This window comes from Eretmochelys imbricata, chromosome 6, assembly GCF_965152235.1.
Source record: "Eretmochelys imbricata isolate rEreImb1 chromosome 6, rEreImb1.hap1, whole genome shotgun sequence".
NCBI lineage: Eukaryota > Metazoa > Chordata > Testudines > Cheloniidae > Eretmochelys > Eretmochelys imbricata.
In genome coordinates this window covers 29,983,022-30,271,379 of record NC_135577.1, presented here as the reverse complement: position 1 = coordinate 30,271,379, position 288,358 = coordinate 29,983,022, and the positions used below count along the sequence as shown (strand labels likewise).

Sequence of the window (288,358 nt, the reverse complement as noted above, 5' to 3'; positions counted from 1 at the left end):
GAAAACACACAATAATGATGAAAGTTATTTCCTTACTTGCTGGTACGTGTATAGGTATTAAACATTTTTACTACAGTTTCTGGGTCAGATCCAGAAACCAGCTGGTGTAAAGCAGTGTAGCCCCGCTTAAGTCGGGGCAGCTACTGTGATTTACACCATCTGAGGATCTGGATCCCTGTAGGCAATGGGAAATCAGGCTTAATAAGAACTATATAACTTCCCATTACCAGTGTATTTGGCATACACCTGCAAATATGTCTCATTGGGGCAAATTAGAAAACCAGGCTCTGTTTTTGAAAATATCTGTCCGAAATAAAACAACTGGTTTCAATATAATGTGCCCATTTGGTTTTAACTCACCTGGTCCTTTGCTTAATTGAATATACTGATTAGTTTTGCATTATCTCATTGCTTTAGATATTTGTAATATTCACTAAGGTACTTGGGAGCCTAAGGATATGTCTACACTTGGAACTGTATCAAATGCTTTACTGAAGTCCAGATAGATTAGATCTCTTGTATTTCCTTTGTCTAAAAAAATCAGTTCTCTTCTCAAAGAAAGAGCTCAGGGTGATCTGGCATGATCTACCTTTTGTAAAACCATGTTGTACTTCATCCCAGTTACCATTTACCTCTACATCTTTAATTACTCTCTCTTTCAAAATTTGTTCTAAGACCTTCCATACAACGGAGGTCAAATTCCAGCTCTAGGAGAAAGACCCACGCTAGCTCTGATTGAGTTAGTATATTAAAAATAGAGCACAGCCAAAGCGGTGAGAGGGGCTAACCACCCTAAGTATGTACCCATCCAAGGTCCTTGGCATGTATTTGGGGCAGCTAGTCCTTCCTGCCACTTATGCCGCTCTGGCTACACTCGGTTTTGAGTGCACTAGCTCAATTAGCATTATGTCTCCGCAAGGTGGAATGTATACCTTCCAGCTCAAACCGTAGAGATACCCTTCGTCCCAGTGAATGCCCCAGTTGCTTTTGAAAATGGGACTGAGGTGCCTAAGTCACTAAGGCATTTCTGAAAATTCCCCCAAGTGGCTAATTTATTTAATTAGCCAAATATAGTAGTTGCGGATTAAGAAATATAATTAAATCTTCAGGCTTGAAAAAGGAAGTTGATAGTGTATAATAACATCTATGAGGAAGGCAATTAATGACCATGCATACAGAAGGGATTAGAGTAAGAGTTAAAATAAACAAACATTCCTTAGTAACATTATCTGTATGTTAAAAGGCAAGCTAGCCAGACTGTTGTTACTAGCTGTTTAACTGCTGGTGAAACAGAATGTACACACTTACATTTCATCATCATATTCCTTTGGAGGAGACACTGCAATGACTAAGTCAATCCAATCCTGTAAAAAGAATGTATTATCATTACAAGAGACTTAAGCAGCCAGGTAATTCTATCTCTCGTTACATGACCCTTTGAAAGTGGAACTTTGACAGAAAGCTTCAACCATATCAGGATTAAACACAAAAGGGACAAACTCTGCCCACCCTCAGACACATCCAAGTAACCTCATAGGTGGAAAGTCGATGCGTCAGAGATATATTGAGAGGCTACTCCACATAGCAGGAGGTGCAGAGGGAAGGCTACAGTACCAACATGGCAATATCATGGGAAGAGTCACAGAGGAATCCATTGCTACGAGGGAAAAGGGCAACAGGAAAAAGATCTATTTGATACTGGCTGAAGTTAGTCTCAAAAGTCTAAGGAGTGTTTTAACAATAAGCTGGTTAATTCTGAGTTACATCCCAAAATGAACAAATATTTTCTCGACTGCTGTGTATCAAACTCTTACGATGATCATTTATACCCTGCACTGGGCAATTTTAACACTTGATATCATTCTTCTTTAGAAGATTCTCACTGTAGCCAAAACAGTAGTTATTTGTGCATCCTTTGTGAAGGATTAGATAAAACTATGATGCTGTGATAAAGTCCTTGACAATTCCCAATTCATCTTCAATGTTAACATCTTGGAGAGTCTTACTATGAAATGCCCAGAGTGGAATACATTTAAACCAAACAACTCACGTTGCCACTGTGTCCTTCTCAGGGGGAAAAACACCCATTCACTTACCCCACCCACATTCCAGGCTTTGGCTAGAGTTGTCTGGGCTTCTGTCAGTGTCATATTGACTAACATCTTGCCATTCACAGCCATTATTTCATCCCCTTTCACGATGCCTCCTGGTGAAGCAAAGACAGGGCAAAAATACCATATCAGCAAAATCATTTCTGTCACAGACTTCTCTCCCAGATGCCTCTTCTTCATGCACATTCAACAAACATCCTTATGTAAATTAGCTTGAAACCTTTCCTAGATGCCCAGGTGTACACTGAAGTAGTGCAGAGAAGGTGGCTTGTTGTAAATGAAAATCACTGGAAGCTGGGGCAGTGAGTATAACATTCTTCTGTTGGTTGTGGTCAATAAGGGCTAATCAGTCCCTGGCTATGAACAGACTATGGTAATATTAAGGGGGAAAGTTTCAAAGGCACGGATGGCAGGTAGGTCCTTAACTATGGAGATGGGTTCCTAACCACCACAGTGGCTTTGAAACTTGCTGACAGTGAACTCTCTTAAACAGGGCAGTCAAAGGTATTATAGGTACTTTGCTAAATTTTGCCCTCATTTACACCCAGATTCTCATGCCTGCTACTGAAGTCACTGCAGGATTGTTTTGCAGGATCAGGGCCATTCTTAGGAACTAGAGAGTGAATTACATATGGAATAGAAGACTAAGGGCTTGTCTACACTACTGCTTAAGTCGATGTAACTTACGTCGCTCAGGAGTCTGAACCCCTGACCCAAGCAACGTAAGTTACATTGACACATAGTTTCCGCCTCTCATTGAAACAATCATCTGGGGCCAGACTGTGCCACCCTTGATTTTAATGGGATGACTTACACTGCAAGGGTGACAGAACTGGGCTGATAATAATGAAGTAGCTCTCCATCTTCCTCCTCTTCCCCAATTACTGGCCTTCGGCTGCTGCTGCTAAAATGACAGCAGCTGTGGCTTTTTCTTTATACTTAGTGGAAACCTGCCAGAAAATCTGACCAGTTCCAATTATTTTTAACTATAAGCACCATCCCCCAAATGAAGGGCCTAGTTCTGAAGTGGCTTTGAACATAAAACTCTTGGGGACTTAATCTGCCTCAAGTATTTCTCTGGCACCTATAGACATCAGCCACAGTCATGAAGAAAGCGTAAACTTGGGAGGCTAACAGATGAAGTGCTTTAGAACCAGGTTCAAAATCCCCCTGACTTTCCCCAGGTTACTCACCATGTTTGTCTGCGGCACCACCCTCATAGATAGCAGACACTACGATTTTTCCAACTGGGGAATCAATGCCTCCCTCTACTGCAAGATCTAATGGTCCTTCCTATTAAAGAAAAAGTTTTAGTTCAGAATACGCTACAGATAGACACCGAAATCAGTAGGGCCTGATCCTTCCACCCTTACAGTGAATAGGACTATACACATAATCATTGCAGGATCGGGTCCTTGGTGTATTCTGTAGTAGTACCAGTGGTCAAGGTTTTAATAAGTGCTCAGTGATTTTGAGTGCCTCATTCTTTGAGTGGACAGTTTGAGATAGGAAAGGCTGGATTTTCAGCATCTTTAGAAATTCAGGCCTCTTTAAGGTGTCTGAAGTTGGGCACTAATTCCTTTTGATAATCTTGGTCAGCATCAAACTAGTTCATAAAAGGTAATGGACATAATTCTTCCATGTTATTTCATTCAAAGAGGTCCAAGAATGACCACTGTTATGCTGAAATGGTCAAATAACGGCAACAAAACAAAACAATGTCACATTATTGAAATAAAAATGTATGATTCGTTACAATTTGAACACGCTTTTAGCAAAAGAAGAAAATCAGAAAAAAATAGTTGGTCTCTTTAGAGAGTTTGAACTGTGCATGTTACCCATATTGACTTAAAATTTAAAGTTATGACTAAATCAACAAATTCAGATTTATTTTTGTTAGCATTAAATACTGTGGTGACTTTTTACATGAAGACCCATTTTTGAAGTGGGAAGAAGAGGTAACTGTAAGAAGGAGATTCAATCTTGCAGGGATTCATAGATTTTATAGTACGCCAACGCCACTGCTATCTAAGGGCAGGTCTACACTACAAAATTTATTCGACTTAGGTTGAGCTACATCCACGCAATAATTAAATTGGCTGTTCATGTCCATACTCTACTCCTTCTAACGGCGGTGCGCGTCACCAGGAGCACGTGCACTGACTGACGTGGGGCATTGTGGGGCACTGACAGCTGGAGTCCTGTCATCAAAGGCAGCGTCGACCTAACTACATCGTCCTAAGCGCTACGCCTCTCATGAAGTTTTTAGGTTGGCGTAGCAGGTGGATTAAATCGGTGGGAGGAACATTGTAGTGCAGACATTTAAAGAGTTAGGTAAGCTTCCTTATGTCGCCCTAACTCTACTGTAGACTAGGCCTAAGATCCTATAATTACATTGTCTAGATGTTACCATTAATGTCTACTGAATAAGAGTTAAGGAAACTAATGTTTTCCCTGATTAGCAATTTGTCTGGTGTGAACCGTAAAGTGGGGCACAGGAATGGGAGTGTGGCTTGAGGAATCTGAGTTTTCAACCTCTTTATGGCCCTGATTCAGGAAGGAACGTTCTTCAGCATGTACCTAACTATAAGCACAAGAGTAGTTCCAAGTCAATGGAACTACTCGTGCTTAAAATTAGGCACTGTCATAAATATAAAGGGAAGGGTAAACCCCTTTGAAATCCCTCCTGGCCAGGGGAAAGCTCCTCTCACCTGTAAAGGGTTAAGAAGCTAAAGGTAACCTCGCTGGCACCTGACCAAAATGACCAATGAGGAGACAAGATACTTTCAAAAGCTGGGAGGAGGGAGAGAAACAAAGGGTCTGTGTCTGTCTGTATGCTGCTTTTGCTGGGGATAGACCAGGAATGGAGTCTTAGAACTTTTAGTAAGTAATCTAGCTAGGTATGTGTTAGATTATGATTTCTTTAAATGGCTGAGAAAAGAATTGTGCTGAATAGAATAACTATTTCTGTCTATCTCTTTTGTAACTTAAGGTTTTGCCTAGAGGGGTTCTCTATATTTTTGAATCTAATTACCCTGTAAGATATCTACCATCCTGATTTTACAGGGGGGATTTCTTTATTTCTATTTACTTCTATTTTTTATTAAAAGTCTTCTTGTAAAAAACTGAATGCTTTTTCATTGTTCTCAGATCCAAGGGTTTGGGTCTGTGGTCACTTATGCAAATTGGTGAGGCTTTTTATCCAACATTTCCCAGGAAAGGGGGGGGTGCAAGGGTTGGGAGGATTGTTCATTGTTCTTAAGATCCAAGGGTCTGGGTCTGTAGTCACCTAGGCAAATTGGTGAGGCTTTTTACCAAACCTTGTCCAGGATGTGGGGTGCAAAGTTTTGGGAAGTATTTTGGGGGGAAGGACGCGTCCAAACAGCTCTTCCCCAGTAACCAGTATTAGTTTGGTGGTGGTAGTGGCCAGTCCAAGGACAACGGGTGGAATATTTTGTACCTTGGGGAAGTTTTGACCTAAGCTGGTAAAGATAAGCTTAGGAGGTTTTTCATGCAGGTCCCCACATCTGTACCCTAGAGTTCAGAGTGGGGGAGGAACCTTGACAGGCACATACCTAAACAACTTACCAAACTGGAGTCCATGCTTTTGGTTAGCATGGAGATAAAAGTTTCAGAAGCGCCTAAGTGACTTAGAAGCCTCAGTCCCATTTTCAAAACTCACTCACTTTTGAAAATTTTCTCCCTAATGTTAGCATGAGGGAGCTGGAATCAGTACTGATTGCTCTCGAACGTGTCATTTATACACACTGTCCCATTTGTGTATCACATAACTTTGTTTTGGGCATTTTTTCATAGGTACATGTCTCTAATAGTAAGTGTCGTGCTTTGTGACCATGTTAATTTTTGCTCTTTTCACTCAAGTCCTCTCCTTTCATGATCTGGGTGCACGAAGATGGGCTAGGGAAACATATGAACTCTGCGTCTAAAATGACGCGCAGTTAGCATCTGGATTGTCACAGGGCTTGACTCTGAAAGGTGGTGAGTAGCAACTATATTTTGAGTACACTCGGAACTGGGCAGATTTGGGCCCTCAATAACGACTGAGGAGTTAGGCTTGTAGGGGTCCCCCGACCTGTGCATGGACTTTGTTCTGTGTACCCCCATGAGTCCTAGGGGTTTGGGAGAAACATAAGAACATAATGCTATTGAAGAAATCATGGGGAGTGCTAGCAGGGAGCTGGTGCAGGAGAAGGTTGCAGTGGGGAAGCACCAGTGTTTCCCTCCCTTCACCACCCAAATCTCCTATCTTTTGTCAGAGAGGAGACCCAATACTGTTATGTACAAGAGATTCATCAAGGGTAGACCATGACAATGTAATCATGTGCCCCATATACTCTGAAAAATCAAGAGCCCACCAGACCCACAAAATGTCTCAAACCAATTACAGGGGTTACCTTTTTAATACGTAACAGCCGCACATCTTTTCCCATGATCTGATCTGCTGAAAACTATCAAAAGACACATCAGTTACTCATTTCCACCGTTACAAAGCAGCTGCATGAAGTCATTCAGACGATGCACCTCTTCTAAATCACAGCTATGGGAAGAACAGAACACTAGTCCATTAAGGACCATCTGCTTCCTTAGCAGAACTACCTCCGGTCTCAAAGGGAGCTCTACAGGCACATCACAAATCAAAGATAGTATGTAACCCTGTGTTTCCCCACATCATTTAATCTTAACCTCTGTGCCATAATTAAATCTTCTTACCATTGTGTAGGGGTCAAAATCTTCCACGTACTTCTGGAAGCCCTGAAAATAAATAAAAGTTTAATTATATGCAGATCACACACACAACATCCCACCAAACTCACTAGTGAAAAAACTACTTTAAACTACAAAAGACGGTTAGAATGTAACATGGAGAAAGACATACAGGTAGCTGATATGCCTCCTGACAAAGATATTTAAAAGCCTTATTTTAAGACGTTAGAGAGACCAGGTGGGTGAGTTACTATCTTTTATTGGACCAATTTCTGTTGGTGAGAGAAACAAGCTTTTGAGCTACAAAGAGCTCTTCTTCAGCTCTGGGAAAGGTACTGAGAGGGTCACAGCTACATACCAGATCGAACAGATAGTTTAGCATAAGCAGTTAGCATATATTTTAAGGGACAATTTAAGGTGAAGTGGCCCATTAACACCCCTGTAGTACAGGACAATAATGGGGATTAGTGGGTAACAGATTGTTGTAATAAGTCATAAATCCAGTGTCTTGATTACGACCATGATTTTTCTTGTCTAACAAAGTTATGAATTTAAGCTTCCAAGCTCATCTTTTGAAAGTGTTGTACAGATTTGTTTTGAGGATAAGGACTGACAGGTGAGATACAGAGTGATCGCTTTGCAAGAAGAGTTCACCCACAGGTGATAGGGTGTTTTTGTAAATTGGTTAGTCTCTAAGGTGCCACAAGTACTCCTTTTCTTTTTCCTGTGAGAGTTCATTCAAGAGCGTAGTGATTGCCTGGTTTCGCACGCACAATAGTTATTGGGGAATTTCATGGACTGGATGAGGTACACCACATGTTGTGATAAGCATGTGTAGGACCACGGATCTTGAAAGGTGTGTTGTGGCGGGTGTTGATCATTGTAGCAGTGGAGATTTGTCTGTAGGTTTCGCATCTGTTGTTCTTGCAGGTCTTGTGCTGCTCTGAGTTGGTGTGTCCTGGTCTGAGGGGAGCTTGCTTCTGATGATGGCCTCAGAGAAGTTAGGGGCTTGTTTGAAGGCCAGAAGAGGGGGTTCAGGATGGCAATTTGAGTTGGTAAGATCATAGGCCACATTTGGAGAGGTGAGGAAGATCATAGGAATGCGGGGGAGGGAGGTAGACTCACCAACCCTTCCGCACCTCTCAGGATTTGGCCCTATATGGTCAGCATTTTCTGCCTCCCTCGCTCTCACAGAGAAAGGCACTGCTTGGCATGACTCAGGGTGGCAGAATCTGGTGCTCTATAATCAGTCACAGTGGCTCAGTGTGCACAGGACTGAGTCCTTTACAAAGCTGCTCCATTCTCCCCTACCATCACTGAAGTCTCTGGGATGATTAATGGAAATAGATGTTTGATAATTTTTGGTTTTACTTTCATGATACATTGGTGGGGATGGTGTTAAAATAAAGAGGAAGATGCTGTGGGACTGGAGATGGGTCTGGTTCTGTTTTTGTTGGATGTGGTGGTGGAGTGAGAGTTATGTTGAGATGGGTTTGTTTTAAAATTTTTAGGGGATTCTCTGCCTTTTTAGCTTTCAGGCCCAAGCCCATTACCTTAAGCAGAGCATCTGGGGTAGGAAACACGATCAACTATCATTACTGCACAGGTGGCTCCTGGGTGGGCAGGTGGTTGTTTGTGATGATCTCATTTCAAGAAGGTGAGACATCCTTTGTGATATCCTGGGAGCTGCTGGGTGAGCAGCGTGGGTAGGGGTTTGAGGTGTATGGAAGTTCGGCATTAATTCTGTTTGAAGGGGGGGGGTCGTTGTATTGATAACTTTTGCAGCTTGGAGAGCCTTGCTTGTGCACCCAGCTCTGGCAATGGCAACACTTCCGTGACCACTTTAAGCTGCCATCATTTGGGGCTATAGAGACTTGGAGACAGGAAGATTGATTGTGGGAGTCCGGGTCCTTCAATCATTGACACGGTAGGTGAAGGGATACTAGGTATATGCCAGGGGTGCCGTGCTTAACATCAGTCTCACTGGTCTAATTTGGCCTCTCCATCTACCCTCAGACTCAGTCTCTATTTCACTGAATACAGGTGACAGAGTCTCTTGGCTACCCCAATGTCTAGCTGAAACAGAGGTTTCTCCACCTTTTGTTAACAAGAGGAGCGCTATGTTGTGTCCATTGTCTTCTTGGCTGCTCTTAAATGCCCAAGTTGCAGCAGTAACCAAAAGTGCTTTTGTCCATCTGAATCTGTCTAAGCACTTGTGATCTTTCCTCTGGGGCATGGACCGTATCAGAGTCATACAGGCCTTGTTCACCCCCAGCGTGAATTACTCCAGTGCACTATGCTCAGGGCTGCTTCTGAAGAATATTCCAGACTCAGCTAGTGCGACTGCCCTCTTGTGTAGCAGTGTTTCTCACCACAGAGCCCATGGCAACAGTGCTTCTCACTCTGCAATTCCAGCACTTGACTCTGCTCCCACTGCTCTAACAGAGTTAACCCTTCAGCACACATAGCCAGACCCTGTCCATTATTAGAGGCTTTTCCCTGACAGGATGATGCGTAGGGGTTCAAGACCCCTTTTGGTGAAAGGGCTATGGGGAGGTCTTGCTAAATCTTTTAGTTATCAGTTAGCCAGCTCACCCAGTATTTAGCATGTTCAATTAAAATCTTAGGAGATAAAATCTTGACCTCACTGAAGTCAATGGGAGATTTGCCATAGATTTCAATGCAGCTAGGATTTCATCCTTAAAATTGTATTCATGCACCTAGACAGCATGTTAGATACTAGATAAATTAATATTATGATTATATTTTAATTATTATTGTAAATTTTACAATGAAAATGGAAACCAAACTGATCCAGGTGAACCACTGATTTTAAATAATTGATTTATGTATCTGATCTGAGAAGGAAAGGTTGGTCTAGACAACCACAGTGTTGGAGCAAACAACCTTCAGCAAAAAACCTGAGGAGTCCTTGTGGCACCTCAGAGACTAACAAATTTATCTGGGCATAAGCTTTCGTGGGCTAAAACCCATGTCATCGGATGCATGCAGTGGAAAATACAGTAGGAAGATATTTATACACAGAGAACATGAAAAAATGGGTGTTGCCATACCAACTGTAATGAGACCAATAATAGCCCACCTTAATTGATTAGTCTCGTTACAGTTTGTATGGCAATACCCATTTTTTCATGTTCTCTGTGTATATATATATATATCTTCCTACTGTATTTTCCACTGCATGCATCCGATGACATGGGTTTTAGCCCATGAAAGCTTATGCCCAAATAAATTTGTTAGTCTGTAAGGTGCCACAAGTACTCCTCGGGTTTTTTGCTGATACAGACTAACATAGCTACTACTCTGAAACCTGTCACCCTTGAGCAAGGAGTTCTAATTTGGTCAGAACCACTGCTTCATTATGTAACTGAGGTCAAGCCACTTGACCTTCCAAAACAGATGTTGCTCCTGAAGAAAATTTTCTTGGGAAAATATATTTTAAACAACAACATAAATAAATAGGTAGACAGATACTTTTGAACAAAAAGAGAACACAATCGGGATCCAATAAGCACACAAATGCCACACATTCTTTGAAATATATTAAACTTTCCAGGAAAAATGGCACCACAGTCATTCGCAGTGTATTCAGTGCTCTGAACATTCCACATTCAGGAGAGGGCTAATATTTCAGTCAAGTGGCAAAACCAGATGAAAAAAACCCTCAACGGCCCAATCTTGCCCTCAGGTTACAGAAGTGCCTCTTTGGGGAAGAGACTTGCCACCTCTTATGGGACTAGAAGGTAGAGTGAATAAAGCATGGATTTTTTTGGTTCATGAGAAATTCCAAAAAATATTTAAAAAGTTTTGTTTTCGGTCAACTGAAATGGGCATTTTTCAAAAATTCTAGGTCAGCTGAAAAGTCAAAAATGCCTCAAGTCAAAACAAAATGTTTCATTGAAAACCAATTGTTTAAATTTCAGGCATTTTGACCAAAACGAGAGAGAAAAGGAGGAGTAGATTCACAAGGTTGCTGGATGAGGAGAAGGACGTAGTGGTGCCTTCCTTATAAGCCCGGCGATTAGGGCACTCAATTGGGATGTGGGACACCTGGGTTCAATTTTCCCCCTCCCCCTACAGCTGATGTGTAGAATGGATTTCAGCATGGGTCTTCCACACCACAGGAGCGTGCCCTGACCACTGGGCGATGGGATATTCTGGGATGGCCTTTCTCAATCTCTCCTCTTGCAACTGTTCCACTTTTCAGAAAGAATTAAAGAGTCATTGCGGTATGGAATTGAACCTGTACCACCCACATCCTAGGTGAATCCCCTAACTACCAGCCTGTAGAATTATTCTCACTCTCTTTGTCTGGCCCATTTGACTATCCACTGCTATTCACAGTGGCAATTTATAATCATTCATTCCCACTTGCTGAATCTAATCCTCCTTTCCTTTCATCAAAATGCCTGAAAATCAAAATGAAAAGTGTCACTTCAACATTACTAAAACATTTAGACGTTTTTTGGTTTGCTCAAAACTATTCTGCAAACTTGACACAAATTTGCAAATAGTTGTGATCGACTCAAAACTGTGTTTTCCAGTGAATGAACTATTAGTCCGAAAAATGTTGCCCAGCTCTACTGGAGGGTAGGTAGTCAAAGTCTGTTCATTTACTAAACATGCAGCTCCCTTTGGGTTCATGGGATTGAATGCATGTAACTATGAACAGAATGACTCTAGAAATGCTGTATATTTGGTAGCCCAAGCAGCCATTTGCATAGACATATAGATGAAGCATAATGTTGAAAGTTGCAAAGGGCCTAAGCCAATGGGAGTTGGCCACTGAAATCCCATCCTACATATTTAGCAGCAACCAAGCAATTTTAAAAAACAACAACAAGTAAATAAAAATCCCAAAACAACCAGGGAGAACTAAAATTAAGTAAAAATAAATGAATAGGTTTTCTGAATATGCTAATGTTATACAAGCAGATTATAATACCATTCAGTAGCAATCAGCCCCAGAATCTGACTTCTTGTTGTCTAAGACCAATCCAGTACTCCTTGCTCATCCAAAACTAGATTTTTACAAGTAGATCTTTGCAACCTTGTGGAGCCACACTGAAGGCAATGGTGCTCTGCATGGCTGCAGAGGTCCTTCCATGTGGATCCAATTGCAGGATCTGGGCCAATGTTTCACATGTTACTAATCTGATGATCTGAGAATTTTAAAAACCACAAGGGAAAATATTAATGATTAAAATATGTTCACCTGCAAAGAATATGCTGTTTAATTCTAATTCATTCTCCATTTTTCTAGTCAATATCATATCTGGAGAAGAGTAATAAAACAGAAAAGTGCATGCTAAAATCATGGAAAACAATAGCCAATAGAACATTTTAACCAGAGATTTAATCTTTTTTATCAGTGCATGATTATCCTGCTTGCTGTGGATTGAAGGGATTTGTCACATTTCACAGTTATTCAAATGGTTTATTAATTTGACAGCACTTACAAAAACACAACAGCTCTGAATCAAATGCATACAACCCTAAGTCTCCATTTTCCTGAGAATATATTATATATAGTGTAAACTTTTCCAACACCGAGAATTTTTAGTTTCCTGATATCTAGTATATTGCATTGAAACTGGGTTGTTCTCCAAGAAAAATGATCCATAAAACCCTTTCACTTTTTAAAAAAGCCCATGTAAAAATAAATGTCATGAAAGGCACACAACTACTAAAATAAAAGAAAACAGTTATTATTTGCTCTTCACTGCTGGTTCTGAATTCAAGCAATTGCTCGGTCATGTTCTACTGATGTTCCATAGAACATTGTAACAAATCCAACATAACTGGCAATAGTAAAGATGCTTTGTACATGACCTGGTACATTTAACAGCAAAGAAAAAAAGCAAATTTCCCTCATGTTAAGCAATGACCAGGGATTATTTCATCATGGTGAAATGTGACCAAACTGTAGTACACCATGCAATAGCTTTCCAAGGGAACCTCATCACTTGGTTTATTTGAAACTGGACAGAAGCACTAGGAGTAGTATCATGGGGACCAATCCTGTATTGGAAAAGTGTTGGACTAGATGATTTAACAGATCTTTTCCATCTCCATTTCCTATGATTTCATTTAAAAATCTAGTCAATCAATAATAATTCTATACCAGTTAGCTATTTGCTCTGGAAAACAATACACCTATTACAACAGATGGCACAAGCAGCAGAGTATGTAACAAAGAGAAACAACCAGCACTGGAATGTCAGACAATTGATTATTTTTTTATATTTCGACCTTGGTTATAGATGCCCAACTATCCTAAAACTATCAGCGAGTACATGAGTAGCTGAAGAGAGAATTTGTCCTATGGTATCTACTCTCTTCTCATTCTCTATATTTAGCGTCTGTTTAGGAGAACACATGCACGCATTGAAAGATTATAAAGAGTAATAGTTTCCATGCATTAGGGCAATAGTGCATCTTTGGTCTGAAAAGTTTGTCAACAAAAAAGGAAAGAGAAAAAGAAAGGGTTATCATCTATGAACAGTCAAAACAAAAAAGTACCACACAAACAAAGAGGGAAAGTGTTATTTTACTTGTTTTTTGTTAGATCTAAATGATGAATTGTAAACCACCATCCTTTTAAACATCTCTTGTGGCTGCAAAAGAAAGAAAATTGCCAAAGCAGACATTAATTTTTTTCCTGTAAATAAAAATCAACCAACCTATCTAATTTCTCTTCATCCTTCTTCCTTATAAAGGGTGTGGTTCACTCTGACATTTAGTAGTACTAATTCCATTGAGTACTTTCAATGGAGAGTACTCATGGAGTCAAGTATTACTGAATGGGGGGCTGGAGGGAAGAATCAGGCCCTAAATAATTAATGCACATTTCCATTTCAAGAGATTTCTTAAAATCATTTTGTTTATCAGGCTTCATTTCACCCCTAAATTTTCAGAGAGAGATCTGCTCAATCTATGTTATGCAATTCCCACTCAAATCTATGGAAACTTTAATGCAAAAAACTTGGCCAATGTTTTGAAAATGTATGGATGAATGACAACAGAGTTATTTTAAGATTTCTCTTTCCCATCAGGCTACTCCCCATCTTGCAGGGTTAATTCCACGGAATAACACACAATTCTCCTAAGGAATGGGTAAGCTGTAGGGACATGAGGATTTGGTCCTGGATGGGGGCATTCTTCAAATGTCTCTGCTTGATAAATTAGTTCAATTTGATTGTGGAGTTCTGAGGTCTATTTCGGAGGAATAGTTCTATTGTCTAAGGATCAAATGCTACTCATTTTACTTAAATGAAGAGTCCCATTGACTTGCTTGGAATTATTTACAGGAGCAAGTCAAGCAGATGCTGTTTTTACTCTATTTTGCCTCCATTTGATTGCCTAGCAGCACTTTCAAAGTATTGGTTAGTAACACTTAAATGAGATTTAACCTCCTAATGTTTTAGGGGCTATCTTACTCCAATGTGCACAAAAATGTAAACACAATTTTTTGTGCCAAATCTGTGTCTCTTCGTACATTAAGTATTCTCAGACTAGGATGAGGTCCATCTTTCCACATTAGTTTTATCATCATGCCTGTTGTGGTTTTTCAGAGAATCACAGAAATGTAGGGCTGGAAGGGACCTCGAGAAGTTATTAAGTTCAGCCCCTTGGATGGTGCCAGGACCAAGTAAACCTAGACCATTCCTGACAGGTGTTTGTCCAACTTTTTATTAAAAGCTTCCAATGATAGGGATTCCATGACCTCGCTTGGAAGCCAATTCCAGAGCTTACCTACTTTATAACATTTTTCCTAACATCGAACCTAAATCTCCTTGCTGCAGATTAATCCCATTACTTTTTTATCTTACCTTCAGTGGCCATGGAGAACAATTGATCACTGTCTTCTTTATAATAGGCCTTAACATTTTGGAAGACTCTTATCAGGTACCCCCCCCACACCCAGTCTTCTTTTTTCAAGACTAAACATGCCCAGTTTTTTAACATTTCCTCATAGGTCAGGTTTTCTAAACCTTTTATTATTTTTGTCACTCTCCTCTGGACTCCTTCCAATTTGTCCACATCTTCCCTAAATTGTGGTGCCCAGACTTGGACACAGTACTCCAGCTGGGGCTTCACCTGCATCGAGTAGAGTGGGACAATTACCTCAGGTGTCTTATACACAACACTCCTTTTAATACACCCCAGAATCACATTAGCCTTTTTTGCAGCCGCTGCACATTGATGACTCATATTCAGTTTGTGAGCCACTGTAACCCCCAGATCCTTTTCAGCAGTACTACCACCTAGACAGTTATTCCCCGTTTTGTAGCTGTACATTCGAGTTTTCCTTCCTAAGTGAAGTACTGTACTTTTCACTTGTCTTTACTGAAATTCATCTTGTTGAATTCAAACCAATTCTCCAATTTGTCAATGTCATTTTGAATTTTAAACCTGCTCACCAAAGTGCTTGCAACCCCACCTAGCTTGGTGTCATCTGCACATTTTATAAGCGTACTCTCTCCTCCACTATCCAAGTCAATAATGAAAATAGTGAATAGTACCAGACCCAGGCCTGACACCTGCGAGACCCCATTAGATACACCCTCCCAGCTTGACATCAAGCAATTGCAACTACTCTTGGAGTGCGGTCTTCCAACCAGTTGTGCACCCACTTTATAGTAATTTCATCTAGACCACACTTCCTTAGTTTGCTTATGAGAATGTCATACAGAACTCTGTCAACAGCCTTATTAAAATCAAGGTATATCACATCTACTGCTTCCCCCGATTCACTAGGTCAGTAAGCCTATCAATGAAGGAAATTAAATTGGTTCAGCATGATTTATTCTTGACAAATCCATGCTGACTATTCCTTATAACCCTATTATCCTCCAGGTGCTTACAAATTGATGGTTTAATAATTTGCTCCAGTATCTTTCCAGGTATTGAGGTTAGGCTGACTGGTCTATAATTCCCTGGGTCCTCCTCCTTCCCCTTTTTGAAGACAGGTACTATGTTTTCCCTTCTCCAGTCTTCCGGGACTTCTTCCATCCTCCAGGAGTCCTATAACAGGGTTCAAAAAAGAACTAGATAAATTAATGGAGGATAGGTCCATCAACGGCTATTAGCCAGGATGGGCAGGGATGGTGTCCCTAGCCTCTGTTTGCCAGAAGCTGGGAATAAATGACAGGGAACGGATCACGTGATGATTGCCTGTTCATTCCCTCTGGGACACCTGGCATTGGTCACTGTCAGAAGGTAAAAAGAAAAGGAGTACTTGTGGCACCTTAGAGACTAACCAATTTATTTGAGCATAAGCTTTCGTGAGCTACAGCTCACTTCATCGGATGCATACTGTGGAAACTGCAGAAGACATTATATACACAGAGACGATGAAACAATACCTCTTCCCCCACTCTCCTGCTGGTAATAGCTTATCTAAAGTGATCACTGTCCTTACAATGTGTATGATAATCAAGTTGGGCCATTTCCAGCACAAATCCAGGTTTTCTCACCCTCCACACACCCCTGTCTTGGGAGACAGGCCAGTCCTTGCCTACAGACAGCCCCCCAACCTGAAGCAAATACTCACCAACAACCACATACCACACAACAGAACCACTAACCCAGGAACCTATCCTTGCAACAAAGCCCGTTGGCAACTGTGCCCACATATCTATTCAGGGGACACCATCACAGGGCCTAATAACATCAGCCACACTATCAGAGGCTTGTTCACCTGCACATCCACCAACGTGATATATGCCATCATGTGCCAGCAATGCCCCTCTGCCATGTACATTGGTCAAACTGGACAGTCTCTACGCAAAAGAATAAATGGACACAAATCAGATGTCAAGAATTATAACATTCATAAACCAGTCGGAGAACACTTCAATCTCTCTGGTCACGCAATTACAGACATGAAAGTCGCTATCTTATAACAAAAAAACTTCAAATCCAGACTCCAGCGAGAAACTGCTGAATTGGAATTCATTTGCAAATTGGATACTATTAATTTAGGCTTAAATAGAGACTGGGAGTGGCTAAGTCATTATGCAAGGTAGCCTATTTCCCCTTGTTTTTCCCTAACCCCCCCCCCCCCCCCCCGACGTTCTGGTTAAACTTGGATTTATGCTGGAAATGGCCCACCTTGATTTTCATACACATTGTAAGGAGAGTGGTCACTTTGGATAAGCTATTACCAGCAGGAGAGTGAGTTTGTGTGTGTGGTTTTTGGAAAGGGGGGGAGAAAACCTGGATTTGTGCTGGAAATGGCCCACCTTGATTATTATGCACATTGTAGGGAGAGTGGTCACTTTGGATGAGCTATTACCAGCAGGAGAGTGAGTTTGTGTGTGTATGGGGGTGGGGGGGTGAGAAAACCTGGATTTGTGCTGGAAATGGCCCACCTTGATTTTCATACACATTGTAAGGAGAGTGGTCACTTTGGATAAGCTATTACCAGCAGGAAAGTGAGTTTGTGTGTGTGGTTTTTGGAAAGGGGGGGAGAAAACCTGGATTTGTGCTGGAAATGGCCCACCTTGATTATCATACACATTGTAAAGAGAGTGGTCACTTTGGATGGGCTATTACCAGCAGGAGAGTGAGTTTGTGTGTGTGTGTGGGGGGGGGGGGGGGGGGGGGGCGGAGGGTGAGAAAACCTGGATTTGTGCTGGAAATGGCCCAACTTGATTATCATACACATTGTAAGGACAGTGATCACTTTAGATAAGCTATTACCAGCAAGAGAGTGGGAGGAGGTATTGTTTCATGGTCTCTGTGTATATAATGTCTTCTGCAGTTTCCACAGTATGCATCCGATGAAGCGAGCTGTAGCTCACGAAAGCTTATGCTCAAATAAATTGGTTAGTCTCTAAGGTGCCACAAGTACTCCTTTTCTTTTTGTGAATACAGACTAACACGGCTGTTACTCTGAAACCTGTCAGAAGGTAGGCTACTGGGCTAGATGGACCTTTGGTCTGACCCAGTATGGGTGTTCTTATGTTCTCAAAGATAATTGCTAATGGTGCCGAGATTGCTTTATCTATTTCCTTAAATATTCTGGGATGAATTTCATCAGGCCCTCATGACTTGCATATATCTAACTTATTTAAATATTCTTTAACTTTCCCTATTTTGGCTTGCATTGCTTCCCCCTGGTTGTCTAAATTAATTGTGTTGAGTATCTGGTCGTCATTAACCTTTTTAGTGAAGACTGAGGCAAACTACGCATTAAGCATGTCAGTTTTTTTGATGTCATGCGTTATTAGCGCTCCTTCCCCCACTAAACAGAAGACCTACACTTTCCTTCATCTTTCTCTTGTTCCTAATGTATTTAAAGAACATCTTCTTATTACCTTTTATGTTCCTTGCCAGGTGTAACTAATTTGGTGTCTTAGCCTTTCTGATTTTGTCCCTACATACTTGTGCTGTTCTTTTGTACTCATCAATTTGACCATGTTTCCACTTTTTGTAGGATTTTGTGTAGCAAAAAAGTCACTTAAAAGGTAATGAGATCAGTTGGACCCCTCAATGGTAGTCAATGGGGAAAATAAAAGTTCTACACTTCCAAAGTCTTTGGGGGTCTTTTGAACTCCAAGCACATACAAAAATTTAAATAAAACATTGCCTCTTCTTTAAGTATTCTCAAACTATGATGCGGACAACCAATTAGCATTGGTTTTATCTGCATACTTGTTGTGATTTTTGTGTAGTGAAAAAATGACTCAAAAGGTATTGGGGTCTGTTAGATCCCAATTTAATTATGCATTCCAACATCAGATTGCTTTTATGTTGAGGCAGCAGTAATGATATGATTATATGAATCTTTCAGCATTGTTTTAATCAACAGTTTCAGTGGTTTTTATTTAAAAAAAAATGCACCAAAAGCATCCTGGGGGTCTGTGAGATCCCAGTTAATGTTCCCCACAGGTATCATCACAATTGTACAGCAAATTGAGTTTCTTTCAAGATAATCCCATCACACTGATCTTCTGGGAAGCTTACACTTGCTAGAAAGTTTCTGAGGAAGCCACAATTGTGAGATACTAGTTTCTGGCAAGCTCACACTTGACAGATGCTGTTGCTGTGGCAAAGACTTACTGTTGCATTGCAAATGCACATTGCATGTCTGAATGCATATATTGTTTGGATTTTGTTGAATCACACCTGACATAAGCATTTGAGAAAGAGACGGATGTTTCACAGGGACCTGAGCACAGAAATGGTGAAGCCACTGGTGCAGGAAAGGAACATAGCAGCCTTGCTTCAGGCTTCTAGGAAAGTAGTATCTGTGTGCTGGGTACTGATCCAGAGCCTAAGAAACAGGGAAGATGCTACATTTGTTCTGGAGAACGAGGCAGGAAAACACATAACAAATGTTCAAAATGTAAAAATGTTGTATGCTCAGAATATATGTCAGCTTATTTGCTCTATTTGTTCAAAGTGGTAAGCCATTTACTACCACTTTGCTGCGTTTGTGCCTTTTATAATGCTGCTGTTGCTATCTGTTTTCATTGTCTAAAAACGGGGTCTGTTAGACGCGACACCCGTGTAGCGTGTAGCTATTTTTAAAATGTGTGTGTTCACCAGGTCAGTTAGACCCCAACATAAATACTGTGTAGTGTACTTCTGAATCTAGGAATGTTTTAACTTGTTCATAGATTTACAGTTCACTGGTTACAATGAAGTCAGTTTTAAATGCATCCCATGTATTTTTCCAATTTTGACATACTAGGGGGTCTCCAAGACCCCAATATGGAAATAGTTGGGAGATTTTTGGTCCAAAATGAGGATTAAAATGGTAGTTCCTATATTTTCCTGAACCCAATACAATGCTGAATCGATTTTGTTACCCTCAGACTACTACATGCATGCTAATAAAATAGAAATGCTATAGTTTGGAATAATTTCATACTAAGTGTCACATGAAATTACAAAGACTTTGTGATAAAACATAATGAAAAAAGTCTACCCAATTAGGGGAAGAGATTGGGGTCTTCTTTTAAGAACTTTCCACTCACAGGCTAAGTGAGGGTATTATACATTTCTAAATTCAGAAGGTGTATATGTTTATTGCCCCTGTCTGGGCAGCTTTTCAACAAGATTGCAAATAAATGTGGCTACTTAGGAAAATGTTCATACATTTTCAGTATTAGTGTTGTGGGCAAAACCAGGGCACCAACATCAGTGCAGCTGAGCAACTGAGGTGGTGAAAGACACCTACATGCTTTAGTGTAGGCCGGGTACAGGCTAACAGCCAAGGATCTGCTTCACTCCCATCGTGCAGAATCAAGCCCCAAATCCTGAAAACTGGAACAAAACTCAAGTAATAAATCTTTCCCTCAGGAAAACTGTGCTCAACCACAGGGGATTTGAAGGTAGGACTCATTAGCACAAATGCCTCAGAGCTTTCTAATAATTGCAACAGGATTGTTTAAGGTATGTGGGAGACATTGCCTGCAGCTCCCTTCAAACATGAGGTTTTGCCTTTGGAAATCCCCACATCCCCAGCACTGCTTCATTGCAGCGATCCATCGAGTTCTCTGTGCCAAACTGTGTGCAGCTCCTCCATGAGCTGCTGCTGTATTCTCGATAGCACAGCACAAGCAGAGCATTCCCACTGCATTTGCCCACATATCGGCATATAGGCACACTCAGGGTTTACCTTCACATGTATTTCTCCATCCATACATTCAAGTCATTTATCTGTACTTGAGTAGATGGAAGACTTGGGTTTACTGGGCTGAATCCAATTAATATGAAAGATATGGTAACGCTGCAATAAAAGACCTGCAGCACAGCTGTGGCTGGCTCAGATCAGCTGCCTTCGACTCATGGGGCTCAGGCTGCAAGACTTAAAACTTGCTGTGTACATGTTAGGGCTGTAGCCCAGGCTCGGAAACCAGCCTGAGCCCAAATGTCTACAATGCGATGTTTAGCCTCGCAGCCCAAGTCCAAGTCAATTGACCTGGGTTCTGAGACGTGGTGCTGCAGGTTTGTTACAGTAATGTAGACACAGCTGTAGACTTAAATAAGAATAGATAGAGAAACCACTTCTTCTACTTGGAAGACTTCTTCCCTTGTCGACTGGAAGGCATTTTGCCCTCAGTTGGGTTTTTTATTATTATTTTCTTGCCCCCGTTGGGCTGCCTAGCTAACAGTTTGCTTGACTAAAATCCAAACCTCTTTTTGACTGTCAGAACACAATTCAACGAATTCCTCAAAAATCAGTCTCCAATGATTGATACACACAACTTTTTACCATATACAGAAACAAGGTGGGAGGAACTATGTAGGTTGTACTATATACAGAATCAGGATGGGAGGATCTTTATAGGTCATGTGCAAGAAAATAAGAAAAGGCATTAGCAAAGGAAAACTATCTTGCCTTTGGTGATTTCACACAGTGAATTGAAGAAACCGATGAACTAGTCCTATTTCTAAACATTTACATCAATCAGAAATGATGACAAACATTATTCCCTCTCTGTGAAACAAATTTATTTTTAGACTTTTCAGGAGAGATCCTGTATAAACTCTGCCTGTTAAGCACGTGGTAGCCTGCATTTTTCCTGGATAATAAAAAAAACTGTTCCATCTTTTTACATTATTTAAATATTAAACCCCAGTTTACAATGTACTGAGACCCTACCTGTGGACAGTACAAACAACCATAAAGGACTAAGTCATAGTTGGAAGTTAAAAAGTGGAATTACAAATGCAATTTACAAAGTAATTTGCTTTGAAAATCATATCAGAAGAATATTTTCTCCCCATATCCATGAATTCCCAACTAATAATATAAAGCAATTTGGGAATAAAGAAGATTGACACCTTATCATTTTGGTCTTTTCTCCTGACCAATTTCAAATTGCTTGGTAAATGATTGAATTATTAGTTATTTCACACATTCCAAACTAAAATGAAATTTCCATGTATACAATTGAATGGAATATCTACATTCACAGTCTTTTTACCCATTACAAAATCACGGTCCTGCCTCTTGATGCATGGGCAGGAATTAATATTTATCTTGTAAAAATTAGCTCTCTTATGCACATAGTGGCTTGAGAACATGTATAACATAGCAGTTCTGGGCTGAATGTGTTTTTGATAAAAAGAATGATCATTAAACAGCTACTGTATCTGTTTTCATTGTAATGTTGAAAACAGAGGAACAAGAATCACGACTTTATTAAAAAAAGAAAAGGAGTACTTGTGGCACCTTAGAGACTAACGAATTTATTTGAGCATAAGCTTTCATGAGCTACAGCTCACTTCATCGCTCACAAAAGCTTATGCTCAAATAAATTGGTTAGTCTCTAAGGTGCCACAAGTACTCCTTTTCTTTTTGCGAATACAGACTAACATGGCTGCTACTCTGAAACCTACATTATTAAAGCAGAACATTCTGAGTATTTTAATACATGACAATTTAATATGCAAGTTAATTTTTAGAGTTTAGAATTCATAACACAACCCTGTAATTCAAGAATTTTAAGTGCCGATGGGATTTATTTTTCATCATTAAGGAGACTTTCTACTGATCTCAATGGGCATTGGATCAGGGCCTACCCTACTAGCATCACTCATGATGTAATAGGCAAAACTGCAATAAAACTATACATATAAAATGATGGCGTCTAAATTAGCTGTCACCACTCAAGAAAGAGATCTTGGAGTTACTGTGGATAGTTCTCTGAAAACATCCACTCAATGTGCAGCGGCAGTCAAAAAAGCTAACAGAATGTTAGGAATTATTAAAAAAGGGATAGATAATAAGACAGAAAATTGCATATTGCCTCTGTATAATTCATGGTATGCCCATATCTTGAATGTTATGTGCAGATGTGGTCATCCCATCTCAAAAAAAGAGATATATTGGAATTGAAAAAAGTTCAGAAAAGGGCAACACAAATGATTAGGGGTACGGAATGGCTTCCGTTTGAGGAGAGATTAATAAGACTGGAACTTTTCAGTTTGGAAAAGAGACAACTAAGGGGGGATATGATAGAGGTCTACAAAATCATGACTGGCATGGAGAAAGTAAATGACGGAAGTGTTATTTACTCCTTCTCATAAAACAAGAACCAAATGAAATTAATAGGCAGCAGGTTTAAAACAAACAAAAGGAAATATTTTTTCACACAATGCACAGTCAACCTGTGGAACTCCTTGCCAGAGGATGTTGTGAAGGCCAAGACCATAACAAGGTTCAAAAAAGAACTAGATAAGTTCATGGAGGATAGGTCCATCAATGGCTGTTAGCCAGGATGGGCAGGGATGGTGTCCCTGGCCTTTGTTTGCCAGAAGCTGGGAATGGGCAACTGGGGATGGATCACTTGATGATTACCTGTTCTGTTCATTCCCTCTGGGGCACCTGGCGTTGGCTGCTGTCAGAAGACAGGATACTGGGCTAGATGGACCTTTGGGCTGACCCAGTATAGCTATTCTTATGTTCTTATGCATCCATTTAAGAAATTTAGTCAATCGGATTGTTCTCATGAATAATTGTCACTAATGGTCGCAGCTCTGGGACATCAATTCTTACTCAGGCGAACTTCCATTGACTTAAATGGTAGTTTTTCCAGAATAAAGACTTCAAGATTGAGTCCTTATCTTCTAAATTACTCATGATCTCTTCTGCTCTCAAAAGGCCAAACCTCGTAGTCCTTAATACAACAAAATTCAGCCCAAACATTTTTAGTCTAAGATTTTGGTCAGAGCACAATACATCTTTATATACACTGGAAACAGATGTGAAAAAAAATCTACTTGTGTAACACTTAACAGGACAACCACAATACTAGTCTATTGTATGGTCCAATTTAATATTAACAATGTACATGTTTTCCTTGGGAAGGGAAGAATTTGAAATGTGTATAAATCATATAACTTTTGTTTCTTTGTAAAGGCAAAAATTAACATTGACAATCTTGCCACTTATGAAAAATTTGACTTTTTGAATGAATGAACACAAAAATGATCAAATCAAAACAATGTATGAAATAAAAATAAAAATATATAAAAAACCCTCCAAACTTCTTGCTGTGAGATAGAGTGACTCTATTCACAAAGCCACACAGAGACCTTTAACACTTACCATGTCTGATTATTCAGAACAATTCAACGTGGTTTATGGTTAGGAGAACACAAGGACAAACTTTAAAGACAATTCAACAAGAGAAATTCCTACAACTTTACCACACTCAGAAAAGAATATTAGAAAAGTCTTACCAGGGCCTCCGGTTTGATTATTGGCCTGACCATAAAGTTAGGATCAGGTTGCAGCATGACTGGCTTAGAGACTATAGGTACCACTGGCTGACGCTGGGTAGGTGGGCTTGGAGCAAATTGCTATCGGGGTTCAATTTAAGAGAATTATAGACAATGCAATTTGTGCAAACCACTCATATTGCATACATCACTTCATTGCTATGAACTTATTGCCACTAGTATAACAAAAAGCTGTCAGAAGTATTTTATTAACTGATCTATAATGATAATAAGATAAAACATAATGTAATTCCTGGTAGAGCTAAATAATGGCTTCTCTTCCTTAAACCATGACTTCAGAGGGATGATGGAAAATTTTATCCCTGCATTTGGCACTTATCCCATAGAGGCAGTGAACTGATTTAAGAGCTAAAGAAGTAATGCTAAAACGATTAATGTAATGAGACAGCGAACCTGAATTGGAATTGTGATACTGTTAAAGATATACTGCAGTCAGGTGGCTAAACTGATCTTCAAAAGTGAAATTCACCAGGCCTGTAATTTATTATTATTATTCCATTAGAAACATATTAAAAATCACTCATCTTGGGCTGAGATCAAGAGTTAGTCGCAGTACTTAGTCCCTTTACTCTATGAAATACAGTGGATACTCTGAGGCATTTCAGAGTTAATCATCTGACATGTACAAATTAGGTGCCTGATCCTACACTCCTTATTCAGGCAAAACCTCCACTGACGTCAATGAGAGTTTTGTCTGAATAAAGAGTTCAGGACTGAGCCCTATGGGTTTAGGTTCTGACTCAGCTCCAGCTACTCCGGTTGACATTTCTCATAGGAAACATGATGTATTCCAGATATCATCCATGTAGTACAAGCTGTTATTATGGAAATGATCTGAAGAATTTCCAGTAAATTGGTTACACAATCCCATTTTTACAGCAAAAAGGAGTATTTTTTAGAATTTAGAGAAAAGTTTTGGAGCCAGGTCTTTGAAAGTCACGAGAGAATTCCCTTGAGCAGTGTAGTGTTTACCCACACAAAATCTATTGCTTAAATGATCTCAGAAGAATCTGAGCGTTCATAGTGATCAACTCTCTGAAGTTGCACTGGATCAGGATAATATCCCCAGGAGTCACACTTATTTCCAGAAACCTGGCTCTACAGAGTGACCTAGTGGAAGAAACTCAGATCTGGCCAGTCTTGAATCAAAACCAATACGAACCATTTTCAGGCAAACGGGTGTTCTGAAAAATGGCTCTTTATCACACTCGCTTAAGAATATGAGTAGTTGTATGAACCATCACTTTTTTTGGAGAGACCAAAGTGAATTTCTTTTTCCTTTATTCATCCTTTCTGTGACAAACTAGTGATGTTTTCACATTTGAAGACATCAAGGGGATATGAAGAGATACTTGTCTGATACTTGGAACCACAAGTTGCTTATCACTGATAGACCTTTCCCGAATGCAGGAACCTTGGAATATCTCTAGTGCTAGCTTACAGACTCTTTAAAATATTTGCTATGCAAGTCTCCTTCACATCTTCAAAAATGTCCATTTTTTATAGCTTACCAGGAAATGAGTCTGAAGTTTTAGATTAGTTATCATGGGATAATGAATACCTGAGGACTTTTAAACCAATAATGAACTTCTTCATTATCCATTTCAGGCTTAAGTGTTGCCTGAGCCTTGTGTTGGCCCTATGCACAGGAGTGAATGTCATCCCTTGTGAGAAAATGAAACTTAACCATGGCACAGTATTTATCAGTGTCTTTGCCATATAAAAATGGCAGCTGTACTGAACTTTGTGAAACAGTCTACTCTAATCCAGTGGTGGGCAACCTGCCCATCAGGGTAATCTGCTGGCAGGCCACCAGACAGTTCGGAAATGGCGAACCACGGCCACTGGGAGCTGTGGGTGGCTGTGCAAATGTAAACAAACTGATCTCCTTCTTTTAGAAGGTAACAGATTTTTTTAGACAAAGGAAACGCAGTGGATCTAATTTACCTAGATTTCAGTAAGGCGTTTGATACGGTGCCACATGGGGAATTATTAGTTAAATTGGAAAAGATGGGAATCAATATGAAAATTGAAAGGTGGATAAGGAACTGGTTAAAGGAGAGACTACGGTGGGTCATACTGAAAGATGAGCTGTCAAGCTGGAGGAAGGTTACCTGTGGAGTTCCTCAGGGATCAGTTTTGGGACCAATCTTATTTATTCTTTTTATTATTGACCTCGGCACAAAAAGTGGGAGTGTGCTAATAAGGTTTGCGGATGATACAAAGCTGGGAGGTATTGCCAATTTAGAGAAGGACCGGGATATCGTACAGGAGGATCTGGATGACCTTGTAAACTGGAGTAATAGGATGAAATTTAATAGTGAGAAGTGTAAGGTCATGCATTTAGGGATTAATAACAGAATTTTAGTTATAAGCTGGGGATGCATCCATTAGAAGTAACAGAGGAGAAGGACCTTGGAGTATTGATTGACCACAGGATGACTATGAGCCGCCAATGTGATATGGCCGTGAAAAAAGCTAATGCGGACTTGGGAAGCATCAGGTGAGGTATTTCCAGTAGAGATAAGGAGGTGTTAGTACTATTATGCAAAGCACTGATGAGACCTCATCTGGAATATTGTGTGCAGTTCTGGTCTCCCATGTTTAAGAAGGATGAATTCAAACTGGAACAGGTACAGAGAAGGCCTACTAGGATGATCCAAGGAATGGAAAACCTGTCTTATGAAAGGAGACTCAAGGAGCTTGGCTTGTTTAGCCTAACCAAAAGAAGGCTTAGGGGAGATATGATTGCTCTCTATATCAGAAGGATAAATTCCAGAGAGGGGGAGGAATTATTTAAGCTCAGTACAAATGTGGACACAAGAACAAAAGGATGTAAACTGGCCGTCGGGAAGTTTAGACTTGAAATTAGACAAAGGTTTCTAACCATCAGAGGAGTGAAGTTTTGGAATAGCTTTCCAAGGGAAGCAGTGGGGGCAAAAGACCTATCTGGCTTCAAGATTAAACTCGATAAGTTTATGGAGGAGATGGTATGATGGGATAACATGATTTTGGCAATTAATTGATCTTTAACTATTCATGGTAACTAGACCCAATGCCTGTGATGGGGATGTTAGATGGGGTGGGATTTGAGTTACTACAAAGAATTCTCTCCTGGGTATCTGGCTAGTGGAACTTGCCCACATGCTCAGGATTCAGCTGATCGCCATATTTGGGGTCAGGAAGGAATTTTCCTCCAGGGCAGATTGGAAGAGGCCCTGGGGTTTTTCACCTTCCTCTGCAGCATGGGACACGGGTCACTTGCTGGAAGATTCTCTGCACCTTGAAGTCTTTAAACCATGATTTGAGGACTTCAATAGCTCAGACATAGGTGAGAGGTTTATTGCAGGAGTGGGTGGGTGACATTCTGTGGCCTGCATTGTGCAGGAAGTCAGACTAGACAATCATAATGGTCCCTTCTGACCTTAATGTCTATGAGTCTATGGTGGCCAGCCAACGGATTACCCTGACGGGCTGTGTACGGCCTGCAGGCCTCAGATTGCCCACCACTGGTCTAATCTAATAGCCACAGTATAGAGAAACTATTTTCCAATCAAATAAGTTCCTGATATCCATTAAACTATGATCTCCGTTAAACTCAATTTCCAATGTTTAGGAAATACTATGGTTTCATATGTGGTTTCTTTCTTTAAAAGCACACATTCCTGAAGCTTCTTTTTTTAGTTTGTTTTTATTCTACACACACGCGACAAATCTAGCCCTGGCCAGTGCAACATTGGGAAGTGGGGATGTAGACTGGTACATTCCCTATCAGACAGGTGGGGATTGACAAAAGGTGGAACGGCCATCTCAAGAAGGAGGTAAAAATTACTGCTCCTCTAAGCAAGGAACCATGTGTATCTGAACATCTGCCAGCTACTACATGCTGCTGTGGGTGGCATATGTATTAACCCACCTAGTGGACAAGATACACCCATAACCCTCAGACCATGCTTCCTGCAGGTATATTATAAGGGCCAATGCATCAGCTGGGTCTTCTCCCATCTCACTCCTGTGCATAAAAGAGGGATCCTGTTCTGCTGTCCCACAGGAAGGTGAAAAGGTTCTCCATCGTCTTTTTCTTTTCTACACATTCTCCACACCAGTGCTATACAGTGCATGGGTAAGCCCATAACAACCTCTAAGAAATGTATTCCAGAGACTTTTCCCTATATGCCAGTCTATCAAACTGGACACGTACTTTTTCAAGTGTTTATTCACTGTATCTAGCAAATATGTATGTATTGTATCATGGAACATAAAGGGGGACTGAACAGACCTATGTTATGGTAGCAGTTTGTGAGGTTTGTGAATTTATTATAGGAAGAAATTTAAAAAATACCTTCCACTAACATAATACTTGCATGCTACTGGAAACTGGGGACTACATCCTTTCTTAGCACACATATCTTTTCTAATATGACCCAATGTCTACATACACTTTCAGTAAAACAATCAAAGACTGGTTATATTGGGCTATATTTTTCAGCTGTGACGCTATCCCAAGCTGCATTTAAAATACATAGGATTGTAACTATGTTGTGTGTCACCCTGACAGAAACACAAATACACAGTACATAGAAAAAATATCGTACATGCAACATGCATGCTTCAAGCTTATATTTCTGAGACTGTTGAAAAGTGAAGACTCATTGTAGAGAAAGTCTTTTATACTGTTAGAGCTTAGCACTGCTAATAGGTACATGGAGGGTAATATTACCGGTATCTTGTAAATGCAATGACTGCCTTACACATCTGAATGCAAAGATATGATGGCCATTTTTCAAGGGGGGGAATCATATCCTGCACCCATCTGAAATCATCCCCTTTTTAAATTCCTTGACACTAGCATTACATTGAAAGCTCATTAAAAAAAGTATATTAATTATTAAACATTTATGACATACCAGTGGATTGCTTGATGCAGATGATATTTTGCCAACATGAGAGGAGTTTCTTAAACCCTAAACAACAATACCTTCATTACTGTATATCTACTAATGATACTTATGATGCTCAAATCAATTCATGCCACATCTATGAACAATTCATAGCCAATAATTTTTGACAGGGAATTTGACTCCTTCAGCACCAGCAAGCACCTGGCAGAACTTGCAATTAAATGGCCAAGGTGAAGAAAATTATTGATGCTGAAAAGATTTAGAAACCTATGTGTATAACATTAGGAAAGGAAGTTTATGAGACCAGAGTAATACATCTCTGTTTACTTCAACTTTGGCTGGTCTAACAACAGGGTCTCGTATTTAAAATCAGATAGATTTATTCAGTTGATTGGGAGTAACCTAGCCAGAGGATGAGATATGAGGAAGGAAACCAGTTACTTCTTTGGGAACATCAAATGTTTGTGTTTAGCCCAAATAATATAAACTAAGCTATTTAAGAAGGAAACAGGCACAACAGGCCAGATTCTGAACTCAGCTGGACCAAACCCAAGGTCCAGGTGTTCCACTATCATGTCTAGTGTTTAGTATCAGATATGTAGGAGGAAGGTATAAAAAACCCCACAATAGGCAGAATGGGATAATCTACCTGACTTTAGTAATGGAACTATATAACTAGGCCAGATTCTGATGTGAAACCCCACTGAAGACAAAACAATGGATATAATGCATATAATAGAGTAAGATTAGCTCAATATTAATATTTTATTAAGAGCTAAAATCTCCTCTCAGACCTACCTGTTATTGAGTTTGGTTGGCAGCTGGTGGGGGCTTAGAACTTTTGAAGATTAGGTCACTTATTTAGCTGCCTAATGTGGATTAGAAACCACCCAGGGCCTTCACCCCCAGAATATTTATTGGGTTACGACAAGCCATAAAAATGTATAAATGGCTCCTGAGCCCAAAAAGGTTGAGAACCACTGATTTAGAGAACATTTAGAAAACCCATCTTCCATAAAAAGATGTAGTTGTCATTCTAATTCCAGAGAAGCTTAAGTATTCTTGAAATGTGATTATAAACTATGTTTATGGAGTCCCCTTGTTAATCAGACTGTTTATAACAAAACAAAGATTCATAATTCACTCTTTTAAAACTATCCATCAAATAGAAATAATCTACACATTTTCACAAAGAACTAAGAAGTCATTTTAATCCTGTGCCCTTCCCCTGTTCAGCTGCAATACCCACAATACAAAGTAATTATTATTCCAAATGATCTTGCAGAAAACCACAGCACACAATGCAGTGAATTCGTGCAGAAAAACATGCAGAAAAACTACCCCAAAGGGTCCCAGCTGAACTGTTTGAAACTAGTATAAAATATCTGCAGAAAGATCTTTTATTACAAAGATTTGAGTATGTGCCTGATGTTATAGTCCTTAATAAAGCAAAATACTTGTATGATGAAGTCACAGAAATATTTTTCCCTGAATAATGGGATTTAATATATGAATTTTTTTGTAATATTCAGTATAGAATCCTCTTTTGGAATAAACCTAGTGAGTTTGTAATAAGGGACAATCAGAGTATTTCCCCAGAAAACTAACTACTGAAAGGTCAAACCATTCAGATTTGTAGTAAGAATGTTTAGTCTTGTTCCCATCAAAGGACTACTGTTGGTGCTCACTTCAAAAGTTTCTGAGCATGTGACTTCAACCTAGTGTTCTCTATCCACTACTTTCCCTGAGTAAAACAATTCAGGGTCATATTTAAACCATATTAGCTGAATACTAATATTCTGCTTTATAAATACTTTATATCTCATTCAACTACAAAATAACCTACTTTTTGTGTTTCTGTAGTGAAATAGGTCACATGATTTCTTTGTATTTAAAATATGAAGGGCTGTAGGTAATAATGGTCAAGCACAAAAGATGCTATTAACTAATGCATTCTGCAAATGATATTTGGATGCAGAAGATCTGGAACATTATGTAGAGCAAACACACAAGGCATATTCTCCACCTGCTATTTAGATACATCACTAATGAGAATGATGTATATTCAATGAGAGGAGAATATAATTAAATTATACCTTTGGGCTTGATAAGTAGGTCTTTTCATTATTCTGAGAGCTAATGGGTCCAAACGTAGATCTTCCTCTGTAATTTTTTGCTTCCCAGCCATTCAAGGACTCTGTAGGGCCAGAAGAATGGTAACTGTGGTTTCCCATTCTTTCTTCTAAGAGGGTGGGTGGACGACAGAGAGATCCAATGGGTTGACTGGGTAAGGAAGCAGTGGGAGGAGGTGCGGGAGTATGCATCCCAGTGGATGATGATAAAGTCACCCGTGAAGCTGCAGAAGGTGAAGGGGCTGGACCTCTTGAAGATGGGACATTTGGTGAAGAAAGTGGATGAGCTGCTGATATTGCAGAAGTTGTGTGAGGTTGTGGAGGGAGAGGTGCTATGCGTTTTGTAGGCTTGTCAACTTCATCCAGGTTAATATCATCAAGGTCTGTGGTGTGAAGCTGCAGACCACCTGCAAACCTCCGCACTGATGTAGCAGAAGGAGAAGCAGAAGTATGTCCACTTGTCAGCTAGTGTAATGACAACAAAGACCTGCCTTAACTGTGCACTTGCCTATAATGGACCTGAACAAACTAAAAGCAAGTAGCAGGACACCACAAGCTATATTTAACTCAGTACTGTAAGGTCTTGGGTTCCTATTAAAAAAACACGTACACAACTTTTTCCTGGAGCCTTTTTGTGTACAAAGAGCACTTACCCCAGTTTTAAAAAAATACAGTGAATAGAAATACAGTGCATAATTGCTGTGCAAATAAAAAGAGCAGACACAAAAAGCAAAACAAACAGGAAAAAATTGCTCATTGCAAAAGTGGCTGATGTAAAAGGAGAGCACTTTACAGGCAGCTCCTGAAATTCTAGAGTCATTTAAAAGGATTTCCAGACCAGATTAAAAAAAAAAAAGCCATGAATCTGGAGTAAAGGTTGTCAATACATATCAATAAGAGGAACATCCTTAATCAGCACTAAAGTTTAAAGGACAAAATAGAGTGCTAGGGAATTCAGAGTTACAATACCCCAGCCAACCTAATACCACCCTAGAGTCCGGAGTGTCTGATAAGCAGCTCTGGGAATACATCCACCTGAACTGTGTATGTGACGAAGGTGGTGGTGCATGTCCTGATGCGTGGAAGCTGTATGCATGCTGGTGGCGCACATATGTGGGAGGAGGGGAAGTGCTTGATTTAGTCTCCATGAGTTTGGTGTTGTTCAAGCAAATCTACGCAGAGCTTAGATAATGCTGAGTAGCCCATGCAGAGCTTGAGTCCTTGCTGGGCTTAAGAACTCCAAAGGAGTCAATACAGGAACTAGCTATTGTGCAGAAGTGAATACATTAATCCAGATTTGGAGCAGTGGAGAAGGGATTCTATATGTATGTGGTCTAAATGTTTCCAGTAGTCATTTGTCATGGATCATGTTAAAATGTTTGTGAAAGTTCACTTAATCAGTGTTCTCTTACCCACTATTTTGTCCACTCCCTGGAGGAACAATTAAAGAGGCATAAATTATCCCTAGAAAAACCAAGATATTTATCCTAGTCTTATTTGACTTTACTTCTTCAGGTGGATTACTGCTCTGTCCATAATGATAGTCTCAGCTAAATCTGTCAGTACCATAGAGTGGCTCCACCATCTAAGAATGGCTACCGCATTGGCTGCTCTCCAACCCTTGGGAACTGCTGCTTGTTTTAAGGATATATTACAATTAATAACAAATAATAATACATAATGGCTGTTAGCTTAGACAGGTTAATTCCTCACAACCAACCTGTTCTCTCGATTTATACCAGTTTAATCTCCTCAAATAGTTTTACGGTAATAAAGTAATTAGTGGCAGCGTAAATACAGTAGTGTGCTAGTAAACAGTTCCGAGCAACAGAGCTCTGAAAATATGTCCAGGAATCTGGCCCTAGTATCATGCCCCCTTCATTTCCACCACCGAAGGGGACTGCAATCCACCAGTTTGCAGCTAGTGAGTGCAGAAGGTGTGGGGAATTTCTGCACAAACATATCCCTCTCCTCAAGAGACTCTTCCATTGGAGAGCCATAAGGCTTTGGGCACTGGGCCAGGAGGAACAGAAGACCAGATGCTCTCTGCTGACTCTAGAATGATTCAAGTGGGAGATCGCCATGGGTCCCCTCTGCAGCTGTTATTGTTCATTCCCAAGGGAAGTCATCAGAAAGCTGTGTTCCTCCTGAAGCAACTGTGCTGGGAGGGGAGCCAGATCTGCGGGATGGTGGGAAAACCTCTCTGTGGGTGTGGAATTATAAGGCCATAAACCTTTCTCTGTGTGCCCCCTCTCCTCAAACTCCTCCCCTTTAAAGGGAAGATTTGAATAAAAGTTTATTAAGTGACTCTTTTAGAGTTCTCTCAGCTTTTGTCCCCTTCCCTTACATATTTTCAAGTGAGGCTATGATTTGGCCCTTTGTTATCCCTAGCTCTCCACGGTACTAGGTTGCATTCAAGATCCTGAATATCAATGATTCCATCCTCAGAGTGTTCTTGCCTTACCGTTCTTGGTGGTAAAGTCCTCATAGCCTCGAGTTTTAATATGGCTAGCAAAAGCCATCCTAGCCAATCTAGCAGGGTCAACTAAGAGGATACAGAACTGTCAAGTGGTCACGCTGCTTTTCAGTGGATGTCATGTGGTCACATTTATCAATGGTAATGCATTTTCCAAAAAAGATAGCACCCTGAAAAATGTGCAGATGTCAAATGCTAAATGCTGTCTATGTCAATCTTAAAGGCTGAAATGGGAAAGAACGGGACAGGTTTTTCTCACTGACACCCTGCAAAATCTCCCTGCCAGTCTATGAAACATACAAAAGTAATTTAGATATCACAGTGGAGGGATAAGCAAGAGCTTTCTTTTACCTCAGGAGAATCATTCTCCACAGAGGAGATTTGTTCTAACCGTGTCTGACAAAGTCTTTCCACCCAGTGCTGAACCTTTTCTGATTCCTCCAGATCTTCTCGCTCTGTCTCAGATACCTTAGTCATATCACCGTGGTATAAAAAAAAATTAATGGGTTTACACCACACACAAGATTAGAAGATACAAAATGTATTTGACTTTAAAACACTTTCTGCAAAAAACAATTATGCTCCTGTGAGTCACTTTCTGTTTCACTGCCTTCCATTAGGCCTGTCCTTGAAAACCCCTAAATATCCCATGTGAGAGTACTGTAGTCTTTAAACTGGTAGAACTACCCATCTGAGGAAGAACTGCTCTTGTGAATAAGAAAGCTCAGGATAGGGTTCTCTGTCATCCTTTAGCAACAGAATAGAGTATTTTGCTATCCTGTGTTTTTAAAGTATTTAACACATTGGAACAAACTCTCTGCTAACCTATCTCCACTGAAACCAACAGCATTATACTAGCAGATAAAACATAGTAAGTACTATGCTTTGTTACCTCAATTTAAACATTTTCTTCATTTGCTCAGGTCGTATTGTTTCTGATTTTTAGTAGTTCTTTATTTTCTATGTTTGTCTTGCACTGAATTCCTGCTTTTCATTTTTACAGATATTCATATTTTTATTACCAAAAAAGCAAGCTAAGGAAAAAGGTGGGCACTGATCTCAACATAAGCTTACTATTCTTTACCTGTTGCCAGGTATACTGAACAAGATTTGTAATTTGTTATTTTAAATAACCCATGAGATACCACTATCTGCAGATAAGGCAAGGGCCCACCTCAGCAAGGTACCTGAAGTACAGTAAGGTACCTTTTAAGTCAATGAGATTAAACATATTTTGAGTTAGATACATGCTCAAATACCCTGCTGAATTGGGTCGCAGACACCCATGAGCGTCAAAGAGTTTTGCGTGCAGAAAGAAAGCAGGATAAAATAGGAGGAAATAATAAAATCATAAAGAAATATAGTCCAACATTTATCGCAACATACCTCTTGTACAAGCCGGTTGATTTTCAGCTGTTTTTCTTTTTCCAACATCCCTTCTTTTTCTTTGGCAAGTTTTTGCTCAAACTCCAGTTCCTTTTTACACTTTTTCTGTTCATGCAAACTGTCACTCTTCAACTTCTTTCTCTCTTTCCCTTTCTGGGAGGTTTTTTTATTACACAAAACAGTAGTGTGTATACTTTACAATGGCTTAGAACACTGCAAAACTCGGAGCTTGATTGAGCCTTTAGATACATGAAAACCTGTCTTGGAAAATTAGCCACTTTCCGTATGTGTGCATAAGTGTGGTGGCTGTTTTTAAAACAATTCTAAAAACCAGTCCCCATCATATTGGGTGAAATTCATTCTTATTCAGAAGGCAAACAGAAGGCCTATACGTCACTTATGGATCATGCAATGTTGGTAATGTTAAATACCTTTTTCCTCTAGTAAGAGTTATGATATTCATAAACAGTTTACCATAACGTCATCATTTCTCACCCTTCTGTTTGTCATTAATTGCATGATGGCTTTCACATAAGTGCTCATGTATTAACATGTAGGAGTGAACCCTTCCTTTTAACCTATAAAAAGCCTTTGTTGCGTCACACACTTCCAAAACACCGCATACCATGCATTAAGAAAGACAGAGCCAGCCACTGCAAAGAAAAGGCTTAGATCAGTGCAGTGTACTAAGGAGGCGGTGTGTCTGGATCTTAGAGATGGCAGATGGGCATTCATGGCAGCTACAGGATTAAATGTTCTCACATGCACTGGCCACTTAAAGATGTGCTAACACTGCACAAAACAATCATACGAGTTACATGTCTGATCATTTTGGGGGTGGGGTGGGGGCCTTAAAACAGTGCAACTAAAGGCCCCTGAAACTTCTGGAGAGAGACTTTGAAGTCCGTGCTCTTGTTGTTACAGAAAGAAAACCTCCTCCCCTGATTACAGTGGCCATCAGCTGGGTTCCCTGAGGCCAAGTAGTAATGCAGGAGGATAGCCTGCATTCTCCAGTTTCCCCATGCCCAAAGCTGCACAGTGAAGAGGAGCTGGCTGGTGCAGTAAGAGGCTGTTCTCCAGGCTTGGTTGTTGGAGGAGACACAGCACAGTGAGGAAGCATGAGCTGTTCCTCTTTTCAGCTGTTCCTCTTTTACTGTGGCTTGGGGAACCCAAGGCACAGTGACAATCATGCTACAATCATTCTCTGCATAACAGGATTAATTTATCAGCTCTGCAATACTGGAGTGACATGTAGCAGCTCACACCCCTAATCTAGGCAATAACCATTGGGAGGATTTTAAAAAATAGACAGATTCTTCTTGCTGGTAAAAAAAAGACCTGCCCTGATGTGGGAGCAATTAGAACCTTCCACTGCTGCGATCAGTGAGGTTGTATGGTATTTGCTTCACAAGTAATTTGGCTATTGTTGCAAAGATTAACCGTAACAGGTACAATGACTATGTTGTGAAAAAGATTTAGTCGCATCAAACACCTAATTTCTAATGCCTGTGTTTTAGCCATGAGGTTTAGTTTGTATTACAAATGTTTTCATGTTTTGTTTAGAGCTAGTTACTGCTTACACCATTCACTGGGGACATCATTCTTTATAAAGAACGGTAAATATAGCATGGCTCATATGATAGATGTTAACGTTTTATACCTGGAGATGAAGACTCACACTGAGCTCTCTGTATGATACTAGTGCTAAAGAATAGCAATATGTTCCCATTAATCTTAGCTGAATGCACTACCATAGCTCAAGTCAAACTCTACAGAGCCTGAGTCATCCCTTCCATAGATCATTTTTAATGGATTCAGAATTCACCGTTCGCATTTTGCTCTGTACTAAAAATACCTTTAATAGGAAGTGAATTTCTTTTACAAACATTGGTCTGTTGTTTTTGTGTGGGCTGAAACATTTTAAAAACACACAAAATAAAAATATTGCAGTTTAGATTAAAAATACATTTTTTCAAGCTTTTAGTCTACAGTGTGCATAGATTTCAATAGTGGGTAGATTAGCCCTTTAATATTTTCCACGTGCTTTGAGAACTTCTAAACATATAAAGGTGCAAAGCATATAATTATACAGAATAACTTGGCCAGTAAAACCAATTTGCACTTTTACAGCACACCTTATGTTTTTCTGCCATATAACCTACTGTATTGATGTTGGCTAGAGTATGAGATACAGTTCTGAGTCCACATGGTGGTCAGCACTGACATGCCAACATTAACCAACAGCACAAAGTGGTATCTGAGATGTTACAGATGTTTCCTATCCTATGCATACGGAAATAATTGTGGCTTGTGGTAAAAGATGACCTTTTAAGTGGTGACTATGGTAGATATAGCTGACAAGTCCAGGCTGTGATCCTGATTTCCTTGCACACCCAAAACTCTAAATGAATTGATGTAGAAGCAATGCAGGATCTGCTCTGGCTCTAAGATGGCTCCACCATTAAGTCCCTAATTGGTTTTGATCATCAACCTGGTAGTAATATAATGTTCATCATAGTGTCAAAAGATACTGAGAAGGAAATGAAGACGAATGTATCAACAGGACTAGAATATTATCTGAAACACTACTGCATGCTTTAGAGATGATACTTATAATATACTACCCTGTTTAGCAAATTTTAAAAGTATGTTTTGATTGTTTTCTTCCATTATGAGTCAAATTCATTTCTGTTTAAAGGTCTATTCACCACGTAAGCTCCACTTACTGGTAAATTTCCAAAGGCACAAATGGATCGAGGCACTCAATTCCCATTTATTTTTTTCCTCTGAAAATCTTCCTTTTAAGCACTATTTCAAAGGCTTGTGGGGAACATAAGATTTGCAAAGGGGAGCACCCCATTTGTCCAGTTTTCCAAATGTGTTGAGCACCTCCTGAAAGGTATGTCTAGGTATCAATTCCCATTGCAATCAGTGGGAGTTGAGAGCACTCCGTACTTCAAAGATCAGCCCCTCTAGCTGCACTCCAAAGAAATTTGCTTGCACATGCACATGTTAAAGGAGGAAACATTTGAATATACTGAATCCATATGAAGTAAGACAGTTGGTCACGTATTGCCACACTTAGAAATAAATGTACATGGCTGTACAACTTATTTAAAAAAAAATACAGAGGAGAGAAAGGAGTCATTTCAAATGCAAAACCCACAGCAAATTTTCATTTATAGCTCCACACACTTTGTACCTTGCGAATTGTGGGAAATTTCCCTTCATATCGATAAAACCACCCAAAAGCTATAAAAAAAGCAAAGGAAAAATATTTGATGGAGAAAAATCCAGAACTGGTTTAGATCAACCCATGTCCATATGTAACAGGTTAAAAGCTATTTTAAGGCTAAAATAATAATGGTATTAAATGTCTGGAGTGTTGTATTGTATTAAATGATGGTGTTAAATGACAGTTCCTTTATCAGATTTGATCAAAAAGCAGCATCTGTACATTTACTAACATGCTTACCTTATTGATACACTTTTTATGTGAAACGAAACTGATGCAACAGCCAGCTTCTATACAAAACCTGACAGTGATTCTCTTTATTGTTAGATAAACATTATCATGCCTATTGCTTTATATTAATTGTAACAATTTGTTAGCAATAACATATAGAATGAAATCAAGTAAATGATTCAAAAACATCCAAGCTTGTGCACAACATTTAGGGAAACAACAAAACCTTTCATTCCCCATATGAAATATTTTTGTTCTGGGGGAAAAAAAAAAGATTTTCTTAAAGCCAAGTTCATAAAGTTTAAAACCATACTGTTGGGTAACACACAGGACATTCAGTAACTCTATTATTATATATAAATCTGCTGATGATCCAAAGCTTAATTAATAGCATCCACTTTCTTTATATTTACTGACAGTGTTTGTATTCATTTCAGGTGTCTCTAGGGCACAATAGCAGCAATACATATTCTGAGCTCTGTAATTTTGCTAGCGTTTACCATCCAATGGACTGTGGGTCCTGCCCTAGCAATTGAAAACAGCAAGAATAGAAAGTGTTCAGTCCAGTGTCAAGACTGACTGTCAGGAGGAAATGAAATGTAGGAAGAATCTGAATCAGGATAGGAAGCCAAGGCTGAAGAGCAAACCTGTTTGTTCTGCTTCGTGATCACTCCATCCATGTCATCTGCTGCAAGCTGGTCATGCGCAACTCCCTTTAAATCTACTAAAGAAACAAAGGAGGAAGGAAATGAGGAGATAGAAGTGATAGGGTAACTGAGGTTTCCACAAGGTAAAAAGGGAACCGCACTGAGATCTGTAATATCATGAAAAAAACAAGGTATAATCAATTCCTGGTTTACCCTGAAGAAAATAAGGTCTTCATACAGCCATCATGGCCTGCAATGCACTGAAGCTAGGCTGGGTGAGGAACCTGGTGGCTACTCTGAAGTTTGACCATCAACAGTTATCTGGGGTCTAACTTCAGAGAGAAATGCCACCTCTTTCCCTTATACTATAGTAGCCCCTAGATTGTGGCTCCTCTGAGGGAGGCACTGCACAAACAGTAAGAACAAATCCCTGCGCTAAAGAGCTTCCAATGTAAATAGACAAGAGAAATGAACAGTGGGAGAAAGAAAATATCATCACCTTCATTTTATGATTGGGGAACTGAGGCATAGAAAGATTTAAGCAACTTGCCCAAGATCATGTGGGAATACTGGGGCAGAATCAGGAATTGAACAAAGATCACCTGAGTTCCAGCCTAGGGTCTTACTTTCCTACTTCCTGTTGTGCATAATAGTGCTTCAAAGCATCTGGGTTTTTTCAGTTTAACCAACAGTTCCTGATTTAACCTTTTATCTAGAAGTTAAGCTTCAAGCCATCCTAATTAACTTTTAAAAGCTCAGTCCAGCAGCCAGGCTTACAGTTAATGGGCATTTCTATGAAAAGTTAGAGCGTACAAACAGCACCTTCTTACTGAACAGATCTGCTCCCTGTGATAAATCCTCTGACTTCAAGGGCACAATAACCTCTGACTTCAAGGGAGTTTTGTCTTAGCAATGACTACAAAATTTGCACAAATTATTTTCTGGGGACGGAAAAGGAGGAGTGAGGAATAAAAGAGGGGGAAAGGATGGAACGGGAGCAGAAAAGCGGGGGGTGGGGGGACATGGGAGAAGGACACCACAGTGTGAATGGATTAGACAACTGAAAAGTGAAGAACGCATGTGTCCAAGCCTTATGGAATCCACAGTAGGAGATGTGTTTGTCTCCTAGTGTCTGATCCACATAAGATATTAATGTATTTGCTATATGTGCCAGAAAAAGCTCTTAGGCCCCAAATCAGTGCACACTTACGAGCATGCATAAATGTAACCATGTGAATGATCCCACTGAGAACTGACTAAGTAGATCTGCTCACATGCTTAAAGGTAAGCCGATTCTTAAGTGCTTTCCTTTATCAGGGCCTTAGCATAGAAGAGCCTAAGCTCAATCCTCCTTTTTCAGTCTCATTTTTCATACCACTTGCAAAATCATCAGAATGCCCACTGCAAACAGTCAGCAGAGCAGTCAAAACCCTGAGTTCCAAAAGTCATTCTTCACGTAAAACTCAGAACAGGTTTCAGCAAAGTATAAAAACTGAAGGGAACAATTTGCTAAGAACAGATTTTTTTTTTTTACATCTGTTGGAGAAATTCAATGATCCCTGAGATTATATCTGTATTTCACAAAGTTGAAAATTTCAAACTAAACTGTATTTGATTTGTCAAGCAGAGTAGGAATATTGTAGATTTTTTAAAAAAGATCTGCTTGCTCAGAGGTTTACTGCTGCCCTTGAAAGGTGTTGGATCTTTACAGTGTAATTTACAAGCTTGTACAGGAGACTGGGACATTTTTCAGAGTTTTGTTATAATTTCTAAAGAAATAAATATTTGCTAGAGCCTGTGCTGCATATTTGCACAAGTGTGTCACAGTAGCCACCAGATCCCTTTATTTGTTTAGGGGACAAATGTTTAAACAGGGGACATGATGAGTGTGCCCCCAAGAATGATCATTCATTAAACACAAAAAGACCCATATTTGCACATGCAATACAGTAATAACAATAAATAATAGCACTAATACCTAGCTCATATATAGTGCTCTTCATCTCAAAACACTTTACAGAAGGAGATTGTTATATCCATTTTAAAGATGGGGAAACTGAGGCACAGAGATGCAATGACTAGTCCAAGGTCACCCCAGCTGGCCAGTGGCAGAGCTGGGAATAGATGCCTAGTCCAGTGTTCTACCCATTAGCCCACATTGTCTCGCCATAGTAATCATCGTTAGCCCATTTGCACGCACAAATACTTATCAGCATGCAAGTGTGAGCTTTTGCAGGTTCAGTGAAGGCACATGCATTTTTGAAGTGTCCTAGTGTGTCACTGAGTTTTCAGGGCTCTCAGGCTTTAGTTGACATGGCTGGTATTTCTCTTTTACTTCTGCAATTCACCCCATTTTGGTTTCCGTAGGACACTAAAGACCCACATTCTTAATTACATTGAAATGCATTAAGTAACACCAGAGGAGTGAGCTGTTAAATATAATGTAATTAGGGACCAAATCATCCATCCTTGTGATGAGATCTCAACCCCACACTGGCCCTGAGGGCGTTACTATGGGTCAGGAGGGGCCCATTAACCTTATATGCTCCACCTGACAGATGAAGCCCAGCTGGGAGGAGGAAATCCAAGGGGAGTATAAAGCCAGGAATTGAGCATGGGAAAGGGTCTATAGTCATTCCCTAGAGGAAAAGGGAATTGGCCAGGGACAAGGAGGAGATCAAGTCCTGGGCTCCTGCCCTGGACTTGAGAGTCTTACAAGTGGCCTAGAAGGATGAAGCAGCTATAGGGAGTGATGGAAGCTCTGGTGGTAAACCTAGAGAGAGGTGTGGCAGGAAGGCGTCCAGGGAAAAAGCAACAGGTCAGATTGGGCAGACCGAGGTTGCTAGTCACAGGGTCCCTGGGCTAGAATTTGGAGTAATGGGTAGCTCAGGTTCCCCTACTAGCCACTGGGAAAGTGGCACTGGAGGATAGACTTGGAATAGAAGACTGCCTAAGACAGCATGTGGACAGTTGGTCCAGTGAGACTTTGTTACCCTAAAAGGAGGGAGACCATATAGTAACCTGGCCAGAGGGCCAACTCAAAGAGGAAGCACCCAGTTCTCAGAGAGAGATGGGCCACGGCATGCGCAACTGATGGAAGAGGTACCAGATGGTATGAAAGCTAATTCCCAGACACAAGGATGTGCACTTGTGGAGAGCCGACCCCTTCACAATCCCATGTGGAAAGCAGCAGGAGGAGAATTTATGCTTGGAAATCTCATGGAGATTTCCCTTACAACATTCCCATAAGGCGAATTGCGCTTATCTGCTCCTGCAGAAAAGGGTCCAGGACCCATCCTCAAACAGAGCAGATCCCTAGGAATCTGCAAGGATTGGGGCCCATGCATCACCTTTGGTAATTGGTAGCATCCCCTGGCATTCCTTATGCAGAAAAGATAATGCAGCCCCAGTTAAGGTCGACAAGGGTGGGCTGGAGGTAGGGGTGGAAAGAATATGCATTCCTTTGGTCCTGCCCTGGCTCACTCAGTCTCCTCCCTCTCCAGTCCCCTAGCACAGAGCTCATATGCATGGAGGGGGCTCTGCCAGGTCTGGGCAGAGAGGGATGAGGGTGCTGTTGGTGAGTTGGCATTCCCTTTCTATGCAGGTCAAGATGGAAACTATCCGGGAACCACCTGGAAGCACTCTGCAGACTGCTGTTAAAGAAGTTTTGAGGGATAGCCTTAAAATATCACTGGCATGAACCTGTCATCTCACATTATTATAGCCACTCTTTGTAGGAGTCCTTATCTATCCTCTCCAGTTAGCAACATAGAAATCCTCACCTAGATATAAAATGTGCAATATAATCCATGTGGAAGAATTGGTAGTTACCAGGGATGTCATGCACATTAATGGCACCAAGTTATCGTCCCATACATGTACAACCAACTTGTGTGACCTTTCAGTTTGGAGGTAAATTCTTGGGAGGTTTGCATCTCTCAAGATGAACAAAGCTCTATAACTAATTCAGTGCTCTATGTACAATGGTAGGCAGTATGCCCTTTCCCAGGACTCTGCAAACGGTGCTCTGCTGGGCTGGGAACCATGTCAGAGTCAGCAGACGGGTCAGGAGGCAAGCAGCCTCACAGTGGGCCTGGATGGGGTCAAGGTGTTCATTTATTATCTTCCTACCAGGCAACACCTGAAGGTGCTGGAAGATGGATAATCATTCTCTCCTCAGAGATAAGTAGCAGGAAGGAGTTTACAGGACACCAGGCAGCCATCCTCACATCCTCCAAAGACTTACAAAGTGAGGAGTCTGGGGTCCTCGTTGAGGGAGAGGGGAAGGGTTGGCAGTGGTTTACACAAACCAGATACTTCATGTGCACTTGGACCACGGTGATCCACATGTCTCAGCTGGTAAAGCTCAGATGAGCTGAAACCTGCATGTTGCCCTCAGCCCTAGAGGTAGCTCAGTCCCTCTTTGCCAAAATCAGGAAGTTCTATATAGATTTCTCCTTTACAAATAAAGCGAACACCCTCCCCTTTTCTCCCAATAATAAAGCCAGAGCACCAAGCCACTGTGTCTCCAGCTGTAAGTACAGCATTACGTCTCTGCATCCTATCCCTCATCTTCCAAGATCTCTTCCAAGTCAAAGATGCCAAATAGGGAAATGAAACCAAGACACCCGTGGCATTTTTCTGATTATCTACTGAATACAGACAGCTCAACACTCATTTAAAGTAAGAGATCAGAAAAACTTTGAAATGGGACCCAAGTAGCAAAATACCAGTAAATCCTGTCATCCATTATGCACTGACATTTTATGCAAAGAGATTAAAATAAGACTATGAATGCAACATATTTCCATCTCAGTCATTCGCACATATATATACACACGCACATACACGGTATATAAGAATTTTGGGTAGATTTTCAAATGGGAGCTGAGCTTTTTTTAGGCACCTAAATGAAGTGGCTAGACTTTCAAAAGTGTTCAGAGTGAGCACACAGCAACTCTGATTGAGAACAGCTCAATGAAATCTTGCTTTTAGTGCACATGAAATGTGCCAGGTTGACATCTCTGGAGACTGAGACTCTCTGAATAGAAACAGGCTGGACAACAGCAAATTACACCTAGAGGGCTCATCGTCATGGTATGAAGTTCAGTCTCCATATCAACACATTTCTTGGCTGAGACTGTGAACATGGCTGACAGTTAGTGTGGTAGTGAGTTTTTGTGACAGATGTCTATTAAGTAGGAACTGGATGGAGACAACTAAACTCATCTCTCATAGACCTCCAAACAGCCATCAGGTGTTGCGTTTTAGTCATGGCTGACATGGGTTAGGTTTGAGCTGGTGAAAACACGCCATATCCATGACTATTGCTGAATCATAATATTGTTCCTCAAACACAATTCTTTCCCCCACGGACTAGGATGGAACCAGTCAGTCACTTACTTCTGTGTTTAGCAGTAGGGGCTGGATGTACGTCTTCAGTTACAGTTTTTACAGGCTTAGGTGGCTCTTTAGGCCTCCAATCTTCTTCCCATTCCTTTTTAAATTTCTCTTCCTCTGCTGTTATCCTAAATAAATATAGAAGAAAAGTATTTCTTGAAATTCTCATTTAAAAATATAACTTTGTAAACCACAAATTATTTATTTTTCTTAATTTAAAATACAAAACCATTTCCTTCCAACTCAGCTAAAAACCCAAATTTTAAACATATAGAAATGGCTGCTATTTCTCTTCTGGTCCAACTAATGCATTCAACTGAACAGAAAACACACTGAAATAATAAGCAAACACTTCTTGTTTGTTTTCTAATGATAATATATACTTTATTGTGTTTCAATACTAATGAGATACGGAGGTAACTCATGCAAAATGAAAGTCACTGCCTTTATACAAGCATGACAGACCCACATATAAACTGGTTGAATTGCATACTGGGGTAAGGTTTGGAGAAGCCAATTCTGAGCACCTTGTAGAATCAATGATTTTTAAGACCCGAAGGGATTATTATGATCATCTCGTCTGCCTGTCTGAATAAACCAGAACAAGGAACTTACCTCACCCAATAATTTCTACATCAAGGCCGTAACTTCTGTCTGAGCTATAGCATATCTTTTAGAAAGACAACCTGTCGTGACTTAAAAACTTCAAGTGACAGAGATTCCATTACATCCCTAGGTAGGTTATTCCAATGTTTACCTGTCCTCACTGTTAAAAATGAGTGCCTTATTTCTACATGATTTATTTCCATTTAAATTATTGCTTCTTGGAATAGCTAGTCCTAGAGCACACAAAAAAAGTAGCTGAACCCTGACAGGAGTTGGCTCAAGAAATAACTATAGCTGAGACAACTAAACAACAGTGACACCACTGTATAATTAAATTCAACACGTCTGGAGAAGGACTTCTACCAAAAACGAACACTGTGACACTCTAGAAAGGGAGAGTTCAGAAAAATGAGGAAACAAGTTAAAAAGAATCCATATGTGACACCTTGGCAGCACAATATTCACCACTGTAATGTAATTAGGATATGTTTTGTACAAAGAATGCCTTGTGAGGTATCATTCTAAAAGTCTTGATCTGCTAGACATTAATATCTCGTTGGATTGCATGTGCTATTGTTGTATGCGAAGTTATGAAGTTTGGCTGTGTGTGTGTTACTGAAACATGTTGTGAGGTTGAAAACACCCACAAGCAGCCTTTCAGGTACAACAGTAAAAAGGCCAAACAATGTTAGTGGCTTAATGAAGAAAAAAAAAAAACAAGCACAAGGATTACCCCAGGAACGGTGTACAACAGAAAGCTCTCAGAGATAACACTACACCATGGGAACTGTTTGACCCAGGTCACAGCAAAAGACCTTTCCAGCAAGTGGAAAGAAGATATGAAAGGGGGAAATGACATAATGATGGGACCTCTCTCTCCCTACAACAACACACCTGGAAACACCTGAGTGGCAAGGACTGAACAGGCGGAAATTGACGGTCCCAGGCTAAAGGGATTTCTAGCCTGTGTATGAAAACCTGGCCAACTCAAGCTACAGAGCCAGGGCAGCTTGTGCCTTAAGAATGTGCCAGCCTGTTTATCACTCAGGATGAGAATTTGCTAATTCACATCCTGCCTATCTAGTGTGTTACGCTCTAGTACGTTGCGGTTTTGTTTATTTACTAGGTTATCTGCTTTGATCAGTTTGCTATCGCTTATAATCTATCCTTTTGTAGTTAATACACTTATTTTATGTTTTAATCCAAACCAGTGTGCGTTTGACTATGGTGTCTGGGGGAAATCTTAGCTTGGTTACCACACGTGTGCATGGTCCTCTTCACATTGAAGGAGAGGCGGACTGGGTGTTAAACCCATATACTGGCCAGATTTGACCAGGGCAGGACGGTACTGCTCTGGGATCAGAGGCCAGTAGTTAGAGAGCCTGCATGTAACTTGAGCTGGATGTGTCCCTACCTGTGTGAATGCTGGTCAAAGTGCAGGCTGGAGAGCTTTGCAACTTGTCACAACAGCACAGTGTGAGACGGAGCCCAGGCTGGTAGGTCAGAGGGCTCAGTAGTACCCTAATTCCGGGTGGTACCCTGGGGGAACCCATCACACCATGATCAGAAATAAGGAGATCTGGGAGAGGTAGGGGGAACATTGGCACAAATGGGACTTAGGATACCATGTCCCATTAACCTTCAGTGGGAGTTGGGTGCCTAACTCTTTAATGCTCTTTGGAAAAACCCTGCTTAAAATCCTTAGACCCCCCCCCATGGAGATTACTTACAACATACAACAACGAAAGTCCAAGGTGATGTACACATAACCATCCCCCCACTTGCTCTACAAAAAACCTAAACAATAAAAGGAAGCAGGAAGGTTTGAGGGGTTATTTATGATAAGCAGATATTCTTCCAAAAATGGAAATCCAGCTCAACACAAAAGTGCATGAACAATGGCAGTAAAATGGCGGTTGGAGAGCTAAATGGGGATTTACATCAGGTGTGTGGGGTAGGCTGCCTACTGACCTGAACTAGGGTCAGGACCAACCTAGTCATGTATTCGGTGCCTAGAAGCAAAAACATCTAGATTGATGATGGAGAATTTAACACAGTATAGCCCCTACTATTGCTGATATTAGCATTACATAACAAATAAACAATGTTTGACTGAATCTGCAGAGTCTGTACAATATATTTGACATATCCTTCCTCAGGAGCCACATCCTCCATGGCAATTACAAGAAATGAATCATAAGGATTCCACTTTCCTTATATTTATTAAAACAATTTTTGCTCCACCATGTTGTCCATAGCTTTAGCTGAGTAACCCTCTAATCCTCTTGATTTAACTCTTTCCATCCTCCCGCTCTCTACTGTTTTATCAACTCTGCTCACATCTGCAATCAGATTGTAAAACCACGGAGATGGAGATTATGTTTTACCTGTATGGAAACATGCCAAGCACACTCTTGGCCATTGTGTTAATAAATAAAAATAGACAGTAAAATAAAAATGTGTGAACAATAACTGTATAGAATGTTTCTTCCCATTTCTCTTAACCTGTTAAAGATTGCTGCAATCACAAGCGACAAACAATCCAATAATATATTGCAGCATTTCTGCTGTTGCTGAATTTTGTACCATAGAGCACAGCTCTCAGTGACATAAAAGATATATTTTCAGCTGTGGCATGTCACAGTGTAATTCACTGGTTTATGGTAGCAAAGTCCTCCAGAGTCACAGATCCACATGATATCCCTAATTTATGGACTTTGCATTTGGATCTCATCTAGCCGCTGCTGTTGTTGCTATTTGCATTACATGACAAATAAACAATGTTTGGAGTTAGTTAAAAGACTGAAAAGAAGATTTTAAAAAGGCCCACGTGTAGGCAGAGGACTCTACTGAATATACATCAGAGGAGGCTAGTCTAGTAATTAAATTATTTGGTAGCAACAGGGTCAAGACCAATAACTTAGAGGTAGCCCTGCATGTTCTGGCTAATGTAATTGCTAGCAGAGTAGACTTTAATATTCAAACAATATGCCAATAGGGCCAGAAGGGTGATTCATAAAATAGTACTAACAACATATGACACAGAGCCAACAGTTTCCTTGGAGGGTCCATCTTCCTAGTTTCTGTAAAGAAATTGCAAACTACAGGGCATAACTCATTCTGTACAGTTACAGATTTTTGTTAAATAGATTTTGCTCTGCCAGGAAAGGCTGCAGGCTACAGAGAGATGCTAAGGCAAAGACTTGTGTTCATGTTCAGAACACAAGGATTGATAAGAGATTTTCAAAGTACCACCCCACTTAAGTGAGAGTATTGATGACACTGCTTGCTGAAGCCTTTGAAACTCTTCACTGAAACCAGTTGCGTGGCCTGAAATAGTTATTGTGGGTAATATGCTCTAAAGCACCCAGGTGACTTGGGAGCATAAGTCCAGAGCCTGAGCTCCAGGGTAAGTTGCAACTTCAGAGCGCTGTCCATACAGCAATTTTTAGCGCCCTTGTGCAAGCCTGGCTAGCCCCAATCTGTTGACCTGGGCTGGGAGGCTCTCTCCAAAATGCTCTGTAGACATACCATAAATCACGTAGGTGCTTCTGAAAATGTTACCTGTCATGTGCATGAACATTAATGATAGCAGAGCTTGTAAGCTGCAAACTCCACTTGCTGATGTTGCATTTGTGAAGTGCTGAAATAAAGCTACTGAGATTACTTAAAGGTACTTCAGGTATGACGATACATCAGCTTCACAATAATTTAGGCAGCAGAACCAGATAACTGCAGCAATTTTAAGGAAAGAGTTTCAGAGAAAAGGGTCTTAAGTCTTTAAAAGGGGTGAAAGGCTATTCAAGCTATTAACACAGGAAAAGAGCATGTTCTAATGGATTGAGCCTGAAGCTCGTAGTCAGGAACTCCTGTGTAGTAAAACCTACTCTACCTCTGACTTGATACATAATCTGAGACAAGTCATTTATCTTCTCTCTCTTCTCATATTTAAAATAGGGATTACAATAGTCTCCTACCTTGCAGGGGTGTTGAGGCTTAATTTGTTAACTTTTGTATTGTACAGCACTTTGAAACTATAAAAGCTCTATATTGAAATGCTTGACACTATTACCAGACTTCAAGACAGACTGTAATAGGAAGAGAGATGTGTGGGAACAAAGGTGCAATGGTTATGATGTTCAGATGAAGTCTGCAGATACCAGAGGCATTCATCATGACAGTGAGGCAGACAAGCTGGCTTTGGAAAAGGATTTCTTCGTTTGTTTATGTAGCATCCTTCACTGTTATTGCACCAATTTGTTCAATACAGTATGAGAACGGGAAAACATTGCAGACGGAAGTCGTCCCTGTGCTGACACAGACTCCAGTGCGGGGATGGCTGGCATATGTATGGGCATTTTTGGACCCCCAATCCTGGGGTTGCAAGAAGCTGCTCTGGTCCCCGATGGCCCTCGTGGCAGCTGGGGAAACATACTCTGTTCCGCATCCAACATGCCATCACTGATTCAGAGAGCCCTGTGCATGCTCTGTCTGTTGTGCAGGATTTCGGCTTCTAATATAGATAGATCAAAAGCAGTCAAATGAAATGATGCACGTGGAAAGCTGTTTAATGTGACAGGAGAGGCATGTCTGAACATTTCAGAGTAAATTACAGTTACAGAAAGCTGCATCAGAACAATTATGGAATATGAAATCTGCCACACTAATTTTCCAATTTCATACTATCATTTAATTTGCCAAAATTGTTCAGAAGAGAAAATAACGTACATTAAAACAGTGAACCACATAGTGATTGGTTGGTTTTCCCCCCTCCAGTTCTAAATGTACAACAATATTTAAACTACATTGATATTTGCATCCAACTTGTTTTCAGTACTGTTGATGGATGGGCTGTCAGAAAGCCTTCATAGATTTTAAGGTCAGAAGGGACCATTATGATAATCTAGTCTAACCTCTTGCATAAAGCAAACCACAGGACTTCCTTGAATTAATGCCTGCTTCAAGTCCAATAGCTGTGGTTGTAAGTAGAGCAACTCTTTTAGAAAAGCCTCCACTCTTGATTTACAAATTTCCAGTGATGAAGGATCCATCACAGTCCTTGGTATGTTGCTCCAACGATTAATTACCGTCACTGTTCTAAATTTGCATTTTATTTCTAGTCTGAATGTGTCTAGATTCAAATTCCAGTCACTTAATTTAGTTATATTTTTGTCTGCTAGAACAATGAGCCCTCTATCATCAAATTTTTGTTTGCCATGTAATTACTTATAGACTGATCAGAATCACCCCTTACCCTTTTGATAATCTAAATAGGTTGAGCTCCGTGAGTGTCTCACTATAAGGCATATTTTCTCTTCCTTTAATCATTCTGATGGCCCCTCTCTGAATCCACTCCAATTTTTCAGTATCATTCTTGAAGTGCAGACAGCAGAACTAGACACAATATACCACTAACAGTTGTACCAGTGCCAAATACATAGGTAATTTCCCTGCTCCTACTGAAAGCTCCCTGTTGTTTACATCGAAGGATTGCATTAGCCCTTTTAGCTACAGCATCGCACTACAAGCTCATGTTCATCTCAGTATCCCCCGGGTCCCCAAGTCTTTTTCAGTCACTGCTTTCCAGGATAGAGATTCCCATGCTGTAAGCCTGGCCTATGTTCTTTGTTCCTACACGTACTAGGAATATACAACATTAACATCATAGTTAGGGTTCCTTCTGTTCTTGTTATCATAAAGACTCTTCCTTATTGTCCTTAACTCTGCTGGCCTTAGATTTTTCTTTGAGTTCTTTTGATTCCCTTACCAATTTTCTACAATTTCTAGTTTCTGACATATATATTGTTATCATCTTTCCCTTTCTCCCCAACCCTTGTATTATATAATATCTTTTTATTGCTGCTTTCAACTCTCTCTCTAAGCCAGGCTGTTTTTCTAACCCGTGTAACCTTAACTCTCAGTTCTGGCTTTTGGGGCATCTAATAAAATGTTCTAAAATAGTTCTGAATGATCATTTACATCTTTGTGGGGTTTTTTTCTCCCATCTGCTGTGGCTCACAGTTATTTTCAGCTTTGTAAAACAGGCCCTTATAAAGAACCCAGTACATAATGTCACTGCTTTGGACTTTATTGTTTGCATACAACAAATATAATCAAGTCTTGATCACTGGATCTCACAAACCACTAACTTTAAGTGCTGCAATCAATTCCTCTTTATCTATCAAGGTAAGGTCTAATAGAAAATTCCCCTATGTTGGATGCAACACTTCTTGAGTTAGGAAATTGTCATCTACAAGTTTAAGAAATAACTAGGATGTTGTACAATTGGCAGAGATTTCCAGCATATGTCACTCAACCAGAAAGAACATTTTATATGACCTACATTTGGAATGATCATAAGCTGCTTTAAAACAGCACCCTCGTAGTCCTGAAGATAAATTTCATTCAGATATGAAATGTATATAGTAGAGTAGATAAGGAAAGGTTGATTTTTTTTCCTTGCCCATTTATTCCTTGATGAAAATGGAAAACTGTTTCCTTTTCATCAAAAATTTTCTATGAAGATTTTGGGGGTTTTGTTGAAAACTGAAACATTTGAGATGCTTGGGCAAAAATATGAAGTTTTACTGAACTTTTTCACTTGACTATACAATTTTTTTTCAGTTTTTGGTCACTCAAACTTGAAAAAATTCTATTTTCATTGAACCCCAATTTTTTCATTGAAGACAGACATTTCCTGTGAAAAATTCCATTTTGACAAAATTGCCATGTTCTGCTGGAAAAAAACGTGGACAATTTTTTTTTTTTTGCAAACTCTAGTATTTAATTTCTCTTTACATGCATATTACACAACATATATAGCACAGGATTACTTACTGTTCAATTTCTTTTCGGTATCTTTCTTCTTCTTCTGCAGCCTTTTGAGAAATTTCCAGTTTCCTTCTGCAATACAGAGCAATTTGCATTTAGAGAAAAATAAGTTGCCATGTGTATGCTAGTGTAAAACAAAAATATATATCAATGAGAACAAATATGCACTGGGAGAAATTAATCAAAAAGTTTTAGCATTAGCTGAAGAAAGCATCATTCTCCACCGTTGATACTGTGATTTTTAGAGTTATTGAAAATATACTTTCTACAGTAAACGTAACCACAAGCTTAGCAGAGTAGACCAAATGCAAAATATGAGCGTAAACCACTCTAGTGAGCTGGAGAGTCAAAAGATTTGACTTCTAATCCGGGTTTCCCGCCAGTTAAGAGATAATAATGCTTATCCACCTTTGTAAAGTACTTCGAGATTCTCAGATGATAGTCACTGTATCAACTCAAAGCAGAGTAATATTTTTATTTCACCTGCACTACGGCTTGGTTTCTCTCTTATCATCTAACTAAAAAACATAGTAAATCCCTTGATTTGCGCTATTCTCTACACACTATAATCCAAGTACTGTCATCAGTTCTGTGTGTAGATCAAAGTACAGGGAGACTCTGGTCACTTATCAGGTGCAGATTTATCATGTCTTGAAATCCCACTATTTTTGTTGACTTTGCTATGCCTAATTTATGACCTATACTGTTGAGAGTGAATTAGAGACAGCATCCAGATTAGAAGAATCGGAATATAGTAGGGGAAAAATGAGGAAGTGCAGGTTTCTGCAAGAAAAGACAGTAGGGAAAGGAATAAGGATAAGAAGTCAGAGAAAAAAGAAAGAACGGGAGACAGAGAGGAACATAACTTGTCTATGCTCTTGCTCCATTGGGAAGAGCAGATGAAGGAGAAAAAAGCAGTCAAGGAGAACATGTGTTCTCCCCACTCTCCTTGACCTAAGTATAAAAAGAGAGAAGACTCTAAGGGTATGTCTACAATGCAATAGAAGTCCTATGACACAGCTGCGGCTGGTCTATGTCAGCTGACTTGGGCTTGCAGGGCTCAGGCTGTGGGGCTGTAAAATTGCAGTGTAGATGTTTGGGCTCTGAGACCCTCCCCTTTCAAGGAGGAGGGTCCCAGAGCCTGGGCTCCAGGCCGAGCCTGAACGTCTACATTGCTATTTTTAGCCCCACGAACCAAGCCTTGCAAGCCCAAGTCAGCTGACCCAGGCTCTGAGACTCAGTGCCATGGGTTTATTGCAGTATAGACCTGCTCTAAGAAGTTAGTGGTAAGCAGGCAACGAGATTTCACTTTTAAGAACAAAGTAGCGGAGGACAGGGATATTGGGAAGAGGCGGTGTGCCGGGAGGAACAACAGAATGAAGCAATTGGAGAATGCTGTTTCATTTTTTTCCCTTTCAACAACTGTAAACTGCCACGTTAATAAATCCCTACAGCAGTGACCAGTATTGTGTTCATCTGGTTCTGCTGCCCAGTTTAACCCATCTGTTGTTTTATTTAAACTGAGAACAGATAAAGCCTGGAGTCTTAGGGCACATCTAAACAAGCCTTTACCCCATGACAAGCGGGGGTGTAAATCTACAGTGCTCCCGCGCAACACGCGTTAACTGTCCATATATGTAGACTGTAGAAACTGCCAGGGCTCACATGGATCACCCATATACAAGCCACGGATGCCCGGAGTTGGCTACTTTAGGATTCTGAGCACTGCCATGACTGCTGTGGCCAAGGATAAACCTTCAGATTTAGCTGGTCTTATGTAATAAAACAAAGCAATTTTAGTTCTGATCATTTACGTCTAGACTGCTGTGCTCAGACAAGTCAATGCAATGCTACTCATGTCCGTTTGGAGACGCAGTGTACAGTGGACATAAATAGCTACCTTTTATGTATTTCAACATTTCATAATGGCTCACCAGAAACAGGGCTGCTACAGCTGTTGCAGACCTTGTGAAGGCACTGGACTCTGACACAGCCATTTCTGTGCCCGGGGATTCTGGCAGAGTTTTACAATTTGAGTGATAAATAGAACACTGTGAAGGATATTGATGGGGAGGTTACCCGAGAGATGCAGTAAGAACCTGTTCTATTGCCTGGTGAAGGTGTGAAGAAAACAAGAGCGACAGCATCCAATTCCTTTCATAACTGGGCTACAGTAACCGTGGTTCCACAGCATTGATCACCCACCATAGGACACACCTTCTCCAGCCAGTTGGTATTTTCAGTTGTTTCAACTGATCATTCTTCCTAAACAGTTAGCAAGTCTGCCTTAGATACTGATTATTAATAGACACATAGTAGAGCACACGTAATAAGAACTAGATTGTGGTCTGTGTAGTGGGGCAGTGCAAAACTGCCCCCATCCCTGGAGAAGCACCTGAGACACTGTGCTCCACAATGGTGTGCACTTTTGTGGGGCTGCTTCTTGCGCACAGGGCTGAGCAATCAACACCATCCAGGAGGATGGATCTAACAGCTCCCCTTGGTATGCTGCTCCGACTCTGGGTCAGTGAGGGAGGGATCGTGGCCCAGTTTCCTCCCCAGGCCCTTTTCACTGGCTAGCTCCTTGGAGGAGGGGGGAGATGGAGCAAGGACTCTCTGCACTGTCCAGAGCACGCTAACGGCTATTGTGAGGTGTACTACAGCCGCAGGAAGTGGGAGGGGAAGAAGAACTCCTTGCTTGCCCCTTTTTCCCTATAAGTACGCCTCAGGATGTAGCCCTAAGAGTCTCTCCAAAACCCTCCAGGAACTAGATGCTTTACATGCTGATTTCAACCATATAGGTGTTTTACTGAGAAACATTTTATGGGCAGAGATTTACCTTGATGTCACTGTATTGAATTTTATATGGGTAGAATGTTTTGACCCGATACTTACAAGACCTCGGTAAAGGTAAATGGGGCTGTTTAAAAACAACCAGTTTGCCTACAATGCAATGTATGTGGGGACAGCTGTTGTTAGAGTTCTCTTTGTATGACATATCCCCTTGGAAAAAGGCAAGTCTTTAAGTACTCGGGCAGCCTGCTTTGTGTGGTAGTGGGCACTTGAGTATGGTCCAGATATCACCCTTCACCCTATCACTGCTCCCCAAAACAGTCTTGTCCCACCTGCTGTGGCTCTCTCCTACCATGTCTTCTGATCCTACCAGGCCCCTGCACCCTCATTCTCCTGCTGGTCAGATGACAATCCTTTCCCAGCCCCTCCCACTTTGGTTTCCTACTGCCAGGAAGGGATAAGAGCCAGAGAGTCTTCAGACCCACTATCTCCTGAGGCTGCTGGTTCCCTCCCTCCAGGTTTGGTATCTGCAAAATACTGACAGCCCTCATTTGTTACTCTATGGTTTTATAGATACAGTTTGTGCGTGTGTGTGTTTTATTTATATATATTCCCTTTTCTGTTGGTGTTGTGGGCACTTTGGAACTTCAGAGCTAAGATCCTTCTGTATTCATTCATTCTGTATACATATGAGAGAGAGAGTGTGCGTGTGTATCACTGGCACATTCCTTGAGATGATGAATACAGAAGGATCTTAGCTCTGAAGTTCCAAAGTGCCCACAACACCAACAGAAAAGGGAATTGGAGGAGAGTCTCTCAGCAGCAAAAGAATTAATGTTATTCGAGAGTGTCCTCGCCATTATTTCGCAGTCATTATTGCCAGTTCCAAGTGAAAGAAAAGTTGAACAGATCTCCCTCCATCTAAAGCACTTACTGTCTCTCTTTCTCTTGCTGCTCTTTGAGGAGTTTGTTAGTCTCTAATGCAAGCCGTTTCTGATGCATTAACTCCTGGCGCTCCTGTTCACGAAGACTCGCCTCTCGCTGCCTCTCGTCCTCAGTCATGAACAGCTCTCTCCCCTTCAATCACAGCATAAAAACAAATTCATCACTAAAAATCTGAGTTAACTTATTTCCCCTAAAAAAATCACAACCTCCAAAGCTGCTACCGTAAATGTACATTAAATTGCTTCCTCCCATCACTTCTACCAAGTAACACCTTCTATAACACAGTTTCCAAATAACAATGACCAAACATGTCAGGGCTGTGAGCAACTTGGGTTCCAATCTGTGATGTGCTGAGCACCTCCTACATGATGCTGTGCACCCTCAGTTCCTGCTAAAGTCAAAGGGAAGAGAGAATGCTCCTAACCGAGACAGAAGTGCTCAACGTCTCCCAGGAGAAAGCCCCCCCTTTTCTTCAATACCAGTTATTTTACTTTATAATCGGAGCATGCACACAGTGTGGTGAAACACATCCATTCTCACACCTGTTTTCTATTCCTGCCTATCCAAGTGGTGTGAAGGCAGTGTCAGAGGTGTTATGCCTGCGTGGATGTGCAAGCATCACTATCTCAGTATGAGTGAATAAGGATCCAAAGGGAACAGGAGTGGGAAACAAGGCTAGTCACATCATCTTGTCTGTTTCTTTGTTCTCTTCTGTTTGAATTTATAGTTCAAATAAAACATATGGAATATTTTCATCTCAAAACAACAGGGGTAACATAATGGAGCTGTTTGATGGGGGCCTTTTGTGACTGATAGGGCAATTTCCTGCAAAGTCCTTGCAAAAGCTTCTTGTATTAAGTTTATGTGTTATGAGGATTGTATGTAACCTCTCTGGGGGGAGATGTGACAGATATTGCAACCCCAAGCAGTGCCTTTCGGGTCCATTTTTTAAAAATGAACAGGTTACATCTGACTGCGTTCTACTCCATCGGGGAGGGCTACTACAGCTCCTCCAGGAATTAGAGACAGTAGGTGGTGATTAAGGCAAATCAGCCACGTTGCAACCCCGCCTTCTGGGAAGACTCACATTCACTAGTTCAAACTAGATTCTCCAGACACAAACAGACAAAGAAAGGACTTTTGGATAAGGAGCCTGAGTTTAAACTGACTCAGGACCTTCTTTCTGATCCAGAAAACAGACAGGGCCTTCTGTCCCTGTCCCAGCCCCGCACACCCCCCCCCCCCCCCGCATCCTTGCAGAAGGGTAGGAAGGACTTGACCTACTTTTGCCCCATAAGTCTGATGGGTGGCCTCTGATAAAATTTTAGCACACATATAGGAACTTTTATTGTTTTCAATATGCCCTCTTTGTAATGCTTTCACTTTAAGAATAAATATGCTTACTCTGTATGGTAACTTGTGACTGCTGGCAGGTATGCTAGTCATAGCCTTAAGAGAGAAATCAAAGCAGAGGTACTGCCCTGTGTGGGCAGTCTGGCTTGCTGTTGATAGTGCATTGTAAACCAGAGAGCTGTGCAGCCTTAAAAATCCTGGTCAGAAGAGAGTGAGACACTAGTCTCCGCCCAGGAGATTTGATGGCTAGGAGCGGGAAGCCTAAAGTGAGTACCCTTGGTGGATCACAGACAGAAATACAGGTGCAGTTGTCTTAAAACTGTGATGCTCTTGAATATTCAAAGGCTGGTCATATGTGCCTGTGTTTGCTTCAATGAAAAATGTGTGTTAATTAGGAGGGCTGGATTCTCCACTTCGCTCAGGCTCAAAGTGGATGGATCTGGAGAAGAAACAGAAGAGAACTCACCATAGCTCCTATGGCAGCCCCCCTCATCCCTAGAATAGGGGGTGTGTCAGGAGACAAAGGGGGCATGTCCGGGGCAGGGGTAAGGTGTAGCAGAGCAGAGTTCCACTACAGAAAGGACCTAATGCCAATGGCATAAAAGTTAGAATAGGTCCCCAGCACCTCCAGAGTCTACTGGCGCTGATTAGCACCGGATGTAACAAGCTCCTTAAGCCCCTGTGTCTGCTGCTGAGAATCCTGCCTGGAATGTTTATTTAAATGAAGTTTACAAGGCCTGTGGACTATTATATTTAGTAGGACAAAAGTGAGTTATTTCGATAAATCCCCATGTCTCTGGATGAGGCTACTTCCCATGAATGTTGGATGGCCAAAGTCATCCAGGGGATAGAATTCTGGTTTGTGCATGGTGCTTTTTTTTAACTCCACATATGTTTTCCTGGTGCTGCTAGAAATGTATGATTTGCACATATTTACATTGGGCTAAGTGTATTGACTTTTAAATGGATAGACTCTTGAGGAAAAGTGATCAGATATGTACAAAGTGCTCAGATACATTGGTGCTGGAGACCAATATAAAACCCTAAGGTACAGTAGATGGAGTATTTGGTTCTCCTACCAATGGCATGTACATTCTGGTCATTCATAAATATTTCTAGTGCTTAAAACATCAGGGAGTTTAGAAGTGTACATCTAAAATAGCTTTTTAGCTTTCATGAGAGTCACTTATGTAAAATCATTGTGCATGAAGCAGAGCATGAAGCCTATTACCCACTGTGCATGACCAAATACTAATGGCTGAATATTGGAAAGATGTTCACAGAGTAGTTAGACAACAGATGGATTTCACCCAACTATACTCCAGAAAACATCACACATTATCCCACTCTTAAGTGGCCTGCATTTTAATTGTTTAAATGAGTATGCTGGTAGGGGATTGAGGTGACTAATCTAATAGTATTGTCCTATCTCTAATTTCTAGGACTCTGTGATTTTATGACAAGTGACAGTGAAATTCTTATTAAGCTATGGGCCAAACGTTAACAGTATCTGCATCTGTCTGTGTTTGCAAAAATCTGCATTTCTTTATGCACATCTGTTTGTTCAGTTGGGTACTGTCCATGCACAGCTGCCCTTTGACGTTTTTGGCCACATCATTCCATTTCCATAGAAGCCATTTTTTGGCTCTGCCCTCAAAATATCCTCTTTTAGAGCCCTCCCTCAAACAATCATTCACCTAAGTGCTCTGTCCTTCAAAATTGCGTCAATGGAGAGACTGAGAAAACAGCAGAACAGACCTTTCAAATCCTCAAATGGCAAGAAAAACATTTTAGTTTGGCACTCTGATTTGTTGAATGTTCTTTTGTATAACTGCAAAGGTAATAATGCTCTTGGGAATGGAGAATGTCAGCAATAACTGGTTTCTGCTGTTATCAAAGGCATTTAATCAGCCAAAGAATACTATTTATTGTTTTGTGTGCTTATGCCATGAACATTAGCCCTTAGATACTGTACTAGATGTTGTTTCCCCTATTTATTTCAGCTATACAAGAAATGGTAACAAGTAAATATTAAGATTCATGTACTGCACGTGTTACTTCAGTATTTTATTGTATGGGGCCCTAAAGTTTACTCTAAGAGGGTTTAAACTGTTGAACAATTATTCAAATCCCATTGACGTCAATGAAAATATTCTGACGGACTTCAATGGCCTTTAGATCAGGCCCTAAAAGGGCACACTACTATCGTACAAAACATTAGAAGTGGCACATTATGTTTATTAGTTGAGAAAAAGGACCAAATTCATTTCTGATGCAATGCCACTGGAATTAACATTTACGATAGGAATTAATTGGTCTAGGACTTCACTGAGGCTCGATCCTGCTCTCACTTAAATCAATAGGCATTTTGGCCATTGGTAAATATATGGGAACAGGCTCACAGTTCCAACGATATTCTGCTAGAGTACACTTAGCATAATTCTCAAACAAATAATTAAAAAACGATTACAAACGATACTAGCTTGGCCAAATCTAGCAGTGCAAAGCAAATTTTGAGACCATATAGATCGTTAGATGTGCACTATCCCAGTTCCTGTCTGCATCCAAGCAGAGCTCAGCACAGCTCTGGAGCTCAGTGCAAACGTGGCTTTCAGCTACCCTGATCTTGGGGCTGTCAAGCCATTGGTCGGGACCTTAGTATACGATAGAAAAGCCTGTGGCTTGCTCTGTTTTACATTGGCTACACAGCCACTAAGGGCTGTCCCAACAGCCAGGGATTACCAGGCAGAGAGAGATATTGGTTGCATCCTCTTTCCCCTAGAAACAGAGAAGTAACATAGGAGTCACTATTGCAGTTCTGCACCAGCAGAGGATTTCCTAGACAGAGGCAATCCACCATGGACCAATGAAGCTGGCTCAAAAGCTGCTTCATACCACCAAAGCATTCCAAAGTATCCTTAGTAGACTAGAAAATGTGGACCATGAGGTCACATGAACTAGTTTTATACTACAGACTTCAATGGATTTACTTGTGATCTAGACCAGTGTGAGAGTAGTGTCTGGCTCCCTGACTTCAGTAGATTTACACTGGTGCAAGTGAGTGCAGAATTTGACCCTTATCTTGCATTAACTTGAGTTAGCGTTCTAGCTATTTTCTTTGCTGGCAAAATTGGATTTGATTTTTGTATCAGGCCCTTTTAGTGACTTCGAGCCAAAGCCTATTGAAGTGTATGGAAAGATTCCTATTGACTTTAATTGGCTTTGGATCAGGGCATTCAAAAAGGGAACATGAAGTTATGTTGAAACAAAGACTATTGTATTATTTATTATTGCCTACAGTTTTTTCACATGCTTTCCGCTTCTATAGGTTCGTTACTTACGGCTCCTGATACAACGGAGATAGTTAGGGTTCGACTGCTTTTTAACACTCTCACAGCCTACAAAAACAAAGTGAAAAAGTCTGTTTCAGTGTAAAAATGTTATGTATATAAAGAAGAAAGAGAAAGAAGAAGTAGGATAGTTTTCCTACTCAGAGTTTTATAGATTTTAAGGTCAGAAGGGACTATTAGATCATCTATTCCGACCTCATGCATAACGCAGGCCACAGAATTCCATCCAATTGCACTTGTATTAAGCCAAATAACTTGCTTGGCTAAAGCGTATCTTCCAGAAAGACATCCAAGTCTTGATTTGAAGACATCAGGAGATGAAGAATTCACCATTTCCCTTGGGAAATTTGTTCCAATGGTTAATCACGACCATTGTTAAAAATTTGTGTCTTATTCCTAACTCGAATTTGTCTGGTTTTATCTTCTAGCCATTGGCTCTTGTTATGCTTTTCTCTACTAAATTAAAAAGTCGTTTAGTACCCAGTATGCGGAATTTACACATAACTGCTGGGAACTTTCCATACACAAGACACTTAATTTAAATAGAATAATGGGGCGAAATAAAAACTCTTTTTCCCACCTCTTTGTGGTCCACATTAGAGAAATCCACTCCATTTACTTCAACAATCTGATCACCAATCTATAAGAAATAATTAAAACATAGCATATGACTCTTTCTTTGTTATGAGTATCCTTACACATTTTTCCTCTCCTGCTGAAAAAGGTCACAGAACATGACTTCACCAATGGATCCCAGATCACTGAATGAAATTACTACAAAATAAAATGACCCTGTAACATCTCACTTGGAGGACAACATACTCACCTCCAGCCCCACCTCAGCAGAAAGAGAACCTGGTTTAATATTGCTGATAAAAATGCCTGGTTTTTGTGTTGGACCACTGGAAATGCTGGGGTAAACAGAGAAAACAAATGATATAGGATAACACCATACAAAAAAGACATCATACATGCTGAACCATTGTCTACTTCTAGGTTAGGTATTTCTTGATATTTGCCTCCTGTATTTCTCACTGATTTTTGAAAAACACACTGGGCCATATCCGCAGCTGATGTAACTCACCATAGTGGGGGGAGGGATAGCTCAGTAGTTTGAGCATTGGCCTGCTAAACCCAAGATTGTGAGTTCAATCTTTGAAGGGGCCATTTAGGGATATGGGGCAAAAATCTGTTGGATGATTTAACTGGGGATTGGTCCTGCTTTGAGCAGGGGCTTGGACTAGACCTCCTGAGGTCCCTTCCAACCCTGATATTCTATGATTCTATGATAGCTCCACTGAAATCAATGTAACTATGTTAATTTACATCAGCTAAGGATATGACCCACTGGATTTAATATTCCCATGACAGCATATCCTGTCACAGCCAATATTGTTTTTCCAGTTGGTCACAATGCCTATGCACGACACTTATCACAATAAGCTGATAGGAGAGCAACACTATGATAAAAATATTTTTGACCAGATCCTTTGCTGATGTAAATTGGCATTGAAGTCAAGAGAGCTATATCAATCTACGCTAGCTGAGCAACTATTCCACATAAAGCACGTTAGTGAATGAGTAATTGCTTGCATGTTCATTTAGGGTGCTGAGGACATCTGCACTATCACTCGGTTATGTATAACAGAATACCATTCTTCAGAACTATGGACCACACCAAGAGGGAAGTCACAGGCAGGAAACCCTCTATACCCCATACTTCTGGGGTAAAAATCCTCAAGCTGCAGCTAAGAAAATGTGTTGACCAAATATGGCAAAGATTTCTGAAGCATGCTGACTGACTGCTGCTTCTCCTGCATCAGGCAGATGCACTGTCCATCTTTCTAAGTTTGCAACCAGCTTTATTCCCTTAATTAGCTGCTTCAAGTTGTTCAGTGGCTGGGTAACAAATGAAAACATGAAGAGTGCACAGAAATATAATGCTGGTCAGTACAATGTGAATGCACATTGCATAGAAATGGTATTTCATCTTATAGCGCTGGTGAACCAAAGATACAGAGACCATCTGAATAAAGGTAAGTATAAAAGATAAGGGGCCAGATTTACTAAAAGTATTTAGATGCAAATAGGCACCTAGTGGGAATTTCAAAAGTGCCTCAGTTAGGTGCCAAACTCCCATTGAAAGTCAATGGGAGTTAGGGGTCTACTGAGTTATGGTGCTTTTGTAAATTCTATTAGGTGCTCAGCTGGCAAAGTTTCTCAAATGTGGCCACTGTGGCCGCATGCGGACACCAGGGGGTTTCCCTGCAGCCACGACAGCTTCCTGAGCAGTGATGGTGGGGCAGGACGCAAAGCATTGCCCCCTCCCTCCCTGTTCCTCCTGGATGCACAGCCCTGCACGGCCCCTGGAGACAGGTGGGGCACAACACAACACTGCAGGAGCACAGTACCGGGGAGGGGGAAAGGGGGAGCAATGAGGCTCAGGCTTCAGCCCTGGGGTGGTTGGGAGGTGGGCTCCAGCGGTGGGACTTAGGAAGCCCGGCTGTGTGGACTAGGGGCTCCAGCCATGGGACTTCAGGAGCCAACACTTGGCTTTGGCTGCACTTCAGGCACCGATCCCCAGCTCCAGGCACCGATCCAGCCCCAAGCGTGCAGCAGCAGACGCTGGCCTCAGGTGCCAATCCCCTGCAGCAGGCGCTGGCTTCAGCCCCATGGCAGTGGGCACTGACCCCTGGATCTGGCCACGCAGCGCCGGAGTCCAGCACCTAGCTCCAAGGTCTGGCCGCATGGCAGGAGGCACTGGCCCGAGGCTCCAACTGCCTGCCCCAGCCGTGCAGCTTCTGCTCCAGGCACAGGTACTGACCCCTTCCCCAGCCATGCAGCTCCTGCCTCCAGATCCAGGCTCTGGCCATGGGTACTCGGCCACACAGCAGTGGGCACCAACCCCCGGCTCCAGTCGCGCAGCTGAGGGCTCACCACCCACCCTCCTCTCTCTTGGCCCCACATCCATGCCCCCTTCTCCATCGCCCCTGGACTCCACTGTCTACCTGGCTCTGCATCTACTCCTCCATCGCCTTGTGCCCCCATTACCGCCCCCGGCCCATATCCATCCCACCATGTCCCCACTGCCTCTGACCCCTCCCCCTCATCCAGGGCTTAATTTGTTCTGAAACTTGCTGAGAAAAGTGATATTAACAGACACACAAGTATCACTTTTCACAGCCTTACAGATCACTACTAAGTGTCCTGTAAAAAGTGATTTTTTAAAAACATACAAATATCACTTTTCACAGTAGTATTTTTATTACTGAGTCTGCAAAAAAACCCCAACCCTACATAAATTACAATGATGGGGATGTGTATATGTGCTATTTATCTGTTTTTCCTAAAGTTAATCAAGTATTTTAGGAAAAAGTGCCAGTGTGGCCACCAGCAAGACTTAGTGGCCGCACTCTGAAGCCACCAAAAAATTTCTTGCGAGAACCCCTGCGATGAAGTCAAGAACTTAACTGAACAGAAAACCAATCTAAATGTATTTAATCTTCAGGGACTGAGACTTCAACAAAAAACAAAAGGGGATATATTATTTCATTATGTGATTACGGACATACAAATATTAAAAAGTTTAGATTCTCCATAATTGGATTTGCTGTTAGTAATTCTGTAAACTAAAGCCATAAACAGCCTTAAAACACGCCGCCTAGCTTGAGCCAATAACATGTTAACATCAGTCATTTATATGCATATGCAGAAACCATCAGTGTTGGAATGCTGTTATAAACAATTAATACATTATAATAATTACTATATTACAGAGAATCTAGGAGACTGCTCTGGCTTCCTCACTACCAGGATCTAGTCAGCATTCCCTCTCCCCCCACCCCGAGACACCAGGGGCGCAATGCTGGAGGAGCAGGTAGCCAGTGAATTCCCCACCTTCCTGGGGCAGTGGGACTCAGCCTTTGGGCTTCAGCCCTGGGATGGCAGGGCGGGAGGCTCCAGCTGCGGGGCTTCGAGCACCAGCCCCAGGCTCTGGCTGCACGGCAGCAGGCCCCAGGCTCCAGCCATGCAGCTTTGGGCTCCGTCCACCAGCTGTGGCATTTCAGGTTGCAGCCTCCTGCTGCCTCCCCCGGCCACCTCTCCACCCCCATTGCCCCTGGTCCTCGCTGTCTCCCCTGACCGCCCATCAAGGGCTTAATTTGTCCCCAGCCTTGCCAGGGCTGAGTAAGTCTGCTCTGAAAAGTGATACAGTACTTGCATGTTTGTTAATGTCACTTTTCACAACAGACTTACTAGCTAGCAATAAAGGAACTACAATGATTTGGACGTGTATATGTGCATATTTATTTGTTTTTCCTAAAACTAATTAAGTATTTTAGAGAGAAGTGTGATAGCGGCCACCAGCAAGAGTTGTTGGCCGAACTCTAAGCCAACCAAATAATTTGTCCTGAGAACCCCTGTCTTAGGGCATCTAAATATCTTTGTAAATCCGGCCCAGAGTTCATGTGGCAGGAGTGTATTTTCATACAGTTATAAACAGAACAGTACAAAGAGCATAAAGTTGTTTTTTCTAAGCCATAAAAAGTCTGACCATAAAACATGAAGTAATATGATATTTTTTTCCTCCTAAGCTCCTCTAATGTCTATTACTAATTAGAATATGGCAAGCTGGAGAAATTGCTATATTCAATGTTCTAAACAGTTTCCCCCCCATAAAGTCTGCACTGTTTCCTAAAAACAAGTGAACCAAAACCAAACATCCCTTCCACATTTAGTTAATTCATATTAATACGGAATAGCTACTTTATGAATTCAAAGTTAAATATGATAGTATAAAAATTACTTCCGTGCATCATAAAAAGGCTTAATGGGTATTTTATTATAGGTATATGGTACATTTGAGGGAATATGATAAATCATAAATGCTAACATCACATCTACATGGTGGACCTGATCTCCACTCACAACCAATTTACACTTGGGTAACTCCACTGATTTTAGAATTGCTCCTGATTTACACAAGTACAAAAAAGAGAATCATGCCCAGTCAGAATAAACTTTTTTTTTTAAACTCATCCCATCTGTGCAATTGTAACTCCAACAGACCCCAGTCGTCAGTGGGCGGGATAGAACTGGGGACCTCTGGAGCTTAGTGCATGAGCCTCTACCGCAAGAACTAAAAGCCAACTGCCTATTAGCTCAGGCTGTAGAGCAGACTCATTAACCTCTCTCTAAGTGGTCTTGATGCCACTAGATGGGACAGAACACCACATCTAGAAGGTGTGTGGGTTACACAATGCTTTGCCACATAACCTTATATTATCATTCTTTCTAATTATCTGATTTAAATTTTGTAAATCATACTATCATAGAAAGGGATGGTTCTTTTTAAAATAAATGTTATGTTCTGATTGCAGAATCATTTTGTGTGGGGATAGAAAGATTAACCCCTTTACTGCTGCTACCAGCATTTAAAAAAAAAAAAAATCTATAGATCAAGACATACTATACCACATATGTTCAGCAGCGGCAGTAAATGATCCCCAATAATAAGGTAACTGATTATTCTTAATTTCACAGATGATCCTTGAACAGTTCTTTGTTCTGACTCCCAGCTCAAGGAGACATACCCACACTAGCTCTGATTGAGCTAGTATGCTACAAACAGGGTAGCTATGAGAGTGTGAGCAGCTCAAGGGATAACTGCCCCAAGTACATTCCCGTCTGAGACCCCAGGCACATACTCGTGGCAGCTAGCCTTTCCTGTGACTTGTGCCACCCTGGCTACACTCTATTTTTAGTGTGCTAGCTCGATCAGAGTGAACGTGAATATTTCTCCTCGAGCTGTGAATCGCACCCCCACCCCAGCTTGAAGTACAGATATACCCTTAAGCATGAAAAAGAGGTCAGCGTATTTATTAAGCTTTTTCTGACCAAAAAAAAAATCACATTCAGTGCAAGCGCACAAGAACATAGAGAGTATTAAAAGAGTGATAGCTCAGTGGTTTGAGCATTGGCCTGCTAAACCCAGGGTTGTGAGTTCAATCCTTGAGGGGGCCATTTAGGGATCTGGGGCAAAAATTGGGGATTGGTCCTGCTTTGAGCAGGAGGTTGGACTAGATGACCTCCTGAGGTCCCTTCCAACCCTGATAGTCTATGATTCTATGTTAAGTATGGCGCCTGTCTGGCTAAGAGCTGGTCTGTACACAAACTTGCACCAAAATAATTATATGAGTTTTAAATCATACTTTTTGTTTTTTCAGTGCAAGTCTGGGGGTAGGAACTCATTTTTGAATAAAAGTGCCCTATTTTGATTTTGCTTAAGTCGATTTAAAAAAAAAAGTGTGAATTAAGACCAACTGAGTAATTTTGGTGCCAAAAGTAGGATGGAGAGATTTGGAAAGAGTGAATAACATTATGAATAAGGCTGTAAGAAAGTTGTGATCTTTTTTTTTGGTTCAAAAGTTGCAGTCACAGTTTGTTAAAGTTGCAGTTTGGGTACATTCTTCCCAGGATTGCAGCCTGCTTTCCAAAGCAGGGCAGCAGCACAGAAGAGAAGCTTGGTTCTCAAAGACAGATGGAGGGACAACTGGGCCAAATTTGAATGGCAGTGTGACCCTGTGCACCGGGACAACAAAATCAATGGCACTCAGGCACTTTTCAAAATTCCACTAGGCACCTATCTCCATCATTAGGTATATAAATACCCTTTAAAAATATGTAGCCCGTAGACACCTAAATAATGTACCTGCTTTTGAAATTTGGACTTAGGCTCCTAAGTCACTTACATGCTTTTTAAAATTTTACCCCTTGACACATACACTGTCAATAAAAATAAATAATTCTTTTATTTTGATTTATAAGTAACTAAAAGAAAAAATAGTTCCTATACTATGTTCTAGGTGTCTTTTTGAAATAAGCTGGTCACATTTTCCATTTTGAACATGGTTAAACACAGATCAACAGTTGTTCTTTTGTAATGACTTAAAGAGGCACTAAATGGAGGTGCAAAATTTGGCAAGTAGACATTTATGCTGCAGTATTAAGTGTTTAAATAACACATTGTACAAAGGTATTCCCACATTTTTGTCAAAATATTAGCTTGTATGTATCTTGTGCTGATACTACACAGCTAGGGGTGTAAACAAAGACTGTTCTGCATTTCTCACCCCACAAATTACCAATGTTTCTTGCAAACTATATTAAATGGGACTCATCTACAGACCTGCATCCCATGCCCCTTGAACCAATCAAACTAATGAAGACTTTCTTCTCTTTATTGTCCCTTCCTCCAGATGAAGCGAGTCCAGCAACACTGCCTTTTCCCTCCTATAGCAAAAGAAAGAAGGGGAAAAAGACTGCAGGCGAAATCCTGGCTTCACTGAAGCCAGTAGTAAACTCCCATTGATTTCAATGTGTCTGGATTTCACCCTACATATTTACAGGTTACACTGCTATATAGTCCAAATTCAGCCCCAATGTAAGGAGGAACAAATACATTGACTTCAATGGAGCTGTGCCAGGACTGAATTTGGCTCTTTATTCGAAGAGGATTATCACAACAGTCAAGATCCATCTCAGGAGGAAAGTGGAGAAAAAGTTAAAGCAAGGGCATAAGAGAAAAATGATTCGCTTGTGCATATCATGACAAGAGTTGCCCAAAAGATATTTATTTGAGCTCACGAAAGCTTATGCTCAAATAAATTTGTTAGTCTCTAAGATGCCACAAGTACTCCTTTTCTTTTTGCCGATACAGACTAACAGGGCTGCTACTCTGAAACCTAAAATATATTGATAGCCCTCATTACCTATTATTTTAAATGGAACCTTCCGTGATGTAAATCTAGGGAAAGCCAGTTATGGGCTTTCTTAGCACTGCTGTAACCCATGGATGTCATTCATAGACTTATTTGTTCTTCCATTAGTCTCCCACACTCTAGGAATTTTAACTTCTAACAGAGTCAGGGTATATCAAATAATCTATTAAAAATTACCTCTTGCAAAATAAAGCACTGGCTTGCTGAGTCACCAAACTCAACAGAAGTTATTGAGTCTATTGGTAGAAACATTTCATTTCTATCACACATTTTCTGTATTACCGCTTCTAGAGCTTTTAATTTTCAAATCTGTCTGCTAAACTTTAGCAGTCTATTTACCATGTGCTCATCACCAGAGCATCACAGCAAAAATATACAAAAGTCTACATTTTCCAGGAGTAACTAGTGATATTGAGTGTTCAAGCTGAGACCACCTGAGGGGGCTGATTTTCAGAAAGATTGAACATCTGCCTTCTGAAAAAATCAGGCCCCATTAAAAGCCACCTCAATTCAGGTACCCAAAAATGAAGGCACTCAAAACCACAAGTTACTTTTGAAAATGCAGATGATGCTGTTTAGTTATGTTTTCTAACGATCAACCTCATCCACTCCCATTGAAGTTAATGGAAGCTTTTTCTATTGACTTCAGCAGGAGATGGATAAGACCACATAGGAGCACACTGATAGGACATTAATAGCTGTTTGTTTCAGATTTTACTTAACAGGTTTTTGTACCATAAAAATAAATGCAATCACTCAAAAGATAAGTACAGGGGGGAAAGGCAAGCTAAATATCGCTAAGTGTTCCCAGAGGGCATATTACTAAAATAAGGTATTAGGTGTCTTACCCCAGAATCTGACACAAACTGATCCACAAATTGCCACTTAAGAGGCTCATCTGGAGAGCTAGAAGTAAAACAAAACTAAAATGGTTAAATATGATGAGGAAAATAGTTTAAAAATGATGAGTATATTGAATGTGGCTTCAATCCAGCCTTGTATTTTGATTCCACACATAAATGTAGGTACTATTGATAAAGAATTATACTGATTTTGCAGTCAAGTACTTAGACGTCTAAAGGACATCAGGTAAACATGCAATAATTTACATCAGTAAAGATGGAGGTAGAGCTGGTAAAAAAAAACACAACCTGTATAATTTAGCAAACTTTTTGAAAAATTATTGGTTTTTGGAAACTTTTTTCGAAAGTCAAAAAATCTCAACCAGTTTATACAGCAAGTCAAAACATCCCTCAAAAACCTAAAAGATTTTTTATCAGAACACCTCAGTTTCCCCCTACCCCCACTGAAATTCAAATTTTCAACAAAAGTCATCATAGACCAATCATGATTTTCAAAACTTCAGACAGCTTTAGACAGAGACTGCTTCTAAAAAACAACCCCTGAAAGTTAGGAAGATGCAAGAACCTTGGAGCATTCTGCTAAGTGAATTTGGTGATGGAATTTGTCTGAGTTCCAGACTGATTCCACTGATAAATAAGCAAGCTTATCTTTCTGCATTAAGACCGCGAATCAGATGAGGCAGTACCCTGCCAAATCAGCCAATGTGTATCATTTTAATCATTGGTAAAGTTGGCCATTATCAACTTTCTAGAATATCAATGATAGATAAGAGATTGCAGAGGAAATGAAGAATCTAATTTGTATGTTGGATATGAAGTTAGGAAAGGGACTGATTGCGTTTACCTTTTGACAGGTATCATGCCGACATCTGCAAGAGAAAAATATGTCAGGTAAATCTTCCTGCAGATTATGAATTAGCTACATGACATTCGCTCTGTCACTGTGCGAATTGTAACAACCCATGTGAATTTTGCATTACTTACATCTTACTTTTATGGACACTATTTTCTTTGTGCGGATGAGATTTATTACTTCCTCGTGAGTGCATGAAGAGATGGAGTATCCATTTATCCGAACTATCTCATCTCCAATCTTAGAAATAAGAAATAGAAGGAAAATCTGTTATATGATTTGTTTAAAAAAGGAATCAGTGTAGAAAAGTCTCTAAGCAACTTGTGTAAACTGATAATCTCTTTGATGTAGAGGTCTTGTGACTGGGAAAAGAAATGTTTTGGATAGATAGCAGAATTCTTGAATACCTCTAGAATCTCAAGTAAAGTCCAGAGTGAGATTTAACATAAGAATATAAGAACGGTCATATAAGGTCAGACCAAAGGTCTACCTAGCCCAGTATCCTGTCTTCCAACAGGGGCCAATGCCAGGTCCCCCAGAGGGAATGAACAGAACAGTTAATCATCAAGTGATCCATCCCGTCACCCATTCCCAACTTCTGGCAAACAGAGGCTACCAAGACCATCCCTGTCCATCCTAGCTAATAGCCATTGATAGACCTTATCCTCCAGTGATGAGCTGCCAAAATCTTAACAACGAGTTCCCTCCTCACCCCACGAAGGGGTCGTTGCCCACCCTCACCCCCTGGGACTCCTGCCCCATCCAACCCCCCCGCATTCCTTGATGCCACCCCCCTCCCCTGTCCCCTGACTGTCCCCAGAACCAGGCAGGAGGATCTCGTGGGCCACCGTAGTGGGTGCCCACCCCACCCCTAAGAGCCAGCGGCACCTGCCGTGGGCGAGGTGGGGAGTCCCAGAGGTGCTTACTTGGGGCAGCTCCCAGGAAGCATCCGGCAGGTCCCTCTGGCTCCTAGGGGCGGGGGAGCGGCCACTCCCTCACTGATCACATCAAAAGTGGGGCCTTAGGTGCTGACTCCCTGGGTGCTCCGGGGCTGGAGCACCTACGGGGAAAATTTGGTGGGTGTAGAGCACCCACTGGCAGCTCCCCGCCCCGCTCCCAGCCCCAGCTCACCTCACCTCCACTCCACCTCCTCCCCTGAACGCACTGCCCTGCTCTGCTTCTCCAGCCCCTCCCCCCGGCTTCCCGCGAATCAGCTGTTCGGCAGGAAGCCGGGGGAGGCTGAGAACAGGCGGTGGCTTTGCGCTCAGGCCCAGGGAGGCGGAGGTGAGCTGGGGCGGGGAGCGGTTCCCCTGCGCCCCCCCCCAATTACCTGCTGCGGCATTGGCAGCCCTCCTCGTGCCCCTCCCCCACGCCCCAGCTCACCTCCGCCTCCCTGGGCCTGAGTGGGAAGCCGTGGCCTGCTTCTCAGCCTGCCCCAGCTTCCCACACGAACAGTTGATTCGCTGGAAGCCTGGGGGGGGGACGGAGAAGCAGAGCAGGGCGGCGCATTCAAGGTATGGGGTGGAGGCGGAGCGGAGGTGAGCTGGGGCCAGAGGTGGGGCAGGGAGCTGCCGGTGAGTGCTCTGCACCCACCAAATTTTCCCCTTGGGGCTCCAGGGCTGGAGCACCCATGGAGTTGGTGCCTAAGGCGCCACTTTTGGCTGATTAAATTTAGAAGCCCTTTTAGAACTGGTTGTCCCTCGTGAAACAGCCGGTTCTAAAAGGGCTTCTAAATTTAACAACCAGTTCTAGCGAACCGGTGTGAACCTGCTCCAGCTCACCACTATCCTCCATGAACTTATCTCGGTCTTTTTAAAACCCTGTTATAGTCTTGGCCTTCACAACATCCTCTGGCAAGGAGTTCCACAGGTTGATGGTGCATTGTATGAAAAAACACTTCCTTTTGTTTGTTTTAAATTTGCTGCCTATTAATTTCATTTGGTGACCCCTAGTCCCTTGTGTTATGAGGAAGAGTAAATAACACTTCCTTATTTACTTTCTCCACACCAGTTATGATTTTATAGACCTCTATCATACCCCCCTTAGTCATCGATTTCCAAGCTGAAAAGTTCCAGTCATATTAATCTCTCCTCATATGGCAGCCATTCTATACCCCTAGTCATTTGTGTTCCCCTTTTCTGAACCTTTTCCAATTCCAATACATCCTTTCTGAGATGGAGCGACCACATCTGCATGCAATATTCAAGATGTGGGCATACAATGGATTTATGTAGAGGCAATATGATATTTTTTGTCTTATTATTTATCCCTTTCTTAATGATTCTCAACATTCTGTTTGTTTTTTTGACGGCCGCTGCACATTGAGAGGATGTTTTCAGAGTGACTCAAGATCTCTTTCTTGAGTGGTAATAGCTAATTTAGCCCCCATCATTTTATATGTATAGTTTGGATTATGTTTTCCAATGTGCATTACTTTGCATTTATCAACATTGAATTTCATCTGCCATTTTGTTGCCCAGTCACCCAGTTTTGAGAGTTCCTTTTGTATCTCTTCACAGTCTGCCTGGGACTTAACTATCTTGAGAGTTTTGTGTCATCTGCAAATTGCCACCTCACTGTTCACCCCTTTTTCCAGATCATTTATGAATATGTTGAATAGGACTGGTCCCAGTACAGACCCCTGTGGGACACCACTATTTACCTCTCTCCATTCTGAAAACTGACCATTTATACCTACCCTTTGTTTCCTATCTTTTAACCAGTTACCAATCCATTAGAGGACCTTCCCTCTTATCCCATGACAGCTTAATTTGATTAAGAGCCTACTGTGAGGGACCTCATCAAAGGCTTTCTGTTTGTTCTGGATCAATTGAAACAGTTTGTTATCACAAAATTAAAAATATTTTGTTCTGATTTCAACTTTTTATATTATTATGTAAATATATAAGAATTTTATAATGTAATAAAATAAATTTCAAAACAAAGTTGTTTTGAATAAAAAAGTCAAAATATCTTATTCTAATAAGGTCAAAACAGAACATTTTAACCTTATTGGAAAACTTCTTTTGCAATATTTTTTAAAACAAAATTTGATCTGAGTCAACATGTCCCCACAAAAAGTTCTGATTTCAGTTAAACAGCATTTTCCAACAGAAAACTATTATGTTGAAAAATATTCAGCCAGCTCTATCACTAATGCAGAGCTATGTGAAAATGATCAATTGCTACTGTATTGCGTCCACCCCTTTCCTGAACTGAAGCAGTCATCAAGTTGTCTTGGCCGTATTGTGGCTATTATGCATTATACTAATTCGAACTGCATCCTTCATCTATTTTTCACTTTTTCACTTTCCTGGATCACCACCCACTTTTTTTGGTTCACAGGTCTCCAGACCCTGCAGAAAGAATCCTGCACAATTCTCTGCCTTTCTTGCTTATGCATCCAAACATGGGTTTCTCCATGCTTATTCACGTTGAAACTCTGGCCTGATATGGCTAACATCAACCATAATGGGTCGTAAAAATTTTCCTCTGCTTGATTCCAGGACCAATTCTACCCATGGTTCCATTAACACTCTCCCCTTAGGCAACTACAAACTAATCCTCAGTACAGAAGGGCATGCAAGTGATCATCAAGAAATGCTTTTACAACAAACTACCAACATTACTCCCTACTTCCAATGTATTTTGCCTGATCTCTACAAGCAACACAACTAAATTCCTTGGGTCTATTTCTTGTCTGGTCTTCCATGGCTGTCCCCATAAACTGATCTCATATGTATTATTGTTAATAATGACATTTATATAAAATGCACCATTGAAATCAATGGAGCAGGACGGTGCTCTTACCATCAATCCATATGTGCGTTTTACAGAGAAGACATACGCACATATGGATTATTGTTTGTAGTGCCACCTATAATTAAGTTTGCTTCACACTTTCCATTTTAAGACCCTGTTTTCAGTTGCATGTAACTTTGACAAACAGCAACTGTTTGAGCCGAAATTTTCCATGCCAGGTGTCTGCCTGAGGCTGACTTTTGTGGTTGAAAGCTTCAGTAAAAATGGTTCAGCTGGTTCAGAGAGCAAAATTAGGGGAAAATATGTTGTTTCGTCAATGTTTAAAACAGTCATACAGCTGTTTCATTTAGAAGCTCTTGCACCCCTATGATCTGGAGCAGGTGTTGAACTTTGGCAATGGAGCAGGGGGGTTACCCAGATGCTTAGTGGAGGTTTGTCACCCTGATTCCATCTGTTCCAGACATGCTCCATCACAGGGCTGCAGAGACTGAGCAGGACTTTGCCTTCAGTTGTTCTCCCCAGCTGCCTGAGCCTGCAGTGGTACCAGGCCCTGGAACTGAGAGCAGTTCTAAGTGCTCCTTTAGCTGATGCTCAGGCAGTGTGGAGAAGGCAGCAGCCTGTCTGCAATACAGATATATATAAGATATAAGGCGTTTACAGGTCAGGAAGACAGACAAGTGGGAAGGGTGGGAGGAGCATCATCCATCCTGCACAGTGAATGAGGGAAGGAGCTTGTGGAAAAAATACTATGCAATCCTGTAAATAGAGATTGTATCATAATGCACACACATGAGGAGGCCACATTAAGGTTCCACAGGCAACCTTAACTCTGGCATTTCCTAACTTTTGAAAGCTTGACTTTATACCCTTAGCTTTCTTTTTATTGTAGGGAGATTTTTTTTAAAAAAATATTAATAACACAAGTCATTTTATTCAATGGGCCTGATTCTACCACTTTTACTCATACTGAGAATTATTCCTGATTTCTCTGGGAGTAGAGTATGGTACTACTTCCATGCTTACTCATGTTGAAACTCTGGTCTGTTACGGCTATAAAGACTTAACTGCACAACCCTTCCTCTAATGGGTGAGGATATGCTCACCTGTTTTCATTAATGGGACTCCTTGTGTCACTTTATCATGTCTTCCTATGATAGCCTCCATGCAGCAAACAACATTTTATTTTGCCTCTAAAGTGCTGTGCTGTACAATAACAATAGCATACTCTGATAGACTGAGTGTAATTGCCTCAATCGTCTCATTATTGCTTTTTTTAAAACACTGATTGGATGATACAGTAGAGCAACAGAAGAACATAAAAATGAAAATGTCAATTTCACACATAAAAGTACAGGATTCCTGAGGGAAATAAACATGTTTTCACACACAGAATGGAAAAAATCCTGTCTGTTCACAACTATTAACTGATGTGCTTGCTCCACCTACTGGGCAAACAAAATCATCATCTAGGGGAAGATATGGGGTGGAATTTTCAAAAGGATCAGAACTGGCTTCATGCTGCTTTCACTGAAGTCAGTGGGAGTTTTCCTATGGGCTTTAATAGGAACAGAGCTAGGTCAGCACTCAGAGCTTTGGAAATCCCATCTGCAATAAAAAAAATATTAAAATAGATGGAGCCTCCAGTCTGGTCACCTAAATTTTTGCAGGACTACTCACTACATGGTTTCCACTACTGCCTACTTGACCTGTTCTTAAATAATCTGACCCAGATTGCCTGACCCACATTAGGCTTGTGGAGGTATACATGACAGTTTAGCATACATGGCAGATACTCCGCGGCACCATTGCTCGCCACAGATGCAAAGCTATAGAGGGATAGGCCAGGGAGGGATGCCTAAGAGATAAATCTGAAGTGACATTAACTCATGTGGTCTCCTTCACTCTGAAAAATAAAGGAGGCTCTTGGGGAAAGCAGTGGCTTGGATTAGCTCTGGCAGCATGACTGCAATGAGGCTGCACTGCTAAGAAGTGCAGCAGGAGGGCTCAGAAATGATGAGAAGGCACAAGGCTTCTGTGCAAAGGGAGCTGGACTTGTGCAGATCCTCTGGAGTCTATGCAGATCCTTTGGGAAGGGGTCTGAGAAATCTTCAGGGAATCACTGCTTGTTTTAGGCAGGTGGGATAGGTGAGTGATCCCTGCCCCCCAGCGGAATGATTCTAGGAAAACTCAGTAATAGAATCTTTGCAAGGTTTTCACTCATCTCAGTCCTGCCTCCCATGGCTATTTCTGTAGGTCAGGGTGATCCATTTAACCATAAACATGGTATTTGAATGTCTTTGGACTTTTGGGTTTATCCCACGTATAATCTTTACAAAATAAACAATTTCCATTGGGTTAAATGGAGCCTTGGTGAGAATCAAGATAAATCAGTCCAAAATAAAAAGAATTCAGGCCTAGTGCTACACAAAATATCCTCACAGCCTTGTGAGCCTTGCAAGTTGCAGAAAACTGTAGTTCATAGAAATCCATTATATTCAGAGAAAGGATGAACCTACTGTGATGGAGTGCAATGCCACAGTGAAAAATCTCAGTTCTGTGGTAGCACACTGCAGAGCCACTTAGAGTTTGGTCTGGCCTAAACAGAATTTTTGCACTAGTATCACTCATGTCAATTAGAGGTGCAATTTTTGCTTCAATTGCTCTTGACAGTCCTCTGCCACTTCTGGTTTTGCAGCTCCAGTTCTACTGGTGCATCAAATCCCTGAGGGCCATGCTAGTTTATTTTCCTCCTATTTAGCTGCCATCCCAGGTAAAGGTAGCTAGGAGAGGGGTCCTCCTTGTCTCCAGTTGCATTTTCAGATCTCCAGCCTCTTCACACAATGCACAATATGGGAGTGTTCCTAAGAGAGGGGATGTAGGGCAATAGCTGGGGACTCCCTATATTCTGGCTATTCCTGGCTGCTGGACTGGCCCAAATTAGGGCAACCTTCAGGCTACTTTAATCTGCATTAGGGGTCAAAATGGCCCCTAGCTGCTTCTAGACCAGGAGAGGTGCAAAGGTGATGTAAAGTCACTTCTCCTTGAGCCCTCTGTTGTGCTTAACTCAAGAAGAGGGATAACCTGACCTACTTGTGTTTCAACTCTGATTTACAAGGACCAATTGTAAGGGTGAAAGTTGTTCACTTTCTATGTATATTCTGCCCTTGGCATCTCTGATCAGATTGTAAACAAAGCTCTGCATTCCCAATTTTGATGATGCTTTTCATGACATAGAGCAGTGGTTCTCAAATTTTTGTATTGGTGACCCTTTCACACAGCAAGCCTCATAAATTAAAAACGGGGGTTTTAATTTAATTTTTATTTAACGGGGGCTTGGAGCTGTCAGCCCCACATATGGCCTGCTCAGGGCTGACAGCCCCATGGAGCTGACAGCTTGTGACCCCCCTGAGGTGCCATGACCCCTAGTTTGAAAACCCCTGACATAAAGGCTTCAAACTGGAATCAGAATCACCAACTCTTTTTTTACATAGACCACAAAATCACCATCTGACTGTAACAATTTTCAGTCACCAGTGGCTGTGGTCAAATCCAAATCAGTGACCTAGAGATTAAAGTCTTCATTATCCCATTACAAATCCCCTTACAAATCCCCTGAGTCAACAAGACCCCATTTTAATTGATTCATGGTCTTAAAACAAAATAAAAAACAATAATGTAGGTGTTTTCACTGAGTTTAAAGTAACAGCCCTGAAAGATATGCTTCAGGAATATATATTTTAGCACCTCCTGATTATTGTACATATTTAACCCAGTTATTAGTTAACATATTAAAAACTTTTCAGTCAATGGAACATTGCTTACACCAATGCTGAAACTGAGCCACTCTCTTTAATAGATTGTATCTAGCCGTTCTAATGTACATTATTAGTTAGATAATCTACTCCTGTTAAATCTAATGCTGTGTTAGGAGATGCGTAGGCATATAGTGGCCCTACTTCAGGGTAGTTGTTATGGCCTGGAAAAAGGGGGAATGGCCAAACCACTGCTGTGCTTTGGCTGTTTCATGAATTAAAGTCTTCAAATCAAGATTGGATGTCTTTTAAAAAGATATGCACTAGTCCCTCCACTAGTTACTGGGCTCAATGCAGGAATGGTGTGTAAATTCCTATAGCCTGGGTTATTCAAAAGGTCAGACCAGACAATCATAATGGTCCCTTCTGACCTTAAAATCTATTAATAGACTCCTATCAAAAAATGCACATTATTCTTAACATTGGTGGAAGTTATGTCTGCACACAGAGAGGACACACAGAGAGGAACTATTTAAATACTTTTTGAAAGGGTGAACATATACTGAACACTGGAAAGACGCCCTCATTTCAGCATTCCTTTACTTTCTTGTGTCATTATATTAGTTTGCTATTTGCTTTTGTTTTAATTCAACTTCCTTCTGATCTATTTTGAATCCTTACATGTTTGAGATCAGTAGCACAGTTTCAGGATACTGAAAGGTTAGTCTACATCTTTATGGGGTTAAGTCACACTCAGGTGAGTCCATACCATCCTAACCACTGAGGATGTAGAAGCCCTCTACACCAACATTCCACACAAAGATGGACTACAAGCCATCAGGAACGGTATCCCCGATAACATCATGGCAAACCTGGTGGCTGAACTTTGTGACTTTGTCCTCACCCACAACTATTTCACATTTGGGGACAATGTATACCTTCAAGTCAGCAGCATTGCTATGGATACCCGCATGGCCCCACAGTATGCCAACATTTTTGTTGCTGATTTAGAACAACGCTTCCTCAGCTCTCATATCCTAACGCCCCTACTGTACTTGCGCTACATTGATGACAACATCATCATCTGCACCCATGAAAAGAAGCCCTTGAGGAATTCTACCAGGATTTCAATGATTTCCAACCCACCATCAACCTCAGCCTGGACCAATCCACACAAGAGATCCACTTCCTGGACACTACAGTGCTAATAAGCAATGGTCACATAAACACCACCCTATACCGGAAACCTACTGACCGCTATACTTACCAACATGCCTCCAGCTTTCATCCAAACCACATCACACGATTCATTGTCTACAGTCAGGCTCAACTGCATTTGCTCCAATCCCTCAGACAGAGACAAACACCTACAAAATCTCTATCAAGCATTCTTAAAACTATAATACCCACCTGCTGAAGTGAAGAAACAGATTGAGAGAGCCAGAAGAGGACCCAGAAGTCACCTACTACAGGATGGGCCCAACAAAGAAAATAACAGAACTCCACTAGCCATCACCTACAGCCCGCAACTAAAACCTCTCCAGCGCATCATCAAGGATCTGCAGCCTATCCTGAAGGACGATCACTCACTCTCACAGACCTTGGGAGACAGGCCAGTCCTTGCTTACAGACAGCCCCCCAAACCTGAAGCAAATACGCACCAGCAACCACACACCACACAACAAAAACACTAACCCAGGAACCTATCCTTGCAACAAAGCCAACGTTGCCAACTCCGCATATCTATTCAAGGGACACCATCATAGGATCTAATCACTTCAGCCACACCATCAGGGGCTCATTCACTTGCACATCTACCAATGTGATATATACCATGTGCCAGCAATGTCCGTCTGCCATGTACATTGGCCAAACCGGACTGTCTCTATGCAAAAGAATAAATGGACACAAATCAGACATCAAGAATTATAACATTCAAAAACCATTCAGAGAACACTTCAACCTCCCTGGACACTCAATTACAGACCTAAAAGAAGTGGCAATTCTTCAACAAAAATACTTCAAAAGCAGACTCCAACGAGAAACTGCAGAACTGGAATTAATTTTCAAACTGGACACCATCAAATTAGGCTTGAATAAAGACTGGGAGTGGATGGGTCATTACACAAACAAAAAATTATTTCCCCATGCTCATTTGTTAGTCTCTAAGGTGCCACAAGTCCTCCTTTTCTTTTCCCCCTACTGTTACTCACACCTTCTTGTCAACTGTTTGAAATGGGCCATCCTGATTATAACTACAAACGTTTTTTTTCCCTCCTGCTGATAATAGCCCACCTTAAGTGATTTGTCTCGTTAGAGTTGGTATGGCAACTCCCATCTTTTCATGTTCTCTGTGTATATACCTTCCTACTGTATTTTCCACTCCACGCATCTGATGTAGTGGGTTTTAGCCCACGAAAGCTTATGCCCAAATAAATTTGTTAGTCTCTAAGGTGCCACAAGTACGCCTCTTTCTTTTTGCTGATGCAGACTAACATGGCTACCACTCTGAAACCAAGGTTCTAGGTTGTCTCAGAATGGCTCTTGCCATTCTAGTAGTAATACTAAAGCCCTGACTTACAAAACCAAGGAAGTTCAGAATTAAGACTGATACCACAATGTTTTTATGTCCCATTGAGCCCAATTATTATGGCATGTAGCATCTCTCATTAAAGAGGTAATATAATGATGGGATATCTGACCAAGTTTTCAGTTTCCTTCTCTATTACCTTACATCTTGTGTAGTCATTTACAACATGCAAAGTGAGAGTGCCGTGTGTGTAAAATGGAGTGGCAGTATTTTTTCAAGGTGCAAGGCAATGGAGAATTAGGTTGTATAGTGCATCCTATACACTTGTCAACACATCCAATGCATTGTAGAAAAATTCCTAATAAAGGCTGTAACAGCATGAAGTTAGATAATACCTTTATTTTGCCTTTACATTTCAAGAAAGAGAACTTGTGTCATGATTAAAATAAGATAGTCACGTTGACCATTTCAAATTTCTGTTTTTGTATATTTCTTCTCCTTTCATTATTCATACTAATCTCAAAACCTTTCTTTTCAAGAGAAATGCTCATAGATATGAGTATCTGAGAAAGCAGCACAAAACAGAGAAGAAACAATAAAACATGAAAAGGATAAATGCTCTTCATTCAGAAAAATCAAAAAGTCATAGAAAAAAGGTCAAAACTTCAAATGTTTCAGTCAAATTCATTGACTATACAAACATTTAGAAATGCAGAAACCACTTCAAGGAATAATCATCATGAGAAATGAATTAGGATAAAAAAAACGGGGGCTAAAACTGATTTTATGATAAAAGATCATTAAACCTTTTCTCAGACTGCATTTTTGGAATAAAAAAGTGTAGAGATTTAGCTAAATAATGCAGATGGGTGAAATTTCAGAAGCAGTTGGCTTTACCATGAGACAGCAATTTAGAACAATGAACAGCCTGTCAATTCTCCTTATTCACTTGGTTTTAGAAAGTGGCTAGTGCTGCCTATTATGGAGGCACCTTAAGCTGATCCTTACCACATAATATCAACAAACCCAAGCAAGACAGTTAGATTAGCAGCAAAACACCACCTGTTCATATTAATAAATATAATTGAAGTCTAATACATTCACAGTAACATATTCAGGGATCTTTTTTTCTTTATTCACACTTTGTCTGTGTCTGAGAAACAGAAATGGAGTTCTGAACTACTGTGTGCTTGGTACAACCTGGCTCAGAGCTCCTGCGAAGACTCACAAGAGACAATGAATCAATGTGGAATACTAGGGCAGTCAAATATTAGGTGAAGCTATTGCTGCCCTTCCCACTTGCACTTTCACCAAGAAGAATGAATGGGTTGCCTTAACAAGCTTCCATCTTCCAAGAGCACAGCATCTGAGTGCATTTCCGAATCAAGGCTGGTTGAAAACAACCTTACCTAGACTGCATCAAATGACTGGTATTGGTTTGAGACAACTGGTGAATAGGAGACAAGTGATTAGTAGCACTACATGAATGTGTTAGTTCGATAGCTTATATAGTTGCCATTAAGTTCATTACTGTTCAGTCACATTAGTATCTTCCAGATGTGACTGTCCTCTGTCTTGCTTTCCCTGTTCTTGCAATGAATGAAGAGAAGAGTGAGAACACTTCGAATGAACTGACCACAGGTTGAGAATGTGTCAGCTGTCCACTATCCCCTTTCTGAATGCCTAGAACAGCTCACACGGCTAGCTCCTGAATGATAGATTAAGATCTGCTTCTGGTATTCCTCTCCTAGCAAATTCCTGATGGAGAAGTGAGTTGTTGATTGACCACAGTCCACAAAAAGTGTGCCTCAGGCTTGTATCTCTTGGCAAATTTTTCTGCACCAGCCATGAAGGAGAGCTACAAAATTAAGATCTTGGAGCTGAATCACTTTCTCTATATCAGTATATGGGACTAATCTAACAGTGACTCTGGTTTAGTAGATGGATATATATACACCACACGAACATTTGTTTAAAATCTTTAAAAAAAAAAAAAAAAAGTCTCTGGGTGAGTTACCTGAATTGGGCAGGCCAATTGTGACTACATGTAGCCTGTGATGCATATGAATCTTCGGGAAAGGGATTGTAAGAAGGTGCACTATTTTATTTTATTCCATTTAAATATCAAATTAAGAAGTACCTAATCTGATTCATTTGGGGCAAATATTAAATATAATCCATAGAAGCCAGCACGTCCAGCAACTTATTCCCCTCATAATCAAAATTAGCCAGAAAGAATAAATCAGCAACACTCAATCCTACTCACAAACATCTACGCTTACCGCACTCCCCTCCAGTTAGATAGTTTAAGCATTCTTATTTCTGATAAAGAGAGGTCCAGCATATGGCTTGATAGACATTTTCATTCACAATTTTCTCTCTTTCACCCAGTTAAGATGTATGTGTGAACAAGGAGGAGGAACAAGAAATGATGCACATTTTTCTACTCTTCATTTGGTATTAGCCCCTTTTTCTTTGTACATCACCACATCCATATTTTATGTCTTCAAAAGAACTGGTTTTACTGCATTATTTATCCCAGGAATTTATCCACAGAAGAAGCTATTATTATGTGTTTTTACAGTACCTAGTGCACTTGGGTTCTAACCTGATTTGCTTTTAGACATTACCACAATATAAATATTAAACAATAGTAAGATATAAATGAAATTTAAAATTAAAATCTAATTGCATTTAAGAGATTATTTCCCTATTAGGCAAAATTTACATTTTTTAAATGGTTATTCCTGATTTTCATTGTTTATCCTTTATTTTAAGTGTTGTGTCCTACATTTATTAGGCTTTTCGCAACTTGAAAGGTTCTTATGTTTTCCAGTTAGAGAAGAACTTCTGTTGAATGTATTTTACATTTGGATATTGCTGGATATAAAGCGTGAATTCAGGTGCCTCACATAATCCTCCTTTTATGCCATTCTTCAGAACTGGCATATATAATCAAACATGAAAAAGAATTTTTGGTTTACATAATAATAAGGGGTTGGGAGGAAGAGGAAAATATTAATAGCACTGGCTGATTTACCACATTTCATGAATTTGATTAAAAAGGAAAAAAAACTTAAAAGCGTAAATTCCTTAGTGACAGTTACACAAAGAGATTAAAGAACATTTCTGACTGGATTCTTTCCTCAGATCATAATAAGAGGGCTTGTTGCAGCAGTATGACCAAGAATGTGTTTTCTTACCTGAAGCCCAACACTGTCTGCTTGTCCACCTTTAATTAGTTGGGAGATAAAGAGGCCACAAGTAAATTCCAGTCCTCCTCGCACACTTATTCCAAGCCCTTCAGGATGCAAACGATCCAGTCTCACTTCCTTCAGCTTTCTGTATATGTGGAATGTATCGCAATGAACAACAGTATGACAAGTTGTGACAACTGAAGCTTCATTTTAAGTATTTAAGTTACTGCTTAAAATATTTTCAGTTGTCATGCTTAGACCTGAAAAGAGAATATGTGACTAATATTTTCAACAGACACATTTCAGTCCAAACAATAAATTCAGTCCCCAAAGAACTACATCTAAGACAACTTCAGTGTCTGTGATAGCATGCACAGGATATAGATATTTTATTCATCAAAACGTGGCTGAATAAATTACTTTTCAATCAAGAATTCCTGCTTGCGTTCATGTGACCTACATTGGTCTACATGTACCTTGATCGTTTAGGCGTCAGCTGATCATATTCCACCTGATGTTTTAATGGGATAAGGGGACGGATGGCGTCAAACAGCGGCAATCTACTTGGTTCATTAATCACAAGCTTTAGGTCCCCTACCAGTACTGGGAGATTCATGGATCTATAAAAATACATTGAGAAAACAGGACTGGGTGATCGAAATACTAACAAGATTATATTTGCTGTTTGTACCTCATACTAAAACTGGATTTTATGAGAGAGAGAGATTTGTTTAAAAGGTTCTTTATGTAGTTCAAGACCAATCATAAACAAGGGATATGTTTTTCCTGTATCATTTAAAAATAAAACTAGTGTAAAGATATTTTTCTAATTCAAGTAAATTCATGTCCACATTGTCTGTGTAATTCTTTAATCCACAAATGTCTTGTCAATACTGTAAGGAAGACATCTTTAGTTAGCTTTATTCTCAGAAATACCAACAGACCTATGTAAATCTTTGGTCATGACATTCAAAAGCAGGTAAACTTCTTCACCAGGTTTTAGATTTCATTTCAAGCCTGAAACTCTGCCCACATTTGCAAACCTTTTTCGTGAACCTGGGCCATGTTGTCAGCAAACTTCTTCTCTCCATGGATTCAGGAGATAGATGTATAGTTGCAATCCCAAAAAGCCACATGGAACTGAGTGGTTGCAGCTAAGTATGTTTGAATTTCCAGCTCATTTGAACTCAAAACAAAGTGAAATTCAGTGGCGGTGAAATCATATAACTATAGCAGAGGTGGGCAAACTATGGCCTGCAGGCCACATCCGGCCCATGGGACCGTCCTGCCCAGCCCCTGAGCCTCGCCCGCCTCCCTTCCCCCGCCGGCCCCTCTCCCCTGCAGCCTCAGCGCACCACACCGCCAGCACTCTGGGCCACCACTCCTGCTGGACAGCGTGGCTGGCTGCGGCGGGGCTGTGAGCTCCTGCTGCTCTGAACAGCATGGTAAGGGGGGTGGGGGTTGCATGGGGCGGAGGTTCGGGAGGGGCAGTCAGGGGACAGGGAACAGGGAGGTTGAATAGGCATAGGAGTCCTGGGGGGGGGGGGCTGTCAGGGGGCTGGGGTGTGGATAGGGGTCGGGGCAGTCAGGGAACCGGGAGCAGGGGGCAGATGGATGAGGCAGAATTTCGGGGGGGGGGGGGCGGTCAGGGGACGGGAGGGTAGGATAGGGGATTGGGTCCCGGGGGTGGTTGGGGACAAGGAGCAGGGGGGATTGGATGGGTCAGGAGTTCTCAGGGGGGCAGTCAGGGGGTGGGAAGTGGGAGGAGGCAGGGCCAAGCTGTTTGGGGAGGCACAGCCTTCCCTACCCAGCCCTCCATACAGTTTCGCAAGCCCGACGTGGCCCTCGGGCCAAAAAGTTTGCCCACCCCTGAACTATGTAAGACAGTTGGAACCAGCATGAACAGAAAACTGCTTATTTTCGTTGAGTTCCACCTAAGAGTTCTTGTTACTAACTTCATCAATTTTGAGACATAGTCATAGGGCCAGATTATGTTGTCATGTCACACCAGTGTGAATCTGGAACAACTCCATTGGCTTGAATGGAGCACAATAGACAACAGAACTTGGCCCATATCTACCTATTCACTATCAGGTATCTATCATCACAGCATTTAGGTACCCTGCATATTACTTTTCTTGATGTGCATGTAACCCACTAATATTAATAGAAACTAATACACATCATAATAGGATTATATCCCCAAATATTTAAACTTATTTGAAAGGAGTATTCAGAGTGAAACAAATCCTAGCTGTTGGTCACAATATGTATTTGTCCTACTTTTTTTGCTGCCGTACTTCATAATAAATAAAAAAGTTAAGATCATTCAATAAACCTCAATAGTAGCATTTGATATTTTACTTAAAACTCGGTACAATTTCTGAACTTGTGGGGAAAAGTTAATGGTGGAGATATTTGTTAATTTTGTAACTGTAAGGAAGTTTTAAATAATTAACAGCTACTGTTTCATACTGGTTTCACAAGCAACAGGCAATGCTTTATGAATGGAGAAGCAATTAGACAGACCTCAGTGAAACTGAATCGGATATGCAGCTGAGGGCATACAAAACGGTACCTCAGTACAAAGACCACATGGAAATTTGGAAACTTCTACATTTCACTCCATTGAGATGCTATTAATTAAGATATGAATGGAAACTATGTCCATCAGAACCATTCAGCTATGAAGTGTGGAAAAAATATTCTCATCTTCTTTAAGAAACAGTGGCCCAGATGCCGATCTCAGTTGCACTGACGTTAATGCACAGTAATTCCATTGATTTACACAGGTGTAACTGGAATGAATAATTGACCTGATATCTTGTAACTGATGTTTTTGTCATTATGTTATAGAAAAACAAAACGCTGCAACGTGCAGGACAAAGATTTCCAGGTTGAATTTATTCATAGTCTTTCTGCTAAAACAGTCCAAAGTATTTTCGCATGTTGGAGAGATTTATAAAAAGAGTGAATCTAAAAATCAAATAAAATAAGCAAACTGACTGGTCAAAACAATTTTGCTCTTTCCTATGAAAGACGCTCATGATTTTTTCCTGTTATAAACTATCAAGTTTCCATTTATTTATGTAACTGGTAAGTCATCACAAACAAAATAACTTTATGATCAAACTTAAAACCATGCTCATTTCTTATGTACCGAATTGCAGAAGTATAGGACTTTGTTAAATAAAACTAGGAAGTATTACTTCAGCTAGTTTTCTACAGACTACATTTAGGATTATTGTTTAAATTAGATTTTAGCTGTTTAATCTTTAAATAACAAATGCAGTGGATCTATAACTGCTTTTAAAAGTCTGATGTTAGAGCTTACTGGTGGTACATCCGTAGCACATCATAAAGGTAATCCTTCTCTGCTTCATTGTCAATAAGCAAGTCAACCTGAAAATACAAGAACATCCTTGTAATTCTATGACTAAATAGCTACAAATGTTGAATGTATATGACAGTCACAAATTCCTGAGCAAAGGGACAATGATTTCAATGGGGAAAGTCATCTAATACACAAATAAGATCTCTGAAAGGCAATATTACTTTAGAATTTGAAACCTAAGGCAAGGCTGATTTTTTTTTTTTAAACACTGACGGATTTAGTACCATGTCCAAAACCTGTCACCACAGATTTTGAAAGCTAGTATTCCATTTAGTACAGCATGCTGTAATATCACAAGCTTAGCTTACCTTATAACGACTGTATTGTTGAATAAATATTTTCAGAAACCTTTTTGGCCATTCATTAATATAGCACATGCTTTCACAACCAGAAACGTCACAATCAAGATAACTATACTATATGTTAAGTGGCTTTAAAGTTCTGATTTTCGCATCTCTCAGATATTGTTAGGTAAACTACCCACTATCCTAGATTCTTCCTCTTGGCTCTGGTACTGTGACAGAGCTGGCTGCTTGCTATTCATTACTTCCTCACTCTGTAACAGTGCATTCACTTAAACTAGTGTCAGATTACAAGGCTTCCACTTTGCTACCTGCACTAAAATAAAATTTTTAAAAAAGTTCAGATCTGTCACATGCCAATTTCTGTCTTCTGTGAAACCCATGAAAACCCACTGGCCTCCTTTGCAACAGCAGATTACATCACAGAAATTTTGCTTTTAGACAAGATTAATGTTTATGAAAACATAATTTACATCTAAGGTAAAGGAAAAGTTACTGTGACAAAAAGTCCAAGGACAAATGTGAATGTTTAAGCATATTCCTTTTATTCTAGGTTTTCAATATCTTTGCATTACATTTTAAGTTAAATGAATGCTTCACGTTGCATTATAAATCTCTTCTTGTCCTCCAAAAGCAACATGATTCCATATATAATTGATTGTCTGGGACTTTTTTCCCCTGCAACAAAACACTTACTGCACAATTAAAAGTTAGACACCTATGCACAGGGCAAGATTGTTTGACTGACAGTATAAATGAGCAAATTGCACCAGTGAACTTCAGAATCCAGGAAAGAAAATGTGTGTAAAAATCTAATAACATGGTCGCATTCATAAGTTGGTGCTATACAATGAGCCAAATTCTCCACCGATCAACTGACCTCCACGGGTTTTCACATTGGGTGTAAATTCAACACAAAATCTGGTACAATGGACCTAAGCACTGCTTCTAGCTAAGGTGCCATAGAAGGGTGCTTAAGACTCTTGAGAAATATGTCCAAACCACTAATAAATTCTCCCAACAGACCTCAGACCCAAAACAGCAACCCTTCTCCCTGTCTGACTGGAGGACAGACCCTGTAGAAATGGTACACTACTTACACAATGTGCTGTGCATCATGGGTAGGCTTGGAAAGATGGTCAATAAATGTCAATTTCACCGTACACACAAACGGACAAAAATATATTTCCATTGACAATAATAGAAATTTACAGATAGGCAAAAAAAGAAAAATGCTGGTTACTAGACTTTGATTTAAGGATATTTACTTTATATATTTTGACATGCGATGTTGACAATTTGTGTTTTAACAGTGACAAAGCTTTAACTTTTTGAATCTCAACATCAAATGTCATTAAATAATTATTGTCTGACCCCCGCATTGTCCCACCTCCATAATTTCCCAAAACTGTGAAAATTTAAAATTCATAAGAATTGGGAAAAAAAATCTTTACAAATAAACATTGATATTATCCATCAAAATTATATATATAAAAAACCAAAACTGAATTCTGCCATGTCTAGTCATGGGGCTGTAGCTGCCATATGTTTAGTTTTAGGTGGAGGTGGCATGGCCCCCTCTCCTCCCAGTTTTCAGCAGTGGGAGGGAAGAACACAAGTGTCTAAATCTTGCTGTTTATTCTAACACAACATCCAGCCTTTTCTCTCTGCCCATTCCACCACAACTCTCATCAAAACCTTCATCATTTCATGACTTGACGATCACTACCTCCTTCTCTCTGGCCTTGACAAAGGCATGCTTGACAAAAAGGTAGTAAGTCCATTCAAAATGCTGCTTCTAGGATCATTTTCTTGGCCTGTTGCTCTGACTGTGTCACACGCCCCCTCCCAATCTACAACCCTCCACTGGCTTCCACTTTTGCACTGCAAACATACGCTGCTTTTTCTTCACCTTTAAGATTTTCATGGCTGGGGTCTGCCCTACCTATTAATGATCCATTCTGGCCTTCGATCTATGAAACTCTACCTATAAACTCTAAACCCTCCCAGCAATACCAGCCTGTAGTGCCTGCTCATCAAATTTTCCCCTCCAACACCTTTGTGCTCTGTCACATACTACCTCTTATGCAAGGAAAAAACTCCCCATAAAAATCTGCACAGCCACGCCTGGTATCATCTTTAAAATTCCTCTCTCCTGTGATATCGACAAAACACTTGATTGAAAACTAGGCAGCTCGTGTGCTGCAACTGCAGTGTTTTCCATTCAACTTTGCCATTTTCCAGCAGCCTTGTCTCCCCCACTCACTGGATCGTTGTATCCATCTGTTGTCTCTTGTCATTTGCTTATGTTGTAAGCTCGTTGGAACAGCCACTCTTTTGTGACACGTGCACTTTGCCTATCACAATGGGTGCCTGTTAGGGGCTCTTCCCAGAATGGATTTGGCCTAACAACACAAAATATCAGCCTTTTATACCTATCTAATCCTTAAGAAATAAAAACATGGAAGACAATTGAGAGGAGAAACAGGGATATACGGTTCCATAGATTTTAAGGCCAGAAGGATCGTTAATATAATCTACTCTGACTTCCTGCATAACACAGGCAATATAATTTCACCCGGTGATTCCTGCATCAAACCCATAACTTCTGGTTGCGCGTCAGCTTTTTATTTATTTTTTTTTAGAAAAATCCAAGACTTCAAGCAATGGAGTATTCACTACATCCATTAGTAAGGTGTTCCAATGGTTAATACCCTCACTCTTAAAAACCTGTTCCTTATTTCTCATCTGAACGTGTCTAGCTTCGCCTTCTGTCCATTGGCTCTTGTTATGCCTTTGTCTGTTAACTTAAAAAGCCCTTGACTGCCAGAAATCTCTTCCCCATGTAGGTATTATAAACTATGATCAAGCCACCATCCTAACAGTTTCTTTGATAAGCTAAACAGATTGACCTTTACAGCTTCCCGCTATACATACAGTTTTTTCCGGAATTCAAATAATTCCTTTAGTTCTTTTCTGAATCCTTTCCAATTTGCCAATATTCTTCTTAAAAAGTGGGGACACAACTGGACATGGCATTCCACTAACGGTGTCCCTGATGCTATATAACCAGTGGTAATAATACTTCCCACTTTTCTACTTCTACTAGATAGTCCCCTGTTTAAATGTCCAAGGATAGCACCTGCTCCCTTAAAGCCACCACATTGCATTACAAGCTCATATTCAGCTGGTTACCCACCATGAGCTTTATTCATTTTCTGAGTCACTGCTTTGGAAAATACACTCCCCTAACATGTGACCTAAATTTTTGGTTCCTAGATATTTGACCTAGCATTAGCAGTATTAAAAACATATGTTGTTCAAGTAAATCCAGCTTACCATGTGATCTAGATCACTCTGCAGAACTGAGCTGCCTCCTCCACCAAGTTTTGTCATCTGCAAACTTTACCAGCAATGATTTTGTTTTCTTCTAGACTATTGATAAATATATTGAATAGCATTGGGCCAAGAACAGATTCTGACTAGAAACGACCCCACTGGATGATGATTCCCCATTTCCTTTAATTTCTTATGATTTGTTATGTGAAACATCATCATTTATATGGGTTAATAGACCTTATGGGCCACATTCTGGTCTCACTTAACCCAGTTTTACACTGTTGAAACGCTGCTGATTTATGGTAATGATTAACATCAGTGGGAGTGAGATAAATTAGATCTTTTGGTTTGTTGTGCACCAGAAGGCAAGATATTGTATATTTTGACTGATTCCAATAGATTATATGTCAACTGCATTAATACAACTAATAAAGAGATGCTGGAATGCCAAAGGTGATGCAGAATCAAAAGAAAACAGCAACTATATGTTTCTGACTTGCCCAGTAAGACAAAAATTAAAGAAAATTGTAGTTATGCTGTTGGTTCTTTAAACGTGAGACTATTGTGGATGGTTGATTGCTTTTTGCCTTAGGTACAGCATATCTGCTCTTAATCAGTTAAGAACATTAAATAGATTATTTGCTTTTATTTGCTGCTGTAAAAAAACATTTTATTGCAAACAAAAACAGACGTAAGAAGCAGCAGAAGACAACATCAGCCTAAAAAAAAACTTCTAGGAAAAGATCCCCCACACGCACTTAAGGCTACACTGTCTGGCCATACAGGTTTTGCTACATACCGTTTTTAATCTTTTTATTACCGTAATTCCCACACATCATATTTTCACTGATGGTCATGGATTTTGCATGTTCACAAAGAACCTCCTTCTGCTTCAATGGAGAAAGAAACACACTACAAGTTCATCTCCCTCAGTACAGTGTTCAACTCAGACTTCCACCACAATCACATAACATACTGCATACTTGTGCACTAGGGTGACCAGATATCCCGATTTTAGAGGGATAGTCCCGCTATTTGGGGCTTTTTTTTATATGGGCTCCTATTACCCCCCACCCCCGTCCCGATTTTTCACACTTGCTATGTGGTCACCCTCTTGTGCACATATGTCTACGCTGCTTATTTGCGAATGTTGTTGAAATTGTAATTAAAGTTTTCTGTTACATGTGTTGTAAGGGAGATTAGTATGTTTCCTTATCTGTTGGAGGTAAAAGATGTGAAAAATGTATTATGTGAGTGTTAGCTCATGGTGAAGAGATGTCCCATAAATTGACATTTCCTTGCTTTTAAGAACATAAGAATGGCCATACTGGGTCAGACCAAAGCTCCATCTAGCCCAGTATCCTGTCCTCCGACAGCGGCCAATGCCAGGTGCCCCAGAAGGAATAAACAAAACAGTTAATCATCAAGTGATCCACCCCCTGTTGCCCATTCCCAGCTTGTGGCAAACAGAGGCCAGGGACACCATCCCTGCCCATCCTGGCTAATAGCCATTGATGGACCTATCCTCCATTAATTTATCTAGTTCTTTTTTGAACCCTGTTATGGTCTTGGCCTTCACAACATCCTCTGGCAAAGAGTTCCACAGGTTGACTGTGCGTTGTGTGAAGAAATACTTCCTTTTGTTTGTTTTAAACCTGCTCCTTATTAATTTCATTTCGTGGTCCCTAGTTCTTGTGTTATGAGAAGGAATAAATAACACTTCCTTATTTACTTTCTCCATACCAGCCATGATATTATAGACCTCTATCATATACCCCCTTAGTTGTCTCTATTCCAAGATGAAAAGTTCCAATCTTATTAATCTCTCCTCACATGGAAGCTGTTCCATACCCCTAATCATTTTTGTTGCTCTTTTCTGAACCTTTTTCAATTCCAATACATCTTTTTGAGATGGGACGATCACATCTGCATGCAGTATTCAAGATGTGTGCATACCATGGATTTATAGAGGCAACATGATATATTCTGTTTTATTATCTACCCCCAACATTCTGTTTGCTTTTTTGACTGCCACTACACATTGAGTGGATGTTTTCAATGAACTATCCACAATGACACCAAGCTCTCACTCGAGTGGTAACAGCTAATTTAGACCCCATCATTTTATACGTATAGTTGGGATTATGTTTTCCAATGTGCATTACTTTGCATTTATCAGCACTGAATTTCATCTCCCATTTTGTTGCCCAGTCACCCAGTTTTGGGAGATCCTTTTGTATCTCTTCGCAGTCTGCCTGGGACTTAACTATGTTGAGCTGTTTTGTATGATCATCTGCAAATTTTGCCCCTTTTCCAGACGATTTATGAATATGTTGAATAGGACTCGTCACAGAACAGACCCCTGGAGGGCACCACTATTTACCCCTCTCCATTCTGAAAACTGACCATTTATTCCTACCATTTGTTTCCTATCTTTTAGCCAGTTGCCAATCCATGAGAGGAGGTTTTTCATTGGGTGGTGAGGAAGAGTAGGATGTCACACTTACTCAACCTATAGTATTTATTGATATAAAAATTAGCTCAGTGAAAACCAGTGCAGTCAACAAACCCAACCAAACAACGTGTTAGGATGCATAATACTGAAAATGTTATAATGTCATTGTATAAATCAATTTATTTATATGCTTATCCTATCTCAAAAGGATATAGCAGATATAGAAGGCATTCAGAGACAGATGATGAAACCTGAGGCATGGAAAAAATTCCATATGAAAAGAGACTGGACAGATTGGAATTGGTTAACTTACTTAGGAGTCCAAGTCAGAGATTTAGGACAGAATTATAGAGAATTATGAGTAGTACAGAGAAGATCATCTGAGTACTTCAATTTGCACCCTTAAAATACAAAAAACAAGAAGGAATTCCATGCAATTAAAAGGAAGCAAATTTAAAACTGATAAAAGAAAACACTGTTGTCACACTGCATAATTAATCAGTGGAACTTGCTACCACAAGATATCACTGAGGCCAAAAACCTGTAGGATTAAAGAGTATCGGACGTTTATATGGATAAAGAGAACATTCACAGTTACGTTCGACACTAAAAAAACAAAAGGAATGTAAACCCTTGTATTTCAGGGAGTAGGCCAATGTCTGGCAGGCATCAGGAAAAACTTCCCCTAGGAGCAGGTTGTTCCATAATTGCCCATTATTGGAGTTTCTTTCCTCAGAAGCATCTAGTACTGGCCACTGTCAGAGATAGGATTTTTGACCATTGGTCTAATCCATTCTAGCAATTCCTGTTACTATCAGTGCAGGCATTACAGGTTTAAAAATCAAATGCATTATTACTAGACCAATGCAGAGACAGAAAGATACTTTATGTAAGTATGAACACACCATGGCATATGGAAATTATTATTTTTTCCTAAATGAACTTCAATAAATGCTCCATTAAACCTAGAAGGGATGCAAACAAACCAATAATGAACAGTGTGATATTTCCTGCCCTTTCTAAATTCTGACAAATTGGAAAACAAATTAATTCTAAGGAGTTTTGGTACAATGAACATCTGTGGCCTGGTTGTTTAACATAAGTTAATTAGAGCTGTCCTTTGCATAAGGGTATATATAAGACATTTCAAGTGTCAAATGTCACAAGATCACATGTCTCAGAGTTCATATTACCTTGCTGCAGTTACAGAGAATGCTTTGAAAAATAAATGCAGACACTTTCATTAAGAAATAAAACATTATTAACAGAGTCACAAAATAGGGTTTGTTAATATGGAGATACTATGCACTCATTATTTCAGGGAATACTTACTACAGTTGTGTAATTTTAAATCCTAGGATACAACTAAGTAAATGATTTCCTTGTGGATTGTTTTCACACTATTTAAATCTATGACATTTCTTTGCTTGTAATTTACAATATTAATAAAATGTATCACTCACAAAATATTTTAATTATATGTGCATAGTAATCTGATATTCAGTTGAGATTTATTTATTCTGTAGAAAAAATATTGTGAAAAATATCAGAGCTATGTGATCTCAAAAACTGTAATGCAACTGAAATAATGCAACTTGAAAGTTAAACTTTCAAGGCATACTGCAGGGTCCATTTGTTTCTCCTGGCCTTTAAGAAGAGTTAGAGGATACCGAAGCACTAGGCAATATGTTGGGATATAATTTACATTTAGGGCTTCTGCTTGGTAGAAAGGAAGAACTGATTAACATTACAAAATCAAATACAAATGTAATTTGATTGATAGGAAACACAGAACCTGTGTAAGGGCATATTTTACTGTTCTAACTCAAAAGAATAAATATTTGAAGTTATGGATGCAAAACAGACTAAAATTAATATTACTGGTTTCAGAGTAACAGCCGTGTTAGTCTGTATTCGCAAAAAGAAAAGGAGTACTTGTGGCACCTTAGAGACTAACCAATTTATTTGAGCATGAGCTTTCGTGAGCTACAGCTCACTATCTGATGAAGTGAGCTGTAGCTCACGAAAGCTCATGCTCAAATAAATTGGTTAGTCTCTAAGGTGCCAGTAATATTACTGCATCACTAAAACCATGCGGTTTAACAGTTTAAGCAAGAGGCCTCATCCTGAAACTCTTTATTTAGGTGGGTAGTCGTTATTCTCACATTCATCCTATTTACTTTCACTGAAGTATGTTGACAGTAAAGATTACTTGCATGAATATTTGTTAGCAGAACTGGACCCAGGATGATTTATAAATTATTGCCAACATGAAAGGGAATAGGTCCATAGTCCAAGACCATAATTATTGCCTCAGAGACACAGGCCTATCAGATCTGTTGCCCAACCCAATGCAGAGTTAGAGACAACGATGGTTAACAAGGCAGACATTTTATTAGACATTTGTAATCATTGTCATGCAAATTGGGCTGCTAGATACATAAAGAATATTTGCACATGATTGTGCATGGCCTACTGGACACATAAAAGTAAAGACCAAACAGAATTCCTCAACATCACTGGCCATTAATGCTGGTTCCTGCAAATGTTGATTATTTGGCTTTGGGCTTTCAGGCCTGGGTTTACTTTCCCCATTGAGAACTGGCTAGTATTGATTTGATTTGACTCAGATGGAAGAAACAAAACAGCTTTTGTTTAATAAACGCAGCCCTGCCAACTTGCCAAGTCTCATATCTTCCAAGGGACACTTATTTTTTCTGAAGGATTTTTAAATCAACTTGAAAAGTCTCCTCTTCTCTTGAGGGAGTATGTTGTGTGTTTTTCTGTGACATTTATCAAATTAACGGTGTCTGTTTTACACCGCCCCGGTTTGGGAGCCCTGTAATCCAGGTCAAATTCAAGAGATAGAAGACGGAACCAGCCAACTTGTCCGGCACGTTTCAATCAAGCCAGCAACTTTCTGTGCCTTGAACTAGAAGTGCTGCCCGGGAGTGAAGTCCCAGTCCTCCCGGGAGAGGTTTTCTCCCCAGGGCTCTGGGAGAAATGCTTTGTTCTGCTTCAAGCACTTCACGTTCACTCCCCTCCCCAGGATCCGGGTTAATTGATACCAAGAGTCCACAGTCCCAGCAAAATGTCCCCTCGCCTCTCCCGGCGAGCAGCAGCCACCGAGCCGGGCAGTGTGGTGAGAAAGTCACCGATTGCAAAGGGCAGAGCGGGGCTGCCGCGCGCGCTGCTCTCTTACCTTGTGCCTGAACTCCCGGGCCACCTTCCGCTCCATGACAATGGGGGGCCCCGAGGCTGCGGCTTTCCTCGGGCTTGTTTCCTGCTCGCGGGCAGCTGCTCCTGCGGCTCCGCCTGGTCCCCGGCAGACGGGCGAGCGGTGCAGAGCCCGGGCCGTGCGCTAGAGGGAGCGGCGCGGCAACAGGGCACCTGCAGCTCAGCAGGGCGCTCACCACTCTCAGTCCCCTCTCCACCGCCAGTTCCTCCTGGCTCCCCTCCGCGTCCAGCCCGTCTCCCTCCTCTCCCGCAGGTAACCCCTGGCACGCAAGAAGCCGAGCGAACGAGCAGAGAGAGCCTTGACCAACAGAGAGCTGCTAAAGCTCCGCTCCCCTTCTCACCCATTTTTGTAACTCTTTTCCTTTTCCCTGTGGCCAGCAACGATCATTTAAAAAAACAAAAACAAACAAACACGAATCGGGCTCCCCAAACCGGGATATTGACTTACAAATCATGAGTGTTCTTTTAAAAAATACATTTTGAAAGGGGTGGGGTTTTTTTTTTTGGGTGGGGGGGTGGATTGAACCTTTAGGATATACTCAGCCAGGTCTTCAAGTATTTCTCTGCGTCCATGACAGCATTGCCAAATCTGATGGATTTGATCAATTTAGTGTTTTTCTTAAAGCCCTAGGTGAATACTCCAGACATTTCAGCTTTCATAAAAAACAAGAAGTTTTTAACCTTTGTAGTTGAAGCTCAAACTCTCCAGCACCAGGTGGCAAATAAAAGAGAACCCAGTGTAGGTTTCTGTTTGTTTCTTAGGGCTGCATTGATTCGTGATTTCTGAATGCTTGGGGTTGTCAGTACTACCACAAGAACAAAGATATATTTTTTTAAATCGATGTTGAGATTTTTTTTTAATGGATGTTGAGATGTTGAGAGAGAGCCCATCTTTCCAGGGGCTGGGGCTTTAATAAAACCAACAAACATTGCCAGACTAATGACAAAAATCACTAGAGCTGGCAACACTGTGATAATTCTCTTGGGTAAGGCTGAGAGCATGAAGAATCCAGTGAGAGTTTATTGAACCAAAAACCTTGGCAATTTCCCATATGAGTTTTAAATCCTGGCATTCTTGGTATGCTGCTCTTTGACCACACTAGAGTGAAGAGGCTCAGCACCTGGCACAATCTGTTTGGCAGTTTCTAAAGCATTGGTGACATCAGTAATATTATTTATCAATGCAAAATATTTGGGGCCATAAACCAACTTTTCATGTGAAAAGAGCAAGTCATAAACACCGTGGTGTAATTTAAGTGACTTTTCTTGCATCCTATCAATATGTAACCCTTCTGCCCGTCAGAGTTGGCAGCAACAAGGGCTGGGTTCAATATCTAGGGGTTCCATTCCAATAACACAATGCAAACCGGCTCGAGCCCCCACCCAGTGACCTGGGACAAATATATACCACCCCCGCTGGGCGCCTCCAAGAGGCAATACTTCCCCTCTCGCAAGCACATAGTCTGAGTGTAGCAAAAGCCTTTTAATAACAGAGAGAAACAATGTGGCATTATGTTGGGGAAACACCACCAACAGAATTCATAACACAACCCATGAGCAAAAAAAAACCCACCCCAGGCAAATTGGGGCATGCCCTTTTCCCTTTGGTTCTTGAGTCCAGCAACCCCAAATCACCCAAAGTCCCAAAAGTCCAATGCCCCAAAAGTCTCTGTCCCTGGTCAGGGCAGCCCCAGAGTTCGAAAGTTTATCTGCGGAGCTTTACCTCCCAACCTGGGTGGAAATGGGACGGGGGTAAGAGGCACCTTACATGATCTGAAGCTGACCGCCCCATAGCTCCATAGCGGCGCTCCGCTCCGCCAGCCGCCCCACGAACTCCTTCGCTCCGCTGCGCTCCGCTCCGCCAGCCGCCCCACGAACTCCTTCGCTCAGCTGCGCTCCGCTCCGCCAGCCGCCCCACGAACTCCTTCGCTCAGCTGCGCTCCGCTCCGCCAGCCGCCCCACGAACTCCTTCGCTCAGCTGCGCTCCGCTCCGCCAGCCGCCCCACGAACTCCTTCGCTCAGCTGCGCTCCGCTCCGCCAGCCGCCCCACGAACTCCTTCGCTCAGCTGCGCTCCGCTCCGCCAGCTGCCCCACGAACTCCTTCGCTCAGCTGCGCTCCGCTCCGCCAGCTGCCCCACGAACTCCTTCGCTCAGCTCCACGACCCACAAGCAGCTCCTGCCATCCACACACTGCTGCGCGTCGAACTGCTTCACCAGCCCTCCCGCAAACTGCTCCACAATATATCTTCAGGCTCCCGCACTACTTAACACAACACTCAGTGATTTCAGCTCTTAGGTGAATTCAGCTTGTAGTAGGGGAGCCCCAGTGCTGGTGCACTGTCAGCCCAAAGTGAGCTCAGCAGCCTATAACTAGACTTCTAATGAAATCAAAATTAGCTCTGATATTCCACAGTGGAGAGAGGAGGAAGTGTAATTAGCATGTAAGGCCCTCACCAAGGGGCCCATACCACCAAGTATTAATACTTGTCCCCAGCCTCTCTCCATTCACACAGTTTTGGAACCCATGACCCTTGCCTAGCGAGTGCTACTTAGTTGATGGTGAATCCCTCCATCATAACAAAAGGCCACGTACAGTTCCAAGCACAGTTCCCATAATCAGGGTAATAACAATTTATTCTTCCTGCCCCAATAACAGAGACACTGGGGATCCCACAGCAGCCAAAGTGACCATTTGGGCAGCTATGGTCTCATTCTAGGCGGGGTGGGTGTGCCTATGCAAATGAGATCAGCCCCTGAAGTTCTTTTCCACAACTTGCCACACCTCACCACCAGATGTCAGGGTGGAGCTCATCCTGACACTGCTTACAAATACAAATCAGATACAAAGTTATGACAAACTATAAAAACAAGTCTGCCAAAATAAGGGAATTTAGATATATTTGTTCGCTATTCTTTCAGTCCCTCCTTTAGTACTTAGTTATTGCAGCTGACATGGGCCTGATCTTAATTATGAGAGCAATCCTTATTCAGATGAGCAATCCCACTGAAGACAGTGGTTACTCATGTGAGTAAAGTTACGTACATGCTTAAATGTGTATAGGACTGGAGCCTAGGAGCTTCTAAAAAGAAAAGAAAGATTGGGCCCCTGGTCAGGAGCCCAGTTTGAGGCTCATTTATGTCAATAGCAAGTTTTCCATTGATTTCAGCAGGCTTTGGATCAGGCCCCAGATGCAATTCCTAAACACAATGGGAAGAATTGAGGCAGATATGATAGCAGCCTTACCTCTGCATGCTTTGCTTTCAACCCGGCCCCACTTTAAAAAAACCCAGTTTTTATGGTTTTTCAGCAATACACATTCATTTACTTAATAAATATGACCTAATAATATGCATTTCTCTAAACAATGTTACAGGGAAGTTACATTATTATAAATACATTAGCTAACAGGAAGACAGCAGGGGTGGTGATGTGGGATTCTGATTGCCGCACAACAGCAATGCAAATAAATAAAAGCTCAACTTAGATGGTCTCCAAAATACATTTTGTTAAAAACTGTATACTTATACATTATGAAATGTGCTATATGCATATAAATTGTTCAATTATAACATATACTGTTCTAACAGGAATAAATTGCAGACCAAGAGAAGACTAGGCTGAAAATTCTGGTCCCCACCGCACTCTCTTTGCATTATTCTGGAACGATAAATGGAGTTGGAAACTGACTGCATCTCACAGAGTTGACTCCTGCACCACCTCCTCTGCATCCAGAGAGAGAGAGAGTGCGTGTGTGTGTGTGGCTGGCAGATAATTTATTGGAGATGTTAAAAGTTGTCTGAGTTTAAACCTGGTTGGGGTAAAACCTGTAACTGGCTCCTTCTCTTCTGCCTCACTACACCAGCAAAACACAGGCATTGCAGAAGATGTGGACCTAGGGCTCTTACTAATATTTAAGAGGACAAGAATGACACATTCAATATATCCACAGATCTTTAGTAGAGACACATAATATTTTCCTGATACATAGTGAAGAGCCTGACCCTAATGAAAGCCAACACACAGCTGAATGAAGAGTAAATGCACACAAATAGTTGACAGAATATTTGATGCAGTTTATATTATAGATGGAACTGGTGGCACTGCTTATAGTCAAAGCTGCCTTACACTTTCCACTATAAGACCCTGTTTTCAGTTGCTTATAACTTTACCAGACTTGGACAATTGAGGCTGTAATTTTCAGTGCCTCAAGCTGATTTTTTAAGTTTCAGATAAAACAATTCAGCTATTTCCAAAAATGAGATTAGTGGAAAAAACGCTATTTAGTCCAAATTAAAAAAATCCTGACAACTGTTTGAAATGCTCTAGGACCTCCATGCTTTGGAGCAAGGACTTTACATTTAGCAAGAAAGTTGCACCTTGTACTGTTCCCATGAAAAGTCACCCAAATTAGGGCAAATTATAAGCCTTTGAAAACCTCAGTTCTCACATGCTCATTGGAGGTTTTGGGAGTTTGGTGGCTAAATCCTGTGAAGATTCTCCTTGCACTGAGCATGCACCATCTCACAGCAGTAGTGGCTGAGAAGGACTTCCCTGAAATTACTTCTCTCAGCTAGTGGGAACTGATAGGCTGCTCTCAGTCCTATGCCCAGTACCACAGCTGCCTTGTGCCCTGCTGGCACCCAGCCTATGTGGAGAAGAAAGCTGCCTGAATTGAATGCAGAAGGGACAAGAAGCGGGCCTAGCGGAGGGCATAGATGAGGCAAAGAGCTTGGAGTGGAGAGTCTGGGCCTGGGACAGGGATTTCATGAGAGGGTGGGGCTGGGTGGAAGACTGGAACTGGCTGGGTGGAAGACTGGAACTGGCTGGGCAAAGAGCCTGGGAGCCGGGGTGGGGGTAAACAGAGACCAGACTGGGAGCCACTGAGACCAGACAAGGAGCTGGCAGGGGAGACTAAGACTGGAAGCCTGAGAGGCCTGAGATAAATCAAGAAGTTGGAGGTGGGGGTGCAGGGGAGCCTGGGTTAAGGAACCTAGGAGACTGGGGTGTAGAGTTCGGTGTAAGAGTGAGATTGGATGAGGATCCTGAGAGGGAGTCTGGCAGGCAAAATGAGAGGAAGATTGGGACAGTCCTGGAGCCTGAAGAGGGAGTTTAAGACAGGAATTTGGAGCATGGGGAGGAGAAGGAAGAGGACTGGGACAGGGCCAGGATGGAGGAGACAGGGTCAGGCTTGGGAAGCACAAGAGCTGAAGGATCTGTAAGCACTAGAGAACACTCCCTGCCAAAACCTGGGGTCAAACAAACAAACAAACAAGCACATCCTTAACTTTATTGCAGGTTGTATCTTCGTTAGGCCTAGGAAGTAAGAGAGATGAGAGAGGTGAGTAAGATCCTTTATTGGACCAACTTCTCTGGCGGAACCAGGTGGAAGGTACAAGTTTTCAAGCTATACAGGGATCCCAATTCATTTCAAGCGACTGCCTCCAATATGTCTTGTCCCGTCTCCTTAATCAGTCGCAACTTGTATTTAGCTCAGGCATTCTGCTTCCTTCTCCAGACATGAAGAAAGACTCTATGTAGCTCAAAATGTTTGCCTTCCACTAACAGAAGTTGGTTCAAAAAAGATATTAACTCACCAATCTTGTCTCTCTCATACTTATCTTTAGGCACATGAGTAGGCTGAATGCCTTCAATGAGACTACTCATGCATGCAGGACCAGGGTATTAACATGGGATTGTGCCAGATAAATGATTTTAGTGGGAATTAGATGCTTAACCAGCTTAGGCACCTTTATACATCCCACTAGGTGCCACTCTGTATCTTTGGGTGCCTAAATACTTTTGAAAAGCTAGTCCCAAGTAAACTGATAGTATGCATTGCAACACACTGGCAAGTAGCTTCTAAGCAGAGAAGTGATTAATATGGCATTTCGGTACACAGACTTTCAAGCCAGACATTTTCACTGCAGAATGCAGAAATAGGTATGCAATATATTTCAATTCCATCTCATTCAAATGTGACACCTTCCACAAAGTTATAGTCAATGAAAAGTGAAGTAATTATGATAGTAAATTATTTTTAAACACTGTATATCTGAAACCACAAGGCCTGATTTCAATCTTGCCTGCCCCAGTCTCTCTCCTGCCCCGCCAATCAGCATAGCTCCATTACCTAATTGGGATCAGAATCAGGCCAGCGTGTCCAAATCTGCTTCAGTCCTCCTAGGCTGATCTCATCTTGGGAATTTACCTTGCTAGTATCATTTAAGGCAGCAGTTCTCAAAGTGTGGGTTGCAACCCCGTTTTAAGTGGATTGCCAGAGCTGGTGTTAGACTGGCTGGGCCCAGAACCAGAACCAGAGCCTGAGCCCGAGCCCCACTGGCTGGGCCCAGAACCAGAGCCTGAGCCCCACTGCCTGGGGCTGAAGCTGAAGCCTAAGCTGGAGTCCCACTGCCCAGGGCTCAGGCTTCAGCTTCAGCCCTGGGCAGCAGGGCTCAGGTTACAGGCCCCCCCACGGCCCAGAGATGAAGCCCTTGGGCTTAGGCTTTAGCCCCACTGCCTGGAGCAGCAGGGCTCAAGTAGGCTCAGGCTTCAGTCCCCACTCTTGGGGTCATGTAGAAATTTTTGTTGTCAGAAGGGAGTCATGGTGCAATGAAGTTTGAGAAGCCTGGATTTAGGGTTTATTCTCCTGTCACTTGCACTGGTACTACAACAGGGTAACTCCAATAACTTTAACAGAGCTACTCCTGATTGACACATAGAAATGCAAAGAGAACAAAACCTATAGCCTACTTGCTTCCTCCTGTAGACAGAATAGCATTTTGCATAAAAATATAGATATGATAAAGCAAATACCACCATACACAAGCTGGAAGGAACAAGAATCAGTCAAATTCATTCTGTGGGGAATGCATTTATTCAACTCCTTTAGAAATTGCCCTAAGTCCTTCCAGCTGATAATGCCAAATTGCCTATTGGTAGATCAATGCTAGCCAAATCTACTTCCTTCTGTATGTTATTAAACTGTGCTAATGCCCTCAAAGCCTTGTCAATGCTACAAAAAATTATCCAGTGCTGACACTGCATGTCAGCAAGGGGAGCAGCTGAAGATGTTTTAATTTTAAGTGTAGACCAGGGCAAAAATGTATTCAGCACCATTTCAGAAATCATTGTTAGAGCAGAGGTACCTCCATCATACAAACCTCTTGTCTTCTCCCTATAGCAACCCCAGCACCAAGGGGCACTTTAAGGCTACTTCTCCCAACCACAAGATGCATGATCTTATCTTTCCCTTGTCTCCTACATAGATAAAATAACATGAAAGGTAGCAAGAAGGCCAGTTATACATAATGTATAACTAATCTGCAGAACTCACAGCTGCAAGATATTATGGAGGGAAATCTTTTTGTAAGAGGATTAGACATATAAGATTGAAAGATAAAGTAACTACTTTTTTCATGCTTCAGGTGATAAATTGGTCAAGTGAAGTCAGAAAGAGCAGGGGTAATGCAGTGTTAGATGTATTATGGAGATTTTATACCTCCTCTGGAGCATCTGGTAAAGAACTCACTGGAGACAGGATAATGGACTTGATGTACTATTGGTCTGTTCTGGTATGACAGATGTCACGTTACTGTGTGTATAAGCACAAATATATATGTATACAAGTCCACAAACCCATCCCACCTTCTGAAACAGCATGCTTGAGATCTGGTAAGCTAGTTCTGAAAGTTACATTATTTCAAATATAAACCATATTAAAATTTGATGCAACTCTTTTTCCTTGTTAGCTTTGGGGAAGAAATTCCGTCTTAACAAATATAGCACACACAGACATCAAAATGGGCTTGCTGTTGGTTCCAGACGTTGTTTTTTGATCCTTAAGGAAGTGGAAAAGATAGACAATGCAATCCTTATTACTTACAACCAGTAGAAAGGTTTCAGTGAAAAACAACAACCTTGCATACTTTTATAGTTGGTCCCAAAAATGGATTGCGTTATCTATTTTGCCTGTGTCACCTGGATCCTGCTGCTTTTGATCAGTTTTCATAATTTCCATTGATGTCAGTAGAATCAAAGGCAGTATACCCTATGGGCCAGTGAGAGGAGATGGTGAATATGGGTCCTACCTTGGACTGAAGGCAGTGTACAGCCTAACATACCTGTTTGGGATTATTCAGAAATAATTGTGGAGAAATTAAAGAGGAGAAACCTTTTCCTGTCTGTCTTTCTCACTTTCAGTCTCCCCAATGTTTACAGATTGATATTTTCATCAAGAACTCCATCTCTTTTCCATCATTTCAGTAGAAATGAAACAATTGTTGCGGCAAGAAACACAATCCACAGAGACAAATTACAAAGGGAGAAAAAAAATCTTTTTAATGACTTACTGTTAACAGACTTCCTAAAGCAGTCAGAAAAGGACTCTTTTCATTTGAGACAGTTCTCACCTGGCACTGGCAGCCTCTAAAGACTCTGTTATAAGATATGCAAACCTGAAGAATAAAGGGGAGTGAGGGGACAGCAGATGGAAGAGGGATAGAATAAAGAAGAAGGGAGGGAGACAGAGAGAGAAGGGATCAAAAAGAGGAATGATAGAGAAAAGAGGGAAAGATAGAAGAGATGAGTGAGAAGTAAGAAAGAGGTGGGAGAAGGGGAAGGTGGGTGTGAAAAGTATTTCCACACAGAGGCAATGAGAGGGATGGAGCTCAGGAGTGTGAGTTTACAATGAGAAAGGAGTAAAGTTACCAGAGACTGTGGAAGTCACGAATATCAGCCTAGCCCTACCTATACTCTGTTCTCTCCACACCTCTTTCTCCCTCTCTCACTTTGATGTTCAATGATAAATTTGCAGCTGGGAAACTTTTATGCTGATGCTAGCATAAGTAATCCTTCTACTAAGCCCTGAGGAATACTTGCTGGAAGCTGGTGACAATTGCTTGAAGGTGATAGTGGCAGATCCTTCTAAATTCTCAGCATCTGGGTCTGGTGCTTGAGTTTAGCCATGACAAGCTCTAGCTTCTGTGAATTTTTTGTGTGAGTATGCGCTTATAGGGTACAGAGGGTTGCATTCTTATTTCAGAATTATGATACTGCTAAGTATTTCTGAAATATTAGGAATGTCTCAGCATGAAACAGATAATGAATGTGAATAACCTGAAAGAAAATTCATCAGCAGAAACCATTTTCCTGAATTTACAACATATCTAGGTAGGAGGAATTGCAGGTTGGTGAGTAAAACACAAAACCCACCATATCTTCATTTATTCCCACTGTTTATTCTCTCTCTTTAGTATGTGGTTTCCCTCTTACAGGAACTTTTCCCCCTCCCATTATGCCTTCCTGAGACTGGCCTTTTAAATTTGGCAGAGCTAAACAGCTCCACCTTTAAGTAGCCATTTAGTAACTGGATGCTTGTTGTATCTTTCTCTCTTTACTTTTTTTTTTTTTTAATATTTCTGAGAAACTGGTATATTTGTACTTGAATAATGTACTGATATGTTATCAGCTCTCTTAATTGTGAGCTTTATAGAAAGCTTCCTGAATACAACTCTTTATTCATAGTGGATTTATCTAACTACTTAGCCATGTATATATGGTGCATGCTACCAATGTGATTTGCTTTTGCCTGAATCCAGCTCTTCTGAAATAGGTATTAGTTTTTGATGGATTTTATTGTTAAAATTTTTCATGTAACTTTTCCATCTCCTCTCTGACAACATTTGATCTTGTAGTCCTGGTAGGGCTATTGCCTTCAATGGGAGTTCTGCTTGGGTTAGGACTGCACAATAGGCCCTTACTGTGAAATGAAGGAAAGCTTGGACTCTCTTGTAGAAAGACTTCTCTACGTGTTCTTCTATTTGTACAGTACTTGCCTTTACATATGGCATCTGCTATCAATAGGAATAGAACTGCTGACCAGCCCTTGGTGTAATCTAGAAAGGATAGGCAGCAGAGACATCTCCATTCAGTCACCATTCTCAATTATTCTGGAATGCATTTCCCACTGCTTGCCAGAATACAATTGTGGCATCCTTCCAAGTAAGATTCAAAGCTTTTGTCTCCTTTTTAATTTATGCTGTTTTGCCCTTTTTTAGTATCAGGTGATCTTCAGGGCACAGTGCAAGGCTTTTGTTTAATTAGGGCCTTTAACTAGCTCCTGCAATTTGTCACTAAGATTCTCATCCCAGAATTCTGCATTCAGTGCAGCTGTAGGCTTGGGCCCTCACTGCTCATGGTTACATGCAGAGTATACATTTATTAACAAGTATTGTACATTGGAGTGGGTTGTTTAGTTGGTTTTACTCCTGCTGTAGGATATCTATGACCAAGTTAAAGTTTTTACTAATTTTGAAGGTATGTAGAAACCCTTGAACACATACACATAAGGAATTTTAGTTTTTATCATGTTTAAAATAAAAACAAGGAAACTTCTAATATTTCCATATATTTGTCTTTAATAATACTTGCCACTTCTCTAGTAGCTTGTATCTCTAGTACCAGATCAGAGGATCTTGATGTGCTTTACAGGTATTCGTTAATTTAAATTCCGCATTCCTCTGGGAGATGTAACTAAGGACCTACTCCTGTTCCCATTGAAGCCAATGGCAAAACTATAATTGATTTCAATAGGAGCAGGAGTGAGCCCTAAAAGCCCAAATTCTCGCAATGAACTCTTAGTGCCCAAGCCCTGACATCTGCATGGCTCCAGGTGCAAAATCAGATCCTAAATGATGTGCTGAGGGTCACACAGTAAGTCCGTAGCAGAATGGAGAAGAGAAACTATACCACTGGACTTCTAGTCCTGTTTGACCACTAGACTCTCCTCCCTCTCTGATATTGTTTATACAAAGGAAGTTTCCGAAAAGATTTAGTGAACTCTCCCTCTGTACTCCTAGAACCAAAGCATCCCATAGTGTCTTAAAATAACATATATAGAAGATGGAAAAATATCTCAGAACATAAGAACTGCCGTACTAGGTCAGACCAATGTTCCATCTAGCCAAGTATCCTGTCTCCAGACAGTGTGCAGTACCAGAGCTGCAGAGGGAGTGTATGCAACAGGGAAGTTGGAGTGATACACTCCTGTCTTTCCTTCCTGGCTTCTGGAAGTCAGAGGTTTAAGGTTGCCCTGAAAATGGGGTTGCGTTCCTGACAATTGTGGCTAATAGCCATTATTAGATCTATCCTCCATGAACTTTATTTCTTTTTCTGAACCCAGTTACATGTTTGGCCATCACAACATCCCATGCCAATGAGTTCCACAGGGTAATTTGAGCTGTGTGACACAGTACTTCCTCTTGTTCTTGTTATACCTGCTGGCTATCAATTTCATCTAACACTGCTGTATTCGCTTTTCCCATATCATTCCTGTTTTAACAGACCTCTTACCATATCCCCCCTAGTTGTCCCTTTCCTAAAATGACAGCCCTAATCTTTTTAGGTTTCAGAGTAGCAGCCGTGTTAGTCTGTATCTGCAAAAAGAAAAGGAGGACTTGTGGCACCTTAGAGACTAACGAATTTATTTGAGCATAAGCTTTCGTGAGCTACAGCTCGCTTCATCGGATGCATTCAGTGGAAAATACAGTGGGGAGATTTATATACAGAGAGAACATGAAACAATGGGTGTTACCATACACACTGTAACGAGAGTGATCAGGTAAGGTGAGCTATTACCAGCAGGAGAGCGGGGGACCTTTAATATCTCACCTTACCTGATCACTCTGGTTACAGTGTGTATGGTAACACCCATTGTTTCATGTTCTCTGTGTATATAAATCTCCCCACTGTATTTTCCACTGAATGCATCCGATGAAGCGAGCTGTAGCTCACGAAAGCTTATGCTCAAATAAATTCGTTAGTCTCTAAGGTGCCACAAGTCCTCCTTTTCTTTTTGCTAATCTTTTTAGTCTCCCCTCATATGGAAGCCATCCCATCCCCTTGATCATCTTTGTTGCCCTTCTCTGAATCTTTTCATACAGTGCAGTTATGGTCCCAGTGATATATAAAAACATCTTACTCAACTGTTTTATGTCTATTTGATTTAAATAATGAAGAAGATGCCCCTACACAGCTCTAAACACCCCCATGTGTACAGTACTGAATATTACAATGTAACCCCAACACCACTATTTTGGGGGCTGGACTAGATGACCTTTTTAACTCCCTTCCAGTTACTCCTACTTTTCTATGATTGTTTAGAACCTTCTTATCTGCTGACCTTGGTACCAAACATAAATGTTTTAGTCCTGTTAGGACTGTAGAGCAATAGGGTTATGTGAGAACGAGCTCCTCCAGACTCAAATTACAGGGGCAGACTCTTTATTACTGATCATGCACAGGCCAGAAAAAAACAATTTTTGCTCCCCAGGTGTGTTCGTCTGGCTGGGTGGTTAGAAAAAAAAATCAGGTAGTTTTACTGGTAAACAAGGCCAACGCAGTCTGGAGTCACTGACACTGGATGAGGATAGAATCCCATGTTACCGGGTCACTGTTCAGACTAGAACCGCCCTTGAGGTCTCAAGTGATCGTGAGGGAGTCACCGAAGAGAAGGAGGGGGTGGGACCAATTGGGGGCCTTTGATAGCGGCCGAATGACGGTAATTAGAGGAGGAGTCGCAGGGCCCCGGGCGTGGGGGGCTGCGGAGAGGTCTGAGTTGGAGGAAGGGACCAGGGGGGGAAAAGAACAGCCAGACCTAAGAAGAGCAAGCGAGGGCTTGTCCACCCCGCTCTTCCCGCCGCCCTGCAGTGCGCTCAGCCGCGCCGTGATGTGCCCGGCGTGCAGGTAGGGGAGCAGGCGGACCGGCTCCACCTCGCTTTCCGCCGGAGAGCACCTGCCTCTTTCTCCGGGGGAGTTCAGCCTCCCGCTCAGTCCAACCGGATGGAGCCCCACTTCCAGCCCAAGTGGCTTCTCTATGTTGGGCTCTCCTGCGTCTGGATCTCGCAAGGTGAGCGGCGCCTCAGGAAAGGAGGGGCGCTCTGCTGGGAGCGCGGGGGGGGGGGTGGTTTCGTCCCCCGACCCCTTGGGTTAGCGCGCTGCCCGCTGCCTTTCTCCGGCGGGGGAGAGGAGCCGCAGGGTACGCGCAGCCGGTGGACAGGGGATGGGGCTAGAGCTGTGGGGGAGCCGGGGAGAAAAGTGGCCCCGCGAGAGCTCCGGGGGAAGCAGCCCTATAGCTAACCCTGGCTACTGTCTTACAGCCCGGTCTGCATGGAGCGCCGGGGCGCAGCCCGCGCCAAGCGGGGACCCTCTGCTCCCCAGGTAAGAGGCTTCAGCGTATTGGCTCGTTATCATCTCCGGAGGAGAGGGCGGGGGCTGCTATGGGTCTATTGGCGCCAACCTTGGGTGGATTTTTTCTGCGCCCCCTAGAGCTGCTTCAGCTACCCGGGGGCTTCTTGGGGACCCCCGTTGCCTCCCTCTCTGCTGCCCCTCCAGGGACACCAGGAGCCTGATTTGAAGAGCAGATGGGATTCTTCCCTCGTCTTGCATGGCAGGTCCGGAGGGGTCACAGGAGCCCCCTGTGCAGGGAACAGCCTGGACTCTCGGTGCTCTGCCCTGTGCAGCTGGTCATAATTGGGGGCGCGCTGAGCAGCCGTCAGAGTGGGCTCAGTGGCTTAGGCGGGCCGGGCCTGTGGCCTCAGGCTAGAGAAGCCCCCGGGGAGCTGTGGCAAGGACTCTGGTGTAGTCCCCCGGGGTCGCCTTTGGAGCCTCAGAACGGCCGCCGCCGCCCGCAGCCGTGTAGGGCTGAAGCGCAAACTCGCTGTGTGAGGGTTACGCCCGAGTAGGAAAGGTGCGGATTACCTCCGCCGAACAGACCCAGCCTTGTTCTTCTCTTCCCCAGGAACGGCAGCCGTGCAGCGCCGCGGAAAGGAGATCCCGCTGCGCCGGCAAGGCAGGTAGGCGAGGCGCAGCCCCTCAGCTGGGGGAGCCCTTCCATGCAGGCCGTGCTAGTGCACAGCTGCAGCTCGGGCCACGAGTTAGCTATTCATGTGTAAGGGGAGGGAGTCCGCCCGCTGGGAGCGTGAGCTGCGCTTATATTCCATCACGTTCTCCCGGCCTGGGAGACAAACTCCCTTTCCTTGTCAGCTGTGTTAGACAAGCTGTGCTCTCACAGGCCTGCAGTGAGCTCTGATTGTCTTTAGCCCTGGTTTTTGGTTTGTTTGTTTTTTTTTTTTTTTACTGGGGTGGTCTTTTGCCTTTATGATTTATCGAAAGGTTAGTTGAGGGTGGGCAGAACTGTGAATGAACCCTATCAGGAAGAGAACAGGTACATCGACTAATGTACTTAAATGTTAGACATCCTTAAAATGGTATTTAAGAGTACTGTTTCTGGTTGTTTCTCTAATCTGGAATGATGGGAAATTAAACTAAGATTTTAGAAGGTGCAAATTAATGGGAGTTGCAGATTATTGAATCAATTTTTTTAAAATCGATTTTCAAGTGTGCTAAGAAGATCACATTTTATATTTCTTCCACTAAGCATATTTAAATGATGGTCTTTAGCAAGATTTCATACAGGGCAGTACTTCAAGGATTAATGAGCAGTGCATAGGGAAGAGTGTTGTTATTGCTTTCCGCAAATGATGCCAGCCTTGGAAAAAGTATATTTAATTTGAGTACTGTGTAATACTTTGTTCACTGAGAGGTACTATCAATCAGTGCACTTGAAACATTTTGTTGGATCTGATGATTCTTTAAGAAGACTGACAAACAGATTTCAAACACACAATATAATTAAACTAAAGTAAATTTAATTTAGTTCAAATTTGGAGTCTATAAACTCCTCCTTTTTTTGTACTTCAAACCTTTCTAGCAGGTTTAAAAGTCTCCCTATTTCCTTAGCAGCAGAATGTCAATAGTTGAATCAAGGGAAACAGATAAACTATAGATTGAAAACCTCTTATTAACCGTGATTGGATGTATTTAGAATTTCTGGGGAAAATAGGCTCCTTTAGAACATAATCTTACAGGGTGCAGAGTGTCGTCAATTCAGTGGGAACTGAGCAATGTCCCACAGTGAGTGAATCTGGGCCCTTTGTTACTAAAGCAAAACAGTTAGCTAATTGCAATATTAAATAAAAGTCATGAGCTAACAACATTAGATTTTAATAAATCAGTGCTGATTTTTTTGTACATATTTTACTTTAGCAACAGAATACTATCTTATTCAGCTTGCTGCTGCCGTGCAATTTCCCTTATTACTTTGCATGCTTTTCCATCTTTGATTGGGGGTGTGGAAAAATCCCATTTTGCACCCTTTAATCAAGTTCCCAGCAGGGAATCTGATTCTTTCTCTCCACTGTTTGTTTCTGGAAAAGTTCAGTGGAGAGAGAAGTATGCTACACAGCCACAAACAGGTAATTAAGTCAACCACAGATAAAGTCAAAGGCTTCCTTGCTTTCTTTAAAAAGGTATTCAGGGAACAGTAACTGGTTCTTTGTTCCTTCTGTGTTAGACTACTGATCCTAAATCACTTAGCACAATCTTTTGTGGGAAATACTGTGTATATCTGGTAGATTTAAAAAAGTTAGCTATGGTCAGCATTTAATTATTGAGATGGGAACACTGATTAATTTGTGATACGAACAGTAGTTATCCTACCTCCTTCTGAGTCTTCTAAAAGTGTGTTACAAAATGGTAAAAAGGATTTGAATGTTAAAACTCTTGAGCATGAAATATTGTAAATAATAAAGTTAACCACATTTTAAGGTCATTTTATGTGGACGTATTTGTTATGGTTTAATTATATTTAAGAAATTAAGAATGGCGATTCTGGGTCAGATCAGTGGTCCATCTAGCCCAGTATCCTGTCTTCCAACAGTGGCTGTTGCCAGATGCTTCAGAGGGAATGAACGGAACAGGGCAATTAATCAAGTGATCCATCCCCTGTCATCAAATCCCAGCTTCCAGCGGTCAGAGGTTTAGGGACACCCAAAGCACGGGGGCACACCTGATCATCTTGGCAAGTAGCCATTGGTGGACCTATCCTCCATGAACATATCTCGTTCTTTTTTAAAAACCAGCTGTACTTTTGGCCTTCACATATCCCCTGCAACAAGTGCCACAGGTTGACTCTGCCTTGTGTGAAGAATTACTGGTTTATATTTGTTTTAAATCTGCTGCCTGTTAATTTCACTGGTACTTGTGTTATGTGAAGAGATAAATAACTCTTCCTTATTCACTTTCTCCACAACATTCACGATTTTATAGATCTCTCTCATCTCCTGTTTTAATCATCTCTTTTCTAAATTGAACACTCCCAGTCTTTTTAATCTCTCCTCAGATGGATGCTGTTCCATAACCATAATCATTTTTGTTGCCCTTCTCTATTTCCAATCCTGATGTACCCTTTTTGAGATAGTGATGGCCAGAACTGCATGCAATATTCAAGGTTTGGCCATTCCATGGATTTATATAGTGGCATTCTGATATTTTCTATTTTATTATCTATCTCTTTCCTAATGGTTCCTAACACTGTTAGCTTTTTTGACTGCTGCTGCACATTGAGCAGATATTTTCAGAGAACTGTCCATGATGATGCTAAGCTCTCTTTCTTGAGCAGTAATAGCTAATTTAGACCCCATAATTTTGTATATATAGTTGGGATTATGTTTTCCCATGTGCATTACTTTTCATTCATCAATATTCAATGCCATTGTGTTGCCCAGTCACTCTTTCATTACATTCATGAATAATATAATTTTTCCAAATTTGGCAACACATCTTAACTGGGAATTGTTAAGATGACATACCAGGTATCTTTATGTCAAATGAATGATTAACTAGATTTTAATACTTCAGATGAGCACATTCTATACACTACAATGTAACTGGCACTGTGTGAAATAAAAATCACTTCAATTCTTATTTGTCTCAAGTTCTGCTCTTCTGTTTTCTTAAGCACAAGACTAAAATTGGGTTGATGGCTGCAATTTGATACTTTGAGTAGGAGGGTTGATGGAACTCCTAACAGATCTGAAGGACTTTTTAGAGCCTCAATCATAGTTTTATGATGATACTGTCCTTCCTTCTGTATTGCTTTTAACTGTTTGCAATTAAGGCAGAAGTGACTTGGCATTTTGGAAAATTTTCTATTCTGTGAACACCTTTGTTCACACCAGCCTTGAAATGTAGTGTTTGATACATTTTTACAGGGTTTGATGCCTTTTGTATATCAATAGATTTTGAACAAAACTTAATGGCCATGGGTGCATTAAAGCACACTTTTTACAAGAGCTGATATAAAAATATTCCCTACTTATAAAGGGTTGCAATAGAAAATAGAAAAAGAATGGATGGTCATTTTGCAACTTGTTTCCTATACAAAATTGGACAGAAAATAGTCTTTAACGGTTCTGAAAATAGGTGTTTTGGTTTTATTGCATTACAAGCACTGATACCGCATCTGTTACTATGTTATCTGACTATCCCATTTCATGTAGACAGTCCCTTGTTAACCATATATTACATCAGAATCTAGATACTAGAAGCCACATCTTCAAAAGCAAATGGATACAATTGTATCTGCAGTTTTTTCATATCTGTATATACAAAAATATTAGTCGTACATGCAAGCTACATTTTTCCTATAAATTGGGCAAATACCAAATCACAACATATGCAAATTATATTTGCCTGTACATCTCCAAGGCTTTGCATTTTCAAGAAGTTATCAAAATAATTAAATGCATAATATAGGACTATGGGTTTGAGCCCCTTTGATTATATGGTCCTAAACAATGTTGTCTCTTTAAATTTTCTGGAGGCTGTTAGATTAATGATGGCCAGGGCTGAAAGGTTAGACTGTACTCCTAAACTGTTTTTTAAAGTGCTGGCACGAGCTTCTATTGTTAGATTAGACCAACTCCATTTCAAATTCAAAGATATGTGATACAGATGCCCACTATGGAAGTAAGTGAAGTTGGGAGCAGGGAGTTGTTTGCATTGTGAATAGTTAAGTTACTTGATGGGAGCACAGAATGCAATCTGGGGAAAGAAAGAAACTGAAGAGATTAATATTGAAAGAATGCAAAAGAGAAAAAGGAATTGAAAGGGTAAAATAAGAGAATTGTGGCGCAATGGGAATTCCAACAAAGAAGAACACATGTGAAATGGACTAGAAACAATGAGAGCCCTTTGCCCCCCCCCCCCGCCAAAAAAAAAAAAGGGTAATTTATTGGGAAAGGAAACAGGATCTAGAGGTATGTAACTCACAGTAACTTTGCAAACATGGAATGGGGGGGGAAAAACAAGACAAATTAGAAAGCTTAGCTGCCTAGTGGAGATGACAGCAGAAGTATTCATGAAAAAGGGAACAGAAGAAGAGAACCTGACCATAGTTTTGAGCAATACATTATGGAAGTTTACAGAGTTGGAGAGAGGGATTGAGACACAGATGATGGGAAGCTTTTAGGGCCTAACCAAAAGTTTATTGAAGTTGGTTGAAAGGCTCCCATTATCTTCAATGGACTTTAGATCAGGCCATGACCTTAAAAATGGAATATATGTTTACTTTAAGAAAAGACCTTGCCTAACTGTGTCCTGTTAGTAAGGGTTATTTTATTTAGGAGTACAGCACACATGCAATGGTAAACAAGTTTGCAGTAGTAAATTCCTAGGTTTTCATTTCTTGGACTATTTCATTTGGTGATAAGAATTTCCAAAACAGGAAATTGTTTGCACTCAGTGCCTTTGTTAAATAAAAGCATTAAGGTTCAGAGGCTGTAATTGTTGGGAGGTGGGGGAAAGAGGAGTGTGTGGATACAGTTTTTGTGTAGCTCATATTGGTATTTTGGAAGTTGTTACTATGGTTTTTTTTAAACCTCTGTATAATAACTGGAACATAATGTGTCTGAGGTCTTTTATAAGAATCCTTTATTCCAATCTATTTAAAATCCTTTAACCCTGCTAAAAAGTTGATGGTACAATATGGCCCTAATCTATTTGACTGCTCAGAGTCATTATCTAAGTATGAATCCTAGTAAAAAGGTGAGAATTTACTATTTGATTTTAAGAGGTGAAAAATAGCTTGAACAAACAACAATATAATTGTTTAAATGAGTGTTTTTTTCTTGTTTTTGTAAAGGAGCCTGGAACTTCAGTTTATATCTTTTCATCTACTACAACATCCTCATCCTGGGAAAGAAGTTTTCGTAGTATGAAATGTGAAGGATCCAGTAAGCTACTTTTCTTTTTGAATACGAAGAGTAATAGACAGCTCATGAAATAGTTTGATATAAGTATTAAGTCTTACATGGGGAATTAGAACAACATGTGGAAAAAAATGTTTTTACAGCACTTACCATAATGGGGCCTGACCTGATGAATCTCCAGGTGCAATGTAACTGTTATTAGTAAATGTCAATAAACATCAATTTCACTATCTACACCCAAACTGACAAAATATTTCCATCGATAATCAAAATGTACAGGTTGGCAAAGTAAGGAAAATGCTGCTTGAGAAATTTAGTTTGATTTAAGACTAAAATTTTGACATTTTGACAGATTGTATGTTAACCGTTATAAAACTTTAAATTTTTGAATCTCAACATCTAAGGTAATTAGATAATATCTGATCCCCCATAATTTCCCACCACTGTGAAAATTTAAATATTTATTGAAACTTTAAAAAATATTGAGTTCTGCCAAGACTAATAATAAGGGATACAGGCCTTCGTGCTGTATTGGATAGTCACAACTCTTGAGAAACAGGCTAGAAATCAAAAATGATTTGTATTTAAAGAACCCTGTTTTTAAAAGTTAAACATAATAAGTTAAACTATATAATAAGGCATCAGGGAACAGTACACTAAATATTAAGATGGTCAAGTAAACCCTAATGTTTCTTCTTATAAGGTTCTTGGTGTTGGTATTGAAAGGATTGGGAATGGAAGATATCAGCTATCCCAAATACTTCCCTGTCTGGAAATGTAATAAAACAGTATCAGAGCTGCCTGGAGGCTTGGTGGTGTAGCAGCTGTACACTGAATATTACTCTCTATATTCAGAAGAACACTGGACCAAGTAGCTTTGTAGAGAATGACAGACTAAGGCTACTCCAGAACATGGCTACAAAAATCAGACAGACTCAGGGATCATAAATTAGGGGAGAAAACCAAAAACATAATCCAAATACAGGGGAGTGACTGTGGTGTCAATGTGACAGGTACTTGGCAGGGGGGGGGGGGAAGGGATAGCTCAGTGGTTTGAGCATTGGCCTGCTAAACCCAGGGTTGTGAGTTCAATCCTTGAGGGGGCCATTTGGGATCTGGGGCAAAAATTGGGGGGATTGGTCCTGCTTTGAGCAGGGGGTTGGACTAGATGACCTCCTGAGGTCCCTTCCAACCCTGGGATTCTATGATTCTATGATACTTTTTTCTATTCCAAAGCCCAGAATGTGGGTGAGATATATTTACTCGAATGATCAATGACTCATCGAGAAGTGATGAGGGAAATTTAAACAAAACCAGGGAGGAGGGAGATTTTTGGCTGTGACAGACCTTAGGGTAGTGGTAATCATCCTCTTTTATACTTTGGAAACACTTGTGCAGTTAAAACACAAAAGCTGCATCTTCACTAGGAAAAAGATGTGTTCTTAACTAATACAAAGTAAAATCCCATGAGATATATCCCCTGTAGACTCACTAATTCAAGTATAGCTTTGCAGTGTTACTGCTCATACTCCAGCTAGACCAACTCCACTGTCATTCACTTGAGTGAATGTGGTTGTCAAGGTGAGGCCCCAGTGAAGACCGGGCAGGCTGTAGTTTTAACACAAGTTAGCAGGTCAAAGTAAACTCTGAGCTTCCCCTTAGTCTTTACCTTGACCTGCTAACTTGTGTTAAAACTACAATCTGCCTCGTCTTCACTAGAATTTTACTTTTTAAATTTACTTGTTAGCTAACAAGTTAACACCTGTTTTCTTATGGAAGACAAGACCACAGAGCCCTCTGAGAATGGAGTCATTAAATTGACCCATCAATCCATCCTCGGCTGCGTGTCAGTCACTGGGGTACCTAGGACATGCCATTACCCAACACAGCTCCAGGCTGTAAAGGTGGAATGCAGAGAGTAGACCTGCTGAGTGCCAACAAACTTTGAAGTTCAAACTGATTCAGCTGCGGTGGCAAAACAGCATATTTGAAACCCATTTTCCCTTCATCTTAAAGCCATTTTGTATACTAGTCTTACAATAGATATTCTGTTTTTCATATTATAGCAGTTATTGTGTTGGAATGTTAAAATTTCCCCTCATCCTATCTATAGAACCATAACTTTCTTCAGCTTTTGTCTTTCCTTAGACATGTATAAACACTTTTCATACAGTAGGTGAAAAATATCACTTTTTGCTTTCCAAATTGGCTTTTTTGAATAATAAGGGAAAGGTAATACATCAGAAATGCCACCCTAGCTCACCCTGACTTTCTGTGGAAGAAAATGAATCTGGTACAATAGAAATGAATCCTTGCCACAAAAGATAAACTCATTGTAAATTAATTATTCACCAGAAACTTTGCTCAAAGCATTAGCACTGCTTGCAATACTTAACAAAGAGTAATTTTATATCTTCATGCCCCCTTCCCAGCTATCTAAACCTCCAGCTCTCTCCCACCCAATGCAGTTTTTTATTTTCAGTACAAAAACCTGACACACTGAGTATTTAGCACTAACATAAAATTATTTTTTTTAAAATAAACATGGGATTATTGTATTTTTCATATTTTAATTTACTTGAACTTTCCTGAACTATAAAATGCTGCAGAATCTGGGGGACCTGCATGTTTTAGGCCAACTTTGCCATAGAAGTGATAGAGGCCTTGCAATATAGCATGCTTAGGAACTGGCCTCTGCTCCTGCACAACTCAAGAGATCCACAGAAGTGGAGAAGTCTACAGCTGACTGGAGACTTGTGGGCAGTAGGTGAGAGGTGTGGGGCAGGGGATCAAATAAAGTTCCACTCTTGTGCACCTTAGAAGCCAAAGAAGAAAAACTGTATGCACCTGAGTGGCAGTGAGTTCTTCATCCTCATTTGGAGGTCACTCTGTAACCTGCCAAAATGCACGATTCCAGAGAACAAGAGAAAAATGAAAACTTGCACCATTACAGGGCAGTTACAGTCAAAGACCATAAAACAAAGGTAAAAAATAAGGCTAATCATACCCAGATTCTTTGCACGTTTATTGGATTCCTTGTTTAACCAAAGAAAATTGAGACTAATTCTGAAGTCCTACTCTTTAAACTACATTAAAGAATTATAGAAAGTAAAATAAAGCAAGATTATGACAAATAATAAAGTTAAATCTATGAATTTAACATAGAATAAAGTTTTATCAAGTAGTGACAATGAATTTAATTAACTCCTTTCACAAAAGCATCAGAAGTGGGGATCTTCTCAGGACAGAATAGAATTAACTACCAGTACTAAAATAAGGGCTCTTTTAATATTATCCATTGTTCAACACCTCATTGTGTGAACAGCTTTATACAATTGCAACGTTTTAAAAAGCTAGAGGATTAAGGGATCTCAGTGGTCTGCAGAAATGCTAAACTCATGAAGTGTTGCTGGGAATTTCTTAATTCTGCATTGTCCTCTTCATCCCAGAGTTTGGAAGTTTGCAGGATAGTAAGAGCTAAGGTAACCAAAAAGGTTCTGCTTCCCTATTGAGCTGAAAATTAAAATCTCATAACTTTCAAATATCCATTTGTGCACTCCCAGCAGGAAATCAAGAATAATGAGCTATGATTATACAGCATTATTGTGTGTTTAAGGTCTTTGCATTATAGATTCACAATTATTCCTCAGTACCATGTGAGGAAACTGTTACTAAAAAACAGATGTATACTATATAATTGAGTGATTAATGCTTTAAGTTATGTATGAAGGAACACATTTTTTAAAGAAGTGATTTAGTGTTTTAGATAAAAAACAGTCACCTAGGCAAAAACATTTGTTTGAACTATTTTGTTACTTATCAAGATTCAATAAATAGTTGATGCAAATTCTCCAGTTTTGTTGATCAATTTCTGAGTGGCCAGCATCTCAAAATAGGTAGAAAACATAGTTCAGTTCTACATGACATTATCGCTATGGCACTGTTTTGGTATCAAAAGTGGGGGTTCTTATGGATTGAGAGAAAAGAGATGGGTTAATAGGGTGCCTACTAGCAATTGGTTTTTCAATTTACTTTTCCAGGTGGCCTTTCTAAATGATTCTACGGCTTGGAAAAACTTGCTATAACCAACAGAGACTTAAATAATGTCAAAATGACTATTTGCTAACCTTAATAAAGCCCAAATCTTCAAACAATAACATCAAAATGACTATGACAGAATAGTAAAGAGTGTTTCATAATTTAAACCAAAAATATGTCCTATTTTTCTACTACCATGAATGCACAACACACAAAGCATGCTTTATAGGCTCATTACTAAAAAGTTTTCTTGGGGGACTATCTATGTTTATTAGATAAGATGCAGTGTTGGCATGTTCTCACATTTCAGGAAACTTATTTAGTCATCAAAGTGTTGTGATAAACATGAGTTGGCATTTGATAGGTGACAGATGTTAGTCATCTGTTTTGTTTCATTTATCCTTCCAAGGCACTCAGCTGCCACAGGGCTGGATATGATAATGACCTGAAGAGAATACAAAAAGGTTTTTTTTGTGTTTTTTTTTTTTTATAAGTCACATAAGTCCTACTTACTTTTTGCTTTAGAAAACCTATTAATGCATTGTTAGTTCAATTTTTGTTCATAGGTGAGACTATTGTAAAATTTTACTTTGGAAATATTAAATGGATTCATAGTGTGACAGGGTTGGGCCAGATGGCTATAGGAGAGTATTAGAAGGCAGATATATTAGCCCCAGGTTAAGTAGGTCCCTTTTCCTTGGGTAAGGTAACAGAGAAGGTTCCAGAAGAATCAGGAACCTTCTGGAGACAATTAAGACAGACAGGCTGATTAGAACACCTGCAGCCAATCAAGAAGCTGCTAGAATCAATTAAGGCAGGCTAATCAGGGCACCTTCAGTTTGTGATGCGCGTGTAAGGAGCTGGGAGCAAGAGGCACTATGAGCTGAGAGTGAGAACACATACTGTTGGAGGACTGAGGAGTACAAGCATTATCAGACATCAGGAGGAAGGTCCTATGCTGAGATTAAAGAAAAAGTTGGGAGGAGGCCATGAGGAAGTAGCCCGGGGAGTTGTAGCTGTTGCACAGCTATTTCAGGAAGCACTCTAGACAGCTGCATTTCACAGGGCCCTGGGCTGGAACCTGGAGTAGAGGGCGGGCCCTGGTTCCCTCCAAACCTCCCAATTCCTGGTCAGACACAGGAGGAGTTGACCTGGACTGTGGGTTCACGAAAACAGCCAAACTAAGGGCTGCCGTGAAGCTCCAAGGCGAGCAAATCCCCCAATAAGTGCAAAACCCACCAAGGTAGAGGAGGAACTTTGTCACAATAGATACTGTGCTTTTATCAAGTATTTCTCCTCTCCTTCTCGCCAGTCGCCTTTCCTTCTCTGTCCTTCCTTTCTTTTTTTCCACTAGGTGCTTCATTCCTGTCATCAGCGTCATGAGGATAGAAAAAGCATTCAATACAGAGTTCAGAGTTTTAACAAAATTCAAATGGATTTCAATAGAAAAATTAGAAGCATGTTACATGATTTTAGGCAGCATAAACAGAGTTTCAGTTCAATGATTAAAAAGATACTATAATTTATTTCAGGGGGAAAAATGGTTTCTTTTCATACTAAGTAATTCCAAAATGTAATAAAATGACACAATAAAGTCAGGGATCGATGCAGAAGTTAAAGTATTATCAAAGAAGTAAGACTAAAGTGTACAAGGGGAATGATAAATATTGCTTGAATACAGTTAGAAAGTACTTTAAAGGAAGAAATGAATTAGCTGGAGAAATTAGCACAACACCAAGAAAGGAAAATAACACAGGAATGTTCTGAAGTAAATTCAACTTCAAGTCAAATTCTCTAGATTTCCCATTAACACAATGCAGTTCACAAACCTTAAAAAATAAAGAGGGGAGGGACTAGAAGAGTAAAGGCAGTGTGAAATTAATTGCAATATATTCCAAAGTCCATGAGAAAAGGAAGACTGCACGGATTGATTTTTTCCGGAAGTGTCAGAAGAGCCTCTCTTTTTGAACTGACAAGTGACTGTTGCAGAATCTTCTCTCCAACAGCAAAGTGAGACACAAACCAGGAGGCTTGACTGTAGAATTCCAGACAAGTTAGAAAAAGAGTGCTGTAGGACAGGACTCTGTGCACAGTTTCTTGGGGACGTGCTCAAAAGCTCTCCTCGGGCACTATACTCTGCTTACTGGGGTGCTCATTCTGAGCAGCTGGCCAAAGAAGTATCAAACCAAGAGACTAAAGGACAGCGTCTCAAATCCTAATTGCAGGGAAGGGTACAGTGGCAGAAGGGCAGAGAACAAACCCCTGCTTATAGGAAAGTCCCCCTCTATAATGCACCAAAAACCTCAGTATGTCCCATAGGGTTGTCACACTAACTAGAGTGTCAATAGGGTATAATGCCAAAAGGGCAGAGACCGAAACTAGTTACAGGGAGTCAACCTGTTGAAGGTACCAAAAGGCCCAAGCTGTCCTGGAAGAGAGAGTGTTAGGACATACATCCTGATCACAGAGGTGTCACTCCCACTGCCAGCTAAAGGAGCGTAATGTAGAGAGACCCAAATACCACAGACCTGAACCCTGTTTGCAAGGTGGTCAACCGGCTCAAGAAATGAAAATGCTCAACATCCCCTTAGACCAGGGATCTCAAACTCAAATCACCACGAGGCCACTGAGGACTAGTACATTGGCCCAAGGGCTGCATCACTGACACATTTTCATACAAAGATACAAAAGCCACCCCCCCCGGACCTGCCCCCACTCCACCCCTTCCATGTGGCCCTACCCCTGCCCTGCCTTTTCCCACCCCTTCCCTGCCCCCATTCCAACCTCTTCCCCAAAGTCTCCACCCTGACTCTGCCCCCTCCCTGCCCCTATTCCAACCCCTTCCCCAAATTCCTGTCCCAGTCCCACCTCTTCCCCTGAGTGCACCATGTCCCTGCTCCTCCCCCCTCCCTCCTGGAAAGTTCTAAGCACTGCCAAACAGCTGTTTGGTGGCAGGAAGTGCTGGGAGGTAGGCGGAGGAGTGGGGACGCGGCGCGCTCGGGGGTTGGAGGCGGCAGGGTGGGGAGTGAGTGGAGCTATGGCGGGCTGCAGGAAATAACTCTGTGGGCCGCCTGCGGGCTGTATGTTTGAGACCCCTGCCTTAGGCTGTTCATGAGTGACCCTAGACCTAGTTACAGGGATGTCACTGTGCTCAGAGACCCCTTCCTTCACCTCTATCGTTAGAGACGTTTTTCTTTCCAGCCTTTCCCTAGCCATTTCTGAAATGTTTTCTTCTTCTTTTCCACTTCTGCTTTGAAGTGTTAGAATGTGTGTGTGTAAGTCAGATAGCCTTAGGACAGGGCTGAGCAGAGTCCCCTGAGCGTCAATAATAAGTCAATGTTCCTTTCCTGGGTCTGCTGACTTCCTGGAATTCTAGCTCTAACAGAGTTCTAGCTTGTCCTCCTATTCTTCTGTGGGGCTCTCACTTCCTCCCAAGCTTCCCCCAGGTGGCCAAACTACCAATTCAATCCTACCCCAAAGCCAAAATCTCCAAAATTACCCTACACAACTAAGCAAGTTCCGAGCAGTTCCAAATTTTTAAAACAAAATCAGCATGTTAGATGATTAAAAGCAGAATATGTGACGTATTCCAAAGTCAATGAGAAAAGGAAGGCTATGGTGATTGCTTCGTTTCAAAAGTGCCAGAAGAGCCTCTGTTTTTCAATGTACCAGCAAGTGCTGCGGAATCTTAACAGCAAAGTGAGACCGGAAGCTTGTCTGTAGAACTCCAGGCAAGTTGGAAACCAAGTGCTGTGGGACAGCTCTCTGTGCACAGTTTCTTGGGGACATGCTCAATAGTGTCTGAGGAGAGCCTGCTTATAGGGGGCTCATTTGGAGCAGCTGGTTCAAGTAGCATCAAACCAAGGGAATAAAGGGCAGCAACTCAAATCCTTATGGCAGGGAAGTCACGCTGCTGAAAGTACTAGCAGGCCTCTAACCCCTCTCCTCCCCATAAACTAGTGCCTCAGTACAGGACACTCAGTTTTATTAGCTAGCTACAGAAGCATAATGCCAAGAGAGAAAAGGGCATAGACCCTACCCTGAATTACAAGGAGGCCACATTCTTCAAGGTAGCAAACGGCTCAATATGTCTCATTAAAAAGAGGCTTGTGACATTTGCCCTTGTTACAGGGATGTCACACTAACTGCCGTGCCAACACTGCAACCCCAGCACTGAGTCCACGCCCATCCCTGCCTCCATGGACCTGTGCCCCAGATCTGCCCAGTCCTCCCTGCTGCCACACCGAGCCATGCTCTTATCTCTTGCCACCCAAGCTCTTGCACCAATCCACCCCTGCTTCTTGCTCTAAAGAAACAGGCCATCACTTGTTGCCACCCCTGTTCCAGTGCAGAGTTTGGCTTGTCCTCTTTCCTGATGTTTGACAAGTCTCCTGTCCTCTCTGTGCTTCTATTTACTTGTTTGAATTGTACTTTCTTGCCTAACAGGGATACTAGGAGACTTCATAAACTGATCATGTTCTTCATATTAAAGGTGATATAGAACCACAAAGCCTTATTATTAGTATTTGATATTCTGCTGGGTTTAATGTCTATTTTAGAATTAGGGCCCTCAACTTTTTAAAATCTCAGTTTATTTTAAGTGCAGTTACTGTTTTTATGATTTATATAGATGGATATATATTTAGCAATTAATTTTCAACCTTACAATTATTTGTTGTCTGTAATATCTCAGACTCAATATTTTTGGCTATTAAGCATCACTTTGAAACTTTATAAATATAAAAAGTTCTCATGGATTATTAATACACTCTTGCAGGATCTAGGAAGGACAGGGGTAATGGATATGGAATGAAGAACCAGGCAATATTTGTGTTCCTACAGTCTTAAAAAAATTGAAGGAGAGCACATTAAAACTGTCAGGATATTTTTAAAAACCGAAGACACAATTCTAGTAAAGAAAAAGGAAAGCTCAGTCATCACATAAAATCAAGATTAATTCATTATGTGTGGGGTTTTCCACTCATTCTCTCTTTCTAAGATACCCATGTGATAATTGTACAAGCATGTCATAAATAAATTGATCACATACCTTTACAATTTATCTGAGCATGTCTATGAACACATCACCTGTCCACTAAACCACTTTACTGGGATTTATTCTAGCATCTCAGACTCCCGAGCAAAGGGATGCCATAGTCCTAATACAATTTTTAAAAATTTCTACTCAAACTATTTAAAAAAATAGTATGTGTGAAACACTTGACATCTATGCAATATATAATGGCATCGGGTGGTGGAAGTGTTTTACAGGTGCTCATTTGGGATCCAAATCTGCATCACTATTGTGGTGGCATTGCTACTCATAAGTGACGTGAGTATCTCAAACACATGCCAATAAATCCTTTAAATCAAACCTTATCATCAAGTATTCTCTCTAGTCTTGTCCTGTAAAATGCTGAACACCTCCTGGGTGCTGCTGAGCATCTCCGATTTCTATAGATTGCAGTGGGAGCTGCGGTCCTTGGCCTTCTTAGAATTGGGCTCAGGATTGGGCTCAGGATGTTAGCCAATAACCGAGTTACAAGATATTGTTGTGTCTTGGAACTCTGGAGAAACACACAAGCAAGGTAGCATTTCACTGAGGATGAACTGTGGGTTTAGCATGTGAAAACTATGGACCAGGTCCTCAGCTGGCGTAAATCAGGGTAGTTCAATTGAATTCTCTTTCAACCTTCACTGTGATTACTTTTGCCCTCTTAATGAAGCCAGTTACTTTATACAGAGTGTGAAGGTGGATGCTTTATACACATATATACAGACAAGATCCTTGCTCCAAAGAATTAAGAGTCTAAATAGGATGAAATTCGCCGCTATGGAGAGAGCCAACACAGAATCTATGCACCACTTAAGTTTCACTTTAGATCTACAAGTGGGACTTAAGTGCTGCGTACCATAGCCCTCTGCACAGGAGTGAACGTCACCTGTGATGTTCAGTGTGATGGTGCTTCACCTGCTTTATTCAGAGGTACTCCAAAGCCTGAGTGAATATACAGCTCACAACACAATACTATATGAGATTTAGTTGTTGAATCCTGTAGCATAGAACCTCCTGCTTCTATGCAAGAAAATCCTTTCACTTTTCCTAACAGAACGTCCCAAAGACACACACAGTTTTGTCAGTAAGAAATGTTAATGGATGAATCATGTGTCTATGTGCGGGTATGTGTGGTGTGTATGGGGAAGAGGGAAGGGTAGTTTCTTTTGTAGGGTCTTCCATCTTTCTGTTCCATTTTGTATAATGCTCTTCCAGGCACACACAATCAAAAAACTGCCTGCCAAATGCAGGAGGTTGCTTTGTCTTGAAAGTCTTGCCGTGGGCTATTTTGAAAATTGCATTGCTGTTGAGACACCAGAGTGACACATTTATGTCACTCGAACGCTGGCGCAATCCAAACCCAATGTATCTCACTTTGTGCAATTTGTAGCACCGGATTTTGGAGAGGGTCAGAAACACTTAAATACATGCTGAGATGACACCCTCAACTCCATCTTGAAAAGATTCACTTGGCTTGAGAACATGTTGGGGTTTTTAAGATGATTACAAATTGAAAGGAAGCTGAATACTGGCATGAGATGTTGTTCAGTGAAAGCCTAAAGAGCTTCTTGATAGGTGCAACAAAATTAAAGTAATCCAGGTTTCCACTTGCATGCTATCACAGGCCTTCTGAGTGACTACCTAGTGAAGCAGGACTGAAATCAGGCCGTACTGTGCTGGTAATACTTAACTGCTTTACACTGACACAGTGCTCTATATGTACCCACCTTTTTGTGAAAGGAAGGACAACCTGAAGCCTGTCAGATCACCTGACTAGTTTTGTTATCAGTGTAAACTGTTATCTGGGGATTCACTCAATTTTCAGAACACAGCAACACCTCAGCCAATTCAGACAACCCAATCAAAGTGGACATTTGCATTTCATTTAGCTTATCGAGAAGGACAGATGCCTAATGACTTTCACACTGAAGACTAAATTACTCTTGTTGAAGGCAGTAGCTCATCACTTTACTAAAGGCACTGGCTAGTGCAACATGTTGGGAGTCAGGATTCCTGAGTTCTATTCCCAATCTTGGGAGACAGTGGGCAGGACCAGGAATGAAAGGTGCCAGGCTATTATGCATAAAATTCATCCTACTTCAGAGACCCATTAGTAGGCTTATGCACCACTTAAGTTTTCCATAAAGGGTTTGTGGTGCAAAAGCCTTGTACAGGTGTAACCCACACACATTCTGGGTGTGGTGTTCTGTCCTATCTAGTGGCATGGAGATGACTTAGAGAGAGAGAAAAAATGAGTCTGCTCTACAGCCTTAGCTAACAGCCAGTTGGCTTTTCACTCATGCAGTGGAGGCTCATGCACTAAGCTCCAGAGGTCCCAGAGTCAATTCTGCCCGCTGACAACTGGGGTATGTCCATGTTACACAGGCCCTATGCACAGGGTGAATTTCCACGTGGAGGGATTGAGGAAGGCAGCTGTAGAGTGCAAAAGGGATTAATTATGCCATTATTAAAATCATTCTTGATTTATGTGCATTTTCAATCATCTGGGTTGTATTTTCCAGTGCCAAATTGCTCTTTACTAAAATGCTTACAGGAGAATTCCTCTTGTGCAGGTGGATTATCCACCATGGTAAAGCTAGAAGAGGTGGTGTATTTACTACCTATGATTGATGCTCACCCTATCCCCAGTGTAAGGGGGAGAAGGATGTAACCTGGGGGCAGGAAGGGGCGCAGTGGAGATGAGCTACGCTACAGCTGATCTGCTATTGTAAACTCTTCATGGAGTTTCCCCTGGGGAAATTGGATTAGGTCACCTGCTGCTCTAAGTTTGGCAGGGGCTGGGCATCTAAGGTTCGGTGAGTCGCAAGCAGCTTCCTCTGCCTGCCATGGTCCACAACAGCTGATCACATGCAATGGAGAATCGGAGCCTCTGTGTTTGTTAGAAACATATGTCATGATAATGAGCAAACAATTTACCTGCTGCATTCGTCCTGCCACAGTGATGTTTGCAGCCTGGCGAGTATTTTCAGTGGTCTTTACTCACGCCTAATGGGCAAAGTGTTGGAAAATGGTGAAAAAGCTCATGTTTTCGGGTGGGGAAATTGTTCCCAGCCTGGATGAAAGATAAAATATGGAAGGTTTTCAGGAAAAAAAAACTCACGTGGGGAGAATCATCACAGAATTTTTCGGCGTCCCCCTGGGAAGGCTTTTGTCAATTTCACAAGTAAAACTGACAAGCTTTCAGCCCAGCAGCTCAGCCTCCCAGAGGAGGAGAAGAAGAAGAAGAGCAACCAAGTTCTCTGGCTTTGGAACAAAGTGGGGAGGCTGAGGGTTCAGCCTTCGTTTTTGTCAATTTGACTGGAAATAATTGAGCTTGACAAAGGGGCAAGTTACCGGGAGATGTAAACTATTTCTGACCCAGCAGCCAGATGTTCATTTGCAAACAGTTTAAAGGCAGGTTATATATCTAGGCAAGCTGGTGACCAATAACTACCCCTTTTTTCCAAATGATTGTTAACTTTGCCTCTTGATAAAGCAGAAGTCCGACTATTAATGTAGGCTGGAGTGCAGCACAATACACAGCCCGTAGATCTTGCCTTCCACCCTCGAAAAAGCTCTCCCAACTCTGACCGGTCATATCCTAGTGTTCCAGTCATGCTGACCTCTGTGGCCTCTTGAGTGGTACCTTTGTGATAAGGGCAGCTGTATTGTGCAGAAGCAGCATCCCAGGAAATTATTTTAACCAGGGCTTGAACCCAGATATCCAGAAATGGGAATATAGGAAGCTGACCCATTGTTCTGCCTTGCCACTTAATATACATCTCAAATAAGTTTGTAACTGAAATAGTTCCATGTAAGTGTGTGTATATATACCCTCTCAATCACTGTCTCTTGTCTCTAGATCTGGTTGGAAAATGGAATTTCTGTCCTGCAAACATTTTTGAGATTTTGAAATTTGTATTTGTCCCAATTTGGAACAAAAAGTCAAAATCTTGATTTTTTTCCCCATGGAATTAAATATTTCACTTTGGAAATGTCAAAATGTTGCATTCAGATATTGTTGAAACAATATAAATCTATTTATATTATATAAATATAACATTTATTATATTAAAATCAATTCCTCAGGTGACAACTTCTAGATTAGGTGACATTTACCTTACATACACATACACTGAAATGTCAGAGTCCCCTTCATGAAAGTCACTGTGCCTAATATGGAAAAGGCACAGCTTCTTTCCGTAGACTAACTGTGAAGGTATTGTGGAAACACCCAGTTGAATGTGAACATTTTCATAAATAATAGCCTAAATTAGCCTCCTAAACATAGATTTAGGTGTCTAATTAGCAAAAGTGCTGAGTATCTAGCAGCAGCCATTGAAGTCAATTATAGTTAATGGGAGTTGCTAGGTCCTCAGCAGGTTTGCATATCAGACCATTTACTTAGGTTACCAAGTATGGATTTAGGCACCTATTTTTAAAAATCTTGGACAAAAAGTTGCTCCTGTGCTGAGAAATCTTATAAGTGCCAGCATAGGTGCGATTTTAAGCAAAGGGACTAATTCTTAAGAAGATAAAATCTTACAAAACAGAAGAAATTTGAAATGTGAGCATTTTATAGTGAAACCTCTACTGTGATCAATAAACCAACTCCATGCAGTTTTAAAAGGTGGGATTCAGACTGGTTATGCTCTCATAGGACAATCCCTATATAGCCATAGTTCAGTTTAGCCCACATGTGATAGTTATTTAGAAGGGTTATTAATGGAAATTATATGCAGAGTTACCTGGTGTACACATGCATAGTTACCTGGTGTACACATTTAAAGGCAGTTGTATGTGCATATGGTTGCCCGTGCAAAACTTCTGGGTGTCATTTTTGAGGCCCATTTGAAAATCAGATCAAACTCCAATTAGAGTTTTAAAATGAATATGGTCTGTTTTCGTTAAACTTGAAATTTCTTAATTTCTGTTTGCTGTTGAATCTGCAGTTACTTTTGTCTGGATCACTCTCACAGGATACCTTTCAATGCTCATCTTTACTTCAGATTATTTTTTATTAGTAGAATTAAAGGTTTTAAAAGGAAGAACTATGTGGCTCATTTTATCTATAATGGTATTTGTACTGAAGTTCTCCAGTGCTGGAATAACAAACTGGGCACCTGCTATAGCAGATATTTGTATAAAATTGGCAATGAAAAATATCAATAAAATGAACTTCTAGCTAAGGACAGGAAATGAGGCAGGAAAATAACATTTGAAATTAAGTTTACTGGTAAATTACTCTTGCTGAAGTCTTTAGCTTGCTATCTTGCTAAAGACAGCCACAGTAAAGTAATGGGAATGCATCCTTTGAATGTTCCTTTCCTGGCTTGTCAAAACATTTTGATTTTTGATCTTAAAATTAGTCTACAGGAGATAGAATTCAGCCATTCTAGTAAAATAGTTCAGAATGAGCTTATGGTGGTCTTCGTGTTTTTTGTATTTGTGTGCAGTGAATGCCAATATTTGGAAGAAAACATAATGCATGGGAGATGACTTGGCATCATAAAACATGGGTGCAAATCCTTGAAGCCTCACTCACGAGACAAGCCCATTGAAACCAATCACAGTACTTGCATGTAGGTTTGCAGGGTTGGGCTTCATATTAGTATTTCTAAGGGGAATAAAAGTTCAAACTTAAAATAACACAGTTGTCCCTTTCAAAAGCTGAAGTGAATCAGGACACTCCATGATTTCACTGTACACACTGTTGATTGTGATTTGACATTTCAAACATTAATGTTCCCTAGAAGTAGAAGAGAACAGTACCTGTTTCCAGTGAAACCTTGACCTTATATTGTGTTTCAGTGCATGACTTGTGAGTTATAAGTATGGTTTGTTTTTCAAGAATTGTGTGAGCAAAAATATGCTTCTATCTAAAGACTGAAGTATTTTTAGAGAAAAAATAAGTAAAACAAAAAAAGGCCAAATCCAAATGCTGTACTACCTGAGGTTACTTCTTTCAAAGTTCAACTTGCCTGCTTAGCTCCAGTCTTTTAAATGACAAAGATGCATTTATTTTCATACAACAGATATGTTCTCAAGCTTTTCTTCTCTGGATATTATAAACTATTTCTACTTTGTATACTTGTGGAGATAAAATTGACAGATTTGTAATTGGAGTTATGTACAGTTACTAAAAGTCAGTGATTTTTCCAAGTAAGCTCCAACTTTGAAGGATAAAGATGGGCAAAATAGGCAAACCCATCAAAATGCCCATGCAGATATTTTGGCCCCCCAAAGCTGCATTTCAGGGTACTAATTTGGTAGTTAAATGCATATTTCTGCTTGTGTACCCATTACATCATACTTTGAAAATTTGGCTCAAAAGATTCTGATAGAGATCCACTCTGGATAAACCAAAATTGTCATTACAAATCAAAATGTTTCTGCTTTCTATACTGTAGTTTATGAACAGAAATACTTTACATAGAAAAGTTGGAGAGTATCAATATGGAAACTAAAGCACCTATCTCTGCTCTGATTCAGGTCTATATTTGTAAGATTGATTTGTGACTGGTACCCTTACAAGTTATCAGAAGGAATGGGAATTACTAGTGGCCTAGCAGTTAGAAATATCTAGACTCCATGGAGTAACAGGTTTGAATTTTGGCAGGGCTGACTTAGCTCTTCATCCATTTTAGGGTTCAGGGGTCTTTTAGATTCTAAGGTATCCTGCTATCCTTGTGTTGACTCCCAGATACTCCAGTGATAGATGGGTTACAAGTGCCTCGAGATGCCATAGCCTTTTAAATCAGAATATAGATCTTCTCTGGTGAATTTGGCATGCCTGAATTGTAGTGTATTGCGTGGTTCATTTGGCTCCAGTCCTCCATGCCATATGTGTCTGCATTCCAATAGTGAAGTTATTCCTGTATGAATACTGTTTGTGAAGCTCTTTCGGATCCTTCAGGTTGAAAGTTGTCAGCCCATCCAGCCTTCAGATGCACAGCTAATACCCATTGGCTCACATGCAAGGCCTTGTTAATTTAAATTATTATCACACTTAGTTTTTAATAAGCCTTGTTTCTTTACTTAGGTGCAGTCATGTGTTTTAATGGAGGTGAATGTGTGCACAGAGAGCTCTGTGACTGCAGTCGATTTAATGCAAGTGGATCAAGATGCCAGACAGGTGTGTAGAAAAAAATTCTATATTACAATGCAATCTGTTCAGGGTTGGGTTAAGGGTATACAGGCCCCACAGCCACAAGGACATCCTTCCTTTGTCAAAAGACATCAAAGCTCATAGTCACTCTCTGCCCGGTGGGCAGCCAGTACACAAGCAGAGCTGGAGTTGTACAACTCCTAGCCACTGCTTGCTTTCCTGCTGGCCTTGAGTTATGCTGAGACATAACTGAAGATTTGGAAGTGTTAGCTCATATCTACTCCGCCCTGAGTGTTGCAGGTATCCTGAAGTGGGACTGCAATCCCAAGGACAAATGCATTGTGTTTCTTAAACTTTCCTGTTCAATCAAAAAATAAAAGGTTAATGCTTTTCAAATTGCTCTCCTTTTGTCTGCCCAGTGCACAACACAGGTGCTGAAAGGGATAACATATGTCGAACATGGGGTCAATACCATTTTGAAACCTTTGATGGACTCTACTATTATTTCTCTGGGAAATCCACATATGTACTTGTGAGACAGAATGAAATAGATGAACAGAGTTTCTCTATACAGGTGGGAGACTGCATTTTTAAGTTAGTTTCATACTATCACAGGGCATACAAATAACTTTGAGTTTAAAGTGGAAAAATGATCTGTAGACAAGTTACAAGGGTTATCAATGGCGTTTACATGTATAGGCATGATCAAGTGAGGTGCTGACCACCAGAGGTGGATGCAGCACCAAATTCAATGGGGGCACTATACTAAGATCTTCTGGGACATGATCTTGAGTTGTAGTCAAGAGGGGCACCGACCATCTGCAGCAGCACCCGCTGCCCCAACACCACAATCCTAATCCCAACCAAGCCCAGTGTGGAGTGGAGGGGAGGCCCGGGGATGGGGGAACTGGAGAGCGAGCCCGCCCTGCACTCATACCACACTGGCAGCTTCTGTCCTGTGGGGCTGGGCCTGGCTCCCCATTCTGGGTATTGTGACCTGGTGCATGGGCTCACAGTGCCACTCAGGTTCAGCACCTGTGCTTTCATGATTTCTGTGGGTGCGATTGAACATGTGAACCATAATTAAAGCTGCATGGTCAAAATTCCACTCACTCATATTTGGCCCAGCTCAGTGAGTTCCCACAACTCCCAGTTGCAGTACTCAGCACCTCTTGGGATCAGGACATGTAATACCAGATAATCAAACTCATTTTAAATTCTACAATATATCTGTATTAGGGTTTCTGTAGTACCTGTCATTGCAGTATGTAAGCAGCATAGTTTCATAACAATGAAATGCATTTTTTAAAAACATCAAAAATTTTGAATATTAACTCATCTTTAATAGAAATAGAGCTACTACTGATAATATAGAAGAAGCTGAGCCATTATTGACCATCTTTCAAAAATAGTTCCATCAAATACATAATTTCTAACATAGTCTCTTAACTTATATCAGATGCATTATTTTTATATATTAAAAATTTAAATAGTCTTTCCCACACATTATTTCAGCCACCTAATCCTTTGCCCTTTGCTGAGTCACTTCACCAGCTTCCCACTGCACTGCCCAGGAAGCTCAAACAACTTCTCCTTGCATGCAGTACCCTACTTCATTCCGCTTTTTCCTGCATCTTTGATTTGGTCTCTCTTATTCTTCTCCCTGCCCTTTATGCTCTTCCAGTGATACCAACCTTTGATCTTCCTGCACAGGCACATCACTGCTGTGTACTTCTTTTTCTGGGTTAGTGTACTGCCATTGTTCCCAGTGACTAAACTCTAGGGAAAGCAGTAACTTTCATTGCATCATTTTGTCAACTGCAACTCCTATGGTCACCAGTTAGATCATTGCATCTTAAATAGAATTTGCTTTGTACACTGCAAAATTGGGAGGATATGATCAGGCTCAGAGTCTGGAGAGAAGATGATGGCCAAATTAGTCCTGGTCTACCGCTAAATCTTAGACTGAAAAATTTCACACCCTATGCAACATAGTTAGGTTGATCTAACTCCTACTGTAGATGCAGCTAGGTTAATGGAAAAACTCTTTCCATCTCTGTAGCAAGTGTCTACACTACAGCAGCATAGCTGTAGTGCTGCATATCACAATTGTTGTGAGTCTTGGAGAAACCGAGGACTGAAGCCATGGTGACCAAACTATCCTGTTGCCCACTGAGATCATTGCTAAAAGTCATGATCGGGTCAGAACGTATTAGTTGGGCAGCATAGAGAATGTTGAGAATCTTATTAAAATGTTACTTCTCCCCAATAATATCATTTGGCAGGTTAATAATGATCCAGAATGCAAATCTTCACCCTATTCCTGCAAAAGGTCCGTTAGCCTATTCTTTTCTGGAGATGAAGAAATAAAGTTGAGCAGTGAGGTCATCTACAAAGGATTTGGGTAATTATATTCACATTTATTGTGGTATGTTTTGTTTTTACACTGGATCAATTCTCATGACATATCAGTGTACATAAAAGCAACATCACTTATTGGCAGCTAAAAGGCAAATACGCCATGCATATTGATAGTAACATTTCTGCAGTTTATAAAGTAGTGCACTAGGAGAATGACATTTAAACTATGTTGTGGTATTAGAGGATAAAATTTCTGCATTCATGTTTGGAGCTGGATGTGAATCTGATACAACTCCGTTGGCTTCAATTGAGTTACTCCAGATTTACATCAGTGTTACTCAAAGCACAGTTTCCCGCAAGTTTATAGGGAAGTCATTAAATCACTGAGTAATAATTCCTTTACATGGAGATTTTTTTCATTTAAAAATTCTTTGTTCTTTTGTCTTTAATTATACTTCCTTCACAGAGTTCAGTTACCTCGTGCTATAGGAAATGTACACATCCAAAAACTAGCTGGGTACATCCTAGTTAGACACCGGTATGCATTCACTCTGGCTTGGGATGGTACATCTGCAGTCTATATAAAGTTGACACCAGACTACTTGGGCAAATCACATGGGTTATGCGGGAACAACAATGCTATCCTGCAGGATGAGCTTGAGACTAGTTATGGTGAGTATTTTTACGTATATGTTATGATGTTAATATAGGTTTGCTTCAGTTCACTTTAATTTTCCTGGTCAAAAATGAACTCCATTCAATGTAGTTTTTATAGTAGTCTTAATTGTCTTTAAAAGTAGATCTGTATTTGAAATTAAAATGAGATATTGTAATTCTTCTGTCAGCTGTTATCTGTAAGGATATCTGGGTTCAATATCGTCTCAAGGTTTATGGTTGGGGATCCCTTTCAAAATAAACTAAACATTTGGCTCAGGCACGCAGCTAGAACTGTACTCATATTTTGCGTTCTAGGAACCTAAAAAGTAGATAGGTTTTACATTTGACAGTTTTTACATTTTCCCTCCTCTCTCTCTAAGTGCACAAGGAGTCTCTGGCAACCTGAAAATACCACACTATTCTGGGAGGATAAGTCAATAAAAATTAAACTTTAATTTTTAATTAAAGAACACCACAAAAAATTCAAGTGATGTGTCATTTCATTTCAACCAAGATTTTCACTAGTGATTTCAGACCCTCCGTTTCTGGGCACCCAACCTGAGACATGAGAGGGTCCAGATTTTGAGAGGGTGGTTGGTTGGTACTATTTGAAAATCAGGCCTTTTTAAAGTATCTCATGCTGAGAACCCCAAATCACTAGTCACTTTTGAAATTCTTGCCCTTAAGCTTTTTGTGTCCCATTTTCTCCAAAAATAAAAATGAAGATATTATTTCTATACCTTTAAAGTTGGCTTTCAAGTTTAATGGCTTATTGCAGAGTGCAGCCCTTAGCTCCCGTCTCCCAGCTGGCCCTTTAAATTACCTCACCGAGCTTGACGAAGAACGAATGGTCTGCCAGAGTCAGTTTCAGCCCTTACCTCAGGGTACACTTTATTAGTTAAACCAAAAACGCAGGCAAAAAAACATATATAAAATACTTCCTGCACCGAACATGGCTATAGTTCCCACAGGTATTTCCCTCACCTCTCTGAGATATTCCAAGTCTTTGCCCTCACCCGGGGACTCCTTGTTATTCTCATTCTCCAGTCCACCTTCCTGGGAGCTTCATATAACTGGGTTCTTTCCCTTAAACCATGGTCTTCTGTAGAAGACTTCCTGCTCCCTGCAGCTCTCACTTTCCAGGTCATTTGCCTGGGAGACACCAACCAGCTGGGCTATTTCCAGAGCTCCAGAGCCTATCGCAGGGCCTCCCTAACCAGCTGAGATCTTGCCGGTCAAGTTACGGACCTTCAGGCTATTGACTTCACCTTGCAGCCTCAGATGGGAGGCCACTGATTAGTCACAAGTGGGGCTGACCCAACTCTTAAAGAGATGGGCACTTTGACATGGTTGTTAAGATCTGAGGTTCTCAGATGGAAGAGGCTATACAAATGCAGTTATTGTTCTGTGTCAAACTGATGCTTTAATATTTGTGTATATTTCTTAGGAAAATTGACTGAAGACATTGCAGAGTTTGTAGAGAGCTGGAGGGAAAATCGTCCACAAGGCTCACCTGACTGGGATAACTCTTTTAACTATGAGCCACCCTGTTTGACCCAAAGCCAAGACTCTTTGCAGGTGTGAATCAAAATTAATGAGGGAAATTAACCATCTGTAATTCTTATAGGATCTTGGTCAGTGCATCGAGGAAGAATAGAGATGCTGCCCAGTGTGTCCTTTGCTACAGGAATGCTGTGGTGCAGAGCAGGACTCCTCCCTGCAGGCTGTGAGGAAGGGGGTGAAGAGAGACTGTGAAGCAGGAGCACACTGCAAATCCCTGTTTGCTATTCCTACTTTGTGCTCACTGCAGCTTATGTACTAGCTGGCTGAGGGGTTAGATATGTTTTTGGGGGGATATGGTGTGTAGTGCAGGCTGGTGTGTTTAAATGTCGCCTTTCCCAGCTCTCAAGTTTTACAGTGAGATTTTGCCTTCCTACTTCTATGGGAGGGGTGGGGGATAGTACTGAGTTGGGGGAGAATTGCTTCTCCTACCATCTCCTTTCCCTTACTCAATACTCAGGGTGCAGGATTTAGTCAAAAACCTTCAGTACCAGGTGGGGTGTTTATGCTAGTGTCCTTTGGTTAGTGTCATCTAGTTCCAGGGTACATATTTTTTCCTGACACTGCCTCAAAGACATAGACTATGCTTAGTTAGAAAGGGGTTTGGAGTGGTTGATGGAGTGGTCCGTTCTCGTGCTTTTTTCATCTGCCTTCTCTTTTAAGTTTGTAATATAGACCTTGATCTTCTGGCACATTCTGCTGTCTCATCATAAGAAAAGGTGTAGCCTGGAAACCAGGCCAGTGGATTCCTCTAGATCTGGTGCCAAAACAGCTGCTTAAAGAGATTAAAGCACATTTCTTCTCACTGGGGACCAAAATTTCATCTCTGTAACCAAGGAAGTAAAACTCCGGTGACATTCTTGAGCAATATTTTATCAAGTTGTACCAGTGAAATGCTGCAAACCAAAGGGCCAATCCCGGAATCTTTCCATAGGCAAAACTATTTTTTTTTCTGAGAAAGGACAGAAAGAAATAGCCCTTAAGAAGACAGAAATGAAATGCATCATAGGTGGCAGCAACAAGGGTTTAGCTATTACCCTTTTTGCCCACCCCAATTCCAATATTTTTTCCCTCTATATGATGTGCTTTGGGGAAGGCCTCCTCCTGCCCCCCCACCCTGATGAAATATTTTGTACTGAAGCCAGTGACAGATAACTTGAGACATCACATTTTGGTTGTGATGCATTTTATTGTATATTTTAATTGACCTACATGCTGGGTGTCTGCAGTGAGGGGATGCTGGAACTTGCTCTCTAGGTTGACAGAACCAGAGTGTATTGACCCTGGGGCATGTTGTGAAGCGTGAAGGTAAATTTGAGAGAGGTTGGCTGGTCCTTTCAATTCAGGGCGGGAGGTGTTTGAAGCCTTTATTGATGACAGGTAAATGTTTAAAATGTGCAGAAGTTTTTTGTGGTGGTACGTGCACTGAGCTTAGAATGGGCCCTACCAGAACACTGACTACAACTTTGTGTGCATTCAGATTGAGCTCTAACCCAGAGTCTAAGGTTCTCATCTTGGTCCATATCCAGTGATTGTACAGACAAGAACAGACAGCACTGAGGAGTCAATGTGGCAAGCTTAGGATGGAGAGCAGCCTTGTTGAGAGAAATCTGGGGTCCTGGTACATCATGTTTGCTGCCCCCCCCATTTCACCTCAGTTACAGGCAATTTTTTGTGGGACCCTGAACTAAGGCCCTGGTACAATTAACCCCTCACTCCCTTCTTCCCTCTCTAGTCAGCCCTGATGGAGAGCAATATGCTACAGGCAACTGCTTTTAATTGTTGAGAAGAAACTGTTTTCTAGCCTGAGCATTCCACATGTTTTGCTTTTGCACCATGTGCTATGCTGCTTATGTTTTTAAGAACATTCCTTTCACAGCAGCAATCTCTTTCTTTTTAGAAGGCATATGCTCTGTGTAATACACTACTATGGCCTCCATTTGAACAATGTCATGATTCTGTGAGTCCTCTTCCTTTCATGGCCAGTTGCACCAATGACCTCTGCATGTAAGTAGGCATTTTTTGATCATTCAAAAGCTGGTAGATAACACATTTTATTCTCTTCAGAAAATATATCTGACCCTTCAGTGCATGTCTTTTCTGCATAACACTTTGTATCTAACAGTTCTTGTGATGTAATAAAATGGGCCTGGTTTTATACCCACATACCATCACAGATTCAGTGGAGTTTTTCTTAGTTTCTCTGGTTTAAGTGAGAAAAGCCTGAGGCCCAGTAACTTTTAATGAGTTTTAAATTACCCAATTTATCTGTCCTCGACTGTGTATGTACTTTACTATATATGATATGCCATTAATCAGTATGTTCTATTCTAATGGTGCAGGATTGCTGCATCAACAAACAAAAAAAAAATCTTCCACAAAACATTTGTTAGTCCGACAAAGAGAGACAATCAATGATTTTTAAAAAATCTACACTCCTTGAAGATTATTCTGTCATCCGGCAACCTGATGCATTGTTTGTCTGAACTGTTCTGACTGTGATTTAAAATGTAAGATTGCTGGGGCAAAGACAGCCTTTTGCATCCTGTACCATGCTGAGCACATTGATGGCACTCTTAATGCTTTCCTTTTGTTCCCTTGATCTTAATAACTTTTCGGAGAGAATTTCTTCTCTTAGTTAAAAATCAAGAACCTGATTGTAATCTCCCTCTCATTACTTTTACATTGCAAAAAAAGAGCATTAATTGTAATGGAGTTGTTCTTGATGTATACCAGTATAATAGATCAGAATCAGGTACCGTGTATATTGATAAGTAGTCTCCCAAGCAGGGTAGAATGTTTTATTCATTTAAGAACTTTAGGTTATTTAACCAACACAGTATTTCAAAATGTTATTACTTATTAGTATAAATTCAAATACCAGAACATACGTATTGTTGAAACAATGCAAGACTTATTTATGAAGTTATGGATGCATATTTATATGATTATAGGGAGAAAGTAAGGTCATGCCAATTTTTATTTGTATAAGGTCAGCAGCTGAAAATGCAACTTGGTGTCGAGCATTAACTGAATATGCTAGGGCCTGTGCTCAAGCAGGAAAACCCCTTCATGGATGGCGGACGCACTTTCAGCAATGTGGTATGTTGGCTAGTCCCATACTTTAAAATATTACCCAATAGCTGAACTTTGATGAGAGAGTTCTGCACATCTTTCTTTCTGTTATGGTTCAGTTTGCCTTCCATAGACAATATAGAGCTGACTGCGCTTCAGTGCTAGATGAACTTCACTATGTCTAATTTTTGCACATTTAGTCTGTCCTTAGGAAACTTTCATTATGAAAGGTTCTATATAAATGTAAGACTGTCATAAATTATGAAGCATATTTTTTAATTACTTAAAAATGTTTTAAAATAAATCATCCTGTTAGAAACATTGCAGGTATTTTTAAGAAGGTTGTGAATCTTATCTATTGTAAACTTTCTGTCTCAGATATTGATTAATACTCCTTTGATTTCTGAAATATAAAATTTGCAAGGACTTAAAATGTTTTTTTCAAGTAGCACTTGGATAAACCTTCACAATTCAGTACGTCAGATTTGATATGTGAATTAAAAAAAGTAAAATATATTAAAACAGTGTGAATAGTATTATCTTCCACTGAGGTGGTAGCATAACGCCTTTTCATTTCTCAGCTTGTTTCATTTTTCAGTTATTACCTGTGAAGAACATTTAATCTACAATGAATGTATCGACTGTTGCCCAGTTTCATGTCAGCAAAAAACACAGTGTATTGACAGTGAACTTCCCTGTGTCGATGGATGCTACTGTCCAGATGGTAACACAGCCTTATTTCTCAAACTTGTTTTATCCTATGGCTAAATTTGGCCTTCAGATATGTGCATGAGCCTTGGTGAAACCAATGGGAACCAGGCTGGGGAGGCAATCTGGGGATCTAGGCACACGCTTGCATGGGGGACTCATCATGGCTGCTGCCTCAACAGGGAGAGTACTGGGGGGGCCCTTCTCCCACACTGATTGAGCCCTTCCCACTCTTGCAAACAGTAGCCAGGTGGAACCACCCCTGTGCAAGAGGGACTGGTTTGCTCTGGTGCTGGTTTTGGAGCTAGGCAGCTTCCTCCCTGGTTCTAGTGGCTTCTGCTCATCTCTCTGCTAGAAGCTGTCTGAAGACTCAGGCAAACATCATGGCATTGGTTACACTCAAGTCACATTTTCAAGCTCTCTTTTGCAACCATGAAGGCTAGAAACATACATAGTTATGTTTTTTTTTTTAATGAAAGCTGAGATTCTGCTGATGCTGGGACCTGGGGTCCTAGATGTGTCCCTATTTGTATCAAGTCTATTTCTTAACTTGGCCTTGTGCACATACCTAAATGCAAAAATCTTGTCCTTATTCTCCATTTGCTACTGCCAGTTATTGGATATGTAACTCTGTCTGGAAGGGGACAGATGAAACAGAGTAGTGATATTCCATGAATCTTAAAAGTGGTGCCCCTCAGTAATTCTCTGCTGGTATGTAAGTGTAATAATCTCTGTTATCTGCTTAGTTTCCAGTGGGTTGGGCTATGGGTTCTAGTACTAGAATACTTATAATTTAAATTAGTCATTAAAGGAACAAAATACACAGCAAACAGTGAATAAAATGTATGGCTAAAGGCCAAGAGTGTCAAACAATGAGTGCTTGACATTAAGCTCCAAGATCCATAAGACACTTAAATAAAGCAGTGTGACTTTCAAAGATACTGAACTTTAACCAGCAGCTCCCAGTGACTTCAGTGTATCTCCAACAATAAAGGCATTAAATCTAATATTTAATTATATATAATTTTTTTCTGCAAGATGAAAGGAACTTCAAGCTATTCTAAAATATTTACTCCGTAGGGCCATTAGTTTTATTATTAGAAGTACTAGTAAGGTAGACAAAGCTCCAGCCACCATTAATAAAGCTCATTCACATTTATTTCATGTTGGATTATTCCTTCTAGGTCTAATTTATGAAAATGGATTATGTGTCAAGCCTACAGAATGCCCATGTGATTATCATGGAAATTCCTATAGAACGGGCTCTGTGGTTCATGAGGAGTGCAATAACTGGTTAGTAACTTCCCTTTTCATACTGCATACTTCGTTAATCATTTGATCATGAGACAAAAAGCCCCTTCTTACATCCCCTACTTTTATGAAAATACAATCAGTTTTTCTATAACATATTTTGTCTGATTATGGAGGGGCAGTGAATGCACTTTTCTTTCCGCTTATGGAAGGCAAATAGAAAAATAAAGCAGATAAATGTTAACAAATTAAATAAACTTAGACATTTTTACATAATTGCGTCTGATTTTCTGTTGGGGTAAATTGGCACAGCTCTATGGGCTTCAGTGGAGTTGTACCAATTTATACTGGGATAAAATTTAGCTCAAACCCAAATTTAGATAATCTCAAGATAAGTGTCAGACAGCTTGTTTTAGAGTCTAAAATAATCTTCTCAGGTATCCTCATTTAATTTCTGTTGTGTTGTCAACACTTATTTGAATCTAGAAATTCCCTAGGGACAGGCAGAATCTGAATTTGGATGGTAGATTAAATATTAGGATAGTGAAACTGTTAGGATAATATCAGAAAGAGTCTACTTATACGGTCAGATGATAATCTTAGATGGGGAAATTTATATAATTATAGAACCCTTAAAGTTTCACAGACACTTATGCTGGGCTCACCATTCTTTGCTGTGATCATTAATTCATTTTGCAGCTGCCCTCTGTGTTTACCAGTTGCATGACTTGTACTTGGTGATTTATTAATCACCTACACAAGGTTGGATTTTTTCAGAGCTGCTGAGTACCCATGTCTCCAAATGAAGTCAATGAAAGCTGCAGTTGCTCAGCTCCCCTAAAATCCCCTATGTCACTAATGTACTACATGCTTTTTTTAACAACAGTGTTATTGCATGCAAAAGTAATTTCTATCTCAGAGCAGAGACGTCTGCATTTTTCAGCCAAGAGCCAAACATATTACTTTAAAAATGGCAAAGGGCCACCATGAGTTCTTTGGGGCAGATTTTCTGCCCAGTTCTCTTCCCTTTGTGTACTCAGGAAGCACAATGGAGTGGAAACCATGTCTCCTGCAGGGGATTTCCAGGTATGGAGGAGTTTTCCTTGGACACTCATTGAGTATAGCTGGTTCCTTCACCTCTACCTGCAGCCGCCGGTGCAGCCGGTGTGTGTTCTTTTGGGGAGGGATTATGGCTGGAGCAGGCTGCACTCTGGTAATCCCCGTTTAGTGTATAGTCCCTTGGGGACTATAGTCAGCTGGAACAAGATAAAGCAGCCCCCAGGCTACTCTAACCTGGACTTGGAGCCATAATTGGAGCCATAACTGTTTTTGGTTCTCAGTTTTTCATCCTCTCCCCAGCCAAGGCTGTGTAGGGGAGGGGAACCACCCTTTGCTAAATATTCCTTTAGGTTCAGGCAGAGCCAAATCAGCTTCTGTCAGCTCCTCTTCAGGCTCCCACAACCTGGGAGGTAAGTAAGCAATGGAGCAATCCACGGGCCTCGAATCTGGGTTTGTAGGACAGGAGTAGCCATGTTCCAACCCGCCACTTGGTAGCCTGCTGACAACTGCCTACCCAGGACCTATGAACTCCAGTTTGAGGCTCTTCCTCTGAGGTCCTATTGGTGGAGTGACAGAGTAGCTGATTGGCCTGCTGGTCCTACTTAAGCCAGCAGCAGGAATAGGAAGTTGTCTGAACAACTGGGATCCATGCTGTTCTGGACTGTGTGCCTTGTGCTTCCTGCTCCTGCTCCCCTGGCTTGACTCCTGGCATCTGACTTGTGGTTCTGATTTCCAGTTTGTCTCCTGCTTCTGAACTCCTGGTATCCTGACCCATCTGATGCTTGACTTCTGTCTCGTGAGTGTGGACGCTGGCTCTGACCACGAGGTCTGGCCGCCCACTACCCTTCTGTGACACAACCAGAGCTACTCCCCTCCCCCCGCAATCTAGTAGGCAGCAAGCCCGGGAACTGCTGAACAACTGCAGCAGGGAAGGGACAAAAGCTGCTCATGAAGTTCTGGCTCATAATGGAGCTGCTTCTGGGCTGCAGGAGAAGGAGTGGAAGACAGCTGGGGAGGCAGTGTCCCCTAGCTCCTTCCTGTAGTGACAAAGCTGATTCAAACGTTTCATTTAAATAATTGCAAGGCCTGGCTTGGGGAATGCATTTTCAGTTTATAATCAAGACCATATTTTAACGTTGTGAAACCTGAGGGCCACAATTTAGAGCTTCAAGAGCCACAGGTTGGACACCAATAAAACAGATCATTCTGTGGTGTCGAGCACAAAAATATGAGACTGTATTTTAATAAGGCTGATTAGAGAAACTTGTTTCTGCTGTTCTGGTAGCTCTGGTATAGCTGGATTTCACAGGTCTTATGGGAATTACATCTGACACACTTTGAAAACAACAAGACTAAATCAAACCATTGCCTTTTTACGTGTACTGTAGTCTGGAAGGTGGAAGAGTCTTAAAGACATGTCTGGTGAGCAGACAATGCAAAGTGGTGATGTATAGTGAGATCTGTGCTCAGGGATCTCTTCCTTCCCTCATTCTTGTAGAGATGTAGATGTTTGAGATATGAGCCACACCACTTTATAGTTACAGTACAACCTGAATATGCTTTTCCACAGAGAAGCATTAAGTAGACTGCACATCTTACCTTCAAGGCCAAAGGGAAGATGTTCTATCTTTGACAAGATCAAATTGTTCTGATGAGCAGGATAGATACAGGTTTCATTTTAATAAAATGAAAAATTGAACAGATTTCTATTTTTTTTATAAACCTCTGTTACAGAAAAAAGACACCTTCAGTCTTTGCCTTAACATTGGTTCCCTCTTATTGCTGTAGTGTTATTTACAGATTGCTGTCCTTAAAAATGGTGTTTAGAACTTCTATTTCATAAACGTGTTTGGTCATGTTCTTGCATACCATAGGCCTTGCAAAGTGACTTCACTCCCCCTGCCCCCCACCCCTGTTTCTTCATGAGTTGAAAACAGGACGATTCTGAACTGTAATGGCACTCCATAACTGCACCAACTACTGCTTTCTGTACTGGAAAAAAACTGCTAAGGGAGAGATCCATGATGCGGGATACAGCACGCACTATGATAGCAATAGCATTTAAGATGCAAAGCCTCCTATTTTATCAAGAGTGGAAGGCATGTTACGGAACAGACAAGTATCTGATATTTCCCATTTTTTCTTCAGACTCGTATATTCAGAAAAGTCTCTCAGTGTAAATATTTAAGGGGTTCTGATGCTGCAGAGAAACATCTCGTGAGTGAGTCTGAACAAAAATCTTCGAAAGTGAGACTTCCATGCCTTCTTCCCTAAAACTCAGCCCTCTACAATGCAGTCCTTTTATTAACAGAATTGATCCATGTTGTCGTCGTTGTTGTTTTTTACTAAGGAGAGGTGATCAAGTTCAGATTAAAAAAGAAGAAGAAGAAGGAAATAAAAAAAAGGAATTGACCTGAACTTCTGTATCAAGCACATCCAACAGGTTCAGATAAAGTCTGGATAAACATCCACATTTTCAAGTGATTTATCCAAACTGAAGTTCCCTCACCTTTTGAGGTTCATTCATCATTAGTTTTTATAATGATCATTAATGAGAGAAAAGCAAGACTAATCCAAGATTTTGTGGGCATCTATGCAAAGTAACAGATGGCACTTCTTTCAGCAACCTCCCCGCTTATAATCAAGTTCAACCATTGCACACAATATCTGAGTCTGGGCACCTTCTGCTATTGCAGGACCCCTCCATCCCACTTACTCCTTTGGTGATGTCTCCCTGGAGCAGAAAACCAGGAGGTGGAACTGATGGACAACCTCTGAATTTTTTTTAATATGCAACTTTTGATTTTTCTTTCAGTACTTGCATTGGAGGAAAGTGGACTTGCACAAATCTTACCTGTCCAGGTATGTGTAAAGGACCTGGGGTCAGGTACCTCATAGATTCCAAAATATTATGTTAGTTTATAATAGCCAATTATTACTTAAGGCCAAATTCTGCCCTGAGACATATTTTAACAAGATTTCCTATTGTACAACATGTGTGTCTCTTTATATAACTACAGATACACATACACACCTATACACACATTGTAATAGGTATTACAATGACCTTCATGACAGCCATCTTCATTTTTCTGTTCAGCTAGATAATGCCCTTCACAATACGTTCGTTGAGTGTTGTTATAGGCAGAGCTGGCGGCACCATCTTTAGTTTATGCTGACCAACACTTCCCATTATAATTTAAACTGTTAGAGCTGAAATTTTTCATGCCAGATGTCTTCCTCAGATGATTTGTTTTTCCAAGAACATGAGTAGGGAAAAATACATTCTTTTGACCACATTAAAAACATTCTTATAGCTGTTTCATTGTCAATCTCTAGCACCACTTGCTTCGGAGCAAAGACTTAAAATTTGGCAGTGGGAGTTGCCCTGGTGTGTCAGGAATTACATTTTTGTTGTTCCTGTGAAAGAAAAAAAAATCCCAAATCTGGCTGAATTATAAACAGAAAACTTTATTTTAATGTTGGTGTTTAACTTTTAAATGCTTGATTTTGCAACCTTAATGGTCCTTTAACACAGTTTTTTGTGTATAATAATATATAAAGAAATAAAAATAATCAAGAATCCAAATTTTACACATCAAATTACCCACCTGTCTTAGGGTTTTCTGTAATGCTCACCACTGTGGTATCTAAGTCCTGACAGTTAATAGCCTGACAAATCTATAGAGCAGTGATTATCAATATTCAGTGTTGGTTTGCAGTGGATCCCAGGAGAATTTCTAAGGTCAAGTGTTCATATTCTAAGCGCTTTATGGGGGCTCGGTTAATGCATTCCCTGTCACTAACACTTGAGTACAGCACATTAATAACACTGTTGATCAGTCATTAAAGTTGTTCGATCTATACCAGAGTATTTGAATCTTACTGTAATAATAAAAGTTGTAGAGTATTTACAACAAATACTTGCTCTATAATAAAGGACTTTATCTTTTTTTTTAATATCAGCTGAATGCTCTGTCTCAGGAGACATTAACTTCATGACATTTGATGGGCGCAAATATACTTTCCAAGCTACCTGCCAATATATTTTGGCAAAAAGCCACAGATCTGGCAAGTTTACAGTATCTCTGCAAAATGCTCCTTGTGGACCGGTAAGCCTTAATGCTTTCTAATTATATCTTATATCTTCTATCTTCTGTTACTGGAGTCAGAAAAATGTGTTCAATATGGGGGGGGGGGGAATCCAAAACCAACTACCTGTACAATGTAATACTTTAAAAACAAGACTGTAGCAATGATTTTCTTTAATTAATTTATGTTTAAAGGCATTTAAATAGATTTTTTTGAGGAGGATTGTGGAGAAAGCCTAATACATCTGCATCCAGAGAGAGTAAGAGCTGTGGCTTGGGATCTTGATCCAGGATCCATTAAAGTGAATCAAAAGCCTCCCATTGACTCCAATGGACATTGGATCAGGTCCTGGGTGAGGGGGGAAAATAGAAAAGATGTGCTTACTCTGAAAAATAAATGTTGGTATCTGATTGTCCTGGAGGCTTCTGGGTGTGGTGGGCTCTTCTCTCTCTCCAGGTCTGCCATAAGCACATAGCAAACATAATATAGCAGTCACAGAACACTATTACCATTCTCAGTGCATTGGGTAGGGGCTTCTCATTTTGTGTGCTTCTTGTAACTTGTAAAGAATTTTAGCTGTGGTGTTTGGAAAGCTGCATAAAGTTTTGGGGGCACCTGTCAAGAGTGTTGATGGTGGTGAACTCTCTCTCTCTCTCTCTCTCTCTCTCTCTCTCTCTCTCTATCTCTCTGTGTGTGTGTAAAGTATGGCTGAGTCTAGGAGTTCTGCTGTCTTAGGCAAATGGCCAAACATCTGCCCATCAGTTTGTAGTCACACACAAAAGTTGCATGTCTGTTCTACATGTGTGAAGCCAGTCCTGTGTGTATGTATATCATTGTAACATTACTTGTGCTGATGAAATACAGTACATTGGACAAGGTTTTTATTACCTTCATGATATCTAATACAACCCTGATTAATATAGTCAGCTGGAGCATTTAACCTTGTGTTGTGGTCTTGTTAGGCCTTGCAATGTAAGCAAAGTTGGGTCAGGTTTGTACTAGTTTTCCAAGGAATACCTAGTTCCTATGGGAAATGGTCACAGCACACATAAAAGATATTAGATAAAAACATAAATACTCTTGCTGAAAGGGTGCAACATAACTCTACTTTATTTCTTAGAATTTATGACAATAACACAAAGAACCCCAAAACAGAGAGAGAGAAAAAAGGCTGTTCCTTAAGGCAGAGCGGCACAACTCACCACACCTTGCCGTAAGCTGGCTCTTTTCAGACTGACTCCAGTCACACACTTTACTCCAGACCCCTCTAGCCTGCAGATGGGATCATGAACCCCTTGCCCCCACGACACATTCTTCAAGTGATAGCTTGTAATTCCAATACAGTCCTGAATACACCACATTTCTGAGTGTCCAACTTCCTTTTTTTGGATGGTTGCCTTTCCACTTACTTCAATAGGTGCTATATATGTACACCCAAGGGCAAAATTTGTCCAGTACTTCACATCTGTTCTGAACTAGTGCTCCAATATTGTGTCAGGGTCACAGTGCTATGGCAGTTGCCATGTTTGAGACGAGATAAAAAACTGAGCTGCTAGCCACCTGTTCTAAGAGTAGAATAGGTTAAACTTTGTGTCCTGGCCAGATTCCAACTTGGGTAATTATATTCGGAGTCTGATTTTGTTCTCACTTAACTAGTTTAAATCAGTAGCAACTCTACTGATGAGTCTGAACTTCATATAAGCTGCACAGACTTTATTATTATTTGCTATTTGTATTCCAACAGTTCCAACAATGTGCTGGCGCTGTTCAAAGACAGTCATTTCCCCTGAAAAGCTTACAGTCCACTGGAGTTACCTCTGACTTACACTGAGTGAGATCCCAATCGGATCCTCTGCCCTCTATTTTCCTTTGTAATTCCATTTGCCTATAGTATTCTCCTTCGCTTTCTATTCAAAACTGATGTGCATTTCTAAATAGTCACTGTGTTTCACCCCTGAGGGGGCTGCATTGATAACTTTCTGTAAATCCGGAGGTGTTGCTGACTCCAGTATTATAGTCTGAAAGAAAGCTCAATCCTCATTTTTAGTGCAATTAAAAAGGGAGTGTAACAAAAAATAGGAACATAAACATTAAAGATTACATACGTCTGCTTCTACAGGGTTTGTAGAATCGACCAAACTTGAGAAAGAGGGATATGTTGCAGTTGTGTCCCGTGTTGCTGGACTAATGGCTAGCAAAATGGGATCTCCTGAAGAAACACTGTCAGCAGTTCAGTTAAGCAAATTGAGGTGTGATGGCCTCCCTGTTGGCTGGCTCAGCAGGGACTGAACCAGGTCATAAACTGCTACAGCTTGAGCTCTGTAATTGGGGGATGAAACAACTCTCATCCTCTGTGTATTGGGACAGAGAGGGAAACTCATAACATTTGCTCATCAGTAGGTTACAGAAGCTGAGGCCAGATTAGGCCAGTTTACAGTGTCTTGGCTAGAGGGAGCTGTTTCTAAAGATGTTGGCAATAGACAATGAAGGTCTTGGTTCAAGTTTCTGTTATGATAATATGCAAGATGCTCATTATGGGCTTTATTCTCCACTCCCTTGGAGCACTCCCTTGCCTCTGTGCAAAATAAGCAAGAACTTGGGCCTTGCTTGCTTCGGTGGCTTTGTGCTGCTTCTACTTTGTAATGTGACCATAATGTTGCTGTGTCTGACCTTCTGGGGTAATCCTCAGACTGCAGACAGCCGTGGGAGCTGTTCTAACATCACCCTCTTCTTGACTGCAGACACAGGGGTCGTGCCTAATTTATCTCTGTGGCCTGGTGATTTATAGGTGCCAGAATAGCCTTTTGGGGCAGTAAGCAGCCAGGTGTAAGTTAGAGCAGCCATCAGGCCATTCTAGTGTATGTTGGGACCCACAATCAGGTCCAAGATCAGGGTCACTCCCACAAACTTGTGTCTTGTGCTGAGTCCAGACCAGAGGATCTGTTTCCATGAATCCAAAGTGGGTGTAAACTCTACTGCAGGTATAAGTGAGTGGAGAGTTCTGAAGATGTAGGCTACTGGAAAATCAGGACATATGTGGTGTAAATCAAGAGTAACTTCATGGAAGTTAATCCAGACACCATCGGAGTAGGGGTGTGAAGCATCCATTAATTTGCTTAACTGTATGCCCCCCACTTGGCAAATAAACTGCTTTACACTAGGGAACATTCAACATGTGTTTCCCTTTTAAGAAATAAATCTGATTTGTAATCTAAAAGATGTGTGTTGCAGAAGCTCTTATTTCTCAGGTTTCAGAGTAGCAGCCGTGTTAGTCTGTATCCGCAAAAAGAAAAGGCGTACTTGTGGCACCTTAGAGACTAACAAATTTTTTGAGCATAAGCTTTCATGAGCTACAGCTCACTTCATCGGATGCATACAGTGGAAAATACAGTGGGGAGATTTATATAACAGAGAACATGAAACAATGCGTGTTACCTTACACACTGTAACGAGAGTGATCAGGTAAGGTGAGCTATTACCAGCAGGAGAGCGGGTGGGTGGGGGGGGAACCTTTTGTAGTGATAATCAAGGTGGGCCATTTCCAGCAGTTGACAAGAACGTCTGAGGAACGATATGGGGGGGGGGGGGAGGGTGAATAAACATGCCTAGAGTTGCAATTCTTCAACAAAAAAAACTTCTAAATTGGAATTAATTTGCAAACTGGATACAATTAACTTGGGCTTGAATAAAGATTGGCAGTGGATGGGTCATTACACAAAGTAAAACTATTTCCACATGTTTATTTCCCCCCGCCCCCCCCCCCCCCACACTGTTCCTCAGACATTCTTGTCAACTGCTGGAAGTGGCCCATCTTGATTATCACTACAAAAGGCTTCCCCCCTCCCCGCTCTCCGGCTGGTAATAGCTCACCTCACCTGATCACTCTCATTACAGTGTGTATGGTAACACCCATTGTTTCATGTTCTCTGTGTATTTAAATCTCCCCACTTATTTTCCACTGAATGCATCCGATGAAGTGAGCTGTAGCTCACGAACGCTTATGCTCAAATAAATTTGTTAGTCTCTAAGATGCCACAAGTACTCCTTTTCTTATTTCTCAGTGACCTGAGATTTTTGGTCCCTTTTTTTTAAAAAATGACTATTACATTTTTTTCACTGATCAGTCCCATCACATTCAAGCAGATTAAAAAATGAAGAAAGAAAATACCTGAAGAGATTCCAGCCCTTTGAATCACAAAGACACTAGTCAGCTAGCGCCTTAGAGCTGGTGACATAAACAGTCATCAGGCAACAAGTGGTTTCAGAATGATGTGAAATTTTGTTTAAGCACTTTTTGGAAAGTGACTCAGGAAAGTGATAGGCACAGCTTAACCTTATCTGAGTTTCAAGTGACAACATCACTGGCTTTGTAGTTTGTATGATGAGGGATTCTGAATATAAGAATTTTTGTTAAGTGTCTAGTGAGAGAGAAAGCAGTTCATGTGAAAACACCTGCTGATAGTTGGCTGAGGCAATGTTATGAAAGAAACAATTCACTGAAACAGAGAATTATTGTCAGGTAAAATTTCTTGTATAGAATCTTTGGTGGAGATAGCAAACCTTCTGCAGAACAATGTTCGATAGTTAATAAATATTAACACATTATATGGCTACAGTTTGTTGTACGTAGAAGCTGGGAGGCATTATTTGCAAGTTTAGGACCGAGTGTTCAGCCAATCTCTGAAAATATGTCTGAAGATTTTATGGTACAGCCATTTTCATGTGCAACATTCTGAATTTACATTCACAAATAAGAACAGCCATACTGGGTCGGACCAATGGTCCATCTAGCCCAGTATCCTGTCTTCTGACAAAAAGAAAAGGAGTACTTGTGGCACCTTAGAGACTAACCAATTTATTTGAGCATGAGCTTTCGTGAGCTACAGCTCACGAAAGCTCATGCTCAAATAAATTGGTTAGTCTCTAAGGTGCCACAAGTACTCCTTTTCTTTTTGCGAATACAGACTAACACGGCTGTTACTCTGAAACCTGTCTTCTGACAGGTTTCAGAGTAACAGCCGTGTTAGTCTGGCCAATGCCACTCAGAGTGAATGAACAGAACAGGCAATCACTGAGTGATCCATCCCCTCTCATCCACTTCCAGCTTCTGGCAGTCAGAGGTGAAAGACACTGAGAGCATGTGGTTGCGTTCCTGACCATCTTGGGCAGTGGTGGGCAACCTGCGGCCCACGGGCCGCATGCGACCTGTTTGTAATCTGCTGGCAGGGCTCGAGACAGTTAGTTTACATTGACCATCCGGAGGCACGGCTGCCTGCAGCTCCCAGTGGCCATGGTTCGGCCAATGGGAGCTGTGGGAAGCGGTGGACAGCACATCCCTTTGGTCCGCGCCGCTTCCCGCAGCTCCCATTGAACTGGAACGGCAACCGTGGCCACTGGGAGCTGCGGGGGGGGGGGGGGGGGAGGCCGTGCCAGTGGATGGTCAACGTAAACGAACTGTCTCGCAGTCTACCAGCAGATTATCTTGACAGGCTGAATGTTGCCCACCACTGATCTTGGGTAATAGTGATTGATGGGCCTATCCTCCATGCACTTAACTAATTCTTTTTTTGAATCCAGTTATACTTTTGGCTTTCACAATATCCCCTGGCAATGAGTTCTGTAGGTTGGCTGTGCAGTGTGTAAAGAAGTATTTCCTTTTGTTTGCTTTAAACCTGATGCCTGTTAATTTCATTGGGTAACCCTGGGTTCTTGTGTTATGTACAGGAGTAAATAACACAAAATCATGAAATGACATGATCTTAACATAAAAATTATTGAATACATTTTTATTAATTCAGTGAATATTGTCAATAAGTCAACATGAATAATATTAATTTTTAATGCTGGCACCATGACCATGCTATTGAAAAACTTTGTATCTAGTGCACACCATTTATATTGGCTTAAAAATGGGTTCCTACAAAACTGAGCCCATTCTGAACCTCTTTATAAAAGAAGAAGTTAAATAACTCAGTCATGAAATGAATTTAACTTGTTTTAATAAAAATAGAAGTTTAAAAGTAGGAAGATGGAATTTTGAAAGGCCAAGTAAGTATAATTTAAAAGGGAGAGACTGCTTTCACTGCATCTATTTTAACTATCATTTAAACATGCTTACCAGTACTGCACTAGTACGAATATCCCATTCATTTCTTTCCACCAGTAGTTTTCTGCAGCACATTACATAGCTCCATCTTTTAAGGAAGAATGTTTAAAACATATTGTTTTCAAATTACTCTCATTGTTCTGTTTACAAATCATGGCCCCTGCAATGAGCTCTGTATGGGTGGGCCCAGTACCCATGCAGAATTCTATTGAAGTCACTGGGGCTCCACATGGGTGCTAGGATCTAGCTGCAGGTTGGATTCTAAGAAGATGATACATATGTTAGGTTACACATTTACAGCTGAACAAATAATATACAGCAAATCGTTATTCGATGAATTGAGCCTCTTTTTCTGCTGGTTGAGACCAGATCATTATTTCCTCAATTTTTGTGTTTGAAATAACTTGATAAAGTTTTTGCTATTATTTGTAAATTCTGGATAGGTCACAAACAATTAGCTATGATAATTCAATACTTGATATTTGGTATTCTAGCCATGTTGGTTAGTTGATTAGTTACATAAGCAATACGGTATTGTTTCAGTTTCTTGACTGGATGAGAGTCACTTTTATAAACAAGAGGGCATGAAGAAGCCAGTCAGGCTTTGCAATAACATAATACAAATACTGAACTGTGTGTGGAAAATCATCCTTTACATGCACAGGTATTTAATTTGCTTGTGAAGAGGCATGTTTTTGTGTGTACAGATATGTGTTCAGTATATGTCTCTATCAGTAATCCAAATAGTTGGTAGATCTGAAAAAATATTTCAGCAGTTGTGTTTTTTTTAACTGCCTCTTTTAGGTAAAATACCACTGCTGGTGCTTTTTAGTGGTACAAGGAAGTCCTTGAATGCAATTGGTGTTCCATATGAATCTGTTGCAAATCTACACTTTAATGGTGCTGCATGACCCCATAAAACAAATTATGGATGTGAGTTACTGGCAGTTGCTTTTTCTAGTAACCTCTTAACATTCAGTACCCTGACTTCTGCCTTGCTATTTGTCAGAGGAAACAGTGGACTGGGGGTGACATGTCTAACCTAGGCACTGATGTGAATATTTTAAGTTCATTTGCTGAATCATGTCTGCAATGAACGTTGTCTGGATTGCATGTCTAGAAAATATGAATTCCATGTGCATTATTGTAGCACTTGATGTGTGCTTGGTGGAATAATAGTTGCAACAAACTTTGCAAATAGTTCTGTCCATTTAAATGATGTCTAGGCAAGCTTTCTTTTCTGCACTGGTTTTCAGGCACTATTTCTGATATCATTGGCTCCTTAGATTTGTTGTAATTATTTCTGTGTTTGTACAATGCTTAGCACAATAGGGTCCTTGGTTCATGACTGAAACGTTATAATAATCTTTTCAGCATCTGTTCATGTTTTGTTAATAAGCTTTTTCATGAGCTAATCAAATGAAAATGAGTCAATTACATTACATGACGACAGACAGCTAAATATTGACAAAAGTTATAAGTGCTTGTGTACAAATGCAAGACGTCTAAATACTAAGATGGGTGAACTTGAGTGCCTCGTATTAAATGAAGATATTGATGTAATAGGCATCACAGAAACTTGGTGGAACAATCATAATCAGCGGGACATGGTAATGCCAGGGTACAAAATATGTAGGAATGGCAAAGTAGGTTGCAATTGTGGGGAAGTGGCACTATATGTGAAAGAAAGCATAGAGTCAAGTATCGCAAAAACCTTAAATGAATCGGACAGTACCATAGAACTTTCTATGAACAACAAAATACTATGTACTATTCAGCCTACATACTCTTGATTTCATTTGCTTAGTCACAGGTATGTCTTGAAAGCAACCTCTTCTCAGTGGTTTTCAGTTTGTCTTTCAACCTCTCAGTGGTTTTATGGAGGTCATCAGATTTGCTTCTACATCTGCACTGAATTTCAAGTTTGATTGGGCCATGATCTGCTATAAGCCAGCACTTAAAGTGTTATGTGTATACTCACTTTTTGCTTGCAGATTGACCCAAATCCTTTTCCTGTGCCCAGCCTGAGTAGCTGGGTTGGATGCTGGGTTTCTCCATGGACGATGTGTAGGAAGTGTTGGTGGGACAGAATCCTTCTTACCCTAGTGATAGAGAAACTGGAGAGCTTCTCTATGGCTGCCACTCTAGCTTCTGGGTTGGAGTATCCCCCACAGCCTTTGTGATTCCCCTCTGCATGTAGTGATCTGTGGGATGATGTGGTCAGTGGTTGATCCACCAGCCGTGTCTCAAACTCCCACCCTGGTGACAGAGGGATATTTCTCTTGCCTTCCTACAGTCTCTTATAACCACTTCAAGTGAGACACTTTCACCAGCTCTTGCTGCAATGCCTGCCTCACACTGAAGATTTTTAATATGGTTTGCCAGATTTCTGTTGCATCATCATGCTTGTGCTGCATCTTCAACACTTGAAGTTTAATCAAGTTACATGAACCTAAGGCCAAAGGTAAAGGTTTCAAACATCTCTCTTTGGCTTTGTGTTCTGTTGTAGAAGATGAAATGTTTATGAAAATACATACATAATAATATATTAAGAAAAAAACTGAACAAACATGATAGACCAGGTTACTTTGGAGTCAGTGAGTCCTACTGCTTGCCTGCATAAGAGAGTAAGAGGGTGCAAAGAGTCCACTTACTCTCCTGAGTGGGTTACTTGCATTGTCAGAGTTTGTACTGGAGGAGAGCAGCACCTGTGGGCTGCAACTTCCCTTCCTGGGTAGGTGATGGGGAATGGGCAAAATCTCCGCTCTGCTGGTCCCAAAACATCCCAGCCTTTTCACTGGAGCCAGTGCAGAAAGTGAAATAATCTCTGCTGGCAAAAGGCCTGATACAGATTACTCCCATTCTGAAGCAAAGAAACAGCAAAAACCAAGTTGTGACCCTGCTTCACAGTCTGGTTCCTATGCTGCTCAGATATGTACTTAAAAATGTAATAAACAACTTTGTTACCACAATTGAAAGATGGAAAAGCCATTGCAGGTCATCTGTTCCATTTCACTTCCAGTGCAGGATTGGCCCCTACCGTACATTTTCTAGGGTTTTATCTGATTACAAAAGTACCAGTTGCTGAATGTTATTCTAACAAGTAAAGTCTGTTAGTTCTATTTGACTTATCAAGCATTTCTTTCCCCTTTCCCAGTGCTATTTCTTTGAATGGGAGGCTAAATGGGTTCAGCTACTCACAAAGACAGAGGTACTTGTCTGGAGACTCTGATAGCTATTGAATCATCTGTGTGGATAGTTGCCAGGTTATTTAGCACATGTGTCTGTAACTGTGATACATTGGAAAAATTCAGTGTTCAATGCATCTTGAACTCATACTGCCTTCCACCTGTTTGGTGTAGTATCTAGTGGTAGTTCACTCTACTGTAATATAAAACATGCTGGAATATTAAGTGCTCAATACTTGATTGAGGTACCAAGTGGTTTCACTACTTGCTTTAGGTTTTTTCTTACACCATCTAGTTTCTTTATCTGGCTATGTTTCTTTGTGCAAATTTACAAAATGTGGGCCAGGTAGGTTTTGCATGTCTAGCTTGGATCATGGGAATCTTTCACACTGCAAAGGCCATTACTAACAAGCCACAGGTGTACACTGCAGGAGCATAGAACTGTCTCCATTTGACAATTTTTATGCCAAAAGCACATATTTCGAAGTCCAAAATGAAAGGCTGCAGGCCTGGGAAAAGTTTTCTGACTATCCATGCATACTACAGCTCCAAAAGAAGCTTACTAGAAACCCTGAAAAACATGTGACAAAATCAAACATTGATTTTTAATAAAACCCAACCTGTTACAAAATTGCACAATAGAATTGTGAGAATAATATTCAGTAAATAATTTACTTGATAAATTTTGCCTCTTTTTCTGTTCACAAAGTATTCATGAGCTGCCTACAATGTAGTCATATTTATTAGTTATTTGAAATTATTTGTGCAACATTTTCATTGCATAATTATTGGTCTTTCAATTTCAGAGCTCTTAGTTTACTGCAATTCAAGTATTCAATTTATGAACTTTTGAACAGTGTTAGTTGGTTTTACCATGTATGGCACATGGCATGTTCCTATTCCTAGATTAGATTTAACACAATTCTCTGAATCAGGTTTCTGCTGCAGAATCCTGGTGATCACTTACAATACAAAGTCTGATTATTTAGATCTTTTATACCATTGATCACTGTGTGTCACTGACCTGAGTGCAAGGAACTACCAGGGGTCGATAGATTGTTTTAGAATGATTTTGTTCCTTCCTGTGGTGTAAGATTTAGCTAGTGTCCATAGAGAACCAATACAACTCCCAAGTATCCTCCTATATGTAGTCCTGGCTGTGTCATTCCTATCACTGTTTTCGTTCAATCAGTATGTGGTTGGATAAAGTGGCACAGCAGGCACGTGTCATCAAAGCCCTGTTGCCAGTGAGTCTGCAGCGTGGTTCTGAGATGAGCTTTAATCAGCTAGATAAAAGGACTGCTTGTAAGACATGGCAAATAGGTTAGGCCAGTGGATTTCAGATCTCTTGCCTGGGAAAAAATGAGCCCAAATATACTTTAAAATCATGTATGCCATGGATCCTCTTTTTATATACATCATATATTGCTATTGCTTTCAAAAGCATTCTAGGTTTAAAATGTTTAGAAATAACTTAGATATGGCAAAAACCCATTTCCATTTAAATGGAATGACTGACTCATATTGTTTCTTTGCATTATAATGTGCAGAATGTAATTTTGTTTACAAGCATCAACTTTCAGTAAAGTTTTTCTGGAAATAAATGAGCCTGATCCAAAGCCTACTGAAGTTAATATAATGTCCCATTGATTGCATAGGGCTTTGTATCAGGCCCTATAAAAAGATTTTGCTGTATTTGTTTTTATATCTCTTACTTTAAGCTGTATTTGTCTAATATGTTACAAGTGTATTCAAACATCTATATTTAAATATCTCAATATTAACTTTGTTTTAAATTGAACTTCGAAACCACATATTTTACAAATACATTTTTCTAAAGAGGCAAGATACAATTGAAAATTATTTACAGATTCCCCCTCTCCATTCTTCTGCTTTCACATTTAACCCAACTTAAAATGTTTCTATTACTCCTATTTGCAGAACCAAGATGGATCATGTATCCAATCAGTCAATCTTATTCTTAATCAGGATCCCAAGAGGCAAGTGACTCTGACTCATTCAGGAGATGTTTTGATATATGATCAGTACAAAATTAGCCTGCCCTATTCAGATGGTAAGGAATAATAAATACATAAGTAAATAATGCGTATCAAGTACCAAAGCCGTATTTTAAAAACCGTGTGTATGAATTATGTTGTTGCCATTGACACATTGCTAATTCCCCATAGGATGGCACCAACTGGTGTTTCACTAACTAACTGCAGTGGTATTTAATGCCTTGATGACAAAAATATTCAGTATTAGTATTATGCCAAAAGCCTCTTACATGAAGATAAAGTGAATTGTACCTTTGACAGGCCCATAGTCTATCACTCAGACTACAAGTTCCTTTAGTTCTGTCCTAAAAGCAAAATTTTCTCCAATCGTCATTGTATGTCTTGACTCTGACTTTTCTCCTCTCATTACTCATACAGAACTCACAGCAATGTCAGTGGGAGTTCTTCTTGCTCTACTTACGTAGCATATTGGTGTTGAGATCCACCTGAGATCCACCAGAGGAGTTCTGCCTTAAGTTTGGGTTTTGTATTTTCTTGCCTCAACCCAGTGCATTTTTAATATACCATCGTTGGGAGAGTCAAGTATTTTGCATATTAAACCATAGCCCCATCCTGCAAGGATCTGTGTTGACTTCAGTGAGAGCTTAAGGGCACTTGGCATCTTGCAGGATCAGGCTCTGTGAGAACTGTCCAAAATGTCTGTGCTTCATGCAGTACATTGCCACCAGCATGATGATGTCACCTGCCTACAGCTGATTATCTGAAAGAATTGTGTTTTTAAAACTATTTGATTCTACTTACTCTTTATGAAGTTGCAGTGATCCTTTGATGTGTTTTTACACAACTTGAGAGAATGTATCAAACATTTAGTTTGCCTTATGAGACAGTAAAATACGTCCTATTCTCCTGTGATATATCACTGTTGCTTTTTTGGGGGTTCAGAATATGGAAAATGTAACTGACATAAAATAAAAAGTATTGAAATTAGAACAAGGTTCTTAACCATTTTCTTTCAACTTACCTTTTTTCTCCTTCCCCTCCCAACCAGATTCTTTTGAAATCAGGAAGCTCTCCTCTGTGTTTTTGCAAGTAAAGACCAACACTGGACTACAGATACTGTATGACAGGCAGGGGCTAAGGCTCTATCTTCAAGTTGATGACCGATGGAAGGATGATACTGTGGGTCTTTGTGGAACCTTCAATGGGAACATTCAGGATGACTTTTTGTATGAATGACTACTGTCTTTTTTCATATATGTAGAGTGGTATAGAAAATATGCATGCTGAAGATTCTTGGACAGATACCAAGAGTTTGACTTCATATTTCCCCCTTCTCTCCCTCAGAATGCTGGAACTGAGAAGTTGGTTTTGATTTGCTAGAAGGGGAAACCTTTAAGACAATATAAACCTCATTGATGTTGATGTCTTTTTTTAAATGAAAATAATCATATAAAAATACACTAGAATATAAACAAGTTCTAGTAGCTCCCAGACCTAGTTTATTTGGAGATTTGTGCCTGAAAATGTCTCCTTCCTGAAGGACTTTCTGCTTCCTCGCAAGCCTTTCCTTATCTCTTTCCAGATCCTAGTCTCCACTACTATTCTAATCTCCTTTCTCCAACAGAGTTCCCATTGTGCTGAGTCTTGCAGCGCAGCAGTAGATTTCAAAATGAATTTGCCTGTTGTTTGAGCTTCACTTTGTTGTGAATGCATTGGAACACAGTTAGAGCTGCATGAGCACTCCAGTGAAACATATTAAATCTGGTCCGTTTTGCCCTGAAGTCTGTGTGCAGTCTTGCAGACCCAGCACAGTGAAGTGGCTTCAGGATGAAGAAATAGTCAACTATAAAGAAGGGAGAAAGTAAAGTGGAAAGGAATGAAAAAGGATAAAGAGGAGTTAACAGAGCAGAAAGGAGTTGAGCTCATTTAGAGCAGGAGGGGACGTTCCTTTGACCTGTCAGAAGGAAAGAAAAGAAGTGATAATTTTTAAATTAAACTGAATACTTTTTGTTAAAGCTAGTAAAAAAATAGGAACATTTTTACACAAAAATGTCCCTAATTTCTTTGAAAAGTTTTAGAACTATTTTTTCCCTCCAACTAGCTCTACTTTTTATTTTAAAGATACAAAGAATCATCAGGTAACACTGCCTAGATCACACTGGGATGTGCCATAAATTTGCCAACGGTATTTACAAGATGCCACAATATTCTTACATTCTTAAAAGTTTAATTCACAATCATCAGATGTTTGCAACACACCTCTCAATCTCCAAACCTGCCCATCTGTAACACAAGCCATCCAAATGGGTGACAAATGGCTGAAATGTGACAGCTGCACCATAACTGGCAGATTACAGTGTTTAAGTAAAAAACCATAATTGAGATCGAATGCCATAATTGACAAATTATAATGGTTTTTAAGGGTCTTTTCTCACTGTGTGAAGCACATGATCTGGTTATGCAATCTCTTAGGGTACATCTACATCGCAATAAAAGACCTGTGACACGGCCATGGCTGGCCCGGGTCAGCTGACTTCGGCTTGCGGTGCTCTAGCCATGGGACTAAAAGTTGCTGTGTAGGGGCTTGGGCTGGATCCTGGGCTCTGAATCCCGGCAAAGTGGGTGGGTCTTCGAGCCTGGGCTCCAGCCGAAGCCCGAATGTCTACACTGCAATTTTTAACCCAGCAGCCTGATCCCTGTGAGCCTGAGACAGTTGAGCCAGGCTCTGAGGCTTGGTGCTGTGGAGTTTTTATTGCAGCATAGATGTACCCACAACCTCCTGCCCATCCCCAATTAACCTGTAACAGATTACAAACCTGGTTGATTTGCTTTACACAGTGATAAAAGCTCCTTAAAAACCATTCGTCCAACAAAATATACAGGTATCATACAGAGGTGAAGCTCAAGTGAGAGCGGGTGTATGCATGGCTATGGCAGTGGGGTCCTGGCCCAGACTACCCCCAAAATGAATGAATGCAGCCTCCCTCTCTACAGAGGATGCCGCCTACTCCATTATTGTGGCTTTTCCACAAAAAATGCTGCATGTCCCCACCCCAGTTAATACAATCCTCCCACACACTGCTCCAGCATTAATGCAACTCCCCTGTCCCCACAATACACAAAAGGTCCCCCTCACATATATATGAAATAAATGCAATTCTAGTTACTGCTGGCTGACTCCTTTATACCTTGCAGCTGCTGCTGCACCTCTGCTGTTTTTTCTGGGGCCAAGCAACACTCAGCTGCTCCTTCTGTCACATCTCTGGGCCGCTTGCTTCTCCGCCCCTTCCCTTTTTCTTCCAGGGACCAGAGAGAGTCCTGGCAGGGGAGATGGCCAGGAGCAGACAGAGGATTCTAGGTAGGGGAAAGATGAGGAAGGAGTGGAATGGAAAAGGTACTATTTTTACCAGAGGAAGGACAGAGGAGTGAGCAGGAAAAGCACAGGGTATTTCTACACAGCAATTTAACACCTGTGGCTGGCCAGCGTCAGCAGGCTCAGGCTCACAGGGCTCGGGCTGCAGGGCTGTAAAATTGCAGCATAGACATTTTGGGTCGGGCTGGAGCCCGGACTCTGGGATCCATGCCAACATTGCACTTTTATTGCCCCTCAATCTGAGCCCCTTGAGCCTGAGTCTGCTGACACAGGCCAGCCGTGGGTGTTTAACTGCTGTGTAGACATACCCTCCTGTTGGAGCACTGCCCAAGAATGCAGTGAGACAGGGATGCTGACCAACTTCATTGCAGGATGTGATGCAGTTGAGCAGTCATGTTGTAAATTTGTGATGTTGTCAGTGACTGACCTTTGTCTTGCAAAAGATCTCCAGTAGGAGTACCTGAAAGCACCCCACAGCTGTTTGGAAACTCCTGGAAAACTTCATCGGCATGTGCCCCTGGGTATGACCATTCACCAATGGACCCATGTGATATTCACTTACAGGCAGGTGAGCAGTAAAGATCAATCATTATTGATTTGACACCAAAATGTTTCATCCTGCTGTATCTCTGAGCCCGAGCCACAACAGCTAAACAACTCTTTTTAGTGCACTAGTACGAGCCCCACTAGCACAAGTGCGTGGATCCAGGCTGGGAGTCTTGGTCCCAGATGCAGTATAGACATGCCCACAAGGCCCAGATCCGGAAAGGTTCTTAGGTGTCTAAGTCCCAGTTTTGGGCTCCACTGTGATCCACAGAACTCCTGCTTGGCTATTGTCTAATCCTGTAGGCACCTGTGTTTCTGCTTCTGGGCATGTGCACTGCTGCCTTACTCTAGGCCACCAGGTACCTCTCTCATACCTACGGCCCAAAGCAATTCACAAATTGCAGGAGAAAAAACATTTGTCCACCTAACTCACCTGCAGGGGCTGATCCAGTAGGTGTGCTTAGAGACTGCCTGCTGGATTGAGTCCCATTCAAAATGGTTGTGGTGGTGATGCCGACCCTATAACTTGTAGCACAGTGGTAAGAGCTCTCATCTGGGAGGTGGCAAAGCCAGGGTCCAGTTCCCCATCTCCAATGACTATCTAATTGTTTATCCAAAGCAGAATAGCTTCAACACCAGAATATCCTGTAGCTCAGTGGTTACAGCAGACTCCTCAGTGGTGGGAAGCTGCTGTTCAAATCCTTTCCATGCTTCAGGCAGAAGGGGGGACCTGGGTCTCCCACCTCCCAGGTGAGTGCTCTAACCACTGGGTTAAAAGTTCTAAACTGGGTACCATCACCACCACCCATTTTGTGTGGTGTTAGGCAGATACCACTACCACCTTCTCCTTCTCCTATCATTTGATGTGGAGTGAGGCAGGTGCCTAACGCATTCTCACAAGAAATGACTTGAGTGTGTAAGCTGCTTGACTCTAGGAGAGGGGTTCCCTTTTGTGGATGACTAGCAGAAATAGCCATCTCCCTACAGCCTGGACTTAGTGCCTATCTCTGTGAGAGGGGCAGGGCTTAGGACACATCTCTCTCATCGGCATCTTCCATTGGCTAGTTTGGCTTTGTGGATCGCAGTGTTATTACTGTGTTTTTCTAGGCTTAGCATCACAATGCCTAAATCCCTTTACGGAGCTGGGCCTGACTGCTTCTCCAGCCATCAGTGCAATTTCTATTGATAGCAATGGAAGTTACACATACAGATCTACTATAGAGTAAAATATGTTCATAAATCTCTTGCTATGGTCAGCTTCAATAAACAGTACTACTTCCTCCTCTAAGAACTCTACCAAGTGTTAATAGTTTTGGAGCTAAAATATGTTTGTTTTAATGTATTACCTTAACAGCCTCTTATGCAGCAGAAGCTTGTAGCATCGTTACAAAAGAACTCTTTGCTCCTTGCCACACCTATCTGAGTCCTATTTCCTATTTTGAGCAGTGCAGAAGGGACACCTGCAAATGTGGCCAGATTTGTTTGTGCTCTGCTTTAGCCAATTATGCTCATCAATGCCGAAGACATGGAGTGATAATAGATTTTAGGTCTAGCATCCCAGACTGTGGTAAGTTGTCTTTCAGTTGAGGTCTAATAACTTAATGTCATAGGTTTTATGCATGGTGGTGAACAAACTAAATGGGATGTTGCCTATTCCATATATGGGACCAATGAATTATAGTCCATTCTTTTTATACACAGTACTAGGATGAGGTTCCTTTTCTCACCAAATCAGAATAAATGCTGTAATTTATCAGAAGGTCATTTCTAATAGCTCTTTCTCTGTTCTCTCACTCACACATCATAACATATAATTCTCTTATCTGAGAATCAAGGCTGAATTGTTTTCAAAACAGGCTAGGGAAGACACATCTTCCACTATTTTTGTGTGTCTAAATCTCCTAGACTACTTTGAATATCTCATCCCAAATGTCTGTATTGGTGCAGTTCATGGGATGGATAAATAGCTTCTGGTTCTCTCTAATCAGAGTAGGGCTCTGTGGATTTTTTAAACTAGATCATTGATGAATTAAGGTGTTGATATCATAGCTAAGGTAAGGTAGCGGAAATCCACATTTGAAAGATTTGAAATCCTCCAACAATTCTTCAAGAACCTGAGTCTCTTTTTTCCCCCATTGATACGTGGCAGTTGTGGTCGATCCCTCAGTTAGTGGAACTACACTAGACTGCATGTGTTCTTGACTTTGCAAACAAAATTTCAGACTGTGTGATTCAACAGCTGTAAAGCACCAACATCTTAATCAGTTGCTTCATTGTGTTTTTGTTTAAGATGTTGTGCACTGTTCAAAGCACTCACTTGAGAGCCACGCATGTTGAGAGTTATAAAGACAAAAGGCCAGAGTCTGGTCTCAGTTACACCAGTGTAAATCTGGATTAACTGCACTGATTTCATTGAATTGACACTGGTTTTAAATCTGTGTAATTTATATCCCTTGGTGTTATAATAGCAATTCTAATGTAACTGGGATCCAAGAAATAATGATGTTTTATCAGAAAACGTGTTGCCCTAAAAACGACTTATGAGATTGGAGTGTACTTGAATCTCTTGCACTGTAATTAGAGAGATCTATTTCATTTGGATAGCTCTTTCATGTGAGGACACAAAGGAGTACAGTACCTGTGTATCTACCTGTGGCCAAACTTGCCAAACATTTTCTATGCCAGAGACATGCAGCGGTGATTGTGTTGAAGGTTGTGCTTGTCCTCTTGGAATGTATTTGAACAGCAAGACTGAAAGATGTGTACAGAGGTAGGTATAACTTGCAGCGTTGACAGTGAGTCTAAGTACCACTTTAAATGTGTACATTTATATTTTCAAATCCAAGAGAGAGTTTAGAAACTATGAGTGCTTTGTGTATTCTGTAGAACAATATACATCTCCCCTAGATCTGGCAGGCTTTTAGTATCACACAGAATCATGTTAATCAGGAAACTTGCAATCCTTTGATTCTTAAACTCACCTTACACAATTTGGTGTGCTGTTTTGAAAGGCCAATTCTTAGCAGTGCAAAAAGCAGAGATAAAGATGTTCTTTCAAAAGACAGTTTTTATTATAGTATCCACTGAATTTCATCATTGCTTTATCAATGAATTCCACATACAGTTCTGGTGCCTTAACATTTCACCTGTCCTGCAGGAAAGGAGTGCCTTATTTATGGACCTTTTTGTTATTCAATAGAGTTCCCCCTGCAGAGCAGACAGTCCCCATGAAAGCTAAAATTGTAAAGCTCCAGGTCTTATAACGTGGTATTGATGATGATCAGTCTTTACATGCTAGCTGTTTTTGAATATTGGAGAGGTAAAAAGGGTAGGGACTTTGCTAGTGCTATTGATTTTATATGGAAAGCACTCATATACTATGGTGATGGGCATCAGTATGAAACCTAGATAGATAGATAAGCAATGCCATGCTGTGCCCTGTTTTTATCTATCAGCTTTACCAAAATTGTGCATTTTCAGTCCTGAGACCACATCCACTTCTACAAACATTAGAATGAATTCTTTTAATCTTCTAAATAAATGACTGCTGACAATACTTGGTGACACTGAACCAGATCCTCAATTACACTGGTGTAAATTTGGAATAACTTCCTTGACTTCAAATGAGTTACTTGTGTTTTACACTGATGCAGCTGGGATCATACTGCCATATATTTCTTTCAGCATAAAAAAGCATATGGGGTAAAATACTAGCCCCATTAAAGTCAATGGCAAAACTCCCATTGATGTCAGTAGAGTCAGGATTTCACCTATGGAGTAGAATAAAATAATCCAGGTGGCTTCTGAGAGCTGGTGCAATATTCACGCTTCTCTACTGTGGGACCAGTAGAGATATAGAACATTCAGAGGTTGGGAATCAGGACCATAAAAAACAAATGAAAGCCAGGAATTTACATGATTGCAGTCTTAGGTTTTCATGGATCTCTCGATGCGTAGAGAGTCTTACCTTCCATGCCTTCTAGTTCTTTCACCAACAAACAATGACCACAGGGGAACCCTAGAGTCTGTCTTCTGATGGAAGTCACACAGAACTAAGGGGATTCTTAATTTCACTTAATACATTATTAACTAATTCCTGATGAACATGGAGTTAGGAGAGGGAACATGCAGTGTAGAATGTCTCTCCCCCATGCTCCATCTCTTTCCATACATCCCAATCAGCTGTACAGATTTTAAATGGAAGGAAAAGTGGTGGCCTTGTTTGCTACTCTCATGGCATTCCCTGTGGCTGTGTTCCCCCTTTTCCATGCCGTAGGCTGTAGAGATTTGCTTTGCTTCTTTACCTTTAAAAAATCTTTTTTAGAGTATAAACTATGATTTTAAAAAAAACAACTAGTATATTAAAGTGATGGTGATGGATTATTATCATTCCTCTATTACTGTCTGAAGTAGCTGCTCCAGATTTCTTTCCTATTGCTGTCTATTATACGAACTAGACCTTTGCACAATAGATAGTGTCAGAAAGCTGCTGACCTTACCTTCATGGAGACACATCTCAGTGCCCTCATGGTAACAATACCATGCTAAGGATCCAGACCAATACACCATGCAGAATAAGATCATCAACTTTTTGAACGGCCGTAATTAATGGTTAATGTGAAGGTTTTTTTTCTTCCTTATGTCTGTCTTCTAATGCATGATGTACATGTTCCCATATGATTAAAATTATTTGTTTTTCTCCTCTGTAGGAATGAGTGCCCTTGTTATTTTCAAGGAATTGAATATCCACCCGGAGAAAATATTATCACCTCTTTGGGCAAATGGTAGGGCATGCCCCTTGTTTGGGTTTTTTTCCCCTGTGCTCTGTCAAGTCATTCGCACTATCCTGTTTTATCTTTTATTGAGAATTCTGTAAACTAGCTTTAAAATGTTCGTGACTTTCTGCCTCTCTTTGGACAGCACTGTTCCTGTGAAATGCATGCTTCTAGAAATTCTCTCTGCTGTGCTTACTCTCAGAGCCTCCTGTAAGCGGGCTCCACAACACTGAAGAGATAGGCATGCAAGTTAATGGTGCAGAGAACCTTGAGGACTTCCCTGGCATCCCCAACCCCTTCCCTGGCTTTCCTCTTCCAACCTGGCAGGACTTAGACCCTTGTTGAACCCCCCTGGGATCAGGGGAATGCTGTGGAGGCAGAACTCCAATCCAGGCACTTGTTAAACTAATCTGAGTGCTACCAGACACATCCTTTTCACCCATTAATTTAGCCTGGCAAAGTTAAATTAGGGGATGAGTCAAATTTCAACCCCCTTCCCCTGTATCGAACATCCTATTTTACTTTCACTGCCTTTATTTGCTGGCAGAAGAGATTGCTTTGACTCTGGAAAAGTCTGGCTGGTTAATAAAACACATCAGTTAATCTTTAAAGTCTGATTTCCCATTTACCTGACTAGGCATCAGTATTGGCAAAAACCCAGTGGTATAGTGTGAATACATGCCAGTCCTTCTCATGCACTCTTGCACCAACAAGTACACTGATCCAGATAAATATATAAACTGTTCTTTGATTAAGCCTGTCTTCACTTTGGGGCCAATACTGTCTTGCCCATGGGGAGTGTACCCTGGCAACAGAGCTAGGGCAGTTCTATTGTGCATGCAAAAGAAAGGAGTGCACAGAATTTAGTGGAGGGGTGCACAGCCCTGCTTTTATGAAAGCATTTTGGACAGGATTTCCCTCTCTGTGCATATACTGGAATTATCAGATGGTTGAGATCCACTGACTGAAATGTTTTAAATTCTAAGGCCAAATTCATCTCTTCCTTGACTTCAGTGGAGTTACATCAGTTATGTGGCCCCTTGTGTTTTAACTAAAAGAATATTGTGAAATGTAGCATATTGGACTATGTATAGCGGATTTTAAAATACTTTGCACTGGTCTACATTGTGAGTAGACCTCTTAGACAGTTGTAAGATTATCTTGCTTACCTTCTGGTTAGTCATGATTTTTCTCTGGCTACACTTTAACATGGATTTATGCAGGTCAATTGATACAGAGACTGTCTTACATATGAGTTACTATATGGACAGTGGGTCTAGAGGAACTAGTCAGATTTAAGAGACATTTTAGGGTAATAATATCTGTATATATGGGAGATCACTAATAAAACTGCAGCATGTAACAGAATGTATTTGCCTAGTGCTATATACTTGTTAAAAATGGTTCGGGTCTTTCTCAGGCTCATCCAATCCTCTTTGTCCTATTGTTCCCTTAGTCTCCTTCCACTTTTAGACTTGAGTTCCTTTCATGCTTGAAACAGCCTCTTATTGTTAACTTTCTTCCAAGTGCTCTAGCGATCTTTTTTTCAACCACCTCCTCAAAAAACCCCACTTCCACTGTGATGCAGTCCCACGCCCACAACAGCACTCTCCCTCACCATTTTTGTCCTGTATTGTTTTTCCATATTTTTCTCTCTGAATTAGATTGCAAGCTCCATAAGACAGAACCTGCACCTTTAGTGCATTTGGATAGTTGTGTAAAATATATGTTGCTCCAAATACAATATTAAATAAGCAGTAGCACAGACAGAAGCATTTTTTATATTTTATTTACTGGCTGTCTAGCAGAGGTGAACTGGGGAGACCACAACTGTCACAGAAGAATAAGTGAATAGTACTAAAGTTCACTGGCTGAAATTCTCCTTCAGTATAGAACAGAATATGAATTAGAGCCAACACTATTCTTTTCTTCCCAGTGACTGAGTCACTATCTAATTTGCTACTAGAAAAGGAGGACTTGTGGCACCTTAGAGACTAACAAATTTATTTGAGCATAAGCTTTTGTGAGCTACAGCTCACTTCATCTGATGCAATTTACTACTGTTCTATAAAGTAGTAGACTATTTTGGCTGGAATTAGACAGGTACAGAAAGTGCCAGTGTTCAGTGCTGCTTTACATAATGTTTATTGCAATTATGTTTTGGGTTTAAGCAGTTCATTGGTTTTCTTTGCACTTGTTTTGTTGGCAGAGGCATGAATCTAATCACGCCTCCCCCTGTTTAGCCCCACCATATTAGCGCAATAGCGTGGGAGAAGCTTTCACGGTGACTGTTCTGCACCACCCCAGTTAGTCAGATGATCTCTCCCGATGGTGTGTGCACACTCAAAGCAGTGGGAGATACTGACTTAGATTTTTTTTTCTTTTTTTAGTAGTAAGGATATATTGAGTTGTGTTTTTCTCCAGTCCTTCTGATGCTGAAAGCTTGTCATGTAAGCCCCCCTCCTTCTCCCAGTACACTCTAATTGAAACCTTTCTTCATAAGAGTCATAATAAAAATGAGGTGTAAGTACAAGATCCGGTGATCTTGTGTGTGCTGGACATTTCTTTAATGATCTAGGTTAGGAGCAGTTGAGAAATATCAGCAACATTATGATGCTGTAACTGAGCTTTGCTTGCATTTGGAAAAAGAGGAACATACACAGCCTGAGAGACTGGAACAATTAATAGTTGTGGTTATTAATTTTTTCTGTGATTTATTTTCCTTTTTCATTGTGTTTCAGCCATGACTGAATTTTGCTTTAGTAGCTTATGGTGGCAGGACTGGGGAAGTGAAGTCCAGTGATTTTATTTTGTACAACACAGCATTTTATCTTACTGAATTGACACTGTTTTGAGCTATCTTTGGAGTCATTTGGGTTTCCATTTGACTTGCCAGTCCACTCTTCAGCATCTTTTTGGGCTTCTAAAGAGAAAAATCAATCCACTGAATATTTACAATAGTTAACCAAAAGATTTTTTTCTAAAGACTAATAGTTTACTTTGTTTATTTAGAAGGGGCTTTCTCTTACGCAGAGTTGAAGTCTAATGAATAGCTTGCTATAGCTGTGTATATGTTTTTTTTTGTTTTGTTTTTTTACTGTAGTTACATATTTGAATGTTTACTGTAAGATACATGTAACACAGTTTCACATACAGGGTCTGCTTTTGCTACCGTGGCAGTCAGTGATAAAACTCCCATTGATATCAGTTGGAACAGGACTCGACCTAGTAATGTCATCATATTTTTGAGTTAGTTCTCCATGGGCTCTATTCTTTAAACTTAGCATTTGTATTATGTAATGTTTGTTTATTACAAGGACTGTTCTATTCTTTTATTACATATAAAAGCAGCAAGATAGGCTGAAACTTGGATATACATTAAGAACCTTCTGATCAAGACCCACAAACTCCCTTATTGGTTATCTTCGTGCATACATATTTATATAATTTTATTTTGAGTAACATTTTACACATTGTTTTCAAATATAGATGAAGGGTAATATTTGAGACCTTTCTGGTTTTAATTACAGCTTCATATATTTTTTGTTGCAGCCATTGCCAAGATGGAATGATGAGCTGTGAGAACAACATTGGTAAGTGAAGAAGATGCATTAAGGCATGAAGAAGACAGACCCTGCTTCTTCCATGATGTCTCATTGATTATTGTGGGACTCTGTGAGGGCATAAAGGTCCATACAATCATCACTTGGCAGGACTGGAGCTTTAAATTAGAAATTTAACCTATAGTATAACTAAAAGTAGGGTTAGAGTAAAACAATAGATACTCTGTTGAAACTACTGGCTATCTGTGAGAAAATGCTTTTTATCAATATTTTAGTATAGCAAAATGTTTTCAGATTGATAATGCAACCTAAGTTTATTATGTAATGTAAACAGCAGATCTTCACATGGAGCAAACGTAGGCCAGATTTGTCTGACAAAATGTTGGAAAAACTGGACATTTCCAATGTTTTTACAAACTGAGATTTTGTTCCCCTCACAGTTCTAGCTAAGTGCTGTTTCTGTACTATCAGTTTTTACTTTCTCCCCAGAGTGGTATAAATGTCATAAGAATTATAATGTTGTGTATGGTGCATATGTAAAAGGAAAACATAAATAACAATTGCTTCTTGTGTTATAGTATCTTTACTCTGACTAGCAGATCCTGAGGGGCTAAGGGCTGGACTTTGTGAAAATGTTCCTGTGCATTTCAGATTAAAAAAAAGCTTAACTTGCTGTGAAGTGCAGGATGTTTCAGGTTTTTTTGAAACTGTGGGTCCTTGACTCTCCGATGAATATGGTTACTGATGGCATTGCAGGGTATCACTGCAAGTAGTGTGGGGGTACAGCAATCTCCTAGATGTCTGCTACCACACTCCGAGTTTGAGAGCAAGCCCTGTGGATGCTCCAAGCACTAGGCTCTCCAGGCTCTATCCTTCAGTTCCCCAAAACACTTGCACAGTTCAAATAATGGAGAATTCCTTTGCTACGGCAGCCAGAATAAACAAGGCAAATACCCAAGGTGTGATTTCCTTAGTGGTTAAAACAAAAAAGAGATAAAACCAACAGTTCCCAACCCAGTGCCTAGGAACAGGCCGGTCTAGGGGTATACAAAGCAAAAGGCTGCTGTGTAACCTGGCTGCACCAATCACTTGCCTGCAGTCAACAGCCCTGTGTTCTTGCTCTGACTGCCACTGGGCCCCTGCCAGCAACAGGAGAACCTCAGCCCAGCTGTCAGGTCCTTCAGATCCAGCTCTCAGGCTACCTGCTATCCACTATTCCCTCCACAGCCAGCTCCCAGCTTCTGCTCACATGCAGCCTCTGGCTCCCTCCTGAGCCAGGTAGTACTGCCCTTTCCTGTGTTTGGGGGATTATGGAACCTTCCCTGGGCTGGTTGTTAAACTTGGAGGGAACAGTGCACAGTAATGAGCAAGTAGGTTCATTAGAATACGTTTATCTTTTTTCTTCTTTTCCAACTGGATCAGATTCATAGTGTCTGTTTGGGGTTAATTGTCTGACCAGGAGTTATAGATGAACCCACCCCCATGATTGGTCAAATTAATCTCTAGTTTAAATCAGCATTTATTAATTTTCAAAGCTTTCTACCAAATCTGAAATTTCAGGAATGATGAACGTCCGCAATATTTTGTTTTCCAGTACACAACTGCCCAGCGGGCCAGATTTATGTTAACTGTAGTAATCCACAAGCTAACATGGAGTTTAGCAGAGAGAGAACCTGTGAGAATCAGCTGCTAAATCTCACCTTCTCAGGACATCTTCCTTGTCTTTCAGGATGTGTTTGTCCACAAGGGTAAGTCCAAAGTACCCGTGCCTTTCATTGCACCTGCAAAGATGGCTGTACTCTCAGTAGTGACAGTTGAATAGCTTATTGCTTTGGGTTGCTTTTATAGTGGTGAAAAACACAGCAGTTACTACTTAGAGAACTTTTGTTGTCAACGGGGAGCAAGTTCTGTTCTTAAGGACTCACCAGACAAAAGGCATGATCCTCTGGAGGCCTAAGATGGACGGGTGGTGTCAAATCTCTAATACCTCATAATAAGGATGAGGCCAGAGGGGTTTGCAAATACAGCCAGGGCTTCTTCTGATACTGCACCAACAAATGTGTTGAACTGTTTTGGCATCAAATATGGTGTATTGGTGTGCGAGGGAAAGCTGTTATAAAAGACAAAGGAGGAGATTTTCAGAGGCATGATTAGCAGTTAGGTGCCCAAATTCCATCATCTTTCAATGGGAATTAGGGCTTGTCTATACCTGAAATGACCTCACCACACATTAAGCAGTGGGGACCATTGTCTGGCTTGTTAGGAAAGGTGTGCGCCCCTTTAAGGGCTAGAAAGCTAGGGAGTGACTTTCTGCTGCAGATCAGGTCTGGAGATGCTGATCCATTCCCCCAGCTGACTGGAAGATGAGGGGAGAGGGGGCAGGGGGCGGGGCAGGGCGGGGGGAGGGCAGCAGAGGGAGACCACGACTACACAGGCCCATACTGGTGCAGGAAAAGCTCTCTTTTTATTTGGACTAAGAGGAGCAGCAGCCACCCTCCCACCCATGGAAATGGTGGAATACTGAGTTTTGGCAGGATCTGCTGTGGACACTGTGCTGGTTGCTCCTTTTCTGGGGAGCTGGGAAAGATTTTGGCCAAGGTAAAGTGGTTTGTTTGTTTGTTTTTTGCCTTCCCCACAGTAGGTTTTGGGGGGCTTAGTTGGGGCGAAAATGAAAATGCATAATCACACAGTATTTTTTTCCAGGTTTCAGAGTAGCAGCTGTATTCATCTGTATCCGTAAAAAGAAAAGGAGGACTTGTGGCACCTTAGAGACTAACCAACTTATTTGAGCATAAGCTTTCGTGAGCTACAGCTCACTTCATCGGATGCATTCAGTGGAAAATATAGTGGCAGCTGGGAGCCCCCGGGGCTCCGAGCAGCGGGGCTCAGGTGGCGATTTAAAGGGCTCCGGAGGGTAGTGGCAGTGGGAGCCTCAGGCCCTTTAAATCACCACCCAAGCTATTGCAGTGGAGCCCCGGGCCTTTTAAATTGCCACCAGGACCCCCGGGGCTCCAGCAACAGGGCTCGGATGGCGATTTAAAGGGTCTGGGGCTCCAGTTGCCACTACTGCTCCGGGTCCTTTAAATCATCCCCGGAGCCTGCCGGAGCCCTGGGGTAACAGTGGTGGGGCTCCGGCGGCTATTTAAAGGGCCCAGGGTGGTAACGGCAGCCGGAGCCCCGGACCCTTTAAATCTCCGCCCGAGCCCTGACTCTTTAAATCGTCCCCGGAGCCCTGCTGCCACTGCGGCAGCTATTTAAAGGGCCTGGGTCGGTAGCTGCGACAGGAGCCCCGGGCCCTTTAAATCGCCACCCGAGCCCTACTGCCGCTTTACCAGGGCTCTGGCAGCAGGGCTCTGGTGGTAATTTAAAGGTCCCGGGGCTCTAGCCGCTGCTGGGAGCCCCAGGACCTTTAAATTGCCGCCTGGGGAAGCCGATCCGCCCCGGTACAGCGCCCGGGCTCTTGCCGGTATGCCGTACCAGGGAGTACTGGCTTACTTTCACCTCTGCCCCCAAAACTCTATATTCTGATGAATGAGAATAACTTTGACTCATCAACAATTAAGCATGTTGAGGCCTTTTTCTTTTTGGCGGAGAAAAGCTAAGGAGAGATTTTACCTTCATTCTTTGTGCCAGAGAAACATCTTTGATTTAGTGGCGCATAGTGTAAACATAAATGAAAGCTGATAGGACATTAATTCTGCTGTCTTTCCTCAGTGAATCAGACATGAAAACTAGATCAGTATAATAGATTGTGGTTGTCATGAGCTTCAGTTGGAATATTGTTTTCTGTGGAGTTCAGGAAGAATCTTTATACTTGCTTTAAAAATGATTGGTTGATGCAGTTGTGTTCTGCCCCAGGTGTATTCCCCTAGATGTAGAAATATTTCCAGATGAAGTCATTTGGAGCAGTGGATGATCACCAATTCTGAATACTAAGCTGTAGCATGTAAAGTTGGGTATCCCAAATTATAGGCCACTTTTGAAAATTTGGCCCAGTATCTCTACTGGTGCCCAGCGGAGTTGACCATGATAGCTGGAGAGTGAATATTGTTCTGTGAATTAGACAAAGTAGTGTTTCTAATATTCTTATTTTTGGGGAGAAGTACTGATGTAACATTCTTAAATTTGCATTACACTTTATACAAACTGAGCCAGAACATTTGTTCTGAACTATGAAATTGAATGTTGGTCTGAATCCAGCCCCCAAAATGATTTTATGTTATAATTCCTTCTTCTAATACTCCCACATTTTAAATAAGAGTGCTGAATTAGAAATCCTGATTAGCTTTTCCATAACAGTTGTTTCCTAAAGTCCAAAAATTCAAGCAGTTAATTAAAGTTGATGCAGAAAAATATTGGTCAAAAATCAAAAATGAAAAAATAAAGATTTATAGACATGAGTTATCAATATATTTAAGACAAGACCTACTGACCATATAAAGACATGCAGTCTTAGATACAATGACAGCCAGATGAGCTTAATTTTATAGAATACAGAGAAGATCTAGTTTACCTAAATAATATAAGGAGAACAAATGCACACACCTGAAAATTAAAGATAAATACACAAAATTTAGAACTATTTTTTTTTCTGAGAAATATCAATTTTTGGAATATTCTTTCCCTGAAGTAGTAGAAGTACAAAATATAGACTGATCACTACATTTGGGGTCAGAGTAATTTTTTTCCATACTGGTAGGGACATTTTGGAACACTGAACCATGCACTGAACATTGAGTTTCCTTTAGTGCAATGAGCAGAGGTTAGGAGACAAGATGTCATGGGGATAAATTAGAGTAATTACTAGTAAAAAATCAGTCATCCTCTTCTGACCTTGTAGAGGGAGCAGATGAATGTTAAATGTGTGACACAGACCTTGAGTCTCACTGTGCAGTTAAAACTCGAAGGAGGCAAATAGATGAGAATTATATATCTTTTAAATGTACAAAAGAAAAAAAAAACAAAATTCAAAGCCTTCAAACAAGGGGATTATTGAACAAAAAAATTAAGGAAGAGCTCTGACACCAAGGAGGAATCAGTATAAATTGTCTTTTTAATTTACAACTAAATTAATGTCTTATGACATATTAATATTGTGTCAGTCCAGGAACTAAGTGAATCCATACATATTACCAGTCTGACAACGGTAATTATGTCAGCCTTTACTGTATTGACAGACCAAGTTAATGCTAAATAATTGGTAGGATTTCTCCCAAAGCTCCTGCATACTTTGTCTGAATGTAGTTTGTATCATCATCATTAAATATGAAAAAGTTACTATGCAAAAAGAAAGGAGATGTCACAAGGTTAAAAAAATAAGGGAGATATATTAAATACCTTCCATTAAGGAGGTAATCTGTTAATTGATTCAGTATCACTCATCTCTTCTTTTATGTGAATACAGAGTTGTGTTATGGTTCTCACAGTACGTATATAGAATTTTACATGACACCAGATTGATTTAGTTAGTTAGTTAGTTAGTTAAAATTTCTTGCATCTGTTTGGTTTCTTTCATAAAGCCATTATTCATCTACCCACTGGCATTTATTTGTTGTGATTTGTGTTTGCTACGTGTGTTTGTGTGGGTATTGCTTTACAAAATTAATAAAATATATGAAATTTAAAGATGAAATAGTAGTGTGATCTCAAGTATCATGGTTTGTGATTATGAACAGTAATCCCAGTAACAATCATTGCTACACACAAACTGAATTATTGGAGATATGTCTTTATTATGTGCAAATTATATAGGGTTGTTTGCTTGCTGACAATTTGCATGCCAATCATGTCTGAGGCTTCTTTTACATATTCTTCTAAAATGATCATATATTACATACATATGATGTTCATAATTGAAGTCACTTTAGAAAGGAAGGGGATTTTTCTTAAGGCTCGTCTATTACGATCCAAGACATACATTTACTTCTACTCAAACCATGATATCATCTTTGTGAGGTTTCACTTAAATTGGTTTAGATTAATTTGGTAATTTACTGTTAAAAACTGACGTGATTGAAACAAGGGTTAAATTAATTTAAATGTGTCTGTATTAGGAGTTTGTATCAGTTTAACTAGATTGATATTCTTTAGTTGACTTAGTAAAGTGGTGCAACTTTCCTAGTATAAAAAAGTTCTGGAATTATTTAAAGCAAGTATATTGTAGATTGAAGCTGTTTCCAGTTTTTTCACTAATACAATTGGCCAAAACATTAAAGTTGGCTACATCTAACACACAGACTCTCTTGATGCAGTAGGTGAAGAGTTGGAAATATATTTAAAAATAATTTTAGATCCTAGCAGACAGGCAAGAACTTCACATCACTTGTTCTAGGATTCTTTCTTTGTTGTGCTCAGAGTATTCTGTTAGAGCTCTTGATCGAATAGTACAACATGAAATCTAAGATGCATATAAAATAAGAGAATGATTTACGATATCTGATAGTATAAAGTACCTATATTTTCAGTATCTCAGTCAGTTTACATCAGTTACTCTTAGGACAATATGAAATTTTGTACTGTTAGGACAATATGAAATAATACTTCTCTCCCCATTTTTAAAAATATGACTTGGGGAGGAAAATTGTTCCAGGAATATAGTCTATGTAATGTTGCCATACCTTGTGCTTCACTGGCAAACTAAGGTCCCGCTTCTTTTATATTTCATCCATAGTTTTCACGATCGAATATCTTCTCAGAATTTTTAACATCAAGATTTTCTCCTCTCTCTCTCTCTGATTATTTGAATATTTCTGTACATCCGCGCTCCGTCACAAGAGGGAAAATAATGTCCTGTTCATAACACAATTAGTTGTGATTCTTCAAACTAAAACTCCAATTGTCTGCTAAAGAATAGATATAAGTCAGTATAACCCAACAGTATTATATGATCTTTAATCAGAACATAGAGGCAGAAAGCAATAGTGTGTTTCTGTACTCCTCAGCTCCTAAGTGTCCCAGTTTAACATAATACAGTTTTGACCCTGATCCACTGCAAGCTTTCCGTTGACTTGAACAGGCATTGGATGGGCCAGATCCATAATCATCACTGGAAAAGGGAAGCTCTCATTTATTATGACTTGAAACCTCTTCTTCCTGTTGCCTACTAGATAAGTTATCATCTGGTTTATTGAAAGAACTTCCCCTTTTTTCCCTCTGGCATCAAGGCTTTAGCTTCAGTGGGAGCAGGAGATATGGGTCTTAAAGCATGAATAATTATTTATAAGCGGATTTTGTCAGAATGAAACCTGAGGATTAACTGGAGTTTCAGTGCCTATTTTAAGTAGTTTAAAAAATATGAGAGGGCAACTTTTGTGTGTGTGCATGCCCAGGAATTGGCTAATGATATTAATGCAACAAAGAGGCCATCATCATGCTTTGCATGCAATTATTTCCCCTTTCTTAGACAGACAGCCTTTGTATTCCAAAGTTTGCATAGAAACTTGACCTAGTTTAGTCCTTCATTTTCCCCTAAAGCAGCTTTTTGTACACAGCAATAGTTTAATCTTCCTATTAATTTTCCCATATGGCACACAGCAGACTTAACTAAAGGTAAACTGTATTTTTACTTTTACAGTAAGTTTTGCTCCTCTCTCAGTGAGAGATGCGTGTTCCTTCAGTATTCTCAATTCCTTCTTAAAGATACTGAATAGAAAGTACCTGTATGGATATCTGCATTCTGACTTCAGAAGAGCAGAAGTCTCCTTTCCAGTCTACACTGTGTATATTCTTTAGTCATTTCTCAGGCAGAATTTCCACTCATGCAAATAGGAGCTCCATGTACAGAATATGTAAGGGAAGTCCAGATCACTGATAAGAGATCTGTGGAACAGAAAGGAAGCTTCCCCTTGCTCTGTGTGCAAGTGCATATATTCTGTTTCTCTCTGAACATGTTGTACATATTTTTACATAAATGCTCCTCCCCTTTAATTCATGAATAGCTCTGGCGTGTCCATTGCCTGCTTGGCTGTTGGTGCTCTATTGGGCCAAGATAGAGACTCACCAGGGCTCTGCCTAAGCCTAAGGAAGCATCTAACAGAGGATGATTTCCCTCCCTCACACAGCTATCCAAGGCAGCCTGGGAGAAGGGAGAACAGAGGAGAAGCCAAGAATCAACAATATGATGGCTGCCTGCTTCCCTGACACAGCATAGATTAGAGTAATGAGGGGACTCCTCTAAGTTGTGCCAGCTGAAAACAATGTTGTGGGACCCATACACTAGATGGCAATAGCAATGCAGCGAGCTCCAGCCCCCTGTCCTGATCCCTCGCATGTCTCATCACACCCCCACTATGTCCCACTCCAGTGTGAGCTGTGGGGCAACGGAGGAACTGGCTACTCTGCCTTTGCAGCTGTTGAGGATTCCCTTAGCATGGGGGAATCCCTGTCAATAGACTTGTAGATGTTTTCTGCTTTTTGTGCTGCTCAAGCAATGCAAGAGAGTGGAACACGAGAGAAAATATGCATCAAAATATTGATTTGTAGCTCCTTGATCTTTTTGAAATAACATGTTTGGCCCTTAGGTCAAAAAGGATGAACATCACTGAATTATGGGGTCATGATCAGTCTTATGCACCTTGGTGTATAACATGCAGATTTAACTGGTACAATAAGGGGAAGATAATGAAAACAGCTTCAGGTGAAGAGAATCTCCACTTTTTCCAAGAAGCTCCTTTTCCATATCTTAATAGAGGGGCCTTGGGATAAAGCAAAGGGAAGTTTAGTGTGTGGGATTTTTTTTGTTTTGGTTTGGTTTGTTTTGGTTTGAACATGTAAACATGTCAGAGGAGGCACTGTTATTTTACTTGGGACTGTAGATCCAAACTCATTAGGAGGCATGATCATAATTTCTCTACCTCATGAAATTTCTAACCTCTCCACTAAACCTGAATGACTTTGCCATATACCTGTGCAGTATAGCCAACAGGATTTTATGCATGTTCCAAGCAGTATTGGGTAGATGATTTATGGATAAGCTGCATACCCCAAATCATTTGACTTGGGTATTCCAGATACCTGTGCCAATTAAATATTTCTTCTCAATGTTTTATTCTTGACTAAATATGTCAGATGCTGTCAGCACTTAAAGATTTAAATAGAGGACAAACATACCTCCACTATTATAAACTGAACAAGATGAAAGCTGGGAACAGCCAAGATATTCTCTCAGCTGTGTTTTCTGATACCTTCTGATGCTATGAAAAGAAGACAAATAGGTATGTATTCCTTTATAAAGAGAGCTTTCACTCTTCCTTACAGGTGAGCTTTGTGGAACGCTTTGTAGGTAGTTCAGTATTTTAAATAAGCATGTGCTCATGTCTTCCAGGACAGAGAATTGACTATCAGGATATTCTCACCGTATGTTCCTTTTTGACTATCCATTTTCTAGTACTTCATATTGGAAAGATTAACAAGGAGCAGGAATAACAGGGTCATCTATTTTTTTAAAAAGTTATTTTAACTTTATCATTATTAATACAGATGAACTGGGAAAATCCAATAATTTACATTATACAGGTGTTTATTCTTAATAACATTAATCTAGCAAATTCACATTTCCATGTGAATCTTATCCAGAGCCATAAAACAATTTCCATATACCTTGCATACTAATTTCATTGTATTTAACCTGAAAAGAATCAAGAGGACCTCAGGGCTTCTGATGACAATGCACAAACACAATTGAGAAGGTGTAGTCAATAGTTTGTAGAATGCATTGTCCATAATATCACTCCATCTTCTTTGCTTGGTTGTACCTATTTATTAGATCTTCCAGAAGTGTTTCCCTTCTGATATTTTTCCATCTCTACATCATTTAAGTCATAATCAGCTGCTATATATGTCCCTTCATATGGGAATCATTTGCTCTGGTCAGCTTCTGCTGAATATTTGTCACCTTTACAACATCCATTTGTGTTTGATCAGCCTCATCGTTATCTGTGTATGTATTTTGTACAAGCTCCAAAAATGATAACCACACATCATGAAATCTGCTTGATCCTTGTATAAAGTTAGCTGTGATTTTTTCCATTGTAATAATATTCCATCCCTTATTTCTCCATGTCACTAATCTTGGCATCAATCTTTTTTCAAAAAATGAACTGTCACACAACTGCTGCTACTAGTGATTGTGTTATCAATGGGTCTTGATGGGATCATCATCTACCATCTCACAACTAAGCAATGCAAGTGAAAAACCTCAGCCCTTGGCCTTGGAAGTTGGAAGAAAATTGTGATCTATGTTTATACAAAGGTGCGCATCATTGTAGTATTGCTTCTTCACAACTACCACCCTGTAGTCCTGCCACTCATCCCTTTCCCATAGGACTTCAGTGATACCAATCGAATGATATGGAATTGGCTCTTTCTTAGTTCTGCGCTATTTGCTGACCATCTAGAGGTCTACTATGTTACTAAAATTTATCTGGAAGAATTAGTAGGAGTGACCTCTCTGAGTGAGACACAAAAAAGGGTCCTGGAAAGGAGGCTGGGATTCTATATCAGTAAAGGAAGGTGAAACATCTGATTCTAGAATCTGTCTCATTTTTGTGTCCTGGACATACTATTACTTGATATAACACCTGAATATTCTGGATAAATTGTGTCACTATATACAGTTAAAAATCTCAGTCTGCCTGTGATGACATTTCCCCCTTTAAAGGCCCTGACCACATTGGCTGCAGCAACCGTGTCCTGACAGGCCATAGGATTGGCTGTCACACCTTTTACCTGTACTTGACTTACACAGATTTGCTCCAGATTTATATTTATAAGATAGCCTTACATGTAGCCTGTGTTTTGGGTGGCCAATTTTTTCAGCTATCTCTAAATGAAGGGGTATTTTATGTTCCCTCATTTAACCTAAATGGAAAGTAGCTGTTATGCCCATCAGCTTCACACCAGTGTAAAAGAGATAAAAACCATGACCAGTGTGCCCAATGGCCATTCAAGCATGTCCTCAAGGAATAATCCACAACATGATTTAGTCAAATGTTGGTTAAAACCAGCCTTAATGCAGGTGACCATGCTTGGCACTTGCACAGTACAAGAAGCAGACTTGGAATATATTTTTCCGGGTAGTATAAATCCCCAAACAATTATTTCTGACTTGTGGTGCACCAAGTCAGAAAATCAATAAGATATGTAGTTTCATGGTACTATGCTTTGACATTAGTGTTTCCAGATCATACTTTTTCATCTATTAAACAGTAATGAGGAGGTTGTTTTTCTTTTTCCAGTCTAGACTAGAACACAGTTCATGAAATGCTTTCTACTATAGCTAGACCTGCTTTGCACCTTTGGAAGGAGATATATTTAAAAACGGTCCCTGAGAACACTCTTTCTTGTATATATGGCTAACATTGGGCAAAGTTGACCAATTGGGGCATTTTTTCCTTAGGCTTAGGCTTGCTCTTATAAATTAGAACCATGAAAAAGATGATATTAAGTAAACTGAAAATTGGAGCATTCCAAGTTTAATGAGATGCTGTAATCCATCCAGAAATATTGTGCCTGCTTTCCTCCCACCACCAAAAATGAGAAATTGCTTCTTATTGTATTTTTGTAATAAACAGGTGGCATACCAGATCAAATAACACGTAAGAAGCTTAAATGAATTCCGGGAAGGTTTTTAAAAAAGAAAAATCATCACTTTTTAATTTGCACAAAGTAAACAATGCATTTAATGTAATTTTAAAAATACCTGTCTATGGCCAGATAAATTTAACAATATAGGAGGAATGTAATTTTCTCTCCAATATTTTATAAAGCCACCTTTTATGACAAATATACTTTTGAGTGGTGTCATGGTGATCATATCCATTGCGCCAGGCACAAGATATAAATCCTCAAAGCTCAGTTGTAAGTCCTGTCCTATTGGTACATGTCAAAATATCTTCTTTTCCAAATGTCTTGTTCATGTTTTTTATTTACACAGGATTTAAGGAAAGAGCATTTAATTTTACATTCTTAATGTGAAAAAACTAAAAACAATATGCACTCTACCTCTTTGTTAACGGGTATTCCAAAACTCCCAGATGATTCACCCTTATTAATCTTTCCCCCCTCATTGTTCTTTTAGGTTAAACAGAGATGTGGGGTGGCCACTCATAAATACTTGAATTCCTCAGGAAAAGTGGATACCTGTCTGACTAAGTGTTGGAGGCGTGTTTGGCTCTGTACCCCACTACCTGCCCATGAAGGCATTATGGTATTACATATGCTGAATTAGGGTGACCGGATAGCAAGTGTGACAAATTTGGACAGAGGTTGGGGGGGTAATAGATGCCTATATAAGAAAAAGTCCCAGAAATCGGGACCGTCCCTATAAAATCGGGACATCAGGTCACCCTATGCTGAATCAGCATCTGTTGAAGTAACACCTCCGGTTGGGTGCTTCCAGATCTGATATTCATACTGGTGAAGTGCTGTTTGCTGGTGTTGACTTCAGTTTTTCAAAAGTATTGTTATAGGATGACTGAAGGGATAGTACGCTATTGAGACAAGGAAGGGGACGGAAGGAGACTTTGTTTTGTTTCCTCAAGACTGAATGTGCCTCTAGTGCTATATATAAAGAAGCAAAAGTAAATACTTTTGTTTCTCATACAATTTGCTGTGTTTATTTGCTGCTCTCTAACATGCTGCAGTGCTTCTGGATCTCCCCAAAATGCCAGGTCTGTTTATTTTCTAAGCACCTCTTTCCCACTAGTGGTGCTAATGAATTCCAGAAAATGCTTGTAGTATATCAGAGATAGACTTATCATTACATTGTATCCTGTTCTAATGACATTTTGAGACTTTGAAATACATTGTTTGCATTTTCAGGTTACACTTTTTAAATGCTTATTACAGTGATCACCATTTAAGTCAACATTTGCCAACACTTATCACACAGAAATTTGAGAAGCCACATTTCTTTCCCATTGTGAGCATAGGAACATATTATATCTGTGTTACTGATTGACAACTGATTGTAAATGTTGACTTTTTAATGTCCACCACTACAGTGCTTTATATTATTGTTACCTCTTTAGTAACAGAGTAACAGCCGTGTTAGTCTGTATTCGCAAAAAGAAAAGGAGTACTTGTGGCACCTTAGAGACTAACCAATTTATTTTACAGTTATTATAGTTACAGTTATTTTACTTTTTCCCCCTCTGTGAGTGTAGTTGAAGAACCATAAGCTAGTCAAGCCAACACATGGCTGGATGTCTTTTTTTTAATCCATATTACAGTTCAGATGGTTCTCATGCTAACATTGTGCAAAGTACAAAGCAGGCAGCTATTTGATCTGAATCCAAAAAACAGCTGCCATTTATTACCTGGCAAAGATGGGTGAATCTACTGATCTGCTAACTGTGATTGAATTGTCCTCCTTGTTGAAAACTACTTCAACCATAAAATAAGGTTGGTCATTTAGCAGATAACTTGTTATTCTGCTATGCTACAGCTAAAAACTACACAAACTCAGAATATTTCATCTTGCACATATACATATACACACATTCATACAAAGAAAAGCATGATTCATTTTTTGATTAATTGTATGTGAACAGGAAGTTCAGACAACCACAGCTCAGGAAAATCTAATATTATCCTCTCTGTCAGACATGAATGACAGAGTTCTTTCTGTTTTTTCTCTCACACAGACCTTACACTCACTGAAATACTGACTCTGACTAAACTCTGGGCTGAATTCTGCCCTCAGTTTACATACATGCAACTCACACAAAGGCAATACTGTGGCTGGTGGGCAAAGACAAAATTTAGCTCAGTGTATTTAATCAACACAATTTCCACACAAGAAACACTCCTGAACAGTCACTAACTTTCTGAGGGCTTGTCTGGATGAAAAGCAAGCTGAGGTGTAAATTTGAAGCACACTAGCAGAGCAAGAAGATGCTCATAGGATAGTGGGATCAATCTGTCTGAGCCAACAACCACCTCCTGGAACAAATGGAGGAACTGAGAGAACTGAGGTTGATCGTCCAGGAAAGGGCAGAGAGGTGTGAAGAGCGCAAAAGCATGGACATGGGATCAATCTGTCTGAGCCAACAACCACCTCCTGGAGCAAATGGAGGAACTGAGAGGACCGAGGTTGATGGTCCAGGAGAGGGCAGAGAGGTGTCAAAAGTGCAAAAGCATGGACATTGAAATATAAAGCATAGTGACCGCTAACCAGGAAGCTTGAATCCCTGCAGAAGAATGGAGTAAGGATTCAAGCACCCAGGAAGATGGTGTAAGGATGTGGATTCACCATCCAGTGAAGGATTTAGTATTGACAGCCACCATTACGGTGTTTGTGTCTACTACTGCAGTACTTGTAGTAACTTTTATCGCCACCCAACAAACCCAACTCCTACTGGAATAGAAAAAGGTAGAAGATAAGGTTGTGGCAGAGGATAGGGTCAAAGAGGAAATGGCACAAATGCACATGCTAGAGGTCCAAAAGGTTAAGGCCTTGCAAAAACACAAATAAAGCACTCCTCAAGGGAGCAGATCCTAGCCCAAGCTATACTGCAGGAACAGGACCTGGCCCATCTCAGAACTGAAAAAGACTCGGTGGAACAGCAATGTTTGTTGCTGCAGAAGGACCTGACTAAGCTTCAGAACTTGCTTAAGGTCCAGCTGGGGCTGAAGTCCAGTGTGGCTAAAGTTAAAGAGCTGGGAAGGCTGAAATAGCCATCCTGAAAAAAGGCTTAGAACCCTGCAGAGTGCAATCACTGCAGCATAAAGATGGATTGAGCCAGCAGGGACCACAAGCTGATGAAATTCAGAGCTGCCCTGCCCTAGGTCCAGTGATATGGAATCACAACAAAGCTGCAAGGAAAAGCCACAACCCACCCTCTGCTAAAAAGAAGAGCTCTACCAAAGGAAAAAGGATAATTTTTATCTTCCTAACCTACTGAATGCCATTCATAAAATAGCATGGGCACAAAAAGAACAAGAAGTGGATGTTGCCAAGTCAGATACTAAAAGCTGTGGGCAAAACGGTGCAATCCCTGGTTTTTGGTAACCCTGAAAGGGGTCTGAACCTCAATAAATATATCCTTAACTCTGAAGGATGTTATCCCAGGAGGTTCCTCTCCAGGAGGTCAGGAGGCCACGTTAGAAAAGTTTCTTTGTGGTGAAATCTCCGTTCTGTTAACCACACTGGAGATGGTAAAGAGCTTCAACTGTCTGATAATTGCATAGTAATTATGACATGCCATGGACTATGGAGGACTCTCAAAACCCACCAAAGTTGGATAGTAGCCCACAGGGGGCGCCAGGGTTGTAAAAAGGACTGTGGTACCACACCCAGCAGCTAGGAGGCACTCAAGAGGTGAGTCTCCCCATTACAGATACAAAATGGGAGGGTTGCAGAAGATGCCTGACACTTGGCAGCCCTGTCAATCAATTATAAAAAGTTGACTATTCAAGAGTTCTAAAGTGCCGTGACAATTAATTAATGTTACAACAGCATAATTCCGCAAGCAGGAACATTCTCCGGGAACAAATTAACTCCACTAGGCCAGCAAGTGAATCCTCTACAATGGGGCCACTAGGTCCTACAGTAATGCTAATAATAAGCACTGGGTACATCAGTTTTGTTGTACCTCTCTTTCCCCTGTCAGCTAGTAGGGATGTTGTTCATGGCATTGGCGTACACTCACAGTAGCTGGTATTTGCAGTTTCCCTCCTTCCTGATACCCTTGCATCATGAGTGGATCATTGCAGGCAAAATCTGAGGAGTTTGCAGAGGGGGTGAGAGAAACCCCAGAGGCAGGTTTGTGGGTGGGGCCAGGGTATTTCACTGGCCATATGACTTTGCATAAAGGAGGGAAGCGAGTGCACCATGCACTGAGCCTACAGAAGGCCAACACTACAGTAGTGACCATAGAGTGACTCTTTTGCTGGTGCAGCCTGTGGAGATGATTCTTTACTTCTCAAGCTCAGGTACTTGAGCTTGGCAAAAGTGAGAAGCATTTATTCCTTAGGCTTTTGTTCACTCAAAAATGCCATTTTTGCTTCTAATAATTCTCCCCTCCACCCCCATGGACATTATTTAAATGAACGCAGGAGCCTAGTAGGGTGGCAGTGAATTTGATTCAGTACAAGTTGAGTTTGTAGGAAGCTATACCCTTAGCACTGATCTTTAGGTTGCACATAAATAGGTGTTAGAAATAATGCCTGATACTTCAGAAGAAAAGGGAGAGTTCTGGGCATCTCTAGATGGCATATTGTTATGAATTCTTAGATTGTTGAAATCAACCTACTTCTTTGGCTTTACAAGAGAGAGAGCTGTTATCACTTATTTTATCCAGTGTAATATTACAGAGATGGAACTTGCATTTGGTCTTAGCTTGTCAATGTGATTCTCTTTGTCTCTGAATGTGGCCTATTCAGTTTGTAGCTTAAACCAGTGGGAATTTTGGTCTTGTAGTTAAACTGTCCAATAAGCGACAGAAAACTTGAAATGGGTATAACTTACAAAGGACATTTCAAATGCTCTAAAGAAAATTACAGTCTTTCAGTTTAGTGATTTCTTGTTTTCCTGATGTTGTTACTGTGTTCCCAGTAAAAGAGCCCCAGAGTGGAGAAGTTCTTGTTGTTTTTTGTTTTAAATCATACTGAATTGGGGTCTAGGTTATAGTCACAGAACTTGGTTTACAAAACGCTAATTCATCCAGTATACACAAAGAACAAGTGCTGCGATGAATGCATTTAATGCAATAATTTAATTTTTCCTCTGCGTTCCTGCAGAGAATAAAATGGTGGCACCAACCAGTTTGTCCAGGATATGACTGTCAATGATGAGCTGCTCCCCTGACTCAGATAATCTAGCACACATATATTACAATGGTGAGCAACAGATATGACTTTTCTGAGTAAATTGGACTAGTCTAATGGATTTTCTCAGGGAAATTCTCTGCATACATGTAGCAGAGAAGAACTTTTATTCTTAAAAAGTACTTACTTTTCAAAGAAACCAACATCAGCCTGGCAGCAATACTTAAACGATTATTTCTTGCCCAAAGCCAGTAAATGTCTAAACTCTCCTTTAAAAAAAAAAATTAAGATAATTTTAGATCTTATGGAGCCTTCAAGGGATCCCTCTCCCCTTTTCTATCCAATTAGCATGTTTTTCTCCACAATTTCTGCACAGGAATAGGGGTTTGCACTAGTAGAACTCAGTGCAATCTGGAGTCATAAGGATTACAAGGAAGGGTCTACTTCCTACTATTGTATATAACTAAGGATTCACATTTTTAAAAAAATTCTCATTTCTCATTCTCTAAATCTTTTTCACTGGTGGCAACTGAAACTTCTGAAATCCATTAATGTGTCTTTGGGACCTTTTTGAATTCCCATCACCAATGGTACATCAAATTGTACAAGAAAAAAATTTACACATAACTTATGTTTGATTCATTGGAGAATTGTTACTCTGTTCTAATAGTTCATTTATCATTTACTGTGTATTTTCCCAGTATTTGTGTAAATTTAAATAATTCCATGTATTAAGTCCATCTTTACTGTTTCCATTTATTTATCCCTGGTATGTTGGTTTCAGGGTTTTATTTTAAATTTTGTATTTGTTGCTATATTTTGTGTTGGTGAACAAGAATTCTCCCTTTCTTCCTTTGTTGTTAGAATCCCCAGACATTTTCCCGTACGCTTCTTGAAGTTCCAATTTTTTATCTATTCCATCAGTTACTACCTTTATAATCATGAGTAAGAAACGTAAGACCTGATTCTGTAAATATGCATGCATGTGATTAATTTTACTCTTGTGAGTAGTCCTTTTGAAGGCAATGGGGCCACTCACAGTGCAGAAGGTTAAGCACGTGTGAGGAGAAAATACTGGGTATCAAAGAGCTCTTCAATCTAGCAAAAAAAAGAAATAAGAACCAGGGGATCAAATTCAAGTTAGAAATAAGGGACAATTTTTTAACAGTGAGGGTTTTAACCATGGGAACAAACTGCCAAAGGAAGTGGTGGATTCCCCATCTCCTGATGTCTTCAAAACAAGGCTGGATGCTTTTCTGGAAGATATGCTTTAGTCAAACACAAGTTACAAAGGTAAAAACTTGTATTAGGATCAAAAAATGTATTTTTGAGTTCCCAAAAGGATTTAAAATTCTGCTTCTGCTGCTGCTTTTTAAAGAAAAATGTTGTGGAGTTCATTACAAATTATTTAAAAGAGCAGTGAAAAGATTTATAAATGTATAGATCTGAAAAATATATTTGCATTTAATGCATACTTGATGTTTTCTGACAGCCTTGTTAAACATGGTGATGCATGCTTTGAGCCAGATGAATGCCCATGTTCGTGGAAAGGAAAGGAGTACTTCCCAGGTGACAAAGTCATTTCTTCCTGTCATACCTGGTAAGCAGAAAGCTATCTGGTTGTTTAATCTCATGTTAGAACCTCCCTTATCTGATGATTAGTTATTTTTCTGTTTTGCTTTACTGTTCTTGATTATATTTTTCAAACCAGTTTCTAGCATTTCATCTCCAGTAATTTTATTTTTACATTTGTTTCAAATAAATGTTAAAAATAGAACTGTTTTTTAGAACTGGAACATTATCACAAGAGACTCCCAAGTGACTGAATAACAGCATATTATTTGGAAAAAGGGAGTCGCATTATAGGCAGGAGTTAGAAGAATCATAATCTTGACTATCAGTATCCCAAGGTATAAAACGCAAACACATAGGGCCAAATTGAGAGGTGAGGTAAATGGCAGGGTAAGTTGCACGTTGGTAAGACAGCCTAAATGGGAATATATTGGTATAAGTTACATGCCAAGGGGTCAGAAAGGGAGACTGTACTGCAACTAACAAGAATTGGAGCCTGCTTTCATTTGCACCCACTTCTACCTTCCTGACAATTGCTTCTCCTGTTAAAACCATTCACTTCTACTCCTTCAGTTCATAATATATGAATCAGTATAATTCAATATGATTAGTCACCATATACAGTACTATCTATTGTATCAGATATTTCACAGGATGAATCCAACCCATAGTTTATTCATGAAATGAGACTTCCATTCATTTAATCAACAGGTATATCAGAGTTATTCATTTTCAAACTAAATATATTACATGTGGCATAGATACATATTAAGAAAAAGAAAATATATAACATACTATATTTAGTTTAACTGTTGTTGCTATGCTACAATTATATCAAGGGGCTGAGTCCTGAAGGTCTTTTTTTGGGAAAAATTTCCCAAAGTGCCCAAGTTCCGTTTTCAAAAGAGACTTGGGGATTCTAGCTCCTAAGTCTCATTGAAAGCCTTCTAAATGCTTAAGTCAGCTTTGAAAATGGAATTTAGGTTCTAAGGCTTACATAATTAAATATACTTAGGTGCCTATCTTTAGTTAGGCATCTTTGAGGATGTGGGCCTAAATCGCTTAGGCAAATCTCAATTTTTTCTATCATGCAAAACTCCCTTAAATTAAGGATGGAGTAAGGACTGCTGGAACTGGACTGACTACAAATGTGTCACTAGCTGATTCCAAGATTCAGGCTCTGTTCAAACAACTATATTGTATACAAGCTATTCCTTGTTACATGTATTTGATTTTTTGTTGATGTGAACTACTATGTAACATATTAAATTGATAGTGAGGCCATTTTCTTTTTACTGGTTCAGTATAAGAAATTCCAGTGTCTGATACATTATGGAACCTACAGATTCAACGTACAGTTCAGTGGATGTAAATTCAAACTGTATCAGTTCAACATGTAATTTTTTTTTCAGGGTGGGTTTTATTGATATCATTACTACATAACATTTCAGTCTGCAATCTATCCACACTCCTAACACTTTTTAGAACTATATTTTTACTGGATATATATAGATAGATATATTTTAGATAGATATAGATAGATCTATATATTTTACTTTTTTATATAGAACTTTATATTTTTTTGCTTTTTTATTAATATTTCTAATCTTTGAAAAATGATCAGTAAAATAACTGCGATTATTTGTCAGTTTCTACACTTGATATTACACTATTGATCATACTCTTTCAGTATCTGCCAGCATGGGTCATTTCAATGCATCTTCCATCCCTGCCCATCAATGTGTACTGCATATGGGGATCGGCATTACAGGACATTTGATGGACTCACATTTGACTTCATTGGAGCTTGTAAGGTTCATCTAGTTAAGGTGAATTTTTTTTTAAAGTCTCCCCAAATCCAGATAAAAAATTAAATAGGGGAAATATCTGCAACTTGCAAGTCTTGTAAAGATTTTTTTGCTACTTTTTCAAAAATCTTCACTTTATTTAATATCACATTATTGTTTCATTTGTATGATTAACATTATAGCGTATAACACATAAAAATTATTTGCATTAATGTTGAACAAAACATACCAGCAGGAAAAAGACAAAATGTACACATCTATGGAAACAAATGGAAGCAGATGGGGCCTGAGTATCTCCAAGTTTCTGTGACATGCATTCAGCTTCCATTCCAACTCTTGCTTAACTGCACATTATGTTGATGTTTCACCTGTCACTTTATGAACTTTGTTGCTGCTAAAACTTTGGACCATGAATTAGTTAGAATGGTCTGAGGTTCACCCACGCCAGTAAGGGGTTCAGTCAACATCTGTCTTATAATCCTGGGTATCTTGTGGCTTTACAGCTTTGGTCCAGAACTCTTACCCCAACAGCCTACCAACAACCCACGAGCCTCAACCTGGCTTTGCCCAACTTGGTTACTTCTTGAAGACTGACCTTAGTACCCTTCTAGCCCTGAATTTGCCCCAAAATCATCCTACTGCAGGGACCAGTCCTTCTCACTAGAACCTCACAGAAAATGTATTAGTGTAACATTCCAATTTGTCAGCTTACTAGAAGGACACGCTTTACTGAATTTATGCAGCATCATTGATTTATAATTAAGTCAAATGAGTTTGTTCACAAAGGAGCATGGCTTAAGTGATACCAAGTAAAAGAGATAAAGGTAGAGACACAAGCACATAAAAGTGTTTATAAGCACATAAAAGTGAAAAACACACATCTAAAAGTCTAAAACATAATCTAGCAAGATCCGGTCTTTGTTCAAAATGATTTCTCTCACCCACAGCCTCCCTTCCAGTTCTTCACTGGCTGACCTGGCCAGGACCCATCACAGAGATCAAATTGCTTGGTTCCTTTGTTTCCTTACAGTGAAGGATAAAGATGGAGTCTCTCTCTGTCCCTTATATTACCAAAGGAATTGTCTTTGCCTTACAAGTCAGGAAAGCCTCCTGGGGATTCAGTCTCCTGTGTCTCTCTGGGGTGCAGGAGCCATGTTAATTCTCTGTCTCTTGAGTTCAGACTCTAGATAACTCCTGCTGGTTTAGCTTGATGGCTTTGTTTACTGCTAATATGTAAATTGAAGTAAACCCATATTCCTTTGTGTATGACAGATATTGACCTGAATTTGATGGGTTAGTTGCTATGGCTCGCCACTGATCGCATTCGACCAGGAGATTTATAGGTTCTTATCCAATTCAAACTACAGAGTTCAAGAACTCAGAGAGCTCTATATCAGGAGAGGACTCTCAGGGTGTTTGGCAAGAACACGTACACTGAGGACAATACCAAATTGATAAAACCTTTATTGGAATTAACATAAAAATCAGAAATGCAATGAAACTTATAACTGCAAAACAGTAAAAGAATTCCCAAACTCCTGGTGGTACCATTTCTATTATAAGTGTTTATATTATATTGACCTAACATACTCACCCCCTTCTTTGAGGGCCCGGTAATAGGAAGTGAAGGACCAGCTTCACTCCTGGCATGCCCGATTATGTGATGGTGCTGACTTCCCCAATGGTTAGGGAATGTTGAGTAGTTATACTATATTGCACAAACTGAGCTGATAGTGTGATAGAAGATAGTCTCTAGAGTATAAGAGAACTGGAAAAAGCACTCCAAGAAACCAAAGCTTCAGGAGTTAGAAGAGCCTAGAACTTAGAAGAGCCTAGAAGATCCCTCTTACAAGGTATTTTATAGGATCCTGACCTATGAAATTCAGGCCCAACCTACTATACCCAAATCTTATTTACATACACTGAGAAATTTATGGGTACCCTTCTCCTTTTGCAGTGGTTCACAAACTGGGGTTTGTAAACACCTGGGGGTTTGTGAAATGTTACAGGGGTTCTCGGGAAAAAATTCCCTAATGGTGGCCAGAGCTCTCCCTAGGGACTCCGGGCAGCACAGGGCCAGCAGCCCAGAGCCCCTGGACTTCCAAGGGCTAAGCAGATCAAAGCAAGCATATCTATCACAGTGAGGAGATTTAAACTTCAAGACTCCTTATAAGAAATGGAAAGGGAGGTGGATATTTTGCTATTTTTAAATTAAATAGGCAGCTAGTATTGTTTTTTAAATTATTATGAAGAACAAGTTTAAGCTTTATTGTAACATGCGTTGTTTGCCTGGACTGCTCAAGACCTGAATGCTTGTATAGGAGGAACTCTTTGAGTTGGCTTCTTAAATACCTTCATGCTGTTTCGCATCTGACATTCCTTGATGAAACATAGGAACCTTGTCTTATAACAGGCTTATTCAAAGTGATACATACTACAAAAGTGAGATCTTGGAAGCGTGTTGCCATTTTCATAATGTAATACAAATACTATAATGATAAATTATAATTTATAATAAATAGTGTGTAATAAGCATGTCATAAAAACAAATGTTATATTTCCAAGATCACTGCTTTTATAATGTATACTCAGGTAAAGGAGAAAATCCCTGGAAATATTCATTTTTAGGAGCGTGTTCGTGAGACTTGACATTTTAGTGAAAGGGGTTCACAGGTTGTTAAAGTGTGGGAACCACTGTCTTATAGGTTAGTGGATTATGACACTTACTTTCTAAATATATTAATAAGGATTATCTCACTCCAAAACTGCCAACCTAGGCTCTCTTGATGACCTCCAAGTTGTGGTGTACCCTGCGATTACCAACCAGTTGTAGATGCCAAATAAACCTGGGATGTGATGTGGATAGTTCCTCCCTTTGGTTCTCCAAAGTTCAGGGACCATTCTCATCTGTGCCAAAGGTTGCCAGCTTTTATGCTGACATATTCATAAGTGATTATACTTTTTGCTATATAGCAGATCTTACTGGAACTTACAGGCTGGTAAGCTTCTTAAATTGCATCATTTCAGCAAAACTTATTATTAGGAAACACATGCCTCAACACATCCTAAATTCCAAGGAATTAATACTGATAAAGTATAAGAATAAAATGGATTAATTTCAGAAAAAGAAACATATTAATTGATACTGCTGGCTGGATTAGTAGGATATAATAGCTAGCAAAATAACCCTATGGGGTAAACAGACCTGTTTATTACCTTTACCTAGCCTAGGCTGCCTTTGTCTTAAACATGTTCTTGTAACATCATACAGAGGGAACTAATAACTTCACATATAAGGTTAACACATGCATTTTACAGTTATATTAATAACCAACATGTTATTAGCTTTCATATGATACATCACAAGGCATATTTTGTACAAATATTATTGCAGTCGTGTGTAGGGTGTGAATATAGGAATGCCTAGGGTGAACTATACTTATAGCACATTGAGGTTTGTCAGGGTTCCTTCTCCACTCTGAACTCTAGGGAACAGATGTGGGATCCTGCATGAAAACCCCCTAAACTTATTTTAACCAGCTTAGGTTAAAAGTTCCCCAAGGTACAAACTATTGCCCCTAGACTTTATTGCTGTCACCACCAAGCCTCTAACAAATATATAACCGGGAAAGAGCCCGCTTGGAAACATCTTTCCCCCCAAAATCCTCCCAAACCGTACACCCCCTTTCCTGGGGAAGGCTTGATAAAAATCCTCACCAGTTTGCATAGATGAACACAGACCCAAACCCTTGGCTCTTAAGAACAATGAAAAAGCAATCAGGTTCTTAAAAGAAGAATTTTAATTGAAGAAAAAAAGTAAAAGAATCACCTCTGTAAAATCAGGATGGTAAATACCTTACAGGGTAATCAGATTCAAAACATAGAGAATCCCTCTAGGCAAAACTTTAAGTTACAAAAAGATACAAAAACAGGAATATACATTCCTTTCAGCACAGCTTATTTTTTCAGCCATTTAAACAAAACAGAATCTTAACGCATATCTAGCTAGATTACTTACTAAGTTCTAAGACTCCATTCCTTTTCTGTTCCCAGCAAAAGCATCACACAGACAGAAAGAACCTTTGTTTCTCCCCCCCGACTCCAGCTTTGAAAGTATCTTGTCTCCTCATTGGTCATTTTGGTCAGGTGCCAGCGAGGTTATCCTAGCTTCTTAACCCTTTACAGGTGAAAGGGTTTTTCGTCTGGCCAGGAGGGATTTAAAGGTGTTTACCCTTCCGTTTATATTTATGACAAGGTTACTGCTACAGAAAAGAAAAAAATAATCATGCATAACTATAGCAGTGTATTATTGATTCAGTTTATATATTTTGTATTGTTGTTTTTTCCTGCAGAGCACTTCAATTACTAGTTTTTCAGTCATTACAGAAAATGTAAACTGCTTTAATACTGGAATAATTTGCAGAAAGTATATTTCCATTAATGTTGGAAAATCTTTTATAACATTTGATGACGACACCGGAAATCCAGTAAGTTTCACTTTTTAGCTCCGCAAAAAGGGAAAATGTATATTTGGGACTGGATGGTCTTGTTTATATACAAATACTTAAAAACTACACTAATTAACCTGCAAGTGCTTGAATCTATTATACAATAAATGCTGATTGCATTTGGCTAGTCCCTTGGAATCATAGGGTGAAATCTAGGGCCTGTGTTATGCAGAAGGTCAGACTGATAACCATAATGCTTGTTTCTGACCTAAAATCTATGGGTGGAATCCTGGCCCCGTTTAAGTCAATGGAAGTTTTGCCATTAACTTCGCTGATCAGGACACGCAAATGCATGAGTACAGACACAGGGATGGGCTTTAAGAAGCAGGTTGCAACATTATTCAACTAAGTGCTACTTTTTGGTGTTAATCTATCCCATCTTCCCATAATAGGCATTTAGGTGGATCCACTGTGGGATTTATAGGGCTCCTATCATAAAGCCTATAACTGTCTACCCCTATGATTCAGCTTGCTCTGCTGAATCCTCTTACACTTCCCCTACAAAGGAGACTAAAGGTACCAAAGAAGAACCTTTTTCTATGAAGACTCCAGGTCTCCCCTTTTCCCTTAGGCCTGAGGCCCACCAGCAAAATCCCAGATCTCTTATTTCTGGGCACTGGCCCTTTTTGTCCATACTGGATGCCGGCTGCAATTTATGATGTACTAAACATTTATACAATTTCCAATATTAAATTTCTAAATCCTATTTCAATCCTTTCCGATCCATGGTGCTATGAGGAAGGTGAAGAAAACCACCAACTTCAGACAATTTGGACCCAATGGGAAAAATTCCTTCCTGACCCCTAAAACAGAAAGTCAGTTGGAGCCACAGTATTCTAAAAAACATTGTTCCTGTACTATATAACTATGGGGAGGAGAGGGTGGCTTCAGCTAAAGTGGGGCAAGGAGATTGAGAGGTCCCAGGCAATGGTTTCAGTTAATGATTGTGCGGAGCAAGAAACCAGTTGGTGCCCATTTCTCTCTGGCCAGCCAACAGGCAACATAACACCCAGGGAAAGGAGAGGCCTACCTCTGCGTACTCTTCTCCTTTAATTCTAAAACCGTCTGGCACCTTGTGGATCCAGTCAAGTCTCCCGTCCATTAAAGTGGCAATTCATCCTATAAATCTAGATTTCAGAATACTCCACACAATTGCATAAAATATGTGCCAGTTTCTCCTGTGCTCCACCATTTGGGCTGATTTTTCACTACTATAGGTCAGATTCTGCTATCTTTATACAGAATGTTATTGCTAATATAATTAATATAATTAATTTTTACAAGTTTTACTCAGTGTGAGAAAGGATGGCAGACTATGTCCCTATATAGTTCAAGAAAGCACTCAAATATATGATTACATTAATCTTTATTCAGGAAAGCACTTAAGCACATGCTTAAGTCTTGTCGAATTCAATGGAAATTCAATCACTTTTGAAAATCTCATCCTATGGAACAGCTGAGTTTAGTTTTGCAGCTCTTGGGCACCTGTTCAGCATTTTTAGTATCCTACCCACTCATACTCTCATTGACCCTGAAAATGTGAAAAATCATAGATGTTTGTTTAAAAAAATCTCAAACACTCAAAAAAAACCCATATAAATCAGGTAATCCACAAAAAATCCAGCATTAATCATGGTAAAAATCCTCTTTACATTTATTCCTCTGTGATAATCACTCAGTATTGGGACAAATTTTTAAATCATCCCCATCGTTCATTTTATTGATGTAATTTGTTTCCTGACAAGCAGACACCCTTTAAAGACTTTACTTATATTATGTGATGGCTTATTTTGTTTTGAACAGAATCCATCTAGTTACATAGACAAACTACAAAAAATACACTTATGGAAAGCTGGATTTTTCACACTTGTTCATTTTCCTAATGAACACATCACCATTCTGTGGGATCAGAGAACAACTATTCACATACAGACTGGACCTCAGTGGCAGGTAAGCAGAGATCAACACTTTTAAAGTCATTTATACGTTACTGGAAGACTAACATAACTATCTGACCATGGTTCAGAGAATAGACTAGAAGATCTATCAAACATATCTGCCAACTCAAACAGTTCTATAGTAATTGAATTAATATGAAGTAACTGATCAAAATTTGGCAAAATTATAAGCAACTGAAAATGGGTGATTATAATGGGATATGACAGGCAACCTTAAAAATAGATAAAGCTAGTAGCACTGACTAATACATATAATTTTTTTTAGGGTGAACTGACTGGATTATGTGGAAATTTTGACTTGAAAACAATAAATGAAATGAGGACTCCAGAAAATTTTGAGTTAACAAACTCTCAAGAGTTTGGAAGTAGCTGGTCAGCTGTAGAGGTAAATAATAACAAGAATGGCTTTTCTAGTAAATCCTTGTTGTGTAACGCTTTACAGCTCATCAGCCTCGGAACCAGTAATTCCTTTCCTGGAATCCCAGCTCAGTTGCAAACAGTATTTACAATATCTACTGACCTTGTTATAATAATTAATTGAAGTGGGAAAAAAGGACAGGAAGTTTTTTCTTCCTAAAACACTAATACATGGAGGATTGATGTGCAGTATTCTGTTTTATGTTTGTTCTAAATCTACTGCAGTTTTTCATTAAATTTAGTACTTTGCTCAAAGAGTAATAGAAACATTTAGAGAAACAACTCTCTGAAATATTCCCATCTTTTGCACTATAGAAAGGCTGTATTTAAAAACTTGTGTATTTTTAAGTATTTTATATGCAGTATCTATATAAATATTTATTTTAAATGAATTAATGTTGAATATTTTGTTTACCAGAAGGAAACCATGCATTACCAAATACATATGCACTTCTGAGATTGCTATTCAAAAGTCCAATTGAAACTTTTTAAAATAAAACATTAAATAATGAAAAAACTCAAGGCTTGCTTATATGAGTAATCTTTATTATTCATACAAGCAGGACTACTTGTGTGAGTAAGGCTTGGACCCCAACAAAGTCAATGTGTACAACTGTTGCTTTGTTTTTCCTTTTCCTTCAGAACAAGTGAAACATTTTTCCACACTGGGCTGTTCCTTCTTCACAGATTTAGCTTCCTCTATTGAATAATAAGGCTTAGGCTGTCTTGACTACTACGAGTGCCTTAGAAACGATGCATTTGATCTGTGCTCACATGACTTATTTGAAGCCTGATTTTTGTAAAAAAAGGTTCGGTTTTGAAAGTTCAGATAGCACAGTGGTTGTGAAACAAGTTTCTGGGCGGGTGACAATTTCGCTTTCTGGTTTAGTGTGTTGACAGCTCTGACATTCGAAATCCATGCAGTTTGAACCCACTTAGAGAGCCATTTGCCAAGAAGGAATGTGGGATACTGTTAAGTGAAATGTTTGAAGCTTGCCATCCAGTGGTGAGTAGTGATGACAAATAAAATGATGTGAAGTTCTGTGTATATGATTAAAAAGAAACCTTACATCACTTTAAATCCCAGTCCTATCTAACATGAAAGAGTGAGAGAGAAAACGTGAACAATATCTGTTCTGATTCCGATCCATTAGCACTTGCTCATTTACATGTTTCATAATGATCACATGCTCTCAGCTGATCTCCAGTTCATCTAGACACATTTAACTAATTAGATATACTGTAGGGCCTGATTGTGCAACTCTTACATTAAGTAGTACCTTGCTTTAGTCCCATTAAAACTGATCAATAAAGGGAGCCAGATGGGGCCTCTAGGGGTCTTACCCTCTCCTCCATCCACCAGGTACATATGCATCCATACATCTACCTGCTGGATTATTTTATTTACATATATATATATTAGATATAGAATAATAGTCACCTATTAGACATTTTCTGAACCTATTTAAATAAGTACAGTGCATTGCTGAGCCACATGAGCCCTGAAGAGTTGCCTCCTAGAATAAATTAAATACATCCCCTCACTCAGGCAGAAGCCAAAGAAAATAAATGAGCCATACAAATTGCCCTGAAAGTCAGCAGACTTGGGCTCTGGTGGAGCAATACACCCTGCCCCAAGATGTTCAAATCTAGGAATGGTTAGTGCCCTGGGCCATGCTTAAAGGCCTTCTGCTTATCTTAATTGTTTTAATGGCACACAGGGAGGAGGGTGGTCCCTTCATAGAAGATAGCTAAGACCCATATAGGGGTTATAATGTAATTTTAGCTGGTACAAATATAATGTTGCAAATGTTGTAACATTCTCCATGTGGTTTGGTCCATTAAGCTTTTTGTTTTGCACTAGGTTCTAAACATCCCACAAGTGTAGATCCATGCAGATAGCACTTTACAATATTTCAATGAGAAAACTTAGCACTGGTAATAATTGATTTTTCTTTTACATTTGGTTACACACAGCAAGATGTCATGACAATAAGAGAACAAAAAAATCACAGAATTATTTTTATGAAATTGTCTATATGGAGAACAGTTAATCACTAATTTCACCACGTTTGATCACTTATTAAATGATATGTGTCCAGTAGTTCTTAACAAGCTTGCTAAATTTATTTATTTATGGTTAATTTGAGGAAATTAATATTTCTAATTTTTAGCTTATTAAAGTTTAAATTACAAGTAAACACTGTTACCCTATCCCATACTTCAAGTCAACATAAATATCATATTACTGCACTGATTCCTATGTATCACTTGATTAATTCAATTGTACCACTAAACAGTGTACAAGTTTCTCATGACTATGATGATACTTTGTGTTTTAGGCAGACACTTAAAATAACAGCTATCATATTTTGAAGTCTCACTTGTTAAATTGTCAAAGTCTGATAGCTCTGTATTGAGATCACTTGTCAAAGTCTATGTGAATTATTTTATGTTATTACAATAACATTTATGTTCTTCAGGTGGACGTCACCTGGTTTTATTCAAACTGCTTGACAGACACATGTGGTTGTAACCAAGGAGGTGATTGTGAATGTTTCTGTACAAGTGTATCGGCGTATGCACATCAGTGCTGTCAGCATGGAGTCATAGTAGATTGGAGGTCCCCCAGAGTGTGTCGTAAGTTTTCTCAACCAAGTACTGGGCCCAGCACATTGCCAGTCTATACATTGGATCAAGTTCTGACAAAGCAACCAAAGTTTGAGTCACATGAGCACATCCCTTTTAAAGTCAGAGCGATGGCAACAGAGCTGTTGGTTGGGGTCTCTAGTTCCAAAATGGAAGTAGATGCAGCCCTCTGCTTGGCTTCTGTTCCCAATTTGGGCCATGGGATTTGCACTGTGTGAGAACTGCTGGTCACTTCTATGTTTGTGGGTGACACACCAACATTTTCTTCTTTTACCATTACCTTCTGGAGACCCAGCACAAGATATCCTATGTGATGTGGATGGATGGAGTCACTTGTGTAGATTTTTCACTGCTCTCAACATGTGAAGTGTCTCCAAAGTAGCTGATATGAAGCTAGCTGTACAGAATATAATCACAGCATAGTCCAAGTCCAAACTCAATTATTTTGGGTGCAAGAGATAAGAGGAGCTCCAAGGGTCAGATCTTAGAGTCCCCTGCAGGAGACAACAACTTTATATGCTTTAGAGCACTGTTCTGCACCTGCAATGTGGAGGTGGGGAAGGATTATAGAATGTTCTGAACAAGTGTAATTCAGGATTTAAAATATTGCTATATTATTGTTTGTTGTTACAAATACAGTTTTGACAAGAGGCTGCATTGTACAGCACCCATCACAAACACATAGTAAAAGATAGTCCTAGCTGCAAGGAGTTTATGGTCTAAGAATGCAAGACAGACAAAGGGTGGCAGAAAGGAAGTATTTGTACATTATGATTGAGAAGGGAGGCACAGAGAGATTACGTGAGTAGCCTAAGATGGACACACAGGGAGCCTGATAGAGTGGGGAAGCTACATCTTAGCTTCTGATATTGTAGATTATACACAGGTATTTTAATGTCATCAAGGAAAGATTAGGAGTACTTGTGGCACCTTAGAGACTAACAAATTTATTAGAGCATAAGCTTTCGTGAGCTACAGCTCACTTCATCAGATGCATCCGATGAAGTGAGCTGTAGCTCACGAAAGCTTATGCTCTAATAAATCTGTTAGTCTCTAAGGTGCCACAAGTACTCCTTTTCTTTTTATGGGTACAGATGAACACGGCTGCTACTCTGAAACCAAGGAAAGATTGTAAAGCTGAGACTTGACCACTAGAGGTCACAAACAGATAGCCTTATGTGTTTGCAGTGAATGTTGCGCTGAGTTTAGTGCATTTTTACTCAAATGTTATAATTAATGCTTTGCCAATTAATTAAATTTTGTGCAAAATCTAAGTTAGTTGGCATTTGGTTTTGAGCAGCTTTGATTTGTCCCTTCATTAGTGGGTTAAAGGAAAACTTGTTTTTCTCTAAATTTCAAATCTGCAAAATGTCTGTAGCTAAGTATTTCTTTCCTTTATATTTTTTTAGCTTATGACTGTGAATATTTCAATAAAGGTAAGTCCTACAATAATGATGAAGAGTTGATAAGAAAGCAAGAAAACATTTTGTTATGGTGTATAATTATTATCATTTTGAATAAAAGGAGAAACCTTTGGATCCATGTTCACGAAGAGAAATGGAAGTTGCAAACACTATATTGTTTTAGTGTTCAGGTTACTTTATTTTAGGTTTGCTTTGCTGTTTCCAAGAGCTAGTAATCATGGAATTTACTTCATATTGAACATAGCCCTGCTTCACTAATATATAACTTATTTACAATTAATGTAAATGTTTGAAGATCATAAATAAATAACTGTTCATTAAGTAACTAATGGCATATTTTATCTAATAGAATTTGTGCCAACCAATCACATTAGTATTATTGTTGACTATTTCTCTTATGTGGTTTAAAAAATGTAACCAGTGAAAACTATTGTATTGTGGAAATGAATCCAACTCCAAAGTGAGGGGTGGTCAGCTTCAAGATTTTGGTTTAGATCCATCTGTAGTTTATTAATAAAAGAACAGCTCGTCAAGGACTAGTTTACTACATTATAAAGTGATAATAGCTTTAATAGTAATGTGTTTTATAAAACACTGAAAGATATTATTGATAAAAGAAAATGTGATGGAAATACTGAGGTCATAATATCCTAGATGTACTTTAAGAATCAGTTCTCTTTCCCAAGACAGATGATGCAGTCACCACCAAACCTGATGTACTATGTTAGAATCAGTCCACATTGTAAATAAATAAAAATAAAATTAACAAAAGTGATACATAATATCAGGGAAGAAGAGATAAAGGAGAATATATGGAAAATATACAGATAATCTACAGTTCATTTTGTCTATGCAATCCCCAGTTTTGAAACAGATTTGGTTAATTTGTTTCATACAGGAACACATTCCATATAATATGAGGTCCCTCAGTACTGTTTCATAATCTAAAACCAACAGATTTACATACATCTGAGCCTAGGAAATCTATTCTTTTACCAAAGGCAGAGCATAATCTGGAATAATTTTACCGTGGGTTTCCCAAAACGAGTTACCTCTAAAGATGCCTAAAAATTGAACTGGTATTTAGTACTTAGGACAATAGTACTCTCTAAAACAGATACCTGATTGCTAAATGATCTAGTCTCCCATTTGTTTTTCCCTGGGCAGCCTCAAGAGGTAGCTAACTTTCAAGAGATAGCCACAAACAAGCAACTAACTAACTAAGACAATCTGATCTGAACAATTTTCAGGATTCAGAGTACCTTTTAAATCTGCCTGTTGAATCTATGAAGATATTTGTTTCTTTATGGATAGGCTCCAGACACTGCATTGGGATCAAAATGGAGCCAGATCTCCAGAGGGAGATTGGATTGGGCCTCCAGTAGAAGAGGCGACTTGTGCCTCTCTACCCTCCTTGCTCACCATACGAAAGGGCCAGAGAAAATCTGACTAAAGGATTTGCCTGGTGATAGGGATTTTTGAAAGTGTTTTCAATTTGAGCTGAATTGCTTAGACAAGTGTTATATAGTAGGTTTTTAACTGATACAGGAAAATGCAGTATTAAGGGATTATTGCCATTTTAAATTTCTTTCTTGTATTTTTTTTCACAAATGAAGTACCATATGACTGAATGACTGCAAGTTTGAAAGTGTAATGTTCAAAATTAAAGGACTGGAAACACGCCTTACAGTGATTTAAAGTCAAGGAGCTCAATTTGTTTAATTTAAGAAAGTGAAGGTTAAAGAGTAATTTGATCACAATTTATAAGTACCTAAATGGGGAACAGAAATTTATTAACGGCGTCTAGCAGACAAAGTATAACAAGATCTAATGTCTGGAAGTTGGAGCTAGAGAAATTCAGACTGGAAATAGGGTACACATTTTTAACAGTGAGGGTAGTTAACTAGAGCTGGATGAAATTTTTGTCTGAAATTTTTTCAGTGAAAAATGCAGATTCAGTCACTCTGAAGCATTCTGTAAATTCATATCAGTTTCATTGAATTGTTTCAGTTGAAAAAATCCTAAAACAAAAATTCCAAATATTTGACATGTTGTATTTTGACATTTTCAAGAGGAAATGCTGCGAATTTTTTGGTTCGAAATGACTTTGTTTCAAAATTACTTTTAATTGTATTAAAAATGAATCATAAATGTTTGAAAATAATCCAAATTGAAATAAAACATATAGATTTTGTTGAAATTAAATGTTTTGTTCAACCCCAAATTACTTTTTTTTTTTTACTTTCAATGTGCCAAAAATTTTGAAAAATGTGGTTTTTGATCTGACCTGATTTTTTTCTCCAATTTTTTGGAATTGCTAGCAAACTAAAAAAATCTGTTATTGCTCAGATCTATAATTTAACCACTGGAACAATTTACTAAGGATTGTGGTGGATTCTCCATCACTGGACATTTTTTTAATCAAGATTGGATGTCTTTCCAAAAGACATGCTATAGTTCAAACAGGAATTATTTTGGGGAAGCCCGATAGGCTGATTTACACAAGAGGCAAGACTTGATTATCACAACGGTTCCTTCTGGCTTTATAATCTATGAAAAATGATTCTAATGATCCTTGGATGTAGCAAAGTAAAATTAGATAATAAGGGGTACATTTTCAAATTGCGATGTTAGTTTTAACTGTTATTAAAAGCTGTGGGCAGATAATTACTGCAAGTTTGAGTATGCCTGTGTGTATATCTATATGCCGATATATCTACCACATTTGTATTAGTAATAGCCATGTGATAAATACCTTTATCAGATACCTTTCACCCCCTTCACCTGCTCTTTACCTACTAATCCATCTAATCAGGACTTGTTATAATAGGCCAAACAGCTGCCATTAAAAAAAAATCATCCTGCCACAAAAACATATCTTCCTTCTCCCCAAAAAGGTTAGCCTGGCCCAAGGCTCAAGAAGGCTAAGATCTAGTCCTGGGCCAGTGACGGGCTTTCTGTGCTTAACAATGTTCTGAACATTGAGCTGAGTATTTCACATCCCCCCAAAGCTGGAAACAGGTGCTTTTTATATTTCCAATTTATTAATGGGATTCAGTACATATTTCATGCCTTGAAAGAGCCTGAGATATCAGACTTTAATTCATGGTAATTATTAGTTATAGAAATGCCATTTCAGGACATTTTCTGACCCCTGTACTTTGCATGCGGTATGCAGCGGAACTCAGAGACCTGGCTTTAAGGAAGAAGGATACAAAAATAGTCCTAGTTAATTTGTTTAAAAATAATTCTAAAAATACGTTTTTCTACAATATTATTGGTATAAGCAAAATAGGTGATGGTGTGACATATTAGGAAGTATGTATCAGCATGTGTTTGAGATGACAATGTAACTTGCCCTTCGGCTTTGTCACTTGTGAACAAGACACCCAATTTCAAATTCATGCTGATAATACTTTTATGCCACACTCCTACACCACTATGTGTGCTTGTATACAAAAAGAAAAGGAGTCCTTGTGGCACCTTAGAGACTAACCAATTTAGTTATTTATTTATTATTTCGTGAGCTGTAGCTCACGAAAGCTCATGCTCAAATAAATGGGTTAGTCTCTAAGGTGCCACGAGTCCTCCTGTTCTTTTTGCGAATACAGACTAACACGGCTGCTCCTCTGAAACCTGTCTACAAAAAGATAACATTATACATGCACTCTTACTGTCCAAGAAGTTCATTTATACATGATGACCACTGTTAAATAGAGACGAGATGGGTGAGGTAATATCTTTTATTGGACCCATTGCTGTTCGTGAAAGAGACAAATTTTTGACATTACCAAGAGCTCTTCTTGAGCTCTGAGAAAGGTACTCGGAGTGAGTATTGTTAAACGAGGTATTTATCATGTGATTTCAATCATGCTGTGAGCTAGTGAGTGGTAGCGTCTTTATAATACAAATACATTAATCCTATAGCTGAAAATCGTCTAATAAATGTTCACTATATTTCAGCATAGGTATTTAGCATTTAAATATACATTTGCTATAAGATACTACCAAACATATACTAAATAAATCACATCAGTTGCAAAAAATGTTTGTATTATTTTGCATCTGTCAAATAGTTAATTTTCAAATGTAGAGGAAGTGGTGTGAATCTTTACAAAACCTCAGAACATATGTATATGGATAATACACCCATTTCAAATTCAGGCTGATAGGACCCTTTTATACCACACCACTCCAGCATTGTGTGTATGAAGATATAGGTAATATAATTAGGGTTGGCAGAATTCCATTTTTATATTTTTTGTAATTTTGATGGATAATATTAATATTTATTTTTAAGCCTGTTTAGATTTTTATAAACCTTTAAATTTTCATAGCTGAGGGAAATCATGGTGTGCGGGGAGTCAGGCAATTATTCAGTAACAGCAGACATTGAGATTCAAAAGGTAAAGCTTTATAAATGGTTAAAACACAAACTGTCAAAACATGCAAAATAAATATCCTTAAATCAACAAATCATACCTATGTTTATTATTCATTTGTTAGTCCATTTGTAACAAATCTAGTCTAAATCATTAGATTTTGGCTGTAATAAGTTCTTAAGCAGCTTTTTTCTTAATTTGCCTATCTGTAAATTTTGATTATTAGTAGAAATATTTTTTCTGAGGTTTGTGTGTGTACAGTGAAATTGATGTTTACCGACATTTACTGATAGAAATCTAATCTTTCCAAGCCTAAATATAATATGTTTATTCTTATTATCCATATCTATCCATAGATTCTAATGCCTGAAGGGATCACTTAATTATCTAGTCTGGCCTCCTGCAAGATTATTGTCCACATGCAAATTTTGCTGTTGGGCACATAACCAGGAGCACAACTGAGGTGTCAGCTACATTTTATATTAGTTGAACCCAATTAAAAATGAAACCTAGAGGGATATATGGAGGTAGGGAGGAAAAGGGAAAGTTCTCACAAACCTTTCTGAAATGAAGTTGGAAATTTTTGTGCAGTCTAATTACAGCTAATAGGTGGAAGTGTTTGTTTTTTGTTTTTGCTTTTTTGTGGGGTGGGGGTTGCTTCGTAAGGCACTGCCATTTCATTTTAGCACATGATGCCTGGAATAGTTTTCAGGCTGGAGTTGTTCTTGTTTAATTTGCTACTACATGATTGCCTAAGATAATATATGAGAGCTCAAGCATTTGTGACACTCAACATGAAAGTTAATTTTGGCTTCTCTCTCAACAGTTCTGGGAAAGGGTCCCTACAAACTGGTCAGCTACTTGGATGGAGAAGTTGCAATGGCAGCCAAACTGTTGGGTGGCTATGTTTTCCCAGTGAGAGCAGAAGATTTTGTTCCGGGAGATGCCATGAGCTTTATGCTGACTTCAGGATGGTATAAGCCCAAGGCACATGGTAAAGTCACTGGTTTCAGAGTAGCAGCCGTGTTAGTCTGTATCCGCAAAGAGAAAAGGAGGGCTTGTGGCACCTTAGAGACTAACAAATTTATTTGAGCATAAGCTTTCATGAGCTACAGCTCACTTCATCACTGTAACCTGAAAATAAACATAGATAAAGACAAAGACAGAGTGGGCAGTGAACACACATAGCAAATTCTCCCCTTGAATACAGTCCTGTGCCTGAGGACAGAATTGCCCACAGACCTTTCCTCTGCAGCTATCAGCTGATTCTAATTTTAACAATGTCCACCAAGCTTTGCACTCAGTGGGTTTTAATTGGATGATTCCAGCTTTATAAATAGATACTTTTAGTTTTCAAAACAACATTGTAACCCCCACATTCCTAATGTGCCCTATGGCAGGAGAGGGGGATGGGGAAGATTGGAAGGAGTGTTGTAATAACAGATGCTCCAGCCCATTCCTTGCTCTATCACCTCTCATTTCCTGTGTCCTGGCATAGAGAGAGCCATTTTGAAGCAGAGCCATGCCTTTCACAGGGATTCACATCCCCTGGGTGGCCTCTTCAAATCTTGTCCACCTTTGCACACCAGAATTTCACCAGTTCAGCTGCCAGGGAGGCCCTCCACTACTTCAGAGGAATATGCAGGGTTTGCTCTTATGTTTTCAGTACTTTATGATGCTGATGAAATACTGCAGGTATTTGCGCATCCAATTTCACTGCCACGGGAAAGTTTGTTGTAATAAATGTTTTAATGATCCTTAACGCCAGATGCACCAGAAATGTCTGATCCTGCTGATCAGGTCCCCAGAGAGCCTGTAAGGCGTAGACTCTGCACCTCCTGCTTGCCATAGAGCAATGTGCTTCTCTAGCTTTTTGTGTGGGACCATAGAAGGGGGTATTATGGGCTGGCTGAGGGAATTGCAGGGCTCTAACTAGTGAGTCTGCTCTCAGTGTAGAACTGGCCCAAAATTACATGTAGGTGAGTACAGAGGGACAGGGCTCTTACTTCTGCTCTTCGTCTGCAGCAGGAATCTCAGTTTTTCTGTACTAGTGCCCTGTATCCTGTCTTTGATTTGTGGAGAAAGGTTCTGTCTCCTTTTCCAGCCGTGGACAGACCTCATCTATTCAGGCTTTACCCTGCCTACCAGGATTTGCAGACTCCATTATAACATTAAGAGGATGTCATTTAGTCATCTGTCCTTGGAGGAGTCTACAAAATCTGTATGACAATTTCTTTGCATCATCAGCCCAATTATATTGGAATTTCCTTCATGATTATCAACAGCAGCCATATAGATATGTAATATGTAGTTTTATAAATTAGATAGTAAATTGTATCCCAGAAAAATGGGTAAATTTTGTTAGCTTCAGACCAGTGATAAAAGAAGACTGGGATGTTTTGGTAATAAAGTAACTGTTGTATACAGAGCAGGTGATACAAATTGCATTGCAAATGTACCTGCTATAGCCAGTAATAGAAAAAAAACTCTCTTCCATGCTATTCAATGTTTCAAATAAATAAATGTTGTCATACTTGGAAGATAAGTGATGCTCCAGAAATATGGTACAGAACATAATAAAACATCTGTTTAATGGAGATTATTTGTCCTCTGTGCCCTCTTTTAAAAGAAATACTATCCAGTCCTCAGGGGATAGTTGATTTTACAGTTGTTCTATGGTTATTTTAAACTGAATACCACAGTTTACAGAAAAATAAAATGAAGTAATACTGTGAGCAACAGGTGCTCATAATGGACTCAGTTCTTTCATTGAGCTGTACCTTACGCTGCACATGGTCCCACAGAAGTCTGCTTGAAATCAGTGGGACTGTTTTAGTGGTAAAGTACTGGTCAGCATGTAGAAGGTCGTGACAATAGAGCCGTTAATAGTACAAGGCAGGCACATTGCAAATCTGCTTTTAACATGATTTGTCCTGAGGATGGCTGGAGAGCCTACTGCTTGGAAACTGAAAACACGACCCTACAAGCTGAATGTAAAATGCATTTTAGTTACTCCATTTTAAGTGAACAATTGAGCTTTTGAGCTATAACTTCCAAATGGGTAAGCATAACTTTGTAAAACTGGTGAGACTGTATTTTAATTTTGGATAAGAATAAGGCTAACAAAAGTAGTGAACTGAAGTTATATGCTCACGGTGGGCTAAATTACTGCACCCTCGTGTTGACAAGTACCATACCGTGCAGTATAGTCCCAGTGAAATCATTGGGGCTACCAAGTACTCAGTATGAGGAAAGCCAGCAACATGTATGCATATTTAATATTTTTTCTTCAAAAAACTGGGCCAAGTTCATCCTTACTGTGGACTCAAGTGGTATTGACTTTAGTGATGTTACACCAAAGATAAATCTGGCCCACTCTGCTTAGTCCAGTGAATACGTTGTTGTGTTTTTTTCAGATCCCAACTTGGTTTCATTTGAAACAGCTGACAGACCAAATTATTTTCTTCATTTGGCTTCCAATGATACCCTGCTTCTTTCCAAATGGGAAGACAGTGAAGAGTTCCGTAACAGATCAACCTTTGCCGTCCACAAGAACACATGGCTCCCAGGATACAGTTCCTTTGAGTCATTTGCAAAGCCAGGATTCTTCATCCATCTTTCAGCTTCTTCAGTTGATCTTTTGAAATACAAGCATTCAGAGAAATTCAGGCTGTCTACTCTTTTTAAACTTGTAGGTAGGTACTAAAATTAATATTTTATAAACTATAATTTACTACTTTAACCACATTTTGAAAGCGTGAGAGCTTTGTGGGCTGCATTCTGCCCTCATTTGCATGATCCAGCATTACTCTTTTGACTGGAATTACTCTAGATTTACATTGGTATAACTGAGAATTTGTGGTCTGATTCTTCTTACACGCCATTGCAAATTAGGAATAACTCAGTTGAAATTAATGGAGTTACACTTATATAAAACCAGTGTAAGTAAGAGGGAAATCAGGGGTTGTTTGACATTATAAACAATCGGGAAACGTAAACTGAAATGTAAGGGAGGATGTGGAATAGTAATGTAGCAGTGGGGAAGATTATTTCATTTATGTCCAACAGCTTGTAAAATACAGATTACTTTATAGCGTCACACTTGCTATGGAGAGAAGTGGAATAAAGAGAACCATTTGCAGAGTGGGGTATAATAAAACACATATAGACTAAAAATGTGAAAATAAAGCAGCTGAAGGAATATGAACCAAGTTGTGGTAATGATTATAGTGAAGATGAATCTAGAAGGATGAAGTAAAGAGACACCATGTTAAGTTTCCCTGGAGAAAACATTTTTTTCTTTTCCATTTCCTTTTAGGTTCAGGAATCTTCTTATTTAATTTTTTGCATAAAGATTCCTGAATAGATTTTTGCGGAAAGTTGTTTGGGCTGACATGACTCTAATGTCATAGTAAAGGTTGAAGTACAGCCTGGTTCATGAAACGTAAATCAATACAACCTGAATTGATAAAGAAGAGTAGAGTTGTTCAGAATTTTTTTCTGCAGAAAACTGTGAATTTTGTCAAAAAACAAAGACAATTTTTTTTTTGTGGGGGGAGGTTATTGATTTTTCCATGAAAAATAAAAAATGGAGGAAAATGTTTTATTTGTTGAAACCCCAATTTTCAATTGGAAAAAAGTTTCATTGGAAAATTTTTGATCGGGTCTAAAAGAAAGTCTGGGCTTTAACATGGTAGTGGTTAGTACCTTTTTCATGTATGTCAGTGAGGGGACTCTGTGAAGATAGATCTCCACAGCATTGCTCCTATTCCTGGGACAAAAAAAAGGCTTTTGTTCAAAGTGGGCAAGGAATAAGTGGGGAGGAGCAGAGGACTGGCTACACTTTGCTGAATTATTTCCTACAGACCCTGCCTATGCAGAAATTCAGTCAGGAGTTCATGTAACTTGGAATTGGATTAACTGTCTCTGGGTCCCCACAGTGGCTGCCATTAAGCAGGCACAAGAGGACCCAGTCAATAGAAGCTATGTTGCCAAGGTAGCGGAAGGTCAGTGGAGCCATGTGGAGGATTGGATGTTTGGCTGGTAAGCTCCTGTCTCTACAGATGTGAGTCTGGGAGGTGTTATTCCTCCTGTACACTTTAATGCTTCCCAAATCTCTCACTGTGGGGGGTGGGGGGGTCCTTCCTAGTAAATTCAGTGAGGTAAAACTCTGTCCCTCCCCTCCCACAGGAAATTTCTCTGGGATGGAGGTGATCTGACCAATGGATTTTAGCTTTAGATGAGGGAGCCTAGTTTAACGTCCTTCTATGAGTTTGGTGACTCTCTGAACTCAAGTGCACATTCCCCATGGGAGCAAACCACAACTGGCAGTAAGACTAAGAAATGGTAGAGAAAATGACATTATTAGCCCAATTCTGGTAGGGTCTTGTGCCTAGGCACAAAAATCCCATGGACACCAAATAATTTATTCCACACTGGTTTTGGCTCCCTGCAGAACTTACAGTGAGGCATTTCCACTGGCCATGCAGAAAAGGAGCTCCAGAGGGACCTGTTGGGCTGGTCAACAGGTTTCTGTATGGGCACCTGTCTCAGCAATAGCACTCATGCATGGAGTATTCACACTTGTAGGAGTAACTTGTGAAGGAACTGCTGCTGGCCAAGGCTCAAGTACACAACAATGCCACTTTAAAGAACAGACAGTATTTCATCAGCTTGTGTGCTAGATACTTCAGAAGAGGAAGAAGATAATCACTCTGCATTTGTCTCCGTTGATTTGTACTGCCATTTTGTAAATTATAGATGGGCCTCAAATGTAAAATTCAGATCCTGAATTCAACCTCCTCATTCCCCATTACCCAAAAGATTCAAGGGTGTTTGGATGCAGAGCTTTCGTTCAGACCCATATCAAATGTACCTATAATGATTTTATTCCTGTGGAAAGGCAGGAGTAAAGAATGAAGCAGCACTTGTAATACAGAGGGGATTCCTCTGAAAAAGCGAGAGGATCCTTACAAAGAAATGAGTGATAGAGTAAAAGTTTTATTTCCCCCTCTGCCAAGATTTTCTCTGCAGGCGTTATTTATTATCACTTAAACTCTGAGCTGTAAATGTGGATAAAACCAGAGAAAAAAGTCATGCTATAGACAAGTATTTACAGCTTAATGGGCCTGATTTTCTGATAGATGTTGAGTACACTTAACTCCCACTGAAGTCATAGGGAGCTACAGATACTTAGGCTCCCTAAAAATCAGGCCAAATTGCTTTTTCACAGAGCTGTGCATTGAAGGGTAAATCCTGGCTCTGTTATGTGGTTGTAATCCCTTGCACAACCTAGTTGTATGCCAGGCCAACTGGTTCTGAGGCTGCTCAGCCTAGTGCACAAGGAATTGTGCAGGGTATCTGCTCCTTGGATTGCATGCAGCTGCTCAGGGGTATAGGAAGCTCATGCAGATGGACACAATGGTTGCCCCAAATAACAATACATAAATCCGGTAAACCCCATGGAACTGCTTCAGGAAAGTGAGAGAGAGAGAGAGAGAAAGAATGTGTCACTGAGAGAACAGTGTTTGGAGGTCTCTCCCTTTCTGCTGTCCTGTGATTGCCATAGGGGATGGTGAATCTTCTGCCCAGTTGTTCCCGTCCTTCAGTCCCTGATGACCATTCCATTTCAGAAGGGTCAGCCAAGCAGTGCTATGGACACTGGCTATGGATTACACAGCCCATTCATTATCACCAGCTATGACTGCCCTGAAGGAGAACCTGTCCCTCTAGCCCCTTCCCCACCCGCTGGGATCTCAGAGAGGCTCTGCCTTTTTTGATGTCATCCCTCAGTTCTTCAGCTGCCATACGTGGCAATTGGGGCAGGGGAGGGGAGGGATAGAGACACAGATTTCTTATTTGGGGCCCATGCGTCTGTTTCTGTAGGTGATTCTTAGGCAGTTACAGATCCTGGTGAGACTATAAACTGTTTCCATCTCTATGCTGCATACATGTGTAGGGCCGGGATTTGATGCTGAATGCCTGGTACTGAAATATCAGGAACAGATTTTTGAGATTTTGAGGGTGCAAAATGTATATGAGAGAGTTTTTAAAGAGTGAGACAGGAAAAAGATGGATGAGAGAAGATCATGATGGGGATAGTACAGAGAGATTGGGAGGAGAACTGAGAGGGAAGGAGTGTTGGAGGAAGAGAGCCTGGAAACTCAGGAGGAAGAAGAGAACACAATATAGGAAAAAGAAGAGAATGAGAGAACAAAGATCACATACTGTAGAAAATTATAATGAGTGGAAAATAGAGTGAAAGACACAGGAAAAGATGGTAAAATACATAGGAGAAGAAAAGAAAAAACAGAGTAAAGGGAAAGACAAAAGAACAATGCAAGGTAAGCAAAGTATTTTTTTAAACAATGGTACTTAATATAAAAATAGGTGCAACATGACCTAATAAATAATGAGAATTGTAATTTTTTTTAATGAGTGGAACAGAATTCAGTTAGATTCAGCCGTGGCTGGTTATGATGCTTGTCTCTTGATTCTGCCTTTTTTATGTGAAATATAATTCTGCTTCCTGTAGTTGCTACACTCCTCCCCACCGACCAACCCCCACTTCTTCTCCCTGTGGTTGGAGCTATCAGTGTCCTGGTTTTTATTTTGAAAATATGGTTCACTTTACACTAGTAACTTCTTTAGTCAGACTTAATTTACAAACTGATTAGTCAAAGTCACAAAGTCTTTTCAGCCACACACCCTGAAAAGAGCTTCAGCAGGTACGAAATATAGTTGCCTGTCTTCTCAGCAATACAGGTTTCTGTGAGCACATCCACCTGGTGCTGTGCTCTCTGCACCAGCTCCCCACTGAACAGAATCCAGTTTCAGGTCTCTGCTCTGATATTCAAAGCTTTCCGTGGAACTGGCCTTAGCTACCTGAGAGATCACCTCCTCCTCTGTGATCATGACCTCCCATTACATCTATATTGTAATGGAAGAATGGAAGTCTTGAATAGTAGCAACCATGAATACAGGAGACATGAGACCTTAGGTGCTGGATCTAGACTATGGAAATTACTCCCACTAGAACTGACAAAAAACAAACAAAAAACCCCAAAACTAATCTACCTATTTCTCCCATAGACTTGGAAGGGAAGGAAGATCATTATTGTTGTTAACTATTTTTAAATACTTGGAAGTTGCTATTACATACAGGGGACCTTCTAACAACTTACTGAGATATAAGAAGCTATATTGGCCTGCAAAATAAAATAAAGCAGTGTGTTCATGAAGTAACATTTAGTTCAGCATCAACTTGCATTGATCCAAATCAGTTACTTTGAATATGTTTAATCCAAAAATTCTTTATGGACCTCAGTGGCAATAACTGCTTCCTCAACGTGATGGCTTGCATGGTACTCTAAAGTCATTACAAAATGTATTATTTTTTATATGGTAAGGATTTTTATGCTATAATTTTAAATGGCTCAGTAACTTGTTCACTGCTGCTGTGAACATACGTTCACAGATATCCCTGCAGTGCAAATATGTGATATATCAGTCCTTCATATTCTGTTTCTGAAATAGGTTTTGCAAGTAAAGGAGGAAAATGAAATATTGCAACAAATGAGGCATCATTTGGCAAGGTAGTACAGTTACCATTATAAATGTCTAGTGTTAGGCACAGTCAAATCTGAAACAGGCACTCACTTATATGACAGAAGAGACCAACTGTATGCCTTATGGAGCACCCTGTTATCAAAACATTGAATTAAAGTGTTAATGGTGGCATTGTGAATCTGCCCATGTTTTGCAGTGCATTATGATGACAGCCTAATGCAGCTGTTGACTGGCACACTCCAACTTCATGAAAAATGACAGATTTTGTCATTGCCAAATGCCTGTTGCCTTCTGACAAATGCCTTTAATCACTGAGCTGCTGAAGTTTTGAATGGCAGAGTATATGGAGCTAATGCTATTACCAGAACGTTCGTAAAACATCTCAAGCAAAGACCCCTTTTTTGGACATAACAAAAATGTTTCCTTGGTCTTTTATCTTTGAGGGGGGAATGGAGAAAGTTAAAAAGTGCTACAATTCTCAGTGGTCATGCATTAACGCAGAGTGGTATGTCTTTTCAAGTGTGAAGTCTTTGCCCTCCCGTCATTATGCCAAAAAATCCTATCTATGCTCATGGAAAACTGAAACAATTTACCTCAGCAAGTGGGATTGGATCAAATGATCAAGAGGCATTTCATTAATCACCACATCCGAAGGTTTGGGTTTCACAGTTTTATAAGCAGAGAAACACAGGGCTCGAATCTTTCTCCAGCGTACTTTCACAGGGCTCAGTCTGCTGATGTAGGGTAATTACATGGTCTAAAAATACAGCCGCATTTGTTTAAGTTAATGGAAAAGTTATACCAGTTCCAGAGTGCAGAGGCAAAGGCAGATTGAGTTTCCTGCTGACTATTCTAAATGCTTTGCATATTAGATCAGAAACTTTCCAACTGGGAACTGCTATTCCTGAGGAACCAGAGGGTAAATATTGGGAGGAGAATAATAGGCCCTCTAAATCCCTTGGCCAGAAAACTCTTCATGAGTCCTCTTCGTGTTCTATGACGCGCATTCAGAAGGAAGAATTTGCAATGACCCAATTGCCACAACAGTAGACACATACATATTTGTCTGAAGTCTGCTGAAGTGTCACTCTTTCTAGTTTCATAGTAATAAATACTGTAGTATTGAAATGCATTAGATATAAATTAAACAGATGTGACGGAATACTGCAATAAATTTTTCACAAATGACCACATGAATTTTTAAATGAAGTTGCTTCAACCATGCTCGTGTTTGTCTGCTGCTCCTGTTCCTGCAAATGTTTGAGTGATCATGTTGTTCATTGAATTTTAATATTCTGTGCACATGTGTTCACAGGAAAACAAATTTTAAATTTGCATGTGCCAGAATTTGCCCTAGCAGTGGATGCATGCTCATCCAATTGAGTAAAAGAAAGAAATCTTTGAGATTTACCTCACAAATCACATCTAAGTGCACAGATCAAATGTCAAATAATAGCAATCAATCCATAGAATAATTTGAATCTTTTGAATAACAAATAAAATGTGAGGAACTCACAATCTTTTCATAGATATATCTTTTGTTCTTAATAAGACACTGCAGTTTCTTACAAATAGCTTTTCATCTGAGTATCTTAACGCATTTTACTAATTTATGTGTTTAACTATCTAACACTCCTGTGAGGAAAGTGGGAATATTCTCATTTTACTGATGAGGGAACTGAGGCACAGATAATTTAAGTGACTTGTCTAAGCTCACAAGGAAATTCCAGAATAGAATTCAGAAGAACTGAGTGCTAGACTTTTGCCGAGTGCATAAGTCTTCACTTTGATAAGTTGCTATTTTTGCAAATAATAATTTGAATAACTACTCAGACATATGCATGGAATGTAGTCAATGAGGGTTGTATGTATTCCTGTTTGAGACAAGAACTGGATCTTTCTTAGTTAATGTTAATGATTGTATCTTATACACCAAGAAAGGATGGTACAATTAAAATTAAATTGATTTTTAAGATATAGAATTACTTTTTTTGATAAAAGCATCTTTTATATTTAGTCAGACTGTATGTACATTTTGATGATCAGTTTTCACTTCATTTTTCTTTGTCTGTTTCCCTCTGAGAGACAAGATGGGTGAGGTATTATCTTTTATTGGACCAACTTCTGTTGGTGAAAGAGGCAAGCTTTTGTGCTTACACAGAGCTCTTCTTCATGTCTGGGAAACATACTCAGTGTCACACAACAATGGAAGATATCCCTCTGTATAGGGCATACTTTTAAATATCCTTTTTTTAGTTATAATGAGGTGCTCTTGAGTTTACACTGAGCTCTTCTGTTTTGTTTAAGTCCAAGTGATCATTATTCTGGGCCTGATGCTGAGGAACTACAGTGTACCTGCAAATCCCAAGTAAGCCAGTGAGAACTACAGGTTCTCAGCATCTATCAGCATTAAGCTGTCTTAACAGTGGCATCAGAACCGTCTGCAATTTATATCACAAATGGGCATTTGACCTCCTGTATTTGTATCAATAAGCAAGAAGAGATTAATCTGTTGTGATAGCAACGGAATAAGCCTCAAAAATCACATCACCAGCTGTGAGGTAGCTAAGGCAATTATACCTGAGAGCTAGATAACTATGTTTCGGTTTTGATTATATTTTGACTGGGCAAGCAGTTCTTTCTGCCAGTATTATTTGATTACATGCTTCAGTGCAGGAATTTAAAGCACATGAGCAGAGGTTGTTAGTGCTTGCATGTGAGTGGGTAGATTCATGCTCCTAAGCAGGTATCTGAGGAGCTAGCCAATCTAAGTGGTGGAGCAGTGTTGAGCTGCTGTTAAATTGATAGTCGTGACTAGCACTGCCTGGATTCTGAGAAGAAAATGAAAACCAGTAGTAGCAAATTGTAACTTTCACAGTGGAAAATCTAAAGCAAAAGAAATAAGGAAAGAGTTTGAAAACCTGAAAACAAAGTGAAGGCATTATCTACACATATGAAAAGAGGGGCAGGGATGTGAAGCAGTGAGTCCTAGACTAATGAGAAAATAATCATTAAAACAATTAGGCATGTGCCTCCTGTGATGTTTTCTGGCTGCTTCCCATTACTTCCAATATTCCTCCAGTCTCCCTGCCTGCCTGTTCAGTTTTCTCAGATGCTGCCTGATCCTCAGTACCCTTTCCTATGTACTTTTGCACTTTGTGGGCTTTTTGGATTTGGATTTTGTTTAGGCCAAGCCAGTGTTTAGCAAAGCAAGGAAATGCTGTATTTGCATGTGAGTGCTTTTGCATCAGATATGGGCTTCCCTGAAAATAGAAACTGTGCGTTAGATGAATATTTATAAAGTTGTACAACGTAGTCACTTGCTGACCAATTCTGACTATATTTTACCTTCTTATGTGTGCAACAGAAAAATTGTAATAGAATCAGACCAGGAGAGCAGGCATATAACTGGATTGCTGTAGGCAAGCTGATCCTTCCATGTATTGAGCACTCTCAACTCCCACTGCAGCACTTAAGTCCTAGAGCCCAGCTTACTTTTGTATCTGTGATTTGTGTAATACATTTGGATGTGAAATCGCACATTTAGATCCAGGTTTGGTCTGACTTTCAATCAGTCCTGTGTGCTGCCTCCCCTCCCTAATTATTGCAATGCCCCCTATGAGGTAGGTAAATTAATATTATTATCCCTGTTTCGAATGGGAAATAGGGGCCCAGAGACTGGGGTCAAATTTTCAAGAGAGGACACCTATTTTGAGTGTTTCAGTTTTTGGGTGCCCAGTACTGTACACCTAGGACCTGATTTTAAGAAGTGCGGCGCAGCCCAAATTCTGGTTGAAGCCAATGAGAATGTTGGGTCCACAGCACCTCTGACCATTAGTCTCTACTTGACTTAAACTGGATACTCAAGATTAGTGAACACTGAAAAATGTGGGTCTATGTGACTCAAGAGATCATCAAAGTGCATCAGTGATAGGATTAGGACTCAGGAGAACCGGGATCCCAGCATCATTATTTATTCACTAGGTCAGAATATCAAAAAATGGTAGGATACTTATTATCAAAGAATTAATTTCAGAAGTCAGGAAGAAAGGAATTAATATGTTAAAACTTAGGGCCTAGTATATAGAGAGCACAGTATTTTTCCACTATCCAAACCGCTGTGACAGAGCTAAATATGATGTTTAATAAAATATCTTTATATATATTGCAAAGTATATGCCCTGATTCACATTAGAAATTTCTGTACTAACATGTTCATCAGCTGTGACTGATGTACTAAGGTGCTCAGCTCTTCCTCAGGTAGTAGAAACATGGGCTTGGTTGGCATGTAAGCTGGAATGATTGTCATCCAGAGAATAACTCCTTATTCTGTTAAGGATATATCATTTCACTGGGTAGAAAGCAAATTATGACAGACTTCATCAGAAGATATGTGGTTTCCTTCAAATGCCATGACACATCCTTGATAGAGAAACATATAAAAACTCTGATGTAAAAAGCTTAACTCATTGTCAGTAAACTGAATGTCACTACTTTGTTGTGAATGAACTGCAATATCACCCCAAATACAATAAACTGCTCAATATTAGAGGAACACTGTAAGCACTGTAAACATGGGAAGCATGACATGGAAATGGATGGTTAGTGTCATATGGCAACATAAAGTGCTCCTACCGTGACACAGATGAAATACACAGTTTCAGTGGCACATATAAAGAAGTTACATTTTCTGTTATGGGGGAACAGTAACTATAAGTGACAATAAAAGTCTAGGTCCACTGTGGAATTTAATTTCTATAATTGATATAGGAGAGTGAGAAAAGTATCAGTACCAGGCTGCAGAAATGGGTGTATAAGTGACTTTATTGATTTTTTTCCTGGTGTTCTTTAATCCTTATCCATATTACTGTTCATAAGATGTAGAGAGCAGTGGCAAAGTGAAGAGAGGCAGAGTGGTTGAGTGAAGACGGTACTGGATTAGGAGTCAGGAGACCTGAGTTCTGCTGTGTGACCTCAGGCAAGTCACTTCACCTCTCTGTGCCTCTGTTTCCCCTCCCAAGTTTGGTCTATTTAGACTGGAAACTCTTTGGGGCAGGGACTGTCTTTTACTGTGTTTGTAGGGTGCCTAGAATAAGGGATACTTAATCTGATTTGGGGCCTCTAAATATTCCAAATAATAATAATAATAATTAATAATTAATAAAAGTAGAAATGTAATTGGCCTTATGTGACTTACAACTGAGAAACACTTAACACAGTTCCATGCTGGCTCAAGCACACCATAGATTACTGCTGTGGTAACATTCAGGGTGTGGATATAGTAGGTGGGCTCATTGTCTGTGTGCTTTAATCTTATGAGGTGCTGCTGAGCATCTCATAGAATGCGCTGATCTGTTGCAGTTGGTGGTAACTTAAGGTGCTCTGTGCCACACTGGATGGAAGGACTCCACCAGTTGCTTAAGTCTGCTTCAGGTTCTGGCCATCAGTTTGTAGACACAGATGTAAGATAGTGCCTAAATGTCAAAAACTGTATAATGCAATGCAGTGATCAAAAACCCAGAGAAAATGAGCATGATGTGCCTGGCAAGAAAACATGAAGCTTCTCAAGTTGCAACATGAGCTGCTCAGGGATAAAACCTGGTAGAGAATTTATTGCGCTCATTTGGAAATGGTGCTAATTAAGGCCGTCAAACGATTAAAAAAATTAATCACGATTAATCATGCTGCTAAACAATAATAGAATACTATTTATACAAATATTTTTGGATGTTTTCCATATTTTCAAATATATTGATTTCAATTGCAACACAGAATACAAAGTGTGCAGTGCTCACTTTATATTTATTTTTTATTATAAATATTTGCATTGTAAAAATAAAAGAAATAGTATTTTTCAATTCCCTTAATACAAGTACTGTAGTGCAATCTCTTTATCATGAAAGCTGGATTTACAAAGGTAGAGTTATGTACAAAAAATAACTGCATTCAAAAATAAAACAATGTAAAACTTTAGAGCCTACAAGTCCACTCAGTCCTACTTCTTGTTCAGCCAATTGCTCAGACAAACAAGTTTATTTACATTTGCTGGAGATAATGCAGCCCACTTCTTGTTTACAATGTCACCTAAAAATGAGAACAGCCATTTGCATGGCATTGTTTTAGCCGGCATTGCAAGATATTTGTACCAGATGTGCTAAAGATGTATATGTACCTTCATGCTTCAATCACCATTCCAGAGGATATGCATCCATGCTGATGATGGGTTCTGCTCGATAACAATCCAAAGCAATGCAGACCGACACATGATCATTTTCATTAATTGATCGGTGGGTAGTGATCGATCTATCAGGGATCGATTTATCGCATCTAGTGTAGACGCAATAAATCGATCCCCGATCGCTCTGCCATCGACTCCGGAACTCCATCTGGGCAAGAGACAAAAGCGGAGTTGACGGGGGAGCAGCGGCTGTCGATCCTGCGCCGCGAGGATGCGAAGTAAGTTATTCTAAGTCGATCTAAAATACGTCAACTTCAGCTACGCTATTCTAGTAGCTGAAGTTGCGTATCTTAGCTTGATTCCCCACCCCCACTGTAGACCAGGCCTAAGAGTCTAAAATCAGCCTGAAGGTAGAGATGTTAGTCCCAGAAGACTTGGGCTGGGGAAATAAACTGTATGGTTTCATTATACTAGATCCAAAGCTTGGAACTTTATGTTGTTAAAAGGGGGCAGGTAGTCTGATTAGAAAGGATTCTACTGGAATATGGTGCTGTGTGCTGGTCACCTGCTTTGGCTGTGTGGACCTGCCTTATTGTATCTTCCCCACCCCATGATTCTGTTGATTATCTGTAAACTTGCCTCCTCTGGAGTCTTTCATGAGAGCCCAACATTCAATTGTACTCTTACATTGTATTTTAAAAGGAATCCAGTATTTTGATGGTAGATTCCACAGTGGTTGAATTGAAGGGTGCATGTATGGTATTAGTGTATGTTTGCACAGTTTTCTCAACTAAATGCTTAACTTAAAGCTAGTAGGGAGAAAAGCATGTGTGTTACCTTTCCCCCGACTTGTCTCTTTAGTGTTATAAAGTGTTCTAGTGAGTGATTTGAGAATAAAGTACAGCAAAATGTGGGTAAATAAATGCTCATAGTCATCTAGAGCAGGGGTTTTCAACCTTTTTCTTTGTGAGGCTCCCCCAACATGCTATAAAAACTCCACGGCCCACTTGTGCCACAACAACTGTGTTTCTGTGTATGAAAACCTGGGCCAGTGTTAGGGGGTAATAAGCAGGGTTGTTGCCCTGGGCTCCATGTCACAGGGGCCCCTTGAAGCTAAGTTGCTCAGGCTTCAGCTTCAGCCCCAAGTGGCAGGCCTCGGGGCCCTGGGCTTCAGCCCCATGCAGTGGGGCTTTGGCTTTCTGCCCGGGGCCCCAGCAAGTCTAATGCCGGCTCTGCTTGGCGGACCCCCTGAAGCTTGCTCGCAGGCCTCCAGGGAACACTGATTTAGAGCATCTAATAATTTCAGAAGAGCTCTAATTTCTGTCCCCTTCTGGAATTATAAAGTGCAGAAACACAGGCAAAATAAGTAAATATTTTTTCTGGGAAATAGGAAATAAGGGAATATTTAAGGTATTTTCTCCAGTTATGGTTACTGTTTTAATAGAATATTTCAAGCACACACTTTGTCTGTCTACCTCTCTTCATTGTTACTTCTGCTGAGGCTCTACTTTGCTCATGAACATCTTAAAACAGGAAATAACATCTTTTTTTTGGTTGAGTTGCTTAGTATGTTGATATGTAAGATTGATGGGATATAATTCAGGGCTTTATATTATGTAAAACAGTCAGGGAATTCAGTTAGGATGCGTTTTTTTTATGTGAGCATGTCTGGGTTATATATGGGCTTGGCAGAATTAGATTTTTATTGGTAAATGTCCATAAATATGGAATTCACTGTACACACAAACCAATGAGAAAATATTTCCATTGATAATAATTGAAATTAACACATAGGCAAAGTAAGAAACATGCTGCTTGAGAACTTATTAGAGTTTGTTTTAAGGATATTTACTTTGTATATTTTGACATGTTGATGTTGACAATTTGTGTTTTAATGGTTATAAAGTTTTAACTGTTTGGATCTCAACATCTACTGTCATTAAATAATTATTGTCTGACACACACCCCTTCCATAATTTCCTGCAACTGTGAACATTTAAATACATAATCATTTTAAAATATTGCTTACAATAAACACCTATATTATCTGTCAAAATTATAAAATAATAAAAATTTAATTCTGCCAAGCCTAGTTATATAGCAATCACGGTTATGAACCTGGGACATTGGGTTTACTACACAGCTATGAAACCCAGACATTACTTGGTTAGAAATATATGCTTTCTAAAGAACTTTGGGCTTGATTTTTCAGAAGTGTTGAATGCTTGCAACTCTGTTTGAAGTTACTGGGATATGAAGGTGCTCATCAGACCCAATCTGTTTGGTTTTTATCTAATTTTGAATGTAGCATGTATAACTCTTGTACTTGGATCAAAGACGGTTACAGTGGCCCAGGTCTTGTATAAAGAATCACACTGGCAGATTATGGAGTCTACATGGAGCCTCTTTGCAGGATTAGGACCATCTATTGTATTGTACGCATTCTAACAATGGAAATGTAAGCCTGTTAACAGTAAAGAAAGAAATGGTGAAAAATTCAAATATCAATTATTTTGATTGTTTCCTCTTCTCATTTACTTTATTTGGAGGGAAATGGATTGAAGAGCAGGTTATTCCAAGTGCATGACATTTCCAATAGAGCAAGAAATAAAACTTCAGCGAGACCTTCTATACATGCACAAATAATCCTCTATGATCTCCTCAGATTATCCATATCTGTTGTGTCCCTATGCCATATTTCCATCCACCTCATGGCTCCAGCCTGCATATCAACTCTGTTAAACAGAATATAAAAAACCTACACATTAGTGAAGATTGTAAGTAAAGTATTCCCTCCTCCCATCTCTATCAGATTTAAGCAACTGCAGATTCTCCCACTGGAACAGGATACATATGCTTAATAGTTTATATCAAATGTAACTTAGTGAATTCACTTGCTATTACAATAAAACCAGTGTTTCTCATAGAAATAACAATTCAGGGATATCATACAGACTGACATTGTTAGAGGATAACACTAGATGGTAACAGGTACACTCTTTTAGTAAAGAAAATGGGGAAGATATTAGAACTTGATTTACACATTCTCTTCTGCTCTATGAGAATTATTATTTTTATCAAGCAAGAGGGGACTTATATTACTAGTAACAGTATAACAACTACTCATAAGTGCAGATGTACTTAAGCTGAAGAGAGAAAAAAATTCTGAAGTCTTTTGGAAAAGAATTGCATGTCTCTAAACGAGTGTAAAATAGAAGTGAATTAAAGAGCCTGATACTTCACTCCTCACTGAAGCTAAGATCAATGGGAGGTTTTTCAGGGTAGAAGTCCTGAATATCACCCTAAAAATATAATCATACATGGTAGCAAAACATATTTTCAAGTAATAAATGTTACTCCCTAATCACTAACACAAACGTTCTGTGTGGTGCAGCTGCCTGCATCAAGTTGCCCAGGTGGCATAATTGGCCTGATGTCCAGTTTAACCTGCTAAGGAAGGATTGCACCAGTGTAAGAGTGACCCTTTTATTGCATAGAGACAACAGAAGGGCTCATATAATGCACTCTCCTTGCTCCCACTGCCAGTGCAACCAGAGAAAAGGGGCTTGGGCTAGGACACCAGAATGATATGCTGACCCCTGGATACATTTGTGGTTCCTTATAATTTTTGAAGTCTAGCAGAACTTTGAGAAGCCCTGGGGCTCATCTAACATGGCACAGGGGGACTCTCAAACAGATATCACAGGATCAGGCTAGCGCAAAGGAGAACTTTCAGCAGTGCTAAGTTTGTAATGAAAGAGATGCTGGGGCTCAAGCAATTTTTTTATTTTCATAACTGATGCAGCAAATCCAGAGGTGCCGGGCTATGAACTGCCAACCTTAGAGGTGCTGGGGCTCAGCCCTGGCAAGCTCTGGCACAAATTAAGCACTGGCCTTCAATTATCCTTGTGTGCACGTGTGCGCACACACACAGCTGATGTGAGGTTGCTGGTTTATACTCCCCCTGAGGTGTAGGTCACTTTATTTGTTTTCTTCTTAACACTTCCTCTATGAAATGGCATCATTATTTAATAAAACTGTGAAGACACTACTTATTAATGACAAGTTCACAATTTTCTTCTCTGGCCCATGCACAAGAATTTCACACTTTCCCTAACTTCTTTTGCTATTTGTATTTCAATTTTGTGATTTTAATACCTTTTAATAAACACTATTCCACAAAGATGCTGTGTAGGTGATGCAGGTAGTTTTTAAATTCACTATAGTATCAATGTCATTTAACAGGACACTCTTTTTTACAGTGACGTGAACTATGATTGTAGTTTTGCAAGACTTGAAGTGGTGCTTCATCATGATAAATAAGAGAAATCTGTACTGCACTCCTGCATATATCTCAGTTGCTTCTGACATTAAGGGGCACATATAATTTGAGTCTGAAAACTATTCTCTGATTCAGTTATGGTCCTCTTTTAAAATGTTGGCCTTTTGCTGTTTCTGAAAAGATTAACCATTAAGAATGTATCTTTTAAATGTAATGATTTCTGGTTATTTGCTTGTTTGAAATGGTGTTTCATTTTTCCTCTAAAGTAAAAGCAGTTACACTGTACAAACTTTCTGGAAAGTCTCCTTGTATTGCCTAATTTTGCACAACAAATAAACCACTCTTTCTGATGCAACCTCTTTTAAAAATATCATTAATGTAGCACATTATATAAAGTAGCATGTTCTTGTAAGTCTTTCATAGTAATGATCCTACTGAATCAACATTACTCCCACTGGTTTCATGTTGTTTCCCCACTGAAAATTCACAACAGTTCAGCCAGAGTTATCAGAAAAGTTATATAGTTTATTCTTTTATGGAGATTGTTTTAAAAATATTTCTGAATTGTCTGTTAATTCTTGCTGTACTGTCAGTCTTCAGATTGTTTTAGTATGCACTAGAAAATAGATATGTCAACTAGAATACAATGTCACATTTTCTTCTGCATAGTGTAGAACAGTTTGCATATGCATTACTCTGCATGTTAATACACAGTGGATACACTTAATGTTCATTCCAGTTTCAGAGATAGTAAAAGTTTCAAAGATATCCCCCATTTTAAATATAAGCAATAGAAATAGTAATATTTTGAAAACCAAAATGAACTTTTTAAGTGTGCCCGCTATAGAGTGTGTACGTGCGTGTGTGAGTGTGCATAATGTATATATGTAAATAATATATATGTGTGCATATTCATATTGGTGTGTATATATGTCTCTGTATAATAAATCATGTATTCTTCCAGATTCCAAATTTAAGTTTCCAGCCCATTCTACATGTGAGTGGCGTTATGATGCCTGTACAAGCCCTTGTTTCAAAACATGCAGAAACCCTTTGGGACAAAACTGTCAGGATGTACCAAAGTAAGTATCCGCATTTTTCTAGAATAAAAGTATATGATTCTAGTAATATTTATATAGCATGGTAAGTACATACGGCACTAGATATAGTTCAGTGCCATGGCACCATATTAATTAATCAAAATTCAGTGGAGGAGGAAGTAGTGGAATTGTAGCCATTGTGGCAGCTACAGTAAAATGATGTCCTTGAATGGCAGTAATGTTTCAAGGTAGTGGGTAATCCTAAATTAAGAGTATCATTGAAAAGATGTGGTAGTCAGCTGACGTCAAATAGTTCTGGCCCTGCTCCTCTCATGATGGCATTGCAGCAACCACGTCTGTCCCTAATAAAACTACTGAACAAAATTTTGTTCCAAAGGGCAATGGCTCTCTGGCACTTCTAAATGAAAGTCTCTATCATTGGAAGGACCAACATTCATTCCAAAGATAGAGAGTTACATAGTTCACGTTAGCTCAGATCTGCAGGAATGGAAACAAGGTCAGCTGCATCCTGAAGAAATGTCCTGAGCTGATGAGAAATAGAAAGGTCCATTATCAGGGTCCTCTGCCTTAAATTATTTAGAAATGTAGACTGCTTTCCTAAAATTAAATAGTTTGTCTATAACTGACTGCTTGAATAGTTAATACTGTGTTTCTCTTTTAGAGTGGAAGGATGTGTTCCCATGTGTCCTCTCCATATGGTGTTGGATGAAGTCACTCAAAGATGCGTGTATTTTGAAGATTGTATGTTCAAAAATTTTTACTTTATTATGTTTAATTTGATATTTAACTTATGGCATTACTACCAAAAGTAGTATAGCCAGAATTTTCAAACATGGGGGTCCAAAGTTAGACATCTAAGCCCATATTTAGGGACCCACATAAATGGCCTGATTTTTCAGAGATGTTGAGCCCTTGCAATATATCAGTGAAAATTAGGCCTCTTACTTAGGTGACCCAGTGCAGTTTTTACATATCTAACTTTAGATGCCCAAGTTCGTAAATTTTAAGTTATCATTTCATGTGCTTTTCTGTTAAAAACAAATTTCTTTTTCCTAAAATCTAAGACAAATTATAAAGAAAATTAAGAGGTTCCTTTTCCATAAAACTTTCAGTAACATGAAATACATAGTCAATGCCTTCCCTAACGTCTTTTTTTTAGAAGCTCTAAAAATATTACAAACCTGAAGACAGGGGCGGGGGAAGATAGGGATACATGACTTAATATGGATCCCTTCCACCTCTAATAGCTTAATGATTCTAGTATAATGAGTCCCAACTAACATCTATTTTTGTCCGGTTTTAGGCATTGAGCCTTCAGTTGATGTTCGACCTTCACCATCCAGTATGAGAACACCAGCTCTTTCACATGTAACTTCTAGTGCTTTCAATGTCTCAGTTGCAGCAGTTCTGAGTAAAGTAGTAACTTCATCTCCTATACCTGAAACAAAAGACACAAAAACAACACGTGCATCAAAGTGGCAATTCAGTGCAACCATAGAACAAACTAAATTTTCAACTGTTCTTATTCCTAATACAACAGTTTTAACCACAACTGTATCACCAAAAGTTTCGGCATATTCAGCTGGAGCTACATCATCTGGCAAAAGCACTATTGCAATGTCTGTATCACCAAAATCTAATATAAGCTTCCCTTCAGTACTTGATGTTTTTCCTTCGACAACTACAGCCACTACAGAAATCTCTACAGGTATACAAGCAATGAGTAGTATCACTGCTAAGGTATTGGGTGCGACAGAGCCTCAGACTGTAACTACAACACATGCAGTGACTAAAATCACTGACACAGAAAGCAAACCAATTTCTACTTTTATTTTAACTGGGACATCATCAATAATAAGAGTAACAGAATCACCAGTCGCAGCTACAGCAATATCAGAAACATCAGAAATAGACACTACGATACGTCCCACAGTGGAAACAAAACAAAAACCAGAAAAAACTACTGCCCCTTCCTTTGTATCAGCAACAGAGCAAACAACCACATATTTCACCAAATACACTGTGTCACCCTCTTTGGAAACCCCTTCTTATGCACCAACAGCAAATCAAACAAGAACTCCAGAAGGAACAAAACCAAGTACGAAACAAACTTCTCCTACAATAGCTAATGTCACTGAAACTTCATTTTCTCCTCTGATCACTACATTATTTACACTGAAGCCACCAATGACTTCCGAAACAACAAAAGGAACGGTTGGTTTAACCAAAGAGGAAATAAAGACCACATTTTTTCCACTATCTACACACCCTGTTCCATTATTACATGTAACACAGTCAGTTACTGAAACTCCTACATACATGGTTCAAAACTTGACAGGTACTGCAGGCGTATTCCTTTCCACAACTCATGGTGCAAAGATAGCAACTCTGCAAACTAAAGCGATGTCATCATTGTCATCATCATCATCCTCAGGAATAACTGGCTTCCTATTTACAACTGGTAAAAAAGAAATAATACAAGCAACAACAAGTGTGGAGCAGCCATCAAGTTCATATTTTTCTCCATATTCACTGTATTCTAGTTCAGCTACAACTGCAAAACCCAGCACTCTTCCTACAAAAAGGCCTTCACTATCCAATATAAGTGCTGCTTCTCCAGCTTTAGCAGAATCAAAAGAAACTTTGCAAACAGCATCAACTACTGAATATCCACCATTCATAGTGCTAAATATGACAGAAACCCTGACTACTTTGTACACTAAATATCCTGTTTCATCTCAGACTGCCAGAGCTATTCCTTTGACAACAAAAGTAACATCTAAAATAACAGGCCCCTATGAATTATCAGCAAAGCCAACTACATCCTCACAAAGAACATCATCTGAATACAAATCACCTCTATTTCTAAATACAACAAAGATGAGCATTGCACCCTACACGATTAGAATGACATCAGCAACAAAAACAACTGCTTTAGCAAAAGAAATAATGGATTTGGTCCCTACAATTCCATGGGTAACTAAACAATTGGAATCAATGCAAACAACATTAGTCACTGAATCTCCATATTCTCTTCTTAATGAGACTGAAACAACAAGGATGATTGTCCATCCTGATGAAGCACAAACAGAAAAAATTGCTAGTGTACATACCAGAAAACCAACTACATTTGCTTCATCACCAGCAAGCTCCCTAACACCTTTCACTACTCTGCTTCCACTATCCACATTTAGAAAAGAGATATCAACGACAGCCACTAGTTCTATGAGTGCATCATCTGAAGCTACTGTTACAATGACCATTACTTTATACCCAAGAACATCAGTAGTAAAATCTACTTTTTCAACAGAAGGAAAGACTCCCCATTTGACAGCCTCAACCTTATCCACGATAGAAGAGCAACCAAGTTCATTAATATCACTATCACCTGCGGAACTGCCAGCAAAAGTCACTTTAAATATTACTGATGCCACATTATCCCCATACTCTGAATTCAGCAGCAGATTAATAACTAGTAAAAAAGTGACAGTAGTCAAAGAAAGGTCAACGTTGCCAACTTCTGTTACACCTCCATTCACAAAGTCACCTGACATATTCCCTACCACTCAGTATCTGGCAGAGACATCGGTTTCCCCATACATTTTAACACAAAAAATACCTAAGGAGCCGGCTGCTACAAAGCACCCAGTACAGACTGAAACAGTTTCCACAGTCTCAAAGCCTACAGTTAAAACCATCAGAGAAACAGTAAAACAAACAGCATCTACAACTCAAATATCATTAATCAAAGATTACTCCTCCTCTGCTACAACTTCAGTAGGTACTTCCTCTGTTCAAACTTCATCAGCAGAGATGGTTTCTCCACAGATCAGAGAGGAGTCTGCTATACCACGTTTCACTACCAAATTGACAATAGAACATGTTCCTTCAACTTCCAAACCTTATTTGGCAAGCAAAAAAAGTACCACAATTTACCAGCCTCCAACAGAAATTTTGACCACCACCGTTCATCCAAAAGGTCTCTTTAGTACAACAGAATCTGTAGGAGAATTCACCACCTTGTACCCATTCGTAACTACCTCCCAACCTGCAGTGGATCTTTCAACGTTATCTCCTACCTCAGTAGTTCCAGCTAAAGTTCTTTTGACTACTGAAAAAAAGTCATCCTTAACTGATGCCGTCTTACTGACTTATGTATCAGGAACTACCTCAGCTTTGCAGACAAAACTCCCAACTTCAACCAGAAAAAAAATGGATTTGACTGTCAGCACAAGACCCCTCTCTTTTTTAACAAAAGTAATTACAACTTCATCACCAGTAGCTACAATGAAAAAAGAATTTCCGTCATTTCCTACCCAAAAGTCAGATTCCAGTTTTGAATCCACAAAGCAGACAGCCGTTACTGAACCACTCGTTTCTAGTCAGACACCTACAGTCTCTGTTGCCGTATTTCCTTTGTCGAAGTTAACATCTCCATCACTTATTCTATCGGAAACATCAGAAACTCCCATCACAGCAGAGAAGGAGTCATTAGCAGGTGCCCTTTTAACACCAGTGATCTCAACAGCATCCACGTCAATGGGCAAAAGTGCTACAGAGAAGACTATGGTGTTGTCTCAGCAAGTGCCACTTTCAACTACTTCCTACGGTTCCACATTCCCAGCAGGAACAGTGTTACCAGCCACCACACGTTCTTCGACTACAACCACTGTTTTAGCGCCTTCATCAGTGAGCAGTGTGACAGCACAAAACATCACTACAGCATCAGCTACTTCAGGGAAAACAGCAGCAATCAGAGAAGCCCTCACCACCTCATTATTTTCAGGGGAACCCATCTATTTTTCTGTTGCTTCAAAAACAGAAAAAGCCATCACCTCCGAAACAGCAGAGCCTGCAGGGCCAGTACTGGTTACACAACCACAGTCTCTTCATACGCCAGGCATCACAGATTTGATCACCCTCACCTTAAAAACAACACAGATGTTTCATTCTCCATATTTCACAAATATAACTGCTGTGCCTCCTAAACTAGGTGTATCAGTTTTGTCCACCATCTATTCATCCTCTGAGCAAAAAACTGCCTCTTCTAGTGTCGCAGCATCAGGCACCACTATTCAAACTCCAAAACATGTGACACTGGCTATAACTGAGGTCCACACACCCTCAAAGAGTTCATCGTTAATGATGCCAACCCACTCAAATGCTACAATGGCTGCATCAGTTACTCCATTTGCCTATTTATCTACCCAACCACTTTACGAGTCTGCTACAGAGTATTCTGGTGGACTAACAACAGCTGAAGCTATCTCAAGAGGCACAGCATCAGTTTTCATGCCAGCTAGAGAAACAGCAACACTCCAAACTTGTGTAGTGAGTAACGTTGTTCATGGTTATCTCTCTGCCCATCTGTAAATAGACAGGAATGTAGATTTATGTATGGATAAGTTCCCTTACCACTAGTGCTGAAATAATTATTTATGTGCCATATGGTTTTGTATTCAGTATTAAAAATATCTATCAAACTACAGGGCCAGATACCTATCTCAATTACATGTGGGTAAATCTGGAGGAACGCCATTGCAATTAATGGATTTCATAATTACTGCAATCTAATGCTGCTTTGGACCTCCGTTTCCAAAAGGGGTGATTTTTCATGGAATACCTTTGGCACCATGTGCCATTTCATGTTCCTCAGTAGAAGAGATCCTTTGAATCACAATCTGCCACTTTTTGGCAGATTGTCTCCTGACATGACTATTCCTTAACCTTACTCAGCCATCTTTGCCATCTCTACGATCCTTGCATACTTCTCTTCTGTATTTCTGCCTGATATATTGTCTAAAATAAATAATATTCTTCTGGAATTTAGAACAGAACCATGGTTTTGTACCATTTTCACAAATTGTCTAATTTTCAGTTGTGCTGAGCACTGACAGCTTCCATTGCCTTCACTGGGATTTGTGAGTGTTCAGTGTCTCTGAAAATCAGGCCTACTTTTCTTTTCGGTAAGCATTCTGCAATGTTGTGTCTTTAGTTTGATAAGAATGGTAACCTATGTCTTTTAAATATGCCTTAGCCAATCACAGAGAATGAGTGCATAAAACACATTTGCTTGGATGGACAACTAATCCAAGTTAACAAGTCACAGAACTGCCCTTACAATGCAACTCAGCCCAGCTGTGGAGTTCTAGGGCTTGCTGTTCAGATCAATGGTGACAAATGCTGCCCAAAATGGGAATGTGCATGTAAGTTTTACTTATGCAGTACTTACATTAATTCACTTTTATAACAAATTATTGAATTTATAAACAGATTAAGAATTAAAGTTTCTATTTTCTGGACTCTGGAGTAGGAATAGAAGATGGAGTTTATATACACCTTCTCCAGGTTACTCATTGCTTAATACAGCATAGAAGCCTAATTCTACTACTGAAGTCAAAGGCAAAACTTCTGTTGACTTAAGTGAGAACAGCATTAGATCCATAGTAGCAAACAACTGGTGCGAGGACAAGCAATGCAAGTAACTACTCAGGGTCTTTTGATTTGTAATGTCTGGGAGTAGAACTCTGGGCCCTTTGAAGCACAAATACTTTAGCAGTAGGATTGGAAAGGAAGATAGCTTTCCACTAGAGCTTCCCATCCTGGAACAAGACTAGAAGGGGAAGCAACTCAAGGTCCAATGTGACTCCTACCCTCTGTAGCTTTTAGTAGCTTGTGGTCCATGAAAATCCACAGACTAGTCCTGTATTAGTCACATGAGTCAAATTCTATTCTTGGATGCCTGCAAGAGGCTCCTATTGAAACATGCAGAATTTAGTTCTTTACTGTCCATTTGTAGTTAACTGTTAGTTAGTGGCTACAAAAAATAGCTGAAAATGGTTTTTTGAGTTAGTAAACCCTTAGAGGAAATAAGGTTAAATCATACAAACATCTATGCTATTTTATTTGCATGTTTTATATTGCTTACCAAAAGAATGAAATAAGTTAGGAAATGCCTTTATTTTATTTATTTTTAACCAGGTCGTTGTACATTTTTCTCTGATCTGAGCTTTGTAACCTTTGATGGGAATCATTTGGCTTTATTTAAAGAGGCAGCCTACATTGTTAGCCAAACTCAAGATGAAACTATAACCATCCATATCCTTGACTGCAGAAATACCAACATGGTAACTAACTGTTTTTATTCTTTATGACTCTCACTTGCTAAACAAGGTTAAACAGTACAGTGAATAAAAGTATATTCTACAAAGTTTTTATTTTATATGCTTATACATAAAGTAATATGGGATTTTTAAATTACAAATTATTAAAATACATTTTTACATACATATTAAAATACATATTAAAATATCTCTGATTAAAAGAGTATAGTGCTTTTCTTTTTTCACCTTATTGCACAAGCATAATTCCTCATGACGTTACTGCAAGGTTACTGGTTAGTCATAGTATAGATGGCAAAACTGAAATATTGAGAGGTTTAATGATTACACATATATGTGTGTCGCACACAAATATCCAGATCTATAATAATGTGTTAAATACTTCAGTAGACTAAATGCCAACTTTGTGTATCTTTCTTTATATGGCTTTACTGTGGGAAACTCCTGTACTTAGAATTAAACAGACTATAATGATCCCCTCTACATTCTGTTGTATAAAGTCTTGCAGGGTGATAATTAACACCTGAACTCCCCTTGGGCTCTCATATATTTGCAGGCAACAAGCATCTTACAATATATGAATCTCAACAGGTAATGCAGAGACTTCTGCATTGCAAAATTGCCAAACTCAAACTTCAAAGACAAAGGTTCATAGGAACTGCCAGACTGCATCAGACCAGCAGTCCATCTAGTCCGGTATCTAATCTCTAAAAGAGGCGAGTGCCAGCTGTTTCATAGAAGAGTGCGAGAAACCCTGAAGGAAGCAGTTACAGGAGAACTTGCTCACTGGGATAGTTCTCTCCTGATCCCCAATAGTTTAGACATTGGCTTATGACCTGAAACATGAGAGTTTGTACTTCTTCCCAAACTCTTCGTTTCCTCCCCAGTCTTTACTATTATAAATGGATATTCTTGTTATCCATATAAATATCCAGCTCGTTTATAAACGCTTCTAAGTATTTGGCCTCAATGATACCTTGTGGCAATGAGTTCCAGTGGCTAATTATGCAGTGTGTGAAAAATTATTTTCATTTATGATGTTTGAATTTGCTACTTATCAATTGAATGTCCCTAATTCTTGTGTTACAAGAGGGTGAATAGAATTATGCATACATGCCTGATACGACTTTTCTAGAAAATTTGTTATTTTGTGTATATTTATCTTTCCCTCTCATATTTGTGTCTACCCGAAGGCAAACAGTTTGAATCTTTTCTATGCCTCTTCATGTGATTCTTTTCCATGCCCCGAATCAGTGGTGTTGCTGTGTCTGAACCCCTAATATTTCAGCTTTTTGAAATGTGATGGCTTAACACAGTTTTCTAGAACATAATAAATTGGCACATTTCATGTAGACATCCTGAAGGAATGTTATTCAAATGAACATTATCCCACAAACATAGCTCATACAAATAAAGAGTTCTTAGTTAATCTGTATAAACTTCATTCAACAGATGTGTTCCTCTTTCAAAAACTGAACATACAAAAATGCCCCTTATGTTCCATTACTTAAAATACTACTTAATTAGCATGTAAAAATTATTCACATCTTAACAGAAGTTCACAAATTTTGCTTTCTCTGCAGGGTCACTTAAACTTGACTTCACTGTGCCTGGCAATGCTGAATTTAACCTATTTATCAAACCAAATAATCGTTGATCGTTTAAACAGAAAAGTAAGTTATTGGGGATTTTGTTTGTTTATTTATTTATTTGGTATTCTCTTGCTACTTACATAGTATTTTACTTTCCCCTTAATAGAATCAGAGATTTTAAGGCCATTGTGATCTAGTCTGACCTGCTGTACACCACAGGCCATAGAACATCACCAAAATAATTCATGTCTTTCAGAAAAAACATCCAATCTTGATTTTAAAATTGCCAGTGATGCAGAATCCACCACTATCCTTGGTAAATTGATAAAAATGTTAAATACAGTAGGGCCAAGATTTGATCCTCACAGGACCCCACTGGAAAAAGACCCGCTTGATAACAAATTGCCATTTACATTTATATTTTGAGACCTGTAAGTTAGCTAGCTTTTAATGTGTTCCATGTTAATTTTATATTGTTTTAGTTTTTTAACCAAAATGTCATGTAGTACCAAGTCAAATGCCTTACAGAAGTCCAAATATAGTATGTCAATGCTATTGCATTTATCAACCAAATTTGTAATTTCATGGAAAAAAAAAAGATATCAAGTTAGTGTGACAGCATCTATTTTTCAAAAACCCATGCTGATTTTCCATATTTTCTAATTTTCTATTTTACCTTCCTTTAGTTTTTTTTTACTAATCAAGTCCTATATTAGCTGCTCCATTATCTTGCCTGCGATCCATGTCAGACTGACAGGTCTAAAATTACCTGGGTCATCCCGTTAACATTTTTTTAAAAATGGCACAGCATTAGTTTTTCTCCAGTTTTCTGGAACTTCCTCAGTGCTCCAAGACGTATTGAAAATCAATGTTAATGGACCAGCGAGCTCCTCAGCCAGCTCTTTTAAATTACTTGGATGCAAGTTATCTGGACCTGCTGATTTTAAAATGCCTAACTGTAATTGCTTCTGTTTAACATCCTCCAGAGATACTAATGGGATGGAAAGAGTGTTATCACCATGTGATGAGCCTATATCATCTCTTTTTCCTCTAATACAGAATAGAAATATTTATTGAAACATTTCTGCATTTTCTGCATTATTATTGATAATTCTACTATTTCCATCTAGTAATGGACAAACACCATTATTAGGATTCTTTTTCTTCCTAATATATTTTTATAATGTCTTATTCTCCTTAACTCTGCTGGCCATAGCTTTCTCCTTGTATCCCTTAGCTTCCCTTATCAATTTTCTACAATTCCTAACTTCTGATTTATATTCAATACTATCAATCCCCCTTTTCTTCTATTTGTTGTAAATGATTTTTTTATTTTTTACCTTCACTTCTCTGAACCAGGTTGTTGGGTTTTTTTAACCAGTACAGGTTTCTTTCTCAATTGTGAGATTATGACTTTTTGGGCATTGTTACCAGTCATTGATGTGATCTTTTGAAGGGTTTCTACTGCCCCTGACTGTCTGTGGTTAGCTACTGGTCAGGACAGTTCTTGGCCCCTGGCTTCTAATTAGCAGTCTGCTTCAGTCTCTTTGCCTCTCTGAAGGTAGCCTAGTGCAGGACTGTTGCCCCTTCACTGTCCCAGACCTTTCTACCTCCTTTTCCTTCTCTGAGCTCTCTCTTGTTATAGCAGGCTTTGTTTTCCCTATTGGTTGCAGCTGTGGGTGCCTGCTCCATGACTGGCAGTTGTGGGGGTGTGGTCAAGCTGCTTGCCTGTAGGCAGGAGACGCTCTCCTCCCCCTTCTGCCTCTGCTCAGTTTGTGGTTTGTAGACCCTATTACAGGCACCTAAGATGTCCTTAAATGTTTCCAAATTATCATTCACATTTTTCTGATTAAATTATTCCTTCCAGCTGATTTGGCTCAGAATTGTTTTTACCTTTGTGAAATTGGCCTTATTAAACCACCAAGTATATATATATTAAGGTTCTGGACTTTATTCTGCTTGCACATTATAAATGTGATCAAGTCATGATCACTTGCACTTAAGCTACCATTAACTTTTAGTTCTGTGATCAGTTCCTCTTTTTCTGTCAGGACAAGGTCTAATATAGAGTTCCCCAATGCTGGCTGCAACTCTTTTTTGGAATTAGGAAATTGCCATCTATGATGTTTAGAAATCCCCAGGATGTTTTGGTACTGGCAGCATGAGCACCCCAAGTATATGTTGTTCAGACTGAAGTCCCCTATGATCACACAGTTTTTTCTCCTACACATTATAGATAGGTGCATAATAAACCTGTTTTATACTGTTTTAATTATTAACATTATAGATTGTCAGAAATTTTCTGGTACCTCCAAATAGGGATTACACACTTGCTCATTGGTCTTTTTCTCTGCATGCACAATGGAGTTTCTATATTACTAACAGTTTGAAATATGAGAAAGTAACTCATAAAATTGAAGCAACAGATTGAAATGTGTGAGTCCATTTATGAACCAGAGCACACAGCAAATGAGAGCCATGAATCTTTAATAAGGCTTTTCATTCATTCATTTATCCATCCCATTTACAATCATGCTGGACATACCTCACTTTCCTGGGGGTGCCCTTATAGTTCCATTCATCTCCCCTTAAAGAGAAGTGTGTGAGAAATTTTGAACAGCTTTATTTCATTTAGAAACAATTTTATCTACCATAATTTCCCATTTTGTTCTTATTACAGAAAACATTTCCATAAAACAATAGCTTTTTATTATCTGAAATGTTCAGTTGTTCCAGTAGTTTGATCCTAGATGGGTGATCCCCCTTAGTGATAGGATGGTCATTTCAACAGCAACTAACTGAGAGCTTTTTTCTTGTGTGTATATATATTCAAAATATATTTTTAAAAAGAAGAAACCCAGTTGTGAAAAGTTAGTTTTGAACCTGGGACTCACCCCATACTACAGTCAAATATATTGCCAATGTTATATGAAGAAACCATAGGGGCAGTCTCAAAAGATCAGTGACTTAAAAGTTGTTTGAAAAGAATCAAACATTTTCATTTTAGCCCCCTCACTGAGTGCTTTTGTACAAACCGTCAAAGTTTGTCATGGCAACAGATGAGTTTTGCGTGGTAAAAGATTTGACTAGGTTTTGCATGCCTGTCTCTTCAGACCATAAATTGGGCTAGACTAGTTCAAAAGTCAGACCATGGGCATCTTGGAAAACCTGGACTTTGTTTCTGATGAATAACAAAACCAGTTCATGTTTCATTCCAAAAGTTTCATGGACATATAGCGATCACATAAAGTAGAAGAATAGCTTCCAATATAATGAGGTGTTCAGATTACTGCTGTGCCTTTGTTTATAACATCTTTTTAGATAACTGTAAATTCAAGATATGCCTGGCCTACAGTTAGAAAATATGGATTTAAAATTGAGGACACTGGCTTCATGTATGTAATTGAGACACCAACAAATATCAGGATTCAGTGGTTTCACAGCACGGGTGTGGTGATCATAGAGTCAAATACAACCAGTGAACCAAAAGCCTTGGGACTATGTGGTAAGTAGAGAGTACTGTAAGCATTCAAATGTTCAAATGCTTTGCTGGAGAAAGGAAAAGCTTTTTCCTGGTTACAAGTAATACCATGAGCAGGTTCAGGCTTCCAGGTGTAGGTATGGAGCCTAAAAGGATGATCACAGAACAATTTAGATAGTTGTGAATGTTAAAATAGTGTAAATATAAAACTGTTGTTAACCATGTTAATTGTTGAAATGCTGGTTGATGCCCAGTTGTTGAAGTGCAATTGTTTTTTCTTTTGCAATTATGCCTTTGGATTTAGGCTATTTGAATCACAGGCACAAACACTGAAGTAATGTTCAAACAAATAGCCCAGTCATAAGGATGAAAAGTGTCTTACATTAAGCCACCCTTGGCATCAAATGAGGTCATTAATAGATTTAGTGTTTGCTATCCATCAGAAAGGAAATACAATCTTCTATTTTCACTTTCTAAATACTTTCACTGTATTTATTTAATGGGAGGGATAGTGATAGCTATTAACTTCATAGAACCAGTCTAGGTTGGTCTTGTTGCTGAATTAGTTCAGAGCTGTATATATGTGTGTGTGTGTACTCTAATAACTTTTAAATTATGATCACTATTAGGTTTCTATGGTATGTACACATGGTTTCATTCTTTCTGGAAGTTGTATGGATGAGATGTTAGGTCTATAGCATTATAAACATTGATATAAATCTTCACTCTGACATTTGAATTATCCTCTGCTGTAAAGCAGAGCTTGAAATCAGGAATACAAAGTTCATCATTACTCTATCTTGCCAGTTTCAGAAAGGGCAAATATGTGTAGCACAGTATCAAATACCAATGATAGCTTAGTCAAGTTCCATGTCCTGCAGACAATAACACGCCCCAAATGGAGTAGGAGAGCTTGAAATTAATATCAGTCTAAAATTGATTATTATGTTCACTTTATTCTGGTTTTCTTCTTCCTTTTTTCTGACTTAGTCCTAATCCTTTTTTAATGTCCATCTTACTTAGAATAAACAGAATCAAGAAGATAAAGATAAAATATTTCATTTGGCCTAGGATTAGATTTAGCCTGCAGGATTTCTTTGTCTTACTAGCCTGATTGCTATCTCAGAGAGAACTCAGCAATACATTTCCAGTGCACATTGCCTGTTAACAACATTACAAGACATTTATGTGTTCTTTCTAGGCTTGTGCTTCAAGCCCTTCTGCTGCAGAGGATTGCTCCATATTTTCCTGACAGATTTGCCCCTATGACTCCTGATTTCTCCACTTCACCCCCATGGAGGAGCTATTTGGTGCTCCTGCTTGGTGGCAAAGTATCTGTCTTGGAACAAGCTCTGTCATAGACAATAGGGATTTGTCCAATAGGGGGATCAGGTAGAGAACCCTCTGCCCCTCCCCTGCAAATAAATAGTATCTACTGAGGCATCATGGGCTTAGGGAGGATCATGAGGCTCATTGCCTGAAGGAGACAGGAAGATAGTGGGAGCTTGGGTGCCTCAGTAGGAGCCTTTCAATAACATGTGTTTCAGAATTGGAGGGGTCACAGTGGGATGAGTTGCCCCCATTCCCTGATGCCCTAGGTGGGAAGATCTTTCGGTCTGTTTGCTGCTGAAAGCTACATTTCCAATATTACTTTGGGAGCCGGGAGGCCACACCCCAACACAGGATACAGAGGACCCACTTTCATCCCTGACCCTCCCAAACACAGACTGCTGACTGTGGGATGAGGGGCAAGGCAGAGTCTGAATTACACTAGTGTTTCATAGCCACACAGCCTGGCCAGGCTGCAGAACTGTGGCGAAACTGAGTACCTACTGAGCACCTCAATGAAGCTTCAGCCTTTTATTTGATAAATCTCTTTTACAGGGCGAGTTACTCCCCACCTGTGCAGATGTGAAGGTGGGAGAGACTTGCCAGATTGGACAACATTCCTGCAGAAAGTAACTCTTTTGAGTCTTATCATATTCATCCCTTTTTGTTTCATAAACTCCATCTCCTCACAAGACCTCCTTAAGATGACAAAAGCTTCATGGGGGAAACTTATTTCTGGCTGAACTATTTGCAACTTCCAAAAGATTTCTTCTCTCCAAAGGTCTGTTCTTACCAATGAAATCAATAGGTGTTTTTCCAGTGGCCTCTGTGGGAAAAGAATCTGGACCCATGTGTGGGTGAAAAATGATAAAATAGAGCCAATTTTCCTTTCATTGAGAAAGGATTAGATCCCTCTTGAATTACTGGACAAATCTCTTTGGAACTAGTCCATATAAGTGCAGAGACTGTGAGAAAAAGGAACTTTCTAAAAGCTCTTTGCAACAAACAGTGCTTCCTAGAAAAAAGGGATAGTGGATTTGTCCATCATGTTGCTTTTATAGTCGATGGCCCCAAAAATAGCTTCCAGAGCTGATTGATGGAGCACCCCACCATTTCACATTGACCAGATGTCTTGCCATAATCTTTCCCACCTTGCCACAATATTGCCCCTGTTCCAAGATCTTTCAAGGTTCCCAACTATTTTAGTTTAAAACAAAGATGAAATATGATGCTCCTTTCTGAGAAATAAATGTAGAAAAGATTGGTTCTTTTCAGCTGAGGAGTGATATTAATGTCTCTGTGGATGCCAAAAGCTATGCTTCAATATGCTATCTCTTAAGCTTATAGGTGTTCAACTCAGCCCAGAGGTAGCAGCATGTTTAGGTGTGTGTGTTGTGACAGGGTCAGGCCAGATGGCTACAAGAGGCTGGTCGAAGGTAGATACATTAGTTCCAGGTTAAGCAGGTCCCTTTTCCCTGGGTAAGATAACAGGGACTATTCCAGAACACTCAGGAACTATCTAGAACTAATTAAGGCCAGCAGGCTAATTAGGACACCTGTAGCCAATTGGGAAGCTGCTAGAATTAATTAAGGCAAATCAGGACACCTGGTTTTAAAAGGCTGTCACTCCAGTTAGTAAGCTATGCGAGTAAGGAGCTGGGAGTGAGAGGACGTGCTGCTGGAGGACTGAGGAGTACAAGCGTTAACAGACATCAGGAGGAAGGTGTTGGGAGGAGGCCAAGGGGAAGTAGCCCAGGGAATTGTAGCTGTCATGCAGCTGTTCCAGGAGGTACTCTAGACAGCTGCAGTCCACAGGGCCCTGGGCTGGAACCCGGGGTAGAAGGCTGACCAGGGTTCCCCCCAAACCTCCCAACTCCTGGTCAGATACAGGAGCTTCCACCAGAGGTGAAAGTCTCTGAGCTGATCCCTGACCCACATGGTGGATCAGCAGAAACTGCGGGGATTGTTCTTACTCTATTTTCCCCATGCTGGCCAGTGATGAGGTTATCTGAGTGAACAGCAGATTTGAGCCATGAAAGTGGCCAAACTGAGGGCTGCCGTGAATCTCTGAGGTGAGCAAAATCCGCCAATAAGCGCAGGACCCACCAAAGTAGAGGAGGAACTTTGTCACAATGTGTAAAAGTTAATACGGTGTCAGATGAGTATGTCTAGGCATTTCACGGGAACTCCTTTTTACACCACAATGACATTTACACTTTTTGCATTTTCAATTAAACAGAGAGCTGCTTTTATGTCCTTTGAATTTTTTTAATGAATTTTTGTTTAGTGCTTATGAAACTGAGTGCTCGGCGCATGGGCAGTCACTCTCTGAGCTGCCCTAAACAGCTCTTCCAATGGATCAGTGCATCCCTCCCTTCAATCTTTATGCCATTCAGGATGTGAGTCTCTCCTGAGCAGAGACTGCCAGTGATACCAGTTTATGTTGAGGATGGATGGTTTATGCTATAGGCAGATGCCCACTTTGGGCTACAGTACATTATGGCAAACTGGCCAGACTGTGGAGGGCTCCTCCTCTTTCACCTTTACACACAGGCTGACAAGACTCGTGGGATTGTGGGGTGTTAGTCGCAGCTCTCCACTAACATCCTTATGGAAGTTCTCATATGCGTGTCAGAGTTAACTGCCAGCAAATGGTGGTAGAGTTCACTGGCTGCAGAGCAGGGCGCAAGCTGCACCTTCTGTATGGGTGACATAGGCGCTGACTCCATGGGTGCTCTGGGGCTGGAGCACCCACGGGCAAAAAAATAGTGGGTGCTCAGCACCCACGGGCAGCCCCGCCCATCAACTCCTTCCCAGTGCCTTCTGCCTGCCAGCAGGCCCTGGTCAGCTCCTCTCCCACTTGCAGGTGATCAGCTGTTTGGCGGTGTGCAGGAGGCGCTGGGGGCGGGGGAAGAGTGGGGGCAGGAAGAGGTGGGGAAGGAGTAGAATGGGGGTGAGGCCTGGGGCAGAGTGGGGATTGAGCAACCCCGGGCAAATCACAAAGTCAGCGCCTCTGATGGGTGACAAAATTCCTGCTCTGAAGTCCATGCCAGGAGGATCCAGAGGAATTCTTATAGTACTTCCTTACTTAATAGGGGTTTGTGAGACTATATACATCAAAGATTTTGAGCACAAAATTATTATGTTAATGGGGGCCATATTAAGTTCCTTAGTACCTAAGAACTTGTAGGTAGAGAATTCCTTCTGGAGGCTCTAGATGCAATACATCTGCTTTTACCCACCTTTGGTACACCCGAGCAGAATTCTGCCTTTTCTTATTTTGTGCCCCTTCTTTCTTCCATCCTTTACATTTCAAATATAATTTTCCTTTTCCTTACTTTCACTTTGCTTAACTTGTTTGTGGATGAATAGTTGTGCATTTGGGTCCTACTAGCAACCTGCCACATTTTGTTAGACTCTGATACTAATACGCTGCGTATATAGTTAAATACTGGGGGTATGTCTACATTGTAATAAAAGACCCACAGCAATGAGTCTCAGAGCCCCGGTCTTGACCTGGGCTTGTAGGCTCAGGCTGCAGGGCAGTAAATTGCAGGATAGACGTTTGTGTTCAGACTGGAGGCCAAGATCTGAGACCTTCCCTGCGTGGGATCCTGAGCCCTGTGAGCCTGAGTCAGTTGACCCAGGCCAGCCACGGCAGTGCTGCAGGTCTTTTATTGAGTGTCAACAAACTCTGCTCATTGATTTTAATCAGAAAAGCTAGATAATGTATTTGAACTTCAGTTATGGATGAAGATAAAAAGGTGCACAACCCACAACAGTGCTAACATATTGTTTACTATGATCATATGCAGGTTTCTGTGATGGAAGCTCAGCAAATGACCTGATGCTACCCAACAGAACAGTTTTAAGCAAAACTGATGCTCCATCGAATTTTATAGACAGCTGGCAGGTGCCAAACACATTAAAGTATGTTGGAGAAGACAGGCACCAGGAAACTAATTGTTCAGTCATGGACTGTTCCAAGTGTTTCAGCTTGGTGATGAACCAGACCTTCAGTAGCTGTCATCCTTATGTACGTTAACTATTTCAGAGGTTTACTGTATTAGAGAGATTTAATTTTGATAGATTTTTATTTATTTGATATGATGTTTTTAATGTAGCTAAATCCAATAATGCATGATAAATGTCATGAGTGGTGTATGTGCATCCTATTATAGCTCTCCATTTGTTGTAGGTTAGAAAATTAACTGAAGAATGGAGCTGATCAAGATGAGACTTGCCTTAGGGCAGCTGACATTCAAAATCAGTGGCTGCCATGTGGGTTTAATATTAATAATAACAGTTCTATTTGAAAGTGACCCCAGTGAAGGCACTCCTATTTCTGCATCATATAAAACAAAAACAGTCCACTTAAAATCAAACAGATGACAGTAGATTAGTAGATTTATGACAAAAAGTGCTAGAAAGGTATGAGAGGGAAAGACCATAAATGTGGGTCCTATAACGGTAATTCTAAGAATACAATATATATAGATAAAGGAGAAAAGGTTTGAGGCTCAAATAGGTCTCAGATGTAGCCAGCGGTTATGCTTTAATGTGTTTTAAAGACCAACATTGCCAGCTCACGGTCAGCCAATATATAGCAGCCAATTTAATGATTGCACAGAGAGTGAAATATGCTCATGATTGTTCAGACTCATGAACAAATGTGCTGGTACATTTTGACTGAGCTGCAGGCCATGGACAAGCATAATAGTCAATCCTCTTGGTCAAGGTGGCATGTAAAGCTGTCATGGGATACATAATGACAGAAGGTACAATTTTCCCAGTCACTTAAGTCCCATTTTCAAAACTGATGTAGGCATTTAGGAGCCTAAGTCCTGTTGACTTTCAATGAGACTTAGATTTCTAAGTGAAAATGTGACATAGGGGCTTTTGAAAACGATACCCATTGTCTGTGCACACTGTGCAATTTAACCACTTTTATGACACATCCAGCATTAGAGCAACCTGAGTTATCCATTCCACGTTGGCTGAGCATTACTCAATGGGAGCCAAGGAGCCTTTCTGAAGGAACAAACCTATGGGGTGCCTTCTGCCACCTCCAGGCCTTATCTCATTTTAATGGGTGAGCCTGATTCAATACAGTCGTACTGAATTTTTTACATAATTAATGATTTCACTGGAGTCTCACTGGTGTAGAAATAGAATAACATGGTGGTGAATTGGATCTTGTATACTCAAGGTTGGTAGCTGAACTCCATCTGCCATCCAATCCATCTATCCCACAATAGCCCCACTTGGCACCACCTTAAAGCAAATAACAAACACACAATACACCAGTTAGACAAAACCATATTTTTGACAAACTGTGGAGGGAAATCGTTTACAAGGTAGAAACATATTGGAAAACCAATGAGAGCGGTAGGTAACATGCTGGTATGTGTCCCCATCTACCATTCTTTCCAGCTGTCTTCTGGATTAGTCTGGATTCTCTCCCAACCGTCCATGAGCAGACACTGGAAACTTACCATTGCTTCTAGGTGACTCTCTCTCAAAAGGAGACTATACCTAGATACCCTGCATTCTCACACATGCAATAAGAGGGTAATGCTAAATGAGAGGCTAACATCTAGATGGAAATATAGGGGGGAAAGGAAGAAAAACAGAGAATGAGGTATTTCATGACAAGAATGATTGTGCCTCCCATTGGGAAGCATAGTATTAGTTTTTGCCCTAATTACTTGGTTCAGGGAAAATAAGAGTTCCCTGCATTCTCTTTACATTCAGGAACCTTCATTTTCAGATGCCTTTGGAAAATAAATCCTCTTCATTTACTCAGGAAGGCTGGGAGCCCAGTGCCTCTTCTGTACCTTCAGTTCAGCCTGGCAGACCTTGTGATTTCCCTGTCACTAGCTCATATAACTGCCTGATTGGATCCCCAAAGTAGTGGAGATATTCACCCTATTTCATCACTGTATGAAGGTACATTCACAGTGCAACATTAACACATGTATTTATTATTTATTAGGTTCCACCTGAATTATTCTGTGACCTGTGGGTTCAAGATGTGGAATACATTCGGAATCCTTGTATAGCACTGGCTGCCTATGTGGCCATGTGTAACAAATTTAATATCTGCATTAATTGGAGAAGTTCAGATTACTGCTGTAAGTACTGTGTTCTAAGGTGTATTGCATGAGGTTTCTTTAAAGAATAAGTTATGCATGTCAAAGATAATGCAATGTGTTTTAGTGTGGTGTGTTTATAGAAATAGATCACGTTAGCTGATCTGCCTGTTTTGCAGCATCACAATGCATTTAGGATCAGAGTTCTAGCTTAATAAGTGCTCAGCTGTCATGGTTATGAATGATCTATCACCTAGAATCTAGACAGATAACTAGAACAAAGACAGGTGGTAGCCTGCTAAGCTAGCTGCAGGAGAGAGTGAGCAATGGAAATATTTTTTTTTCTTGTTGCTCTGGACTGATCCTCTCTGGCCCGTGCTCAGATTCACACTAAAGAGCTTTGAAAAAAGCTGCACCCAGCCTTCTTTGGCTGGAGGAAGGACTGCAGCAATAAGAGGGTGTTTGGAAAGTAAAGGGCCCTAACTGGAGCAAGAGAAGAGGATCCTGGATGAAAGAATGCATCACAGACAAATATGGTCTGTACATACCAATATGAATATACGTGGATTACAGCTACCATCTGTAGGTGCTGTGGATGAAGGAGTGCGTGGCCCAGAAGAATGATATGATAGAAATGGAACAAGGAAAGTTCTGTGGAAAACAGTACTTTAAAATCATGACATATATGATATTTTTATATATATATATTCACACGTACACAGACGCACACACACACATATATATGTATATAAACAGCCACACAATATTTGGAAATCAGATAAAAAATCTTTCGTACAGGCATATGTGATATCTTTGTAAATAAAAGGGACTGGTTTTTCAGGCAAGGATTTTTAAGTAAAAATACAGACCGAGTGTAGAAAACTATGAACTATAAAGCAGATTGTATTGTTAGTAACTTTCTCAACTGATATTGTTCTTACTTGCAAATTGTTATTTTACTATAGAGCTCACAAAATAAGTTTGGAAATATAGTCAACTATGTGAAGCTTGTTGAAGTGACATCACCCTCTTTTATTGTTATACCATAGTGACCTCTGCTGGGGGTACGTAGTAGGCAAAAACAGTGAAGTCATCTTCATATTTTCTGGTCACTAGATGGAGATGTGTTGTGATCCAGTTTTTAAGAGCCCAGAATCCTGTGATTATAGGGGCATGATGGATATTTCCTGTGTGGTATCATGAGTATTTTTAGTAGTGATGAGCTGAGTAAGATCAACTCCCTCTTCAAACTAACCCTTAGGGTATTTCCTTTAATTTGAGCCTTCCCCATTCCTGAGCAAACACTCCCACTGTGAACTGAGTTCTTATCTTATCATGGCCATCATTCCAGTTAGCCACTTTCTCTAGGTTGGGCATCATCACATCGAGGGGAGTAGTGAGCATGCTGCACTCTGTGCTGACCACACTGCACAACTTTTTAGAACCAGGTCCTTTCCCCACAGCTCTCAGACCAAGAAGATAACAATCCATTTTTAGGCTAACATTAGTAGCCTTGCCACCATAGATTCTTCAGGAAATATGTACGCACAATAATCATATAAATCATTAGACTAAGGAGACTGACCATTATTAAAAACTAAAAATCTCTCCCTTCAGTGCTTTGAGCTGGTCGTTGCAGGACAATGGCCTTCCACAACACTCATTTAATAAAATTTCTCACTTATGGGTCAGCACAGTGTGATGTTCCCCTCTGGTGTTGTCTGGACCAGTGATCTGCTAGGCCACTCCAATCCTTCACTCTGGGAGCCAGCCTTACCCTGCTGTGCTATGAGAGACCACGCTCCTGGGATGTTCATACACAGCCTCTGGCATGTAAGCTGCTCCCAGCTGCTTGCAAGCGAATGACACTAGCCAATATCTCCGGTCCTAGACACAACCCTAGGAACCTCCGTCTTGCAGTGTCTAGTTATGCCCACTGGCCGCTGCAAGCTTATATAAGTTAGTCATTTTAACAAAGAAATTGATATGTACCAGGCTTGTTATCCCAAGGGGAGCCCCTGGCACACTTCAAACCAAACTCACTGCTTCAAGTAGAATAAACAAACAAATGTATTAACTATAAAGGTAGATTTTAAGTGATTATAAGTCAAAGCATAACAAGTCAGATTTGGTCAAATGAAATAAAAGCAAAATGCATTCTAAGCTGATCTTAACGCTTTCAGTGTCCTTAAAACTTAGATGCTTCTCACCACAGGCTGGCTGGTTACTTTTCAGTCAGGCTCTCCCCTTTGATCAGCATTTCAGCCTCTTGGTGGTGGTGGTGTCTGTAGATGTAGGTGGAAGAGAGAGAGCATTGCAAAATGTCTCTCCCTTTTATCATGTCCTTTCTTTCCTCTTGACTTTGTCCCCCCTCCCCCATCAGAGTCAGGTGAGCATTACTTCATTGCAGTCCCAAACTGCCCAAAGGAAGGGGGTGACTCCCTCAAGGGTCTAACAGATTCTTTTGTTGCTGCCTAAACCAGTGTCCATTGTTCCTGTGAGGCTGGGCTGGGTATGTCCCATCCATGCCCTGATGAGGTGTGAACTGCCTCTCTGTTCTTGGAGAGTTTTTGCATGGGCCTGCTTTAAGCCAGGATGATACATTTTCAGCCTCATAACTATATACATGAAATTATAACCTTACTGTAACATTACCGTAACAATTACTATAACATCACTATAACAACCATGCTCAATGCATTATGAGCCTTCCGAAGACATGCAACATGACAAACTTTGCATTGGATACCACACAATCATTGTATAAAGATGAACATGGGGATGCTGGGTGTTCCCCCGAGGTACGGAGCATCAACACAGATAAACCTGTAAAGAGCTACAATATATGAAAGAAGAGTGATATTCTCCCATGGCTTTCAAGAAGTATGGTTAAAGTAAGCACATTGTTTTGTACTGAAAGTGAAAATAGAAGATTTGAGATTTTAAAAAAAGAGTTATCCCCAGCTGCTGTAAATTTGTGAAAATTGAAGTACTGATTTTCACCAGCTAAGGATCTCATCTTTGGTGTTCTGCAGACAGAACTACATCAAAGTGAAATGCTGTAAACTAGAGACTATATGTTGTCATTTAAATCGACTGCCAATGCACGCGCCTCATGTAACCATATTTACAGCTGTTAGAAGAGAAGAACATGAAAAAGCAGTTTGTACTGGATAAGAAAGACAGCACCAATATGTATTGTCCAACAGAATCATTAATACCAATAGCTACTAAGTATGGCAGCATATCAGTAGTCCCATTCATAATCATTTGGGTGAAAAGGTGTTGAGTTTGGTTGCCTGCACATGCAACTTGGTGTAGTTGATGAAGATTTGCCAGATGCTACAGTAATCAAGATATTTGTCATTTCATTTAATCTGGGAAATATTCAAACTGTTTCAATAAAACATAAATAAAATATAAACCTACATGTTTAAATGTTTTAAAAATCTGAACTGGTTTGTGAGGAAGAAGAAATTGTGTGTTGGGGTGGGTTCTCTGGCACTCTCCCCACTGCCTCCCAGAAGGCTAGCTTTTGCCTGGGGAAAATATTATGTGGGAGGGAAAATGAGTTAAACTGTTTACAAAGTTTGCTCTTGACAATTCTGTGCAAATTTGTTGATCACTTCTGATTGCATACAGGAGCTGAGCAATGCATATCAATGTAACAGAGGGGAATTTCACACACCCTGTTTGTGCCCTTCTGTACCAGACAATACCCTTATGTGCTTCAAACTGTGGTCTATTTTAAATGTTTTATTTCCTTGTTAGCCTTTCCCTGCTCAGAAGACACCTTCTACCAGGCCTGTATAGCTGCCTGTGACATTCCAAGAACTTGTCAGAATGGTGAGCCCACTCCCCAGGATTCCGAGTCCTGCTCAGTGCTGACAGAGGGCTGTGTCTGTTCTGAAGGGACCACTCTTCACCGTGTTCACGCCGGTCTCTGCATTCCGGAAGAGAAGTGCGGTAAGTATTGATCTCCCCTTTTTGGTTTTTGCCATCTGTCAAATGATGACCACCTTCTTGAGCAGGCCTCACTAATTAGTGGAGCTCCCTGTCTGATGGCTGGGCTGATGCTGTGTGATTTCTGCACGCGATCTGAGCTGATACTCAGATTAGTGCTCTTGTGGTCCAGGATGCAGAGGCTCTACCAGGTGAACCAAAAAAAAAGCCTCCTCCTGCCCCACCACTATACTCAGGTTCTCTCAAAAGGAGGATGCTCTCGCAGAGAATGCTTTTAGCTTGTTTTACAAATGGACTGTCCTGGGCCCACATCACGCAAAGGAATCCATCCCCCCAGAGTCCCACTGGGAGGGATCCATGAGGGTAGATTCCTTTTCACGACTGGGACCCACCTGAGAAATTTTATCCATGTAAATATTTTGTATTCTGTACATAACATTCAGTGTGCAAAGCAAAGCAGCCCAATATTCTAAGCATGTCAGGCTTTTCTCAGGCTCCTTTTCAGCATACAATAGCCAGAACACATTAATTATTCATTAGTTAGCTGTATATACCCACTGGTCTTGTTTAATGGGAGGTGGAGGCAGTCGTGCTGCAGCAAGAACCACCAGAGGACATCTGCCTAACTCAGGGGTACTCTGGAGGGACAGCTCCACCATTGCATCATGTCCTCCCAGCCATGCTGACTCACACCCATCCTCCCTCTTCTATTTGGAGTGGTCAGCCTTGGCCATTAGCCCAGATCCAGACACTAATTTGCAATCGCACACATGCCACAGAACAACAAGATGGTCAACTCTGAAACAGCATTAAAAATTTCTGTCTTCTATTGCAATAATTTAGCCTGCACAGACAGTTCGGGAGCACCCCACGCAGTAGGGGAGATTTGGAAAACCTCCCTTAGCGGATGCTGCATGCACAAATGTGTTGACAATGAGACCATTATTCCTGTGGAATACAACTGCTCAGATGTGCACGATTTAGACTGTCAGCGCTTTGGGGACATGGCCCTGATTGTTCCTGATGATCAGACCTGTTGTCCTCAAAAGATCTGTAGTAAGTATCCTTAACAAAGGATATGAAAATATGAAGTGTCTTTTCTGGCAATAACACTTCCTTTTTGCTATGGTTTGTTTTTATACTATACATGCTATTTTGGAGGACAGAATGTTGAGAACTGGTTTGTTATGCAGCAAAATTCTTATAGTGGCTGGCTGGCTTCTTTATGTGGATTTGAATTTGCAGCTGGATTTGTTGCTTCTTTGAATGAATCATATATCTAGCAACTATTGAAAGCAGTTATAGGCTAAAGCCTATATGTTCTTTTAATTAGTCAATAAAAATATATCATCAGAATAATCCCTAATTTAGAAGAAATATAGAGATCATTTACCATCTTTGCATAGTAAATTGGTAGCAAAAAATCATACCAGAATTAGGGGAACTTTTTATATCCATACCTTTCTAGAAGATCCCACGTTCAAAAGCAAAGGTTACAAGTTACTATCATTGTTGATGCCTATGAGGGATTGAGATCAGATTGTTGCAAAGAGTTCTCCATGGGGAATAGATTTTTAAAGTTGGATTTTCACAAGTGCTCAGCTCTAGCCTAACTCTGCTTCCAGTGAGAGTTAGGCTAATGCTGAGCCCTTTTGAAAATCCCACTATTAGCCTTTTTGCACGTGTTTTATTATTATTTGGGGTTCTTTAACAATGAACCAGAAACACAACTTGATGTTTTCCATTTAACATAAGAGACCTGTACTGAATATTGTAGAAGTTCATCATTTCTTTTTTGTGTGTGTTTTTTTTTAAATAGTTTGTAATCAGAGCTTTTGTGAATCCTTTATCCCTGAATGTAAGGGCTTGGAAAAGCTAGTCACTTACTATCGTGAAGATTCCTGTTGTCCCAATTACACTTGTGGTAGGTATTTTATGAAGAAGTAAAAACATACAACAGAACTATTTTTGGCAGAAATGTCTGTATTATAACAGCATTTTGCAATATTCAAACTTATTCTTATGTGCTACAGATTAGAGGTTCTTGCAGGATTTCATTGTGTGAAAATTTTGGAGTGAAACTATAAACCGTTTGCAAAAACGGATGGAGTTTCACAGGGAAAAAATGTCAGTGCAGATATCATCATTATGTCTGTAGACAGAGCTCTCTTTCACTTGTAAACCCAGGGCTGGATTCTAGTTCTTCTTGTGCAGGTGCACTGGCAAAGGAGTCTTCTGTGCAAGGATCAGGCAGAAAAGTGACCTAGCACTCTGTGGAGTGCTGAGCAAGGGCATGACTAACATGCCTAGTTGTGTTCCTCTGCTCTAAAGGGCTATGTCCCAGTGGCTTGGGGTTGCAAGACTATGGTCTCCTCTCTGCCTGCTGGTGCCTGGAAGCAGGCATTGAGGTTAGCACATGCAGCTCCATCTTTAGTTCAAATGTAAGGCCTGCTGATGAGTGTGCTACGTCCTGAGCTATTCTGTCTGTGACTGTCCTGCTCAACCCAGATGGCTCAGGGAGCCCCACTCAGCTGCTCTCCTCCTCCCAGTCTTAGGTAAGAAGAGGCAGAATTCCTCCTGGGTTCTCCCTTCTCTTTATTTTCTGCACTCAGTTTGCATGATGTAGTTGTCTACTTACCTTCCTCTGTGGTGTATTTACTTGAAGGGATGAAGATGAGCAGTTACAGAGAATGTTATTTACATAAAAGAGTCCAGAGTCTGGGATGTAGGTGCCTTTTGGTTTATTATTTCATAAATCTAAATGCATAGATACATTGTTCTGAGATTGGCTTGGCCTTGATGATGCTATAATACCTCCTCTCTTTGCTCTCACGGGAAAGGGGGAGAACCATACTTTTTCCCAAAGATTGACATTTAACGAAAAATGTTTTGTGCTTGTTTTAGAATGTGACCCATCCAAGTGTGAACCAGTGGAACAGAGTCAGACCTGTCGAGAAGACCAAACTCTGATTGCTGCTCGTGTGGAGGGGACCTGCTGCATATCTTATATATGTGGTATGATATCTTCACTTAATGTGACTGTGCATGTTAGCATATAGGCAAGGATAACTGGATAATCATTTATCATTTAAGGCCACAGTGGGGCACCCACCACAGCTGCGTAAAGCCCAGACGCCATTTAAAAACTGTTTGTTGTCTCTATAGGACAAGGAAAATGGCAGACACCTTCCCATGCGGGGGTTTTTGGGGAGCTGCAAAACAGCACTGTATGATGTTGTAGCAGAGCTGGGGATTGAGGGCTGGGCCAGTGGGGTCCATGCATAGTGTAGATCAGTGGCTCTCAACCAATGCCTGGGGGCTGCCAAGGGAGGCACAGGAATGTGTCAAGGGAGACATAAGCAGTGTGCTTTTTTTTATTTTTATTTTTTTAAGAGCTCTGGCTGTCAGCCCTGGGTGGTTGGGGCTCATGCAGAAGGGCTGTGCACACCTGTGAGGCGGGGATAAAGGAGACAGCTGGAGCCCCACCACCCGGGCTCGGGCTTTCCTTCCTCCCATTCCCTCACCAAGAGGCAGCCTGGGCTCAGGCTCCCTCCACCCCAATTCTTCACCTGGAGGTGGCAGGGTGGCAGCAGCAGTGCAGAAGTGGCAATGTGGCACTAAGTCTGCTGTGAAAAGTGATATTGACGAATATCACTTTTCACATTGCCTCCCTTACTTCTGTGCTGCTGCTGGTGAGGCCCTGCCTTCAGAACTGGGTTGCGGTATATGTACTTGCAGTGGGGGGAGGAGGCGCATAAATGATTACAGACACAAAGAAGGGGGGCCTGATCAAATAAGTTTGAGAACCATTGGTGTAGAACAATAATAAAATAACACTCTTGGCATCATGCAAGATTTCCACTTGTTGCAGTATAGATCTTTGCCATACAGCCAATAAACTGTCCTGTATGTGTCCCTCAAGTAGACTCATTGTTTCTGCACTCTGTTGGTTTCAGTGGAGCACAGAGTGAATCTTTCTGGCACAGTATGCTACATGCAACTATTAAGGCATTAAAGAAAAACTGTCAAATAGCTGGGGTTTCAGTAAGGACTTCTACCTGGGACAAACCTTAAATACATTTGTACCAAAGGAATTTTCATTGCTGACAGTTTTCTGTGTTCACTCTGTTAGCAGGGAAGCTATGTGTTGAGTGTGGAGCTTTCTCCTGCACAACCTGTTGTCCTTTGGCCTATGTTTGACATCATAAATCTTTCAACTAGAAATGCCTGTGATACCAAAAATTCAATACTGTGGTTTTGCTGCAAGTTCAAGTAAGAGGATACAACAGGTGTCAGGGATAAAGCCTTTTAATCAAAGATTTCCTCACAATAAAGCCTTTCACAATTACGAACCTTGGGCTATTGCAAACCTGGTCCCTGGATCCCACCTGGAGCCCCACCACTGCAACAGGGAGTTGAGAGCTCCTCTGGTCCCAAGGCTGCAGTGGGTGGCAGAGAGCTGTCTGCTCAGGCTGTGGCCCCAGGGCTGGAGGAGCTCTCAACTTCTGCTGCAGGGCTTGAGGTGTCAGCCCAGCAGTGCTCTTTCAGTATAGCGAACCCCTGGCTATAACAAACAAATGGCTTGCATCCCCAGGGGTTAGTTATGGCTAGGGTGTGCTGTATTTATGTTCAGGCAGACTGAGGGTGCCGTAAGACAGCTGAGTGACTCAGCAGGCAAAATACAGTTACAGTTAGTAAGATCTTGTGTGCTATGTCTCAATAACGTTTTCAGTTCCCTTCCTTTCTTGTATTTAAATCTGTCTTCTTCAGCATGTGGGGTTTGCTCTGATCAGATACCAAAATGTCAGGAAGGAGAAGTGCTTACTGTGGATGGCAACACTACAGATAGATGTTGCCCTGCATACCAGTGTGGTAAGTTGATTTGATTTTTATTTATTTATTTTTTTTGGTGATTCTTAAATGAAAATAGTAGAGTCACTGCACTGAATTTCCTAGTAATAAATGTTCAGGGCTATAACGGTGGAATAGATATATCTCTCCTGTTGGGCATATAATCTGTCCTCTCCAGTGCTGAACCTATACACTTGTCATGTTTAAAGTTTCATGTTCATAAAGCAGCATCCACACACCTATGTCATGTATGGGTATTGGTCATTCCTGGCACTGTACAGTGGAGATTGATCAAGATCAACGCGGAGCCTTGTAAAACAATTTTAAATACAACCCCCCCTACCCCACCCCATCCTACCCCAGAGTTCTCCAGAGCTTTTCATGAGTGAGCAATTCATTTCCTGTGGTTTGTATTTCTGTTCATCAAAAAAAAAAAAAATAGGGCCACATGTTTAAGGTATTTTTTTCTTTTTTTTTAGTTTGTGAAACTTATCGTTGCCATGAATTCGACTGTGCAGTGGGGATGTCTTTGGTGGAAGTTTGGAGCCCAGAAAAGTGTTGTCCATATCGTACATGTGGTAAAATGATCTGTTTTAATTTTAACTGTGTTAGATCCTGTTGAGCTGGCAAGATCTCTGTGGCCTTTTAGCCTGAAGGCTACAAAATAATCAAAGTTATTCAGCTGTTAACCTGCCCAGGGTGCAGGCTGTTTTGGATATGTCTCCCATGGAGAGGTGCTGGTGCGCAGATGAAATGAGGAGTAGCCAGCTCAAAGCAAGGAATCTCTTAATCTACCAGATTTTTTCTTTTTTTCAGAGAGATCGTAAAATAAGTAGTTCTAATAGCTACACGGCAAAGTGGTATATGGGATCCATTTATTTGGGATTGGGGGTCAGGCTGGAAGAGAAGTCAAGTGCAGTTTGTCTCCACAGTATTGGATTCAGCAGGAGATGTTTCAAAAGCCAGCAGGGCTTCTGTAGTGACTACTTGGTGCAGTTTGACACTTTTTTTTGTTTTAATGCAAATGGCAAGATACTTTTCTGAATGATAATTTCTGTTTTATTTTAGAGTGTGCATGTGATACAATCGCTAAACCTCAGTGCAAACTGGTATGGAATCCATCCTGTTAAAATGAATTATTTTAGAATTTTCTTGGCAAAAATATTTAAAGTGTCAGTAAATGATGATGATCTTCTTTATCTTCTCCTCTTTTCAAATTGCTTTAGTGGATAGATTAGATAATTATGGCATAATATAGCTGAAATGTTAGTCATGAACACTTCAGTTGTTATTCAAAACATGGTTTAAAATCTAAGAGAAAAATATCATGCAGACTAAAATGACTATCAGGTATCAATTTGCTTTTCTCTTTTAGGATCAAATCCTGCTCTGAAATATACATACATGGGAATTGCATGTACACATCAGAGGGCAGCATTTGGCCTTTATTCTGACAGAAATTAAACACTTAAATGATCATTAATTTAATACTATCCTGTCATGATGAATATGTCAGTGTTTTTTAAACATCAGGCTCTGATTCAGTAAAACACTTAGTCATGTTTCAGTGGGACAGCTTATGTGCATTCTTCTCATGTGCTTAAGGTTCAGCACATGCTTAAATACTTTGCGGGATAAATACATTTTGAATTCACTGTGATTATTTTATCCAGAAAAATGTATTATCCTTGGAATAATCAATAACAAATGTAATTTGACATCTTAATGAACAAATAGTATTTTTTTCTCCATGAAATATTATAGTCTAACTATATAGAAAAAGCTAACAATAAAGCTGTTATTAATAGGTTTTTAGAGGTTTGTTGCGGGGGGGAGGAAGGGATGAATTTGATTAATCTTAGTGCATATGAAAGAAAATTGGCCAATGTAAAATGTAGGATCATATTCTCTGCTTGTGTAATTCCATTCACATCAGTGGAGTTATCCCAGCAAATGACATGGCCCAGACAGCAGGCAGACTTCCATTAACGAGTGTGCCACTGGATTTCACCCTCTTGACCTGCCATGGTCTTTCCACTTCAGTTTCGAACTCTTCTTACACTGTAATCATTCTCACTTTGGAGGCATAAACAAATGTCCACTAAGTCACAGCCACTAAACTAATTTTCACTTGTGGGTAACGAAAGTCAGATTCCAGACAAGGCTTCAAGGGTTAAAGACTAGTGTATTGACTATGCTACTTAGCCCTGAAGTGAAAGTTTAAGTGAGAAAAATCAAACAGACAAACACTTGTTTGTGACATCACATTATCTTTTTTTCTTTTGTGTGGATAGGGGGAGAAACTGCAGATAGATGACCAGTTTCAGAACAGCACAGAAAATGTTTGTGGCTGTATTAAGTACAAGTGCGGTAAGTAGGAGAAGAGTTTGTGTCAAAGACATATCCCCTACAGTGCTAAGGGTGGATCACCTGCTATGGACCATGCATTCACTTCTGACGCATGGCACTGGGGGGAGAGAATTCACTGAAATAACCCACACCTAGGGTTGTGGGATGAAGCAGAGGAAAAGGAGGGTACATGTTAGGCTCTCTCACTAACTGTATAGTTGTGCACAGTCTCCCACTGCATACCTGGAAATAATTCCCACAGCAGGAGAGCAGGGCAGGGCAATCGGGGACATGAGTTGGAGGCAGTGGTGAGATACTGATGAACAGCGAATTTAAGCAGCATATTTCTCTTCACAGGGCTCAGTCCTGCAGTACTGAGCACTAGCCCCAGCCCAGCAAAGCATGTAAAGAATATGCTTCACTTCTAGCCCTTGAGTAGTTCCATTGATCCATTATGAGACTGCTGCACAGGTGCTGCAAGTTAAGTATGTGCATAAGTGCTTTGCAGGATGGAAGTCACAGTGCTCAAAACTGTGCAGAATCAATCTCAGAAAGTACAGAATGGGGCCAGAAGAGCCTCAAACTTGTCCTGCCCTGTGGAGCAGGAATTCCCACAAGGCACTCAGTAAGCCACTATTAAAGGGTTGCAGGTATGTGCCTGTCTGGATGGAGTCAGTGGCACCTGCTGCAAAGACATGTTGTTATTTCTGGTCTAGGGGCTTGTCTACACAAACATTTAGTTCTTGGCAAGCTGGGGTGTGATTTTATCCTACGCTAGCCTGCCATGCTCTACTCCCTGCATTCACCCTGCTGACATGCATTAACTGTTTAATTTGCTTTGATCCAGTCCTGTTTCAAAGAGAAACAGGGCAGATGCAAAGCACAACACTGTACATGAAATGCAATCTGTTAGGTCTCCACTTTCAATTCCTGCAGATCTCCAGACTGCAGTATGTGTGAAGTTCTTTGGATTTGGCCTCAAACTCTTATGTTGCACCCTCATAAGATAGTATGTCAGAAATTCTTCTCCATTATATAAACTTCCATGTGTCTCCCTTTCACTTAGCTACACACAGCCAGAGGAGAGTATACAGGGCTTAATTTGTAACGAAAGAGGTGCTGGGGCTCAAGCAATTGTTTTCCTTGCATAACTGATGCAGCAAGCCCAGAGGTGCCGGGGCTATGAACTGCCAAGCCTAGAGGTGCTGGGGCTCAGTCCCGGCAAGCCCCGCCACAGATTAAGCACTGATTGTATGGTCTTTTGCCGACAGTCATTTTAAAAAGAAAAGGAGTACTTGTGGCACCTTAGAGACTAACCAATTTATTTGAGCATGAGCTTTCGTGAGCTACAGCTCACTTCATCAGATGCATACCGTGGAAACTGCAGCAGACTTTATATATACACAGAGAATATGAAACATATTTCATGTTTCATATTCTCTGTGTATATATAAAGTCTGCTGCAGATGCATACCGTGGAAACTGCAGCAGACTTTATATATACACAGAGAATATGAAACATATTTCATGTTTCATATTCTCTGTGTATATATAAAGTCTGCTGCAGTTTCCACGGTATGCATCTGATGAAGTGAGCTGTAGCTCACGAAAGCTCATGCTCAAATAAATTGGTTAGTCTCTAAGGTGCCACAAGTACTCCTTTTCTTTTTGCGAATACAGACTAACACGGCTGTTACTCTGAAACCAGTCATTTTAAAGCTCCTTATAATGGAATATTCTATCCATTTCTACATCTCAGGCATGATTATGGTAGGAACAATTTTGGGGCTGTAGTGAATGCCATTAAACATTCTTATTAAAGCTGTAGGGCTAGGTCCTCAGCTGGTGTAAACTGGTGTCGCTGTATTGAAGTCAATGGAACCATGCCAATTTCCTTCAGTTGAGGATCTGACCCCAATTTAAAAAAAAAGTTATATTAAACACTACATTAGCTATTGTCTTCCTAGTTACTCTGTAATAAACATTACGTTTTGCTTAGCTGTTGTAAAACCAAAGTGATTTGTGTGAGTGTGTTGTATATTTTTTATGTATTGTTGCAGTGAGAGACAAGGTGTGTCTGACTAACGAGAGAGGAGTACTGCGTCCTGGACAGACAATTGTGGAACACACACCTGATGGCATTTGTCATACTTCTTATTGCACAAACATGATTGATCCCTCCACCAAATACTATCGGATAAATATCTCCTGGATAAACTGTGTCATCAAATGTGAAGCTGTAAGAAATTCTGAATTTTAAACGTTCATATTGTGTTTGGTAATCTTGATTAAACTATGAGTTTTCATTGGTAATTAAATTATATTCATAGGAACTGGGTGCTGAGATTAACCACCTGTGAGCTCCTTCCTTAATGGTCTATTGTAGCTCTTCTGATTAAAACTGTGTAATGTTAATAATAATGTAAACTTAAGGTCAAACTCTGGACCCCATTAATGCAGCAAACTTAGTACTTCTGTATGCTGGATGGCCTAGACCTATCCAGTGCTTTCCTGTGCAAATTATTATTGCAAAAGTAATCTGCATGAGTTGGGGGTATAGGAGGCTGTGGCTGGCTGAATCATAGAATATGCATGGTAAACTAAGCAGACTTAACGTTTGAACCCTAGACCTCACCCCAGAATAATCCCTGTTCAATTCTACTCATGGAGGACATGTGGATCAGCCACTCTATGAGTTGGGATTAGCCTTTGCCACAAAGTTTAGATCCACATTTGGAGCTGGACTTCCTCAGAGCTGCTTACATAGGGTTTTTGCACTGGCCCATTATAGAAGTAGGACCTAGCTTGAAAGTTCAGATGAGGATCTGAGCTTCCACAGAATGTAAGGGTGCTCAGAACTGGTTTCAGAAGAGCCCATCTCTGGTTTCAGAAGAGCCAGTACTGATGTGTAACACTAAGATACCACGATGAGAGGTATAAATTCATAAAGAAGAAATAGAACACTACTACCCCACTTTCCCCTCTAGCCTCAGCTTCTTTGGGGTGAGCAAATACCAACTAGAAATTGGCTCTAGCTGAATATTTGTAAAAATGAAGAAAAACTTTACTAGAAATCCTGTAAAAATGGACTAAATAACCCCTCATCCCCATCCCCCACACATCCAAAGTCTCATGTTGTCTCTGTACAAAATACTGTGAATTAATCCACAGCAAAAGTCTTTTTCTATGTCTTTGGTGTGTGAATTTTCCTGAATACATATTGATTACAATTTGTAATACATCAGAATTCAAAAGCACATTGATTGTTGGATAAGCAGTCACATGCACTATTTAAAAATTGTAAAGGGCTCAATTCATCTCTCAAAGTCAGTCTCTTCGCATTGATGGCAGTGAAAGCTGGATCAAGCTCAGTAACATCTTACAAAAAGTGAGTGTATAAGCTGTAGACTGAAATGTACAATAATAATTCTCAAAGCTTCACACCAGCCTGAAAAATCTAACCCGTGATGCTAACGTGGTATCAATATATTAAAAACAATTATAATATCTATTCTCTGTCTTGTTATATAGCAGGAATAACACGTTTGATTTTTGCAGAATCAAGTATATGAGCCTCCAAAAGATTTAACAACCTGCTGTGGTCACTGTAAGAATGTATCTTGTCTCCACACTTTCAGCAATGGGACAGTCTCCAATTTTAAGGTAAGTTTTTGTAAAAAAAAATTTACCTTTGAAAATACTGAGAAGTGACCCAAAAGTTAATTAGATGCTATATCCAAATTCTGACATCTGACTTGGGCATGGTTCCCATTGCATGTGCATTGAAGGACATATTTGGCCTTATGCATTTATGTTTCAACAATAATAATTGAACTGATGCCTCTTTCAAAAAAAATGTAAAACCAAATAGAAAATAGGCTCTCTTGCTGTGTCACTGAAATAGATTACACCTTGATTACGCTTTTTGGTGAGCCTCAATATAATTTTATGCTTAAAAAGTTCCATCTAAATTGAACTTTTCAGGAGGTTTCTTTGTGTTAATTCAGATAGGACTGTGTTTAATTGCATTGTTTTAAAAAATAAAAATAACACCTTGTGACGTCTTGTCCCAAGTTCTGATGATGGTGATATTTTACAATGTTTAAACAGCCCGGTACTACTTGGATTTCAAACTGTGTCAAGTATGACTGCACAACCACAACAGTAGGACCAGTTTTAATTACATCTTCCATCAGCTGCCCACCCTTTAATGAAACTGAATGTGTGAAGGTTAGTGTTTTTTAGACAGTTTATTTCATTGTTATGGTTTGTATTTGCATTTGAAGTTTTATTTTTGACAGTTCTAAAGTCTTCCAATCATCTCAAAAAGGGGAAAAACTATTGTGTCTGCTTTGATCTTTAAAAGCAAAATGTTGACTGCTCTAACTACTCTAACTATACAAAACCTTTGCCTGCACATTCGCTGGGTCAGTAAGCTTCCTGAGCTACAAAACTGTAATGGACATTCCATATTTTGAGAGGATACGTCCCCCTTTCAAGCAGGTTTGTAATGCCAAGCTTAGCCTGACACAGCTGTCCTAACCTGTAAGCACTTCTGGGTTTGATCATTGTCACAGCTGGGTCATGGGTGACTAGACCTAATAGTCAAAGCCACGAGTCTATACCCACGAGATAAGAGTCAAGAGTTGGCTTGGTCAGCATAGCAGGGGGTCAGAGGCAGGAGAAAAACTGGAGATCAGGAACCACAAATCGTATGCCATTTGTCAAGACAGCTCAGGATGCCAGGAAATCAAGACAGGGGAGCAGGTAGCACACAGTACACAGCAGGGTGGAACCCAGTTGCTCAGACAGCTTCCTGTTCCTGCTGTTGGCTTAAGGAAAGCAACTGGGCCATTCAGCCACTCTGGGGCTTCTGCCAATCAGACCTCAGGACTGGAGCTTCATACTGGAACTGGACTTTGTGGGTCCCAGGTAAATTATTGTCAGTAGGCTGCCAGATAGGGTTGCCAACTTTCTAATTGCACAAAACAGAACACCCTTGCCCTGCCCCCGCCCCTTCTCTGAGACCCTACCCCCACTCACTCCAGCTCCCCTCCCTCCATTGCTTACTGTCCCCCACCCTCGCTCGCTTTCACTGGGCTGAGGCAGGGGGTTGGGTGCGGGAGGGGGTGAAGGCTCCAGCTGGGGTGTGGGCTATGGGGTGGGGCTGGGGATGAGGGGTTTGGTGTGCAGGAAGGGGCTCTGGACTAGGGCCAGGGAGTTTGGAATGCAGGAATGGGCTCAGGGCTGGGGCAGCGGGTTGAGGTGCGGGAGGGGTGCAAGCTCTGGCAGGGGCTGTGGGCTCTGGGGTGGGGCTGGGGCTGGGGATGAGGGGTTTTGGGTTCAGGAGGGGGCTCTGGGCTGGAGCTGAGGGGTTTGGAGTGTGGGATGGGGTGTGGGATGCAGGCCCTGGGAGTTTGGGTGCGGGAGGGGGCTCTGACCTGGGACAGGGGGTTGTGGTGAGGGTGGGGATGCTGGGATTGAAAGGGGGTTTGGGTGCAGGAGGGGGTTCCGACTGGAGCAGGGGGTTGGGGTGCGGGCTCTGGCCAGGCGGCACTTACCTCAGTTGGCTCCCAGTTGATGGTGCAGCAGAGCTAAGGCAGGCTCCCTGCCTGCCCTGGCTCCACACTGCTCCCAGAAGCGGCCGCTATGTCCGGCCCCTAGGTGCATGTGCAGCCAGGGAGGTTCCATGCGCTGCCCTCATGGCTGCAGGTGCCGCCCCTGCAGCTGCCATTGGCCATGGTTCCCAACCAATGTGAGCTGCGGAGGCGGTGCTGCGGGAGGGGACAGCATGCGGAGCTTCCTTGAAAACCAGATGCCTGGCAACACTACTGCCAGATGGAGGGTTGGAGTGTGGTTGCTGGGGACACTGGGTCATGACAGTCATAGACGTCTCTTTTCTAACTGACTTACTGTATATGGCAATTTAGCTCATAAAAATGGAGAATTTAGGTTGAATATCAGGAAAATCTTCCCAATAGTAAAATGTATGAAACTGTGGTATAGTCCTGCAGATGAAGGGAGGTCATGAAACCTCCATTGGTCTGAATGCATAAAATTAGGCTGGACAAAGTAACCAGAAGATATACTGTATGGAACAATCTTGTATAGTTCTCTCTTAATTCTGTGGTGGGGTGTGCGTGGGAGGGTACTAAACCAGGGAACAGTCTTAAAGGAACTATGCATCTTTAATACCCCTTCCTAGATGACAGGAATGGAGTGGTCCATCAGAAAAAAGAGGCCCAGTTAGGTAGAAGATATTTTCCATTCTAGCCCCTAAAATGGCAGATGTGGCAGAGCAAAGAGGGTTTAGCAAAAGTCAAGTTAGTAGAAAAGTCTTCTCCTTCTTTCATCTTTTGGAGTTTTTGAGAAAGCAAGAAAGTTTCAGTATTTTTTCGGTGATCACCATGTGAGAGACCTGATGAAGAAACAAGGTTGGAGAGATCACTATGGCTTGTAGGAGTGAAATTGGACACTGTAACTGAGCCAGTACGCCAGCGAAATTATTTGAGAATGCTTTGACATAGACTGTAATTATTCTGTCTACTTTACTCCAGTTGGTGCTCCATCTTACAGTGTCAAAGACAGTGAGCCGTGGCTAGAATGGGCCTTTTGTTGAGCAGATTCTTTTTTATGAGAATTAACTCCAGATCAGTTTTCTGTGACCATAACTGTGCTCTACAAAGAATCAACATTTACTTTCAAGAATCACATGATAGAATCTGAGATCCCACAGTTGTTTTCTGTTCTAAGCTCTGTTCAGGTACCACTCTGATAACAGTTGGTGGATGATGATATTTAATGACAGCTACTGAATATTCACATGTGTTAATAGACTCAAGTTAGATCATTTAAGGCCAATTTCTTCCCTGATCCAAATCATTGCAATTAATGAGGTTGCATAGAATTGTAGATCAGGATAGAATAAGGGAAGTCACCTCTAGTAGCATTGGTATATAGGTGCTACGTTTAAGAAATTATTCTAACGTTTTTGTTTTTCTTTTTTGTTTAGATTGGAGGTTATATTGTGCCCTTTCTAGAGGGATGCTGCAAAACATGTGAGTGACTAATAAGACTTCAGGAATCAGAAAAGTCCATTTAGCATGTGATTATAATAGGAGTGAGACTGGTTTACTGTTTCATGAGGGCTTGATTCTGACCTCATTGACTCTAGAAGAAGGATGGCCTTTACTAGTATTTTTCAGAAGTATATTGACTGGAGCTAATGGAGTTAAACTAGAGTAAAACTGGTGTGAGATCAGACCCAGGGTCCTTTTTATGGTCTAATATTTTACTTTGAAAATCCAATGAGACAAACTCTCCATTAAAGTTACAGAGGTTTTGCCATTGACTCTAATGAGGTCAGTATTTGGCCTGATGGCTTTGAAGTGCATCAGACCTCTCCAAATTAACCTCCAAATGAGTGTTTAATTCTACTTTAATCCTTCAAGATCAGTGTTTTATCTGGTCAGATATTCTTGTCGTAAGTCACAACAATTTAATAAAATTATTTGTATTTCCTTTAACATAAGTTTTTAAATCCTATCTTCATACCAGTAAAAATTTAAATGAATATAAATTTGAATATAATATGAGTATAAATAAATAGACTTTTGTGGCAAACATTATTTAAACTCATTTTACAACTCCTATGCACTTGGCTCAAGTAAAATGGAGTTTGAGGAGTCAAATGCTGTGCAGATTACCTTTATGAGAGGCAGCAAGGTCTGGGAGACTGACCAACAGGTTAGGAGGTAGCAAGTCCTAAACTCTGCCCCCAGCTCTCCTAGTGACTTGCTGTGAGGAGTTGGCAAGTCACTTTGGGCTAGGTTCTGTCACTTTATGGATGCTGCGCAGTGCCTTACTCATCAAGTAGCTCCAGAGAAATGAATGGAACTACTTGTGGAGTAAGGTATTGTACTACTCAATACGAGCCAGGTTGGTGGAATATGGCCATTGCCTTCTCTATCTCTGTTTTTTTATCTGTACAGTGGAGATGCTCCCCCTCACGGTTGTGTTGAGGCTCACAGGAGTAAGCAAATTTCCCAGAGGGTTGAGAGACTCAGTTAGCTAATATTTGTGCAGCACCTTGCACATGTAAAGTGCTATAGAAGTGAAAGAGATGTTCCATATCTTAGAAGTCACTATTAGTTTTAATCTTTACTCTGAAGAAAAACCTTTTTTCTTTCTGCTTCAGTAAAGTTCCCCAGTTGCCTGGGAGGTATAATAAAATCATGAAACTTATGGCAGTGACTTCTAAAATATGGAACATCTTTCACTTGTATAGTACTTTACATGTGCAAGGTGCTGCACAAACATTAGCTAACTATCATATGTAATTGGTTTAAAGGGACATAACAAACATTACAATAAGCAGTAATGTTTCCCTCAAAATATGGTGCTGATTTATATTATTTAGTGTTATTTTAGATTCTACTATATAAACATAAACACTTGGTCTCTTTTCCTCTATCCTTATATTGCTTTTTAAAAAACAACAACAACAAAAAACTAGAAACTAATGATCTTTTTTTTCTGAGAAGGAGGGAAATTGTTGATTAAAAGGAGGAGGAGGAGGAGGGAAATCTGCTGGCAATTTTGTACTTTACAAGATATTGGTTAAATACAATTAATTCTAGCCCTGATTTAAGGCAATAAAGAGAGGCTTTCCCATGATTCCATGTAATGAAACTATAGGCTCATCAATGCTCACATGATCTCATAGATCAACATATTATCTGAGAGTCCTCAAGTCTTCTTTCTTAAATGCAGAATTGCACTTTATAATATAGTAATACCACACATTTATTGCGAAGCATCTCATTCCATACTAGAATTTGTTGGGAAATTTTTTAAAGATATAGTGGAACTTGTAAATTCTCAACATTTTGAAGTTGTTGAATTTTAACTGAAAAAGAATAATTAGCCAGGATACTGAAATTAGCATTATAAAGAATACCATAGGATCTTTACAGGGTACGTGAGTTAATATGTTTTATTGGACCAATTTCTGTTGGTCAGAGAGACAAGCTTTTGAGCCACACAGAGCTCTTCTTCAGATCTTGGAAAAGTACTTCCAGCAACAGAGCAGAAGAGTCTGCGCCCACTAGAGCACACTCCCCTTCAGAGCCTAGAATGGAATCCAGGGTTCCTGAGGGTCTTCAGCAATTCCATCATGTAGCATCATATTGAGACACCTGGGTCATCAGCAGGCTTGGAACCTTTAGATCCACCCCACAGATCTCTCCCCTTGAGCTAGTGGAGTAACTGATTGTCATCTTCTGTGTGGACCATCACTAGAGGGGGATGGGATGCTTTGTAGAACAATGATGAGCCTCAGGAATCCTGGGTTCCTTTTCAGGACTGGAGCGGGGAGTGTACTCTAGTGGTCATAGACTCTTCTGACTATTCCCCCAAGCTTGATCCCTTCTGCCCCATCCCCTCCAACCTGTCCCAGTCTTGTCTTTTTCCCCACACCAGGCTTCTCCTCCCAGTCCCATTCTCCTCACCTTGGCAGTCCCTTTCTCCACTCCTCAGGATTGTCATTTCAGTCTCAGTCTCCTTGCCCAGCCATTTCTAATTTCCAGCTACTAGTCCGCAGTATCTTTGCCCTAGTATCTTAGCCAGTCCTAGTCTCCACTCTACCCCTTTCCTGACTCCTCATCCGATCTGTCTGTCTCTCTCCCATCCTGAGCTCTAGCAGCTGTTTCCCATATTTCCCATCACCACTGACTCTCAGTCCTAGTATCCGTCCCTGGCTCCACATTAAATCTCAGTGTCCATTTCCCCAGTTCCTTGTCCTAGTCTCTTTGCCCAGGTAGATCCAGTTCTCCCCCCACACCTTATCTCCTTGTCAGATCTATCTCCACTCCCCCCCTCAGCTCCTTCCTCACATGCCAAAAGTTTTCAGTTCCAGTCATCCTCCCTGGCTACTCAACTGATCTCATGCCCCGCTCCCACTGGTTCCCAGTTTCACTGTCCCCTAGTCCTTCCCCAGTTCCTAGTCCCAGTTTCCTGGCCCTGCCAGATCCAGTCTCTCCACCCTGGATCTCAGTTCTATTCTACCCTCCTAAGCCCAGTCTTTACTGCAGGCTCCAAATGCCAGTCATGGTATCCATTACTATTCCAATTCCCAGCCCCAGTTTCCCTCTCCCCATCCCTGCTAACCTCTAGTCCCAGTTTCCACCCCCATCCCCGAGGGGATCCTTGTCCCAATCCACTTCCCCTGCCTCCTCCTGCAGGTTTTGTTCTTGTCCCCGCTGCATTAAAATCAGCTTCTTTCTCTACACTTCCTGGGCCCACAAGGGAGGTCATTGAGAGCACAGGAGAGAGAGTCTCCCTGCCCTCAGATTTGGTGGCTGGACCCAGACCCAGCATGGCCTGTAACAGCCCAGAGCTGCAATTGTAAGAAAAGTCCTGCACAGCTCCAGGCTGCAGCATGCTTAGTGTGGATGGAAACCTCAGGGAATTTAGCTACACAAACCTAAGAAATATGTGTTAACAAAGTGAGAACTGCTGTTTTTGAAAGGCTTATAATTTAGCCAAAATGTGGGTGGATTTTCATGGGGACAGCCACTACCCTGCCAAATGTTGAGCCTCTCATCTAAAGAATAGGGGCTCTAGAGCTTTTAAAAGAAAAGGTCACCAGAACTTTGTAACATGGGCAAAACAATGTATTTTTCCTTAGCTCCATTCTCAGAAATCACTGAACATTTTGTCTGAAAATTTCCAAAAAACTTCACTCTGAGGCAGAAACCTGGCACGGCAAAATTCAGCACAAATGTTTAACATTTGGCAAAGTTATAGGCAACTGAAAACAGGATCTTTTAATGGGCTGGATCAGCCAATCACAATGGTAGATGGTACTACCAGACCCACATATAAGAAGACAAATGAAAGTCCCACACATCAGCATAAGTAGGTGGAATAATAGCCTAATCAGTTCTGATGATAGTAGGGATTCAATTTGTGGGAGTGGGGTGGTGGGGGAAATGAAGATGCTACACACCTACTCCATGGAAGAGAAGCACAGAGATCTTTCAGAGTAACAGCCGTGTTAGTCTGTATTCGCAAAAAGAAAAGGAGTACTTGTGGCACCTTAGAGACTTCATTACCTCCCTGGGCTGCCCTCCTTGGATTCCAGTCCTCCTGTCTGCCTGCACTGGGGTTACCAGCCGAAGAGCTGCTACAACAGAAGATGGGTAGGCAGGATAAGGGTTCCTCATGTTTTTATTTAAGAATTACCTTTTTTCGTGTAGTGGTGGTTGGAGATCACAGTAGGGAAGATCAGTTTCCTCTGCCAACACTCTTGTTTACGTGGGGAAGAAGAGAAAGGATTTTGGGGTCTTTTGTCCTGATGGGCTCTGTCCTTTGCATGCCAGAAATCTGTTTCAGACACTTGTCCCTGGTTCTGAAATAATTTTTTCCATAGCTATGCACTCCATTGAATCTTCCCAGCTGCCACTGGCTTCTCTGATCTTATACCTCAGGGCACTGACTGCCATTTAAGTCAGCTAGTGGACAGACAGTCTCTTCAAAAGCCTTAAAAAAAGCCATGTACTTTCTTGTCAGCTGGTAAAATAACTGGATATTATGCTTCCAGAAGGGCCAAAATTAGAACCTTTTGTGGATTTAGACAAAACAGGACGATTCCTTTTGGGCATCATTTTCCAAAACAAAATCCAACCAGCAAATTAGTGCCACAACTTTTGAAATTTGCATTTGCAATGTGTAATACCTATTCATATTTTTCAATGGATACAAATAAATTTATAATTTGTATTTCTAATACAACTGATTGTATATCTGTATAATCTTGTAGATCCAGCATTTATTGTATGAATCAGATGGCCCAGATGGAATATAAAAAAACCTGTGGCAATAAGAATTTCATGATCAATAGTGACTGCATAAGACATTTTATGAATAAGATCACTAGCATCTTGTCTTCATTTTAAATACCTTAATCCTCATGAATCACTATGATTTTTCTCTCTAATTTTTGCAGTAAAACTGCAGTTTAAAACATTGCCCTGAAATGAAATCTACAGGAATTTCACAAAAACATTGAGAACTTTCAAAAATAACTCTTGTGGGAAATTACATTCCTTCCATCTCTTGGCCCTAAGTCTAACAGTAACTTCAAAGGCCAGATTCACCACTCACTTACACCAGTGTAAATCAGGAGTAACTTCATTGAAGTTAAAATTAAGAGATAAAATTAAGGTAAAACTGGTGTAAGTGAGGGGAGGATAGGCTCAAAATAGGTCACTAGTATCTAAACAATATTGTTTGAGTTCCTCTTATTCTTGCTATTATTTTCTAGATATTTTATATTTAATAACTACTGCATCCTAACACAATGAAGTTTTAAGCTGATTTTCCTTTTTTTAAGTTCCCTTTTTAAACATGGGTGAATCTGACCATAAAATGTTGACTAATGATAGAGGGACCCTTTTGTTTTATGTGTAATATGTTCAAAATGTAATATTCTTACCAGGTTCCAGAATGTCATTGTTGATCCCATTTCCCGTTAGCCCAGTCACACCTACAGCTAGCGCTCACTGTAACTCAGGTACATTCTCTTGGAAATCAGTAGGAACAAGTCAACCAGCACCATTGTTGATTTCCAACAATGTACTCCCTGATAAAGCATCAGGCCTCATGTCATCAAATCATGTTTGAAAGCTGCATTGTAGTATTAACTTCTCATTGTTCAGAACAGCTCACGTATGTTTTTTTTTTTTTCCATTTTGCACTGTAAGGGCAGTGCATTGTTGTTAGCCAACAATGTACTGTTGGTAGTAAGCATTTGCATAGTATTTAGTTTACTGCATGTGTATTTGCTACGTTTAGAAAGTTGGCTAATCGCTTTATGTTTATAGTGCTGTAGAATGTAGAGACTAATTGCTTTGCTCATTAAAGCTTACTGTTCAAATAACTCTTTAGAAGATTATGAGGCATTCAGTGGCATATGTACAAGAAGAAGTTCCTATTTTCTAGTCTATTGTAATTAGGACAGTATACTGGAAATATATACCATAATAATTGGAAACAGACAATAACAATCATAAGTATCTGCCTTACAACACATGGTATGAATGCTAACCTTCACTGCATTAATCTTGTGAAAACACAAGTACACTTTGCTATGTAGCAAATGATATTGACTGTAACTATATAAATGATATGTGCTGTAACATCACTGAAGGCCAGATTCTGCATTCATTTGCACTAATGTCAGAGTCTGGAAGAACTCCATTGATTTCTGTGTCATTCATCCTTATTGACACCCAGGTAAATGAGAATAGAATTTGACCATCACTAATGTTACAGCACATATTATTGTGTATATAGTTATACAGTACCCATGTATCTATTGGAGGCACTCATATAACGTGTTTGAACCAAACAGAATGCACAGAAGAATCTAATTACAGTACATATAGTTACCTACAATGTCATATGCTATCTATATGAAAGTTGTTCTAAGGCAAACTATGCATGTCTGTCAGTAAGTGTTACTAAGAATCATCAACACACACATGCAAATACTCTGCATTCTGTACTTGTTTCTGAGAAGTGACACACTTGCAGTGCAGCCAAGGTTAACTCATAGCCATAATTGTACCTGAAGAATTCCCTACCCCAGCCATCATCTACAGTGTGGTAACAGAAGCAAAAAACAGGATTACAAGTGAGCATTTTCGGATATGATTCAGTTGGCTAAGAGCCAATTCCTTGGAAACAAAAGGAACATGGTGAGTTGTTTCTTTTTAAAAATGTTGTTTTATCTTTTCTCTGTTTGACATACTTAGTGGGCTTATTGCTTGCCTATTCAATGTGCTTTTATCCTATCCAAGATATAATTCACTGATACTTTTGCCATAGTCAGTAGCTAACTATTTTTTATTGGAAAAGTAAGAGGAGGAAATAATCCTCTTAGAAAAAAATCTACATTCTAAAAATCTCTACTGTACTTGGAGTCAGTTGTTTGTCAAAACTTACATTTGCTTTTCTTAGAGAAGCAGCATTTCCTAGTGGTTAGAGCAGGGAACTGAGCACTGGGGCTCATGTGCTAATCCAGTCTTTGCCATGACTTAATATATGATTTTGGGCAAACCAATATGTCTTTGTTTCCCTGGGGATATTAATATCCACCTTTTGTATAGAGCTTTGAGTTTCTTGGATGAAAGGTACTACCAATGTATAGGTGGAAAGTATTATGAGGCCCTAAGGGCTAAAGGGATAGCTCAGTGACGGGGGAAGGATAGCTCAGTGGTTTGAGCATTGGCCTGCTAAACCCAGGGTTGTGAGTTCAATCCCTGAGGGAGCCAGTTAGGAATCTGCGGCAAAAATTGGGGATTGGTCCTGCTTTGAGCAGGTGGTTGGACTAGATGATCTCCTGAGGTCCCTTCCAACTCTGATATTCTGTGATCCACAAAGATGACTTAGGCTCAGAGTTGTAACACCTAACTTTAGGTGTTGTGACACCTACTGGAATCTATAGGCCTGAGTTAGCCACCCAGGCTACCTATACAATACATGGGGAGAGATCAGTGCCTAAGAATGCAATTCACAAAATCCAACACTCCGAGTGGAGAGCTGCCTAAGCTTTTTCACAGGAAATGCCAAGGAGCGGGGTGGGGCCAAAGACCTGCCTCTCAGATGGAGTTATGCACTTAATTGGAGACTGGAGGGAGGCAACTGTTTCTGCTCGAGATTCTCAGCCATGAACCCTCTCCTGGAATTAAGTGGTTAAGCGTCCCCTCCACCCCCCCAAAGGAGCTATTCCTCCCCCTTCGTTTGAACCTTTAGTCAGTGACTAGAGCACTCAGCCAGGATGTGGAGCACTGGGGTTCAGATCCCCCCTTTCCCTGATGTGGAGTAGGGATTTGAATCTATGTCTCTTATCTCCCCAGCAAATGCCTTAACCACTGGGTTTTTGGATATTCTGAGGTGGCGCTGTCTCAGTCCCTCTTGTTGAAACTATTCAATTTTGTATAAATAACAAAATAGTCAGTTTAACAGGGAATTGAGCTTGGGTCTCCTGCATTCAAGGTGAGTGCCCTCACTACTGGGCTAATGGTTATAAGGGGTGCACCAACTATCTCCTCCATCTGTTGTGTTTTGTGTAGGGCCTGATCTCGGAGAATGTCCCCTGGATTAGGCCTGGGGAACGCCTAATTTGAGAATCTCTCCAGGGTTTAGGTATGAGATAAGTGCCAGGTGTCAGGATTTAGGTGGCTGAGCATTTGTTCATTGGCAGATTTTTATGAGCCTAGGGGACTTTTCAGTTTAGGTGTCCACAGAATTATGTGACTGCTGGGCTGGGGTTCTGAGGATCTAAACGTTGGACTTAGGTACCTAAAGTGGCAGTTAGGTGCCAAAATCTATTTGTGGATCTAGACCTAAGCATTCTACAGTATGATGCAGTATGGGACTGCAGTAGTCCAACTAATAGACTGGACTTTTGATTTCTCTTTTAGATCTCCTTTGTGATGTGGCAGCAGGAAGAAGATCGTTCTCCAGCAGGAAGAAGATCGTTTCCTTTGCAATCAGACACTGTTCTTTCACTCCTGCAACCACTGAACTTTCTGCATGATCTTTCTTCTTCAAATAGTCAATATTTCCCCCTTTAATTATGTTTAACCCTTTGTTCATTTTATATATAAACAGATACTTTAGAATGTGTTTTATCTAATGTTTTGTATCTTTTTTTCTTGTAAAAATTAAAAAAGAGGTAATACAAATAAAAATTGGAATTAAGTATTTTCTCTTTTTATTAGGGCTTGTTTCTCTGTCTTTTTACATAGACAAACCTTCCCCCAAACCTGCCTTACGTAGTTGGCAAATCCGTGTGTTGTAAGGTGTTTATTACCAAAAATTACAACTTTGATTAAATACAGTGGCTTGATAGTGTTATGGCAGGAAATGTATTTAAATGTACTATCAATAGTCTTCTCCTAGGAATGGTTACTTCATTTTATCTTCAGAAAACATTGTATTAAGGTAACGCATTTTCATGACAGAGGCTACAATACTGCTTACATGGCTTATGGATTTTGTCCTTAAAAATTTATATATCTGGAATAAATACACTAGAAATATAATTGAATATATAAGAGACAGTGGACACTGTCATTGACGCGTGGAATAATTATACATTTTAAAAGCCAGGATTTAAATACAAATTACCTCTTTGTCAAAGAGGTTTTGGTATATGCTGTGATGTACTATTTATTATCTTCTTTTGTATCCTTTTAGCCCATAACACATATAGGAACGTTGCTATTTCTGAAATGTTCAGAATTGTGAGCTGATATTTTTCAATCAATGCATACTTTGCAGGTAGGGAAGATGGGAAATTTTGTAAAAAGGTGACTGTTAGGATGACTATCCGCAAGAATGACTGCAGAAGTAACACACCAGTAAGTAACTATCACAATTTGTTTCAGGGGAAGGGGGGAAACTAAGGAAAGGTGGAAATGAGAAAAGGTGTGGTGGTATTTGCTGTTGTATGCATTCTATTTCTGATTCAGCCTCAGGGCAGAAATTGGCATGTACCACAAATCTATCTGTAGCGGCTCACATGCAGTGGTCATCATTTTAAAAAGTCAACATTTACTAATATTTACAATGTAATAGTATCTCAAATACCAGTTATACCGTACATTTAGAATAGGAAATACAGATCCAGACCTGCAAAGCAATGAGCACTTGTCTATCACGGAAGTCAATGGGAATTGAGGGTGTTTAGCACTTTATAGGCGATACCCAGTGCCTTACAGGATTTGCCCCTGGAAAGAGCTGTCTTTTTTAATAGTGATGACAGTAAACAGTGTATTTAACCTGTAAATGTCACAGGATAGGGATCATGTGTCCTTAAATTCTTCAAAAGCATCATGCTCACCCATGGCACTATCTGTAGGAAGAATGAGTCCATAATTTCTGTGCTGGTGTTTGACTACGTAGACTATAATGATGCTTACTGAGACAATCTTAAACTGAATGTTTTGTTCCAAGGGTAAATGAACATGGGAAGAATAGTTCCAAATTGGCCCTTGGGGTGGAACTCTTCATTGCTGCTCCCCTGAGAGACCAGCAGTTTCTTACTGAGCAGCATGGCAGCAAGGTGTGTGTCAGGGATGGGGAGTGGGCAGGAAAGCAGACCCAGGAAGGCAGGGTGTGTGAGAAGCAATCACTATTCTGAGGGTATGGGGAGACAACTGAGACTTTCCCCCTCCTGAGTTAATGGTTGAGCAGTTAGAGAAGCCCATCCGTAAGGTTAAGAAGTGTTCTGAATGGAAGGGATAGCCCGTGAACATAAAGGAGCTACCAAGTGAAGTTACCGTAAGTGACTGTTACCGTATTATTGGTGTAAAATTCTTCAGTTTTCCTAGGGAGTGTTTCTGTGCCCGAACATTCCTCCCTGATGTAGCAAAGAAATTGCAAAGGCCTCATCATGGACTACAGCCAGCCAGTGACACCGAGTGTTGCGTATTAGCCAAAGTACCATTACGAATTCGTTACAGTTAAATCTCAGAAATCCTTTTGTTGGAGCTGAGTATGTCGCTTAGTGGCCAAATCTTGGTCTTATTGAAATCAGTGGAGAAATGCCCTTTGACCTCAGTGAGGTCCTCAAAATGTAGGCCTAGCTGAGTCATTTTATTATTCACATAGGCTGAGATTTTGAAAGGGGTGTAAGGTAGTTTGCCGCCCAGCTTCCATGTGAGAATTGGGCGTTTAACTCCTTTAAGGCCTCTTTGAAAAATCCCACGCTCAGGTTTTTTAATTGTTTAAATGCAATGATCTTTTAAAATGTTCATTAACAGGTAAACATTGTTTCATGTGATGGAAAATGCCCTTCTGCTAGCATTTATAACTACAACATCAACACATATGCAAGATTCTGCAAATGCTGCAGGGAACTTGGGTTACAAAGACGAACTGTGCAATTGTATTGCAGTGGAAACTCGACATGGGTCAACTATTCAATCCAAGAGCCTACAGACTGTTCTTGCCAATGGTCTTGAAACAACATTTTATAAAAAAGCAGCCAGTGAGTCCAACTATGGAAGATATACAATTATTCTCAGTATGATAAAGATTTTTTTTTATATCTTGTCCTTAGAAAATACAGTTATCCATCAACTGAATCCTATAAGTGTTTAATATTAAAAAAAAAAACAACACAGCTATTTTGGACTCTTCTATATTTTGAAAGAATGGATTTGCGTCACCCATTTTTAAATTATCTTAATGATCACTTCCTAGGAATCATCTCAAGAGTTCTCGTGATATGTGCCAACATAAAAAGGAAAGGTATTTCCTTTGAAAGAGACAATCAGAGGAACAATGCTTTATATTTTATTTCTGGAGGTTTGATCCATTCTGTGAAAGCTACCCAATGGTGTTTTAAGTACTTGATACATAAGATGATCTGGCAGTGGTCTAAGACCTTGAGTGTGTTACAATAGTGAAAACACACTTGATGCGTATGAAAGAAAATGATATGGAAAATAATAGAAGAATATTCAGTTTAAATCAAATTGATATTTCAAAATAAGACACTCATGAGGAATTAAATTATAGACATTTTAACCAGAGAAACATTTTCAATACTGATAATTGTATATAATATTCCCTGGTAATAAGTTTGATTTTTCTAATGTATTTTACATTGTAGTGTAAAACCATTATGTCAAATGTGTAATGTATAGGAAATATAGATTTTTTTTTTTAGTTTATCCTGATTAGATATTGGTAATAGATTTATCCAACATATAAACTGTATGATGTAAACTGAAAACATACAAGTTTATCAAATGAAAAACACATTTCCCATTACAATTATAGAGATGCACTTTATCTAAACAAACCCTTGCCTTCTAAAGTGCACCATATATTAAATGTGACTTGTACAGTTTGTTTAGGAGAATGAACTTTACATTGAATCTTAACTTTTTAAAGAACATGTTAAATTATTTTCATAAACACAAAAGAAAATCAAAATTCTATTTGGTCTCGTATATTTTAATAAAGAGAAACAGTTAAATCAATAAAAATTGTTGTAACGAAGGTAACTTCCAATGAATTTTTTATGTTACAAAATGTTCAAATTGTAAAGTACAGTGTTCACAAACAAAATTGCTTTTTAAACTTGCAACAACTGATGATATAATGAAACCAAATATTTTGTTAACCAACCCTCACCACAACCCTGCCATCTGAATGCAGCAAAATTCCAATTGCTTTAATTTTAAGAAGTAAAGCTACATGAGCATCTAAGATTTTAAACGCAGGAACCTAAAAAGAGAAGTGTGTTGTTGCATAATAAATTGTAAAAAGCTGTTTTTCTGCAGTTAATCCAAAGAAGAATGTTTTGTTAAAATCAATCACATGAACATTTTTGCTATTAACATTTTTTATATACTGTACATGTCATTCCTATAACATCTAATAAACAACAGGAAGGCTTATTTTGTTACACCTTGTTTTCTTATTAATATTAACAATTCACTTTTATGTCATATTTACTAACATTTTGTTTCAGAGGTATTAACAATTTATTCATTTGCTTTTTACTGTAGTTAGTATTAATAGTCCAAGCGTCTGATGGTCTGACACTAAGCTGTAGAAGAAAAGAGTTTAAGCGCTAAGTTTTAAAAAACAGCTTCATGTAAATGTTTTCATTTTGTTCTGAATCATTCAAACACATTTTCAACCCCAAAAATTCAAATTTCAAAACTTTCACATTTTATGCAAAATAAAAAAAAATCTCTGCTTCCCACTGATATCACAAGATGACTTGTGCCCTGATCCTCACCAACATACAGTCCCTTATTCTGGAGAGAGAAAGCTATCTGTTATGGACCTATCTCTGAATCTTTCCTTCAGAAACAATTTATTCCAAAACTGTGAAACAGTATTGAATTATTGTAATGAATAAACTCTACCCTAAACAAACAGCAAGTTTCTTACAGTACAAAAGTTGTACAGTCAATTCCTTTAACATTTCACTTATTAGGGATTGAGACATTATCTTTAGGCTGCATTGTGGTAGGAACCAGACAAACACATACAGTAAGGGACATTCCCTTTCCTAAAGAGCTACTTTCTAAATAGATCAGACAGACATAGGTTGTGAATACAACAGACAAGCAGAAAATTGGGAATTAAGATGCAGGTAAGCTAAGTGACTTTCCCAGAAAAGCCTTTACACAGCTAAAGTCTCAAATTCCAGTCCAGTGCCTCCACCACAAGATCATACATCCCCACTTGACATCTAGTGACAAAGAAGAGGCATATACAGGTAAAGGAAATTTTCCTTTCTCCACCAAGGGACACATCCACCGGATATGAAATGGTGATCCCTAAGCTTAAAGCGTTAAAAAAGTGGAGTGACTGAAGGCCCAATTCTGTTCCCGTTGAATTCAATGCCGAAATGCCTATTGCCTTCAATAGTGCAGGACAAAGCCATAAAGACTTTGAGAACATTACATGAACTGGAGCAGCACTGAGCTGTCTAAAGGTCTGCAGTTAAAGGTATTGGGAAAAGGAGTTAAAATCTGAGATATGCTACAGCTGCAGTAAAAGCTAGACATCTGAGCACATCTGTAAATAGGAATCGAACTTTCTGTCATCTCTTCCTCTTGTTTACACAAAGCGAAGTAATAAATGTTGTGTTAAGTTCCTACTTTTGATTTTGTAAACATGGGGCTTACGCTGAGAAAAGCAAAAGGAAAGATCCATGGTAGCAGTAGCTTGACATCGGAAGCCACCTTTATCCTATTGTCAACACTAAATCCCTGCACAGATGCTTCTCTCTTCTCTTTTCTGGTTAGTTCAAAGCAATCCAGGCCCCTACACTGCATTTACCATACCCTACATTTGCACAAAATAACAGAAGAAGAAATGGCCAATTTTGCAAAAAAGTCTGGTGCCAGCCTGACACATTAACATCACTAGGAAAGGCAGGTTGTGCCTGAAAAACTGATAGACTTTTTCCCTTACAGTAAAGTATAATCTATAGTGACTATTATTTAAAAGTCATTTATAAGCAAATATTGATGACACTCTGATATCACCTTCCTTTAAATTTAGGAGATATCTGTGATAATGGTGGGGCAATATTGACTTCAGTTGTGACCACTGTACATTTAGATTCTAGGGTTGCTGTTTTTTATGAGTAACTTATATGTTTATACACAAATGTTTCTTCCAAGCACAAACAACATTGTCTCACTTACTTTTCTTCCTATTTGCTTTTCAAGTAGATCTGTCACTGCTGTATTTATGCGGTGCTAACACACAGAGTAAATTTAGTGAAACTCTTTAAACTGATCAAATAAGACCAATATCTAGATCAGTGGTTCTCAAACTGTGGGTCAGGACCCCAAAGTGACCCCATTTTAATGGGGTAGCCAGGGCTGGCTTAGACTTACTAGGTGGTGGAGCTCAGGTTATAGGGTCGCTGCTTGGAGCTGAAGTCCTTGAGTTTCAGCTTTGGCCCCCTCTCTCAGAGTGATGGGGCTTGGGCTTTGCCCCCACCCCCAGGGCAATGGGGTTCGGGTGGGCTCAGGCTTCGGTCCCCCCTCCTGGGGTTGTGTAGTATTTTTTGTTGTCAGAAGGGCTTTTCGGTGCAATGAAGTCTGAGAACACCTGCTCTAGATCTTTTGAGTTTTCATGGGAACAATGAGACAAGAGTGGGTAATTCTCACAATAACCTTCAAGGATCATGTGCACAAAATAGGTTGAGCAACTTTCCCACCCTTTTCATTGAGCTCTTGAGCCAAATCAGATAACTCCTTTTTAATATGGAAAATATTCCTTGAGGGTAAAATCCTGACTCTATGGAAGTCCATGGGAGTTTTGTTATTGACTTCAACAGAGCCAGGATTTCACCCCTGTTTTGCAGACTAAGGGTCCAATTCTGGTCACAGCTATATCTATTCCTATTAAAGGAGTTACTCTGGTTTTATGGCACTGTAACTGAGAACAGAATTTGGTCCTTTTATCTTATTTAGAATTAAGAGATACAGTGAATAGCTCTCTCATTGCTGAATTGTCTTACAGTTTTCTAGGTAGGAGTGAAACATTTAATGAATTATTTGAATATAGAATTGGTGATTCTTGAATTGGTTATTGATTGCTCATCATTCATTGTATTTCTTTTCTTCTTTGAATTATTTCAATGAATCCTAGATGCGCAGACACTGATTCCCAGAAATTATATGTGCGATCTGTTATCTGGAACCTAGAACATGATGAATTTTGGTCATTCAAAGTGGTCTGTTAAAAACAAATCTGTCATCTCATATCTGATGAATTGTGCCATCTAGCTTCTCAGCCTCTGGATCAGGCATTTGGAGGACAGATTTTTCCTGATTAGCATTTTTGCAATCTGCTGAGTTAACATGTTGACTAATCTAAAAACTATGGTATTGGTGAATCCACAGGCTAACATGAATTGCTAGTCAACAGTTTTTCATTGTTAAACATTCTGTATCTGCCCTGACAGCCTCTGAGGCATGCATTCCATGCAGTCATACAAAAAACATTCACTCTTTCCCCACCCTCACCTCAGCCCCCCAGCAGCATCCCTCCCCCTTGCTCAAGTGGCTAACCATGAGTAATTTCAAAAAGATGGCAGCTGTTACTCAGATGGTGATAGCTAAAAATAACCCCAGTCATTGTCTCCCAAATGGCCTAGTACCTAACAGACTGTTGATCTTCACGTAGCATTTTATGTAGATTTTTGGCCCGAGACTAACAAAGTCATGGAGATAGCACAGGTAGAGGGTGGAGATTTGAGTAACTGCCATTCATGAAGCATATCATCAAGATTTTGTTTCTTTTGCATGTTATTTAGCCTCTCCTGTATGTATTGCCGTCACCCAGGGCAATTCTTGAATCTCACAAAGCTGGCTGTGATGTAATTTATTTGGCATCTGTTCAAGTAGGCTCACACTGTGCAATAGATACAGCTGTTCCGGAGACTTTGCAAAAAACATTTGACCACATATGATCAAGAGCAAGGACCCACAGTTATCCTGCTTACCTGCTAGCTTAACCCACAGGCAGTCTAATGAGTGCAGCTGGGCCCCAGTTGAGCCACCTCTTTGGCCAAACCACCTGATTGGCTTAGGGGATCATAAGACCTGTTCTAATGAGCAGCAACAGGGTGCTGGTTGCCCAAAGTATGTGAGTGCAGCTGTGTTACTTTCTACTTCTGCCTTAATCTACCCCTGTCTAAGCCTTGGATGCAGCCCAGCCCTGCTCTTGTCTTCCCTAACTCCAGGTAACTCAGTTCTGATCTTTGGTTCTGATTCCCTGCTCCTGACTCCTGCTGTGGCCAACAGCCCATGTCCCACTACCTACCACATACATGATCTAGTAGAATGAGTCTGCTGTGGGGGTTAGTTAAACACTCTCACCCTATGCAGCTAATGGAACAGTTGATTACATTCCCAGTATTTGATTACATCATGCACCTGATTCAAAGGTATATGACTTAATATCAAATGGTTTGTTTTCACCAACTGTGAGGCTATATGCATGTTGTCCATGATCCTCATTCTGGCTACTGCCCCAAATTTGAATATATTATATTAGTGTAAGAACTAAATGCAAAGAGGACTAAAAAGGATGAATAAGCAATATTAAACACTTTTCATGGTCTGTCATTGTAGCCTTACCTCATCTCCACACTGTGAGGTTTCAGCTTCAAGAGATCCACAACTGGGCAAGGTAAAAGGGTGGAATAACCCAAGATTAGAGCTTGGAGAACAATGGAAAAATGTATTTGAGAATAATTGAATGAATGACAGGAAAAAAACTTGCCAAAACCAGTCCCAGTGTGTCTATAGCTGTTTGAAGAACAAAAATAATTATTCACAAACAATGAATTCGAAGAAAAAGCCAACGTTTTTGAATAATCATAGTGAATATCTCTCAACCAGCTCTAGTGAATGTACATCCTCCTCAGACAGAAAAATCTGAGATGACCATGGTTAATTTAGTGCCAAAGCACTGTAGCACATAAGCTTGGAGAGGTTTTGAAGGTGTGGGGATTTCAAAGTGCCACTGCTATATATGCCTTCATTATACAGACTTTAGCCTAAATCTTGAAAGGTAATTAGTGATTTTGGGTGCTTTAGTTTTTTAATGCCCAAGATGTTCAAAGGGCTTGGATTTTCAGCAAAAGCTGAGCACCTGCCCTCTAAAAATCAAGCCCTTTTAAAGGAGTTTCAAGTTGAGCATGCAGTCGCATAGAAACTTTTCAACATGCTGGCCTTTACTTTTCTGGTCATTTTTTCATGTCATGACCAAACATTAAATTCTGCCCTCAGTTACACCCTTGAAATGAACATCAACTTCCGTGGGATATGGGTGTGTGTTTCCAGTGTCTGACTTTAGCCAAGAGACCTAGCAATGTGAGATTTGTCTAGTATGTTACTCAAATGCTAGTTGTTCCTCTTTGTCATTATTATGTAGCAGAGACATTTAAATAAAATTACATTTGCTGACTAATACACAAATCTGATCTTGAAATGTGGAGTGCAGAGCATTTTTGAACAATAATCTTTTTCGTTTTTTTTCTTTTTAAAGCACACTTGCTCTTGGTCTCTTGTTCTTAATCCTACAGCTGTGTTTTCTGAACCATATTTCCTATTGACAGCTATATTGTTGACTTCTTGCTTCCTAAAGGGGGAAAGGCAGACAAATACCTTTTGAAATAAGGGTATAGAGAGGCCTAATAAGGCTAATCTCTAGCCTGGATGTGTGCAGGGTGATGTCTTTGGAGATTTGCATGTTCATAAGGTTTTTCTGAGGTGTAACTAGATATGACATCTGCAGTCTGTTCTCCCTTTAAAAGAGATGGCCCTTAACTATCTGACTGGAATATCTGAAATTCCTCACTGGGGAGTGGTTTGATAACTCTGCATTGCCCCTGCTTTTGTGGTTTATGTTGTTACCAATATGCTGACTAGTATGGGAATTATAGGTAAATAAAACCTGTAACTGTCATTGTGAAACAAGTAGAGAGAACTTTTTAAAAAATTAAAAGGTACAGTAAATAATTATTTAGCACATCATCAGTCAGCCATGAAAGTAAATCATTTGCCAGCTAGTCATTTAATGTAATAGATGACCCTTAGCCTTGATAGGATTTATGAGATATCAGTTAGTCCAGTTAAAGGGACACAAGAATTGCCATATTGGATCAGACTAGTGGTCCATATAGTCCAGTACCCTGGCTTCAGCCAGTTGCTTCAGAGAAAAGTTCAAGAAACCCTGCAGTAGGCAGTTATGGAATAAACTGCCTTTCCACCCTGGAGCACTGAGGGTTTACATTCCTTTCAAAGCTCTTGTTTATTTAAAAATTGTTACTATTATTACTGTGCACATTTTTGCTCTCAGAAAAAAAATCCAGTCAGTTTTTGCATCATGCTAAGCTCTTGATTTAAATTACATCTTGTGTCGATGAGTTCCACAGGCTAATTGTATGTTGTGTGAAACTATAGTTCCTTTTATCAGTTTTAAATTAGTTGCCTTCCCATTTAATTGCATGTCCCCTTATCTGGTATTGTGAGAAAAGGTAGATGCCGTTCACCTATCTATGACATTTATTATTTTCCATTCATTTATCATATCCCTTCTTATTCATTTCCCTCACTGCAGCCTCAGTCATAAATATGCTATAAAAATCAACGAATCTAAATCTTTTTACTAGACAGCTGGGTGCCTTTAAATCCTAGTGAAGCTGGAGCACTAAATACAAACTAAGTTAAAAGCTTGGATTTATAATATTAAAGGTATTATTCCCTGACAATCTAATGGAGTCTCTCAGAGGGACGGTTCCATGGCCTGTGTTATACAGGAGGTCAGACGAGATGATCACAATGGTCCCTTCTGGCCTAGGAATCAAAACTCCAACAGCCACTAAAAGAAGGGGAATGAGGAGCCCAGCCATCACAGCGAGGGGAGGAAAATGCTCTCTCAGTGAACCGAAGGAAAATCCCCTGTTAACTCCATTAATAAACCTACTTCCCCACAGGAGCTCTGGGCAGGACCCCTGAGCTTTGTGATTGTTTTAGAGAGGGAGACAGAGCTTCCTCTTATCTCCTCAGGGGCTTGCCCAGTTTACTAAGAGCTGGATCATACAAGCCATCTCTTAGCCTTGTTCTGCCATTTGGAAGCCTCCCTCTTGCTGCCCAGAGGGAATCTGAGACACTCAATTGCCAACATGCCCTGATAAGCTCTATGTTCCTAAGTCTTACTTCAAATGAGAGGGCAGGATGTCCTGCCCACAACTTCTAATCACCATGATCTCAGCAAAATTCCTTCAGGCATAGATTCAACAACCTTACTGAGAGGATAGAGACTAAAAGTGTGTGGGTACAGTGTGTCTTGGCTACTGCCAGTTTGTTTCCCTGAGAGTCCATGAGACAATACCTGGTAGTGGGAGTCTCCAGGAGAATATGGCAGACAAAATGGGAGACTTAATAGTAGGCCTAGAATTATGCTGTATTTACTATGAAAATATTGGAAAGGAAAGAAATCCTTTCTCTTTACTTAAATTCTTTTGATTTTTAAAATTTTTCATTAAACCCTCAATTTTGTTTCAATTTAAAAAAAAAAAACAGTCCCCTTTCTCTCCCTTCTCTTTCCACTGGAAGGAAGAGCGGTGGAGGGAGAAAAGGAAGGAGACAGTGGAGGAGATTAAAACAAAGGAAGAGAAAATTTGAAAAAAATGTTGGTTTTATTTCTCAAAAGAATTAAGCAATACAAAAATGTTGCAAAAAAAGTTCATATAATTCAAAAATCCATTTTTCCTTGAAAAAATGACCTAGTCTGCTTATCAGGTGTGCAGATATTTTTTGCATTTTCCATATGCCAAATTAAAACAGTCTCTTTGGATGCAGTTTACACCCCCACCCCTGTGGAGGGAGAACCAGTTGTAGACACCATTAGGCATCACTTCAACCACATTTTCAGAGGGCAAGCGGGAATCAGGATTTCAGAAAACTCTGAATTTCAGCTTTAGACAGTACTCAGTAAAACTTCCTGAATGTAGAGAGAAAATAATGCTAAAACTATATCTTTAGTGATAAGCCTGAGTCAAACCCTGGATCTGGTGGTAATATTTGTGTGCAGTTATGCAGTTCAACCGGTAGATGTTGCTGTGCTCTGTGGGTAGTTCTAGAAAAGGGTGCGGTCACTAGGAATAAACCAAAGTGGAAGTCAGACTGCTTTCTTTGTAAATTAGTGCTGTTTTCCCTGATAAATGCCTGTTTATGAAGACTTCTGGCTCAACATATTGACAGATCTGAATGCACCTGAACATTCGGATACAGATTAAAATATGAAATTTGGAGCTTGTGTGTGGAGGAGCTGTTGTGGGGTATGGCTGCAGGGGTCAAAAAGATTTATCTTCATATCGGAAGTTGGGTCTATTTGGCTTCACAAGAGAACAGGCGGCTGCAGCTAACAGCAGGCTCTGATTTCTGCAATATGAGTTAAATAGCTTATGAATAAAATAATGTAATTGTTAAAATACAAGCGCTCCTTGCTTCACCACACACCTCAAGCCTCTGTGTTTTTGCAGAGATTTCTTGAAATATTACAGTTCTACTTCCAGAATGTACTTTTAGCATTTACTGCAGTTCTAATAGCATTCAGTACTTTTACTTCCCTAACTCACTGGTTTGTTGTGAAGATAAATACACTAAAGATTATGAGGGAGTCAGATGTTATGATAATGTGCGCCATTTTGGGTAATATCTAAGATAGACAGATAGCAAGTGGAAGAAAACATAAAGATGTGTGTACAAAAAGGATGGAATTCATATAATTAATCAACATTTGTTTCTCTGCTTTCTTCTCCTTGACACAAGAAAAAGGGAAATGGAAACATTCTTAGGTTTTTGGCTTGACCATCTTGTAGCACTTTTAAATCGTCTGTCAACACTGTTATGACGTTGCATTTATTTAAAAAAATCCCTCTCTTAGATCCATCTGTTATATAAATAAAAATAATGCAGCCCTATATTTTTATGGTACACTAATCCTGCATGGCTGTGGTGTAATTATCAAATGATTTCATGCTACCCTGGTGGTAGGCAACATCTAGACCACTGAACACTTGCTGTGGATCTCTTATTAAATCCCTCTTGCACAGTTTCATTCACAAATTTACCATGGCTTTTAAAACAAAATAGTTTGATGCTTATATGGTGATATCAAATAAGGGCACTGTGTTTCCAGAATGTGGCAATGTTTTTCAGATGCTCCACTTCACACTTGATTAAATAACTATTGGCAAACTCCACTGTCTCCTTTAGCTTTAATATTTAATTACAGCCATATAATTTTAAGGACAGTGCACTGCTACTCATGCTTAAGAATACACACTCTCTGGGCACAATTCACCCCTCCCTGCAAGAAGCCCAGATGTTTGGGCTTTGTGAGTGGAGCTCCATGGGCTGGAAGGAATGGAATATACTTGCCTGGAGACTATCCTGGATCCACAATTCCCCTGTTCCCACTATTTGGAGCTGGCACAGAGGTGTCCCTATCTATGATATGCAGGTGGCTCCCAGGTCTCCCTCAATGGCCCCCAGACACAGCTCCACTTCAAAGATACACCACTTAAGAGGGGCAGGTGGTCTTTTGATAGCCTCCTGCTCCAGGTGAATAACACCACGTCATACCATGATAGCCAAAATCCAAAGAAAATAAGATTTGCATTGGTCATGTTGTTAATTTATCTTCTGAAAGACCTTAGAACTTTGCCTGGCAGAATCTGCTGTTAGTTTCTACAAGGGAGTTTTACCACTGGCTTCAGTGGGGCAAGATTTCTCCTCAAGTGTCTATGCAATTTGATGGGGCTGTGGTCTCATAACCTTCCTGGCTTGTGGTAATGTTATTTAACAGATTACAGTCCATGATCTCTGAGAGAGTCTATGGGAAACAGTTACTGGAAATATTAGCTAGGTAATGGAAATAAGTTTTTAATCAAATAATTTAATGGTGGAGTTAATCCATTTAATTGTGGAAACAGTTAGTGAGTTGCCTCTCTTAACCCTATAGAATTAGACATATTTGTCCAGACTTGATAGTAGGGTGGAATTTCTGCTGGACTCTTTTATGTAATGTTGATTTGCCTGAAACTTTCACTCTTGGGATGGTGTTTGCTATGAGTAAGTAGAGGGGAAAAAATTCCATCTGGTCCAATGCACAATTAAGTCCACTGTTAAACAACTCTATTAAGGTTAAGAAATCTTCCAGTGCCCTAGAGAGTCTGGAGCGCTCTAATAAAGATGTTTTCTCTGGCTTTGCAATTTCTCTCATTGTATTTTTAATACACTGTACATATCAAACAGAAATGTTTGTATTGGTCTCTGGGTTTTGTCAAGTATCAAAAATTCCTTGACTTAAAAACAAAGGAATTATTATTACAATTTTTATAAATCAAATCTGCTCCTGGATATAAACATTTTTCTCTGGGCAGAAATTTTTCTTCTACTGTTAAGTTTTATTTTAATAACTTCCTGAAATAACTCTAGCTATTTGCATGATGTGATGTGGTTAATAATTATTGTTTCTGGGAGGACATTGCAGATTAGCTGAGAGCCTTACTTCCTGGTGAGATTTCACATAGATATATTTTTTATCCTATCCTTCTTTTCTTTCTAAATTATATTAGCTGCTCATGCATGCTGGGGGCTAATGGCACTGGCTAAAGTTAGACCTAGTAAAGACAAATTTCACACATGCACAAAATGGAAGCTGCCTGAAACATTGAATCCCAGATCCTATCGATCACCTTGGAATCAAATGTTGAAAGAAAACCAAGAATTCCATGGTAGTTCCTTGTTAAGGGCCACGTTCTACTACCCCTTTCTCATGTTCAGTTGCATGTTACTCTGTGAATAGTCCTTCTGATTAATAGACCCATTGATGAAGCGTTCATTGAACAAGGACCTGCACAATGTAAGAAAGGGGAGCAAAATCTAGCTCTTAACTGGATGCATCTATTACTATTTATTTAGAATAGTAATGCTCAAATGTGTGATACAGACATTTAGGAAGACACCCTGCCCAGAAGAGCTTACCAAAGACAGGTGAAGGGTGGGGTGTGTGAAAGGGATGTGTTATAAAGGCAAAGTCCTGGCAGTGGTAATAGGAACATCTGGAGGGAATGACAACAGGGGATGAGTTAGCGGGGGTAGGATAAAAGAGAGCAAGGAAGAAAGGGTACAGAGATGTGCAGGTAGAGAGAGGAAGAGGAGGAGGAGGAGGAAGGTGAGGTGCAGAGAGAGTGAGGCTGACAGGTGAAGGACTTGCGTTGGAAGTTGAGGTGAGGAAGGGGGTTGGGGGGAAGGCAATCGGCAGAGGGAGAAGAATGTTCACAGATCAAGCTATAGAGGGAAGAATTTTCTGTCATCGCTGGCATCTTGAGGTACTTTCTTTATGTCTGTGGGCCTGGGGGAGGAGGGAAAATGCACAGAGGTCAGAGCAGTGGGACATGCCCTCACAGAAAGGCTCTCTGCTGGTGTCTGTATCTCAGGATCAGGGGGATCCAGGCTGAGCCTCACTCTGCCTTACCACTGCTTCTGGTGAATGCCAGAGAGTCTGTGGTGTTTCTGAGGATGCCTCTGCCCCTGAGGGTTGCTACCCACATGGTTGGGAGGGGGATATTTCTGCTGGAGCCTGGTGACCTTTGGAAAGGGTAAACCTGGGAGAGGCCGGTGTCTAGGTCTGGGAGGAGCTGGGGTGCGTTGGCTGTTGTAAAGACACATCAGATTTCTGCAAATGTACCCTTGTGCCCAAATCTGGCTCTTTAGCAGACCCAAATCTGTGATGGTGATCAGCTCCAGGGAGTTGTTTTGGGTCCATCTCTATATACTAAATAGAATTTAAAAAAATTCTTGTTCGCTTAGTGATCAGCTAGTGAGGGATTGCAGCCCAAGGGAAACCTTTAGTGTCAGCTTTTCTCTTCAGACTAGAATCCTTGTCCAAATGGATCAAAAGCTCCACAAGGTTTGAGCTGAAAAATCAGGAAAAGTGAGTTCAGTGAAACAGAATAGAGGTAAGATGCTTACAGCAGATGGTGCTATCCCATCTCCTTCCTTGCTATTTAGGGACCTGGTTATCTGGCTGGCTGGTACAAGTGACTCCCATTAACTTCAATGGCAGTTATTCCTATCCTTGAGCTGAACATTAGGCCTCTGGATTTTAAGCTGCCATATAATGGCTGCCTCTTCCACAGATGCACTGGAGCAAAGGCCTCTACCTGATCCCTAAGGGTATGTCTACACAGCAACTAGACACCTGTGGCTGGTCCATACCAGCTGACTTGGGCTGGGGCTGTGGGGCTGTTTCATTGCTGTGTAGACTTCCAGGTTTGGGCTGGAACCTGGGCTCCAGGACCCTATGAGGTGGGCGGTTTCTGGAGTCTATACAGCAATGAAACCGTCCCGCAGCCTGAGTCCCATGAGCAGAGGCCAGCTGTGGGTGTCTAGTTGGTGTGTAGACATAACCTACATCTCCTGCACAGGGGACCTATAATTTAGCCTTTATTTTGACTAGAAATGGTGGTCAGAAAGTGGGGGGAATTACCTTCATTGTCAGAGATGGCTGAAAATACTGGATTTGATAGAATGAGAGGAGACATTGTCCTGAGGTAAAGGCACTGAATGGAGATTCGAAAGATTTATGATAAATTCTACATGTGACTTTGGGCAAACCATTTAATCTCTTTTTACCTCAGCTTTTCATCTGTAAAAGTGAAGGGTAATACTTCCTTTCCTCCATCCTTTGTCTGTTTAGCTTCCAAGCTCTTTGAGGCAAGGACTGTTTTTATGCATGTGCAGAGCACCTGCCACCATGGGATCCTGATATTAGCTGAGTTTTGGAGGTGATAGCATAACACCAGTCATAACAAAAACAACTGTAATGTATGGCAAATCCTATATTTGGAACTGTTACACTTGCCAGTAAAATGGAAGTGCCCAAGAAGACTTTAAATGATTAAAGAGATGCAGTGGCTATTCCTTCAAGTGGTGGTGTGTTCAGCTGTGAAATCAACCTCCTCCATTTATCTAAAGTCTTCTTCAAATCAAATAAAAGCCAGATACTTTTGTCAGAGGGGCTATTTTTGCCCATATGTCACCAAAGGCACTGGACTTTTGTTACGTTTTGTGAATTCCCTCTCCTCTTCTCCGATACAGTTAACTTACAATCTCGATAGCTGCAGTAGGCTAGAAACCTAGATGAGTTACATGTTTACCAAGTACGTGACTCACTCATTGCTCACCCAGTCTATTTTTACTAATGTCATTTGAAGTTCAAAATAATTGAAGATGTTTACAACATATTATTTAAAATAAGATACTGCTGTTCTCCCTTTTAAGAAAATCCTCATCAAGAACATTTAAGATGTGCATCTAATATGTGGAATTAGGTCAAAATCCTACCTTAATTAC

At 40.2% G+C, this 288,358-nt stretch overlaps 2 protein-coding genes across 2 annotated transcripts in view; one reads left to right on the top strand and one right to left on the bottom strand.

The window, feature by feature from the left end:
- The window catches only part of USH1C (USH1 protein network component harmonin), a 95,988-nt gene extending 117 nt beyond the window's left edge, over positions 1-95,871 (bottom strand). The window contains exons 1-25 of the mRNA XM_077819953.1: positions 95,836-95,871; positions 86,478-86,545; positions 83,620-83,763; positions 83,150-83,288; positions 70,034-70,142; positions 69,894-69,918; positions 69,035-69,092; positions 67,595-67,698; positions 61,235-61,319; positions 60,989-61,048; positions 60,400-60,456; positions 55,695-55,837; positions 51,974-52,039; positions 44,534-44,658; positions 38,220-38,269; positions 35,018-35,170; positions 33,983-34,099; positions 31,120-31,620; positions 24,063-24,182; positions 13,412-13,474; positions 6,843-6,884; positions 6,527-6,580; positions 3,305-3,404; positions 2,097-2,206; positions 1,307-1,364 (exon numbers count right to left, since the gene is read on the bottom strand). Of these exons, the coding sequence (XP_077676079.1) occupies positions 1,307-1,364; positions 2,097-2,206; positions 3,305-3,404; positions 6,527-6,580; positions 6,843-6,884; positions 13,412-13,474; positions 24,063-24,182; positions 31,120-31,620; positions 33,983-34,099; positions 35,018-35,170; positions 38,220-38,269; positions 44,534-44,658; positions 51,974-52,039; positions 55,695-55,837; positions 60,400-60,456; positions 60,989-61,048; positions 61,235-61,319; positions 67,595-67,698; positions 69,035-69,092; positions 69,894-69,918; positions 70,034-70,142; positions 83,150-83,288; positions 83,620-83,763; positions 86,478-86,545; positions 95,836-95,871 (2,587 nt within the window). The remainder of the gene's footprint in view (positions 1-1,306; positions 1,365-2,096; positions 2,207-3,304; positions 3,405-6,526; positions 6,581-6,842; positions 6,885-13,411; positions 13,475-24,062; positions 24,183-31,119; positions 31,621-33,982; positions 34,100-35,017; positions 35,171-38,219; positions 38,270-44,533; positions 44,659-51,973; positions 52,040-55,694; positions 55,838-60,399; positions 60,457-60,988; positions 61,049-61,234; positions 61,320-67,594; positions 67,699-69,034; positions 69,093-69,893; positions 69,919-70,033; positions 70,143-83,149; positions 83,289-83,619; positions 83,764-86,477; positions 86,546-95,835) is intronic.
- A 12,837-nt stretch (positions 95,872-108,708) lies between these two features.
- Positions 108,709-273,987, top strand: OTOG (otogelin). Its single transcript, XM_077820059.1, has 56 exons — positions 108,709-108,775; positions 109,026-109,086; positions 109,667-109,721; positions 114,911-115,001; positions 131,114-131,206; positions 131,599-131,753; positions 133,465-133,583; positions 134,007-134,212; positions 135,645-135,775; positions 137,658-137,764; positions 138,750-138,859; positions 139,431-139,556; positions 140,725-140,833; positions 144,666-144,712; positions 145,817-145,962; positions 157,178-157,310; positions 158,303-158,480; positions 161,071-161,195; positions 162,528-162,740; positions 163,778-163,943; positions 165,883-165,957; positions 169,501-169,541; positions 171,106-171,259; positions 187,771-187,878; positions 189,541-189,679; positions 194,011-194,145; positions 195,970-196,116; positions 196,390-196,509; positions 197,431-197,547; positions 199,025-199,181; positions 200,600-200,626; positions 205,823-205,990; positions 208,413-208,691; positions 224,989-225,106; positions 225,747-225,826; positions 226,389-230,416; positions 231,123-231,291; positions 232,067-232,212; positions 233,790-233,879; positions 237,120-237,303; positions 242,424-242,644; positions 244,604-244,742; positions 248,472-248,666; positions 249,507-249,719; positions 250,483-250,587; positions 251,568-251,678; positions 253,434-253,535; positions 253,994-254,092; positions 254,583-254,623; positions 255,809-255,884; positions 257,924-258,102; positions 259,422-259,526; positions 259,974-260,093; positions 262,876-262,921; positions 272,214-272,293; positions 273,698-273,987. Exons 1-56 carry the CDS (start codon positions 108,709-108,711, stop codon positions 273,896-273,898), a joined length of 10,953 nt encoding a protein of 3,650 aa, XP_077676185.1. The 3' UTR covers positions 273,899-273,987.
- Positions 273,988-288,358: the final 14,371 nt, after the last annotated feature.

Excerpts from the sequence above, each read along its gene's own strand:
- OTOG (XM_077820059.1), top strand. The coding sequence starts at position 108,709 with ATGGAGCCCCACTTCCAGCCCAAGTGGCTTCTCTATGTTGGGCTCTCC. Across the intron at positions 109,087-109,666 it reads GGGGACCCTCTGCTCCCCAG|GAACGGCAGCCGTGCAGCGC; the intron begins GTAAGAGGCTTC and ends TCTCTTCCCCAG. Across the intron at positions 134,213-135,644 it reads TGAGCTTGAGACTAGTTATG|GAAAATTGACTGAAGACATT; the intron begins GTGAGTATTTTT and ends TATATTTCTTAG.